The following is a 277,045-nucleotide window of genomic DNA, read 5'->3' as shown; positions in this document are numbered from 1 at the left end:
TCTCTTCTTTAAGTACTTTGTACATCTAACCTCATAGTCAAATTAGAAATCAAATTTTCAATGAAATTATCCCACCTGATCTTCATGTGTCTCCATTTGGGTAGAATAACACGGAAGGGCAATCATGAACTGAAGTTAAAAATCTTTCTTGCTTCGAATGTCAGAAGCACCAGGGGCACTCTTAGGAGAGTTGCCACTGTTGAACATTTAAAAGAATGCATTTTCAGCAATGACTCTTACTTTAAATAAGTTTACCTCTATTAGGAGACATAGACCACTTATTGAGTCCATATTTATTGAAAGATGTTCAGTTAATTTTATATATTTATGTATTACTTGACTAATTTTTGTCAGTTCTTTTTTCCCCAACTTATTAAAGATAACTAGGAATTTCCAGTTAGTCAGAATAGAGGATAATGAATCAAGTACTCATGGTTCTGGTGCTGCTTTATAATCTCTTAAGACACATGAATTCACTTCTGTAGGCCTCCCCTGAAGATGTGGAGTCACATCTATTAAAATCTTCCCTTTGCCATCCACTAAGTTGCTTTTGAAAGATTCACAGCTTCCCTCCCTCCCATCTTACTCCCATTTTTTTTTTTTTTTACCACTACTTACTAGCTTAACATTATCCTAAATTTGGTTTACTTTCTCAATTATTCACTGTTTTGTTGTACTCATCATCTGATTGTCCAGCATAAGTACAGCCAAAGTTAGTCACATGTTTAAAATGAACACCATTAGTCACAAGAGAGAAGTGTCCAACTTAACTATATTTAATCTATACTGGAGAAAAGTAATGCCTATTAGATGAGGTCCAACAATTATCAAGTCAACTTGATCATTACACAGAATTTGTATTCAGTTGGCTTCAAGTACTACTGCAGAATTTTAGCTGGTTGTAATTTTAAAATTGATAACAGGCTTAGCTAGATTTTCCTATTAATCAATAATGTTTGGTTAAAAAAGTGGGGAGGGGAATCACTTAAAGTCCACCTCAGAAAAATCTAAAAATGTATTTACATGATTTTACTGATTTTGAAATACATCCAGATTTAATATTTAAATAAAACAGATTTAAATCCATCAGATTATAAAAAGTTTTTGTTAGCCTCCTCATTGCTCTGCCCTAGAGTGGATGAAGGATTAGAGAGGTTTGTCTATAAGAAAATACAGCTAACTATCCCACTTCCAAGGGAATAGAAAGAAATGGTATTAACTCATGCCCATATCCTTTTTTCAGGTCTATACTAACTGGTCAAAATTGATCACAACATCTCAACACTAATGTCTAGAGGATAAAGCTAATATTTATCTCATGCTGATATTATATCTGCTTTTAACATGGTATATTACTTAACTGATCCCTGGTAAGGCCCAACAGTAAGATACGTTTTAATGGTCCACTTTGATTTCTAGAATTGACTTCCTGAAGCCAGTCAACATAGACCTAGTAAAATTTGCTTCTACAGAAAGAGGCCAAGTCTGAAGTTGCCTTCCTGTTGTAGCAGTTTCTTCCATATTTCCTTAAAGTCAGAATTTTGAGGCACTTGAACTTTTGTCTCTCAGCAGTGGCTCTAGTTGGGAGATCTCAGACTAGCGATTTGCTAATTAAGAAGCATAAAAAATAAAGTGAAGGAATTATTGAGATAAAATTTAATGTGAAAAAGTCCTGGGGATGGAATAGTAGATTGCAAATAACTGTGGTTGACAGCAAAAGCAGTTATCTTAGACTTTGTTAATACTGTATAATGTGCAGAACGAACAGGGTTGTCGGGCCTTATTTGCAATATTATTTTCACTTTTCCAAGACATGGATTAGGAAGGGAAGACAAGCTGGAGAGGGAGCAATTTGAGAAGGGAATTTAAAACCATAGCTACATTTAAAAAATGGTGGGTTTTTTTTTTAAAAATAAACCCAAACACCAGGGAGTGTAAAGCCTTATGAAATTTAAAGCTAAAAAGAACTTTGATATTATCAAAACTCCTCATTTTACAGATGTGGAATCCTTAGGCCGGGAGATGAAAAGTGGCTTTTTCAAAGTCACACAGGTAAATACACAGTAGAATTTGGATCTGAATCCCAAATACCCTGCAATCTAGTTTTTTTTTTTTTCTTCATAGTATCTTAAGAAAAAGGGGGCATGATGTTACCCACATCACAGGTAATAGTCTCAAGATGCAGAATTGAATCATTCATTTTTTAATACAACTAATTTGGTCAAACTTATTTATTACAGGGTTTGGGGGTTTTTTGGGAGGGGAAGAAGGGCTTTTTAAAAGTTGCATGGGTGGTTGAGAGGAGAAAAATATTTGTTACCAAGTATTTAGAAGTCACATTAAAAAGAACAAAAGGGATTGAGAAAATACAGGTAGATTAATACCAATTTAAGTGTGCCCCTTAGGGCTGACATGGGAAAAATCTGTTCTTGATTCTATAAGGCTCATATTGAAGCCAATGAGTGCTTCAATGAAGCTGTGAAATGTGACATTTTAGCTTAACAAGGGGAAAGGTGCTAATCACCAAAACAGAAATGGGAGGTTTAGGTTTAGGGAGATAATTAGTTCCTTAAAGTTAAAACCACTATCAAAAAATTGTTTCTTCTCTACCTGAAGCTTAAAAATTACTTATGCTATTAGGTTAAGAGGGAAACTAAGCATTATTTTATAATGAATTTTAGTTTGTCTCTACTTTTGAAAATTTTAGTTTGTACCAAAAAGTCAGATTTTACTCCTTTCCTGATAGGATCCCTTCTGTATTTTAACCATTAATGACCAATGTGAAACAGCTTAAGCAAGTAAAAAGAGATAAGCCACATATGTGTCATAACTAACCCATAGCAATTGACTCTGGGAATGTAAGATAAAGCCAAGAAAAAGTATTAAACATTTGCATGTTTTATTTATAATTTACAATACTCCAACAGAGCAATCCCGTTGCTATATTTCTAATTCTTAGCAATTAACTCCTACAAAAATAAACCCAAGCTTTTACAGTAACTTAGTCAATGCATAACTAAAACCTTGTAGCTATTTTAAGGGGGGGTTTTCATTTACCAAGGTGCTTATTTCAACAAAATGCCCTACCAACCAGAGAGGGGTACATGCCTATACTAAAGATGTAACCCGTTTACTCATGCAACAAGTTTATGTTCCCCACCCTCCCCCTCCACCCCACCTCTAAACAAAACAAAACAAAAAAAACCTATTTACAATTTGCAAGAAACATGCCCTTTGCCAACTCAATTTCACTGAAGAGCAGGTTGCTCTTTTCTCTGCCCTCCCCCCACCCCCTATTCCTAAATGGATGAAAACAGCATTCAAGAGTGTTATGCCAAAATCCAACACATGACTGGTAAATAGCATATACCAGAGACAGGTTGGCAGCAACAAGGAGGGCTGGTGAAGAGGTTTTCTAGGGAGGCTGACCCTGAGTTTTAAATCCCCCATCAGTTCCCATAGGGATGATATAGTCTATCCTGGCCCCATAGCTTTGAATATTCACAGGGCCTCTTGGAAGTCACCTTTAATTCTTCCTCTTCTGACAACTCATCTCTGGGTTTTGGCCGATACCTACCCTGGGTACTCTGTGGCTTGCTTATACATGATCCATGTGACAACCCCTATATTCCCTCCCAACCCACCCCAAACCACCCCAAGTACTCATAAACCCCATCTAGTACAGGGCATCCAGGTCTCCAGACACCAAGAGTTACTGAAATATGTTGCTTCTTAGAAGTGGGAGTGACAGACCAGCAGCACCAAAGGGTCAGTTTGGTTACTAAAAATGTAATTGGCTTATTCTTAATGAGATTTGGTTCTACTTTTAAAAAGTCAAAGCTATTTCAAAAAAAATATATAGATTTAAACTTTCACTAAAGAATACAGGAACCCTTCTGTAAAATACCAAAAGAAAGCTTAAATTTAGGCTGTGCTTGAGGGAAAAAAAAGGGGGGAGGGAGAAAGAGACCAAGATACCTCAAAAGAGGTTACCCATGAACACTTCCAAAAAACAAGTGGTTTTTACTCAGATCAAGTCCAAGTTCAGTTGAAGTCCAAACTATTAGCAGTAGTACTGTGGGATTTTCCAAAAAAGTAGTAAACAAAATGACCCATTTTCTCCCCACATTAAGTGCAGCATTTTCAATGTTTTCTTATATACACAGCATCATCTTTGTGCCACTTAGCCTGCAAGAGAAAAGATAGTGACCAAGATTGGGTATTCATGTTCCATGGGGAAAAGAGCTATATTTTCTCTTGACTACTCCCTCTCTAGATCTATTTTTGATATAGAAGATAGGCTCATCTAGTAGGGATATTATCTCCTGAATACGATGGTATAGTGAATGATTACTCTTGGATCAAGAAAACCTGGATTCAAGTATTGTCCATGGCAAACCAGCTGTGTGACCAGGGCAAGTTTCTAAGTAACTATATTTGAGGTACCCCTGACTGACAATTGAATCACCAATTTTCATAAAGATGGAGCTTTCTTTTTATGTGTTAATGAACTTCCCACACCACTGAAATCACAAATTTAAAAAAAAATTTTTTTTCATAAATCTCCCTCAACGTCCAATTTATATCAAGGCAAGAAATAGCCATTCCTTTGTACTTACAAATAGTTACACTCAAACTCTCCCAGTACCGGCTCTATGGGAAGTTTGGTTGCGTCGGGCTGTTCCAGTGCCTCTTCCACCTCGAAAACCACCCCTGAAACTACGGCCCCGAAGAAATCTTCCAGATACCCCAAAGGTCTCAGTGTTTAGCTTCCTTTCTTCAGCCCATGTTGTACGCCTAGAACTGAGTCAGAATTGAAATACATTTAACACAGATTATAAAAACACTCAAAGAATTAGAAGGAAAAAAAAATCTGTGTACATCATTATCGTCTGATAAACTTAAAAAAAAAAAAAGTCTTGAGATACACAATCCACGTTTGTAAAAATAAGGAAATGGAATGAATTTTTATATCCCAACTGACTAGAATAGCTTGCACACAAATTATTTGATGCTTTTTTCTATTAAGGCAGTCCATTTGGGAGCCTAAACAGCTCTGTGTTATTACACCCAGTACTCTACCTATCCCACATATCCTAGAATAGCATTTTCAGGACATTCCTGCCAGGCAGCCTCTAGTCTTGGTCCCAAATTAACTACTCAAGTCAAGCACTATTCAAGTCTACTATGTGCCAGACAATTAGCATACAAAGACAAACAACAAAACGTAGTAGTTCTATCAGGGAAGAACTACTTCCCTGTATCAGAGAAACATACTTAAAAGAATTATATAAAAGGAGGAAAGACAGGAAAGGCCAAGTATAAAAGATAGTGTTAATCTATAGTATAATGGTTGGCTAAGCAGTATGTAGTATAGTTTAAAAAAAAAAAAAAAACATTAGACATGGAGAAAACTAGGTGGACTCATCCTACTGTCTAAAGCTTTCACTGGAACATTTCCTTTTCTTAGGCCCTCGTTCCCTATTCTGTAAAACAAGAGGGTCAGAGGACTCTAAGATTGTTCAGGATTTACATCATCATATACATATGTATGTATGTGTATAATATACATATATGTATATATGTGTGTGTGTGTGTATGTAATATATATATATATATATATATATATATATATATATAGTGAAAATACAATCCTTTGATTCATATTCTGTCTCCAAGGTTCTCTTTCTGCATGCAGATGGTATTTTCCATCCCCAAGTTTATTGGAATTGCTTTGGTGATTCTAAGTTCTAAAATCCTATTCTAAATGGGAGTTAGGCTAACTCCAGAAGCCAGAGTAAGTGAATGTTCATTCAGAATAGATGGTAACTCTTTATACAAGTGTTATCCTAACCTTAACAACTGATAGCTGAACAAAGATTAAGGGGAAATAACAGGAAAAATACCAGTGATGTACAGATGGGCAAAATTCTAGGACAAATTTAAGGTTATCCAATTTTTAAAAACTGGACCAGAATCTGCTTTATTGTCATTCCTCAAATTAAATGTTCATCAACTAGGACTTAAAAGAGTCTGTTGTACAGAAATGTTTATTATAGTGGGATTTGATTTGTATTGAGTTTCTAGTTTCAGTCTTCAAAGCACTCATCCAAATTAAAAAGTCTTCAAGAAGTAGTCAGCCAAGAATCCTTTTCCTTCCCTACATTCACAATTTTACCTGGATTTTAGTTCAGAAGATATATTGTCAAAGAATGACTTGGATTTGTCATAATAGCAGTTAGGTCCCAGAAGGTCCTCCTCTGTGGTATTGTCATTGTTCTGAGTTACTACCGCTGGATCGCCCTTCTCTTCTTTCTCTGTTTTATCATCTAGAAATATAAAGAAGTGTATGAACTATGTGTTGAGAAGTCAATAACTAAAAGGAAAGTGTAATTCAATCCAGCATAGATACATAACCAAGAATCAACTTCTGTAAGTTGCAGAATTAGTTTGTTTTTTGTTTTGCAAAGCAATTGTGCCCAGGGTCACACAGTAGAATGTTGTTTAAGTGTCTGAGACTGGACTTGAGGTCAGGTCCTCCTGACTTCAGGGCTGGTGTTCCATCTACTGTGCCATTTAACTGTCTCCTTAGTTCTTGAATTAGTCTGGCAAAGTCTACATAACTATCACATATTGCACGCAAACCAATGTTATTGTATACCACCCTGTAGTGTTTATTACTACAACTATTTATTGTGCTTTGTTATATATCATTGTAATTAAGAGATAGGACTCCCTCACTGCCTCAACTGTCCAATAAAATTTAACATATATACATCTCAAACCAGCTACTTAAATATTTACCACTGTGAGCAAATTAGGAAATCAGTATCAGTAGGCACTTGTTTATTTTTAAAGCTTAAGTCAACAGAGGAGGTTCTTAGAATTTACAAGTACTACAATTTTTATACCCAATGTTAAGCCAATTTACAACATTACAAAATATTACAAAAAAAAAGGAGACCTCTGATTCAAAGTCTCACTAAATTCCTACTATATACAAAATATCTCCAGCAAAAGAAGCTCAATTTATTACAGGTCTGACTATATTAAGGCAGCGCAGTGCCAACTGCTAAAAATCTTTATAAAATTTAAATTTGCTTTTCTGGTAAAATCTACTCATTCTTTTCACTCTCTATAGTAACACAAATCTTATCCATCCTTTCCAAATGAAAGCCTTTCAAACATCTGAAGGCAGCACTTGCCTAGTATCTCTTTTAAGTCTTTTTCTAAGTTGGACTCCTTAATTCTTTCAACAATCTTCATAATATGGTTTTAAAACCCTTTACTGTCCTATTAGCACTAAGTGTATCCTAAGTGTATTACTCTTAAAAATGCCAATTACACCTTAATGTATTATAAACATTTTTCCATAAAGAGTCAAACATAGCTAAGTCAGACCTTTAAAATTTAGTTTCTTCTTAAATTCCTTGTCAAGCTCTTCTCTGTTGAACTGAGCATTTGCACTCTCAAAATCAAAGTCACCTTCAAACTTAATAGTGTTTTCCTTAACGTTTGTTGGACGGTTCTGCCCCCTGGAACGGTTCCTTGTTCTCCTGTTCCCTATGGGAACAGAAAAGCCAAGATTAAAAAGAGTTAACAAGCTTCCACAGAGAAGTACCTCTAAATAAGGCCTTCAAAAAGGAATCTCCATTCTAAAGTCATTAGATTTTTATCCAAGTGCACATAATCCCATGGTACAACAACAGGTAGTTGGGCATTTAACTTTCAGTATTGCTGACTTTGATTTTTAAAGCTCTATCAATTTTCAACTGTAGTTATTCATTTTAAAGTAAATTACCTGATCTTCTCCTTTGAGGTCTTCTGTTTTCATCATTCACCTGCCCTTGATTTTGCACAGGTACTGGCTGAACTACATCTAAGGCATAAAAGAGAATATTAGGAGAAAGATTTTCTGAGGTCAGACACTTACAAGTTTATAATGAAAAGTGTCAAGTATGATACTATGCTTAAAGCAAATGTCTTGTAAAAAGTTAGAGATAAACTTCATTCCTTCTTTCCTCTTACTCCTCATTCCCCTCCCCCCAATTACCAAACAAAAAGTAGGGTAAAGTATTTCAAGTACCACTCGTTTTGCTGTTTGGTTGGACCTGGCGACCATTTCGTTGGATCCCTATGGGAGCCTTAGTGGGTAGCAGCTTTTTGGCATTCAGGTTATCAACAGAGCCAGTCTGGACTGCTTGTTCCACCATGGGACTTTTACGTACTGGGATAGATGGAAAACCAGCTCCTGAATTAAAAGAGAATAGGGCTTAAAATCAGAGGAAAAAGAAAACATGCACCCTTTCCCTTATGGTTGGCACATCAGAAGATCTCCTCCTAGAAGTATGCAAATATCAGGTCTATAGTCATAGCCCATCAAAACATATGGCTAGCCTCATAGCTGATCCCAACTTTAGAATCCCAGAAAGCCCATCTAAAGCAAATTCTCATGTCATTAAAAGACACGATACATTTCTATGATATCGAGTACTTAAAGTTTGGCAAAATCAGCCTATGAATGATTATTTTATCCTAGGGAATACTGGACAAAAACAGCTGTCCTATAGCTTGAGAAAAGACATAAGCGGTTCACTCACTTCAAAAGTGATTTCAAAAGCTTAGTTTTGCCTGAAGGCCTTGATATCAAAAGTTTTAAATGATTTCTTTTATCCCCAAAGTTTCCCATAATGCAAATAAAATACTACTATGAAAAACTCAAGAATACTTAATTCCATCTTTTGTACAATATTTTCATGAGTAAATTTGCTAGAAGACATTTCTAGTCCAAAGCATTTGGAAGTGAAAGAATTGAAGCATCATCTCTCCAAAGCAAATAGGTATGAAGAGGAAAAACATTTCTGTGTTTGAACATGTATCTTCAGTCTCTCCTATTTGTTTCCTCCAAATCCGTGGACCTGGTGTTTTCAAGGGGGGATTTGGGAGGTTAGATAGAAGTTGGAATTTTTCAGGCAGGGAGGATAAATCTAGCTTAAAGGGAAGTTTTTTTGATTGTTTGGGGCAAATATTAACCACTTCTCCCTCTCTTATAGGGCAAACCACAAGTTTTTGTTACAGGAGGCAGAGATTAGAAATTTCACCATAAACACTTAAAGAAAAATGCCAAATAAACTAGAAAATAGCTCTCTTAAACAGAAGGATTCTAAGACCTGCTTTTTATTACCTGTGCAATCTCAGACAAATAATTTTCTCTTTAGTTTCCTTATCTATAAAATGAAGAGATTAGAATAGATCCATGGTTCCTTTCAATGTCTAAATGCTAGAATTAGGAGATTAAAGTTCCTCTCTTGGTCTACATGCTATAACTTAAAAGAACTTTTGTAACTCTATTTACCATAACAGGAATTTAACTCATTTACAGGTTTTCTAGTCTATCATCTTGCCTTTCCATGCTAATCCTCTAAAGTCTTTCAAGAGTGTTTAAATCTATTCATATATAGAATATAATTGGGAGGACCATCAGATATACTTATTTTAAAAAAAAAAAAAAATTCTCATCTTTCCATGAGCAATAGTACCTAAGTGGTTTTAATCTTAAGAATATGAAACATTAGAATAGTTTTAAAATGCAGATTTGATATGCTACTTCTATAACCAGAATATTCTAGGCTTTATACCATATTCAAATTCAAAACCTGCAAAGACAGATTGACAGTAGTTGCATGACATAATGAAAGCTATTATTATTTCACATTTAAAAATCCATTCAAAACTCAATGATTCTGGACTCTATGTGTAACATATATTATAGAATTGTCAAAGTTAATTTTTAGCGATTTAAGTCATTTTAGAAGTGGTATAAAATCCCACCTCTAAATGAAAAGTAGATGATTTTCCATTAGCATTAAAATAAGTTTAATATACTAGCACATATTCTGATTCATTTCAAGACATTCTATTTTTTAGGGCTTTAAAACTCAATTTGAATTCTAGCTTCCCTCCTGTGATTCATAATTCTCAATAAACAGGAAGTTATATTTCACTATGATTACATGCAGCAATCCATGAATGTAGCTTACCAACTCTAATATATTGATTAATTCTGATGTCCAGTCAAAACCAGAGGCTACTTTCTTCTAGTGACTTTTCTACTTCATGTTCAATAGTCACTCATACTATATACAATGGAAGTGACTAACGAAAGGCAATACTGTATATAAAAACAATGAAGATTGTGCTGTTGGTTCCTTATCATTCCCAGTACTTTTATTTCCATGCTTTTTCAAACAGAAGTTAAGAATACCACTAATCTGACATGTGTAAACTACAGCTACTGTCATTCTGTTCTACTAGTTTTACCCCCTTGCTCTTAGCAGGCTTTGCAAGACAGATGCAGTTCTCCAAAACTGCTGTTACCCTTAGAAGAAAGCTGATGTGGCTCTGAGGACATGTCAAGTTCTGAAACAGGCTGTGGAGATGGAGAAGAACTAGGGCTTGAAGCAGCGGCTGAGGCTGGAGGGCTTACCAACTTCTCTAAAATAAGATGAGAGAAAAGAGCAAAAAGAGAAGGCCCATAAATAAGTAATGAGATACTATTCTAATATATAGCAAGCTTGGAAAGAGATCCAAGTAACCTTGATGCTAATATAGGCTAGGGTGCTATACAAACAATATTTAAGAAAAGCAGCAAGCCAGGGTGGGAATGTAGCCTGGCTTGTTAGAAAACAGTCATCAAGACAAACACATTTTAATAGAAAGTAACCTACTGCAATAGTCTTGTACTTAAATCTTATACTGGTCCTTACCATCAGACATTATAATACCAGTGAGTAATCATGATTAAGTTATCTAAATTCAACGTGGCTTAAGAGTTGCACTTAAAAGGCTTAACAAACCCTTCCATGGCTCAAACTGAAGATCATAGAAACATGGTTTACTAAACAGAATGTCTAGAATTTAGTAATATGCATCCAGTCATTAACAATGATTGAGTGTAACTGCAATATTAAGGCAGAGCCTCCATCTGGGAAATACTAATAGTTCAAGTTAATAGTTTCCTTTAAGGAACTCTAAAATTCAGAATAACACTTTAGATTAAGGTTTGAAAGAGATTTTACAGAATATACATTTACTATTAATCTGGTCATCTTTTTAGAAGAGCAAACAGAAAAAAGGTCACAAAAATACAACTGGTAACTATATTATCTGAAGAGAATTAAAATATATTTATTTTTGATCCCTAGTTGCTAGCATCACCTCAAAATAAAAATATTGTATGGGTCAAATTTAAAGTACAAAAGTTTTACTCACCTAAACCTAAGGAAGCTGCATACTGCTGGCTAAGTAATGAGCTGGCAGCAAGCTGGTTATAGGGTGGCATACCTCTAAAGGGGCTGTAAGGCACATGTGGTTGGAAGGATGATGTAGAGGCAGAGCCCAGGGAAGACTAAATAAAACAATATGTAAGATTGGAACAGTTAGGCCTAATATTCAAGATTCACTTCCAGTCTACACAATAACTGAAAATGCACAGAATTTGTTTATTAAAGGAAAAAAAAAAATCTATCCTACCTCACTGTAGAGGAGCTAATTTTAAAAATTCATTCACTTGTGAACAAAATATTGTAGGGAAAGATCCAGGGACAGTGTAAAGGGAATCATTTTACTAATAGTACAGTGAGAAAATTGGAAGATACTTCAAATTCAATATTAAAGCTCCTTAAAGCTCAAAAACATTGCTGGACAAATAAGACGATAATTCGTTGACTTCATATAGTATATCCCATAAAACCATTTGTCTACTAGCCATATATAAATTACATCAATTTTAGTATCTCAAAACTAATCTAAAACTTCCTTCAACTAAGATTCCTGTAAGTCTTGGTAGCTAATTTCATTTCCTGAGAACTCTGACTTGAGACCAAGCCCAAATCACCAAAGTATGAAAATCCTTCCTTACCACCACTTCCCACTTAAGCTCTTCATGTTAATGCCTAAGTAAATTGGAACAGCAAAAAATATTTATCCTGAACTCATAAAAACAAAATTATTAACTCCAGGTAACACACTTACTTGCACAATAGCAGGATCCTGAGGGAGTGTGTGTTGAGCTTTTGGAGGTTCACATACAGTAATATCTTTGATATCACTTCCCCGGAAAATAATGTACTCGTAAATTTCCTCTCTTGGAGGAGCAGGTCTATCAGTAGGACGGTCTTCTGTACCAAAGGATCTCACTTAGAAATGAAATAAGGTTAGAATGTTAGACTGATTATACTGAATCTTTAACTATTTTAACTCATTCCTATCATCTGATAGGTTTCTTTTCAAGGGGAAAACATATGAGAAGCAGACACTCAAAAACTAAATTTAGAGTCAAGAAGACAGTGAATTCAAATTCTGCCTCAAGTCAGTTATAAGCTGTGTGACCCAGAGCAAATCATTTAACCTCCATGAATTTCCTCACTAGGAAAAGAGGTATAATAGCATCTAACTCCCTAAGATGTGGTGAGGATAAAGCACTTTGTATGCCTTAAAACCTTACATACACAATAATTATTATTATACACAAACCCCTTTCGTTCCATTTCTTTAAATTCGTAATATTATCTTTTCAAAAAGGATTTTATATCTATTTGTAGTTTATTTGACAGTAGGCAAAATTTGAAAGATTCTGAAGAGAATAAATGTAGAGTTCTACAGATTCTACATAACTAAGCCTACTAGGAATAGGGTAGATTTTTGTCTGTTACTTATTGATTATATTAAAAAAAGAAAAAAATAAGTTTTAATATTCAAAAAAACTAGACAACTTCCTTTAAAACAGAGATGCCTGTTAGTTTAGAGAATTTTCTTCAACAAATTTAATGCCATTTACAATTTTGTGAGAGGAAAAAATGCATGAATTTAAAATGCATCCAGAACCGGGGCCAACAATAAATTCATCTCTTTAGATGAATAAATGTAGAACAAGTGGGATATATTAATCACCTTAAATGGAATCACCTGAGGTAGTACTTGAGAATTTCACAATTCAACTAATGCCAGATTTTCAGTGGGCCAGAACTAAGTATTAGCCCACCTTGTATAAATTAAGGGTACAGGGTTTTAAGCATCCTCTATCCTCCAGAGATTGAGCTGGTCCAACATGATTGTTGTTTCAGTTCTTCCCTTTTAAAAGATTTAGACATTATATTTAATGTAGTAGTTGGGAGCATAAGTGAGTGTATGCACTTAAACTAGGATGCTTAAATAGACATTTTCTTTTAAAAATGAAATAGCAATGTCTTCATTCACTTAAATATTCAAGTATGCGCAGTGATATAGATTAACAGCCCATAATACCTGCATCCTGCAGATCTGTCATCTTTCCTAATACAAGAAATCAAGTTTGACAGACTGACCCTTTTTTGTTAATTGCACAAGACAAGCATGGTGCCCAAAATACACTAAGGAAATTTTAAAATAACTGCCAGCTCTGGAGTTTAGTCAGATTACTACCTACTCTACTTCATCTATCCCTTAAACTTCCTTCAGTGGGGAATAGATGCCACAAAAGAGCCATCTTTTGCCTTTACCTTAATACAATTAAAAAAAAAAAAAACACAGCAATAGTCACAAAGAAAGTCCTTTCCCTATAAATGTTCCTTAAATTGATGCCTTTTAGAGGTCCAAGTCAGATTGGTAGAGTTTATCACAGTAAAGGTAGGGACAGAAACCATAACTTTAGTTTACAAATCCGAGGGTTGAGGGGGAGAGGAATGGAAAAAAGAAGATATTGGAAAGATAAGTGTCTTATGCTTAGTGGGCAGTTCATAAATGTGAAACAGTTAAGAGAGGAGGGAGTCTATCCAAGGGCAGACAGCTTCCTATTTCTGCATCTTAAAATCTGGAATTTGTTCACTCTCAAGATCTAAGCACTTTAATTAGTTCCAAAAACCTGTAGCAATCTAGCCCTCCATATGCCCTGCCACCATTGCCAAGAGCGGATTCTTCAGGTTTTAGTGTACACCTGCCTTAAGACGTTTACTAGCTGTGTGATCCAAGGCAATACACAATCTCTCATCCAGTTTCTATGTCATACTTCTTCCTAGATGTTACAGTGGAATGATATGGCGCATACATGTTTTAACAAACCTAGAGAGCTACATTAAAACTTCCTTCATATCAACTCACATTCATTGTTCTGGGAGAGGCAGATCTACATAAGGAATACAACAAACGGGTAAAGAGCAGTGTGGAGGGGGAGGGGACAAAACACAGGATGAGGGACATATTAAAAGAAATAATACCAAAGCTGAAGTCAAAGCCAGAATTCCCAATCAAGTCCTCCTACCTTAAATTCCCTACGTATTTATTGTCTGGGCTTAGCAGGCCAGAGATCTAGAAGATTTGACCTACTACAACAAGGTTCCAGGCCACGCAAGTACAGAGACCATGGCATATATAAGTGCCGGGATACAGAGTCAAGGTAGGAAAATGGACAAATTAAACACAGATATTAAGAGGACTGGGGGAGCAGGAGGGAGAAGTTCAAGCTTTGGTGTCAATCAGCAACCTCAAGGCATTTTTGGTCCAAACCAAAGAAGCTTATAAGACAGGTAGCTAGGGAGAGGTCAGCAAGATTAAGGTACAAAGACATCCTTCTTCCAGCTACCACCACTTTCTCTTTTGGGCACAGAGCCAAGAGGGCCGGCTGGAAGAGGGTAAGGGACCCCCAAGGAGTGGGAAGATAAAATTTGTGGACGATCAGTAAACCTCTTACGTTGGCATATGTGCTATGTATAAGAGGGAGAAAGGGTACAATCCCATTGCAGGTGAGCTCGAGAGCCTCAGGAAGTAGATTTGTGTATGTGAGAGGGTGTTTAAGAGGCTGCAGAGAAGAGATAACAAGATATAGGGGGCTGTAGTTCTCCTTGGAAGAAAGAATAAGCTCCTGTTGACTCGGGCCTAAGGTTGGGAAAAGGCTGATATCCGGGCCAAAGGGAAGGAAAAGGAGAATCAAAGACCGTGAGAGCTGGAGAAGGGAAATGGAAGGCTGCCTCTTCTCCCCCTGACGGTGCAGCACACAGCTGTAGCTGAGAACTAAATCCCAACCTCCCACTGGAAGGAGAACGGAGGCACACGAGAGATGAGGAGGAGGGGTGAGGGGATTTCAGAGCAGTCAGAAAGGAAAGCGTTCAGACTCTAGAGAAGAAAGGTTTGGGGTGAGCTTAAAGGTAGTGCCTCGGGGCCGCATAAAGGCAGGGACTGGGAGGGAAGGCGAAAAGAACTGCGGCTCTAGGAAACTGAGGGGATCGGTAAGGGGAAGGGGTCGAGTCTTGGCTTCGGAGAAGAGTCGGTGCCGAGGAGAATTCGGGTCAGCTGCGGCGGCGGCCCGGGGCAGGATGGGCCTCGCGGGGGGTGAGGGGTGGGGGGAAGGATTCCGGTGGCGGGGCTGTGGGTGGGGGCGCTGGCCGGGATCCGAGCGGGGGGAGGGGAGCAGAGGAGGAACGGCGCGGGCCGGGCTGAGGCGACTCAGCGCGGGCCGGACCGAGCTGAAAGCGATCCGGGGCCCGCTGGATCCGGTACCTTTTGCTAGGGCCACGGTGGAGTTGTCCGTGTCGATGGTATAGAGGATGCCCTCGTAGCGGATCTGCGCCTTGGAGATGAGGCTGATCTTACTGCCCAGGTACGGGGTACCCGACGAGCCGCTCATGGCCACGGCCGGCCGGGGCCCGGGGCCTGGCCCGTGGTCCGCTTGGCCTTCCTCACCGCACAAGCACTGAAGCCTCCGCAGCTACCTCCACCTCCCGCCGCTGCCTGTGGGGCTTGGGCCTCTGGGGGGAGGGGAGGGAAGGGGAACGCGAGGGGGCGGAGGGAGAGGAGCGCCACATCCGGGTGCTCCCCCACTGCGCACCGCCGGTCCGCTCCCACGCACGCACACTGCGGACCGACCCTCCGCACTTATTGCCCTTTAAATATGGCGGCGGGGGCAGGCGGTGGGACTGGGGACTCCACACCCTGCGCCTGCGCAGAGACTGGGAGGCAAGGCGCGATGAGAAAAGCTTTTTGGTTGTTCGTACTCTCCTGCCTTCCACTCCACCCACCCTCCACCTCTCTTCCCGGCGTACCCAGCGTCCGCGCCGGCGCAACAACGAGGCTGTGGGTCTGGAGGTGGGCGGAGACAAATAAACTAAGAAGGGAGGTGTGCTCGGCGGCGCCTTTGCTAAAGCCAAGGAGGCGCGTGCCTGGGGGTGGGGTTGGAGGGCGTGTGGGGGGCGGTGCATTCTCCTGCTTGTATTTCTGGGGTCGCGGTTGATTCTGAAAATTAAGAGGCGGGGCTTGGCATTGGTGTGCGCCTTTGGAGGAGGGCAGAGAAGGGGGTCACCTGGGGCCGAAGTTTCTGTGAGCAGCCCAAGCCGGGGCGGGGTTACTTTAAAGGGGGCTTGTCCTCCAGCCTAGCCCTCCCTCCCCAACTGTGCTCCAGTGAGCACCCACTCGGTCTTCTTTTTCCCGCCCCTTTCTTCCCACCAACCGATGGAGGGAGCCGGTTTGCCTGCGCTGCACAGCAAGTATCCCTTCCCCACATCTTCGCTGTCCTGAGGCTGTGGGAGCCGCTGCGTAAGTCACTCTCAGTATTATTAAGAGTCCTTGGACAGGCTTCTATCGGCCGGCCCTGACTCACGGGTCCAGAGACGTCCGTGACTGTAGGACCAGCTCAAGTTCTTCCTAGTCTCTGGGCCTCAATTTTTTCTGGAAACGATCAGAGTGGAGCCGATGTTAGACCCTTCCAGCTCTGACACTCATGAACCGGAGACGGAGGATTTCGAGCCCAAAGGCTTTGAGAACGACAGCAATAGGTGAAGCGCATTTCTTGACGAGTTTCCCATGGATGTTTCCTTTCTTTAACTTTGAAGGACGGCCAATAGAAGAGGTGAAACTAACAGGGGAGTGGGGACGGGACAGTTCTAGACCGAGGGAGCCGAACTCCCAACCTGTCAGTCAGTACAGTCCTAGTGGCTGCTCCACCTTTTCTGGCACTGAAACACAAAGGCCCGCGCGAGGCTCTTCCCGCACCCTGGGGATCTGTTCCGGGCCAAAGTTCTAGCTTGGTAAGTTTCCCCGAGTCTACCAGGTGGAAGATGGACGAGACGCCACAGGGAAGCACTAATTGCATGTGTCAGGTGACTGAGGAGACGGTGACAGGTAAGGGGAAGACAATTCGGAAACTGACATTGCCTGCTGGCACCTGCTCTGGGCCCACCTGTTTGAAGCAGAGAGAAAATGACATCACAAATGCTGGTCCGATGGGAGACATGGGCCATTTGGCCAATCAGCTTTGGGAGCTGCAAATGTAAATTTTACTGATTCCAGAAATGTAATAATTTATTATTTAACATTTAAGTACTTTATGTCAGATTTAAAGGGCAGCATTTTTCTATATATTAATTAAAGATCATCCTGCTTTTGTCTGAATTAACCTGAAAAGTCAAATTAAAGGGGAAGAAGCAGAGACTGTGACAAATATGGACCGGTAGTACTGGTGCTGGGAGCTTGTGAGGTGGAGCTAAAAATTCCCTTTTACACTGGAAAAGCTCTTTACTTTTGGTCACTATTTCAAAGGGAGACATAATTTTAATATTTCCTTTCCCCTGTCTTTCCTATTTCTGTTGACAATACCACCACCCTCATCAGGTTCTGAACCTCAGAATTGTTCTTTACTCTTCATTTTTCCTCCCTTTTCCACATGGAGAAATGCCTACTTGGCTCTAGTTTTCAGACTGACTTGTTTCACATCTTCCTCAGTGTCTTTCACCTTAACTAATTATAACTAATTATAGTTTCCTAATGATCCATGAACCCCTATATTCCCTTCTCTCTCTCCCTCTCTCCCTCAGGCAATTGGGGGTGACTTGCCCAAAGTCACAGAGCTAGGAAATGTTAAGTGTTTGAAGTCAGATTTAAACCCAAGTCCTCCTGACTTCAGGGCTGGTGCTCTATCTACTGCACCACCTAGCTGCCCCTCTAGTCCCTAACTCTAATGGTATATATGGATATATTGTCTTTATCCAATAAAATATAAACTGTATATATTGGGTATTTGAAGAATGTTCATTAAGTTGAATTCTTTCCCACTGAAAGGTGAATTTAACCCTTAGAAAGTTGCTAGAAAACTGATCTAATCATTTCCTCCTTTTCTCTTTAAAGTTTAAGAATAGTGGACTTTGGGCCAGGGACAGATTGTGTCTGGTGGATTGTTTTCCTTTGCTCAAACTGTTTCTTTTGCCTAGAATGACCTTTTACCTATTTTTGTCTTTTGAACTCATCCGATAAATCTCCACAAAATGCCACTGCTTCTAGAAAACTTTCCTTGTTCTATCCCCAATTGAAAATGATCTTCTTCTTCAAACTTTACATAGTTCTCAGTTTTGTTACTATATTTTTCCTGTAATATTAGCTATTATAACTATCTGTGTTAATGTCTTATTCCCTTACTAAGTTCCTTAAAGATAGGGTCCTTGTATCTCTAACTTTAAATGATACAGTGCCTTTGTCAGTGAATGGAACAGTGCTTTGTATCTAATAAGTAAGGACTGGACCTTTGATTTAATTTATAGGGGGAACTTGCATAAGAAGAAATTGAGAATCCAACAAGAATTCCATGTTTCTCAGAAATCTACATTGATAAAAGTCCTCACTTCCTTTACAGGTTTTTTTTTTTTTTAATTTGTATCTTATTGTTTTTACATCACCTTTTATTTCTGAATATATCTACTGGACCAAACTTCATCATAATTACACAATTCTCAGTTTCCTTTTACTTTCATTTTGAGTATATTGTTCTCTTTGTTCAGACATTTCGGTTTGCCATTTCCTTCTTTACCTCATTTTACAGATGAGGAAAATAAAGCAAATAGGGTAAAATGACTTACCCAGGGCCACATAGCTAATAAGTGTCTGACATTGGGTTTGAATCCATAAAGATGAATCTTCCTGACTCCAGACACTACATCCACTGCCACTTAGCTGCCCTAAGGTTGGCTTCAATTTATATATCTTCTCATGTTTCTTTGAATTCATCATATTCATTTTTTTCTTACCAGTGCAGTATAGTAATGTTCTGTACTGATATACTACAATTTATTTAGCCATATCCTCAATTGATGGGGTCCATTCTTTCTAATTCAATGTATTTAGAATGGTACCTTACCAAGGTCTAACTAAGATTGTATGTATATGGGTATGTGTGTGTTCACATAAAAAAATCCTAATTTTCATATTCTTTTCCCAAATGTTACTAATAACAATGGCTTGCATTTGTATATAACTGTAGTTTATAAAATATTTTATATACATTTTTAATAGAACAATACCTCTTCTCAAAGAGCTAACTTTCTACTTGGGGATACAAATTTATAACTTATAAGTTTATTTTGAAGTACATGATAGGGTAAAAAGGGCACTAGCAGTTAGAGGGATCAGGAAAGGCATTGTATAAAAGTGATATTTGAGCTCCATCTTGAAGGGAGTGAAGGAATCTATGAGGCAGAGATGAAGAATGCATTATAGATATGAACATGGAAAAAGAAGTACCATGTATGAGAATTGGAAACAAATAATGGTGAGATTTACACTAAAGGAAAATGGCAACTTTGTGGGGAATGGATTGTGGTTGGGAAAGAACTGAGGCAGAAGATCAATTAGGCCATTACAGTAGTCTATGCAAAAGGTGATGAGTAACTGAACCAAAAGGATGCCATAAGTAGAGAGGAGAATTCTGATTGGAGAGAAAGGTGAAAATAGAAATGTCAGGATTTTACAGCTCACTAGATACAGGGTAAGGGATGGGAAGGGGTAGAGAGATTTTTTTTTAATATTTTATTTTATTTTATAATAACTTTATATTGACAGAATCCATGCCAGGGTAATTTTTTTTACAACATTATCCCTTGCACTCGTTTCTGTTCCGATTTTTCCCCTCCCTCCCTCTACCCCCTCCCCTAGATGGCAAGCAGTCCTATATATGTTAGATATGTTGCAGTATATCCTAGATACAGTATATATTTGCAGAACCGAACAGTTCTCTTGTTGCACAGGGAGAATTGGATTCAGAAGGTAAAAATAACCCGGGAAGAAAAACAAAAATGCAAATAGTTCACATTCGTTTCCCAGTGTTCTTTCTTTGGGTGTAGTTGCTTCTGTCCATCATTTATCAATTGAAACTGAGTTAGGTCTCTTTGTCAAAGAAATCCACTTCCACCAGAATACATCTTCATACAATATCATTGTCAAAGTGTATAATGATCTCCTGGTTCTGCTCATTTCACTTAGCATCAGTTCATGTAAGTCTCTCCAAGCCTCTCTGTATTCATCCTGCTGGTCATTGCTTACAGAACAAGAATATTCCATAACATTCATATACCACAATTTACCCAGCCATTCTCCAATTGATGGGCATCCATTCATTTTCCAGTTTCTAGCCACTACAAATAGGGCTGCTACAAACATTTTGGCACATACAGGTCCCTTTCCCTTCTTTAGTATTTCTTTGGGATATAAGCCCAGTAGAAACACTGCTGGATCAAAGGGTATGCACAATTTGATAACTTTTTGGGCATAATTCCAGATTGCTCTCCAGAATGGTTGGATTCGTTCACAACTCCACCAACAATGCATTAGTGTCCCAGTTTTCCCGCATCCCCTTCAACATTCATCCTTATTTTTTCCTGTCATCTTAGCCAATCTGACAGGTGTGTAGTAGTATCTCAGAGTTGTCTTAATTTCCGGCTCATTAGTCTTAAAAGAAGAAGCATAGAGGCAGCAGAGATGTGCAGCCCACATCTCATAGTATTTGGGAAGTTGGAAAGGACCACTTCCTACAATCAAACAAACCTTTCAGATGTTGGAACCAAGAGCAAGGGGGAAAGTTTGAACTAACAACTAATTTTTGGGGGAGGAAAGTAGCGTTTGGGACTCTTGAAGCATTATTAATTAGGCCTGGTAGCCAAATACCATGAGTGATTCACAGGGGCCCTTTTGCAACTCCTACAGGGTAGCCTGAGTCACTGGCTTAATGCCTGAGGACATTAACTACCACATGTATGTTAGAGCAAGGCTGGGAGCTAAAAATATACCTTGTTTTCAGGACCCAAAATGAACAAAGGAACATAGGCAAAACCAATCACGATTCAACACTTTATTTATTTATTTATTTATTTTTGCTGAGGCAATTGAGGTTAAGTGACTTGCCCAGGGTCACACAACTAGGAAGTGTTAAGTGTCTGAGACCAGATTTGAACTCAGGTCCTCCTGACTTCAGGGCTGGTACTCTTATCTACTGCACCATCTACCTGACCTCATTATTCAACATTTTAGACCAAAGTTGAAATGCTCAAAAGATATTATACACCATCCATACCTATGACTATCTGGGAAAGCTTAAAGACAAATCTGAGCTGGGAAGATGCCCTAAATCTGACTTTTCTAACATTTGATTTGTTTAGTTTGATTTTGTTTTCCAGATTAGGAAGCATACTTAGCCTGGGAACTAACAAACTTCCTGCTCTTCCTCATCCCAATTTAGCAAAACTAATTTGTATATAGTATATAATCTGAAAATTTATTTGGAAAATCTAGATTTGGTCTGGAAACAAAATATAAACAAACCATAGAATCACACAGTTATTGATTTAGTAAAAAGAGATGGACTAAGAGTCAGGAGACCTGTAACCCAACCTGCAGTGCAGAGAAGTCCTTATAACCTTTCCATTTGACAGGTTCTTCAACTGTAAAATAATAGTAATACTAACTTTTAAAAAGCTGGACCTTTTTAATTTCATTCCCTCTTCAGGAAGGTCAAGTTAAGGGTCTCTCATTAAGTGCCTATGCTAAATTGTAGTTACAAAGCTTGGCAAAAATAGGAAACAGTTCCTGTTCTCAAGGAGGTCACATTCTAATTGGAGAAATAACATACAAATGAGATAAGATAAATTGGAGAGAAAACGTTCCCTCTATCAGTGTAGATCAGCCCCTTCTCTGTAATCTATAGTGTTAATTAAAATAATATGTAAATATTGTTAATATTTTTGTGCACTTTTAAGATTTGCATAGCCTTAATAATCCTGTGAGATCATTATAACAAATACCACTCCCAGTTTGAGGATGAGGAAACTGAGGCACAAAGTAGTTAAAAGTCTTGCCCAGGTTCACATGGCTGATAAATCTTGGTCCCGGTGTACTTTCTGTCATGCCATATTGCCTACAAAATTGGGACAATATTACTTGCCCCTTACCTCACTTTGTTAATTGTAAGGATCATCTGACATCATCATCATTGCATATGAAAATATATAAAAAATAAAACTCACTATGGAAATATAAAATGCATTGATTTTAAAGAATTCTGAAGTGAAATGGGCTGCCCCAATAGGATTTTCATGGTTTCATAGAATGTAAGGATTTTAGAGTGTTGTTAAAGATCACTTAGTGGGTCTTCTCATATTACAGATGAGTAACTGGAGATCTTGAAGTAGCTGTTATAATCCACTTGCAGAGGATGTTGTGGAGGAGAGTCCTGCTCAAATATGGGTTAGACTAGATATTGTTTGACATCTCATCTAACTCTGGGATTCTGGAATTCTGTAATTCTTTCAAGGCATATGATTGACAACACAAAGCAACAAATAGAGTGCAATGTAGTCTGCATATAAATAATAAAAGAACACAGTAGAAGAATTAGGTATGCTTTTTTTTTCTTAAGAGTTTTGCAGTAGTTTAAAAAATATTAATTAACATTGATTAGTCTAGAGAAAAGTAGAAAGTTTTGGGGGAAAGAAGACCTACTGAGACACAGCCCCTCTTATACCCCATACTTTGGGCTTTAGCATAGAAAAAGAATATACAGTGTATATTTTCTCTTGCCTTCAAGAAGTTTTCTTGTTGAATTAGACTCATTTTTGTTATATTTAAAGCCATTTCCTCCAATTCTTAGGAGTTATGGACAATTAGTTACCTGGTTATACTTTGTACCTTTTACAGGATTCAGAAATTCTAAATTTTAGCATCATAGGATTTAAAGTTGAAAGGATATTTAGGAAATAGTCTACGGCAATCCCCTTGCTTTTATAGTAGATGAAATGGAGACCCAGAGAAGTTATATGACTTATTCCAGTTTACAATGAGTGATAGACCAGGAATTTTAATCCAGATTCTTGGTTTCTAAGTCCCGTGCTACTTCTATTATATCATTTACTTTTTAACAATGAATTTCCGCCATTAGGACTAGACTTTTGTTTGCTACCTCTTCCACTTTCCTTCTTTTTCTTTTCCTCCTTTTCCCTCCCTCTTCTCTCCCCCTCCTCCCCCTCTCCCTTCTTGCTTCTCTTTTTCATTTCATCTTCTTCAGGATTCTTCTGAATCTTTGCTGCTACCCCAGTGGCTGAAATTTCAGGATTGTTGGAACTCTGAATTTCAAAGGCTAAGTTTTTTTGTTATTAAAACAATTTTTTGAATATTTTAAAAAATCAGTATTTATCCTTTTATTTAACCTTATTCCACTCTTACCCCTGATATAATAAAAAAACCATGATTTTAACTAGATTTAAAAAAAAATAGTATCTGGTGATCAATGAGATGAACCAAATCAGTTCCAGTAGAGCAGTAATGAATTGAACCAGCTACACCCACTGAAAGAACTCTGGGAAATGAGTATGAACCACTACATAGAATTCCCAATTCCTTTATTTTTGTTTGCCTGCATTTTTTTATTTCCTTCACAGGTTAATTGTACACTATTTCAAAGTCCAATTCTTTTTGTACAGCAAAATAACTATATGGACATGTATACATATGTTGTATTTAACATATACTTTAACATATTTAACATGTATTGGTCAACCTGTTACTGGGGGAGAGGGTGAAGGGAAGGAGGGGAAAAATTGGAACAAAAGGTTTTTTTATTATAGCTTTTTATTTACAAGATATATGCATAGGTAATTTTTCAACATTGACAATTACAAAACCTTTTGTATCCAGAGTGAGGAGAATTCCTCATCAGAGAATGAAATTCTGATCTTTCTTCTCCCTTTTCTAGTTCGCTCAAAATATCTTTTCTTCTATACTGTACCCTGAATTACTAGCATGCACAGGTCAAGTATATTAACATACTTGACTCTGATAGGAGGAAATTGTTGGTACCTTCTGCAACTTATTTTATTGTTTCATCCCACTAGATTCTGTCTCTAGTGTTACTATAAAGGTTTTTCTGCTCTCCTATTCACCATTCAGTTCAAGGTCAAACTCCTTATAATAATCCTCCTAGATAAGTCTTCTGAAGAGTTATTCCCTTTCCTATAAGCCTAGAGGCTTCTAGTTAAAATCATTCTGATTTTTTATATGTCCTCAATTCTTCCTTCCTAAATTATCTTAAGTTTCCAAAATGGTCTTCCTATTTAGTTTATTTTCCTTGAATATGTCCTCCATTTCATTACCTAAGTTATCTCCCTATTGAATCACTATCATTATGTCACTTCTTTATTCAAAAACCTTCATTGGCTTCCCATTTCCTCATGACTATAACTTCTGATTCAAGATCCCTTACATCTTGGCTCCAAATTTTCCATCCCATGTATTCTACATTTCAGCCTAACTAGTTTATGCTTTCAAACTTCTTTGCCTCAAGATCCCTTTACACTCCTAACAGTTATTGAGAACTTCAAAGTTATTTGTGGAATATTTGTGTGTATATATGTATGTGTATCAATATTTATCATCACAGAAATTAAAATATCTTGGTATTATTGTGAAAATGGTTTTGATCTCCTGAACTTACTGAAAGAACCGTAAGGACTCCCTAGGGTCCCATAAACCATTCTTTGAAAAATACAGGCATAGGCTGTCCCTATCTAACTTGTATGCTATCAGTAAATTATCCTACATTCTCTTATATGACTTTGGTCTCTCTTGGGTTATGATGTGCCCTCATTAGTACTATTTTAAAAATTTCTGTTTTCTTTTACTTCTGTGACTTCTTTCTGTTCTCAGAGTTCCTTTTAGCTTTTCTTAATCCTGATATCATATTATATCTAATTGGTCTATATGAAAGTCTTCTCCTTTCTATAGCCTAGATGTTATCTCCATTTATACTATCTCTATTTAGGTATTAGTAATCCACATTTGCATGTTAAAAATAACCTCTATTGACTTCCAGAAAACATTTAAATACTTCCATTCTGGATTTATATTATTTTATATATTATGTTGTATGAGATTGTTGTGAAGGTATAATAAGAGAAGATTTGTCAGCAAAGTACCTGGAACATAGTAAGCACTATGCAAGCATTGTACACAGCAAATGCTTAAATAAAGTAATGCTTCCTTCCTTCTTATTGTATTATTTAGCACTGATACTATTGGCTCCTTCAGCTTTTAACTGAGGATGAGGGAAGGAAAGGGAGAATGAATGCCAGCAGTTCATAATCATGATTATGAAAAGCATTTTATTGTAAGCAATGGATATGTTCTCTAGTAGTACTCTTTCACCAGTAACATTACATGGTGCTCCAGATTCTGTGGGCATCCTCAGTGAGAGCTACAATCATTCAAAGTAGATTATAGCAAACCACACTAGAAATACAAAATATATATTTAAAATGCATATTATTCATAGGCAGACTGTAGCATATATATAAACATATATGTCTATATAGAAACATTTATAATACAGAGGTGCTATAATTGGAACATCAATTAAACCCAGAATTAAACAGGAGGAAATAAGAGTAGATAAGATTTGGCAAATTGTGCAGTATTTCCCCATTTTCTTTCCTTTTTAAAGTAATGTATTAAAAAAAAAAAAAAGCCAAGTGATACGAATCCTCTTTTTGTATTCTATTGTGTTTATCAAAATGCTTTTTTTTGGTGTCAGATTTCAAAATAAATATATCTTTTTAAACACAGAAAACAATCTTCAGCAATTAGGATATACAAGAGGAATGCTCAAAGGAATCCCTCCCCAAAAAACCACTCCAAAATCCAACAACAACAACAACAACAACAACTAGGCATGCTCTCTAGCTTCTTTGCTGAGATGACTGATTAACACCTAACCTAGTGCCCTGGTTCCTGTTACTGAGAGGTTGTGTCAAAGATGGTTGATGACTGAGTAAAGAGGGACACTCCCCCCAAAAAAGAAAAAAACCCAAACACTTGGTAGTTTATAAGAGAGATGGAAATGACTCTAAGCAAGTGAGAGGAAAAAACACTCTCATCATTCATAGTAGCAGCAACAAACACATGGTAATGATGAGAGTCTTGAGTCCTTAGCCACCTTTTTTCTGCTTTTATTTTCTTCTATGATCATAGACCAGTGTCTGCCAGTCATGATAAATAAACATTTGCTGCATTAGCAATAATTTCATGAGTTTGAAAGATTGGGAGTTCTGTACTTGATTATCACCTGCCTAGAAGAAGATGATTTCTCTAACTGCACTTCTTGGAGGAGACTACCACCAACAGGATGGCTCATCCTGGACCTGAAGCCATTAAAAAATCATGCCATGCTTGCCAGGTACTTATTCAGTTCTTAGGTACTTAACCCAGTTTAAATCTAGGAGGAATGCAGATTAGCAATTATAGCTTTTTATTTTTTAATAGTCTAACAAAGTTTTCAAACTGAGTCTTATGAGTTAGTGTTTTCTGTATGCAATAGCCCACATCTGTGAGTCTTTTGCCACTTAATTATTTTCTGTACTGAAGATAGATACACACACACACACATACACACACACACACACACACACTACTGATATCATCTCAATAGTTATAGTGCACATTGAAAACCTTTTCTAGCAGATACTCTGGGAGACCCTATACAAGAGCTTTACCTAAGATTGTTGTAGAGAATTCCCTGGAGTTCTTCTCTGAGGTGGATACACAATGAACTGGAATAGTAGTGTCAATTTCAAATAGAAACAAGGCTACAAATTGTACACAAGGACCCCTATAGCCTCATGCTGACTTATTTTAAAATGCAATATTATGTATGTTTTAGTGTATTTTTATTTTATTAAATTTTTCTAATTACCTTTCAATAAGGTTTGGCAGTCTCGTTCCCTTTACTTTTAGTCAGTCCCCTTCAGGACTAATCCAGTATATGTGAGCTAAAAGCCAGAACCCCTTATAGAAGGAGGTCTCCCTGCACTATGGGCCATAAGTGATATTATTTCCATTTTACATACGAAGAAACTGAGGCTTAGAAAAAGTAGTTAGGGTCTCATTTATGGTTTTATAGCTATTAGGCATCAGGCTCAATGTTGGTCACTCAGAAAACATTAAGCAACCACTATGTGCCAAGCATTGTATTAAGCATTAGGGATACAAAGAAAGGTAATATAATCTCTGCTGTTAAGGGCTCACAATCTAATATTATATAGAGATGGTATGCAAACAACTATATACGAATAACCTTTATACCAGATTGATTAGAAACCAATAAAACAGAGACTGTAAAATCAAGACAGATGGAGAATGACCTCCTATAGAAGGTAGAATTTTAGCCAGACCTTGAAGGAAGTTAGAGAGGACAGAAGGTAGATATGAGGATAGAGAAGATTCCAGGCATGGAGAGACAGTAAATGAAAATTGAGAAATGGAATAGCAAGAGGGCCAAGTGTTATTGGAGGGTTATTAGAGAAGATTGTAAAGAATAATAAGACTAGAAAGGCATGGACTTCATTTTTTATTTATTTATTTTTAAAAAAAATTTTATTTAATAATTACTTTATATTGACAGAATCCATGCCAGGGTAATTTTTTTTTACAACATTATCCCTTGCACTCGTTTCTGTTCCGATTTTTTTCCTCTCCCTCCCTCCACCCCCTCCCCTAGATGGCAAGCAGTCCTTTATATGTTGGATATGTTGCAGTATATCCTAGATACAATATATGTGTGCAGAACCGAACAGTTCTCTTGTTGCATAGGGAGAATTGGATTCAGAAGGTATAAATAACCCAGGAAGAAAAACAAAAATGCAGATAGTTCACATTCATTTCCCAGTGTTCTTTCTTTGGGTGTAGCTGCTTTTGTCCGTCATTTATCAATTGAAACTCAATTAGGTCTCTTTGTCAAAGAAATCCACTTCCATCAAAATATGTCCTCATACAATATCGTTGTTGAAGTGTATAATGATCTCCTGGTTCTGCTCATTTCACTTAGCATCAGTTCATGTAAGTCTCTCCAGTCCTCTCTGTATTTATCCTGCTGGTCATTTCTTACAGAACAATAATATTCCATAACATTTATAGACCACAATTTACCCAGCCATTCTCCAATTGATGGGCATCCATTCATTTTCCAGTTTCTAGCCACTACAAATAGGGCTGCTACAAACATTTTGGCACATACAGGTCCCTTTCCCTTCTTTAGTATTTCTTTGGGATATAAGCCCAATAGAAACACTGCTGGATCAAAGGGTATGCACAATTTGATAATTTTTTGGGCATAATTCCAGATTGCTCTCCAGAATGGTTGGATTCGTTCACAACTCCACCAACAATGCATTAGTGTCCCAGTTTTCCCGCATCCACTCCAACATTCATCATTATTTTTTCCTGTCATCTTAGCCAATCTGACAGGTGTGTAGTGGTATCTCAGAGTTGTCTTAATTTGCATTTCTCTGATCAATAATGATTTGGAACACTTTCATATGAGTGGTAATAGTTTCAATTTCATCCTCTGAAAATTGTCTGTTCATATCTTTTGACCATTTATCATTTGGAGAATGGCTTGATTTCTTATAAATTTGAGTCAGTTCTCTATATATTTTGGAAATGAGGCCTTTATCAGAATCTTTAACTGTGAAGATGTTTTCCCAGTTTGTTGCTTCCCTTCTAATCTTGTTTGCATTAGTTTTGTTTGTACAAAGGCTTTTTAATTTGATGTAATCAAAATTTTCTATTTTGTGATCAGTAATGGTCTGTAGTTCATCTTTGGAAAGGTATGGACTTTAAAGGCCAAACAGATTTTATATTTGATCCTGGAGTATTAGAGAGCCACTGGAGTTTTATTGTGAGGAGACGGTAACACTTTACTATACAAACTACTTCACTTTAGAAAACTGCATACTTACTCCCTAGCTCTCTTGTTGATTTTGTATAATTCTTGTTAAACTAGTTAAAACTCTCCCTTACTTTTCCCATTTGTGTAATAAAAGATAGTAATATTTCTTGGTGAAATGCTTGAAGCCTTGGGATGAAAAGCAATATGCTAGGACATATTGTTTTTTTAAGTATACAGATCCTACTTTTTAATTCCATAGTTCTTTATTTTTATTAATTGATTTAACTGCTCTGGAGAGCAAAGATAGGATTAGGTATTTGGGAAACGAGGAATAATACACAGCAAGCACACATATAGTGTTTTTACACAAACCAGGAAAAATGTGAAATGGTTGGGGGCCAAACATTGTTGAGAAGAACTAAACAAGGACAAAGGAAGATAGTTTTTCCATCTAGTAATTTTCAAACTTTTCTAGAGATGTCTTGCAGTTGAATTTGAGTTCAGATACATTAATAGAGGTATGTGCATCTTAAACCTCAAGCATAATTAATCTAGAGCAAACCTAAGCCCTGCTCCTGGCAAATAGTAGATTCTCAATAAATATATGTTAAATGAATGAATTGATAAAACAATTAGGCATAAATAATGATTGCATCTTTTTTAGGAATTTAGAATAGTAAAAAAAAAAAAAAACAAAACAAAAAAAAACAAAACAGATTTGTTTGGAGAGCCTAACTTTACACAGTAGAATATCAGTAAGTCACAGGGCTCAGATATTTGGACAGTTAGGCTGCAGTGGCCTGGATAATAATAATTAATAAAAATCCCCTGATTTATAACAATCTTGATTCTATTCCATTTGTTCTCTTGTGTACTGTGTATTTATGTTTTGATTATGCCACACTTCTAGGCTTACACAGTTTATGTCAAGTAAGTACAAAAGTCTTAGGTGACTAAATTCTATGGCCCAATGAACTGAAAGTATTAGAATTAGATATCCAGTTCATTCTCCTGGCATCAGTTAAGGAAAAAGACATTTTTATTTATCTGAGAAAAACAACTTAACCCTTCTTTTGTGTCAAACTGTTTGTTGGAGTAGAAGTCTTTAATGTTTTCCTTTCTTTGTTACCTTTGTATTATATCGTATTCTCAGTTGGTCAAACAAATTTTTTTTGAAAAAAAGGAAGGAAGGAAAGAAGAGAAGGAAGGAAGGAAGAAAAATATTAAAAGTTTAGAAGGCTTATACCTCAAATAGCTTCCATGTGTTTCTTAGGCATAATTGGTAAGGTTTGGTCCTCCTTTGAAAGGAGAATTGGGAGAGAAAATGTGTAGTTCAGTGCAATCCATTGTATGAATGATAAATTTTTGAAACAGCATTTCTTAAGTACTTATGTGTTAAGGCTGGGACCCAAATAGAAAAGGAATTTAGTTCTTGTTCTCAAGGAGTTCACAATCTAATTGGGGAAAACTTCAAATGTAGGAAGATAGAAAGGATGTAAATTTCAAGGGGCAGCTACAAAGCCAGGTAATTAAGATATGTTGGAGGGTCTGCCCTACAGAAGCCCACCATTATTGGTGATGGAGTAATGGACTCAAGGATTAGTGTGGATAAACTATTTTGGCTTCCTTTCAACAAGGATGGGGAATATGAGGGAAAGTCAGCATTTAGCCAAGAGGATACAAAAAGGAAAGGGAGAACATGGGCTCAAAGATTGGAGTTCTCAGTTATCATTGGCTCTATAGCTCAGGCCTCCAAACTTTACTAAGAAAATCAGCTCTCAAATTGCACATTCTCCTGACTATAAGAATGGCATCAACTCTTAAATGGTACATTTTATTGTTTGAAGTAGAAAAAGCACAGTAGATGAAAAATTACTATAATCCAGTCTATTATATGCAGCTAGGTAGCCAATCTATAGAGTTTGTTAAACAGCATGTAGCATCATTAAGTCCCCAGTTAGCTGCTGCAGGTTCTAAAGTGTATTATAGGTCAGAATGCCCTCCAAACCATAGCTCATGCCTCTCCACCAATATGTTTTTCTTTTGCCAGTCAACCAGGTGATACATAGATGATAACAAAGACATTTTAAGTAAATAGAAATGCAAATAAAGTAACCCTTCCATACCCACAATCAACCTTAAATTTACTCTCTGACAACCATATATACATCCAGTGGGGAAAAATGATCTTTATAGAAATTATGTATGGGACAACTGCACATGAGGAAAACAAATGGCACAAGTTTGAAGAGATGTATGAATAGGGAACATATATGACCAGACCATACCCATGTAGGGGGTAAATCATGCTTTTATCATGTCATACTTTTGTTTTTGTATTCCTAATGCTAGCATAGGCATTTGTCTTTCCCTTCACCTCTATCTACAATGAAAATTCTTTTTAAGTGAGGAAATCAACAAATACTTATTTTATATATTTTTTATATTGTAAAGCTAGCAAACTTTTAAGAAACTCACTATTCTTTTATTTTTTATTCTTTTGAAACCCATTTTTCTTGAGAAACATGATTTCTATGACTTTAAAGAATTGAATTTTAACAGGGATTCCTGAAATAATAAATGATAAAGTGAAGCAAGTTGGGAGACCATGAACAGTCTTAAAAGTTGTTGTTTTTCCTTTGTTTTTAAAGAGTACCATGATATAATGGAGGCGGTATATGACATAAGGGAGGCAATGCCATGACATGCAAGTGAATTGTATTTAAGTAATGGAGGCCTGTGCAGTTTCCAATTTCACTTTCTTCTTCCGAGCCATCTGGATTCAATGGAAACATATAGATCAAGACGCCTGGAGATAGCTCTGGATGCAGTGGAAGGCACTGATCTTTTTAAACTATGGGCTTTAACAGGTCTCAGTTTGACTGAGGCAATGCCCAATCAATGATTAAAGCTAAGTAACAAATGAGGCCAAGAATGGCTTCTCTTACCTAGTTAAAAAAAAATCAATCTAGGAGAGGAAGATCCTTTGGATTTCTGGCCAAAACTGAAATACTTGCTATTTACAAATTCATTCTGAGCCAACCAGGGCCCAAAGACCAAGTTGGGCTTGACCAAGGACTTATTGTTGGTCAACCAATGAGAGTCTGAGTGATTTGGGTTTAAGGTATGGTCCTAGCCCATAGATATCTTGTGAGGTTTCAGTAATCAAAATTTATATTCCTTTGGGCAGAGCATCTGCAGGTAAGGTATATGATAGAGAGAAAGAGAAAAAAAAAGAAGAGGAGAGGAGTTGTGTTGCCCAATTAGCCCGTTCCAGTTGTGTACCCAGTAGAGCAGCTGTTCATAGAGATTATTGTTTGTCTTTCCTTCTCAAAGAGGACCATGACATCAAGAAGGTAATGCCATGATATGCAAATGAATTGAAATGAGGGAGAACTGTACAAAATCACTAGCCTCACTTTCTCATCCTGAGCCATCTCAGACTAGTGGCAAGATATAAATTAGGATGAATAGTAATTAAGACATAACTAAGAACATTTGAGTCAAATTATAAGCTCCATTAAGTGGAGCAATGTATTATTTTTTAATTGACCTCATTAATAATTAACTAGCACTGAATACTGTACAAAGTAGATTTGTTACTCCATATTTATTGAATGAAATAACTCAAGATTGAGTTCAAATTCCACTGCTTTCCTGATGACTTTCCTGACTACCTCCTCTCCCTCCTATTATCTGTGTAAAAGAAACCATTTTGCATTGGCTTTATATTATGGTAACTTTGTCTTATGTTTGTTATAATTTCACTAAGTAGTTAAATTGTAAAAGTAGTAATAACAAGCACCATTTACAGAGGGAATATTTCATGATATGTTTCATGGAAACCTATGATAGAAAGAAAAATTAAAAATAACCCTTGCTCCTAAATTGTTCTTTTCTTTCTCCTTCTCCTCTTCCTTCTTCTTTGACAGTGAATGCCAAGAATCACACATTTTTAGACCATAAACATTAATGTAGCTATTCAAATTGGTAGCCTCCAGAACTTTCCCAAAATATCTCTTAAACATGAGCTATTCAAAACTATGGCCTATGAGCTTTTACTGACATTTTATTTTACTAATGTAACCGGAGGACACAAATGGCCAGATGCATGTGTAGGGAACATCTGTAGCCAGGAAACATGTGAAGCCAGAGCTGCTCATACCTCCCACTCTCTAGAATTGCAGTATTTTTTATTATTGTTTTAGTGCAAGGGCATCTCTGCTGAATTGCTCTGCAATGTAGCTTTTTTACTGATGTTACTGTAATTTGCTTTCACTTGCTGGTTATTAGCTGTCATAGAACTTATTTCCTTAAGGACAAAGTTTTCCAAATTTTGACCACTTGAGTTAGTGGGAGCTGTATGGTATGTAAAGCAATGGACAAAATAGATATTTTCAACAGCACAGGCATGGCTGCTGAGGAGGTAGAGATGAGGTTACTCTGTGAGATGAGTTCCTCTTACAGAAGATTTTCATTTCACTCCTGAATCTGCTGCAAAGTCTCTATGTCTTCCTATTTTATAAGATCTCTGAGAGGACTATGGGGACTGAATGTGATCACAACATAGTATTTGCACTTTTTTGGTTGTAAATCTTTGCTTGCTTCTTTTTTTCTTTCTCATTTTTTCCCCTTTTTGATCCGATTTTCCTTTTGCAGCATGATAAATATGGAAATATATTTAGAAGAATTGCATATATGTCACCTATATTGGATTACTTGCTGTCTAGGGGAGGAGGGAGATGGGGAGGGAGAGAGAAAAATTTGGAACATAAGGTTTTGTAAGGGTGAAAGTTGAAAACTATCTTTGACATATTTTGAAAAATAAAAAACTTTTATTAAAAAAATCTCTGTGATCTGATCACTGATATCTTAGCTAGTATGATGAGGAGCTTAGCTCCTCTGTCACATATGCTAAAGACACCAAACTTCATCTTGGCCCAACTATTTCAAACTTTATATATAACTTTATATATATATATATATATATATATATGTTCCTCATTCTCTTGATCATAAACAGAGACATCTTCAAGTGAGATCAATGACTGAAAGTTCTGTGATCTTGAGGCAAAATCCCCAGGGACTGGGGATAGGCTGTACCTATAAACATGGTACACATGGGGACAATAGGTAGATATAGAAATAGGTTGGTGGATTGATTATGGGGAAATCAGGTTAGAGAAACATTGAAGGAGTCCAAAGATATAAGTAGGGTGAGGTCCAGATTCCAAGAAAGCCAGAAAAGAAAGAAACTAAGTGCACTGTAGTTGATCAAGAAGGGAGAATAAGGGCATAGGTGGAAGGAAGATATAGACTATTATAGGTGGCTGGAAGGAGAGCCTTTTAAGAGAGGGCTAATGGAAAGAATGAGTTTGGCACTTGGCACTTGAGAGCCATGATGATAAAGTCAGTGTGTGTATGTGTGTGTGTGTGTGTGTGTGTCACTAAAAGTTTTGAGGTCTGTCGGTTACCCTCAGCCTGGTTTAGACCATCTGCAGGGATGGGTTATTGGAATGTGGCTTCTGGCCATGCTACAGCTTCTTGGAGCCACAGGTTAGAGTCGGGTGACAGGAGGACACCAAAGGTAGATAAACAACCCTAAAAAGGGCTTGACAAGCCCTCATACCAGAGATGCTAGTCCTTCTGATCACTCCATACATCCTTCACAGGAAATAATATTGATGTGAATTAAAAGGTCAAAAAAAGTGAAAGAGGTGAGACTGAAATTAAGAGGATCTGAGTGTTAATTATGCTTCAGGCATTTATCATGATATGATTATAGTTCATGGAGAAATTCTATGCTATTGCTATACAATTTGACTTTATTATGCTGAAGTGCTTTGGAGAATATTTACATTGAAAGAAGAAATTGCAGTAATTCTTGTAAAGATGAAACTACAGTATTTTCACTTTTTTTTTTGCTTGTTTATTTTTTCTTTCTCATGTTTTTCTCTCTTTTGATCTGATTTTTCTTGCACAGCATGACAAATATCGGAATATGTTTAAAAGAATTGCACATATTTAAGCTCTATCAGATTACTTGCTATCTTGGGGAGGGGAGAAATAAGGAAAGAAGGAAGAAAAATTTTGAGCACAAAGTCTTACAAAAATGAATGTTAAAAACTATGCATGTATTTGGAAAAATAAAATACTCTCAAATAAAAAAAGATGAAGTCATTCATTTTATGACAACAATTTCCTCCTAAAATATTTATATTGTGTAGATAATTTAAAAAGTGACTAAACAAAATAAATTAATGTACACTCTAATCCACAAAGATAAAGTTATTGGAGAAGATTCTGGGAAGATAGTGGAGTAGGTCAGAAAGTTTCAGCTCCCCAGATTTTCTCCCCAGAAAAAAAAAAAAGAGAACATTACCTTAGAGGGAATGGAGAACAGCAGAAATAAAAGTCAGACTAAAGCAGTTGTTCTCCTAAGATTAACAGAAGAAGACTCTAGGAAAGACCTGACCTCCTTGGGCAGAGGTTGGGTCCTGTATGAAGTGCAAACACCTCAAAGGCAGCTCTTTGAAATCAAAAAACAACAAGTCCTGGGGGCTGAAGGAATTAGAAGGCAACCAACCTTAGGAATTTACATCTTGAGCAGTCTGATTTCAGAAAAGCCTGAAAAGACTTATATGAACTAATACTAAGTGAAGCGAGCAAAACCAGGAGAACATTGAACATAAATAATAGCAACATTGTGTGATGATCATCTTTGATTGAATTAACTCTTCTTAGTAATATAATGATCCAAGACAATTCCAATACATTTGGGATAGAAAATGCCACCAACATCCAGAGAAAGAAGTATGGGCTGTCACACCCTATACCAAAATAAGATCAAAATAGGTACATGATTTAGACATAAAGGGTGATACTATAAGCAAAGAGAGCAAGGGATAGTTTACCTATCAGATCTTTGGAGAAGGGAGGAATTTATGGCCAAAAAAGAACTGAAGAATATCATGAAATGCAAATTGGACAGCTTTGATGACATTAAATTAAAAAGATTTGCCCAAACAAAGCCAACAGATTAGAAAGGAAGCACAAAGCTGGGAAAATTTTTTTACAGCCAGTGTTTCTAATAAAGGCCTTATTTCTAAAATATATAAAGAACAGTGTCAAATTTATAAAAATACAAATCATTCTCCAGCTGATAAATGATCAAAGGATATGAACAATTTTCAGATGAATTAAAGCCATATATAGTCATATTAAAAAATGCTCCAAATTACTATTGATTAGAGAAATGCAAATCTTACATAGGTTATCCATGTACAATTTCCATGAGTCATTTTGTGAAGGAAAAATCAGGACAAAAAAGAAAAACCATAAAAAACAAACAAACAAACCAACATAAAAAGGTGAAAATAGTATGCTTTGATCTGCAATCTCCATTGTTCTCTGTCTCTTTTTTCCTTTTAAAAATTATTTATTTATTATATTTTATACTTTTCACATCCCACAGATTGGCTAAGATGACAGGAAAAGATATGATAAATGTTGCTGGGGATGATAAATGTGAAAACTGGGACACTAATACATTGTTGCTAGAGTTGTGAAATGATCCAACCGTTCTGAAGAGCAATTTGGAATTATGCCCAAAGGGTTCTTTTTTTAATTTAATTTTATTTTATAATAACTTTTTATTGACAGAACCCATGCCAGGATAATTTTTTTACAACATTATCCCTTGCATTCGCTTCTGTTCCGATTTGATGACAGGAAAAAATAATGATGAATGTTGGAGGGGATGCGGGAAAACTGGGACACTGATGCATTGTTGGTGGAGTTGTGAACGAATCCAACCATTCTGGAGAGCAATCTGGAATTATGCCCAAAAAGTTATCAAACTGTGCATACCCTTTGATCCAGCAGTGTTTCTATTGCGCTTATACCCCAAAGAGATACTAAAGAAGGGAAAGGGACCTGTATGTGCCAAAATGTTTGTGGCAGCCCTGTTTGTAGTGGCTAGAAACTGGAAATTGAATGGATGTCCATCAATTGGAAAATGGCTGGGTAAATTGTGGTAAATGAATGTTATGGAATTATTATTGTTCTGTAAGAAATGACCAGCAGGATGAATACAGAGAGGCTTGGAGAGACTTACATGAACTGATGCTAAGTGAAATGAGCAGAACCAGGAGATCATTATACACTTCGACAACGATATTATATGAGGATGTATTCTGATGGAAGTGGATTTCTTTGACAAAGAGACCTAACTCAGTTTCAATTGATAAATGATGGACAGAAGCAGCTACACCCAAAGAAAGAACACTGGGAAACGAATGTGAACTATTTGCATTTTTGTTTTTCTTCCCGGGTTATTTTTACCTTCTGAATCCAATTCTCCCTGTGCAACAAGAGAATTGTTTGGTTCTGCAAACATATATTGTATCTAGGATATACTGCAACATATCTAACATATATAGGACTGCTTGCCATCTAGGGGAGGGGGTGGAGGGAGGGAGGGGAAAAATTGGAACAGAAGCGAGTGCAAGGGATAATGTTGTAAAAAATTACCCTGGCATGGATTCTGTCAATATAAAGTTATTATAAAATAAAATAAAATATTAAAAAAATAAAAAAAAAGATTCTTCTTATTCTTCAAAGTCTAATCTGGCTATGGCTCAAGAGATTCATCAATATTTTAGACATACTACCAAATATTTTTGCCCTGTGGTAATTCTGTTTTCAAGCTATTTGTGATCTACATTGATCAAGGAGATCCTCAAACTGACAAAATGATAGCTGCTTGAAGGAAGACACTAGTACATCTAGAACAGATGACAGCACATAGTATGCTCTTAGTGAATAATAATGAATGGTTAACTTAAAAATTTTAAAAAGAGAAGTTACAATAATAATAACATCCTCCAGGTAAAGTACATCAATTCTGTTCTAGATTATGCATATATGTTGCAAAATTAACTTTAAAAAAATCACATGGGAGACGAAAGGAAATAAATAATTTTAATTAAAAACATTAATTAAAAAATTACACTTTAAAATAAATAGAGAAATATTGTATTTTACTCCCATTTCAACAGTTAAGTTTAGTGTCTTGAGATCAGATCTGAGTTAAAGTCCACCGAGACTAGCTATATGATCATGAATAACTCATTCAAATCACATTGTTCCACTTATCTTTTGAAGTTGACAGGTTGCAGAATAGTCACTGATCCACTGATCCATATTAATGGAGGGAATTTACATACTGGGTATTCTATTAAAGAAACCAAAGATTTAGACCAACGAAATCAAGGCAACCACCTAAAAGTATAATATTTCACTTGTGGTATATGAACTTTCATTTTACTTTTTTTGATAAGTTGGATTCCAAAATAAATTCCAAAATGCATTCAGATGTAAAATTCTTCTGCAACCTCTGTGTGTTATTTTGTGTATTTAAAATCACCAATATAGGATGAATAGGCTTTATTAGGCTGCTAAAGTGGTCCATGACCCAGAATTCACCACAGAAATCTGATTTTGTCAGAGCAAAATTATAACTTACCAGATTGTGCCCGATACAAATTCTTTGAATTTGTTTCAAGCAATAGCTCTGCACTATTTGCATGGGGGAAAAGGCTGCTTGAAAAAAAAAACATATAAATTAGAAGGAAAGAAGAGAGGGAGGGAAGAAGGAAGGACGGAACAAAAAATGAAAGAAGGAAGAACAAATGTAAGAAAAAAGAAAAAGAAAAAATAAAAGATTGAAGAAAATAAAAAAATGAAGGAAATAAAGTAATCAAGGCAACTGTATGGGGAACAGCTAAATTGAGAGTAGTCTGGGGAACAGGACTGGAGTATGAGCTTTATAACCATTGTAACCAAGGCAGGTCCTATATATGTTAAATATGTTGCAGTATATCCTAGATACAATATATGTTTGCAGAACCTAACAGTTCTCTTGTTGCACAGGGAGAATTGGATTCAGAAGGTAAAAATAACCCGGGAAGAAAAACAAAAATGCAAATAGTTCACATTCGTTTCCCAGTGTTCTTTCTTTGGGTGTAGCTGCTTCTGTCCATCATTTATCAGTTGAAACTGAGTTAGATCTCTTTGTCAAAGAAATCTACTTCCATCAGAATACATCCTCATGTCGAAGTGTATAATGATCTCCTGGTTCTGCTCATTTCACTTAGCATCAGTTCATGTAAGTCTCTCCAAGCCTCTCTGTATTCATCCTGCTGGTCATTTCTTACAGAACAATAATAATTCCATAACATTCATTTACCACAATTTACCCAGCCATTCTCCAATTGATGGGCATCCATTCATTTTCCAGTTTCTAGCCACTACAAACAGGGCTGCCACAAACATTTTAGCACATACAGGTCCCTTTCCCTTCTTTAGTATTTCTTTGGGGTATAAGCCCAATAGAAACACTGCTGGATCAAAGGGTATGCACAGTTTGATAACTTTTTGGGCATAATTCCAGATTGCTCTCCAGAATGGTTGGATTCATTCACAACTCCACCAACAATGCATCAGTGTCTCAGTTTTCCCACATCCCCTCCAACATTCATCATTATTTTTTCCTGTCATCTTAGCCAATCTGATAGGTGGGTATGTAGTGGTATCTCAGAATTGTCTTAATTTGCATTTCTCTGATCAATAGTGATTTGGAACACTCTTTCATATGAGTGGTAATAGTTTCAATTTCATCATCTGAAAATTGTCTGTTCATATTCTTTGACCATTTATCAATTGGAGAATGGCTTGATTTCTTATAAATTTGAGTCAATTCTCTATATATTTTGGAAATGAGACCTTTATCAGAACCTTTAACTGTGAAGATGTTTTCCCAGTTTGTTGCTTCCCTTCTAATCTTGTTTGCATTAGTTTTGTTTGTACAAAGGCTTTTTAATTTGATATAATCAAAATTTTCTATTTTGTGATCAATAATGGTCTTTAGTTTATCTTTGCTCACAAATTTCTTTCTCCTCCCCAAGTCTGAGAGATAAACTATCCTATGTTCTAATTTATTTATAATCGCGTTCTTTATGCCTAGATCATGGACCCATTTTGATCTTATCTTGGTATATGGTGTTAAGTGTGGGTCCATGCCTAATTTCTGCCATACTAATTTCCAGTTATCCCAGCAGTTTCCAAAGGGTTCTAAAACTATGCATACCCTTTGATCCAGCAGTCTTATTACTGGATCTGCATTTCCCTTTTTTTTTTTTTAATAATTTTTTATTGATAGAACCCATGCCAGGGTAATTTTTTACAGCATTATCCCTTGCATTCACTTCTGTTCCGATTTTTCCCCTCCCTCCCTCCACCCCCTCCCCCAGATGGCAAGCAGTCCTTTACATATTGAATAGGTTACAGTATATCCTAGATACAATATATGTGTGCAGAACCAAACAGTTTTCTTGTTGCACAGGGAGAATTGAATTCAGAAGGTATAAATAACCCGGGAAGAAAAACAAAAATGCAAGCAGTTTCTATTCATTTCCCAGTGTTCTTTCTTTGGGTGTAGCTGCTTCTGTCGATCTTTGATCAATTAAAGCTCTCTTTATCGAAGAGATCAACTTCCATCAGGATACATCCTCAAACAGTATCGTTGTTGAGGTATATAATGATCTCCTGGTTCTGCTCGTTTCACTTAGCATCAGTTCACGTAAGTCTCGCCAGTCCTCTCTGTATTCATCCTGCTGGTCATTCCTTACAGAACAATAATATTCCATAACATTCATATACCACAATTTACTCAACCATTCTCCAATTGATGGGCAATGGATCTCCATTTCCAAAGAGATAATAAAAAATGAAAAAGGAACTACATGTGCAAAAATGTTTGTAGCACCTTTTTTTGTGGTAGCAAAGAACTGGAAAGAGTCCCTTAATTAGGGAATGACAATTAAGTTATATATATGTAAGAAAGTAATAGGATATTATTGTTCTATAAAAAATGATGAACAACCTGATTTTAGAAAGGCCTGGAAAGATTTATGTGAAATAATGCTGAGCGAAACAAGCAGAACCAGGAATGTGTTATACACATAACAGCAAGATTGTGTGATGATCAATTATGACAGACTTGTTTCTTCTCAACAGTTCAGTGATCCAAGCCAGTCCCAACAAACTTTGAATGGAAATGTCACCAATCAGAGAATGATGGAGACTGAATGTAAATCAACATATGCTATGTTCACTCCGTCTTCCCCCCCACTTCAATTTTATTTTTTCTTGTGTTTTTTCCCTTTTGTTCTGATTTTTCTCTTCTAACATGATTCATAAGGAAATATGTTTTTTAAAAAATTAATGTATATCTATAACCAAAAAACAGTTTCTATGTCTAATTAAAGTAAATAGAGAAATGATTAACAAAAAAAAGACAACTAATGGAGGAGACTGAACACAGATCAAAGCATATAATTTTCACCTTTTTTTTTTTTTTCCAGTTTTTTTCTTGTGGTTTTCCCTTTTGTTCTGATTTTTCCTTTACAAAATGACTCATAGAAATTGTACATGTATAATCTATATAAGATTGCTTGCTGTCTTGGGGAGGGGAGATAAAGAAGAAAGGAAGCAAAAAATTTGGAATTCGAAATCTTACCAAAATGAGTATTAAAAACTAATTAACAAAGAATAAAAAACTTTCATCTTCCAGCCAATATGAGATTGGAGAAGATTGAAGGTTGCACATAGCTGATAAATATAGTGGCAAAGGGGCAGGGACTCTGCTAGCTGTGAACACTTGCAGGAAAGTACAGCCCCTAGTTTTAGTTCAGGACAGAAAGGATAGCTGTAGTTTGCAACCCACCAGAGGAACCTACAGAAAGCAAGATTATTTGTAGGACAATGTGACTGGGGGCTCTACATATGATTTAGGGGTAGAGAGGAGAAGCCCAAGGTTGAGCCCTAGTGCAGAACTCAGAAAATACCTCTGCACTAGAACTTGATTACATTGGCTACTAAAAACAATTATTAGTTTAAAATAAAACAAAACAAATAAATTGAAATAAGTAAACAAAGGAGAAAGAATTCAACAATAGATAGTTACTATGGGCATAGAGAAAATCTGGGTTCATATCAGAAGAAAATAATGGAGTTTAAATGGAGCAAACACACACACACACACACACACACACATACACACACATACACACACACACACACTCTCTTTTTCAACTACAAATGTGAAATGCTCCCAAATAGAAAAAGTTCCTGGAAAAGATGGCTTATAGCTCATAGCGACCAAAAAAAAGTTAGAGTTGGTTTCATCTAATTTGAGTTCCTGGAAGGAACTTTTTCTATTTGGGAGCATTTCACATTTTAAAAAGAACTTTAAAAGTCAAATAAGAGAGATCAAGGAAAAATTAGAAAAAATAATACAATTCAAGAAAATCAAGAAAACTATGAAAAAGTCAATGAACTTGAAATAGAAAATTTAAGAAACAAAAATTTGAGAAAATAATTTCTAGAAAACTAGAAGTGGGCAAAAGGAAACTGAGTGTTCTATTAGGAAATAATAAAATCAAAAGAATGAAAAAATAATGTAAAACATCTCAGAAAATCAACTGATCTAGAGAACATATTGAAGAAAAAAATTTGCGACAAAAATAGCAAAACTTAAAGTAAAAATTGACATAAAACACCCAGAAGAAATATAAACATTAAAGACTAATTATAAGTGACTCAATAAGGTCCAGTTACTTATTTCTTGTGTATGAAAATATTATCAGTTTTTTTATGACATGTTTATTTGGGTAGTTTGAAAGAAAGGTTTGGGCTTAACTGAGTTTGGTGGGATGATTCTAAAAAAACCACAACTGTAGAGAAGGATAAAAAGGAACAATTATCTCATTCAAATTGATACAGAAGAAGCTAGTAGGGGGGAGGCCAGGTGGGGCTGAAACTTTATTCTCATTGGGAAAGGCTTAAAAAGGAAACAACATGTATGCATGTGTGTATATACATGCACACATATACACATTTACACATGTATGTTTAAATTCGGAAAGAAATAGGGCAAGGGGATATGATTACGGAAAGAATATATAAAGAATGGACTTTTGGAAGAGTGGATAACTTAAGATATAGGAAGACAGAGTATCCAAGAGAAGTAAAGCAGAGAATTGAGGAGAGATAGGAATATAGTAAGCATAATGAGGAAAAATAAGGAGGAAAATATACAAGTAATTATAGTTTAAAATGTGAATGTGTTGAATTTACCCATAAAATGGAAACTGATAGATCAAAATTTTGAATTCAACAATATATTGCTTTCAGGAAATGCTGTAAAGATGAGAAAGACACATAAACATGAAATTAAGTTTGAGTAGAATTTAATATGTAAAAAAAAAAATTAGGAGTGTAGTTACCATCTCAGACAAAATATTTTAATCAAAAGCGAAAAACAGAAACTACATTGTCGGCCATATTAATATTGTTTAAGACCATTTAAAATAACTAGACAACATAAAATACCTGAGAGTAAAACTGCCAAAAAAGACAAAGGAACTATATGAATGTAAACAAATATTATACAATATAAATACTAAAAATATACAAATAAAGTCAGATCTAAATAATTGAAGTAATATTTATTGTTCATGCATAGATAAAGCAATATAATTAAAAATGACCATTTTACTTAACTATTTATGTAATGCCATTCCAAGATAAAAAATTATCTTACTGAGTTAGAAAAAAATAACAAAGTTCATTTGGAAAAATAAAAGGTCAGGAAGTTTAAAGAATTCTGGGGGGGCCAGTAGGAAAGATGTAAAGAAAGCAGATTCATTAGTTCCAGAACTATTTTAAGATGAGAGCATTGTTAAAGTGTAAAGGATCCCCTTTTTATTATTTTAAATTGAAATTTTCTTGTATGAATAAAACCAATGCAGCCAAGAATAAAAAGAATGCAGAAAATAGGGAGACAAACTTTCATAGACAATCTTTCACATAGAATGTGATTGGGTTGGAATATTGCTATAGTATAGGAAATGATAAGCTTATTGAGTTAGAAAAACATGGAAAGACTTAGATTTATAAAGAAAGATGTTATCTACCTTTAGAGAAAGAGATGACAACTAGAAATACGTATAGTCCTGTCCTACATATATGTATATGAATGTATATGTGTATATGTATATTTATCCATTTCTGTCTCTCTCTCTCTCTCTCTCTCTCTCTCACACACACACACACATCTCAGAGAGATGTGTGTGTGTGTGTGTGTGTGTGTGTGTGTGTGTATACCCACAAGCATGCATGTGCTTAATAGTAGCCTTCTTGCAGGGAAGAGGAAAATAAAGTAAGAGAAAAAGTACACAGCAGAATACAAAAGAAAATTCTACAAAGAAGCAAAGAAAACTGGATATCTCTGAAAACAATGTGTAGCATTAGGTTTTCTTGAAATGGAAATTTAGTGTTTCATATTGAATCCTCTCATGTTCTGCTGTGTATGTGGCAGTTTTTCTTTCTTTTCTTAAAAATGTTAAGTTTAAAACAAAATTTAAAATTACTAGAAAAAAGAAAAAAATGAGGAAAAAAAGATAAAATTACTGCATTCATGAAAAAGTTAGCTATTGTAATATATTTATAAAAGTATATATTTGAAATATTTCCCAATTTGAAATAGGAATGCCCTGCAAATGAGAGAAAAATGTTAAGAATTGATTTTCATTAACTAACAACTTTACAACAGCAATTCTCATTCTTTTAAGGAAAGGATATTTCTAAACATGAATGAATAGGTAAGAAAACTATTTATTTTGGAAAAATATGATATATTTGGTTTTATTCTATCTGAAAAAGATACATGATAGATACATGATAATATTGGCAAACACTTGAACACTTGTGTTTTGGCTGGGGTCAGTAAATTTTTTTTTGCTTTATCAAAGTTTTGCAAATTTTGCTGACATTCATGTTATCTTATTTGTATGAAATGAGGTTTTCTGTTGTAGCTGTTGTAAAGATAAAATATTGACTTCAATGGTTGAAGAAAAATGATGAGCAGTACAGTCATTAGTGAGACCACATTTTGACAAATTTTACATCTAAAAGGAAACTTTCCCATGGCATCAATAATATTATTATGGTTATTATTTTGTAAGTAAAGTGAGAAAATTATGAAAAGTGTTATCAATATCATGTTTTTTTAAAATTTTATTTTAGCTGTTAAAAATTGAAATAAATTTCTAATTTCACGTGAATAAAATATGAGCTAAGAAAATTGTTTGTGTAATTTATTTCATACAAAAAGGAGGTGTAGGTCTACAGTCTGGAAACCACCATCTTGGAGCAAGCTATGTAGTTTATAGCAAGTGCTATTTTTAGTTCTTTTCTGATGTAGACCTTGGCCAACTTCATCTAGCCATCCATCCAGCTTGCTCTAACCTGTAGACATTCAAAAAGGTCTTTCTTTTAAATTCTCTTCCCCTCCTGGTTCTGATTTACAGCTATGGTCCAACATCTTGTCAATTCTTATAGTCCTGGGAAATTATCATAGATTCCTTTCAGATCTTTTTGCAGATTTGCAAAGGAAGTAGGGAAAAGAGATTCTTTCCCACCTCCCAGTTGCCATTCAAAACAACTGGAGAATTGGGCTGAAAAAGGAATGGGTGGAGCTGGTGACCTTTGCCCTACTTTTCCCCAGCAACCAAAGCCATTCTATTTGCTACATACTTTAAATGTGAGAGCTCTGTTCAAAGACCAATGAATGGTCATTTCTACTGTAGAAACTGAATTGTTTCAATCTTGACATTCTTACTATAAGTGAAATAAGAAGAAAATGGGAAGTTGCAACAAAATGGAAAGATGGCTTATAGCTCATAGCGACCAAAAAAAAGTTAGAGTTGGTTTCATCTAATTTGAGGCCATCTCATGTAGGGATTTATAACAAGGCTGCCCTGAAGATAATTGCTATGTATCCACCAATTTTTATTAAAGAGAATGATATAAAGAAATGAAAATTGGATTGACTTCTCTGATTGTCAACTAATAACTTCAATGCAGAGGTGTATATAGGGGAAGATAATAAAAAATACATTGAAAAAATTTCAGTAGTATGAAATGAAAGAAATGGTAGGTTTGTAGATTATCCAAGAATCTTATATCTTAACATGAAAAAAAAATTTTTTAAATAAGCATTTTAAAACATATTCTGTTTTTTTATATCACAATTATGTCTAGTATCTTTTGTCCTCCTCCACTTCCCAAAGATTCACACCATGTAACAAATAATTTTTAAAACAAAAAAAAGTAGAGAAAGAAGAAAAATAATCAAAAAAATTTTCTCACATTTGATTTTTATTTTTGAGTGTGATTCTTTCCATTTATATTGTTGTAATTATTATGTATATTATTTTCTTTGCATCAATTCATATAGCTCTTTCCATGCTTCTCTGTATGCATCTTATACATATTTTCTTATACCATAGTAATAATGCATTACATTCACATACCACAATTTGACCTTTCCCTAGTTCTTGGACATTTACTTTGTTTCCAATTCTTTGCTGTTCCCCAAAACTACTATAAATATTTTGATATATATGGAAATTTTCTTATGAAAACTTCAAGAAGTTAGCCATTTCAGAGGGAAACAGGTCAGTTTTGAAAGAAATATTAAGTTTATTATATACTTTCAAAAAAATAAATTATATCTAATAGACATTTTCAATTTTACATGTAATAAATACTTTTTTCCTGTTCTACTTTGTACATAAAAAATTGTCTTGACCTTCTCTGTTCCCCCTTGTGTTCATTAAGTTCAGAATAAAAAAATTAGAGAGAATTGACTCAAATTTATAAGAATATAAGTAGGCTAATGTCAAAAGATATGAACAGATAATTTTCAGATGAACAAATTAAAGCCATCTTTAATCATATGAAAAAATTCTTTAAATCATTATTGATTAGAGAAATGCTAGAGAAATGAGGTACCACTTCACACCTCAGATTGATTGACTAAGATAAGATTGACAGGAAAAGATAATGATAAATATTGGAGGGGATGTGAGAAAACTGAGATATTAATGCATTGTTGGTGGAGTTATGATATGATCTAACCATTCTGGAGAATAATTTGGAAATATGCCCAGAGGGCTATAAAACTGCATTCTCCTGATCCATCAGTCTTACTGAGTCTGTATACTAAAGAGATCATAAAAGGGAAAAAAACACCCACATATACAAAAAAATGTGGTAGTCCTTTTTGTAGTGGCAAGTAACTGGAAATTGAATAAATGCCCATTAGTTCAGAAAAGCCTGGAAACACTTACACGAACTGATGCTGAGTGAAATAAGCAAAACCAGAACATTGCACATAGTAACAACAAGATCATGTGATGATCAATTATGATGGATTTGGTTCTTCTCAACTATGAGGTGATTCAAGGCACTTCCACTAGACTTGGGATGGAAAATGTCACCTGCTACCTGCATCCAGAGAGAGAACTATGGTGACTGAATAAGGATCAAAGCATAGTATTTTCACTTTTTTGTTTGTGTGTTTCTTTCTTTCTGATGCTTTTCCCTCTTTTGGTCTGATTTTTTCTTGCACAACATGATAAATACAGAAATATATTTAAAAGAATTACATGCTGAAAAATATTAGAGCAAAAAGCCGTGTTAATTTCAAACTAGAAGAAATACTAAGAGTGCATGCAACATAGTTGGAGCAACTCCATTTTGACTTTTTTACACAATTGACACACACACAAAGAGAAATTGACAAAAGAACAGATATCTATACTGAGCATCTCAAGGAAGTTAAACTGAATTAAATCAGTTGCCACGATAAGGAAGACAAAACAGCCTTGTGTAACAAAAAACATTCAATGTCTTTGCTAAGAAAGAGATATATGACAAGTTAGAACATCACTAAAGAGAGAAATTTATTTGTAAAATCTTATGGTAGAGAATGATAGAAGATTATGATCAGTATTAACTCATACAATACAAAGAAACAGTAGCAAGAAAGTTTTCAGAAATCTTCCTGAGAGACTTAATTCAAAACAATTCAGTAAACATTGTTATAAGCATTTGAAAGGTGAAGTCCTATATTAAGTACTAGGGATATAAACACAGAAACAAAAAGTCTCTGACCTCAAGGAATTTACATTAAATCATATCATCCCAGGGCCATTTAAGGATGAAACTAGGAAGACACTAAAATGAAATAAAGAATATGGAAAAGAACCTATAAAAATCTCTAATACAAAATTTATTTCTCTCATCTATAATAGCCAACACATTTGGACTCTTAACATCAGTCCCCATTGTGATTCCACGAAGGCAAAGCGACATCAAAGAAAATAAAAAAATGAAATAGCTAAATTAAACCAAGTACAGATAGTGAAATTGGTATTAGAAGAACTATAATTCTGAATTTGTTAAGGGATTAATTCTCAAGTTATTAATAACAAGTTACATTATCTATAATACTGTCAAGACTATTTCTGCTTTCATAGAGGGTAGAAACTGAACTTTTTGGTTCTTTTCATCTTAGCTCTCCTGATTTGTTTGAACTCCAGGGAACAAGGGGATGACTTCCTTCTGGTTTCCTTCTATCCATTGATGAATCCTTTTGTCTATTATTCCCTCTCCCCATTAGATTTTAAGCTTCTTGAGGGCAGAGGCTGTGTTTCTTTTTATTTTTTGTATCTCCATTGTTCAGTAACACTCCTGGCACATAGTAGGCACTTATTAAATATCTATCAAATTAGACTGGAACCTTAGACATATTCTGTAGATGAATAACAATCTAGGCCAAGCTTTGAATAAGAAAAGGATTAACCTAGGGAAGTTTACAATGCTTTTAATGACCTCCAGTTTCTCTGTGAAACAAAAAAAAAATCTTTTTATTTTGCAAGTTTTCTGTATGCTTTTGATCTTTTACATTACAATCATTTCTTAATATATTCCCTCATGCTTTAAACTCTTCCTTGTAACAAAGGAAAACAAGCAAAACTGACTCACAAAATGACCCAAGGCCTACAGGGCATATCTGCAATGTTCCATACTCATAGCCTTTCCTGATTTAGAGGACAGAAATGTGTTTTAACCCCTGTTCTCTGGGATCAATGTTTGGTTATTTCAACTCTAAGTTTGGCTTCCTTTTAGTGTTGTTTTCTATATCACTGTAGGTCACTGTAAATATGATTCTGCTATGATTTGTATTCATTCAAATAAATCTTTTTGCATTTCTCTAAATCATATCTGACTCAAGTATATTCAAGATTATTTCAAAGAAAAATAGCAATAACTTTTCTATGACTCTTTACTTATTAATATCAAGTTAAGTACAAAACAAGTGGCCAAATTGTTTGCCATTATCAGGGAATGTATCCAATGCAGAGTCCAGTTGCTCGTGCTTTTATGTGACATCTTGCTAATTGTTTCAAACTCCAGAATATTTTAGAACCTCCTAATTAAGCTCCTTAGGTACTCAAAGGAGTTCAACTAAATTATTCACCTAGAGAAAAAGAAGTATGTGAAAGAATATTTATTACAGTGCTTTAATATTGCCATTCATATATTGACATTTAGTCATTCTCAAATTGATGAATACCTATTTTGTTTCTAGCATTTTGTGATCATAAAAAGTTAGGCCTATTATCTTGACAACAATATTCTTTAAATCATACTGTAGTGCTATGAATCATGAAATTCCATAATCCTCAGAGTGAAAGTTGTAGATTACTCAATGGGCAATGGTGAGAAATGTTGTGAGCAAGGGTAGACTATAATACATTATTAAGGGAAAATTAGCATAAAGGACATCAACAGAAAGGTGCATGACTGGAAAGAAAGATAGGATGGTCATATATAAAAAATGAAGATAGCTAGCATCCTTCATTGGCATTCACAAAACGATTGTAAAATGTTCTAGAGTATAATCCTCATTGTGGGGGACCCTATGTGAAAGAATTATAGGAAGACATAGGCAAAAGTTAAACCAGATGAGAAGGTATGGCCAGGTTGCCAGGTTACATTATGGACTGTTAGAGATATGAGATCACATACTTATACAAATAGCACAGTTAAAATTTGTAAAGTACATTATGCAAGGTATTTCATTTGAACTATAAAATAACTCTGTGGAGATAAGTACTGCAGAAATTATTATTTCCATATTTCTAATGAGCAAAATAAAGAAAGTTTAAATTACTCAACAAGCATATATTAAGAATTTCTTATGTGCTAAACATTGATATGTCCATGAGCATAGAGCTAGTAAGGATCAGAGGTAATATTAGAATCCAAATGTTCCTGATTCCAAATCTAGTACTTAGCCTACTTTGCCAAGTTGCTTCTTAAATAGTTTTTCACCGAAAATAGGCCTAAAGAAGATTGAGAAATCATGGGCAGATCCAGTGGCCTTTTGATACAGGGAGAAAGAGGAGAGGAATGAAGATATTGGGAGCTGTGGTTGATAAGGAGCAAGAAGACAAAATTATTTTCTTGTATAGAGTCATTGGGAGCTACTGAAGTATGTAAAGTTGTATGTCTTTATACTAAATTATACTATGTAGATTTTCATGCTTTTTAAATTCTTGTATCTGCATTTATATATTCTCAGTCATAGAGTTTATTGGCTTGTCACTTTCTGCTAATAGCAATGTGTCAGATTCTCATAGCTTTTCTTCCCTTTTGCTTAGCTGCTTTTAATCTGCTTTCAGCTAATGAACCAAGATAACCAAATTTGTTAAGACTTAAGTTTGAAACAAGACAAATTAACTTTTGGCATCAAAGTCTAAGGGTTCTTCATGAGGAAAATCATGAACTTCAGTACTAGCAATTTGTGACATTTTAGCTTCTTGTTCCTTGGAAAAGTTTTAAATAATTAAGCTTGATGAAACTTTGGATATATTCTAGGCATAATAATTTATTATACTATTTGGTGGCTTTAACTATATAGAACACACCCCTTCAAAGAGTTTGTGATAAGAGGAAAGTCAGAATATAATTGTTCTAACATACACCTATATTATACACCTTAGATTTCAGAGTAGTAGATTTTTGGGGGTGTTTTTTTAAATAATAGCCTTTTATTTTCAAAATATATGCAGATAGTTTTCAACATTCACCCTTGCAAATCTTGTATACCAAATTTTTCTCCTTTCCCCCCACCCTTCTTGACAGCAAGTAATTCAATATATGTTAAACATGTGTAATTAATTCTTCTATACATATTTCCATATTTATCATGCTGCACAAGAAAAATCAGATCCAAAAGGAAAAAAAAAAACAGAAAGAAAAAGCAAGCAAACAATAATAAAAAAGGTGAAAATACTATGTTGTGATCCACATTCAGTTCCTACAATCCTCTTTGGGTATGTAGATGGCTCTCTCCATCACAAGTCTATTGGATTCTCCCTGTGCAACAGGAGAACTGTTTGGTTCTGCAAATATGTATTGTATCTAGGATATACTGCAACATATTTAACATATATAGGACTGCTTGCCATCTTGGGGGGGGGTGGAGAGAGGGAGGGGAAAAAACGAAACATAAGCGAGTGCAAGGGATAATGTTGTAAAAAATTACCCTGGCATGGATTCTGTCAATACAAAGTCATTATTAAATAAAATAAAATTAAAAAAAAACAAAAACAAGTTTATTGTAATTGGCTTCAATCACCTCATTGCTGAAAAGATCCATGTCCAAGTGAGTTGATCATCACATAACCTTATTGCTGTGTACAATAGAACAAAATTTTAAAATAGTCATAAGATCCATTAATAAGGTAAGATCTCTTGAAATAAAATTCTATAAGGATTACTAGGACAAGGCAAGATCTCAAGAATGAAAATTTTAAAACACAAACAATTGGAAAGAAGAATAAAAAAGGATGCTGTGAAGAAATCAATGTAGGTTCATCAGGATTTTATCAACCAAATATAACTACCTGGTTTTAAGATCTCACAAATGCTATCTTTTGTAGAAGATATCTCCTGGTCTTCCCAGTTGTTAGTGCTATTTCTCTAAGGTTAAGTTTCATCCAATTTGGACTTATTTTAGATTTGCTGAATTACATATTTTGTTTCTGCTATTATAATCATCATAATCATGATTATCACTATTAAGCCCCATTGTTTAACACAGGGCCTGGCACATAGTAAGCATTTATTATGTGTCAATTAATTGATTAATTGGCAAGTTATTATTGGAATGGTGTCAAGAGTGGTAAAGTTCAAGATGAGTAGAAGTCTAGAAAATTAAGTATTGACACAATGATTTTAAAAAACTATATTGAGAAAAAGGTAATTAAGAGAAAAAAGACTACTATACTCAGTGAATGGTTTGATAGCTGCAACAGAAGGCAGAATTTCTTAATTTTCATTTTGTTTCTGTTTCCTTTGTCAAGGAGAAAGACACTGAACTGGAAAAAATGAGACAAAAAATGGCTAATGCTATTCTCAGGAATACCATGGTCCAAGAGCATTTCAAAGGACTCATGATGAAAAATGCTATTCACTTCCAAAGTAAGAACTGATGGAGTCTGAATACAGATTGAAACATACTAGTTTTTCTTTTTTTTTTTTTTTCATGTTTTTTTCTGGAAGATGTTTTCTTTCACAATATGATCAATATGTAATTTTTTTTGCATGATTACACACATACACATATACATATATAAAACCTATATCAAATTGTTTATGGGAGGAAGAAAATTTGGAACTCAAAATTAAAAAAATTTTTACATGTAGTTGGGAAAAATATCCAGAAAAATGGCTAATAGTGGATATCCATTTTTTTTTCATCTTTTGTTTTCAGACAACCAATGACATGGAGTAAGCATCTTCATGTGTATGTGTAGCATCTTCACTTCATGAAGTGAGGCAGAGTTATTTATACAAAGTCATCATCAGCTTTACTCTCTTTGTCCAGTTGAAAAAAATTAAGATGACTTGGCAATGGATGACCTCTTCTTTAGAGCCTAAGTTCTAAATTGATATCTAAATATGTAAAGAGAGAATGAATATATCTCATTGCCTTTGAGTTCATATCAGCTGGCCCAGATGAACTACATATCCTTTGCAACCAAAAAGTGTGAATGATGTGATAGCCAAGTCAATGCCAGTAATATTTTAGAAATCAAAAATGAAAAAGACCAAAGGGCAAATAAACCAATTTTTATGAAATGACAGGATTGTGATTGATTAGTTGATTTCTATTTGTAAAGTATGTTAGGGTAAAGTTCAGATTATTAGAGAAGAATCCAAAAAAAGTTGACTAGTTTCTTGAATAAGATACTAATACCATCATATTAGGTTGTTTAGAAAGCTGACCTAACTGGAAGTACTGGAGACTTAGCCTATTATTTAAAAATTCAAAATCATTCTCATATTTCATTAAATTATTGGCTTATTAGTTTTGTCTTCATGTAAATTGATTTACTGTAGTAAAATCTCAAAATATAGCTGCCTCATTTCTTAAAAAAAATTATTTTCTTCCTCACCTTACCTAATGGAGTATTGGGAAAGGACTAGTATCTTTGCTATGAGGGCTTGCCAAGCCTTTTTCAGGGCTTCTCATCCACCCTTAGTGTCCATCAGACTCATCCAACTCTCACCAAGAAGCCATAGTGTGTCCATCCAGCAGTCACACCCATCCCTACAGGACTACACCATATTGGGGATAATTGACATGTCTCCAACCTGTTGGTGTGTTGGGGGGCCATCTACTTCACATCTACTTTCCTCAGTGGAATGGGTAGATGAAAACAATTTGTTCCAATGGCCACAAAAATGCTCATTCACTGTATTCTGGACCATCACTAATCATCTTAACTTCAGTCTTGCCTTTGGACTTATAACTAGAAAGAGGGTGAGGCTGATGCCTTTGTGCAACTCTGCCTCATTTAAATCCCATTCCAGTATAAGTTATCATTGGACCTCTTCAAAAATTTGGAATAAACAACAATAATTGCTTAGTGACACCAAATGTTTATAGATGTTCATGGAAGTCCTTTATATTTCTGCTTGTTTTAGCTGATTTTTTTCCTTATTAAATTTAGAAAGATTGTTAAAGACCCAGAAACAATACTGTTTTGAATTGATAACTGTACCTTTTCTTATACACATCTATTAAAAAAATAATTTTCCATATCACACATTTAGATATATTTCATACACATATTCATATTATAATTTATATTTGTATTCTTTTTTCCTTGTTTTATTGAGATGGATTTAGATTTGAGATCACATCGCCAATGAAAAGTAGTTATTTCCAAACAGCAGTAACTTGATCTAGAATACATTTCTTGAAAAAAAAAAAATCCCATTAACAATGTCCAATCACAGTAACTCCATGTTCCCAGTTATTGTAAAAAAAATAACTTCCATATCTTCCCACCTTCCCTATTATGTGAAGGATTTTTCCCCTATATGTGAAGGATTTTTTTTTTTTTTTTTTGGTTTGGTAATATATTCAAATGTGTATTATCTACCATTTATCATAGTTGGGGATACCACATTTGGAACATGGTAAAGACAGCCTGACAGTAACACTATCAATTAGGACTAAATGCTATATAAAGACTCATTTGATCAATTTTATTAATTGAAAAATGAGGGAAAGGGTAAAGATGTACTCAAGTTCCTATTTTATTACGAAGATGAAAATTATTAGACATAATTAGTACATATAGCAGGGCTATATCTTGGCAGGATCACAGTACTGAGCATTCCTAGTACTTAAAAGTTAAGGAATTTAAAATTGCTTTAAATTTCGCACTGCAGAGCACAGGAGAAATCTTATATATTAAAAATAATCCTCCAAAAGCTCTGGCCTAGTGACAACTCTTAACTATATAGGTACTTTAAAAACTATTTCCAATTTCCAACAATCAAATTTATCCACATTTGTTAAAGCACAGTGCTGTGCACCAGAAAGGCATCGGAGATAAAATTCAAATAGAAAAGTTTTGCCTCAATTGAGTTTATAGCTAACCAAACAAAAATGTCCACAATACACAATACTGCATAAGTACAGTGAAATGCAGAAATAAAATGTTACATAGGTTATATAGTTACTTGGTGGTGGTGCTTGTGATATTTTAGTTTGGACTTTAAAGGATAAGTAATTCAACAAAAGAAAGGTCTCCCAGGCGCTCTCTAGGCAGAGAGAAAGATAGGAAGACATACAAGTCTTTAGGAGATTGAGAAATTTATTTTACTTTGAAATACATACATAAGTACACATTTATGTGAAACACATAAATCAGAACAAGAGCAAGAAGAGTAGGAAATTTATCTAGAATCTCTGAATACTTGGAAGATGTTTGAAAATTTAAATAGGCTATTTTGTGAGTGATCACCACATTCAGTAACATATCTACATCTAGAACAGAATCATACTTCATACTTTAAGTGTATGTATTCAGGGTAGCAAAATAAGGCTGTTATTGATCATTGACAATTGTTTATTCCAAACAACAGTTTTAACAATGATACTACATAAAGTATTTGGGCTTTTTTGGGGGTGAGGGAGGTAGAATGCCACATTTTAAAAAAAGGAAATAACATTTTAACCAACTCTTTTCCATTTCCAACAAAGCATTTTATTAAAACATTTACAATTCTAATGCTGAATAACTATATTATAGTAACACTGAGCAAGGAACAACAAATGCACAGCAAACTTTTAAAAGCTATTCATTTAAAAACTAAGGTTCTTCAACAGGAAGCGTGTAGCAACTATTTGACCTTCCATATTTAGACAAAAAGAAACTACCACCCACACAGCTTGGCTCCTCACAGCCCCTCTTTAGCCCCAGAAGCAGGACACATTCCTCCTATTGTAGTCTAATAAAACTAGAAGTTACCATGTAATTACCATTGTTTCCCTCTAAGCTACTTTGTCATTCTTCTAAGACATACAACAGAAAATCTGATGCTTTTGAAGTTCGTTATAATCCGACCTCTTTTAAAGAGAAATAATCAAGATGATTAAGATTAGATTTTTCACTTTATAGATGATTTTTCCATGTCCAGTTTCTCCCCTGCATTTCCGGTTGCTAATCGAATCTCCACCAAGAGGTAAGGGAATAAAGTACAACTCGTTCTATTTAGCAGCTTGTTCACAGGTTTATAGTGTAGGGAAATGACAAGCCAAGGTTAAAAATGCTTTATCCATGAAATGACTTAATACATATAAACGTGAGTTGGTATGTAAAATGCCATAATACAGATGGTAAGCTGATTAGAGTACTCAGTAATTACCTGCGTTTTTTAAGTGAGGAAATCACTTTGAATTATTTCTTCCGCATGGGTAACACAGGAGGCACACATTTGGGACAATGCTCATAAACTCATGTTTACAATCTTCATGCGGGATAAGTAAAAAAAAAAAAAAAAAAAAAAAAAAAGGCTTAAAACCAACCTACAGTAACCCTCTGGGGATCGAGTAGTCAAGCTTTATGATCCTTTCAGATGTCACTTCCGATCAAGTTAACCCGAAGATAGTTCAAGTTTGGCCTGCACCGCTGTCAGGTACATTCATTTCCCTTTGCAGCCGTGGGAGCAATCACATTCAAAGCCTCATTCCGCATCTTTCCCCTCCCCCTATCCTCTCCTTCCCCCCCCCCCCCCCCCCCAAGGATGCGCAACTCTGGTGACAATTATAGGATTGGGATCCCCCGGCTGGCCGAGAACTTCTCTTTTCCCGGGGTGGGGTGGGGTGGAAGGGAGGAGGACTTCGCCCCCCTCTCTTTCCCCTGGAACGGGGTAAAAGGCATTCTTGCCTATCCCGAGCCTAGTCATCTCCCCGGCGTAGCAAAGCCTCCTAGGGCCGCTAAGGCTTTGTCGCGATGGCTCGGATGCAACCCCTTCATACTCCCCATCTTTCTCTCCTTCCTACAACCTGCTCCAGGATTAGGCTCCTCCTCAGCCCGGCGCGGGGGAGCCCCATACAAACAAGCCGGGAGGCGGTGCAGCCGGGATGACTCTTCCGAAAAGGACTCCCCCCGCCTCCCCCCAAATTTCCCCACCTCTTGAGGGTGTTTCCCCTTCCGAGGAAGGGAAAGGGGTGTGTGTATTTGGGGGGCGGGCGAGGAGGAGCGGGTTGGGGGGGTAGTTTGCAGACTCCGTGGGGGTCAGTGACGAGAAGGGGGTGGGGAGTAGTCGGCAGCGCCAAGGGGGGCGAGAACACCCGTGAGTGGAGGGGAGAGAGACACCCCTTCTCGCCTCCACACCGGCAGCCCCGAGGCTCCGGGCAAGCGGCATTGCTTCCTCCCTCCCCCCGCAGCCCCCCTAATAACAACCTTTTCCGACACGAGTGACGAGGCCGAGGCGCAGCCCACAGCCTCCCCCGCCCCACTTTCTTTTCTCCTCCCCTAGACGCTTCTTCCCACAGCGCAGCCCAGTTTATTCAGGAGGGCGTCCCGACAGCGACCTGAGCAGGGGCCCTGGGGTGGCGATGCGGAGAAACGAGGGAAGCCGCGCCGTGCGCGCGGGGTGAAATGGCGGTTGGCTTCGGGGTGTGCGGCCTCAACCGCCGTTCTCCTCGTCCCCCATCCCCCCCATCTCCGTCTCCGTCTCCGCTCCCCCGCCTTCCTTTCCTCCCTCCTCCTTGAGCTCGGGCTGGGCGGGGGTGTCTCAGTTACACGCAGCTGGCAAGCGGCGGCGACGGCACAGGTGCGGGGCGGTGGCGCCCTTCACCCCTCGCTCGCTCCAGCCACACTCAACCCGCAGCCATTTTGGAGCAAGCAAAGACAAAGAGCGAACCACCGCCTGTCGCCGCCGCCGCCCCACACCAAATCTTCCCACCCCGCCCCATCTCTTCTCCCTCCCCCGCCCGGCCCGGCTGCAGCGCTCTTTCCGACCCCTCCGTAGCCAAGCCCCGGGGCAGTCTTCACAGGTCCCCGGGTATCAAGCCATAGCCGCCGCCAGCGGCAAAACCTCCGCATCCGCCCCTCCCCCCAAGCCGCCACCATAGCCTAGGTCGTCGCCGCCTCCCTCCCCACCCACCCTCTACACTCTTTCCCCTCCCCCCGCCCTTCGGTCTCCCGACTGCTTCCCCTCTCCACTCTTCAATAACGCTAGCAGCCATTTGCCGTCGCTTTTAAGCGCGCCGGGCAGCCAATCAGGACGGGCTGGAATCCCGGGGCCGCGGTGACGCGCCGCCGTGGCGCGCTTGCGCGGCGGCCGCGGAGGAACCTCCCCGCCTCCCTCCTCCCTGGCGGCCCTCCTCCCCTCCCCGTCCCCGGCTCCCCTCCCCCTCCCCCCCCTCCCTTCCCCACACAGCCCTCCTCCTCACCCAGTCGCTATTAGCCAAAGCGGCGGAGTAAAAAAAGATGGCGGCGGGTTCGGATCTGCTGGATGAGGTTTTCTTCAACAGCGAGGTGGACGAGAAAGTGGTGAGCGACATGGTGGGCTCTCTGGAGTCTCAGCTGGCGGCCAGCACGGCCCATCACCACCATCACCCTCACAGGACGCCCGAGATCCGGGCCGGAGGCGCCGGGGGGCTGGGGAACCATGTTGTGAGCGGCAGCCCTGGAGGAGCCGGAGTAGTAGGAGCCGCCGCCGCCGCCGCCGCCGGTGCTAATGTCCAGACGGAGAGCAGCAAAATGGGACTGGCCCAGGAGATCACAAAAGCAGGTAGAGCGGCGGCGGCGGGGGGCGGCGGGGGCGGCGGGTCCCGGCCGGAGGAAAGGGAGCCAAGAGGGAGCGAGAGAGGGGAGCCAGGGCCGATCCCCCTCAACCCTGCCGACCCCCCTCCCCAGAGGGGGGCCTGACACCCTCCCGGGGACACCCGGTGTGAGGAGGGTGCCCGGGCCTTGGGGAACCCCGGACCCTCCGTGGGCGGGTGCACGGGGGAAGAGGGAAGCAAAGGGGCAAGGGATGGGGGGCCAAGACCCCTCCCTGGCTACAGCAAGGGGACCCTGGTGGGGTAGAGGGAAGGAAAGGGGGATCCCTCTTCCCCTGGGTTGTCCAGCCATCCCAGAGGGCGGACAGGGATAGGGTCTGGAGGAGCTGACATCCCGAGTACAAGGGTCTGACATCTCAGGTGTGGGGGGTCTCAGTAACGGGGGACTAAGAGAGCTCTCAGTTCGGAAGGAAGACCCCTCTAGAACTCATCTTTTGCTCCCTCGATTTTTCCCATTCCCCAATTTGTCTCCGATTAATATTAACATGTCTTGGCTGAAGTAATGCCCCCAGACCTCCTCCCCCTTCCCCTCCCCCCTCTTTTTTTTTTTTTTTTTTTTATTTTATTCTCTCCTCCTCCTTGTTGTTGTTGTTGTTGCAGGGGCCGGAGGAGTGCAAGGGGGTGTTATTAATCACAACACGACCAGGTCCCAGGGTTCAGCTCTGCTGGATGGAACCTCCTCATCCACCTCTACCAGCAGCAGCAGCACCAGCACTAGCAGCACCACAGCAGGATCCGAAGCTGCTGCTGCTGCTGCTCCAGGGGCTGCTGCCATCAGTCAGGGCAAATCGGTGGTCATCAGCAGCACCATGGCAACCGCCTTGTCCTCCAGAAATGGCAAAATCGGTACCACCACCACGGTGCAAACTTTGAATGGGAGTAACGTCGTGATGAACTCTCACCATTCAGGAAGTGCTGTTGCTTTTGCTGGGACTCCGGCTGCTGCTGCTGCTGCTGCTGCACCTGCTGTCACCCTAGTCAACAACGGACCAGGATCTGTGGTGTTGCCGCTGGGGAAGGGAAATGCTGTCAATGCTGTTTTGCCTTCAGCTTCTTCTAACACTGTCATCCAGACTTCTTCTTTCCTCAGCACTGCTGTATCCTCCTCTTCCTCACCCACCGTTATCTCCTCCTCCAGCATTGGAAGTGCGGGACCTACCGTGGCACTAGTGAGGCCACCAATTCACACAGCAGGACCTGCTGCAGCTTCTGTTGCTGCAGCTACCCAGAATGGGAGCAATACTGTGATCAATTCAACTATCAGTGTGGGAAGTTTGCCTGCTACTGCTGCTGCTTCTGTAGCTACTGTGGGTTCTGGAGTTTCCCTTCAAGCATCCCTTGTGAACAGCCAACCTGGCTCCAGTATGCCAGCCACAGCCACCACGCAAGTCATCAAATCAGAGTCCCCTAAAACTATAGTGCAGGCAGTACCTCAACAGCAAACATTGACAACCAGTGGCCAATCCACCACAGGGGGTAACATGATCATTGGGCAAACTATGCAAGGTGGCATCCCCAATCCTAGTGGGATACCACCTCCTCCTCCAGCTCCTGGGACCCCTACAGGAATGGCTAAAGGCACTGCCAATACAGTGGCACAAAGTCTGCCAAGGACTCCAACAGCTACTACAGGTGGTATCCGAGCAACGTTGACTCCTACAGTTTTAGCACCCCGTCTGCCTCAACCACCTCAGAATCCTACAAATATTCAAAATTTTCAACTACCCCCAGGTAAGAAAAGCATTGCAGTATTTATTGTGATGAAAAGCAAATGATCCAAGTACTTGACTTTAGTTGTAAGTCATAGAAAGTTCTTGTTCTCATTTAAAATGAAAAGGTCATTTACCCTTTTTACCAATATAATAAGCTGCAGATACTGGGGCATGCTAAGTAGACCTGTCTTATAGACTTTTCTACTGCTTAATTCTTTGTATTTGCATTTTAAGTCTGTGGTTTTTTTTGTGAGAGATTTTTCTCTCCATAACATGATGGTGTGCTGCTTATACATATTTCTATTTAATCTTCTTCATTGTGTCTTTGAATTTTAAAGTAATTTTGTGATTGTGTGAATAAATCAAACATGCTGCTTAACCTCTGTCCCTGTATGCCCCTGCTGCCACAGACAGCAAACTACTTGCTCTATAGCAGCAGGTATGTCACAGGAGACAAATTACTTCACTATGCAAATGTATATTAAAACAATCTTGGATTTAAATTAAAAAAAAGTTCCAGAGGTATAACCTTGTCTTATTAGTAGTTAGGTATAATGTGTTCTTATCTCACCATATATAATTTTTGCTTTTATCATCAAGTGATGTGAGTTCCTATGATAGGGAGATCTGATTTCTAAAGGTGACAGAAAAATAGAATGACACACCCCCTATTTTCAGGACTGCTTAATTAAGTCTTTGAAAGCTTTTACTCTTTTCAGGGTCTACTTTTAAAAACTACTGAGATAGCAAAACTGTAATACAGTGAACATAAAAACAAACTTACAAAGATCACATTATTCATGGCTAACATCCCAGTCTTCAAAATGTATTTTAAGTATTTTCCCAGTATTTATAGTATTTTTCAGTGCAGTATTGTTATTACACAAAGAACACCTAATTAAATTTTACTATTACTACCTAATGAAATCAATGGTGTGCATATGCTATTCATTTCAGTGGATCTTAGTGTAGTAAAAGTAATATATTATGAAACTACTGTCCAGTATATTTATAGAAGGATGTTTTTATTTCAAAAATGCTAATATATGTAGTAGTCTTACCAGTTTCTTTCTGATTGTCGATTCTGCAATATTATTTAAAAGTTCTTAAAAGTCAGAAAAATATTGTGAATGTAATATTTTGGTATTTTTTTCAGAACAGTTAGGCATACAAAAGACCTTACTCAAAGTATTTCCTGTTTTTGATTATGCCCAGAGTAGCATTTTTTAGTTTAATGTAAATAGATATTTTATGTTAAAAATATTTCTCCTTAAAGTTAATCTCTTAGCATATGGTAATTGTATGTGTAGTAGTAGTAAAATCAGTCATGAAAATTTGGTACTTCACATGTCCCATAGTATTTTCTAAAAATAATGAGTGGCTGCTTCAAAACAATTTCTTTATCAATGAACTGAAAGGTTTTCCTGTCTAAGCATTTAAGGGTTAAGAACTAGTGTAAAACTTCAAACAAGTTTTTTTTTTTTTAATTGGTGACATACTGGGGGTAGTTCCAAAGCCACCCAAAAACTTTTTTTTCCTTCTTTGCACTTAGTTTTGGCTTAATTAAAAATCCCAAAGAAAGGGTATTGACATTTTGTGCTGGTGATTACAATTGGCATTTGGGAATGTTCCAGAGTAATTAGCCAGAATTTTTCTCCCTACTTATCTAATTGCAGGTATGTATTTGTTTAATCTTAATCCATGGAACATAAGGCAATTTGTAAAGTTTGTCATAGCCTTTTTTTCCCCTAAAAGATTGCCACACAAAAGGCCTGCCTTTTTCTAGTATCAATAAGGTCCTTTCCTGTGGTTTGTAGTTTAGTGCCTTAATTAAAATTGATATTGTCCTTGTTTGACCAAGAAGGTACTTCAGATGACTGTAAGATATCTCTAATATCTCTAGTAGAGATAGTAGTCTTAAAGTAGTTTAATTGAGGTCCATTTCTTAAGAAACTCATAGTTACTGTATCGATCAGGTTATAATTTCCTGCTGAATGTCACATTTTAAAAGAGATTTTTTTTAAAAGGAAAACTAAGGTTATAATTAGAAACATTACTGATTATAAATTACTTTATTAAAACTATAATCTAGACTTTGGGAGGGAAAGTAGCCCTATCTTTTTACTATATAGTATACTAGTTTTTATTTATATTATTAAGTATTTGAATCAACTCCTTGGAAATATGGAACTAATTGGATCACTTTTAGTGAAAACTTCCTCTTTCATTCCAATGAGTGCTTTGCTATTGGGAAGAAAAAAATGATTAGAGAAGGGCATCCCTTTTACAATTCTTTTATTAATGGTTTTGAGAGTAATGATTATGATTTAGTTTCAATATTAAGCCCAAATTTGCTGGTGCAGATTTGACAGGTAGATAACACTATTTGTTACATCTTGGGGAAAAAAAAAGAATTTTTAAATTCTTAGAGTTTTTGCAATATTCCTAATATTTTGCATCAGAAAATAGCCTTAAGTCTGATATGAGTCACAAATATTGGGAGCTTGGTTCTAAGATAACACATGTCATTTTCTTGATTTTTATCCTAATTATTTTAGGTACATTGTCAAATATATCCATAAAATATACCACCTTCTTTTTTCAGTAAAGAAATAGAACTCCACAGACCAGTATGAACTTTGTGAACTTAACCTTTTTTTTTTTTTCCTTTTTGTGTCCAAAGAAATAAAGCAAAGGATGATTTAGTTAAAACTATTCTTTTTTCTTCTAAAATAAGTTGTTTTTATTTAAACAATACATTTTAGTCTGATAAATCAAAATTTCACATTTTTGAAAATACCATTTATGCCCTGTGATTAAATTTTCAGAAAATATATTTAAGGATGCTTATGAATTGGCATCATTTTTTCAAATTGAATTTCACATTTTTTAATATGAATTACTGATTTATTTTGTAATGTTTTCTTTAATTATATTACTTAGGTGGTAGGTAGCCATAGTCTGAAGAAATTGATCACTTGGGTATACTTGGCAAATAGGAAATTGACATTTTGATATTTTAGTGATACAAGTGTTATACATTTATATTTTGGGAGAAGAGAGATTTGTAAAGCTTTGTGTAAGTATTAGTTAAAAATCCATCTGTGCAAAATTTGAGTTCCATGTTAAAAACTATATTCATTCTTCAGTCACCTTTATGTAGTTAGAAACTAGAAAAGATAATAATATAAATGTTTAATATATAATTATGCAATACACTCTTGCACAGAATTCTTACTTTGCTGGTTAGGATTTTGTAAATGAGGTTCTTAAAGAGTTAAACTTCTTATTTGAATATTCATATTACTGTAATTGAATGTGTACTCTTGAAAAGCTACCTTCTTGTGGGAATAACCTGAGGAAAAACACTTTAAAATTTTGCTAGTAAGAAATAGAATTTGTCCCAGATACACTGAAAAGTGTGCTTTGATATTAAAAATTTTATAAAAATTTGTAATGGAAAAGGGATATTATGATTGTTATTTTTGTAAAGTTGAAGGTGATGGGATAATTAGCATGTGAAGAAGACATTTCTTAAATGACTACTTAAAAAAGATTTTAAAAAATTTTCTTAATGTTATCCACTTAGTATAATGGGTTTTTTTTTATGTCATTCCATTTATACTACTTTAGTAGAGTTGACTTTTCTGTTGCTTTAAAAGGCTTGCTAATAATAAATTTCCAATCTAAGGCTAATTTCTAAATTTTTCTAAATGATTTCTAAATTTCTAAATGATTAATTTGATAGATTTTTACCTATCAACTTTTCTATGACACTTGATACTTAAAAATGAATGCTTCCAAGATCAGAGTGTTCAACAGTTCAGGTGCCTTAAACAGTGGCATCCATCCATAGTGGGTGGTCTCGCCTCTCCCGCCTTCTTCTTCCTTCATTCACAAAAAAAGATCTTTGGAATCTGTTCTGTGGATACCCTTTGAATTTTGTAAAGCACAGACAGCCAAGGACCTTAATGTTTCTTCTTGTAAATTTTAAATGAAACCTTGGAATTCAGAGAGAGAAGTTTGAAAGCAAGGGTCACTATATTGTTTCCTGATTTGCTATATAGACTTGTCATGTGATCTTGATCTTGAAACATTATTTGGTACCTCAGTTTCTACAACTGTAAAATGGGATTAATAGCTATTTTGTTAAGGGTTTTGAAACTCTTGGATGAAAGGTACTGTATATGTGAAAGGTATTATTTGTTATTTCCATTCAATCCCATAAATTGTTTACTGCCTCAAAAAATACTTTTATAAAACTGCAGCAGGTTCTTAAGACAGTCTAATAGTGAAATAATTCAGAACATAATGTGATTTCTGGCATATTGTAGAATCTCTCACCTTCTTTAGTAGGTTGCCAAAATATTGGGGCACAGGCTTCCAGGTTAGTACTATCCTGATTACAGAATTGTAGATTAGGAAGAGACTATGTGACATGCATATATAAGTCTGTCTTCAGATATAATGAGTTGGTGGGTCTAATTTTAGGCCTAAGGCTTTAACCAAGTTTTTCCTCTTGATGCTAGGTAACAGTGAAATTTGAAAAGAAAAAAAGATACTTTTGGGGAGAAGGCACATGGACAGCACTGGACAGCTCTACTTAGCATAGAACACAAGTAGCTTCCCCAAGTATTCCTGGTCCAACTTACCCTTCTCTTTGGGAAGAACTATATTTAAGGATGAGCAGGGAGCTCATTCTTTGCTGTAGTATGTTCTTGGCTTTACTGACTTATTATTGTTGCTGTTATTATTATTGTTATATTTTATTAAAGTTGATTGGGAAAGGGGTATGGGATTTATGAATACCTAGTTTGGTATTTTCTGGAACTGGGGAATCCATCATGTTTTGGCAACAATCAGCAATCATGGCTTCATTTCATCCCGAGGAGATTACTGTAGAGGCAGCAGAGGATAGTGGAAAGAAAGATGGACCTGGGAGCAGGAGGAGACCTGGGTCTGAATCCTGCCTCTGATACTAGATATGTGATCATGGGCAAGCCACTTAACCTCTCAGAGCCTCAGTTTCCTCATTTGTAAAATGGGGAAAATAGAACCTACCTCACAGGGTTGTTGTGAGGATCAGATGATACTATGTATATAAAGAGCTTTGAAAACCTTAAAAGTACCTTATAACAATGTCAGTAGTTACTAATAGTAAATTATTGAATGCATAAGATCTATGTTGCTGTGGTTTATAAGAAGTTTATCTGAGTTATAAGAAGAAACTTTTAAAAGTACTTCATATTTTCCAAGGGATGAATAAAAATAAGTATACATTGTTTATTAGTCAGTCTTTAGGACAAATCTTTAAGGAACCTGAGTTAAGAAAATGTTACTCCTGTTTACAGAGAAACTGAGGTGCTAAGAAGTTAAACTTCTTGTCCACAAGCATGTAGTAAGAGTTTGTGCTTATCTCCTCAAATGATACCTAAGACTACCTGACTACACTATTCTAAGACTAGCATGGCAATTGAATGTGGACAGTAAAGGCTACCAAAACATCAACTGTTGAATATCTACCTGTTAGCTTGATTTTGATCAGTACAGGAGACACAGCTCACATTTGTGATCTAGAGAGGAAAAGACCCGTATTCATCTTGTTCCTTATTCAGTGAAAGTTGATTCTTGTCATATTCTACATAAATCATTTCAATATACATTTAAGCTCATATAAAATAAAAAGTTGAATAAAGCAAGTGCTTTTATAAATAGTTTTGTGAACTTAGGGAAATGTAGTTAACTATTTTTAAAAATGTTGAACCTTCTAATGTGGTGTTTTAAAGGGAGTCAGATAAAATTGTGTATGTGTGCATGCATGTGTGCTTTTCTGTGTCTAAATTTGCAACTTTCTTAAAAATTTTACTATTCTTTATTGAAATTATACTCAGGAATCTTAATGATAACTTTTTTTCTTAGAGCCTAGAACCTGGTTTCCTTGGAGGTTAGAGCTCTTGCCTTTGAAGCTTGTTTCTTGTGATAATATAATATTGGAAGTTGGTGTCCTTTCATATATATATAGAAGTAATTTATTTAACCAGGCCTTTAGTAATAAAGCTATTAAATTAATAAAAGAAAGGAGACTCATGCAATTAGAACCTTATATTATAATTCTTGAGTTACCTTTAAAAAAATTGTTTGTAATAAAATGAACTTTAGGTTTTTTCCTCCCCAATCATTAATAAATAAATATACATATAATAGTTATTTTATTTTATTTTGCCTAGGCAGTTGGGGTTAAGTGATTTACCCAGTGGCTCTTGACTCAAGGGCTGGAGCTCTATTCACTGCACCATCTAATTGGCTCTATAACAGTTATTTTGAAACATATTTACTTAATAATCATTAATCTTTAAAATCTCTTCAATGTAGATAAGATATAGCAAAATTGAAATTGGAACTTAAAACATTGTCTTATGTTGTATATTTTTTGAATTTAAAATTTTGGTTTCTACATTTCCCTGATTTTGACTCTCAAAGATAAAGAGATATAAAACTTGTCATTGAACGAAGAAGAAATTCTCATAACTAATATCATTAACTTGTATAGACTTTAATATCTTTTGTGATTGACTAATATCCAGTATCATTAAAAGCATAACCATCCCTGTGTTTGCAGATATTATTTTTTATGCTTCTAATCATTGTGCAGAATAGAAATCTTAAATTTATTAAAAACATTGTACACTTGAAATATGGTACATATTTTATGGAATGATAGATGAGAGAAAATGATATTTTGTTCTCCTTCCTTTCTTATCCTTTATCCTGCATTTTAAAGCCATGGTTTTGCTTTTCCATTCTGAGCGTTCTTTCAACTTAGAAAAACGTAGATGATAAGAAAAGTAGGTGTTTTTCTCTTTTGAAATCCAAACAGGTGGTAGTGGGCTTCTAACCTAAATAAGTCCTTCCTTTTGTTCTTATTTTGGATGTATGAATGATTACTCTTTGTCATTTTATAGAATTATTCAATTATAGTGACTGGGAAAGAAAATACTGACATATTAGGCTTTTTTTTTTTTTTTTCCCATATTTTGTTCTCACTAGTACAAAAAGCCAAAAAACCCACCCTGGATTATAATATTTTAGAGTGTAAGAAATCTTTTATCTTTTTAGCCATGTTGTTTTATAAATCAGGAAACTGAGGCTCAGAAAAAGAAAAATGATTTGCTTAATTAAGATCATGTAGCTAGTAAATGGCAGAACTGAAACGATCTTCTGAGTCTTGGTTTAATTCACCACACTAAAGTCTTAAATAAGAACCCAATAAGAATAAATTGAAAGCACTGGAAAGATCATTTAATTATTAAGGAACTTAAAATATTTTTAAGTAGTACTGTAGAATGCCCCCCTCCAAAAAAAGTTGGACTTGAAACCAGGAAATTTATGTTCTAGCCCTACTTCTGCCTTATCATTTAACCCTTTTTAGCCTGCTTCCTCATCAGACAATATTTGTTTTTTCTATCTCAGAGAGTTTTTGTAAGAATCAAATGAATTATTATGAAAAAACTTTGAGAAATATAAGTTACTATGAAAATGTAAATTATTTTAATGCCATAGATATCATTGTGAATTGAAGTGGGAAATAGGTCATTCTTAGATCATACCTCATACTTGAGTATTTACTGCTCATTAGTTTAGGAAGAATTTTAACATTTTGTTGAGTAATTTATTGTTCTTGGTTTTACATTAGTTATATGCTATTAGTCATTGCTCATAGATTCCTGAATATTGATAAGGCACACCTAATATTATCTTATATTTGCATAGTTCTTTGCCATCAATAAATTAGTATCATATATTTCTGTAACAACTTTTGAGGAAGAGTGGGCAGGTATTGTTGTCACTATTTTACAGATAAACTGAGATTTAGTAAATTGAGCTGAGATTTGAATCCAAGTCTTCTGATAGAAGTCTAATCCTCTTCTAGGATACCATGGTCTAATTTTTGAAACATTGATTTCAAATCATATGAGATGTACATACTCCTAAAATGCTTTTCATATGAAAGCATATTGACATTGATAACTGCTTTATTATTGGTCACATTATGTTATTATTTCAAAGCAACTTCCGAACTTTATGTTATTATTATATTATTGTTATTTTGAAAATGATTTCTAAATCTCTTCCCCATCCACTTCCCTTGACTATTTGTCATTATGGTTGGCAAAAATGATACTATGGACTCATAATTTCATATGCTTAATTTAGAGCCAGTGGCTCTGGGTGGCTTTACCACTTCATGATTGAAGGTTGGATAAGTCATTTCAGCTCCCTAGGTTTTAATTTCTTCATTAAAAACCAAGATGATTCAACTAGATGATCTCTTAAGTACCTACCATATCCATCATACTCACCTACCATATGATTCTCTTGTCCTAAATACATTAAATTTTGTAGTGGTAAAGCAGGTGCCAAGTTGGGAGCTTGAACTTTTTAAAAATTCCAAGACAAAGAATCAAAGTATATGTGTTATGCATATTTGTACATTTATTCAAATAGAGCTAATGTCCTTCATGGAGAAAAAGACACAGAACTTTTAAGTTTTGAATGTGTTAAATGTTAGAATATTATTAATTATTAAAATATAAATACATGATAGAGACTTGAATTTAGAATCTAGTATGTAGAACATATTTTAATTTAGTAGTTTGATTTATTTTCATGACCACTAATTTGTGTGTGTGGGATTTGTGTGGTTTTTTTTTTTTTGGTGGTGGTGGTGATTGGGTTTTTTTGTTTGTTTGCTTTTTGGCTAGGCAATTGAGACTAAGTGATTTGTCCAGGATCACACAACTAGTAAAAATTAAGTGTCTTTAGCTCAGATTTGAACTCAGGTCTTCTTGACTTGAGAACTCATACTCTATCCACTGTACTACCTAGCTGCCCCTGTTTTGTTTTTTGATTTTTAGTATATTTAGTTTATAGCAATTTGAAATTCCAAAGAAATTGTTTATGAAGTCCAAATAGGATTCAACTAGGAAAATTGAAATCCGTTTACAAGTAGGACTTTTGAACTTGATTTGAATATGTAGTTGTGTGTGTGTGTGTGTGTGTGTGTGTGTGTGTGTGTGTGTAGTTTTTGACAGAACATAATAAAGGCAATAAAACTTTGCTGTTAGAAAAATCTGACTTCAGATATTGTTGCAAACATTTAGGTGTGTGATCATGGGCAAATCATTTAACCACTCAGCCTCAGTTTCTTCAATTGCAAAATATAGTGGTAATAATATTACCTTTCCAGGTTTTTAGGAGGACCAAAAGAGATTACAGGTAAATTGCTTTGCCAAGCTTAAATCACCATGTAAATGTTTGTCATCATTGTCATCGTCGTTGTCTTCGTCATTATCATCATTCTAATTGTGTGACAGTAGCTCTATCATTTAACCATTCAGTCACCCCAGGCAACTCTCTATCTTTAAATTATAGATGAATTGTCAATTTGTGCCAGTAGAACAAATTTCTACTCCAGGAATTCCCCAACAAATGAAATCATGCATCTGGTTTAGAAAAAGAAAAAATTTTTAAGGGAATGTCTTTCAGTGATTCTTACTAGACAAAGTCAAAATAACCATGGCATCATAAATTTATAGGGTCTTATAATTGGGACAGACCACAAAGGTCATCTTATTCATTGGGTATAGGAAGTCCTTTTATTATAAATAGTCCTGATTAAGTAATCATCCAGCCTTTTTGCGAAGAGTTCCAAAGGTAGGCTCCCAATCTTATGAGGCAGCTCATTCTGATTTTGGACAGCTCAGATTGTTACAAAGAATTTCTTTATGTGGAGTTGAAATTTATTCCCATTATTGTCCCCTGGGATCAAGTAAAACAAATCTTGTTCCTCTTATACATGATAGTTCTTCAAGTACTTGAAGATAACCATCTTGTTTCCCCATTCCCCAAATCTTTTTTCCTTAGGCCAAACATCTCCTAGTTATCCATGTATAAGAGGATTTCAAGTCCTTTTTAACCCTGGTCCATTCTTCCTTGGTATGCTTAATCAGTCAATCAATTAATGAATTATTAAGCACCTGCATTGGGCCAGGCACTTATTCTAGGTGCTGAGGATAGCAGTATAAAAAATTAAAACAATTTCTATTTACTTAATCTGAATTCAGTGTTCCATATGACTTCTGACTTCTGATTTTTGTGGAAAAAATATTCTATGGTTGATTTTATTTTATTTTCTTTTATTTTTTGTTACTTTGGCACATTGTTAACATTTATTTACATTGCAATATAACAAGCTCTTTTTCTTTTCTTAATATTTTTATTGGTGGCTTCTGTTTTTTAATTTCATTTATTTCTGATTTTTCTCTGCTCCTATAACAATTTAAAAAATTTTGAAATAGTATTTTATTTTTTCCAATTACATGTAAAGATTTTTAGCATCTATTTGAAAAAAAATTTTTGTAGTCCAGATTTTCTCCCTGTCTTTCTTCTCTCCTCTTTTTAAAATGGTAAGCAATTTGATATAGATGATATATGTTGAATCATGCAAAACATTTCCATATTAGATGTGTTGTGAAAGTAGAAACAAGACACCCTCCACCCCACCATTCTCTTCTTCCCCCCCCCCAAAAAAAAAAAAAAAAAAAGGGAAAACAATCTGTTTGGCTCTGCATTTGGACTTGGTTCTTTCTCTGGATGTGGATAGTATTTTTCATCATGAGTCCTTGGAATTGTCTTTGATCATTATATTGCTGAGAATTGTTAAATTATTCATAGTTGATTATGGTTCAGTGTTGCTGTAACTGTGTACATTGTTCTGCTCACTTTACTTTTCATCAATTCATGTAAGTTTTTCCACTTTGTGAAATCTTACTAATCATTTCTTATAATAGTATTCTATTACATTGAATTTTTTTTTTTTTTTTTTTTGGTTAGGTCAAATAAGAAAAAAATAAGCAAAATCAACCAATACAATAGTATGTGGCAGTATTTGTAACATTCTGTGACCATATTTTCTATCCCATGAAATGAAGAGAGGGAGAAAAATTTTTTTTTAGTTCTTCTCAGGACCCAAATTTGATCATTACAATACTTAGTTTTGCTTCACTGTTCTTTTTTTCTTCTTACATCGTAAAAGGATTGTATGTTATTTATTTGGCTTTGCTTCATCACTCTGTATCAGTTAATGTGCAATCCCATTCTCTGAATTCTTTGTATTAATCATTTTTTACAGTGTAATAATAATCCATTTACACTCATGTACTATAGTTTGTTTAGCCATTTCCCAGTTGATGGGTATCTACTTTGTTTGCAGTTCTCTGCTATTACAAAAAATTCTGCAATAATTTTTTTGTTATACATGGGACCTTTTTTCCCACTGAGTTTGATCCCTATGGGAGTTACATGGTTAGCAGTAGAATCTCTGGATCAAAGAATAATTTTAGTTGCTTTTTAAAAAAAGCATAATTTCAAATTGCTTTTTCTCAGAATGGTTGGACCATTTTATAACTCCATCAACAGCTCTTGTCTTTCTACAGTCCCTCCAACACTTTTTCATTTCTAATTTTTGTCATTTTTGTCAATTTTTTCACTTGTGTTAATTTTTTTATACACAAACTTTTTTAGCCATGTCTCTTTCATCATGTATTTAGGTATTAGATTTTTCCAACCCTTCCTTAATTAAGTGTATGTTAGTTAAAAAATTAAATTTTGACTTTAATTTATAAATGAATTTCAGAGTTGGAGGAAACCAGTTTTTTTTTCATTTAAGAATCCTGTAAAAGATCTCTTCTGTAGTAGTATGCATAAGAAATGGTTATCTAATCTTTGCTTAAAATATTTTAGGTAAAGTAACTCTACTATCTACCTTCTAAGACATACCATTTCACTTTTTGATTATTACTTGAACTTTTTTTATACTGATTACCTTCTCCTGGATAAGAAGTTAGGAACTAATTTAAGGTCTTGTGACTGTTTATCTTGGAAAAGAGGAAATTTTAAAGAGAGAGAGGCTGGAGGTCAGGGGCTAATGATTGGTGCTTTCGAATATCTGAAGTATTATTATATGTAAGAGGGATTATACTTGTTTGGCTCAAGAGCAGAACTTGAATAAGTGGATAGAAGTTATAGGAAAGCATATTTTGGCTCAATATAAGGAAAACCTTCCCAATAATTAGAGATTTCTAAAAGTAGAATGGATTGCCTTGGAAAAGCATGAATCCCCCACCACTAGAGGTCTTCAGACACACATCTACAGTCTACAGATGACTGCTGGTGGAAATGTTGACGAGGAAATTTAATCTTCAGGTAGTTGTTAAACTATATAACAATAGCAACTCATATTTCATAATATTTTACATTGTACAAAGCACTTTCCCAATACCAGACTTCTATATCCTTTTCTCTAGAGCTATGTAGGAGACTTCAGAAGCATCTAGACCAACCCTTCCATTTTATATGTGAAGAAACTGAAGTCTAAGTGGCTTCAAGAAGCTCACAAGAGTATAGCAATTGCCAGGTTTGAACAGTCTTCTGAATCCTCAGCTGGTATTGGTAGTTGAAATATTAGCATTCTTACTTTATGGATGAGGAAATAGGTTCCCTGAGGGTAAATGACTTTCCCAGTTGAGTGGGCAAGTCCTTTGAACATGGTCTCTTGGATCTTTCTACACTCCAGTGCCATCAATGTACTTTAGCAAATTTTTACTGGTCTACAAAATATTACCACCAAATTTCTTATTTCTTAAAACAAGACTAAAACTGACTCCTTTCTTCCTTTAAGTCCTTTTTTTACGTTCTGCTTTTTCCTCCTGCCTCTGTTCCTAGTCCTTGTCCTTTAGCTGCTGAGACCCCTTCTCCAGTGCTGAGAGTAAAACAATAGACATTAGAGAGCTGAACTTAAGAGCTCTGCCTCAGTTTTCTCAACTGTCCAATATGGATAATAATGGTGTTTACATGGCAGGATTATTATGAGGATCAAATGAGATATTTGCAAAGTGCTTAATTAGTATAGTGCCTGGCACATAGTAGGCTCTATATAAATTCATACTGCCTTTGTTTTTGGAAACATTGAACTATATGACTTATGGGATCTATTTCCATTCCAAAATATACATGGGGTAACTGTATAGAGGTGTCAAACTTGCTGGCCACAGGCCCACAAAACTCCTAATTGTGACCAGAACCAGATTAAAATGTAATTGGGAAGTGTTTAACAAATTAAAAAAAAAAAGGCAATACATAAAGATGTTATTTTTTTTTCCTCAGTAGTATTTTACTTTTCCAATTATATGTAAAGTTATTTTTGAATGTTCATTTTTGTAAGATTTTAAGTTCCAAGTTTTCTTCCCTCCCTTACATCTCCCAATACAGCAAGCAATCTGATAACGGTTATATGTGTACAATTATCTTAAACATATTTTCATGTAACATGTTATGAAAGAAAAATCAGAACAAAAAGGGAAAAATATGAGAAAGAAAAAGCAAGCAAGCAAAAAAAAAAAAAGTGACCCTCATTCAGTTTCTAGTTCTCCTTTTAGATGCAGATGGTATTAATTGTCTTGGATCACTATATTAGTAAGAAGAGCTAAGTCTATTATAGTTGATCATCATGTAATCTTGCTGTTACTGTGTATAATGTTCTCCTGATTCTGCTCATTTCACTTAGCATCAGTACATGTAAGTCTTTCCAGGCTTTTTTGAAATCATGCAGCTCATCATTTCTTGTAAAACAATAATATTCCATTACATTCATATGTCATGACTTACCCAGCCATTCTCCAGTTGATGGGCATTCATTTAATTTCCAATTCCTTGCCAATACAAAAAGAGCTGCTACAAACATTTTTGCACATGGGAGTCCTTTCCCCTCTTTTATGAATAAAAGTGGACCTCTACAATATTTTAGTTTCCTAAGTCAACATGTGGCCCAGGAATTATTTTTGGTTTTGATTTTGATAACATTGCCAGAGTGGATAAGAGTATAAAACTTGCATTTAGGGAATCCTGGTTTTAATACTACCTGTGCAATCCTGGAAAAAATTAATTCATTTAGCCTCTTTGAGCCTTAGCTTGTTCATTTGTTAAATTGGGATAATAATAGCACCAACCTTATAGGATTATTGTGAGGGTCAAATAAAATAAATGTACATAAAACACTTTGTAGGTCTGATACCTCTACAGATGTCTACATAAGGTAATCTATTATTGCTTAAAATAGATCAAATTCTTTTCCTAGAAAACATACACAAAATTTTCATTTAATCCTCTTATTGAAGAGAGCTTCAAGGTCTTTGAACAGAAAATAAGCTCTTTTCACAGATTTTTATTGTTTTCATGTATAAGTCATTCTAAGTACTAAAGCTGCAGAATTATAAGACAGTTCTTGCCCTCAGTCAAATTACATTTTGGTGGAGTAGTTGGGAATGTATGTAGAAAATCTATACAAAAATAACTGTACAAGATAAGTGCCAAGTACATTTAGATAATAGTTAATAATTTAGAGGAAGGAGAGATCAGGGTGGACCAGAAGTGGTTCCTGGATGAGGTGAGATTTGAGCAGTACTTGAAGAATTATTAGGAATTAATGTGGATTGGGGTCATTTGAAATAGGGGAAGAGGGAAGGGAGTAAGTTTAGTTGTAGGAGAGGGCTTGTGTCATACATAATTGGTATGTAAAGTAATTAATTGAATCATTCAAAACATTCAATTTACGTTAGTATTCTTTCCATTAATTCACACACTGTATTATTACTATCCTTCACTCTATGTATTGATTAGTTAAAAAGTAGTTTCCAACTTTTTGGTGTCATTTAATTATGTTTTATGATAATGAAATAACCTAATTAAGCATATTTAATAAAACATAATATGATGTAAAGATGGTAACATTTTTGTTAGTTAACATTAAGGTGGATGTTGTAGTATAGTGGAAAGAACATTGCTTGGAAGGTTGGGTACCTGTATTTTAGTCCGTCATCCCTCTGTGTGATACAGAAACTTCACTGGGCCTTAGTTTCTTTATCTTTTGAAGAAAGGAGTTATAGATATGTTATCTAAAAATTCTTTCAACTGAAGAATAATATATGATGAGATAATAATGATGGAAAATAAGATTGTCCATATTCTTCTTGGAGCTATATTACAATATAAGACTACTCATTAGTACCTTTATGTACCTCTACCTGTTTCTTTATTCATGCTCATGTACATAGTACAGTTATACTTCAACAACTACTATTTAATCATTTAGAGATTATGAATAGTATTTCTAGCTTTAAAACCCAAGTCTTAAAAGTACTGAAATTAATGCTATGGCAGCTCCTTTGATAAGATGGGGGAGGAAAAGGACCATTCCCTTTCTCAATAAGTTATAATCAACTTCAATAAATGCTCATTGAATATATAGAGAATAAGCTGGGAATACAAAGAGGATAAAAACATTTCCTTATTGCAGGGTGTTTATTATCTAATTGAATAACAAAACATAGTCACAGATAAATGGATAACTATCACTTTGTTTATTAATTGTGGAATTAGTATAGACAGTATTACTTGAATTTAGAAACGAGAGAGAGTGAAAGAGAAAGAAAGAGAGAGAGAGAACAAAATTAGGTAGACTTCATAGAAAGGATATATTTGTGCTAGCTTTGAGGAAGAATGAAAAATAAGCTTATTAGAGTGGGGAGGAAATTCTATGTAGAGGCAATAGCATGAGTTAGTTATACTACATAACCAGTCTGGCTTGAGTGGAGGGACTTGTAAAGGAATAGAGGGAGATAAGTAGAAAGGAGTAGATAGGGTCAGATTCTGAAAGATTTAAATGCCAAGCTAATGTGTATAATGTAGTATAGTAGAAATAGCTTTGGACTTACGAGTCAGAAATCTTGCATTTGAGTCTCAGCTATATCTATCACTTATTTGACTATGTGATACGGAACAAATCTTTTCACCTTCCTGAGTTTTAGTTGTCTCTGAGTTGGAATAGAAAATTTCTAATATTACTTTTAGCTCTGTAATTCTGTGTGATTATCATACAGATAGTGGAAAAGCATGGAAGGTTTTGGAGCAGCACAGTAGCATTTACATAGGTTTTTCTTTAACATAGGTTGAAATGGGGAAAACATAGGAGGGACACAAATTTTTATTTTTAGTTGAAATTGGTATTATAATAATTGAATCTATTAGAAGTATACTATGATGAGACAGCTAGGTGGCCCAGTGGATAGAACACCAGCCCTAAAGTCAGGAGGACCTGAATTCAAATTTTGCCTCAGACACTTAACACTTCCTAGCTGTGTGACTCTGGACAAGTTACTTAATCCTAATTGCCTCAGGGGAAAAAAAAAAAGGATATTGTGATAGTTTTAAGTATGGTATGATAAAAGCTTGGAATCATGACTTTTTCAATTAAATGTTTATTAAGCGCCTAATATATAAAATATCCTGCTGGGTTCTAAAACAAAAACGAACCACCAAAACCCTTTACTCACATTTGTTATCTTTTTGGGGCTTAACTGCAATCACAGATTTATAGAGCTGGAATGAACTTTGGAGGTGATCTAGTCTAGTTCTTCCATTTTACAAATGATAAACACTGAGGCCTCAAGTGGTTGAGTGATTTGCCCAATATTATAGAGATACCAAGAAAACCAAGTTCTCTGCTAAATCTAACACATTTTCTACTGTAATTCAGGTAGCTACATTGGCTAGAGTGCTCAGGCTGAAGTCAGGAAGACCTGAGTTCAATTCTAGCCTCAGATACTTTCTAACTATGTGACCCTAAGCAAGTCACTTAATATCTCTCTGTTTTGGTTTTCTCAGCTGTAAAATGGATATAATAATAGCATCTATGTGGGCCCAGGGTTATTTTGAGTATCAACTAAGATAATATATATAAAGACACATAGTGTCTAGTATATAGTAAGTACTTAATAAATACCAGTTTCTTTCCATCCTAACATGATATTCCCTCCTAGAGGGAAATAGAAAATAGAAGGTAATATAAAAGGAGGAAGAATATATAGTAAGGGCAAAGGAAAGGTTCATATAAAGTGTTATAAGAATTTTGAGGATCACTTTAAGCTGGGAGCATCAGAGAAACTTCATGGGGTAATGATGGTGGCTAAAACTTTAACTGAGCTTTGGAGAAAGAGAAGAATTTCAACAGGTAAAGATATAAAAAATCACTACATTCCAGGAGGAGGTGATTGTGTGCAGAAGCATGAAGGTAGGAAAAGTGGGATATGCACTCTGGGAAAAGATAATAGTGTACTTTGGTTGGAGGAAAACTTAAAAAGTAAGACAAGAAAGGTTAATGGTAGCAGATTTTTGGAGGGTCGTAAGTGCCAAAATAAGGAGTTTGTGTATATTTTATCTTATGAGCATTAGGGAGCCATTGAAAATTTTTGGATATAGGAGTCAGACTTGTGTATTATATGAAGATTATTTTGGCAGCTGTTTGAAGGGCAGAGTTAATGAAGAATGGCAGGAATTGATGTTTGGGGGGCCAGTTAGAAGGTATTTGGTGACTATAGAGGAGATAAATGCAAGTGATAGTGCTAATGTAGGATCAGCAGAATTTAGCAACTAATTAGATGTGAAGAAAAGGAAGAAGTCAAAGATAATTTAAGGGATTTAAACTTGATTCACTCAGGTTGAGTACCATCAATTTAAAAAAAAGGGAAATTGAGAGGAAGGAGAGAAAGATGAGTCTAGTTTTAGACATTTTGACTGTTCAGCAATAAGTTGGAAATGTTAAGACTGGAGTTCAGTGGCTGGATTGGAAATATATATATGTACTTTGAAACTTAAATGAATCTATGATCTCACAAGAGGGTATAGTGCACTCTCATATAGTGTGGATTGAGACTCTTTCATGCCTTCTTTCCTTTGTGGCTTTTGTTTGTGTTCTTCCATAAACTTTCTTTAAGAAGTTTTCTCAGTATAAAGAAGGCCTTCTTCTATTTGACTTAGGATAATTCATCACTCAAGTTGTCCAGTGGTTTTATCTCTTTCTACATAATCATTCTACCTCCTTTTCTGGTTATGCTTCTTGATTATATCTTTATACCCCTTCTTGTACTCAATTTTTCATATATTATGGCCATTTGTGACCAACAATATTTTCCTTGCCATTGCCTTTTAGGTGATTCACAATTTTGATTCCTTGGAGACTGTGGTAATCACTAATTTATAACCATATAGCATTAGTGGAAGAATATTGGTGTAAAAGGGAGAAGCTTGCAGTCATTAAAAGACCTATACAACTTCCCAAATGACATAAAGCCTTCTCTTTTTGTATTTATTTCTTAACTCAGGATAATTTATGCTTTTCAAGGGCAGGCATTATTTTTCAGTGATATTGCCTTTGTATCTGTAGCATCTAATATAGTATCTAGTGCACAGTTTTACAAAATGTGATGTTTCCAGAAACTTATTGTTAAGGCTTATGAAATAGCATTGAAAATAATAATAGTAGTAGCTTGTATTTATGTTGCACTTTACTTACAAAGCACTCTAAACACATCTTATTGACCATTTCCATAATCCTGGGAGGTATTATCCTCCTTTTACAGATAAGAAAACCAAGCTCTAGAGAGGTGAGTGTTTAATAAATGCTTATTGGATTGTATTCAGTGCTGTTCATATATATATACATATATATATATATGTCTGAAATTAGTATTAGGCATTTTATATAGAAGAGATTATCAGAAGCATAAATGAAAGCCAGAATTGTAGAGAGGAAAAAAAAAAAGCCTGAGAAGGCTGGTGTGATATATGTATACATATATGTATATATGTACACACACACACACACACACACACACACATATATATATATATTTTTTTTTTTGGTGAGGGTGAGGTTAATTCAGGGTCACACAGCTAGGAAGTATTATGTGTCTGAAGTCAAATTTAAACTCGGATCCTTCTAACTTCAGGGCCAGTGTTCTATCCACTGTGTCATCTAGTTGCTCTATGGGAGATATTTCAAAGGAAAAATAAACAGCTTATAACAATTCTGGATGTGGAGGAAATTGAAGAGGGGAAAAGGCCAGAATAAACACTCTAAACATTTTGAGGATATAAAATATGAAAATCATGAGGGGAGTCAATTTTGCAGTAAAGAAATAATGAATTCACTTTTGGATACACAGAATTTGAGATTGACAGTAGGATATCCATGAATCTGATGGAGATATAAAAAACTGAGAGTCATCCACATATAGGAGTTAACTGAAGTCATGGGAGTGGATGAGATGAGAGCTGGGTCAGTCAAATGAGAAAACAAGTGGATTCAAATAAACCTGGGTGTATGGGAATGAGGGAAAGAGTAGCAGACATAGGAAAAAAAAAGAGCCCAGGAGGTTAGAGAGAATTTGTATAATTTAGTGTCAGAAAGCCAAGGGATGAATGAGCAATGAAAAGTGGAGGTTTAGCAATGCCAACTGCTATGGAGAGATTAAGGAGAAGGAAGATTGAAAAATAAAAAGATACTGGATTTGTTAGAGATTAGGAAGTTATGGGTGAATTTTCAGAGAAAAATTTTAGGATTATAAAATCAGAATTCAGAACTCAGTAGTGATAAGAAAGGGGAGGCAGTGAATATATAATTTCTTGAAAAGTTTGTTAGTGAATTCTAAAATTTAGAGGTCTAGAAGGTATAATGGAACATAGAGCTTTGAGTCACAGGAGAACAAAAAAATCTAGATACAGATGGTAAGGGGGCTCAAAGTAATAAATGTGAGAAGATACTTAAAGTGATAAAATAAGTCCTGTTGTGCTTTGTGCTATTTAAAGTGTTTTTTTTTTCCTGAAATGATAAATTATAATCTATATACACACATAAAGGTGTACTATTAAGTGCCCCCCCCTCCCCCCCCCCCCAAAAAAAAAAAAGAAAAACCCCTTCAGGTATTGAAGAAGTGAAATGCTATTTTAAACTTTTACCCTTTAGAAAGTGGTTTGTAACAAAGTAATGTTGCCAATATACCATGGCTGCATGTCATTTTAACAGTTTTATTTACTCTGAATTGTCTGAAGTTATATCATTCTGCATAGAGACAGTCTCCTACTTTGTGAAAGGTCACATTCCTAGTTAATTTTTAGATTGGTTGCTGGAAGTTGAAACATTTTTCCTGAGAAAAAATTTTATAAATGACTAGATTCTTAGGTTAGCCCATGAAAATAATATAGCCTAATAATAGTATTAATATTATTGTAGAATTAATCATTATCCATACCTTAGTTTCTTTGAGGAGATGCATCAAAAGTTTCTATTAGGGAATCTAGGAATAATCCTTTTATACCTACATCAGGAGTAAGGATTCTGATTTATGTTAGAGTGAGTCTTATAAAGACATCAATAAGAAGAAGCCCCTGCAATGAATTAGGTAGCAAAGACTCTAGATAATTGAATTTAATTGAAAGATTAAGAGCAAAGACTGGGGGTTGGGGGAGGAATGTGGGAACTCAATTTTGAAATATGGATTCTGGCAAGTAGGAATATGGAGGCTTTTGAGGACAGTTTTCATGGTGAGAGAGGGAACTTCAGGATACCAATGTCCAGTATTCATTCTTAAGTTTGAAACTGCTTGAATTTCAACACATTGGACATGTAAGAGTTCTTAAAATTTCTAAGTTAAACCTTTCTCCCGTCATTCATCATGAATTTTTAGTTGTTTTTATTCTTAGTGTGACTGAAAGATGATTTTGTTCACTTAGATTTAGTAATCTAAGATAAAAACAGCAAATAAATTTGCTTCTTTAAAAAAAGAATATAAATTGCTCCTTAACACGAAAACTTCTCAGGGACTCATTGACAAAGTTGAAATTATTATGCTCTACTGGAATGTCATGTTTGGCTGTTGTGTCTGCAGAAATTAAAGTTTAGGAAAGAAAAGAACTAGCTAGATTTTGAAGTTCCTTCGTAGTTCTGGTAGAATAAAGGAATCTTTAAATTTCCCATTTTGATTGTCAGATATTGTCTTTGCTTGTGATTCATATCTTTTATCTTTACTAGAATATAAAAGGGGGCATTATTTATTTTATTCCTCCTTTTCTGAAGTAGGATTCCCATTTACAGATGTATTAAGGTAAGCATATAAAATGTTCATCCCCTTGTTATATAGTGAGACTATTGTAATGTGATAGATTCTTGTGAGAGTCTCTTTTGTTTTGTCTCATCTGTTAAGATCTGATTTTGTATAACTTAGAAATTCTCATTAATTAAAAAAAAAAAAGCTGATATACATCCAGTACTTGCTTAGTTAAAAGAGTACTATACTAGGAATCAGACAGACCTGTATTTGAATTCTAGTTGAGATACACTAGTCTTAAATTCTCTGGGACTCAGTTTCCTCATCTGTAAAATTGTTGCAATATGGGAGCTATCTGCCAGGACTTGTATCATCATCCTCCTCTCACATGAAGAGATCCATTCTACAGGTTTTAGTTAGACCTCTAGCAGCCACTGGCAGGTGGCTCCCGTATTGCAATATATGGTGCCCAATTGTGGGGCATAAGAAACACAAGAAACAAAGAAGCAGCAGTACTTGAAAGCTGTTCATGAGTAGGATCCTCCCAGAGTCCTTTGGTAACCTGTGAGGAAGGAAAGGGAGAAGAGACCCAATAAGACTTTTTTGATTGGAGTAATTAAATGGGCCAACACATCAAAGGGCTGAGCTAAGAGACTGATAAGAGTCTAATGAAAAATGCCTGTTCTGACTATAGTCCTCTTCTCTGTTTGATTTGCCTCCATGACATCTCACAAGATTCACCACCTACTATAGTATCTCATCCTACAACCATCCAGAGGTGATAGTGCTATTTGCACTTTCATGTGCATAGCTAATGTACAAACTTACTGCCCATGTTGTGGGGGAAAAATAATCACACTCCTATAAAACAAAAAATGGGGAATTGTTAAGGACCATGTCTGGATGAAGGGGCAGATCAATTCTCCAAGAGCCTCTGCAGCTGTGGATCATAACACTTGAAGGAGTTGCAAAGCAGCCTTCACAAATGTTCCTTGTGGATTGGGAATGAAATTGGAGGCAAGAGGGAAGAGGAGAGAGGTCAGAGAATGCAACTGCCTCAGTCTTCTTGTATCCTCCTCCTCCTCTCACATGAAGAGATTCATTCTACAGGTCTGAGTTAGACCTCCAGCAGCCACTGGCAGGTGGCTCCCATATCACTACGTAAAATGGTGATAATAAAATCATCTATTTCATTATGTGGTTGGGAACGAGATAATGTTTAAGTGCTTTATAAATGTTAAAGAACTTTATAAGTTTTAACTTATTTTTTTCAACTCCATTTCATGAAACTAGAGAGGTCATATTTTATAAAACTTGGACAAAACCTCTAACTTCATTTTAATGTTTGTTATTGACTGCCTTAGAAATATTGTTATAGGTTTTGGTATACAGTTTTTAATTTTGGTATACAATTACTTCCCATCTGTGGCAAGTAACAGCTCTTGGAGAACAGATTAAAAAAATGAATTCTTTTTGTAAAAGTGAATCAAATTATTATCTTAGATGAAAAGATTCATTTATATAATTGACAAAGAATAAATTGCAGAAAAATGAATAAAACAGTTTGGTAGCTATTTTTCTTTTTTGCCTTATCTCTATATATTTCTTTAGGAGAAGGAGGTTAGCAATAGATAGACTTTTTATTCATGTTTTTATTAGTTTAATATAGAATAATTTATATTTTGATTAGGCATCTAAATAGAGGCCCGATTTTAGAGTTCAGAGGACTGAAGTTCTACTTCTGAAATTCTGTCTTTGTGAGTGTAAACAAATCATTTAATCTTAGGCAATGTCTTAGGCAATTTTTTCTCTAAGACTATAAAATAAAGATAGTTTGTTGATATGCATTGGTGAAATGACTTTACACCTTGAGAATTTCCTGTTGACATAAGGGAAAGCAGTTTCAAATCCAAAACTTATTGAATTAGTACCAAAATTAAGCTGTTTATTGTTGTGTTTTATGGTTATAACTATATAGTGGAAATAATGCTGGATTTGGAATTAGTGGACTTCAATGTTAAGCTCTGTTGCAAGCTACTTTTATGTCATAGAACTTCTCTGGAAGGGATTTTTTGCATATTTGTAGAATTGAAAAGTGCTTAACACAGTGCCTGGCATATAGTAGGGGCTGTTTAATATTTATCACCTTCACTTCTACCAAAAGACTTCTGAGGACCTAATTAAAAAAATTTTTTTTGCTCTGACAAATAACAATTATGCTCTCACATACTTTGATAAATCAATAATTTAATTAATATAGATATTTACTTCACCATTGCCTATCTTGATCCATACATGCTTGTCCATTCTGTTTGACTTTTATTCATGCCCTTCCATAAGTTTGCCATAGTAGCTCCATCCAACTTGCTTGTTCCATTCTTCCTCTTTACATACAATTATCATATATTTATAGCTGGAAGAGACTTTAATCTAGTCCAACTCCCTCTTTTAATAGTTCTAGAGTTATAAGTGACTTGTCCAAGATATTAATTGGCAAAGCCATGATTTGAGGGTACTAATAGAGCATAGAACCTATCAGTTCTGCATTGGGTTTTACTCAGGTTGAATTCCTGACAGTTGATGTTTGATGTTGGGACAAAATGAGACTCCCTAGATCACTGAACAATTAATAAAGGAGTTTACTTAGCCATAGCAGGTTATTCAAAAAGTATATTCATTAAGTCATCTTAAGTGGATTTAGCTGAGTAAACTTACATCCCATCATTTTCCACCAGCCATGATCAGAGCCTGTCTTCCTTGTAGCTGTTATGAAGTCAGGAGATCAGGAAGTGATGTCAACATATTTGCATTCAGCTTCCTGAGCAAATCAAGTCTCTAGGATGGCTTCAGTGTCTTTTAAGGAAAACTAGCCTAATTTACCTGGAGAAAAGTGTTAGGATATTGTTTTTGTTGCCTTATATCTCTTGGTGATAAGGTCTTTAGATTTTATAGAGCAGGACTTCTTAAACTTTTCTACTAGTGGCCCCTTTTTGTCTGAGAAATTTTTATGCAACCCCATTTCGAATCTGAGCTAAGTTATTTCTGGCATCATGCATGTATATGCAGTACAAAGGATGCGTGTTGTAGTAAAGATGAAGAAAGCTACATTTAAGATTAGGGTTAGAAGTTGCATATTGCAACATGGGCAAGCACTGCCAGAAACACCTCAGATTCATTATGTGTTTGATTTTTGAATTAATTTTTTGGTGTTTTTTGCATTCAGAAACATTTTGTTTGTTGCCAAATATTTTGTCGTTCAATTATGCTATTCCACATAGGGTCACAACCTACAGTTTAAGAAGCTGTTTTTTTGAGAACTTTCTATGAATTACAAGATTTTAGGGTTGTTACTGGTCAACCCTGATCTCTGGTATTGAAGAAAAGTAATATTGACATCACTAAAAGAAGAAAAGAAAAAGTAAAACAAAGCATATTGAAAGTAAAACAGTGTTATAGTTACCTGAAAGAGAGACTGAATACTAGAGAACAAAAACTAGCTTTTTTTCTTCTTTTCTAAAGGACATAGTATCAGCCCTCAATGATCTAGTCCATATGGTGAGTTATACTAGGTCTTTGCAGCTACCAGTGAGTTTCCTGATATTAGAAACACTAGACCACAGTAATGGTACTTCTGGCGCACAGATAGATTTAAAGACCATTCCACAGATAATGACAATTCTGACATAGTTACCAATTATTTACATAGTAAAGTAGTCAGCAGATTATTAAGTCTTTTTTTTTTCTGAGAACTACATCAGAAGCATAATATCTAATTTTCTTTGCCTCTTCTGAAGTTCCTGCAGTGAAGATGCCCTCTCTTAACACAAAGGCTCTATAAGTCCTCTTTCTTCAGCTTTAGCGAAGGATTCAGGGTTAACTGAATGAAAGCTATGGGATTCCCTTTCTTTTAGTAAATATTTGTTCACCATTATTTTATAGCAAGAATTTCTCCTTCCCCATGCTAAAGCATCTCTCAACAATAGCATCCTCCCTTAACCCACCCTACCTCCAAGCCCTTTTTCTGTGATGAAGGACTTGTTTTAACCATTTCAGAAGAAAGGAAACCTACTTTTGGAACACTTGAGGCATTTCTTCAGGGTATATTAACCCCTCTAAGAGGGTAAAGACCCTGAGGTGCAGGTGTGTTGGGGAGGGAATAAGAAGAAAAGGCTATGTAGGATCAGCTGGGACTTTGTCCAAAAGCAGTCCATTTTTGTAGAGTAAGTCTTGGGAATTGGATCCAGAAACCACTGGAGCAGAGACCCTCTTCTGTTTCCAGGAATGGCATTGGTGTATCAGACATGGTTTCTGGGATGTTGGACATTTGATCAAGGCATCTAGTTCATAGTACAACTATTGATGAACAAACTGCTTATCCTGAGATGAAGTAAAGGAGCCAACTCCCAGTTGAGTACAGGTGAAGGACCACTTGAGCTAATATGATGTGCCAACTTGCATAGCATCACAATCCTCATGTCCAGATTGGCAATGAACCTACTTTCTAACCTCTATCATTCTTGCAATAGCTCCAGCCATTAGGGTTCCCAGGCCTGAGTGGGAGGCCTCAAAGTCTGGCTGAATCACAACCTTTGTGAAGGACACTGACACCTGAGAGACTTGGACTAATAACATTATTTTGAATGTACCGTTTTTATTTCATCAATAAGAAGCTAGCTATGCCTTATCCATTTTGCTGGAGGAGCTAATCTTACATCATCCAATTCATTATAGGTAACTCTGGGTAAAGGTATATGAACTTGTGTTATCTGTTCTATAGCAAGTATTTATAGAACTCAGTAATAGACAAGCAACTGCTTTTCCTTTTTAAAAAAATTAATTTATTTCATTAAATATTTCCTAATTATATTTAAAGAATTTTAACTTTAATTAAAAAAAAATTGAGCTCCAAATCCTCTCCCTCCCACCCTTTCTCAATATCTTGAGAAGGCAAGCAATATATTGATTATACATGTGAAGTCATGCAAAACACTTAGAAATCTTTTCTTTTCTTTTTTTTTTTTTTTTTTTTGCTGAGGCAATTGGGATTAAGTGACTTGCCCAGAGTCATATAGCTAGGAAGTATTATGTGTCTGAGATCAGAGTTGAACTCGGATCCTCCTGACTTCAGGGCTGATGCTGTATGCACTGCACTACCTAGCTGCCCCTACACTTAGAAATCTTAAATTTCTACATAAATGCTAGTTATTATTTTGATTTTATTTTTATTAACTCTAGTTGATCATGTCTTTAGTAGTATTGCTCCAGTGACTCTTCTAATTGCTTTATGAGTGTCTTTTGCAATCTCCTGGTTCTTTGGTGGTTAAAGCCCACTTACCTTCTGCTTCCTTGATGGAAAAAAATCACCTTCTGAGAACTGATAATAAGGCAAACCTAAGGCTTTTTTTTTTACCACTCATTTCCAAACATTAGCCTGCTTCCTCTCTTTTTCCTGTTTTATGGTTCTCATATTAAACTTGATGTAATGAAACCATTGGGTTAGAAATTGTTGTTCTTGCTTTTGGTCCCAACCTTTGGTCTATAAGTCTTCACTACCATCAATAGATGTCCCTTTACTTGTGCTGTCACCAGCTCCATTACCCACTCTCAGCTTCTATTGCATGATTGTTAAAAGTGGAGAGTTTTGTTCCTAGTTGTTGAATGTATTGGGTCAGTTTACTTTTGAATGGATGACAGTCCAATTTCTGCCATTGGTTAACAACAGCAAGAAAATTCTAGGCTTAGTATTTTCTTTACCTTCCCCAACAGCTTTTTTCTAGCACTCACTGAACTAATTACTTCAAATTGGTAGAGTCTACTCCCATTTTCATTTCATTTTCATTCTCCTTATATTGCCTGACAGGCTCTTGCTACAAGGTGCTCTGTTGCTGTAATAGTGGTTTGATCATCCTTCCCTACTTCACTCAAGATACAAGCCATTCTGCCATGATGGCCCACTTAACAACTATATTAAATGAAATGGACTAGTTTGATTTCAAATGATTTGCTGCATAATTTATGTCACATATTGGAACAAAATGAGACAACTGTACGTCATTCAACAATTAATAAAAGGAGATTTATTTAGCCATCGCAGGAGAAGGATATTAAATAAAAATGTCCTTTGAGGTTACCTCAAGTGATTCAGTTGAGTAAAGCTTCCTTGCCTCAGTTGTCCATTGTTTTCTTCTAGCCAAATATAGGAGCCTATCTGTATTTTCTTCTGACTGTTTGTATACTCAGGTAAATAGGAAGCGATAATAATAGGCTAAGCCTTTAGTTCTCTGAGTCAATCAAGTCTCTGTCATGATTTCAATGTCTTTTAAAAAGCCTAATTTATATGAGGAAGAGGTTACATTGTTCTCATTATACTCTGCTTTTGTTATATGATGAAATAGATATACATAGAGCATTTGTTAAGTACTTAGTATGTATTAGCACCAGCACATCTTTCTGGATCATATATTCCTTTTTTTTCCCATTTTTTTTCAAATTTATTTTATTTGAAGAAACAGAATAAGCAAAAAGAAAAACAGAAAAGCAATACAAAACAAAATTAAACAAGGCAAAAGAGTCATGTGCCCAGCAGAACATTAGGGAAGATTCAAAATATATGACAACAAATACTAATTTAAGAAAGTATATGTATTAGTAGGAGAAATTATATTCATAAGTATTTGTCTTTACTTCCTTGTAAATTATTCTTTTGTTCTCTGCTGTGCACCTTATTTGCTTTATTCTTTTTTTCCCCTTTTCATTCCCTATCCCCGAAGTAGTCTATAATTAAGAAAGGATATATATATATATATATATATATATATATATATATATATATATATATATATATATATATATATATATATATATATGTAGATATGTATATACACGCACATGAATGTACACATATCTCCCTTTCATCCTACCTGACAATCTCCAAGCAAGCTTGTTAAGATATATTTATGTATGTAGATATATACATACACACACACACACACACACACATTATCTCAGATACACACATCTTTCTTATCCTTGCTAATTCTTTCATTAAATTCTGCTCTATAACTTGGCTTAATATTACTTAATCTCCCCCTACTCAGGAATCCCTCCCTTATTTTTTCCCTCACCCTTTGCTTCCCCATCCACAAATTCTTCCCCCCTTGTTTCTTTTTTTTTTTTTTTTTTAAATTTTTATTTAATAATTACTTTATATTGACAGAATCCATGTCAGGGTAATTTTTTTACAACATTATCCCTTGCACTCATTTCTGTTCCGATTTTCCCCCTCCCTCCCTTCACCCCCTCCCCTAGATGGCAAGCAGTCCTATATATGTTGGATATGTTGCAGTATATCCTAGATACATTATATGTTTGCAGAACCGAACAGTTCCCCCTTGTTTCTTTATAGATTTTGGAGGGTGCTATACTCTTCATAGTATATATGTAGTATTGCCTATTGAACCCATTCCTGATGTGAGTAGGTTTTCAGAACTACAAACCCTCCTTCTCCCCTCTAATACCTCTGTGTCTATTCTTCTTTTGCACTTCATTTGTATAAAATGATCACTATTTTTACCCTTACTCTGCCAATCTTTATTTTGAGCTTATTGTTGATATAAATCTTAAATATAAATCCATTGTTGATATAAATCTTAAAACATAAACATTTCCCTTGTTTTAAAAAACTAAGCAATTTGTTAATGTTTGTCCATGTCGAGTTCCTTAAAACTGCTCTTTGAATATTGGCTCTTATATGTTAAATTTTCTGTTAAGTTTGGGTTTGGTTGATAGAAGGTCCTGAAAATCTTTGAGTTCATTGAATGGCCATTTTTTTCATTGAAAATTATAATTTGCTGGATATGATATTTTTGGCCACAGGATTATTAGTTCTTTTTCTTGCTTGTCTGTAGATATGATTCTAAGACTTGCAGTCTTTTATTATAGCTACTGATAAGTCTTGTACAATTTTAATTGTAGCTCCAGTGTATTTGAATTGTTTTTTCTTGTTTCTTGCAAAATTTTCTCTTTGAGCTGGGGGTTTGGAAATTTGACAATAATGTTCCTATTTGTTTTCCACAAAAGATTTCTTTGAGGAGGTGATCAGTGGATTTTTTTTCTATTTCTACTTTCTCCTCATGTTCTATTGCTCCAGGACAATTTTCTAGGATTATTTCTTGCATTATTATGTCAAAGTTCTCTTTTTGATCATAACTTTTTGGCTATCCAATTATTCTTATATTTTCTTTTCTTGGTCTGTTCTCCAGATCTGTTATTTTTCTTATGAGATGTTTTAATATTTGTTTCATTTTCTCATTCTTTATAATTTGTTTTTTATTATTTCTTGTTCTTTATTATTTGTATTTTATTATTTCTCATAGCTTCACTGGATTCCCCTTGCCTGATTCGAATTTTCAAAGAGTTATTTTCATCTTTGAGACTCTGCATCTCCTTTTATAATTAGTTAACTTTTTTTTTCATAGTCTTGTTTTTCTTGGATGGTTTTAATTTTTTTCTTTAGTTTTTCTTCAATGTCTCTCATTTTATTTTTGAATTCTTTTCTGAGTTTTATAAATTTTCTCTGGCCAGGGAGCCATTTCACATTATTACTCTTTGGGGGTAGAAGGTTTTTTGTTTTTTTTTTTTAATTTTTGCTGAGGCAGTTGGAGTTAAGTGACTTGCCCAGGGTCACACAGCTAGGAAGTGTTAAGTGTCTGAGGTCACATTTGAACTCAGGTCCTCCTGACTGGTGCTGTATCTACTGCACTACCTAGCTGCCCCCAGAAGTTTTTTTTTTTTTTTTTTTAAGCTAAAGTGTTCTCCTTTGAAGATGAACCCAATCTTCTCTGTTTCCATAATATGTTTTAATGATGGGGTTCTTTCTTCTTTGTCAGTTCATTTTAAAAAAAATAAGCTGTATTACTGTAAGCACCTCTAATCGTGGAGTGAGGGGGATAGTGCCTCAAGCTTCCCTTTAGCTTTCCACACAGCTCTCCACTCTGACCAGGAGCCCCAAACCAAGAGCTCCACTATCCTGCAGTTGCCCAGAGTCAGCAGAGCCCCTTCCCCACTGCTTCTGCATTCACTGGGTGTTGGTTCCTTCTTCACCAGGGCTGCATCTCAGTAGAACGGCTGGACCTGGCATTCCCAATCACCCGAAGTTCACTCTTTCTTCCTGGACCAAACCCTCCTCCACAAACAGTCCTGGAGGTTTGAAAGTGTTTTGTGGTTCCTGCTGAGGCTCCAGCTACACTCAGAAGGAGTTCCATTTCATATTTTTGTGGAGCTAGCCCAAAGGTGTTTTGCACTTCACAAAGGTTAATTCCTGGCTAGGTCTTTCTTCAGATTTTGCATCAGGAGGACTCCTGTTGTGCCCCAAGTCTTCTTAGTTTTTCATGTCTTATGTTCACCCTGATGTGCAATTTTTTTTCTATTTGGGGGGGAAATTGGAAGAGCTTGAAATTTACCAACCTACTCTACTATCTTCCTAAAATTCTCCCCTCTCCCATCATATATTTCTTTGATGAGACATCCTTTACTTATAGTTTGTGTAATTCCAAAACCTGCTTATGCTTAACATGTATTTCTTCAGTGCTTTTTGGGTAAAACTTAATTTCAGTTCTTTGGAGGCTATAGCGTTCTATGATTTGTGGTCAAATAGTAGCCCTGGAAGAATATTGATGTTAAAAAAAGGGGCCTTTTATTTCAGAGAGAAGCTTGGGAGCTATTAAAATAACTTTGAAGTTTCCCAAAGAACCTAGTCTGCTGAAACAGCAAGATACCCTGAGGGAAAGACAATAAAATATCCTGAGGGAAAGACAGGAAGCATCCTGTGCCAGGCAAGTTAAACTACTTTCACCACTATCTGTCCTCAGTCCTAAAGACAACCCAAGATCCTGAACTTGCCTGTTCAGGCAATAGCCTGTGTCCTGCCAAACCAATAGACCTCCTTCCAGTTCAACTCTCACAGTTATCATTTATGGCAGAAGTAATTTTGGAGTCAGGACCCAGGATCTTTATCACAACCAGCAACAACTGTTGATCAACTGCCACCAACAAGCAGACAGTTATAGGAGTCCACCTGACACATGTCATCCAAGGAAGCAAGTCCTGTGGAGAAAATGGTAGCAATCCCTACCAGCTGCTGACCAACAACCTGCCAATGAACTACATAAGCCAGGCTAGGCAATCTAGCTGAAGTAGCAAGGCACTCTGAAGGAGAGAATTATGCTAGGAAGCTTGTATCATGCAAGTCAAAGAATTAGTACTACTAGCACCACTACTACCACCACTATCAATACCTCCTCAGATATAATGGGGACTGCTTAGGACCCTGAATCCAACACCCCTAGGAATAGTGACATTAAATAGTAATATTGAAGAAGAGATTGCAGAAAACATCCTGGTTTGCACAGTACCATAGTACTTTTTCATCTGATTTGCAGTTGAAATCTTCAACATATGTTATCTCCTTAGTAGAAATGTGAGCTATCTGAGAGCAGGAAGTGTCTGTGCTTTGCATACAGTAAATAATAAATGCTTATTCATTCATCCATTCTATTCAATTCTCTACTTAATTTATTGCCCATTTGTGCTGTCTATACAAGAAAAATAATACTGATGTATGAATTCCATGAGGTTGTCCTTTTACCTGATAATTATAGTCAGAACAAAAGACATTCATTCTTCACTTATTTTTGCCTGTGTTAGTTAGGCTAAAATTGTTTGAATGACTATCTTATTTAGGATACTCAGCAGTGTTTTGGGACTTGGTGTAATCAGCTCATTGTCATCCAAAGAAAGGAGCATATTATGGATTTCACTTTAAGGTGTTCATTTTTGACTTGAATTTTGATCACTAGAGCTCCTCTCTGGCATAAGCGCACATTTTCTTGTGTTATACTGCCATTGATATAGTAACAATATGCTAATTCTAAAAACTAGCATATTTTTAAGTCTTTTATTATAGATATTACAATGGGAAATTGTAGGTGGTAACAGTAAGTGCTAGCATTCATGACATATTTGAAATGACTTCACTAGTTGGTTGTGTCAAGAGATTAGTTCAAATCCTATCTCTGACTCTTAATCATTGAACATCCATAGATAGATAAATCACATAAATTCTCTGAATCTTTTTTCTTCATGTGTTGAGTGGGCATGAAAATATCTGTAAAACCTAACCCCCCCAGCACTAACAAATGAGGGTTAAATGATGTGTCTATACAAGGCTTTTCAGATAGTAAAGAGTTACATTAACAGCATCTATAATTGTCATAATGGAGTCATTTTTTTTAAATGAAAGGGAGTACCAATGAGATGTGTATATGTAAATAAAGTCTTCAAGTAGTTGTGATTTCCTTGATGTCGAATATCCCAAAATAATTATATATGACCTCTCTCTTTTTTTTTATATGACTTCTTAAAAAAAAAATTAAAACTTACAACAGTAGAAAAAAGGAAAAAAATCCATTGCTATGTGCACTGCAGAACTTGAGAGGATTCAAAATATGAAATAATAAATTCCCATTTCAAGAAAGCCTATATAATGTATATTATTACCTCTTTAGGGGATACTCATAAATTGCCGAGGTTAAAAAGTCATTAATTGATAGCCAGCCTTTTGGTAGTAATGGCCTCCAAACTTAGGTAGGCCATTACTCAGACAAAAAACTTTTAGTCCATCTCTAGGCTTATATTTAAATTGAAGTCTTTATTGGTCTAGAAACCTTTCAGATCTGCTTTTCAGGTTCACTATTGTGTCAAAGGATGCATTCTTTTGGTTAAAAATCAAATAAGTTAGTAATGTTTTCAGTAGGGAACAAAAATCAGCATAATAATCGATTAAGGGATTTGTATTATTTTTTTGGAGGGGGATTCTACTTTAATCACTGGTTTGTTTGAATTAAGGTTTCCTTTTTTTGAGTGATTATTAATGGCTGTTGGTGAATAATTACTTGAATTTCTCAAGTACTTAATAGTTTTTTCTTCTCAGTTCAGTATTTCCTTTAAATGACAGTTGTAATCACAAAATCTTAGGTTAAGAAATATCTTTCAATAATGGAATTGTAAGGGATTCAAATAAGACTTAAATGGGAAGAGTAGCTCAGAAAATTTCTTTCACAAGTTGAATCTCTGCAAGAGAAAGCCTATCAGAAAAGCAAAACTGAGAAGATTTAATTAATGAATTTTTTTTTTTTGGTGGGAAATGAGGGGAAAAGTTAAGAATTTTTGAAACAGATGACTATAATAATAAAACCTTAGTTTTCTGAGACATTCAGAGATTGAGTCATTTTCTATTTAATTGTTTTGGATAAAATATTTCTAAAACGTAATACTTGGTTCCTTGCCTTCTTAAATAGAGCATACTCTAGCTAGATAGTTTAAATAGAGCATACTCTAGCTAGATAGTTTAATCTTTTCTTAATGATACAGCTAATCATTACTAATACTAATTATTATTTAGTAACACTGATATTTTTTCATTGGCCTGTTTTCATTGGATCATAGCTTTATATTTGGAACTAAGAGTTCATTGGCTCTAAACCTTTTACTTTATAGATTTAGAAATACCAGCACAGAGTTTTATCTGAGTTGTTTAGAGAATTCACAATTAATAAAAATCTGAGATGGGATTTGGGCCCAGGTCTTTCTGATTTCAAGTCTAAGATACTTTATACTATAGCAAGCTGCCTTGGGCTTATTAGATTACATGTGAAATTAAAGTTTAAAATTCTGAGAGACTTTCCTTTGCCTAAAATACATGGTGAATATTTTTTTAATATTTTAATTTTCTATTGATATTTTCTATTTCTTACATTACCATAGTTATCCTAACCATCCTTTTACTTCCCCTTCCCAGATATTTATCCCATATGACAATAGTAATTTTTTTAGAAAGAAAAAAAAATCAGCAAAATTGATTGGTATTTTGAAAAAGTTTGAAAACTTATGCAATATATAGTGGCTGTGGACTTCTCACTTCCACACAGGGATAGTTGGATTCGCCGTCTTCTCATCTCTCTTCATTCAAGTCTTGCTTGATCTTTAAAATTTATTTTTATTTTTTATTTATTTTAATTTAAATTATTTTTAATTTCAAAATTTTTATTTTTAATTATTTTAATACATTTAATTATTTTATTTTGCCAATTACAAGTAAAGATGGTTTTCAATATTCATTTTTGTAAGATTTTGAGTTCCAATATTTCCCCCCTCCCTCTCTTACTTCCCTTCTTCTGAAAATAGCATGCAAACTGATATATATCATATGTGTACAATTAGTTTTTAATGTATTTCCATATGAGTCATATTAGGAAAGAAAAATACCAATAACAACAAAAGTGAAAATAGTATGCTTCTATTCATATTCTGTCTCCACATTCTCTCTCTGGTTATGGATGGAATTTTCCATGGAATTGTCTTGGATCATTATATTGCTGAGAAGAGCTAAATAGATCATAGTTGATCACCACACAGTCTTGCTGTTACTGTGTACAGTGTTTTCCTGGTTCTGTTCACTTTACTCAGCATCAGCTTGTGTAAATTTTTCCAGGCTTTTATTTAATATTTTATCTTCCCCAGTTACTTGTAAAAGTTTTTAATATTTGTTTTTAAAACTTCTGAGTTCCATATTCTTTACTTTCTTTTCTCCTAAATTTTCCCTCTCCCCCAATTTAAGAAAGCACATATGAAGTTATACAAAACATTTCCATAGAACTCATGCTGGAAAGAAAACATAGATTTCCCTATTCCCTCCCAAAAAACCCTCAAAAAAAGTTTAAAAAATGTATGCTTCAATCTGTACTCAGTCACAAGCAATTCTTTCCCGGGGTATGGACAGCATTTTTTTTATCATCAGTCCTTCAGAGCAGTCTTAGAGACTACTGAGAATAGCATAGTCATTCATAGTTCATCATCGTACAACATTGCTATTAAAATTTTTCTTTCTTTTTTATTTTATTCTTAATAAAAGTTTATTAAGTTGAAATGAAGATCATACATTTTGTATTATAGCTCTATAACATCAAAAGGAATGAGAATGTCTTTCTATATATTTAAGTTGATAAGTTTAGAAGATTTACAGTACATACATTGCTAAAAAAAATCTAGCAAACATTATTATGTTAGACTTTCAGAAAGACCACAAAAGACAGACTACTTTATGGTGTTCTTTTAAAAACACATTTATATATTTGTCATATTGTGCAAGAAAAATCAGACCAAAAGTGAAAATAAATCACAAGAAAGAAATAAAACAAACAAGAAACAAAAATGAAAATAATATAATTTGATCCATATTCAGTCTCTATATAGTTCTCTCTCTGTTTATGGATGGCATTTTCCATCCCAAATCTCCTGGAATTGCCTCAAATCATTGCATTGTTGAGAAGAGCCAAATCCATCACAGTTGATCATCACATGGTATTGTTGTTGCTGTGTACAATGTTCTCCTAGTTCTGCTCACTTCATTTAGCATCAGTATATGTAAGTCTTTCCTGGCTTTTCTGAAATTAGCCTGCTCATCATTTCTTGTAGAGCAATAATATTCCATTACATTCATTTACCACAACTTATTTAGCCATTTCTCAATTGACGGGCATCCCTTCAATTTTTGGTTCCTTGCGACTACAAAAAAGGATTGCTATAAACATTTTTGCACATGTGGGTCCTTTTCTCTCCTTTAGGATCTCTTTGAGATACAGTCCCAGTAGTGGCATTAGAGGTTTATAATCCTTTGGGCATAGTTCTAAATTGCTCTCTAGAATGACTAGATCAATTCACAACTCTTATCAACAATGCATGTGTCCCAGTTTTCTCACATCCCCTCCAACATTTATCATTATCTTTTCCTGTCATCTTAGCCAATCTGAGGGGGGTGAGGTAGTACCTCAGAGTGGTTTTAATTTGCATTTCTCTAATCATACAGCATTTAGATGGCTTTAATATCTTCGTTCTTATCCTTTGATAATTTATCATTTGGGGAATAACTTGTATTCTTATAAATTTGAGTCAGATCTTTATATATTTTAAAAATGAGGTCTTTATTAGAAATATTGACTGTAAAAATTGTTTCCCAGATTTCTGTTTTCCTTTTAATCTTGACTGCATTGATTTTGTTTGTGCAAAAACATTTTAATTGAAAATAACAATTATCCATTTTGCATTTCATAATGTTCTCTAGTTCGTTTGGTGATAAACTTTCTCCCTTCTTCAAAAATTTCACATGTAGACTATCCCTTGCCCTCCTAACTTGCCTATCGTAATTTATATCTAAATTATGAAATTATTTTGATTTTATCTCAGTAAAGAACCCATTTTGATCTTACATCAATATAGGTTGTGAGATATTATTTTATGCTGAGATTTTGCCATACTATTTTCCAGTTTTCTCAACAGTTTTTGTCAAATAGTGAGTTCTTATCCCAAACAGTAGATTACTATAGTCATTGACTACTGTGTCTTGTGTACCTAACCTGTTCCACTGATCCACAAACTAGTACCAAATGGCTTTGATGGCTGCTTTATAATATAGTTTTAGGTCTGGTATATCTATGCCATCTACCTTTACATTTTTTCCCTTATTAATTCCCTTAATATTCTTGACCTTTTGTTTTTCCAGATGAATTTTTGTTATTATTTTTTCTAGTTCTATAAAACAATTTTTTGGGCAGATTGATTGATATGGCACTGAATAAGTTAATTAATTTAGAGAGAATTTTCATTATTATTAGCTTGACTTATCCAATGGCAATTCATATTTTTCAAATTGTTTAGATATGACTTTATGTGAAAAATCTTTTGTAATTATATTCACATAATTCCTATATCTGTTTTGGCAAGAAGACTCCCAAATATTTTATATTGTCTACAGTTATTTCTCTTTCTATCTTGTGTGTCTGGACTTTGTTGGTAATATATGAAAAAAAAAACTGTTTATGTGGGTTATAGCCTATTATATATATGGGTTATATTTTATCTCCTATAACTTTGCTAAAATTATTTCAAGTAGTTTTTTAGTTGATTCTCTAGAATTCTCTAAGTAGACCATCATATCATCTACAAATAGTGATTATTTTATTTCCTCATTAACTATTCTAATTCCTTTAATTTTTTAAAATTCTCTTATTGATAAAGTTAACATTTCTAGTACAATACTGAATAATGGTGGTGATAATGGGCATCTTTGTTTTACCCCTGATTTTATTGGGAATACTTCTAGCTTATTGCCATTGAATATAATATTGCTTACTGATGGTTTTAGATAGATGCTGGTCATCATTTTAAAGAAAACTCTGTTTATTCCCTTGTTCTCTATTTTTAATAGCAATGGGTGCTGTATTTTATCAAAAGTTCTTTCTATATCTACTGAGATAATCATATGATTTCTGTTAGCTTTGTTATTATTATGGTCAATTATGCCATAGTTTACCTGATATTGAACCAACCCTGCAATCTCGGTATAAATCCCACTTGGTCATAGTGTATTATCCTAGTGATAAATTGCTGTAATCTCTTTGCTAAGGTTTTATTTAAAAATTTTGCATCAATATTAATTAGGAAGGTCTTTGTTTTGCCTCTTCCTCAGTTAGGTATCCGCACCGTATTTGTGTCATAAAAGGAATTTGGCAAGTGTTCTTTGTCTATTTTTCCAAATAATTTATATAGTATTGGAATTAATTGTTCTTTTTAATGTTTGGTAGCATTCACTTGTAAGTCTGTCTAGCCCTAGAGATCTTTTCTTAGAGAGTTCATTAATGGCTTGTTCAATTTTTTTGGTGTAAAATGAGATTATTTAAGTAATTCTTCTTTTATCAATCTGGGCAATTTGTAATTTTTAAAAAAAGTTCATCCATTTCAGTTAGATTGTCAGATTTGTTGGCATACAGTTGGGTAACATAAAACTTAATTATTGTTTTAATTTCCTCTTCACTAATGGTAAGTTCATCTTTTTCACTTTTGATACTGGTAATTTTATTTTCTTCATTTTCTTCCTTGCTAATATGTATTTAGCTATATATATTTATATAAATATATAATATAATATAAATATAAATAAATAAATATAGCTATAAATATATATATATTTAGCTATATATATATACATATTTACTAAATATATATATTTAGCAAGGAAGAAAATGAAGAAATGCATATATATTTATATACATTAATTGTTTATATATCTTGGGTACCAAACCCTTTTTGGAGAAATAACTTTTTATTGACAGAACATATGCATGGGTAATTTTTTACAACATTATGCCTTGCATTCACTTCTGTTTGGGCTTTTCCCTTCCCTCCCTCCACCCACTCCCCTAGATGGCAGGCAGTCTTATACATGTTAAATATGTTATAGTATATCCTACATACAATATATGTGTGCAAAACCAAACAGTTCTCTTGTTGCACAAGAAAAATTGGATTCAGAAGGCAAAAATGACCTGGGAAGAAAAACAAAAATGCAAGTAGTCCACATTCATTTCTCAGTGTTTCTTCTCTGGGTGTAGCTGATTCTTTCCATCATTGATCAATTGGAATTGAATTAGATCTTCTCTTTGTCGAATCTTCCATTAGAATACATTAAGGGTGTATATTTATTTAGAATGTATTGTGGAATATGCATAAGGTATTAATCTAAGTCTATAATTTCTGCCAGATTGCTTTCTAGTTTTCTCAAGAATTTATTTTTATCAGATAATAGCATCAAGAAATAGTGGCACATAGAATATTCAAGGAGAACTAGCATCTCTGGTGTGAGGACTTGCCACATCCTTTTCAGGGCTGTTTGTCTACCTTTGGTGTCTACCTGGCATTCTACTCTAACCTGCTGTTCCAGGTATCTGTAGCATGCACAATGGCCACAACCCAATAAACTAATGAGCTAAACCAGGTTAAGAGTAAGCGTGACAGGTCTCAAACCTTTCTTTTAGTGAGTTAGTGGAGTATGTACCCCAAACATAGGAAGACTTCCCTCCCCGGCAAAATAGGTAGATGAGAACAATTCATTTCAACAGCTGTGAAAGTTTTTGAAGACTTTTGTATTGTCATGGAACTTCTGTGATTTTGGAACATAAAGAGGCTAATGACTTGTACAATTCTGCCTCACTTAAATCAAATTCATGTGATGTCATTGCCCTGTTTTGAAAATTAAGGAAAAACAGCAATTAAATAAGGAGTTTTTGCCCAGATAAGTTATGTTTTCGGTTTTATTAAACCCTGATTAAGTTCTATTGGTTTTGATTATCCCTCTTTTAGCCTGTTCCATTTTTGTAGTTGTTTTTGTCATATGGCACTATCTAGCTACAAATATTGTATATTCCACCAGATATTAATTGTTTATAATTTCTTTAAGCAACACTTTGTGAAAAAAATTTTTCTGTGCTTTGGAAGGTTGATTTCTAGATAATTTATGCATTTTGTATAGTTATTTGGAATGAAATTTCCTTTTCTGCCATTAATCTCTGTGTTCTGTTTCTATTAGGTAGAAATGTTGATTTTTGAGGATTTAACTTGTAGCTTGCAATTTTGTTGAAGTTATTTGTTGTTTAAGAATCTACTGATTCTCTGGGATTTTCCAAGTAAACCATTATATCATTAGCAAACAGAGATAGTTTTTTCTCTATCTATCTCTGCTCTTTTTTCTTGTTTTATTGATGTTTCTATATTAATATCAGAGATCTATATTCTATATCAGAATATCTATAGATATTTTGATATATTCTATATCAGAATATCAAATAGGGAGAGTGGGCACCCTTGCTTCACTCCTATAATTATTGGAAAATATTTTAATGTATTTCCTTGGCATATCTTTTCTTTTCTTTTTTCCATAAGAGGTTATGCTTTGTCAAAGGCTGCATCTGATGAGATAATCATTTGTTTTCGATGTTTTGGTTTTGAATGTGATTAATTACATTGTATGACTTTTTGGACAAATTGTTGTAGTCTGATAGGATTTTGTTTAAAATTTTTTAGTCAGTATTTTCGTAACATTGGCCTATAGTTGTTGTTGTTGTTGTTGTTGTTGTTGTTTTTTCCTGCTTTTTATCTTTCCCTGGTTTAGTTATTGGGACTATATTTGTCACATAAAAGAATTCTGTTAGGGTGTTATTCTTTCTTAATTTTTGAGTATACTTTGTAAAGTTTGAGTATTAACTGTTCTTTAAAAATTTAATAGAGTTTTCCTGTGAATCCATCAGGATCCAAACTATTTTCTTTGATATTTCCTTTATAGATAGTTCTGTGTTCTTTTCCGAAGTTGAGATATTTTAAAATCTATACGTAATCTTCTGACAATTTGAGTATTTTATCTTTTAGTATTCCTTTTTTTCTTTTGTGCTCTCCATTTTATACTTAACTTGTTCTGATTTTTATTCTGGTTTTGCTGTGATTTCACTTTGTTTGCTATTTTATTGATTTGTTGTTCTACTCTTTTTAATCATAATAGTTAAAGGTTTATCAATTCTGTTTGTCTTCAAAAAATTAGCTTTTAGTTTTATTTATGATTTCTACTTCTTAATTTCCAGTTTATCAATCTCCTATAATCTTTAATGTCTCCTCTTTTGTGCTTATTTTAAGTTGTTCATTTATTTTCTAATTTTAAAATGCATATTCAGTTCATTAATCCTCTCATTTTCTGTTTTGTTAATGTATGTTTGTAACAGTATGATTTTCCCCAGAAGACTGTTTTAACGATATCCTAGAAATCTTAGTGTGCCATTATCATTTTCTTAACTATTAGTATTTTATTGTTTCTATGATTTGTTATTTAACTCACTTATCATTTGGGATTTCAATGTTATATCTCCATTTGGATCTGTATTGTCTGTTTGTGGCCTTAAAACAATTTGTATTTTTATTGAATTATTGTAAAGGGTGTATTAACTATTTCTGCCCTTTTGTGTCTTAGTTTCTGTAAAAGGTTCATCTGGTTCTGAGAAATATGTATATTCTTGTTGTCCCATTTAAAAGATGCTGTTAGTCTTTCAACTCTAATTTCTTCAGCAATTTGTTCAGTTTCATGTTTTCTATTTTGTTTGTTTTTCTGTGAATCAATTCAAAATTGATATTGAAGTCTCCTATCACCATTGTTTTACTCTCTTCTTGTGTTACTGTCTTCTCATAGTTCAGATGGTTTCTTTCTGAATTTGGATGAGAAGACATTTGGAGAATCTAAGTTTATTACTGGTATTGTTTTGTTGTTTGTTGTTCGTCAGCATAATATAATTTCCTTGTTCATCTCTTTTTTTTGAATATTTTTGCTTTATCAGATAGCATGACTCCAATTATTGCCTTTTTTAGACTCACTTGATGTACTGTATATTTTTTTGTCATCTTTCTTTTCCATTTTGTGTGTCATTGTTTTTTAAATGTATTTCTTGTAAGTAGCAAATAGCAGGGGTTTTTTAATCCAATTTTTCCTTTTCATTTTATTGGATTATTTAATCTATCCCCATTTAATGTTATAAGAGGTTTGTATTTTTTCACCTGTCTTAATACTGTCTTTTTTCAAGTTATGGTTTCCCCCCACAATCCTCTTGTTTTCTGCTATAAACACAATATTTATGTTCCTTCAGTTGTTTTAATCTTTTTAAAAGATGTCCTTGCCTGTTTCACTAGCTCTTTTCCCTTCATCCCTGAAGCCCTTCTCTCATTTGTTACCCTTTTCTCTTTGATATTTTGTTCATTCATTCCTTTTCTCTCTCTTTCAATTCTTTAATCTGATTATATAATTCTTTTTCCTTCTCAGGTAGATTTCTCTTTTCTCCTTCAACTAGTGCTATCAATTAATTTTATAAATTTTATTTTTGTGCCCCTTTCCAAAAAAGGATTTCTTCTTTTATCTATCCTTTTTTTCCATCTAATCTAGATCCTCATTCTCTGATTCAAGACCCCTATAAATACCTAGTTTCCCTCTTTTCTTTCAATTCCTCATATAATCAAAACTCCCAAGGTATCCATTCTAGGCTGTTACCCTCTAGTTGCTTTTTGCACTGTTTTTTAGAATTTATCCCATGAACTTTCCTTTCTTATTGTACTTCACTCTTAGAAGAGTGCCAATTATTGCAGTGTCAGAAAAGAAACTGCTCTATGATAAAGTTCTTCTCACCACATCTCTGATAGTGCAGCCTGAGAGTGAATCACACAGTCACCTGGTAACCCTGCTCCCTACCATATTTGTCTCAAAATCTCCGGGTCCATATTCTTCCATTCTCCCAAAGTGCTAATGAATTTGCTTAAGGATTTCCAACTCTCCCCTTCTCTTACATTCCCCCTCTCCCCCAAGTAGAATGAGTAGCCCCAAGTCTTACAGACTATCTCACAGATCATATCCAATGTCAGTTCCTCATTTGTGTTCACCAAAAGAGCATTCCTCAGTGGAACCCCTTCTCACTACCAATGTAAGGTCTCCTTCCTTTTTCCAACTTTTCACATCTTTTCTTTCTTTTCCTCACCTACTGCCCTATAGCATCTTCACTTTGAGACTACAAGGGTCATCTGCCCCTTATTATTAGCCTTTAATTTGATCCTGACATATTACATATTCCTCTCTATCCCTTTTCTCCCCTTTCATTTATCACCTTATATAGTAATCCTACAAAAAAATACTGATTCATCTATAGGCAGAGTGTTACCAAATTCTGTCCATTGTACTCCTTGTCTACTAGATTCTTTCATTCTGTGTTCTTATAGATAATTAGAAAGAAACTTTTTACTGGTCTTTCTCTGTGATTACTCTGTTGTTGTTGCTGTCCTGCTGCTGGATTTATTCACCACTCCTGCATTTCTATTTTTTGGAATCTTTGAGAAGCAAGCAATCTTCAGTTCTAGTTATATTTCTAAAAATGTTTTAAACACTTATTATTGAATGCCCATCTTTTTAGGGCATATTATTGAAACCCATCTTTTTTTTTTTTTTAATGGTTAAACTTAGATTTTCAGGATAGGTCACCCTGGACTGCACTTTGAGGTTCATTGCTCTTTTGAATATATTATTTTACTCATTCTTATTTTTGAGTGGGTGCAGAATAGTCTTACATTATTCAAATTTCTTTTCTTGTATTTGAAGATTTTTCTCTTGGTACCTTGCAAAACTTATTTCTGCATAGAATTTTTTTTTTTAATATATGTTTGGAGTTTGCAGTTTTTCTGGAGATGATCTGAATTCTTTCAATTGGCATTTCATTTTCATTGTTCATAAGTCCTGGGTAATTCTCTTATTTCCTTCATTATGGAATTATTTCATATTTTATTGTGTTCTCCTGGGAAACCTATAATTCTTAGGTTTGTCTTTCTGTATCCTGTCTTCAAGATTGATATGCTTAGTTTGTATAATGAACATATTTTCTTTAAATGTTTGAATTTAATGCTCATATATGTGCTGGGACCTACAGCTCAGGCATGAAGCTACACTTTTGTTGTTTTTAACTTAACAAAATCTTCCAGGTAGCTGACAATAGCTAACAATATCCTGGCGTTCAAACCAGATTAAGTCTGGACTCATTTGGATTGGGTGCCAACAAAGCTCAGACCGTGCCTTAGATCATACCTCATTAGTCCTTTGAAACTTTGCATCTTCTACTTTAGCCACCTTTGAGATCCTTGAAAAATATAAGACTCGCTATCTGTGTAAAGCAACGTCAGGATTATAGATAATGTAGGTCAAAAGTGTATAACGTTGTCTCCAGAAGTGTGTAGAGTCTGATCTTAACACAAATTCACATTTTGAAGAAGAGAATAACTTCCAAATATTGCAAGACAACAAATCATTAAAGAAAAACAGAGTTTAGATACAAGGTCAACAAAAGAGTTAAAAATGATAAAATAAAATGATAACTCTGGAGGAAAAAGAGGGAAATAGAATCAAGAGATTAATACAAGAAGCAAAACACTTTATTCAACTAATAGTCTCAGAAAATTATAATGAAGAAGTAGAAGCTAATATGTAAATTATGTAAATCATAATACTATGTATGTAAATACTATGAGACAAAAAGAGATGATAAAATAAAAAAGGCTTTAAAGATAACATAACATATCTGATATTAAAAAAAAACTGACTTAAAAACAGAACGAGTAAAAAAAAAAAACTTTGATTTGAACTCATTTGAAAACTGCAATGAAACAAACAGCCTAAATATTATCTTTCAAGAAATCATGGCTGTCCAAACCAGGTAGAGCAAAATGAAGGCAAAATGAAAATAGAAATAAGTGAAACTTCAAAAACAAAACTCCCATGAACATTGTAGCCAAAATATTGATTTTTAGGAAAAAGGAAAAAAAATAGTTAAAGCAATTCAGAAGTAAAGAATTCAAATACCAAGGAACTATCTTCAGGTTTATATAATACCTGGCAGCTTCAAATACAACAGAAAGGAGAACTTGAAATACTATATTCCAAAAGGCAAAAAATCAAGGCTTACAACTAAGAATAATCTACTCAGCAAAGTTGAGAATAATTTTATTTTAGGAAACTGGATTTTTATCAAAATAGAGGACTTCAAGTATTTCTAATGAAAAGATCAGAACTGAGTAGATACCTCAAAATGCAAACACGGAATTCAAGAGAAATACAAAAAGGTACATATGTATAAATCACTGGAAGAGACCATAAGAAGAAAAGCTGTTGATTTGTGCACGCACACACACCCGTGCACGCGCGCGTGCGAACACACACACATACACACACACACATATTTTTTTTCTTTTGACTGAATTTTATCTTCTTCAGGCTGGGCATATAGGGGCTATATATACAGGCTGATCCCACTGCTGATTGGCATGGAAGCTTCAATACTTACTCATTTCTGATCTGGCTCCTCCTTAGGCAACTTCATGACTCCCTGATTCAAGAGGCTCTGTGTTCTTTGAAACTCTCTAGGAGTATGAAGGTACCATAATAATGCTGAACTTAGTGCAACATCTGATTGTTATAGCTCATTGAAGGTCAGAACTCCTAAGAGGATCACCAATCTCAGCCTCTCTGGTAACTGGGATTAAAGACATGTGCCAATATTCATGGTTATAGTCACATTCCAAAGAAGAAATATTTGTCTCCATGAACCCTATCTGAAGTCATAGGAGTTAAATAAGAAGGAGATTTCTTTTGTTAAATTTTTGTTTTGTTGAGGTTTTGTTTTGAGGGTGATTTTGTTATATTTTGATGACCTTGAAATAAGAAAGGGAAGGAAATAGGAATAATACATTTGGTGATTAAAAATGAGCATGGATTAATGATGAGGAACAGTCGTCACTTGGACCACATTTGAATTTAAACTGATCATAGAAGAGTAGAACATACATACATGCAATATGCATACACACACACACACACATATCTATGCCCACGTAAGTTTTGTGGAAAAAATATATTCAACTCAATAGGGAATACGGAAAGGGGTGAATAAATGAGAGAGAAATTCAGGGAAGACTTAGTTGTAAACAAATTCTAATCTTGGAGGATAGATTGTGAAGAGGGGTTTAAAATATAGAAAAAAAGAGTAAGAATTAAAATTAAAGTCTAGATGAGGAAAAGAGAAGAGGGGCAGGAGAGGAAAAGCAGATAAAGCACTAATATTGAGAACACTCCTCTTTCATTACCCTCTTCTCACCCCCCCCCCAAGAGTATGAAGGATTTTTTTAATAATAGCTTTTTATTCTTCAAAATACATATAAAGATAGCTTTCAACATTTACCCCTGTAAAACCTTGTGTTCCATATTTTTCTCCCTCCTTCCTTCATTTCCTCCTCCCTCCTTAGACAGCAAGTAATCCAATATAAGTTAAACGTGTGCAATTCTTCTAAACATATTTCCACATTTATTATGGTACACAAGAAAAATCAGATCAAGATGGGGAAAAATGAGAGAAAAAATAAGCAAGTAAACAACAACAACAACAATAACAAAAAGATTAAAATACTGTGTTGTGATCCACATTCAGTCCCCATAGTCCTCTCTCTGGATGTGGAAGGCTCTCTCTATCACAAATCTATTAGAATTTCCCGAATCACCTCATTGTTGAAAGGAGCCACATCCGTCCCAGTTGATCGGATGTAGCTTCATATCTACATATATCTCAGTTGATTCTCAGATCATTGATAGGTGCTGTTAATAAATTCTATTTTGTGGTGGAAGAAACTACTGCATCCATAGATTAAAGGATTTGCTCAGTGCCACACACTTAGTAAGTGTCTGAGACTGTATTTGAAATCCGTTCTTTCTAATTCCAGACTCAGTGCTCTATGTACTCCACCACTTAGCAGCCTTTGAGCATATTAGAAGAAAGGGTGCAGGTGATCAAAAGCAGTACTTAACACTAAATCTTATCTTGACTTAAAAGTATAATGAATGTAAGGGCTTTTAAAAGTTGTTGAATATCCTTAAAATTATTTGATTTCATAAAGATGATACTTTAAAGACTTTTATATAATAATATTTCCTATGCATTTGTCAAAATTATGCAAGCTTCCTTAAAGATGTACCAACAGAAAGAACCTTGTTTGATCTGATTGTTAATATCAAGCAAAGCATAAATCAGGGAGATAATAGAATTCAGAATAGAATGTTTAATATTAAATGAAGAAAAAAGTAGATATAAAAGGAAGAAAAAGTATTAGATTCCATTCTCATTGCTCTTTTGCTATATAAAAAAGACTCCTCATTACCTAAGTCAACAAATTTTTTAGTTTGACAATCAAAAGTTTTCCACTATTTTGTCTCATTCTTCTTCTCATCATACTTAACTAAATTGAATTACTAGTTATTTTCCAATCACATTGTATGTTTTGTGTTTCTATGCTTTACTCATACTTTTCCCTTTTCTCTCATTATCTTATATTTTTCAGATTTTATTTCAGTTTATGAGTCCTTCCTAAGACCTTTCTTGATTCTTTTTTCTTTTCAGGATTGAGATCTTTCTCATCTTTTAATACCTATAATTTTTTTCTTAAACTTCTATATGACCAAGTCATGTTCCACCTTGTATTCTAATAAATTATATATGTTTTATTTCCTCTACTAGATTATAAGATCTTTAAGGGTAAGAAATTTACTTTATTTGTCTTTATTACCCTAACAGTAGTTAGGATAATGTCTTGTATACAACATGTGCTTATTGTAAGTTAAAGTATTTGAATCTTTAAGATTTCATTCTATTTAAATATTTTATTTAAACATTTCATTGTTACCTTCTTTATTGTAACACCACCCTTATTTCCCAATATATCCTTTTATTTGTCCTGCCCAGAGAGTCAACACTTTTTTTAATGGATTTTTTGGGATTGAAAAAGAAAGAAAGGAAAAAAATTAAGTTTCATAAAACATAGCAACATGTAAGAAGTTTTGGGCATTATAAGCAGTGTTTCACATTCATAGTTCTTGACATTTACAAAGAAGGGAGGGAGTTAAATATTCATCTCTCTCCTTGAGAGTCAGATTTCTTTATTAAAACCATAGTGTTCATCTTAATATTTGTTGTTCTCTTAGTTTGTGTTATTGTAGAAGTTGTGTATATTATTTTCTTAGATTTTGATTACTTTAGATCATTTTATATAATCAATATTCAACAATTATATTAATTATATTAAATGCCTATTTTTTGCCAAGTGGCACAGTAGATAGAATGCTGTCATTGGAGCTATGAGAACTCATCTTCCTCAGTTCAAATGTGGCCTTAGACACTTAATAACTGTGGGACTCTGATCAAATCACTTAATTTTGTTTGCCTCAGTTTGCTCATCTGTAAAATGAGCTAGAGAAGGAAATGGAAAAGCACTTCAGTATTTTTGCCAAGAAAATCCCAAACAGGATCATGAAGAGTTAGACATGGCTGAAAAACAACTGAACAACAAAACTATTGCCAGGCACTGTGCTAAGTAATGGGAATATAAATAAAAAGAATGAAATAATTTCTGTTTTCAATTAGCTTATATTCCAGTAAGGGAGTTAAGCATACATAAAATATATTAATCATAAATATAAAATTAGTAAATATAGATATATACAAAGTAGTTAAATATTAGATAAGTTGGGACTCAGGGCACTTGTATTTGGAGATATCAGGAAAGATTTCATGCAGAAGATGTTACTTGAGCTTTCTCTTGTAGAGGAGTTTAAAAGCTAAATAGAGGCTTTTATATTTTAATTTTAGAGGCAATGAGAAGTTACTAGAATTGATTATGTGCTGCTATGTGGAGGAGGAACTTGGGGGAAGAGATTTGAGGCATGGAGACCCAATTACGAGGCTGTTCTAAGTAGTCTTCTTGTAAGGTGGTGAAGACCTGAATTAAAGTGGTAGCTTTGAAATTGAGAGAAGTCATCAGATGTGAGATATGTTGTTTAGAGAAGAATAGTAAAATTTAGCAACTGATTGGTTGTGTGATAAGAGGGAGAGAGAGAAATCAAGGATAATACCTGAGATCCTAAAAAAATTATACTATTTCAACAGAGAGATAAGAGGCTTGCCTTTAGAAGAAAAATAATGAGTTTTGTTTCAGACCTCCAGTTTGCAATGTCTAATAAGCAGTTGATAATGTAAGATTGAGACTGAAGCTGGGGCTGGATTTTTAGAACTGTGTTTAATCTTAATAAAAGATAGTTGAGAGAAAGTTTATATAGGGGGAAAAGAGGGTCCGGGACTGAACAAAATTGAATCTTGGCCATGCTTTCTTGTGATCTTCATAATTTCTTATGGTACATTCCATCACATTTAGGTGCCACATTTTGATTAGTCATTGTCCATTTGATGGGAATCTACCTTGTTTCCAGATATTTGGTACTGCCAAAAAAAAAAAAAAAAAGCTTACTTTAAATATTTTGTATATATTAGACTTTTCCTTCACCTTATTTTGTACCTGACCATCTCATTATCTGAACTACCTGCTACCAAGTATACCCTCTCAGTATCCTCTTCTTATTTCCTTTCTGTTCTCAAACCATAATCAAATCAATGTTGTCATTTATATTGGAAGGGGATTAGTTCTCGTATGAACTAGTATAGAGTGAAGTGAGCAGAATCAGAACAATTCACACAATAGCAACAACATTGTAAAGAAAAATTTTTGAAAGACTTATGAACTAAGCAGTGTAATGATTGACCATGACTTTAGAAAACCAATGAAGAAGCATGCTACTCACTTTTTGAGTGTGTGTGTGTGTGTGAGTGTGTGTGTGTGAGTGTGTGTGTGTGTGTATGTGTGTGTGTGTGTATTCCATTGAGGAGGGAGAGAAGGGAGCTGATAAGAATATTTTCACAAAAAACTAAGAAAGAAAACAGGTTCATCAGAGCATTTTTTTTAAATGTAAAGAAGAGAATAGAAGGAAGTTCAGATGGAAATTTAGTCAAGCAGAACAGCTTTGAAAGTACATGTTGAATTTATTATATATTTAGAAGAAAGAAAGCTATATATTGTAACAAGTAGCACTTATTTATTTATTTATTTTTATTGTTTCACATATGAAAGTGTTCATTTTTTTCTTTTTTGGGTATCTATTAAGTTCAAAATTAAACTTTTATTTTTTTTCAAAAGGGAGTATCAGTGTACTTCCCTATGACACTATTCATCATCTTCATGATTTTCCAAACCAAAATGCTCCTTAGATATTATTTTTCTTTTTGTGCTTTGCCTTACTATTAAAAGTAACCTTGAGGGCAGGGTCTTTTTGACTTTTGTATTGATGTACGTCATATAGCACATTACTGGGAATATAGTAACTGCTCTTTCTTCCTCCCTCTCTTCCCTTTCTCTTTCCCTTTTCCTTTCCCCTTTCCTTTTCTCCCTACCTTATTTTTCTTGCTTAGTGCTGTCATTGGGTCAAAGATATATGAGCATTTTTTTTTAAAGCTAATTTCTACATTCCTTTTTAGAACATAGTTGTACTCCATAGTGTTAGCCAAATCTGCTTTTCTATAGCCCCTCTAACATTGACTATTCCCATCTTTTGTCATATTTTCAAATTTTTTAGTAGTGAAGTGAAACCTCAGCATTATTTTTATTTGAATATTTCTTTATTAGTGATTTGGAATAATTTTTCTTGTGTTTTCTTGAGAACTATGTATATTTTATATCTCTTTACTACTAATCTGTTGGGGACCCACGTTTTGTTTTTATTTGTGTTAGTTTATATATTTATCTTGCTTGGTTGACCAAGACTTTTCTTAGACTATTTTTGTTCAATTTAGAGATTTTTTCAAAGAGAAAATTTTTAAGAAAAAAAGTCATACTGATGACCATTTCTGATTGGCTGTCCATTTTATAAATACAGCCTAAAAATACTTGGAATAAAATTATGTTGGGTAGGATGGATTTAGTGTTATCGTACATAATGGATCGAGGTATAACTGGATTTGTTTGACCCTTTATAGAAATTCTCTGAAGGCTCAAGATAATACTATTTCCATGATCTGAAAGATAAGACTTTTAAAATTACTTTTGAGATAATTGCATGAAGTAATAATATTGAGAACATTGGTTTATTAAGTAAATACATCTTTTTTTCTTGGCTCTCTCTGGTTTACTGTGTTACACTGGATATATTTAACCTTTCTCTTCTAGTTTTCTTTCCTGTAAAATGGGTATATTACCTGGCTGACTCCCTTGTAGAACTTTTGTGAGGATCAAGGACTATATATTTTCCAAAGAAAGCACTTTGGAAATAATTGAAAGCTCTGTAGTATATATGGTATCATTTATTTAATCTTTCTGCCCTACAGAGCACAAAAGTATATTATGTTTGTGCAACATCTGCTATATATAAGGTACTACATATAAGGGCTACAAGAAAATAGAAGAGATTTTTCTTTCTCTTAAGGAGGATCTTATAGTTGAGTGATATGAGTTGTTGGTGGTGTTTGGGGTGAGTTATAACTTTAACGGCCACGGTATCCTGACCATGAAAAGATAGCATAATCACTTGTCTCTTAAATAGGGACTAGTAAGGATGGCATAATGAGGGTTTAACTATCTTATTCCTGATCAGTGAAATTGACCTTCCCGTGCGTGTGTATATGTGTGTGTATGTGTGTGTGTGTGTATATATATGAGAGAGAGAGAGAGAGAGAGAGAAATATGAATGAATGAGAATAATCACTTTTACTTTGTTTCAGCTACAAAAAGGGATGGACATCATACCCTTTATCTCATTGTCTCATTTAACTTATGTCAACACACACACACACACACACACACACACACATTATATATATATATCTCTGAAAATACCTCCTAACTATAATCTTCTATTTTCCATCTTTCTCCTTATTTTACCCTTGCTAGAACTATTCTTCATCTTTCCTATAACTTTTAGTCTACTTCATCCCAACTTTCTTAGGTCATCATTCTAGTTGAAGACTTAATATTGCTTCTTTCAAAGTCTTGACTCTGTATTTTTTTTTAATTTGTATTTAATAATTACTTTATATTGACACTCGTTTCTGTTCCGATTTTTTTTTTCCCTCCCTCCCTCCACCCCCTCCCCTAGATGGCAAGCAGTCCATTATATGTTAGATATGTTGCAGTATATCCTAGATACAATATATGTTTGCAGAACCGAACAGTTTTCTTGTTGCATAGGGAAAATTGGATTCAGAAGGTATAAATAACCCGGGAAGAAAAACAAAAATGCAGATAGTTCACATTCGTTTCCCAGTGTTCTTTCTTTGGGTGTAGGTGCTTTTGTCCGTCATTTATCAATTGAAACTCAGTTAGGTCTCTTTGTCAAAGACATCCAATTCCATCAAAATATGTCCTCATACAATATCGTTGTCAAAGTGTATAATGATCTCCTGGTTCTGCTCATTTCACTTAGCATCAGTTCATGTAAGTCTCGCCATTGACTCTGTATTTAATATAATGTTGTGTATTAGTGTGCTTGTCTTTTTAGATCCCTTGCAACATTGACTATTTCCATTTTTTTGGGTCATCTTTGCCAGTTTGCTGGATGTGAAATGAAACTTTAAAATAATTCAGATTTGCATTTTAAAAATTATTTGGAGTATTTTTCCAAATGATGCTTAATAATTTGTAGTTCATTTGAGAATTGTTCATATTCTTTGGTCATTTATGTATTAGGGAATGAATGACATTTAATCATTTATTTCTTTTGTTTGTCTATGAATCTTTGTTATTGAACATATTGGAGATATTTTATAAAAGGATTTTTGTCTAAGTCTACCACATTCCTTATCATCATTACATTAGTTTTGTTTCTCCAAAAACTTTTAGTTTTTTGTAATGTTGTTGTTGTTGTTTTTATAATCATCTCTATCTGTTGTTTGCTTAAGAATTCATTTGCCTCCCTTCTTCCATCTATATTTATTTAAGAAATTGTCATCTCTTGATATTTTTGCAGTATGGTAGTTTATATTCAGGATATGCATTGGTTTTGAGTTATTGCGATATATGGTATAAAATATTGGTTTAAGCCTAATTTCTGTGAGACTTTTTTTTTTAGTTTTTCTAGCAATTTTTGTCAAGTAGTGAGTTCTTTCCTAGGAAATTTTAATTTTTCAGCTTTAATAACATTGGTTTTTTGAGGTCATTTGTTTCTGTGTTCTACTAATCTACTTTTTAATAGTAGACATTTTTAATTTGTGCAGATAGTTTTAATGACTACTACCTCATAATACAATTAAAGATCTAAACGTGCCTTTCCTCCTTCATTTTTTTTTTTTCCAAGTGAATTTTGGTAATATTTTGTCTAGGTCTGTAAATTATATTCTTGGATATCTGGTATAACACTAAATCTAGAAACTAATTTTAGTTTTATTGTTCTTTTTATTGTATTGGTTCAGTCCTGTCATGAGCAATGAACAATTCTCCATTTATTTAAATTTTTAACTTTTTAAAATGTTAAATAGCAAGTCTTTATTAAGCCCTTAATATGTGCTAGACCCTCTGCTAAGTGCTGGGAATACAAAGAAAGGGACAAAAAAGGCTCTACTATCAAGAAACTTATATTCCAATGGAGACAGATAACATGCAAGCTAGGTTATAAAGGGCTTTCAATGACAAACACATTTTATACTTGAACCTGGAGTTGATAGGGAGTCAATAGAGTTTACTGAGTAGGGGAGTGGCTTGGTCAGATTTGTGCTTTAGAAAAATTACTTTGGTGGCTGAATGGAGGATGAAATGGAAATAAGAAAAGAGAAAAACAGATTCTTCTAGTCATTCACATCTTTCTACAGTTTATTTAACTCTATGATTTGATACACATGTTTAATGTTTATGCTAACTCATTGCATGTTTCCTTTAAGCATAAGGTAGCATTCTTGTTTATTTCTATTAACATTGTGAATTTTTATTTTTTGTTTATCTTATCTTTAGTGCCAGCTTTTAAAAATTCACCCAGTACATAAATTGTTTTCAGCTTCTTATTTGCTTTTGTACATAATTTTGTTTTTTAAATGTGTTTCTTATGATTATAGGATTTGTTTTCTTATTCAGCAGCGCTCTCCCCCCTCTTCTCTCTCTCTCTCTCTCTCTTTCTCTCTCTCTCTCTCTCTCTCTCTTTCTGTATTATTTAATCTATTCACATGTAAAGTTTTGAGAGTGTTAGGCTGCATTTTTCTTTAATTTATAATGCTTTTAAGACAGTTTTCAGCCTTTTTCTCTTTTCACTCAAGACATTGTCATTATGATTACTTTTTTCTTTTCCAATAATGTAATATTCTTATCAGTGTCCCTGTTTTCCCACATCCCCTCCAACATTCCGCATTATCTTTCCATGTCATTCTAGCCAATCTGACAGGTGTGTAGTGGTATCTCAGAGTTGTCTTAATTTGTATTTCTCTGATTAATAATGATTTGGAGCATATGAAGTTATGCCTATAAATAATTTTAATTTCTTCTTCTGAGAATTGTCTGTTCATATCCTTTGACCATTTATCAATTGGAGAATGGCTTGATTTCTTATAAATTAGAGTCAGTTCTCTATATATTTTGGAAATGAGGCCTTTATCAGAACCTTTGACTGTAAAAATGTTTTCCCAGTTTATTGTTTCCCTTCTAATCTTGTCTGCATTTGTTTTGCTTGTACGAAAACTTTTCAATTTGATATAATCAAAATTTTCTATTTTGTGGTCAATAGTAATCTCTAGTTCTTCTTTGGTCATAAATTCCTCTCTCTTCCACAGGTCTGAGAGGTAAACTATCCTATGCTTTTCCAATTTATTTATAATCTCATTCTTTATGCCTAGGTCATGAACCCATTTTGACCTTATCTTGGTGTACGGTGTTAAGTGTGGGTCAATGCCTAGTTTCTGCCATACTAATTTCCAATTTTCCCAGCAATTTTTGTCAAATAATGCGTTCTTATCCCAAAAACTGAGGTCTTTGGGTTTGTCAAACACTAGATTATTATAGGTTTTGTTTTTAAAACACATGCAAAGACAGTCCTTAAAAACCCTGCTTTCCAAGCCCTTCCCCTTCCTCTTCTTGCCCCCCTCCCCGACCCCAACAGGAAGCAATCCAATATTATATGTCAAATATGTGTAATTGTTCTATATATATTTCCACATTTATCATGCACAAGAAAAATCAGATCAAAAAGGAAAAAAAATGAGAAAACAAAAAACAAGCTAACAACAACAAAAAAAGTGAAAATACTATGTTGTGGTCCACATTCATTCCCCGCAGTCCTCTTTCTGAATGCAGATTGCTTTCTCCATTGCAGTTTTATTGGGATTGGCCTGAATCACCTCATCGTTGAAAACAGCCACATTTATCAGAATTGATCATCACATAATCTATTGTTGCTGTGTACAATGTTCTCCTCATTTCACTTAGCATTAGTTCACGTAAATGTCTCTAGGTCTTTTTGAAATCATTCTGCTGATTGTTTCTTATAGAACAATAATATTCTATAACATTCATATGCCATAACTTATTCAGCCATTCTCCAACTGACGGGCATCCTCTCAATTTCCATTGAACTATATTTTCTATTATGTTTCTCTCCAGTTTTACTTTTCTTATGCTTACATTGAAGTCTGCAAATATTAGAATTAGAATATATCTTGATTTGATTTTCAGGGTCTAACTGAAGCTGGTATATAAACTGCTGTTGTCTTAATGATGGTCTTTTTACATTAATTTCTGCAATAAAAAACAATCACATATTCCATTAAATAATATCTTGTTACCTTTGAGTATATGACAAAATTCATTTTATTCCTTTCTTTTTCTTTGCAACATGTACCTTTGAATCATTTTTGCTTTTAACCATATGATGTAAATGCAAAATATATTCAAACTAGATAAAGTTTATTTTTTTTAGGGTAGTAGATACTAATGTTTGGGAGAATGTTGGGAAGTCCTAGTGCTGGAATGGTGGTACTTAGACTAAGCTTTGAAGTAAGCTTTGGGTTCTAATAAGCAGAGTTGAGGAAGGAAAAGAACAAAAGTTCACACTAAGATTTTCAAAGTGGAAGACTGTGTGAATCATGACAAAGCTGACAGAAATAATGACGTGATTTTTGGTGAAAAGAATCCATTACGAGCATGTTGAGTTTGATTTGCTTGCTGGAACATTTGGATGGTAATGTCTTTTAGGCATATTGTTTAAGAAAGTGTTATTTTTAAGAGACAGTAGTGAAGAAGGAGCACTTCAGGAATGGGGACAGCCTATGCAGAAGATGCAATGTCATGAAAAAGAAAAATCAAGAAGGCTGGATTATAGAATACATGAAAGTAATAAGTAATAAACAAAACAGAGGCTAAAACCATATTATGAAGAACCTAAAATGACAAGCAGAGGAGTTTCTGTGTTTTATTCAAGAGGCAAAAGGAGCTACTGAAGCTTCCTGAGCAGGGGAGTGAGTTGGTCAAATCTGTGCTTTAGGAATATCAGTTTTTCAGTACTGTAGTGAATGGATTAGACAAGGGAGGAAATTGAGTCAGGGCAGAGGGAAGAGGAAGGGAATAAGCATTTATATAACACCTATTATCTGTCAAGGTAACTGAGGGACCTTTAAAACTCATTGGTGATTAGCGGGATGTCTATCCCAAGCACACAAAGACTTTCTTAGTGGATATGTAGATGTGAACATTTTGTTCTATCAGGCCATTAATGTGACAGAAGCAGATGCTATGAAGTGCTTAGAGCTTGTTTAGACATTGAAGACACTAGTGTCATCTCCTGAATCCCATGCCATTGACAATCATTCTGACCTGCCTTACCCCTGGACTTTGATGACTTTGGAAGAGAGTGAGGTTGACAACTTTACACAGCTTTGCTTCACTTTAATCTAATTTATTCATGAGTCAAAAGGCCACACCCATGCCATTTTACCTACTTCAAAGACTTGTGGAGATGGGCAAGTGATGAAGCAGCAGGAGCAGATACACTGAGGGCTATAATTATAATCCTGAACATAGGTGACTTAGGCCATAGAGTTGTATTCTCACTTAACTGAAACAGCGGTGGGATTTGGCTGCTTCTCTGAGTTCTGAGCAGTCTTTTTAAAGAATTTCATAGCCCACCTCTGGCATAAAGAAGGGGCTATAAAAGGTGCCCTAAAAATGATCTGCTTTACCCAACCTAACTCTGGTATGTTTACTGTAGCAAGCAGGAATTCTACTCTGTGGTTGAAACACACAAAAAAAAGGTTTAAAATTTTTTGTGAAGAAGATTCTATTTACCATTGGTACATAGAATATGCACATACAATTTAGCAGACCTGAAATACAAACAACTCATTAAAAAAAAATATTTCCCCCAATTACTTACATGTAGAGGCAACTTTGAACATTCATTTAGTAATTTTTTTTGCGCACCAAATTTTCCCTTTTCCCTTCACCTCCATGCTCCCTGAGACAATAAGCAATTTGATATAGGCTATACATGTTCAATTATGCAAAATGTATTTCCATATTAGTCATGTTATGAAAGAACACACAGAACAATGAAGGGAAAAACATGAAAAAAATAAAGTGGAAAAAATATGCTTCAATCTGCATTTAGACTTGATTTGTTCCTTTTCCAGATATGGATATCATTGCACCCCTTCCTTCCCATAATATTAATTTTTTCCTATTTCATGTAAAGATAGTTTTCATCATTCACTTTTATAAGATTTTTTTTCTCTCTCTTCCCTCCTTCCATCCTCTCCAAAACAACAAGTAATCTGATATGTCACATGTGTACAATTATTTTAAACATATTTCCATTAGTCATGTTGTAAAAGAAAAATCAAAACAAAAGGGAAATGAGAAAGGAAAAAAAAAGGTTAAAGCAATATGTTTCAATCCGCATTTAGTTTCCATTATTGTTTCTCTGGTTGCAGATGGCATTTTCCATCCCAAGTCAATTGGAATTGTCTTGGATCATTACAGTGCTGAGAAGAGCGTAGTGATTGATCATAACACAAGTTAGTTACTGTGTACAGTGTTCTGATTCTGCTCACTTTACTCAGCATCAATTCATGTAAGTCTTTCTGGGATTTTCTGAAATCAATGTGCTCATCATTTCTTATAGAACAATAGTATTCCATTAAATTTATTTATCAGAACTTCTTCAGTCATTCCCCAGTTGATGAGCATTCCCTCAGTTTCCAATTCCTTGCCATCACATGGATAGCACATTTTAACATGAATCCTTTCGAATTGTCTTAGATTACTGTATGCTGAGAATAAGTCACCCACAGTTGATCATCATACAGTTTGCTATTACTGTGTACAATATTTTCCTGGTTTTGCTCATTTCATTTTGTATCAGTTCATGTGTTTTCAGGTTTTTTGAAATCAGCTTGCTCATCATTTCTCATTGCTTCCTTCTCCCCTCTCGTCTCCCTTCCCTTCACTTTTGTTGCTTTTCTCTTCCTTCCCTCCCCTCCTTCTCCTCTTCTTTCCTCTCTTCTTTCTATTTTTTTTTCTCTCTCTCTCCAGTAGTAGTATTGCTGGATCAGAGTATACACAGTTCTGTTGTGAGAGAAATGAGTAGGTATCATATATCCAAATAACAGCCCTTAGTAAAACAAGACTGACAAATGAAGGATAGCTTATTGAAGTGGAAACATTTTTTTTTTTCCTGGAGTTGCCACAATGCTGAGGAGCACCTGAAGTTGGCATAGCTTTTGTAGTCACAACTAATCTAGTCAAGAAACTTATATACTTTCCCAAAGAGGTGAAAAACAGGCTCATGAACAATTATGGAGGCTGAATGCAGATTGAAATATATTACTTTTACCTTTTTTTTTTTCTTTCTCATTTCCCTTTTGTTTTGATTTTTCTTTGACAACATGACTAAGGAGGAAATTATTTCAAGTGATTATACATGTGTGACCTATATCAAATTGCTTACAGGAAAGTGCCATGCCACTATCATCCTTGGAGACCCTTATCAGTGTGCTGAAAGAGGGCAAACTTGTAATTTTGGGTGATCTTAATGCTAGAGCAGGCACAGACTATCAGATATGTCCCAGAGTCCTTGGGAAGAATGGAATTGGGAACAAAAATAGTAGTGATCATTTACTACTGAAGACCTGTGTGTCTCATAACTTTCTTATCACCAACACTTTCTTCCATTTACTTAAATGTAATAAAACGTGGTGGATACATTCTCATAACTAACATTGATATTTAATAGACTTTGTCATTGTAAGGAGAAGAAACAGACAAAATGTCAAAGTGGTGTATAGCACTGCATTTACATGGGCCATTTGCATAGGCCAGAACACTTGTAAACATCAAGATTGGTTTGACAAAAATGATGGGAAATTCAGAAACTGTTAAACAAGAAATGAGAACTTCATAGAGTTTACTGGCAAGATACTTCATATAACTCCATCAGAAATAAATTGCAAGTGAAGCTTAGTGGAATGCAAGATTCTTGGCTCAATCCAAAGTGCCTTTGTAATACCTTGAAAGCTATTTATGGGCAAAAGACGTATAGTGCATTTCAACTTCTCAGTGCCAATGGGAGCCACATTAATTAGTAATAAGGACATGATCCAAAACATTTGGAGTTGAACATTTTTATAACATTTTCAATAGACTTTCATCAACCAGTCGTAAAGCCATTAGCCATATATTTCAAGTTGAAGTCACTTCCTCTCTAACTGAACTACCAGCTGAAGAAGAGGTTTTGAATCTGTCAGGATTCTCTCATACTAAAATACTGATACTGATTCTGTTCCATTTAAGATTTACAAGACAAGGGACATAACACTCATATAAAAACTGATTTTAATCACCTGGATTATATGGCAAGAAGAGATTATTCCCCTGGAATTTAAGGAGGACTCCAGTGTCCATTTCTAAAAAGGAAAATAGAAACAGGTTGTCTTGTAACAATTATAACAAAGTCTTTCTCTTAGACAATGTAGCAAGATTCTTGTTAGACTCCTTCTTAATAGGCTTATGCTTTACCTGGAAGATAATCTCACAACCTGAGAGAGTGGCTTCAAAAAGGCTTGAGGAGCATTGGTTTGTTATTTGCTGTTTTGACAACTCCAGGAGAAATGCCAGGAGCAGAATAGAAGTCTATATACAAAATTTGTTTACCTGATCAAGACCTTTGGATAATGCCAATCGTGACAGCTTGTGGAAGATAATGGAAAAATTTGGTTGCCTATAGAAGTTCATCAATATTGTACATCAATATTGTGATGCAATACTTGCATGGATTCTGGATAATGGTTAATGCTCTTTTGCTTTCCCAGTCATCAGTGAATGAAGCAGAACTGTGTATTTGCTCCTATGCTTTTCAACATGATGTTTTCAATAGTGTTGTTGGACATCTTCAATGAAAATGAAAATGGCATCAAGGTCAGCTCCCATATTGACAGTAAATTATTTAATTTGAAAAGGCTTCAAGCTAAGACTAAATTTGAGGGAATGTTGGTATGGGCTTTTTATTCACAGATGATTGTCCAATCTGTGCAGCCTCTGAAACTGAGATGTAACAGGAAAAAGTATTGATTTTCCATTACTTATGGTAATTTTGGCCTGACAGTTATCATCAAAAGACAGAGGTTCTCTACCAATTGGCACTGTACCATTCATATGTGGAACCACTGATTACAGCAAATGGAGAAATTTTTAATGTTGTGGGTAAGTTCACTTACCTTTGTAATATACTCTCCAGGAATGTATACATGGAAAATGAGGTTGACACATGCATTGCCAGAGTTAGTTCAGTATTTGGGAGGTTCTGAAGGAAAATGCGCCAGAAAAGATGTATTAGGCTGGCCACCCACACTGAAGGTCTGCTGAGGCAATGTGTTAATCTCATTGTTACAGGCCTGTGAAACCTGGACTAGTATAACATTGTCATGTCAACAAATTAAATCATTTCTATTGGAATTGTCTTAGAAAGATTCTGAAGCTTACCTAGCAATATAAAGTACCAGACACTGGGGTTTTTTCTCTAGCTGAACAACCAAGCATTCACATTCTACTTGCAGAGAATGTAATATTGTATAAATGCCAAATATATGTTTGACTAAAAGACTTTTATGGAAAGCTCACATAAGGGAAGCACTCATATGGAGCTCAGAAGAACTGTTACAAGGATATTTTATGAAAAACTTAGGAATTTGAGACATGGATAACACTGGCAAAGAATGACCCAGTATGGCAAATGGACCACATTTAAGAAGGTGCTGTGCTTTATTAGCAAAGTAGAATTGCATTAGCTCAAAAGAAATATGAGATGTGCAACTGGAGAGACATTTCCATATCAAATGTTCATATACAGTATTTGTGTCTGATCTGGGGTGGAGCCTTTCAAACTCACATTGGCTAATCAGCCACAACTGGACACACTGTACCTTGACTCTGAAATAGTGATGTCATTTTGGTCCTCTTTGAGCATGAAGGACAATAACGATGATGTGCCAGGCATAGTATTACTATCATTTCATTTGAACTTCACAACAGTCCTACTAGGCATGTCCTGTTATTATATTCATTTTACGGTTGAGAAAACTGAAGCAAACAGTGGTTAAGTGACTTGCTCATTTATGTGCAGCTGGATGTCTGAGGCTTGTTTTGGACTTGGGATTTACTGACTCCAGTCCTAGTACTCTATCCATTGTGACAACTAATTGCTTCCTGGAGATGGAATGGGGAGGGATGGGTAGAGAGACCAACTAGGATGCTGTCAAAATAATCAAGGCTTGAATTAGAGTAGTGGCTATTAAAAAAAGGCATCAGCTATTTATTAAATGTCTACTCTATGCCAAGTATTATGCTAAGTGCTTTACAAAATATCTTATTTGATATGAGTGAAGGAAAAAGGATTCTAATCCAGGTGACTAGAAGAATGGTACTGCCCTTAATAGAAGGAAAGTTAGATGGAGGTTTAGGAGGAAAAATCAGTTTTTTTTGTATACATCAAGTGTGTTATACTTGTGGGGTTATTTGGTTGAAAATAGTCAATTAGTAGCTGGTGAGCCAAGAAATAGAGCTCAGGAGAAAGATTAGGTCTGGATATAGGCATTTGGGAATAATCTACATACCTGTGTTTTCCCGATAATAAGACACTGTCTTATTATTTTTTTGGACAGAAAAACCACCAAAGGGCTTATTTTCAGGGAAGGGCTTATTTTAATGAACATTGACCACAATTTTAATAAACAGGTAAATGTGAACAAAAAAAAGTACCTTTATTCAATAATGATCATGTCATCTTCTTCAACAATATTGTCATAAGTGTCCATACCCTGAATTCCATCCTGGATGTCTTGCGCCTCTATTTCCTTCAGAAGAAGTAGACCCAATCTGTCATGTCCAGCAATATAGCTCTCTTTAAATGAATATGTCTTGTCCAGGTAACCTGCTCGTAGTGCCTTGGCAACACAGCTGTCAGTAATTTTATCCCATGACTTCTTCACCCAAATCACAACTTCTTGCAGACAGGGCTTCACAAAGTTTCCACGCTGATTTCTTTCCATTCTATTTTCAATGTAGTCATTGACTTCCATACGCAAATGGTCCTTGAATGGCTTGTTTATTGCAATATCAAGGGTCTGGAGATAGGCAGTCATTCCTGCAGGAATCATTATTTGATCTATTCTTCTCTCTGCAAGGAAGTTCTTCATTTCTTTAGCGTGGTGAGTGCTGGCTGAATCCCAGATTATCAGACCTCTTTGGTTACCTCGCATAACAAGTGGCAGCATTAAATCAACCCACTTTCTTATAACGGCTTGTGTACACCAGGCTTTTTCGGTTTCAAGAACGTAAATGCCTGATACATGTTCAATCTTATCTTTCTTGCCCTTACTGATGATTAGAGGTGTGGCTTTCTTTCCATCCAAACGTATTGCCAAAACACAGGTGACCCGTGCAGACAGAATAATAAAATTATGACCATCAGTCCTTCTTTTCACTCCATCATGCCTCTCAATAATGTTTTAACCCCATCATGCTCCCTGAGTGCTCCTTCTATCCTCCATGATGCCCCCTGAGTTCTTCTTTTATCCTCCATCATGCCTTCTGAGTTCTTCTTTTATCCTCCATCATGCCCCTTTTATCCTCCATCATGCCCCCTCACTCCTGCTTACATCCCAGGTTTTTATGTTGTCCTGCCTCAGCTCTCCTCCGCGGCACTGCTCTCAATGGTGCCAGCAAGCAAATCACTGGGGAAGAACAGGATGACGCGCTCACTGCTGAAGCTCTGATTGGATGCAGCTCGGAGCGCGTGTGTGTTTCACCGGGGCGGGGGGGGGGAGGAAGATTGTTGGGGGGGAACGGTGCATACAGAGGGTACCGTAATGTAGCATGTAGCACAGGGGATCACCATTACTACAGTAGCAACCTCAATAGGGCTTATTTTCGGGGGAGGGCTTATTTAGAGGAATCTTACACAGTAAGGGGAGGGCTTATTTTCGGGATAGGTCTTATTATAGGGGAAACACGGTAGAGGCTATGGAGTTGATCAGATCATTGAGAAAGGGTATAGAAAGATAGATGAAAAGGGAACCCATTATCATAGTTATATTCACCCATAGCGACAGAACATAGATGATGATCTTTCATAGGAGACTGAGTAGAATTGTTCATATAGATAGGGGAAACCCTATAGGTGAGTGTCATGACAAAACAGGATAGTATCCAGGATGCTTTGCTCAACATCGTCAAATACTGCAGCATTCAGGAACAAGAGACTGAGAAGGAGTCCATTTGACTTGACAAGGCATTACTGTTAATTTTGGAGAGAATTATTTTTGAAATGATTTTGATTTTGAAATGCCGTATTAAATGATTTTGAAAGCTGTATTAAAAAGGGGGGAGAATCAAGTGGAAAGGAAATGGAATATTATGCAGCTTTTTTTATTTTCTAGGAGAGTGACATAAATGGTAGCATAGGTAAAGATATAGGATAAACTAATAGTGTAATAGGGTCATGTGAAGGCAAGGCTTGGGTATGTTTATAGGCAACAGTGGAAGGAGCCAGTATTTGTAGAGATTGCAGATTTATAAAAAAAAATTGTATTTTATTTTTTAAAATAAATACTGGTAAGCTTATACCAGGAACAGAAGTGACAAATATTTCCCCCCAACACCTGAGTGGGAAGTATAGTCACTCCCATACAAATTCAGTTCCTACTATAGTGCTTTTAATTTGTTTTTACCTAGTATTTACCCTACTAATTTGTTTTGAAATGTAGCGTGATTGCTTAAGACTGGGCTAAGCCAAGTAAATTATTTGGAATCTTTCTTCTTAAGTCAGGTTTCTGGGAAAATCTTAATATGAATTCTGCCTCCTGAATTCTTACAGTTTATACTTTGGCCTTTCATAAGTCATAAGATCATGAACATCTCCAATCTCCTTCACTTAAAACATGAAAAACAAACAAAAAAAGCAAATAAGAAACTTCAGCTTACATTTTTGTCGTACCTAAACAGTATCTTGGTAGGAAAGAGATCAACCAGGTGAAAGACTACAGATTAGAGAGAGGCAGGATAATTATGTGGGCAAGCTTGTAGAGGAGATAGGAGGTGGATTATATCTTTCTGGAAGCTCATTAGTGCTTTCCTCACCAGATCCCTTATCCTTATCTAAGTCAGAGATTGGCAAACTATGGCTCATAGACCAAATCTAGTGTATGATCTGTTTTTTAATGCCTAAGAGCTAAAAATAGCTTGAGTATATAATTTGCCAACTTCTGTTCTAAGTCATTCTCTCTGTGGAATTTGTGTTGACTATTTTTTACTTGAAAACCTGGGATCTTGAAGCTCTCTATCTTCTTGACTTCTTGTAATATTGTAGTCAGTCAGCACACACTTATGTTTAAGGCATTGTATTAAACACTGGGAGTACAAATATTAGTGGAAAGGAGTTCTATCTTTGAAGGAACTCATTCTAATGCTAAAAGAGTTGTAAAAAAGGAAGCCAAAAATGGAAAATGCAAAAATACAGAGTTGATTGAGAACATAAGAAAAAGTCTTTGGTATAACCTGGAGAGAAATGAAATATGACTGGACTGACTTTTAATAGAGGTTCTAGGAGGAGTCATTTAATCAGAGGAAGAGGCTGTAAGGGTAGAGAACACATCTAATGTATAAATTTGAGGGCTGCAGTGCACTTCCAGGATGGAAGAGATTTCTGGTTCATGGTAGAGGCTAGAACATAGCCTGGAAAGGAGCAAGGCTCCTTTCATGGATATTTTTATGCTTTTGTTTAACTCCTTTTTTTCCTTTTCCTAAATATAGATATTCCCCAAGTTCTTACAATCAGCTCTCTTTGTGAGAGCATACATTTGAGTGATACGTTTATGTATTGGATCCCCAAATCTGTATTATATGGGATATCTTAGATGTCTTACTGCAGTTTTTTATTTTATTTATTTTATAAAATAATACCTTTTTATTTTAAAAATATAAGCAAAGATAGTTTTCAACATTGACCCTTGCAAAATGTGTTCCAAATTTGTCTCCCTCCTTCCCTTCCCCCTAACTCCTTGCCCTAGGCAGCAAGTAATCCAATATATGTTAAACATGTGCAGTTCATCTATACATATTTCCACATTTATTATGCTTACTGCAGTTTAAAAAAAATAAGTGGGGTCTTATTTCTCTTCCATTGGATCATGCATTCTTTTTTAAAAAAATTCATTTTGAACTGAAATACAAATATAAAAAAGAAAAAACATTTCCATGTATACAGCCTAAAAAGAGAATTTATAGTAAAACCTTGAATTTATATTGTACACTTTACTTTTTTTGAAAAACTACATAAATACTACTTGTCATTTTCAAAGCTACTCTACTTTCTATGCTTCCTTCTTCATTTTCTTTTATTCTATGCTATGCATTTTAAAAATTCTTTTCTGCCCCAAGATAACTTTCATTAGACACAAATGTTTTAGTTTTGTGTGTGTGTGTTGTACTCTTGTAGATTTGACAGAGTTATTTATGTCTTTATCTGAGAAGCTATCTATAAACCTTTTCGCTACCCATTTTCTGCTTTCCTTTGGGTTTAATTTATACAAAACTTTAAAAAATTTTAATGTAATTGGAATTATCCATAATGGGTAATGCATTTTTTGATTCATTTTTTATTTTTCTAATTTTGGTGGAGTTGTTTTCTTGCCTCTGCTTACTTCATTCTATATCAATTCATATAGAACTTTCCTTGCATTTCCCTATTTGTCATTTATCATTTCTTATAGCATTATGACGTTTCACCATATTCATGTACTGTAATTTGTTTCACATTTCCCAAATCTATGAAAATTTATTTTATTTTCAATTTTTGGGTATTATAAAAATTACTACTATAAATATTTTGTTTTATATGAAGTAGCTAAATGGCGCAGTGAATAGAATGTTGAATCAGGAATCAGGAAGACCTTAGTTCTAATTTTGCCACAAATACTAGCTGTATGATTTTAGGTAAAACATAATTTTTCTGCTTCAATTTGCTTATCTATAATAATAGATCTGCCTCTGAGGAATGTGAAAATCAAATAAAATAATATTTGTAAATATCTTTGTAAAATTTGAAGCACTTTAGCTCCAATGATGATGACACCGATGATGGGCATGTTAGGCATGTTAGGCATGTTAGGCTTTTTATTTGTAGATTTCACATTGTTTTCCAAAATGATTGTGACTGATTTCCAGCTCTACCAACAATGTACTATTGTGGTTTTTTTCCCCCACATCCCCTTCTGTTGTTCCCATCTTTTGTCATTTTTATTGATTTGCAAGGTATGAATTAAAACTTCAGGGTTGTTTTGATTTACCATTTCTCTAATTTTTAGTGATTTGGAACATTCTTTCCCCGTTCTTTCTCCCCTGAAATCAGGTCTTCATTTTATTAGTTCAGTGGTTTTTTTTTTTTTTTAATTTTTAAAGCATTCATTTATTTTGTTTAATATCTCCTTTGATTTTCAGAATTTCTATTTTGGTTTTAAATTCTAATTTAAAAATTAAAATTTTAATTTTAATGTTAAAATTTATTTATTATTTTTTTTTAGCTCTTTTTTGTTTCATGTCCAATTCATTAATTTGACCTTTCTTTTTGTCCTTTTATTGATGTAAATATTTAGAGTTATATATTTCCGTCTTAGTACTGCTTTGGCTGCATTCCAGCAAACTGACATACTGTTTTGAAGAGGGAATCTCAAAACTGAAAATCCTTAAAGGAGAAAACCTCCTTTGACTCTGCTTCAGTGAGAGGCACTCAAGCACAGTTCCATTTTTATTATCTGGGTGGGGTCAGCTCAGTCCCAAAACCCATTGAATGCAATTCAAATTCTAACCCTAGCTGAAAACCTGGGACTCCATCCACAAGCCCCCATCAGCTTGTAGCCAAAGCCCCCTATTATAAAAGAGCCAAACTAAAATCCTCTCTTTGCAGAGAGTCCAAACATGCCAACTATGCCATGCTTGGTATCCCAAGGGCTCTCTGTCCACTGGAATACTGTTTCTGTTGCCCTCTTCTCTTTACTTAACATCTTTTACTAACTAGACTTGAACTTTACTTCCAATCCCCATAATAAATCTCTTTTATCAATTTAGGTTTTTGGGTCTGTAAATTCCTTTAAATCCAGAAGGGAATCCCAGAACTCCCTACCTTTGTGCCACCACTAGACTTCATTTAGACCTTATTTAACTCCCTGACCACCAGTAACCCAATTCCATTTGGGTACCCCAAATCTAAACCTCATTTTCACTGTTGTCATTATCTGTAATGAAACTGTAATTTTATAATTTGCTTTTTGACTTATTTATTTTCCTATTTATATTTATTTTTTAGGATTAGATTATTTAATTTCCAATTAATTTTTAATCTGTGGTTCATAGGTTCTTAACTGAATGTAATTTTATTGCATTATGGTCTGAAAAATAAGTATTTAATATTTCTGCTTTTCTACATTTTTTGGGTGAGGTTTCTATGTTTCAATGATCAATTTTTTTGAAGATGCTACTTGCAGCTATTAATAGCTATATTTTGTATTTCAGATTCAATATTCTCCAGAGATCTATCATATTAATACCTTTTCAAAACACTTATTTATCTCCTTAACTTCTTGTTAGATCCACGAGGGAAAAATTGAGGTCACCTAGTGGTATAATTTTATTATCTCTCTCATTCTATAATAATTTAACTTTTCCTATAAGCATTTGCATTCTGTGTCATTTAGTCCAATATATACTATGTCCAGCATTGATATTATTTCATTGTTAATTACATTTTTATTGAAATATAATTTCCTTGTTTATCCTTAATTAAATTTTTTTTTGCTTTTGCTTTATCTGATATCATGATTGCTATCCTTCCCTCCTTTATTAACTTCAGCAAAAAGCATAATAGATTCTGTCTCAACTATTAACTTTAATTAACTCCCTGTATTTTACTTGTGAATTTTAAAGTAATTTTCTTAATGTTTTGTATCTCTTTTTTTTTCTTTTACAATACTGTTAATTCTCTTTTTATAATTTTCTTTTGTAGCTCTCATTTCTTTTTCCACTTTTTTTCTCTCCTGCTGTTATTTGGCTTTTAAAATATCTCCTCTCCTCCCCCCCACCCCCCCTTTAGATTTCTTTGTTTACCTTTTCTTTGCTGTTATTATTTTGTTCCCTCTCATAAAAATTTTTGTTGGGTTTATGTCCACTCTTCATTTTTCTTTGCTTGACACATATGTGGTAGACGTTGTTTGCAAATGTTTTCAAGGTCATAATTTTCTTCTGCATTTGTGCCTTAAATTGTCCTGTCACTATAGTAGTTCCAAGGCTATGTTTTTTTTTTTTTTTTTTTTTTTTTTTTTTTTGGTTTGTTTTTGTTTTTTTTTTTGCCCCCATTTGCTCACTTTCCCAACCTATTTCTTGACTTTGGACTTTATCAATACTGGGTTCTGCTGATTTCCAGGGGAATTTGGTTAACTTTGGTTATTTATCCTGATCTTCTATTATAACCTTCTTCTATTTTGTTACTTCAGTTTGGGGGCCTGCGAATTTTTGGTGCTTCCAAGATGGAATAAATCTTTATTGAGCTCTGCTTTTTGCTTTCCTGGCATGAGCTTTTTAAGTTCCTGACTTAGATTTGTATGTGCTGGATAGTGAATAGTTGAATTTTAGTGGATTGGTGCTGTTTCCCATTACTTTTAGTATGGGTGGGAGGTTCTATAGGTTCAGCGCAATTGAAATCTCTTTTGGTGGTAATTTTTTGCTCTGGTCTCCTTTAGGAGAATTACTTTCATGATCAGAATTTTGACAGTACATTTTTTTAGGTTAATTTGGAGCACTTTATTGAATTTTAAAATTTGATAAGTTCTATAAAATAACCCATTGGTAATTTGATTGATATGGCATTAAAAGCTTAAATTCACTTTGGTAGTGCTGCCATTTTTGTTATGTTGACATAATCTAGCCTTGAGTATTGAATTTTCTTCCACGTTTTAAAGTTGTTCTTTATATCTTAAAAGATTACTTTGTGATTGACACGATACAAGTATTTTGTGTGCATTGAGAGGTTGATCACCTACATATTTTATGCATTTTATAAATATTTTGAATGAGATTTTCCTTTCTAATATTGCCTCTTGGATTCTTATTATATAAAGGTACTATTGTTTTTTGAAGGTTTGTTTTATACAATCTTGCTGAAGCTATTAATTATATCAATTAATATTTTTGCTGATTTCCTCAGATTTTCTAAGTAAATCATCACATCACTAACATTTTAGAAATAAAATAGCTTTATCTTTTTATTAGTCATCATGCCTTTAATTTCTTACTCTTATCTTATTGTTGCTTATAGAATTTTCAGAATTATATCAAGTTATAGTAAAGTGAGCACCTTCGCTTTATTTATTTATTTATTTTATTATTTGCTTTTCTGTATTTATTGGGAAAATTTTTTAGTATGCTCTCACTTATGATGCTTGATTTTTTTTTTTTTTTTTTTTGGTTTTTAGATAAAAGACTTTATGGTAATAAAAATTATTCTCTGCATGTGTTTTATAAGATTTTTAATAATGAATATGTTTTGTACTTCGTCAAAGATTTTTCCTATGTCTTTTGAAATAATCATGTGATTTTGGATGTTTTTGTTTTTTTAATATGATGAGTCAGATTGATTATTTTCTTCATGTTGAACCTTTTTTTTTTTTTTTCATTTCTAAGATAAAACCAAGTAGCTTGGTCATGATAAATGATTTATTTGATAAGTTGGTATAGTCAATTTGACTGAATTCTCCTGTGAATCCATCAGAATTAGGGGTTTCTTCTTTGGTAGTTCATTTATATCTACTATATTTTCTAATATTGGATTAGTTATAATCTGTAGTTGGCTTTCAGTTAGTTTGGGTATATGTTTTTTGAAGGTATTCCTTTCTTTTGTGTTCTCATTTTTTGTTAGCATATGTATATAAAGTTCTTATAATTGTTTTCATTTCTTTGTGTGTTTTTTCTTTTTTGTGTATATGTGTAATTTCACTTTTTTGTTTGCTATTTTATTGGCTTGATTTTCTGCCCTCTTTAATTACATTGGCTAAATGTTTATCAATTTTATTAGCCTTTTTGAAGAACTAGTTTTTTTTTTTTTGTTTCCAATTTATTTCTTTCCTAATTTTTAAAAAATCATCTCAAATGCTTATTTTAGTATGTTTCTTGTTGGCTTTTCAGTTCATTAATCCTTTTTCCATTTTGTTAATGTATGTTTGTAGGGACATACTTTTTCCCTCTGAGGACTGCTTTAGATTCATCCCAGAAATCTTGGTATGTTATTTCATCATTATCATTTATTTTTCACACAATTATTCATTATTCCTATGATTTGTTCTTTGACTCACTCATTATTTCAGATTTCATTGTTAATTCCTATTTTGGTCTATATCTATATCTATATCTATATATTTAAAAATGCTTCCTGAACTAATTATTGTTTTCATTGCATTATGGTCTAAAAAGGATTTGTTATTTCTGCTTTCTCACATTTGTTTCAAATCTCTTTATGTTCTAATACGTGATCAATTTTTGTAAAAGTTTCATGTGGTGCTGATAAATATGTGTATTCTTTAGTAGTCTCTTTAAGAATGTGACATGAGTATTTTAGCTCTAATTTCTATAGCATTTTGTGAAGTTCTTTGGTTTCTTCTTTGCCTTTTGGTAATACCTAGAATTGAGAGGAGGCATTACAATCTCTTGACATTGTTGTATTATTCTCTTTATGAAATTCAGACTTTTTTCCCTAACGAATTTAGATGGTAAGGCATTTGGAGCACATTGAGTGTAATATTCATATTGGCTTATTGTCTATGGCTCCATTTTGCATAATGTAGTTTCCTTGTTTATGTTTTTAAAAAATCTTGAATATTTTCTCTTACTTTGTGAGCATGGTTACATTTTATGTTTTTTTTGGATTCATCTAGTAAATTTTTTTCTAGCCCCTTATTTTTTTTTTCTTCTCTGTATGCTTTTGGTTTTAAATGCATTTTTTAATAAGCAAAATATTATAGGATTTTGTTTTCTTATTTATCACTTTTGTTTTATTGGCTTGCATAATCCATTCATATTTAAAATCATAGAATTAGATTTGTCTTTTCCTCTATTTGTCTTTAATATTGGGTAGAATTTTGGTATTTCTTGCATTATGGGTTTAGAGTTTTTGCTGCCTTGTATTCTGCTTGACTATAATCCTTATGTTTTCTTTATTCATCTTGTCTTCAAGTTCAGTATGTTTTGCTTGTATGGAGATCATATTTTCTTTTAATATTCTTTTCATTTTGCTTGAGTTCATGGAGAACTTACCAGGTTCCTTCCTCACTCCCCTTCCCCAGGAGAATACTGCTCATCAGCTTTTTCTTACCTCTTTTTTTATAGCAGATAATTTACACTACTCTACTTCTCTCTTTCCCTTTCTCTCTTATCCCTTAATTTCATCTGTTTTTTTTTTTTTGATACTATCCTTTCATATTCAACTCACACCTGTGCCCTCTGTCTGTCTGTCTGTCTCTCTCTCTCTCTATAGATATAGATATAGATATATATCTCTATATATGTACCCACTCATAATTATCATAATGAGAAAGTTCTAATCAGTTACAAATACTATCTTCCTATGTAGGAATATAAACATGCCTTATTAAACCCATTATGTTATCACTTTACTGATTACTTCCTTATGTGTCTCCAGAGTCCTATATTTGAAAATCAGATTTTCCATTCAGTTCTGGTCTTTTCATCACAAATGCTTCAAAATCCTCTATTTCATTAAATGAGCATTTTTTCCTCTGAAGGATTATACTCAGTTTTGCTGGATAGGTGATTCTTGGTTGTAATCTTACTTTTCTTTCAAAAATCATTCAGGAACATCTTATATTGGTTCCATACTCTCTTGGGAATCCTCTTTCTTATTAGATGTTGATTCATTTGCCTTTGTTTAATAATATTTATTCACAGATATTTGGACTCTTTTATCTGATGTGAAGACCACATTCCTTTCTATTATTAGTGTCTGTCTAGTTGGTTTTCCTATTTATGCTCAAGGTTTTTAACTGAGTTTTCATATCATTGGAGCTCTTTGGTAATTTCAGTTTTTTTCTCATACTTTACTGTCTCATTCTTTAAAACTCTCCTATTACTGGAGTTTTCTGGGGGCTAGATTATGTAGTCTAGCCTTCACCTAGCTAAAAATCCTTTCTACAACATCCCCGAGTGGGTTATCATCTACCCTCTGTATTAAATAAAGCCTTCTTTGCTCACTAACATTTTGCAAATTAACATAAGTCTGGAAAGTCTGTTATTTGATTGCTTTGTAGATTCATTCACCATTCTTGTGATTTCCTAGATCAAATGATTCTTCCTTAGTCAACAGTCTCTGTACTAGAATGCTTTCTTTTGCATTTTTATCTTTGTTGTTGTTCAATCATGTTCCACTCTTTTTAATCTCTTGTTGAGGTTTCTTGGCAAAAATGTTGGAGTGGTTTGCCATTTCCTTCTCAAGCTCATTTTACAGATGAGGAACTGAGCTAATCAGGATGATGTAATATACTCAGGGTCATATAGCTAGTAAGCATCTGAGGTTGCATTTGGACTCAAATGAATCTTCCTGATTCCAAGCCAAAGCTCTATCTACTGTGCGACCTAGATATCCATGTTTATATCCTTACCTCTTAGCTAAGGGTTGCATAAATGCTTTTTGATTCATTGATTTAAGTATAAACCCTCTTCCCTTGATAGCCGTGTAGATACTCAAACACGGTTGTTTTTTTTTTCCTTGAGTTTTCTCCAGAATGAATCTTCCTAGGTTCTTCAACTATTCAACCATTTCAAATGTTTGATTTGTACTCAAGGCCCTCCATTCTGTTTGTTCTCCTCTGAATGTTTTCTATCTTTCTAATGTTCTTAAATAGTGCCTCTCAGAACTGAACACAGTACTGCATATATAGTGTGCTCAGAGTAGAGTATAGAGAAACTATTACTTTCTTATTCCTGGAAGCTCTTGATGAAGCATACTATTTCATTAGAATAATAAGGGCATATATGCATAATGTTTTGTGAGGGCTGGGGCTAGAGCAGATCAGAGTAGGTTTAGTAGAAAAAGGAGTATTTGAGTGAATTTTCAGTGATGGATAAAGTATTTGGATTGAACTAGTATAAAGCAAGACTGGAAAGGCAGAATGATGCCAAATTGTAGTAGGTCCTATTGAAATCTTTACAAACTGTTAAGTCATTAAATCATTAGATAGAGGCAATAATTATCTAATTTAGCATGGTTCAGTACGATTGATCTAATCCTGTATGGAGATGTTATGGGCTAGAAGAAACAAGGTATAAGTAGAACTAATTGATACAATGCTTGTGTTCACACCAGTACTCATTGGAGTTCACAAGTATGGGAGATTCACAAAGTAAACTTTGTAACTTTGTGAATTCACACCTCCTTTAGGTGTGCCTCCAGAAGGAGGAGTCAACCTTTGGGAGATCATATATAAAGAGGCTCTTAGCTTTGAGTTAGTTAGTTACTTCGGGTTAGAGTTCAGCTGAATTTAGATCGAGAGGGGAGCGTCAAGTGAGTTCAGCCAGAAGCCCTCTCTGAGTGAGGATTTTACTTTGGAACATTGACTGGGGTCAGAGAGGAGCACTCTGGGAGATTGAGAGCCAGAAGCCCTCTCTCAGAGGCAAGACAGGTTCAACTTGGTGCTGGCTCTGGAGGCCGAAGAAAGCAGAGGCAGAAGCAAAGGACAAAGCTGCAAGAGCTCTTAGAACCAAGCAGAGAGAGAGGCCTCTCAACTAACTGGGCTATTTTGGAAGGAGAAAATAAACACTTGCATTTTTTACCAGCTGGCTGCATTTTGGGGTAATTATTGATCTGAACTGATACTAAGGCTGCCTCCAGAAAACTTCCCCCAAGAAACCTGCTTTCTCCCAGAGAGAACCATTATTATTTTAAAGAAGAAAAACACCACATTTTGGCGCCCGAACAGGGACTGATTCAGATCCTGATTCAGTGGAAAAGCCTCTGATCCTGATCCAGGGGGAAAAACTCCTTACTCAGAGAGGGCTTCTGGCTGAACTCACTTGACGCTCCCCTCTCGATCTAAATTCATCTGAACTCTAACCCGAAGTAACTAAGTAACTCAAAGCTAAGAGCCTCTTTATATATGATTTCCCAAAGGTTGACTCCTCCTTCTGGAGGCACACCTAAGGGAGATGTGAATTCACAAAGTTACAAAGTTTACTTTGTGAATCTCCCATGCTTGTGAACTCCAATGAGTACTGGTGTGAACACAAGCATTGTATCAATTAGTTCTACTTATACCTTGTTTCTTCTGGCCCATAACATCTCCTTATAGGATTAGATCAATCTTAACTGAACCATGCTAAATTAGATAATTATTGCCTCTATCAACTCTAATGACTTAACAGTTTGTAAAGATTCCAACAAGTCCTAAATGTTGAGTCAAGGTGTTTAAATTTCTTTGGGTAATAATAATAATAATAGCTTGTTTTTATGCTTTAAAGTGTTTAAAGCACTGTACATATGTTATCTCATTTGACATCATTTGAGTATCATGAGATATCATTTGAGTAGACTTTGGGGAATCATTGCAAAATTAGATGACCTTTAAGCTCATTTTAGAGATCAGTCCTGTGATTTTAGGCAAAGCAATAAGATTAAATCTGTACATAAATCTAGAGATTTTATGGAGATAAAGGAAAGAGGAAAGGAAGAAAAACCTGTCAGGACACTGGTAGTAGTCTAGGCAAGTAGTAATGACAGAATCTAGAGTAGGTCTACTTAATGAAGTATTTAAAAGAAGATAACTGGGAAATAGTGTGGTGGTAACTAGGCATTGACCAACATCTCATATCCTATACCAAGATAAGGTTGAAATGGGTTCATGATTTAGATAATAAAGGGTGATATTATAAGCAAATTAGGAGAGCAAGGGATAGTTTACTTGTCAGATCTTTGGAAAAGGTCGAAATTTATGACCAAGAACTGGAGAACATTATGAAATGCAAAATAGATCATTTTGATTATGTCAAATTAATTTTTTTTTTTTTTTTGCACAAACAAAACCAATGCAGCAAGGATTAGAACTAGGGAATCAGAAAATTGAGATTTCAAATTTTATAGTTAGTGTTTCTGATAAAGGCCTCATTCTAAAATATATAGAGTTGACTCAAATTTATAAGAATACAGCTCATTTCCCAATTGATCAAAGAACAGGTAATTTTCAGGTGAAGAAATTAAAGCCATCTATAGTAATATGAAAAATTCTATAATTCACTGTTAATTGGAGAAATACAAATTAAAACAACTCTGAGGTATTATCTCATACCTATCAGATTAGCTAAGATGACAGGAAAAAAGATGACAAAAATTTTTTTTTAAATATTGGAGAGAATGTGGGAAAACAGGGATACTAATGAATGCATTGTTGCTAGAGTTGTGAAATGATGTAACCATTCTAGAGAGCAATTTGGAACTATGCCCAAAGGGCAATAAAACTGTGCATACCCTTTGATCTAGCAATGTCTCTACTGGGTCTGTCTCCCAAAGAGATCATAAAAGAGGGAAAAGAGCCCACATGTACAAAAATGTTTGTAGGCAGCCCTTTTTGTAATGGCAAGGAAGTGGAAATTGAGGAGATACCTTGTGTTGGAGAATGACTGAATAAGTTGTGGTATATGAATGGAATGGGATGTTATTATTGTTCTATAAGAAATGATCAGCTGGCCGATTTCAGAAAAGCCTGAGAAGACTTACATGAACTGATGCTGAGTGAAGTGAGCAGAACCAAACGAACATTATACATAGTAATTGCAAGATTGGATAATGATCAGCTATGATAATTGACTTAGCTCTTTTCAGCACTACAGTGATCCAGGACATTTCCAATAGACTTGGGATGAAAATGCCACCTGCATCCAGAGAAATTATGGACACTGAATATGAATTGAAACAAACTGTTTAAATTTTTTAATTTTTTTCCCTATCATTTTCCTCTTTTGATTTTTTCCTACAACATGACTAATATGGAAATATGTTAAAAATGATTGTCATTTATATAATATATATGATATAAATATTTATATATATGATATAAATTATTTTATATCAGATTGCTGGCTATGTTGGAGTCAGGGGACAGAAAAGAGAAGAGGGGAAAAACATTGGAACCCGGAATCTTACAGAAATAAATGTTGAAAACTATCTTTCATATGTAATTGCAAAAATTAAAATACTATTAATTGAGAAAAAAGAATGCAATGGCAGGGAAAATAGGAAGACCTGGAAGTTCTCAAGAATTGTAAGTGGTCACTTCCTGCTAATCAAGGAGTGTGAAGAGCCATATCTGCTCTACTGGGTGAAGGAGGCTTAATGGGGCCTTTTCTACCACCATTAAGAAAAGAAGTGTAGTCTTGAAGATCTGAGTATTGATTTGGAGAACAGCGGGTATTCCACATGTGATATATTCCCAGTGGCAGCTGTACAACTCTGCTTTGGTTACTCTGGGTGGATAGAAACTAGGAGCTTGTTCAGTTGTGTGTATGTGTGTGTTCAGCTGTGTGTGTGTGTGTGTGTGTGTGTGTTTGAGAGAAAGAGAGAGAGAGAGAAGGAGAAAAGGGGGAGAGAGAGAACAAGAACTGGGAAATTTGGGGTGATATTAGATGGATAGGTGTTTATATTAGAAATGAACTCAAAAATTGTCTTTTGTGGAGGTGTGATATGACCCATCTTTCCATCAGTTAACTGATCACATAACCCTTTGTAGGATAATTCTCAAGGGAACAAATGGGGCCTCCACTTTAGAGATCTAAACTATTAAGATAACTTTAACTGGTCACTGTAAATTACTTTTCCTTTAGTTTTTCACTTCCCTCCAGTTATCTATATAGTGTTGCCAAATTAATTTTCTAAAGCATACTCTCTTGATCAAAAAACATTCAATGGCACTCTCCATTCTTTGTAGTATAAGATTTTAACTTGGTTTGGCATTCAATCTATCTTTCTAGGTTTTTTCTCATTACTTCACTATCAAAATTTTATGCTTTAGGTAAATTGAATCCTCATATTTGCATTCACTACTGCTGAACTTACCTTCCATCTGGAAACTGCTAATTTTCCATTTTTTAGTTTATGCTTTTGGGTATCTCTCCAAATCTAGTTCAGACGGTATCCTCTGAATGAATGAATGAATGAATGAATGAAGGAATAAATGAAGAAACATTTATTAAGTACTATGTGCCAAGCACTATACTAAGTATTGTGGATACAAATAGATAATCTCTGTTTGCGTGATTCTTATAGAGCATGTAAAATGATGTAGTGGGAGTGAGAATAATAGGATAATTCTTAATGGTTGTATGATAAGAAAGATTGCTGGAACATGTCTATTTGACTACAGAAGTGAAGATAATATTTTGAAGAAAATAATTATAATAACTAGACCATAGAATTGAGAGGTCAATAAGGGCAAACATATTCATTTTTACTATTTAAGAACTTATGTTTTTAAAAGGCCAATTTTTTCATTTTTTCAAATTTTAGAATTCTGTGAAGGGAAAAATTGGAAATATTTACAGGGTCCTCAGTAGGATTGTTTTAAAAACAAGTTCCTTGAAGAGGGAAGGGAATGATGGCTACATGAAACATCATTTCTTCTTTTCATTCTACTATAGAGCAAATGATGCTTAATAAAATGTTTATGAAAGTAAAGATGTTTTTTCCTAAACATTGAGAAAATCTTTAATACTCAACTTTTACATAAAAATTTTTAGTGTAATTTGTGTATGAATTATGGTTGATTATTGTAGTTGAGAGCTTAATTCTTTAGGTGGATTATTCTTATATCTTTTCTTTGATCAACAGTATCAATAAATATTGAATGTCCACTGAATTAGGTTTCTTTTTGATTCTGGCTTTTAGTAGCTTCTCCACCAGAGGGCATATGAGGCAAAAAAGTAGGGGAAAAAAACAATCAAAAACTCCCCAAACTCAGAACACCTATTCAGTTTTCATGTCATTTCTAATAATTTGTTAATGACATTTATAGCATGATAGATTCCCGTTTGTGTTTTTGTATGTTTTTAGTGTGGCTAACAATGTTTGATGGGAAATAATGTTGGAATGTAGTGTTTTTAATATTGGTGATTATTTTTGTATTCTTTTTACTTTAAATAATATTATACTTGAAAACTGTTGGTAGTTTTAAAAACATAAAATAATAGATTAAAAGAGTATTGAAGCAAATATAGATAAAAGAGTAATCTTTTAATGTTCTATGCAACTAAACATGGAAAGAATACTGAATTGAAAAAATAAGTTAAAATATCTTTTAGGACTCTTCTCAAGTAATGAAAGAGTATTTGATAATTGAGATACTTTAACAATTTTTAGTTAAAAGAAATTAATGCTCAATAATCAATAATCATAGTCTATTGCAGGGATCCTCAAACTTTTTAAACAGGGGGCCAGTTCACTGTCTCTCAAACTGTTGTCGGGCCAGACTATAGTAAAAACAAAAACTATGTACAAATTCCTATGCACACTGCATATATCTTATTTTGAAGTGAAGAAACAAAACGGGAACAAATACAATATTTAAAATGAAGTAAAGTTAAATCAACAAACTTACCAGTATTTCAATAGGAACTATGGGCCTGCTTTTGGCTAATAAGATGGTCAATGTCTGATTCCATATTTGTCACTGCTAGTCGTAACAAGTGATGCAAATGTGCATCTGTTAGTCTTGATCTGGTTGGAGATTTCAAATGTTTCATTCTAGAAAAAGTCTATTCATAAACATAAGTGCTGCCAAAGATGGTTGCCATTTTGAGTGCATGGTTCCTGAGATGAGGATAAGTCTCAGAGGGTAGAGATGCATAGAAATTATGAAGGCTGCTTGACTTGAATGCGTCTTTCAGAGAGTCACAATTCTACATTTCAGCCAGTTCCATTTGGTAAATTGTATCCACATTTTCAATGTCAATAGAAAATAGGTTCATGGAGATGAAGCTCTTTAAATCTAAATTGGAACTCCTTTTGCAATTTTTCCAGTGAATCCACACATGTTTTGTTTGGGAATGCAATCAATGGTTTTTCTGCTAACAGATTTTGAGTTGTAGGGAGATGGCAGAAGTTTTCCTCCTTATCTTGTTTGATGAGGAGGCCTAATTTTACTTCAAATGCTTTGACATGTGATTGCATATCACAGATGAGCTTCCCCTTTCCTTGAAGTTGCATATTGAAATTCTTGAGTAGCTCTGTTACATCTGTCAGAAAGGCAAGGTGCTATTTCCATTCTGCATCATTGAGCTCTGGTACTTCTTTGTTTTTTGAAAGCAGAAAAGTTGTAATCTGTGGAAGTAAGCTATAGAAACGTTTCAGAACTTTCTCTCGACTCAGCCAATGGATTTCTGTGTGACATAGAACATCTTCATACTCAATATTTAGTTCAGACAGAAATTCCTGAAATTATCTCTGATTTAGTGCATTAACTCTAATGCACTTGTTGATGGATGAGGTAGTGTATGGCTATTGGATGAGAATGGTTATGTTTGTCCATCTCTTGGTTATTGCAAGCAATTACTCCTTTCTTAGATCCCACCATGCTAGGAGCACCATCAGTTGTCACGCTGGCTAGTTTAGCCCAGTCCAGCTCCAAACCATTCATAGTTTGGCAAACCTTTTCATAGATATCTTCTCCTGTAGTTGTTCCTTTGATGCTTTGCAGTGCAGCAAGCTCTTCTATGGCTTCAAAATAATCATTTGTCCCATGAATAAAAATTAGAAGTTGTGCAGAATCACGAACATCATTGCTTTCGTCGAGTGCCAAGGAAAAGTACGAATTTTTTTAATGGAGTTTTGCAAATGCTGATGCAGATTGTCTCCCATTTCTTCAATCTTCCGTGTAATTGTAGGTCCTGAAAGACTCACTGTACTAAATAAATCGGCCTTCTCTGCACACATCTCTTTGGCAACAGAAAGAAGGCATTCTTTAACAAATTCTCCTTCCATGAATGGTCTGCCAGTGTGTGCTATTAGCTTGGCAACTTGAAAACTTGCTCAAAGGATGAAATATTTAGCTGCTTCTGATTCACAAAAGTATTTTGCTGAGTTGTCAATGTATTTTTCACTTTTAATATTTTATCTTTTCTCACTTCTCCAACCAAACAATCATATTTATCTTTATGTTCAGTTTCATAGTGTCAACGCAAATTATATTCTTTGAACACAGAATATAGTGTCTGGCATATTAGACATACAGCTCTTTCCTTGTACTGCATGAAAAAGCAATCATAAGTCCACTGTTATTTGGATATCCTACACTCTGAGTCAATTTTTCTTTTTCTTGACATTATTTCCTAGGGATTCCAAATTGCTATTAGTAAAATACCAATATATATATATATACACACAGCGCTACAAAAACAATATATCAGCAATAACTTTGCCCACACAGAGACATACAGACTGCAATGCCCAACTTCTTCCAAGCTGCCTCTGCGCTGTGATGCCTTCGTGTCCCGCACTCTCTCTCCTGCTCTTGGTGCTCCCGCTTCCGACCTTTACTGCTGCAGTGAATTCCCCCTGCAGCGGCCGTGACATGCGCAGCATGCATTGTACATCCCCTGTGCCTGTCTGTTTTGGTGGCTGCTGTTACTTTACAAGACTGCAGGCCGTCAGTTCTCTGTCTTCTACATCTCTCTCCCTTCCCCACACCACACCACTCTGGCCTGGGAACTCATCTCACCTCGGCATTGCCTCACACTCTGTCTCCGCTGCCTCAGCCCAGTCCTGGAAGTGTGTGTTACTAAAGCGAGTTTAGGTCGAATGTCACTTCTGATCTGATTTTGCCATAACCTGGAGGACCACATAAACGTTCTCAGCAGGCTGCATCTGGCCCGCCGGCCATAGTTTGAGGACCCCTGGTCTATTGTATGCTAGGCACTATGCTAGATACTAGAGGTACAAACCAAAAAATCTTTAAAGGGTTCCTGTTCAAGAGGAGCTTCCAGTGTTTTTCAGGAGACAAGTCCTTATGTAAATATATACAAAATAAAATATCAAGTGCTTTTTTGGGGGGAAGTTAGAGGTCGAGAGGAGCGCATGAATAACAGGGATATCAAACAGGTAGTGTTTGAGTTGAATGTTAAAAGAAATAAGTAATCATTTGGTACTACCATGTATATATAGCACACTAAAATACTTTTCTCACATATTCTCATAGGTCTTAATATTAATTATTTTGATGTATCATAATGTATGGAATTTTTATAAGGTAATTGAAGTAAACTTAAGCTTTTAAGGTAGGGGAATACTTGAGAACAGAGGACAGATCTTTGGTATATTTCATGAAGGAATGGGAATTAAAAAAAACCCCAACTAGAAACAAAAAAAGGAAAAGGAATACATGAATTCTCATATTTTTGGAGTTGCTATACACTCTGCCATATTCTCCGTAAGGTGATATATAACTATTTTTTATAATTTAAATTTATAGAATTTTAGATTTGAAAGAGACTTAGAGATCATATCTATCCTCAGACATTAGCTTTGTGTCCCTGGAAAAATCACTCAGTGACAACAGTATTCATTGTGTATTTTGAAATAGTATTACTCATCCTGTCAGTGAAGAATACCGTTAATCTATGCTTGCTGAAAACTTCAAATAGCCAGCCTTTAGTAGAAAAGAAAATATTTTCATTTAATAGAGAATTTAATTACAGATTGGAATTGATTATCACAAAACATCAACCTTTTGGATTATTTTTTTAATAACTTTTTATTGATAGAATCCATGCCAGGGTAATTTTTTACATGGATTATTTTCAATGTCACAAAGATAGTAATGAAAGAATTCTTCTGACATATTTTTGTCAGAAAATAAATAAAATGTGGGGGAATGTGTACCCTTCTCTTTTCTTTCTCTGGTGGAGAAAAATATAGGTGAAACTTTAGAGCCTTAAACTTGGTATCTGAACCATTCTGATCTATGAAAGCACTATGTTAAAATTCTCATGTATTTCTGAAATATTATTTTTTTGTTTTCATCTTTCAAAACTTAACCGTTAGCTCAGAAGCTACCTTCTGTATCAATTTTCCATGTGAACTTTTCTTGTACTGTTTTGTGTGTGTATATATGTATGTATTTTTTATTTATTTCTAAAGTGGAATGTAAGCTCTTTGAAGGTAGGAGCTATTTCATTTATGTTTTCTTATTCCTAGCACCTTAATAAATATTTGCTGAACTTAAGTAAATCATTTAAAATTAAAGCATTTTGTCAGTAATGATTGAAGAGTTATGAGACCAAGTTTTGCTTATGTCTCATTATTTTACTTGTGCTATTATTGTAGCAGATAATCCAGCATTTGCTTTTGACTTTTTTAAAGGAAAAGAACAACCACGTTGTATTTATCTTATTGTTTAATTGTGAGAATAAATTAAATTTATTCATACAGCTATTTTAAAATCGTAATGGAGAAAGAGCTGGCCTTGGAGTAGGGAAGATTTGGATTAAAATCCTGATTTTGACACAGTCGCTATGGGGATTTAGGCAAGTTGCTTTAGTTAGCTTTATTAATATTATAAAATTCAGAGAAAATACTGATCTACATTGGTGGATCCTCCTGGAAATTCTTTTCTAGGAGCTTCTTATGCCAATTAAGTTATAGTTCTTGTTAAAAAATAACCCCTAGTAGTAAAGAGAATATGTTCTAATTAACTACTACATTACCAGAAACTTCATTATTAGACTTAGAAATAATACAGGAGCTATAGGGATATATTTCAGGATTCCAGGTAAAAAAAAGTCTACAGTACACAATTATAGTTAAATACTAAATTAATGTCAAATATTCCATAAAACATAAATTATACATTTTGAGTTTGGTGCTAAAGTATGACAGACTACTACAGTGAGATTATGAATATATTCAGGTTAGAATGGGATCTGAAAGTTTCTGGAATGAAAAGCCCTGCCAGGTGGCTTGTACTAGAATAAAGAAGAGTCATGTTGCTGAAAGATGCTTTTGATAGGACACATTGTTGATAGTAGGAATGTGTATCCTTTCTCTCCCAACCACAAGAAATTACCTCATAGGCATAGATGCTTTTATTTTCCCTCTTGAATTAGTGGCATTTGGGAATAGGGGGTATGAGATATACAGTAGTACTTTCCTCCTCCCTTCCTTCTCCACCTCCAGTTACTCTAAAGGGAATAAATTAGGTTGATCATCTGGGTATCTTATGAGTAAACAGTATGACTTTAGGAGTTCTCCATCCAATTAAAAATGTATCCTTACCTGCTTGCTGGTGTTTGAAATTGTTTTTAATGGGACACTGCCTTTCATTTCATGATTAGAGATACAAAGCAAATGTTTCATTGAACTAACATATTGATACAACCATTCAGATAATAGGATAATCAGGCTTAGCCATAACTGACTGAAACGATCATGTTTTTCTGTTTGAATGAGAATGAATCACAGAATCTTAAAGTTAGGAAAGACCAACCCATACTTGAACAAATACCCAAGTTTCATCCAGCCTTGACTTGAATGGATTTCTTGTTAGAGAGAGTAGTAAGTTGAAACTCATTGTATGATGGGGGGAATTCATTCCATTTTAGGTCTCAATGTGAAGAAGTTTTTCTTTAAATCAATTCTAAATTTTCTTATGTAATTTCCACTTATTGCCCCTATTTGTGCCCTTTGTGGTCAAATAGAATAAGTCCAATCTGTACTTCAACATGACAATCCTTCAAATACTTATAACTGTTTAATCAATCTGCTAAATCTTTTTTTTCCCCCAGATGTTAACTATCTCTAATATAGTTCAATGAATCCACAAGTGGCATAATCCTGAGATCCTTTATCATCTTGCTTGCACTGTTATTGGATATTTTTCTTGTTATTCTCATTCTCTTAAAACATGGAACCTAGTAATGAAAATTATTCTCCACATATGGTGTGAATAGGGGATATTAGCTTTTTGAGATTGCTGAGACAAATTGTTGATTCATAATGAGCTTGTACTTCTCTAAAACTGTCCTCTCTTTTCCAGATGATCTATTACTTAGCTCCTTTTTCCTAATCTTACATTTGTCATTTTTTGAGCCTAAGGATAAAACTTTATATTTAATCTTTTTACATTTCATTTTTTATTAGATTTAACAGTATTTGAGCCTGACAAGAAGATCTTTTACAATTCTGATTTTGTCATCAGATGTAATAACTATCTCTCCCAGCATTGGATCATAACCATGCTGTTTGTGTGGTACAGTAGATAAAGTGCTGGAGCTGGAATCAGAACCTCAATTCAAATCTAGCCTTACTAGCTGCATGACCCCTGACAAATTCCTTATCCATTATCTGCTTCAGTTTCCTAAGATGGAAATATTTCACAGGGTTGTTATGAGAATCAAATGAGATATTTATAATACAATTAGCACATTGCCTGAAACATAATAAATAAGCTATTAAATGTTTTTCTCTTCTCTTTCTCTATCTTTGTCTAAGACATTAATAAAAATGTTAATAGTGCCAAGCACAGTTTCCCTGGTACAGGTCACTTTCCAGTTGATATTGAAATATTATTGGATTTGGTTTTAGCCGTTGAGCCAATTCTGAATTTACTCAATCATATTTTTTCCACCTTATAATTCTCCATCTTTTTTTTCCCCATAGAGGTATGAAAAGCTTTGTCAAAATTGTGGCAATATATCTGTAATATTCCTCTAACCTACTTAATGACATCTAAAATGGAAGAACAGTTAATCTGGCCTGATCTATTCTTAATAAAGTCATTCTGACTCCTTTTGATTCTCAGTTTCTTTATTTAGATTCTAATTAATGATTCCTATTATCATTCATTCTAGAATTTTTTTTTGAATGTAAGTTAAACTTATTGATATATACTTTGCAGATTCCATTTTCCCTTCACAAGATATTTTTCTTTTTCCAGTCTTAAAAGTATATCTCTTAATTCTTCATAATTTTAAAAGATCATTTTGACATTGGTTCAGGAATTACATCTGGCAGGGATGTGTGTGTGTGTGTGTGTGTGTGTGTGTGTGTGTGTGTGTGTTAGTATTCTAGACAGGGGTCCTCAAACTATGGCCCGTGGACCAGATGTGGCAGCTAAGGATGATTATCCCCCTCACCTAGGGCTATGAAGTTTCTTTATTTAAAGGCCCACAAAACAAAGTTTTTGTTTTTACTATAGTCCGGCCCTCCAACAGTCTGAGGGACAGTCAACTGGCCCCCTATTTAAAAAGTTTGAGGACTCCTGGGTCTAGGATATAGTTCACCTGAATCAGTTGACTTGAATACATCAAGGTCAATCTTATGCTCTCTTAATATGTCCTTACTTATTTTGGGCATCAACTCTATTACCATCTTTATTCTCTTATTTTTCAGTCAAAAGTTTTTTTGGCAGAGAAAATGGAGGTATAATAAGGGTTAAATAGCTTTGTGTTCTCTCTGGCATTCATCATTATTATCTTCACTTTCAAAAGTAGTCCTACTTTTTATTTGATGATTCCTTTCTCGTTATTATAACTTTTAAAAAAATTCATTCTTTCCTTCAGAAACTTTCTTTGCCAGCATAAAATTATTCTGAACTTTAGTATATTTCATTCTAATTTTTTTATAGGTCTGTGCCATGCTTTAAAGAAAGAATTGTACTATTTCTTTTTAAAAAATAAAATAATAATTTCTTAAATATACTGTTTTCTCTTCTATTGAACTCTTCCTTTTAATAAAGAAAAACAGTTAAGCAAAATTGATTAAAACAATAGCCTCACAATGTGTGCATCATTCTTTGCTATAGACCCCTCAACTCTATTACAGAAATATATTTATGCTTTCTGGAACTAGTCATGAAATTAATGTGAGTTTTATTGCTTTTAAAAAAGTACTCTTCTTTTCAGTTAGTAAAAACTCAACTTTCTCACTTTCTCTTCTCCCAGTTGATAAGCATAAAATAAAACTCATCACAAACATTCATGGTCAATCAAAAACAATTTTCCTGTTGGTTGTGTTTCTTTCTGCAATTAGTCTTTTACTTCTTTATCAAGAAGTCGATAGCACATTTTATTAGTAATCCTCTGGCATTTTGGTTGGTCGTTAATGCTGCTAAGAGTTCCTAATACTTTCAGAGCTTTTTATCTTTACCACATTGTTGTCATTTTCTTCATTTTTTTTTGTCCTGTAAATTATTCTGATTTTGTTCATTTCATTCTTCATCACTTCATAAAAGCCTCCTCTGATTTCTCTAAGACTCCTTGATCATTTTTTAAAGTGACAGTATTCTGTCACATTTGTATACTGTAAATTGTTCAGTAATTTTCCAATTAATGGATAATCCATTAGATGTCTATTCTTTGCCACCTCAAAGAGTTATAAATATTTTTGTAGATCTTTAAGAATTTGTTTAATTTAGGACTATTTCCCTTTCTTGATCTGCCTTCTCTGTTAATTCCTCTTTCCCCTTTCCCTTTTCACTTCTATTTCCTTTTAAGTGAAATGTATTTCTGCCCTCAATTGTGTATGAATATATTCTTCCTTCTTTTGATCCTTTCTGATGAGAATTCTGCTTACTCTTTCTTTTTTATTTGTATAGATATCTACTTGCAGACCTTATCATGTGAGATAATTTTATCTAACTTTCCTTTCCTTTCTGTCACTTCTCCAATTCCTCTTCTCCTCTCCATTCTTAAGATCATCAAAAGATAATGGAATTACTCGGAGGTCTTGCCTAAATAGACTCTCTGATCTCTAATGCTAATAACATTCTTAGGGACCACGCATCATATCTACATACTTTGATGCAATCAAATTAATCCTTATTTAACCCTTTATCATTTTTCATACATTTCTCTTTACTCCTGTGTTTGAACATCAAAGTTTTTATGGAGCTGTGAACTTTTTATCTAGAACATTTAGAAATCTTCTATTTCATTTAAAGTCTATTTTTCTTCCTGTAGCATTAATTTTTGCTGATTAAGTTATTCTTGGCTGTAAGCTGGTATCCTTTACCTTCTGAAATATTACATTCCAAGTTCTTCTTTTCTTTATTGTGGTAACTGCTAAATCATGTGTGGTTCTGATTGTGGCTTCTCGGTACTTGAATTCTTTCTTTCTGGCTGCTTGTAGTTTTGTTCTTTAACTCTGGAAGTTGTAGAATTTTGATATGATATTCCTGAAAGGTTTCTTTTGGGAATATCTTTCATAAGGTGAACAGTCGAATCTATTTCCCCTTGTCCTCTGGTTCTAAGAGATCTAGAAATTTATCCCTTAATGTTTCTTACAATATGATGTCTTTTTTTGGAGTCTTGATTATTTATTGATTCTTAATTTTTTTTCCTTCTCAGTATTTTCTAGGACATTTGGTTTTGCATAGAGATACTATACATTTTTAAAATATTTTCACTTTTTTGGTTTTGCTTTATTATTTGTTGCCTATTATAAGAATTGGGTTGTATTTGTTCATTACAGTTTTCAGAGAATTTGTTACTTGGATTTTGTTTTGTACCTGTTGTACCAAGCTATTTGTTCCCTTTTCTATTCTATCTTCCATAGTTATTACTTTTCCAAATTTTAAAATATATGCTCTAATGTTCTCATTCCATTTATACAAACACTTTAAAGTGCTTTTTAAGTCTTCATATTTCTTGGGATTTCTAGTTGAATTTTTGCCCAACTTGTTTTTTTCTCTGCGGAGGTTTTGGAGTTGTTCTTTTCTTCTGGGTTTGTGCATTGGGCTTCCCTACCACCACAGTGGGATTCTTTTTGTTTGCTTTTTCCAGCCTACTTCCTGACTTCAGACTTAATGTTATGGCTAAGTTATACCAAATTGAACTGGTTCTTTTGCTGTTTTTTTGGGATATTGAGTATTGTGTTATTCTAGTATATCAACAATACAGACTAGAGAGTTGCAAATTTTCAGTGCTTCCAAAGTGCTCTGTTTCAGGGCAAAGTCTGTTTGCTGCCCTTAAGCTCTGCAAGTTCTTTCCCTGAGTTTTGGGCCAAGTAACAGAAGATTACTACTGGTCTCAGCAACTGTCAGTCATCTGGAAAATTCTGTTGGTTTAGAGCAACAGAATTGAAGGCTTCTTGTTCAGGCTATTCCTCTGTAAGCTTGACTAGATGCTAGAGCTGAGATTGAAGCCAGTTGCTAGAATTGAGACTCCTGAGGACTCTGCCACACTTCTTAAGTTTGCTTTTGAACTTCTGTTTTTATATTCAACCCATAGCTTCTCTACCTGGAAATGCCACCTTCATGTGCAGGTCTCCCAAAAGTTGAGACCCAAGGCAAAATAGTGGGCAAAAAACTATTATTTGGTACCTGTCTCTAGTATGAGACCTTGAGATATTTCTGGAATCTCCTTTTGCCCTGGTGCACATTTTCTGCTTAGGCAGTACAGTATTCCCTGTGGGACATGAGCCTGGTCAAAACCCATTTAGAGTGTTTGTAGACCTCTTTATCTTCCTATGTTAAATTGAGCTGGATAATTAGTCACTAACATTTTCTGGATATCCTCTTCAGGATTCAGTCTGTTGTATTTTATAGATCTGTTTCAAGGAATTTTGTGGAGGAGAACTTAACTGTTCTGGTTCCTACAACTTTACCATTTTGACTATACCATTGTGATTAGCATTTTTTTTCCACTTCATTATTGTAGACCTTATGAATTTTGCCTTCCTAGTTCTGCTTATATCTTTCGGTATCATTTCATACAAGATTTCTCATCTTGCTCTAAATTCTTCATATTTATAATTTCTTATGGTAGAGTAGCATTCCATTCCATTCATATATTACCTTTTGTTCATCCATTTCTCAGTATATAGGAATTTTTTTTCTAGTTCTTTTCTACCAAAATAGGGCTTTTATAAATATTTTGGTTTTTATTGGTTCCTTTTGCCTACAGATGGGATCCTTGAATCAAATAATATGAACATTCTAGGAACTTTTTTGGGACATAATTCCAAATTGTTAGGCAGAATGGTTGGACCATTTCATAGCTCCACCAAGACGTGTCTTAATATGCTTACTTTCCTTCACAAAATCATAGGATCATAGCTCTAGAACTGGAAGATATTTCAGAGATATAGTCAAATCCCCTCATTTTATAGATAAGAAAATTGAGGTCCAGTTACTTGCCCAGTGTTACAAAGAAAAACTGAAGTCCAGTTACTTGCCCAGTGTTACAGATACATATCAGAGGTATGATTTGAACTGTCCACTGCTTCCTGTAGCCCCCTCCAACATTAATTATTTCTATCTGTTATCATCTTTTTCAACTTGGTGTTGAGGAGAAACTTTGAAACCCTGGCTAATTTGTTTTTCTCTTATTATTAATGATTTCTGGCATTTTTGCATATGATTATACAGTGCTTACATTTCTTTTTTTGAAAGTTATTTGTTCATACTATTCACTTTTTTGTTGGAGAATGACTCTTACTAGACCTATATGTTTATTTCCATCCCCTGTTTATCATAGATATCAGATTTGGGTTTTTTAGAAATACTAGTTGTAAAGATCTTTCCTAGTCAAAAGTTTCCTTTCTGATTCTAGCTGCATTGATTTTGTAGGGGTAAAAACTTTAAAATTTTACACAGATGAAATAATGGTCCTATTCTTTTATTGGCACCTCCTTCCAATTTTTTTTTTAATGTTCTAACCTTTTATATTTAGGTTGCATATTCATTTGAAACTTATTGTGGGCAGTGGAAAGTGCTCATAAATTTGCTATCATCCTTATTATTTTGCCAGGTTGCTTTCTGGTTTTCCTGGCAGTTATTTATAAAATGAGGAAATCTTTCTCCAGTATTTATGTTTTTGAGAAGGAAGGGAGGAAAGGGATAAAGTGGCTACTATGCTTGGCAATGTGCTTAGTGAATAATTTATTTTATAAATAATTATCTCATTTGATCATAGGTTTATCAAACACTGAAATATTGTTTGATTTCTTCAAAGTATTGTTTTATCTAATCTCTTCCATTAATTATTTTAAAAATTTTGTAACAGATACCAAATAATTTTGCTAAGGATTATTTTATAAAGTAATTTGCCTATGGTAATATTTTTCAATCTTTCTCCCCCCTTTTTCTCCTTTTTATATTTCCCTTTAGATTTTAGAACTTCTGCTCTTTTCAAATGAATTTTGTTGGTATTGTTTCTTAATTTTATAAAGTAAAACCTTGGTTGCTTGATTGTTATTACATTTAGTCTGTATATTAGTTTAGATAGTACCATCATTATTTATTAAATTGATACAATCTAAACATGAATTCATTTCATTTAGCCAGACATTTATGTGACATAGGATATTGTGCTAAGTGTAGGGTACACAGAAACAAAAATGAAGTATATCCCCTGCAGTGAGATTATATGCATCAGGAGTATATGACATGTATTCACATACATAGAAATATGAAATAATACAAAATAACTTTTTCACTAAAATTTTTTATTGATACTTCTTAGTTTTATATAATTTTCAAATTCAGTTATTTCCCTTTTTCTTTCTTTCTTCTTTTTTTTTAAACTGAGGCAGTTGGGGTTAAGTGACTTGCCCAGGGTCATAAAGCTAGGAAGTGTTAAGTGTCTGAGGCCAGATTTGAACTCAGGTTCTTCTGATTTCAGGGCTGGTGCTCTATCTACTGCACCCCCTTCCTTTCCTTTGTCAAAAAACCAGCTCCTGTAATAAAGAATTTTTCAGAAGGGATAAAAGAGCAGTTAAGCAAAACTAACCAACCCATCAACTGTTATCTTGCTGTCAGTATATGAAATGTTAAGCACTTCTAGGTCTTCACCTTTGTAAAAAGAAAGGAAGGAAGGTGTATTTTCTTATCTTTGGGGCCATTCATTATAATTATACAATTATGCATGTGTACATGTGTGTATGTACATGTATGTGGTCTACATTTTTCCTTTTAAACTATTGAAGTCATTATGTTTACGGTTTTTATGGTTCTACTTCAATTTATATAATTTCATTTAACTTTTCCCAGATTTCTTTTTTTTTTTATATTTGTTTTTAACATAGCACAATAGCATTTACTTTCATTAATATATTACACTTTCTTTAGCTATAATAGACATCTATTAAAGAACCACAGATTTGAGAGTCAGGACTTCAGTGACAATCTAGTTCCAATTTAAATGGAATTCTTACTTTATAACATATCTACTTGGTTTCAGATTTTTTACCACAACAAAAGGTATTGTTACAAATATTTTGGTATATTATTTTTTGGCATCTTTCTTTTTATCTTATTTAACCTCCTTGGAACAGTGGGATCTTTGGGTCCAAGGGTATGAACATTTAAATCACATTCTTAACATAATTCCAAAGTATTTTCCAGGATGGTTTGTGGTATATTTTCCAATGTATAGCCTGCCAGCCATGTATGAATGTGCCTTTGTTTCTACAATCTCACCTGAGCACCAGTTATTTCTATACTTAATTCAAAGTAATTTTATAATGGAGAAATTATTAAAAATGGGGTTGGTAGAGCTGTGAATAAGGACAACTTTTTTTTTTTTTTTTTTTTTTTTGGGTAAAACCATTTGTAATTACACAGATAAAGTGCTGTAAGTATCCATATCTTAGATAAAGACCAAAATTTCAAACTGTGTATTCCAAGATAAGATCAAAATGCACATGAGTTAGACATAATTACATCTTTAATTTAAATCTTCTCAGGTTACCATAAATAAATTGGGGAAGCACAGAAAATTTTACCTTTCAGATTTATGGATAAGGGAAAAATTTATGACTAACCAAAAGATAGAGAGGATCTTTTGATTAGAAACAAAATCAATGTAGTCAGGAAGGACTGAAGGAAAACTAGGAAAAGTTTTTTCTTACAATATGTTTCTCTGATAAAGACTCCATTTCTCAAACATATAGTGACCTGAGTAAAAGTTATAAAAATAAAAGCCATTCCCCAATTGATAACTAGTCAAAGGATACAAATAGGAAGTTTTCAGAAGGAGAAATCAAAGTCATCTACATGCATGTGTATGAAAAAATGCTCCAAATCAATATTGATTAGAGAAATGCAAATATAAAGGAATTCTGAGTGTATTACCTCACCCTATCATATTTGCTAACATGATAGAAAAGAAAAATGACAAATATAGGAGGGAATGTAGAAAAAATTGGGGCATTATTGGTGGTTGTAAACTAGTCCAACCATTGTGGTAAACAACTTAGAACTATGCTCAAAGGGCTATAAAATTATTCATACTCTTTGACCTAGAAATATCATAGTAGATCCATATCCCAAAAAGACCTAAGGAAAAGTGATTTGCTGTAAACTTATAATTAAACCTTGGCTTTCCATAACTTTGACAATGCTCTCTAAACATTTTCCTTGAACAGAAACAGGCTGTTTTCTAAATATCTGTCCCATCTTAGCTGAAATTCTACTTTAACTCTTCTAACAAAATTTCTTTGTTGCACTCACCCTAATTTCTGGGTTGAAGAGTCTTTTCCACTGGATCAGGATCAGAGGCTTTTCCACTTGAATCAGGATCGGAGCTTTTCCACTTGAATCAGGATTGGAGCTTTTCCACTGAAATCCACTGAGGGGGTCTGTTTGCCCCACGTTGGGCGCCAAAATGTTGTGATCTTTTTCTTCTCAAAAAGCAGCCAGGTGATAAAAGTTCAGATCTTTTATTATCTCCAATATAGCCCGGTTAGCTTAGAGGCCTATCTCTCTGCTTGGTTCCAAGAGCTCTCTCCAAATGTCTTTAAATCCAAAGGTCTGGTCCTTCAGCCTCTGCCTCTGCTTTCTTCAGCCTCCAGCCAGCTCCAGTCTTCATGTCATTCCTGTGAAATCTCGACTTGTAGCGTCTTCCTCTGAAGAACTCCTTCGACTGGCCCATTGGCCTATTTATGCTCCTTCCAGAGAGAGGGATTATGGGTTTTCTCCCATAGTGCTCTTTGGCCCAAAGAGCTTCAAGGGAGGTATGAACTCATTGAACTCCAATGAGTAAAGGTGTGAACACAAGCCTTATATTGATTAGTTCTACTTAGTACCTAGTTTCAGGTTCTGGCCAAAACATCTTCTTGTAAGATTAGATCAACTCTAATTAGTTAGCAGTTAGTAAGGATTCCAACAAATATAGATCTTATGAATTGATGCAGAATGAAGTAAATAGTGCTAGGAAACCAATATATGTAGAACTACCACAATGTAAACAAAATTGCAAAAAAGAAACATAAATTAAAAGAAAAATATATGGACAATATCCTTACTTCCTCTTTGCAAAGTTGAGAGATTTATTGTATGTGTTTTTTGTACATATTTAAGACATCTATTAGGTATTGTTCAATTTTGCTGATTTTTCTCTTTATTTCTTTAAAAAATATTATTTGTTATATTAGATGGCTTTGTGGGAGGAAATGTGTGAAAGGGTACTGGGGAAAATTTTGATAATGTAAAAAAAGAAAACCAATAAGAAATGTTACATGGAAGAATCCACGTTAGAAAAAGTTCCAAGAATGTCAGAACCAAAATGCAGAACTTCTACATCAAAGAAGAAATAACAATAAACATCTAGAAGGAAGAAGTTACAAAGAACCATAGCAGAATCACACAAGCTCTGGCAAATTCAAATAACAAGACAGGAGATTTGGGGATATAATATTTTAAAGGACACATGATAGTGAATTTACAGCAAAGGATAGCTTATGCTGAAAAGTTTATAATCTTACAAGGGGGAAAATGGAACTTTATTAGAATAGAAGACTTTCAAAAATCTTCTGAAATTAAAACTAAGAACTTTTGAAATGAAAATTTTAAAAATCCAGAAAATCTTGGAGATCTAAATGCAATAAATTGGAAGGACTGCCATATAATTATATATAAACATTCTAAAGGGCAGAAAAGAAATAAGTCCCTTCAGAAACTTAATGTCTTCAAAAGTTAAGGGAGTTAAATCAGAAAAAGAGGACTTAAAAGGGCAAGGAGGTAGGTGGGAATTGGTTCTACTCTGAAGGTTTGAAGATAGGAAAGAGAAGGGAGGATAAAAGAAATACACTAATGTCAAAAGGAAGAGGTATAAAGCAGAACTTGGTATTTCTTTTAATTGGAGTAATAAGAAGAAGAGAATACAAACATGGAAGAAAAAGTGAGTTTTCTATATCAGATGAACCTCACTCTTATTTGAACTAGACAAAGGAGAGAGGGTAGGACATATGATAACTACCCACAAACAGTTTAATATAGAAATACATCAAATTCAATAAGGAAACAAATTCCAGGACGGTAGAGAAAGATATTTAGTAGGAATAGCAAAACAAACTTACTAATCTTGGAGAGTTAAAAGAAAAGAACTAGAATCTAAGGAGTATTCATGACTATTGATTGGCTGAACTAATTATGTTATAAAATTATAATGAAATATTATTATACTCTTAAGAAATGATGAAAGGATTTCCAAGAAAACTGGATAGGACAAACTAATACAGAGTGAAATGTGCAGAATCAGGGAAAAAATGGATTAGGGCTGAACTGATTCATACCTCTACCAATCATGTACTAATGTGCCTATTTTCCCACAATCTCTCCAACATTGATTATTCCCATTATTTGTTATATTTCTCAGTTTTCTGAGTCTGAGGTAAAATATCAGATTTGTTTTGATTTGTATTTCTTTTATTAGTAATTTGGGCCATTTTTTCTTATGGTTATTAATGGTGTGTACTTTTTTGAGGAGTACTTTTTCAACCTGTGACCACTTATTTATTGAGGAATGTCTTTTTGTATTATATGTTTTTGTTAACTGTTTATATATCTTGGGTACCCAGGCTCTATTAGAGATTCTCCCCCCCCCAATTGACTACTATTCTTCCTATCCTAGATGCATTATTTTAGTTGTGCAGAAGCCTTTTAATTTTATTTAATAAAAATTATTTTACCTTTAAAATTGTGTTTAGATTTTTTGTTAAGAAAAATCTCATACCCAGAGTTTTAAAATCTTTCAAATTTTTTATATTTACAACTCTTAATAGCATGAATTATTCTCCTGGTTATGCTCCCTTCATACAATATCAGTTCATATAAGTCTTAGCTTTTTCTGAATCTATATCCTTCATTATTAATTATAGCACAATAGTATTCTATTACATTTATATGCCATAGTCTGTTGAATCCTTTCCCAGTTGAATTCTAATTTTTAGTTTTTGCTGATACAAAAAGAACAGCTATGATTATTTTGTATTTTGTACACAAAACACCTTTTTCTTCCTTGAACTATTTGAGGTATAGACTTTAGTAATGGTTTTGCTGGATCATAGTGTATGCACATTAGTTTCATTTTGTGCATACTTACAAATTACTTTTCAAAATGAATGGACATGCCACAGAAATATCAACAGTGTGCCAATGTGCCTGTTTTCTCAGACATTGTAACATGTGTCATTTTCCATTTTTTTGTCATTTTATACCTGGAAAGCACTCTGTATACCCTGTGCTCCTTCCAGAAACTCCATTTATGGAAGACATCTAGACCAACCATTTCTTCATATATCACCTGGCTCTACTTCTCTGGACTAATCTATCTTGCCTTTTTGATGGGCTCTCTGCTCTGATGGTCTCCTCATAACAATTCTGTTTTGTGCAAACATTATTATTACTAAAGAGGCAATTGTGTTAGAGATGCAAAGAGGCTTGCCCACGGTCATACAGTATAACAAATGACAGAGCTTGAGTTTTTGAACTCAAGTCTTATGGATTCCCACCCACTTACTGCTCTTTTTTGTTTATCTCCAACAAATAGAAACTATACAAAGCTATTTCTGGGGTTTAGTATAGTGGGAGTGCTCTAACTAGTCATATGATGTAGCCAGTCCTGCTTCAAATGATTTATGGTACTAATATAAATATAAATATATATATATATGCATATATTATATATAAATTATTTTGAAGTAAAATTTAAGATTGTGACTTTAATTCACTTATTAAACTACTACATGTAAGACATTGTATTTGGAATTCAAAAAGTAATATGAAATAAATATAAAAAAATGGGAACTACATTGTAGAAAGTTTAAACGTCAGACTGAAGAATTGAAATTTTATTCCAGTGACACTACTTATTAATAGATACCAGAATACCTAAATACCAGAACTAGATATTTTCTAACATGGGAGTTATTATATATGTTCCATAGGAATAATAATTTAGCAGCAAGGTGGACAATAGATTGGCAAAGGCAGAGACTGGAAGAGTAGAAATTAAGCAAGGAGACCAATTAGGAGGCAATAGTTTAGACAAATGGTAATAAAGGTCTGAACTAAGATGGTGGCAGTATAAGTTGAGAGAAGATTAATATGAAGCATTTTAGGGATAAGGATAGAGACTAGATTTATGATTTCAGTAGGATACTGAACTTCCAGATTAGAAAACTTCTACGAATATATATCATCATCTCTGCAATTTACAATCTTAGAGAATTGCCCCTAGCCCTTAGAGGTTGGATAACTTGTCCAGGATCAGATGGCCAGTGTATTTCAGAGGTGGAACTTTAAATCTTTGTGGCTCTAAGACCATTTCTCTATTATCTCCTGTCTCTGCTTCTGTAATGTAAGGGCGATGATATGGAAAAAAATTTGGCAAGATTTACAACTGACTAGGTGGATCAAGAAGACTCTGAGTTGTGAACCTGCATGACTGGAAGAATGTTTTGAAGGAAGAGTGAGCACTAGGAAAGAGCAATGTAAGGTTTGCACTTTCTGCTAGATTCATTTATAGAGGGCTTTTGATTATAATGTTTTGGGAATAGTTTTCTACTTTGTGGATTCTTTCAGATGTTGTTTTTCTCCTGGATTTTCCCTTTGGTTGTCTAAACTTTGGTCACTTTACTGCTTGTTAGGTCTTCTCTCATAGTTGGCAAGGGCAGATAGAATATATACTTTGAAGTGCTCTTAGATTCTTGAAAGTTGCTGGCTAAGTTAATAAGGATTTTTTAAGGAACAATAAACTTAGTAATCAAGTGCTGAGTGGAATTACATATGTTTAATGTTGAAAGCTTATGTGAACAAAGCTACTTTACATAATAGATAAAGGAGAAAATTAATTTAAGCTGCCTTTAGTTGTACTTTCATAACTATAGTAAGTATAGTCATTATTATAAAGATTAAATTATTATCAAAGTAAATGATAAATTTTGTTTTTGCTATATTACATGATTTCTTTTGGATTTAGATTATATGAGAATGATTCATTTCCAACAGATAAGAGTTTCATACATTGAATGAGATTCTTTCCCAGTGTTTTTGTTGTAATGTTTTAATGAACATTAGAATGTATCAGTTATAAACCATAAAGCTTAAAATAAAAAAGCAAGTATATAAAGAGTTAAATATAGATGAAAGAATATTTTAGCCATGTAACTTATTTTTAAAATATACAACTACGGATAAGTAGTTTGTTGTAACAGGAATAGGTACAATATTTTTGATCTTTCCTGATGTTAGGGGAACCAATTTCTTGTAGATCACATTTCAGAGAACCACAGTATCATTTTGTAATGTGACATTTATCACAAGATAATGCGTTAACTTTTGATATAGAGTTCTGTCATAATATCTGTTACTATGCAATATCACAAAATGTGCCAGTTAATTTTCAGGTTGTACTGTAGAAATAAGTTGCTAGGTGGCATAAGAGTGGATTGAGGGATGGGCCTGGAGTCAAGAAGACTCATTTCTTTGAGTTCACATGTGGCCTCAGACACTTAATAACTGTGACCCTGGACAAGTTACTAAGTTCTTAGTTTCCTCATCTATAAAATGAATTAGAGAAGGACATGGCAAACCACTTTAATGTCTTTGTCAAGAAAATTCCAGATAGGGTCTTAAAGAGTTGGGTGACTTAACTAAAGGACAAATGTAGAAACAAACTTTCTCTTTCTTTGTCTTGGACTATTGACTAGTATTGGCTGATATCTTTCTTTTCTTCTTCATTAGAAGGATGTGTAATCTTTTTGCACATTGCTCTTTCACTTGCCTTTTTGGTTTGCATTGGGAATATGTCTGTGTTGGGCCTTCCAGATAATAATATGAAGATGGACTTAGGTACTGTTTGAAAATTGTTTATAGCCATATAATCAGAAATTACAGGTTACTGCTATGTATTTTATACATAGCATGTATATTATAACAATATAATTTTTCTGGTGTCTGAATTTTTATGGCATGATTTTTCATTAAAGTAGAACATCTAATAGACAATAATTTTAATGAGTTTCATTTGTTTATAATACTGATTGTTTATCTATTTTGAGATAATAATTTAAGTGTTACAGTGTTTCAGTGAGACAGAATGTTTGGGTAGAAAGAGCTCTGGTCCTAGTATCAGTTGTTTAAACTTTTGGAATTTTAGTTATCTCATATGTAAAATGGTGAGTAATATATACTTTAGCTCTCACATGATGGTGGAGAATATAATTTTTTTTTTTCAGATTTTCAGGGCTTTCTTTTCTTTTCTTTTTTTAAAATCCAATATATGCATACATATTTTATACAATTATCTTGCTGTGCAAGAAAATTCAAATCAAACCAGAAAAAAAAAGAATCAAAGTAAAATGCAAGCAAACAACAGAAAGAGTGAAAATGCTATGTTGTGAACCACACTCAGTTCCCACAGTCCTCTCTCTGGGTTTAGATGGCTCTGTTCATCACTAAAGATGAGAACCATGTCCATCAGAATTGATCATCATATAATCTTGTTGTTGCCGTGCAAAATGTCTCCTGGTTCTGCTCTTTTCACTTAGCATCAGTGCATGTAAGTCTCTCCAATCCTCTCTGAAATCATCCTGCTGGTTGTTTCTTACAGAACAATAATATTCTCTAACATTCATATACCATACCTTATTCAGCCATTCTCCAATTGATGGGCATCTATTCAGTTTCCAGTTTCTTGCCACTACAAAAAGGACTGCTAGAAACATTTTTTGCTCATATGGGTCCCTTTCCCTTCTTTAAGATGTCTTTGGGATATAAACCCAATAGTAACACTGCTGGATCAAAGGGTATGCACAGCTTGATAACTTTTTGAGCATAGTTCCAAATTACTCTCTAGAATGGTTGGACCCGTTCACAACTCCACCAACAATGTATTAGTTTTCCAGTTTTCCCACATTCCCTCCAACATTTGTCATTATCTTTTCCTGTCATCTTAGCCAATCTGAAAGGTGTGTAGTGGTATTCAGAATTGTCTTAGTTTGCATTTATCTAATCAATAATGATTTAGAGCACCTTTTTATATGACTAGAAATAGTTTTAATTTCTTGATCTGAAAATTGGTTTTTCTTATTTTTTGACCATTTATCACTTGGAGAATGGCTTGAATTCTTATAAATTTGAGTCAATTCTCTATAAATTTTAGAAATTGGAGAATACAAATTTGAGCAGTTATCATACTTAAGCAATTAATATTGTTTTATATGCTTAAATCCAAGAAACATTTATTTATTAAATGCAAGGTGCTAAGAGTACAAAGATGAAATAAGACCCAGGCCTTGTTCTGAAGGAGTATATAAACTAATTTACTTTAATATATAAAATGATGAGCTAAAGTTTTGTTTCAGTAGTATATCATGGTGTAGAAATGACCCTGGCTTTTCAAAGGCTTCACCAGCAGAGTATATATGGTAGTCGACCAAGCCTTATTAAGCAGGAGAGACTGTGAGTGTGAACCTGCTGATGAACAATATGTCTTTTGTTTAAGGGCCAACTTAAATAAGTTTAAGAAAATTTTATCACCAGAGAGTTGCCATTAGAAAGAATCAGGAGACCAAGTTTTGTACAACACTCTGTTTACTACTAAATTACTGTATTATTTTTGTGAGTAGGGCATACAGTTTCTTTGTTTCTAGGTCATAAGCTTTTAATAAATTGGGGTATGCCTACCTTGATTTTACCTCATTAAATTAATATGAGACCAGTTAAATGATTGTTTCTATTAATGAGGATAATGCATTAAACTTAGCTGCCCTGTTGCCAAAAACTTCATTACCACATATAGAAATAATATTGAAAAGTAGAGAGGCAGCCCAGTGTGTTACAAAGATGACCTCAGAGTTAAAAATGCTCTGGTATAAGTTTAGTATTTCACCCCTCTGAGTCTTGGTTCCTTTCCTGATAAAATGAGAGAGTTTAATGGTTTCTAAGGATCTTTTCTTGTCTGTCTATCTCTGTCTGTCTAAATATCTAGTCATAGTAACTCATAAAGAATGCCTACCAAGGCGTAGAGGAATTTAGATACATATTAGTGGAGGGAATGACCATACTGATAACATAATTAATTCCTGAATTATTGAAGTAATATTATTAGTTTATAATCTACTACTACTTTTATCATTACATGCCTATTTTTATTTAGTTATGATGCTAAATTAAAGCAGCAGCAGTTCATAGAATTAGAGTGGAGATAAGAACATTCATGGCTCTCTGGCTTTGTCTTTTGGCAGGAGAGATAATGTTCTGGTCTTGGCCACCATAATATAGAGAATAATTTCTCCAGGTAAATTATTTTTGCTTTTCCATTCACAGTGAACCTTCTGAACATTTGAGGATAAAGAACAATTGAGGGGATACAAAGAATGGTTAATGAGTAATTAAAATAAAAATTAAAGGATAATATAAGTAGGGGATAACTCTTTAAAGCTTGGTGACTAAGTGAACTGCCAGTTCCCAATTTGCAAAACTGGTTATATGCCAGAATTTTGTAAATTGATTGTTTGAAATCAGGAATTTGTTTTCCTAGTGAAGAAATGTTATAAATGGTATGTTTCTAGATAACCTGTTTCTTCTCTCTAGTGTAATTACTTACTTTAAATAATACCTATTTTAAATGAGAAATCTTTTTAAAATATCTTAAATTTAATTAAAACATAATAATAAAAGGAAATATTTCAACTTAATAAGAATTATAAAATTTTTCTTGATAATTTAAATTTTCTTGTTACTTAAGGAAAATACATCATCATCATCATTATTTCAGACATTTATACATTGCATAAATTGTTTTACTTGAGTTTTTACTTGTGTTTTTACTAGAGTTATCTCCATTTTACACATGATGAAATTGAGGCACAAAAAATCTAGGTGACTTATCCCTGGTGACACAGAAAGTAAATTAAGAAAATGAGGTTTCAACTTAGCCTCCCTGACTCTATGCCTAAGCCAGCTGCTTCTGTTCTTGTCTTGTTTAGACTCACAAGTGATCTGTATAGGGACCTGCAGGGGGAGGAGAGAGAAAGGACATTTTTCTGAGGAAATTGGATTAGCTTTAAAGGGAGAATGGGGAATTGGGTAAAATGGGTTCTGTGAGTTTACAGGATACGATGGTTAGAATGCTGAGATTGGAGTGAGGAAGACTCATCTTCCTGAATTCAAATCTGTAATTTATTAGCTGCGTGACTTGGGGCAAATAACTTAACCCTGCGTACCTCAGTCTCCTCATCTGTAAAATGGACCTGAGAAGAAAATTCTTCAGTACCTTTGCCAAGAAAACTCCAAATGAGGTCATGAAGCAGGATTGAACAACATGTGTTTGTATATATGAGAGCACCTGAGGACTGGAGGTGGAACTGAGGTGACCTGTGAAAAATGAAAAATGGAGCTGGGTGGAGATAGGGTTGGACATGTACGATTATTCTGAGAAGTTAAAAAAAAAAGTATATGCTTTTGTAATCATCTGATGGAATTGTTAACTGAAGATAGTATGCTGATTGTTTTCATTAGTGGTGGTGATGTATATATTTCTGTATGTATGAATGTGTTGGTGGGAAGAAGGGTAATATGGATTGACTATGAGGTAAAATATAGTTGTTTTTTGGTTGGTTGGTGGGGTAAGATGATATTTATCTAATAATTAAGAGTATATATACAATTTGGATATTGCAATTCACGAAATGGCTTTTTTTTTAAAATAATTTTTTATTGATAGAACGCATGCCAGGGTAATTTTTTACAGCATTATCCCTTGCATTCATTTCTGTTCCGATTTTCCCCCTCCCTCCCTCCACCCCTTTCCCCCAGATGGCAAGAGTCCTTTACATGTTGAATGGGTTGCAGTATATCCTAGATACAATATATGTGTGCAGAACCAAACAGTTTTCTTGTTGCACAGGGAGAATTGAATTCAGAAGGTATAAATAACCCAGGAGGAAAAACATAAATGCAAGCAGTTTATATTCATTTCCAGTGTTCTTTCTCTGGGTGTAGCTGCTTCTGTCCATCTTTGATCAATTAAGGCTCTCTTTATCAAAGAGGTCCACTTCCATCAGAATACATCCTCAAACAGTATCATTGTTGAGGTATATAATGATATCCTGGTTCTGCTCATTTCACTCAGCATCAGTTCATGTAAGTCTCGCCAGTCCTCTCTGTATTCATCCTGCTGGTCGTTCCTTACAGAACAATAATATTCCATAACGTTCATATACCACAATTTACTCAACCATTCTCCAATTGATGGACATCCTTTCATTTTCCAGCTTCTAGCCACTACAAACAGGGCTGCCACAAACATTTTGGCACATACAGGTCCCTTTCCTTTCTTTAGTATCTCTTTGGGGTATAAGCCCAATAGAAACACTGCTGGATCAAAGGGTATGCACAGCTTGATAACTTTTTGAGCATAGTTCCAAATTGCTCTCCAGAATGGCTGGATGTGTTCACAATTCCACCAACAATGTATCAGTGTCCCTGTTTTCCCACATCCCCTCCAACATTCCCCATTATCTTTCCCTGTCATTCTAGCCAATCTGACAGGTGTGTAGTGGTATCTCAGAGTTGTCTTAATTTGCAACGAAATGGCTTTATCTGTAACATCTTAGAACCTACTGAATCTTTTTCTTGCTTCCTCCTTCCTTTTATTCCCATTACCTTTTTATTCTTTTCTACCCCTCCTCCCCAAATTTTGTCATCCATCTTTTTTAAATTCCTTTATTATTTTGTGTTTTTGTTCATCACTGTATTTCTGTTTGCTATTCCCTTTTTTTTCAGTATGTTCTCCTCTCCTAAATCTTTTTAACTAGCTATAATATGTGAAATAGTTTCAAATACTTGCTGCTTTTTAAAATAAAGTTTTGTTTCCATTAATAATTTGAAAACGAGGTGCATGTAACTTCTGGTTGCCTTTCTCTTAGAAAAGGCAAAAGACGGATTTATTAAATTATTTCCTTTTTTGGAAAAAAAAAATCTTTTGTAGTATTTGAATCCCCCACCTCTTAAAAATGTTTTTATTGATATCTTTTTTTTTAATATCATGAGATTGTCTTCCAGTATCTTTTTCTTTCCTCTCTTCCCATCCTAAAGAGACATCCCATATAAAAATAGTGATTTTTTTAAAGACTAAAAAAGAAAAATAGGGAAAAAATTAGCATAGCAGACCAGTATGCTGTAAAAGTTAAACTAGTGTATCTCCTACTTTGGCAAAGGGAGATGGGAATATAGGAACATCTTCAAATTTTTTTTTAGATCCATGCTTCTTTAAATTTTTGGAACATTCACTCTTGATTCTCTGTCTCTCTCTCTCATTATTTTTTCTGTTTACATAATCATAGTGTGCATTGTGTAATATTGTGTATGTTGTTATCTTGCCTCTGCTAATTGCATCAATTTACATGGATATTTTCTTGTATTTATAATTGTCATTTTTATAGTATAGAAATAGTATATACTACAATTTGTTTTGTTATTCCTCCCACTTGTTGGACATCTACTTTGGTTTACAATTCTTTGATATCATGAAAGCTGTTAAAAATAGTTGGTGTATATAGGGACTTTTTATCGATGACCTCTTTGGGTTATATCAGAATAGTGAGATCTCTGAATCAAAGGGTAGGGACATTTTAGGCATTTTATTTACATAATTCCAAATTGCTTTCTAAAATAATTGTATTAATGTATTAATCACAGCTTCACCAACAGTGGACTAGTGTGCCTGTATTGCCACAAACCCTGGAACATAAACTTCCCATCTTTTTTCTTCTTTGTTAATTTATTATACTTATAGTTGTTTTGATTTACATTTTTCTTATTATTTGTGTTTTGGAGTATTCTTTCATACAGTGTTAATTGTTTATAAGTACTCTCTTGAGAACTCTTTGTTTATATCTTTTAACCATGATTTTTTTTTCTCCTTAGCAATATCAGTATCTCCTCTTCCACTTAGCCTTTCCCAGACTAGCAATTCTTAATCTGGATCAGTGAACTTGTTTTAAAAAATATTTTGTTAACTTTATTTCAGCATAATTGGTATCCTTTGTAATCCTGTGTATTTTATTTCATGCATTTAAAAAACATTATTCTGAGTAGTCCATAGATATCACTTAATTGTCACTGGGGTCCATGACACAAAAAAAAGGTTAAAAATCTCTGCTCTATAGAAAAAAGGCCCTTACCTCTGCTTGAATTAAAAAGATAACTAATTATATTAGCTTAAATTGCTTCTAATTGTCCTTTTTTAATTGTGGGGAAAGTAATTTTAAGTATACAGAATACTTAATAGAGGTGTCTAGTATAGGGCTGATAATTTTTTTGATTAAAAATTTCAGTTATTAAAATTCTTCAGTGGTAAAACTGTCACAAAAATTGGCCACAAAATGAATATATTAATTATTAATTCTTTCTCATTTATATATCTGGATATTTGTACCTGAGACATTGTAATTTGTGATTTCATTCTCTTAGTATGTCACCAATCTTTTCCTGTTAACCCATAGGTTTAGGTAAAAATCCGTCTTTTCATTGATACTTTTCTGAAATTTGTCATTTCAACAGTAGTCATTACTTGGTATGGGTAAAGCCAGAAAATTTTAGATAATAATTTCTTTAAAATTGTGATTGTAGGTGAGTTCATGTATTAAATATTTTGATAAGATTTTACAGAGCTGTTGTTTTACTTTAAAAAAGTTTTTTTTAAACTAAAGTTTATGTATGCAAGCTAACAAAAAGTAGATCGGAGAAATCAGCAAATTACAAAAATGAGTTAAATGTTTTTAAGCATTAAACAAAACTTTAATTACAAATTAATAGGTTTCACCTAATCATAAGGAAAAGGATATGGCTTTTTGTTGTGTATTTAAAGATGATCATGTAAAGTATGACTACTTTTTCCCCCCTCATTTTCTAAATCAGAAAATGTGCTGTAATGTATTTAGTTGAATGACCACATTTTTTCTTGTTAGAGAATTATATATGAATTCTACTATGGTCCATATACAGGGACAAGGACCTTAGAGGTCATTCAGTGTAAACTTAATTATTTCATACTTTATTTGAAGAATTTTAAGTATTTTTTTGCTCATGACATTTTAAAAAGATGAAAATTTTTCAGTAGAATATAAATTTTTTCGGGGAACAATACTATTTATTTTTATTGCATTTTATTTTCTCATATTTGGAAAAGGGGATAAGAGGAGAGAGAAGGAAACAGTTTTAATGAGAGGCAATATTAATTTTTTGATAAGAGCTTTTTAATACTTGGAAGATTCTTTATTATTTGTATGATTTATAAAATGTTTAGAAATAGAATTCTGTTATAAGATCATCTTATAAAACTTCTAGATTTCTTCAACTTTTATTTGATTGAAGAGGCAAGCTATATAATCTTTAAATAAATTTTCTAAGTTTACTTTTGTCCTGTGGAGGATGCAATTTCCATTCTTGACTTAGATGAGGAGAAAGTTGGAGAGTTTGTGTTAAGGTCTATTTTCCCCCCTTGGTCCAGTTGATTTGGATTTGAGTTATCTGTTTCACTGAATTGGAGATGCCTCATTTCCCTGCCTATTTGATTTTTCAGTTGGGGTGTAACACAATGCTGAGCCATCTGTTGTGGATTCACTTGAGAAAGATTATGACTTTTATAGTTCTCTTCTTTCAGTTTCATTACTAATTTTGTTATGGGAAATTAAGTTTAAAAGTTAGACAATTTTGTTATTGTTTCTAATGGAACTTATGATTTAAATGTCAAATCTGATGGATAGCATTTTCTTTTTCTATGATTTAACTAAAGAAATGAGAAAAAACATACATAAAAACTCATTTTTCTGAACTCTTTTCTGTTTAGTCCTTGAACATTTTCAGTGTTGAGTAAATATATTCAACCATATTCAACTATAAAGATAAGCACCAAACCACATGGCCTTTTCCTAAGAGAAATTAGACATTTGGCTCAGAGAGAGCTAGATAGTAGGCCTAAAACAAATCTAATACACTGTAACTCTCCCTTCTCTTTTCATTTTGTTTGGATTTCATGGGGCTCTGTCTATGGGGAAACTCAAAAAATGAATTTGCTGCCGGGATTATATATATTTTTAACTTTCTTGATTAAGTCAAAGCACAGGTATGAATGGCTGGAAAAGGAGAAGGAAATGTGAGTAAGCTAGTGCAAATTTTGTAAAATCACAAAAGCTTATAAATGAAAAGGTGATTTAGTTCAACCATTTTATGTTATATATGAAAAAACTGAGGTTAGAAAAGGATATGTAATTTGCTTAAGTCACTTCGTTTAATATCAAGAGTTAGGACCAGAGTCTAGGTCTCTTGATATTCCTAATCTACTGTTCTTTCTACTATTCTGTTACTACTTAGTAGATCAAATTAGGGATGTACTAATTTTAGCAGGCTTTTCACTTAAACAACAAGGAGGGTCTTCTTTTGTTTTATTTCTTAGTTTATGTAAATAATGTTAAATGGTCATTTAAATTCTGTAACCCTCTGAAAAAAACTAATCAAATAAAAATGGAATTTAGAAAGTTAAAATTTTATATTTAAAATGATTTTTTAAGAGTTCAGCAAATTTATTTTTTTAAGACATCTCTTTGTCTTTGTGTCTCTGTCTCAGTCTCCCTATTCCCTCTCTCTATTCTGATTTGTTAGCTTTGCCTTTGATAGCCTTCTGATAAAAATATTTTTAAAAATCATGTCTGCAGTGAGAAGCTACTTTTCTTGATTACACTTTGCTTTTTCTGTAGGTATGGTCCTCATTCGAAGTGAGAATGGACAGTTGTTAATGCTTCCTCAACAGACCTTGGCACAGATGCAGGCACAGGCCCATGCTCAGTCCCAGCCTCAGAATACCATGGCACCACGCCCTGCAACTCCCACAAGTGCCCCTCCTGTTCAGATATCAACTGTGCAGGTGAGTGTACTTAGGATATTTCATTGTTTTCTGTTCATCTTTGTGAAATATCATCTTGATCTCATATTTCTAGTACTGCAAAACATGGCTTCTTTTGTGCCCTTTTAAACCAGCACTATCCTTGGCTATGGTTTTCTTCCTAGATTTCTTAAAGGATTCAACTCAAAATATACTGAATCCTTAAGGATTCAACCCAAAATGCTGAATTCTTTTCCTTACTTAATAGAGTATCAGCATAATATTCAGGTTTTTCTGATTATTTTCAAATGAGCACAGATTTTCCAAAAATATCTCTTCTAAAAAGTTATTCTAATATTAATTTAGGATCTTGGGACATTTAACTCAAAAGTTGTGAGACTGGCATAAAATGGTTACCATTGATACCTCATGGTACTATTGTTGGGAATAAACTATAGGGATATTTCCCAGAGTCAGACCTAGCGCCCGTTATGATTCTTTCCTTCTTTTTTTCTTTTTTGACTCTGATTCTTAAAGCAAGGCATATTAAACTAAAGAGATTTTCTGGTCTATTTTATAGATGAGGAAACTGAGACTCACTGGTGAAGTGACCTTTTTATGATCACAGAATTTCAGAGTTATAAGGCTTCTGGGAGGCCATTTAGTTAAATGTATACTTGGTTGGAAAACTTACTCTAGTTTTTGTTTGTTTTTGTTTTTTGGATATCTTGAATATGCCAATGTAGGTTATCCTGAGATAGTAATAAGTAGAGATTTGAAATTCAAACCCAAATTCTCTACTTTAAATGTGATATTCTTTCTGCTATACCATGCTAAACTAGAGGCTGAATATTCACAAAATATTTTAAAAAGCAGTTCATTCCTCTTATTTATTTATAGGTCATTTTATCTCTTTATTGATCATTTTTTTATTAAGTAGGAGTGGAAGTATGTGAGAGGAGAGTTTTTAGGGAATGTTAAAGTTGTGAGGATGCCTATCACCAATTAAGCAGCAATCAGAACTTAAGATAAAACATCCCTGAAATTAATATATAAATTAGAAGCAAAATAAAATTAACAATAATGTGATATTTTTTGCAACTTTTCATGGATCGAATTTGCTTTTTATATATTCAGTATAGATTCTTATAATCTATACTTATAATCTAATGATGATAATTGACATTATTGAAAGAGTGGCAATGATCATAGAAAGTTATACCTTAGAAAGCCAAAGGAGACCCTTGCAGGTTGTTGAGATGTTTTTACTGATACTGCAGAGCTGTTAAAAGTATCTGTTTACCCTAGGCAAGTTTTGAAAATTGCCCTTGTGCTATTGTCCTTCATAGACTTTGAGCTTTCACTGTGACACCTACAACTTACATATAATGAAATATGTACTCTTGTATTGCAAAACTTAAAATGGTATTTAAAAATGCCATATTCTAAACAGCTATCTATTTTTTCAATTCCAGTTCTGATTCAAGTTGAGAGTTCTAGGTAGAACATTTTCTTAATAGTTATTGTTGACACTTAAATGGAGTTGGGTAGGTAAATCAACAAATGTTTCAAGTGTTGTAGCACTTTATTTATCATTCCAAGTCAGGAACTGGGAACCTGGTTTGAGCTATCTGGAAAAAACATCTTTTAACTTTTAAAAGTTGGAAAATTTGGCTAGATAGTAATGGCAGTGGTATAGCCACTTGTAGCTACTTTAATATTTAGATCCTATGGAGTTAACTAAGCCCTCCCAATTAAATGGAAATTAACTGTGTAGTTCATTTTTAATATGTGCTTTTAAATAAGTATGCAAGATTGTACGTATATTTGATTAGCTTCTTGTAGGTTTTATATACAAGAATTAAAATCATGTATGCCCTATATTGATAAATATAGAAGAATGTTAAAATTCTAAGTTATGATTGATTATTTGGTGGGAATTCAAGTTTTTTCCAATGGAACACTTTGTCTTAAGGGGAGATTATATTAAGACATTGTCTCTTTTATAATTTTGATTAGAGTTATCTGCGTCTGTTTTGAGATTTATTGCTAGTTATTAAAATGGGGACTAGTACAGAACTTGAAAACAACTTTTTCTACTACCTGAGCCATATCATTTTAAAGGTGAACAGTGAAATATCCCATTTAAGGTCAAAAAGTGTATGTTAAATCACAAACCAGTCTTTTTTCAGAAAAGTATCAAAACAGAATCAATAGGACCTTAAGTATCTTCTGTTAATTTTAGATTAAGAAAGATTTTAAGTGACTATTTCCCTTGTTTTGTATAATACTTTTTAATATAACAAATATTTTTATTGCTTTAATGCAGTTCTCTAGTCTTTATTAACAGTAATTTATAGCAAAACTGACAATTTTTCAAACTTTTAACATTTTAAAAAATATTCTTTATTGTAGGTAAATTGATTTTTATTTTACATTTGTTAGAATTTAGAAAAAAACCTAGATCATGTAGACTCTGTTTTTAGCAAAATAGGTTTTTGTTTGCCTCTAGAATATTATTGAAATCTTTGAATAGTTGTTAGGTTTGCTTAAATATGTAAGGCTATTATTTTAGATAATGATCTCATAATATATATTTAAAGTATTTGGTACTTTATTTGTTATGGAATTGATTTTTTTTTTTTTCATATATTGGCCAAGAGTAACTTATCTCAACTATATATATATTTTAATGCCAGTACTTAACACTGGCTTTGGAATGTAGCAAATTCTTAACAAGTTCTTGTTGATAGAAACTATACAATTCTGGTTTCTTTTTCAGGCTCCTGGAACACCAATTATTGCACGGCAAGTGACACCAACTACCATAATTAAGCAAGTGTCTCAGGCACAGACAACGGTACAGCCAACTACAACATTACAGCGTTCTCCTGTAGTCCAGGTGAATAGTTAATAAAAATGAAACTGTAATTCTGAAATAATTTTAAGAACTCTCTGAAAACAGCAGGTGTTTAAAATGGGTGGGAATGTAAAGTGATATTTATAATTAATGTCAGTGGTTAGATGCTTCTTAGGCCTCATAAATCTATTATAATAATTGAATACAATTTTATTTTGGGATGCAAAGTGGTTGATCCTTTTACTGCTAAAAATTAAAAGTGTTAAGTGAAATATTTTATAAACTTTAATCAGCTCTGTGAAAAAGGAGTGATATCTCTATTATATCTAAAATCCTAAATGACTGCAGAAAGAATGAAAGTAAAGTGAGAAAAATTTTTATTCAGGAGATCTGTCCTCAAATCACTGGATGCACATCAGACTCAAAAGTAAATAAGAAAAAAATTATTGGCTAACTTATTTTTCTGTCCTGCTTTTCTTTTATCCAGAAGGTACCCAAGTAATAAAATAAATGATTTTAGTCTTAAAAAGGATAGTTTTGTTCTAATTAATGAGAGAATATATTGCAAATGGTCTTCATATGTTTTAGCAAAATAAGAACAGGATTGTAGGTACTGTAAATTATTTGGTATTATTGGTCTCAGAGTAATTGAATATTAAGGATAACATCAATTAAAATTTGTAGCAAGAATTGATTTTATTAAAGAAAGTTTATAATATATATTCTTTAAACATACTATTTAAATAGTAAAATGTCTTCATCTAATTAGGAAGAAGTTATTTTCCACTGAAATAAATAGTTTTGATATCTATTTATGGTACATATTTATAGAAATTAAAATTTATATTTAGAAATGAAAATTTTTTAATAGCATATTAGATAATCTAATTTGATATTTTCCTGACATTTTGGAAAGATTTTTAAAAGACAATTTGAAATATGTCATTTAAAATTTTTTATAGAGTCATGAAATCTTGGAATTGAAAGGGATGTCAGGGAACATTTAATTCAATCTATACTTGAATAGGTACTCTATAATATCCCTGAATGGGATTCATTCAGCCTTTCAATTTCTAATGGAAAACCTCTAATGAAGGGGGATTCACTATCTCTTTAGACTGCTTATTCTATTTTTTGGGCATTTCTAATTATTAGGAAATGTTTCCTCAGATGGAATAGAATTCTATTTTTCTGCATTTTCCACATCTTTGTCTAGGTCTTTCCCCTAGGGCCAAATGAATCTCATCTTTTCACATGATAATCCATCAATACTTGAAGAATGCTAGCATGTTTCTTCCCTTTCCCCACCAACTCTTTTCTTTGATCTTTGTTTTTCATAGTTTTAATTTCCCCCAATATACTTCTTTCCATCTTTTGGAAGTCTTTGTCTTTGTCTTTTCTAAAATATTCTCTGAACTTAGTAAACTATTTCAGATGTGGTCTGACTGGGAAAGTAACCTGTGTTGTTCTTATTAGCCCATCTCTATTAATACAGCCTGAGATTGCATTAGCTTTTATGATTATCATATCGTACCATTGGATTATGTTGAGCATGAAGTCCACTAACAATTGCACACTTTCCCCCATAATAAATAAGTCTTTTTTAAGCACAATTTCCCATGTTACATTTATACAGGTGATTTTTTAAAAAACCCAACAAGATATTGAAATTCGTCAGTATTAAATTTCAGCTTACTAAATTTGACCCATCTCTTGATTTTTTTTTGGTTTGTTTCATGAGTCTTTCTTCCACTAATTAAACATTTCCTTCAATTGTCCTTCAATTTGATACATATGCCATCATCAAAATCATTGGTTAAAATTGTTGAGGAATAGGGCAAAAAGTAGAATGGGATATTCCATTAGATACTGGTTGACAATATACTTTGGATTGGGTTGTTCATCTGGTTTTGAATTCACCTGAGGTTCATATCTTTCATTTGAGTTTATAATGGTACTTTAAGAGATTTTTGTTGCCTATTAAAATCTTGGGATATACTATGTCTAAAGCATTCCCATGTTCTAGATCAGTAACTATCAAAAAAAAAAATCAGTCTTGAATTAGTATGGACTTATACATGATAAAGTTTCTTAGGACCTCTTTTTATAAATGTACAAAAACTAATTCTTTAATAATTTTTTTTCAGAAATCAAAGTCAAATTCATTAGCCTATAATTTAAAAAATCATTTTCCCTGTTTTTAAAAAATGTGACAGTCTTATACCATCTCTCATATTACTTTAATTTTTCTGAGATCACGTATAGCTTTGCTGTCACATCTATCCACAAATTCTTTCAGTACCTTTATATTCAGGACTGGTGACTAAACTGATGGGGGGAGAAGGGGGTGGGGAGGAAGGGAATGTAGATTTTATCCTATAATCTTCTCAGCTTATCTTGGATTTCATTTTCCTGTCAGCTTTTATTACTTAGAGAAAACAGAAGTAATATGATTGGTTCTTTCGTTTCTTTATTGTTTATTATTTTTATCCCATGTATGTTAAATTAGCAGCCCTATCTCTTCTTTGGTCTTCCTCTTGCCCCCAACATAGTCAAGAAGAATCCCTTATTTTTTTTGTTACCCAGAGTGTTTATAGGATTAAAATTTTTTGGAGGTAAAAATCTTTCTCAGAAGGTTGGTGGGATATTATAAGCAATATCACGTCATAAGACAATGAAATAGGGGAAGGAAAAACGAGTTTACATAAAACTTGGTGAGAGACTCAACTAAGCAAAATCATCCCAAGGGCATTTAAAAGTGAAACTGAAAGGACAACAAAGACAAAAAATGGAAAAGATCTGTGAAGATTTCTATAACAAACTGTTTTCTCCATCAATGACAGTGGAGCCACCACATTTGGACTCTAACATCACAGTCCCTGATGTGCTATAGGAAGAAGTGGAAATGGCATTAAAGAAAACAAAGATGGGAAGAGCATCTGGACTGGACCAAGTATACACAAAGGAGGTCTGTGCTGGAGGTGATTCAATTTTGAGTGCATTGAGGGATTAATTCTCAAGGTATCTGAAAAAGGGAAGGATACTAAATGCCTGGAAAAAGTCACAGACCTTATTGTTATCCCAAAAAGGCAACTGAAAAAAAATATCAGCAACCACTGACCCATATGACTACTTTTTCACCTCTACAAAATTTTTATGAGATTTTATATATTGAGGGCATCATTGATGAAAGCACGGAAAGGGAATAGGTAAGCTTTTGCCAGTAGATCACGTCTTTACAGTTACATAATTGACTGAAAGGTGTAGAGAATACAATATACCACTGTGCTCATTGTTTGACTATAAAGAAATTGATTTGGTTGAGCAAAACACCACCTTAAAGAGTTTCCTTCGATAAAGGGTCTCCTTGCCTTTTGTCAAAATCACATAAAATTTTTTGAAAGATATAAGAACAGAAAGAACTTTTGGTTTACCAGGTTATTAATTGTGAGTCATAGTGATACGTGTGAGGTGATCCTTAAAACCAGTTGATGTATGCTCATCAGAGATATTTGCCACCATCATGGAGATAGTCCTGCTCATTGTACAGATGGAAGAGGGATTCTCTATAGATGGTGAGGTCCTACAGATGTTCCTGTTTGAGGATGACATTGTGCTGACTACATCAAGACCTGGAACATTGCCTCCTAAATATGATCTAAAATCACTCTAAAGAGGTTGGCATAATTATCCACACAGGAAAAACCAAGTGGACAAAGAATTTTGCCTATTGTCCATACTATGATATGCATTTCAATGGACAATCTATAGATCTGGTTCATCAATACGTATATCTTGGACAGACACAATGGATGGACAATAAGCTATGCCCAGAATTAAACAGAAGGAGGAAAACAGGCTGGATTGCCTTTAGGATATGTGTAGCACTTACAATGACCCCAAGTTTCTTTCTGAAACAAAGGTTACATTTTTTTTTTTTTTTAAACAACAGTATTCTTTTGGTGATGCTATATACAAAAGCCAAGGAATACTACAATATTTGAAGAATTAAAATTGAGGGCGCCCAAAGGGTTATGGAAAGTTGCATTGCTGGCATGTATAGGCTGCATCTTATTTCCAAGGAAGAATTGCTTAGGAGGAGAGGCATAAAGGATGTCAGCAGGAGATGTATAACTGGAAAAGAAGGTAGGCTGGTCATATAATGAGCACAAGGGATAAGTAAAGGACAGTGTGCATATGATGCCAAGAGATCTAGAGGAAGGCCCTAACATATTGGGTGGACCACCCTGTCCTGCCCCTGTGGAGGAAAGACATGGACAAAAGTACCATTGGATGAGAAGGCATGGATGGGTTCTGATCTGCACTACTGGAGGGAAAAATCACATCGATGAGCTCAAAGATCTGTCAGAGGAAAAAAAAAAAAGTCATTCATCACAAACCTCAGCTTTATTTTAGCATTTCTCACATGCTTATCTGATATTCTTGTGTTCATTACCAGTTATCTGTCCTTCCTTCCATCTTCTGTATATTAAAAAAAAATTGTTAATTGATGAATTTACTGTGTAGCCACATCATTATCTTTATGTAGCTTCTTTTATTCTTTAGCAGAATTTGTGATCATGTAGGACTTTAGGTCATCAGTTCCTATCTTTTTTTCAGCTATCTTTTACCCAGCTTTCCCCTTCTTATCTTATTAATGAACTTTATGGTGGCATTGTCATTTGCTTCTAAGATTCCTATAATTTCTAATACAAAAAGTTTATCCCTATTTGTCAGAAATAGGTCCAGAGTAGCAGTTACTCTTCTGCCTTTTGAAGAATGAAATTTATCATAAAGGCAAGTCAATATTTTCTTAGCTGTTCTACTTGTATCAAAGAGCTCAAGATGATATTTATTTAGTTAAATTCTGTCTTTATACAGTAGTTGAATTTTAGTCTTCTGTTCAAAGTTCTGCTTAAAGTTAGTGACCGAAGATTGAGACTAATTCATTAATGGACTGATATAATAAAATATGACAGTTGTATAGATGAATTAGATTATTAATTTGCTTTTTAAAGGTAAGCGCCCAACTTAAAAACTTGTACTTACAAAAGATTCCCCCTATTATATCACATTTACTTGGGTTAGTAATTTTTAGAAGTTCAAATATCATATTTAGTTTGTCTCAATGTGAATTAATGTTTCTTTTTTCCTTTTAATATCTGAGGTCAGTTATAATTAGGTAATGCAAGTTTTGTTTGGAAGTAGGAAAAAGTAATTTGGAATGCAGAGTACCTAGATGAGATACAGAAAGTAAGGTCGGATGATAACAAAGATAGATTTTGGCAAGTAACATATTTTTCATTGAATTGGCCTTGTTATACTTGAGAAATGGTTAGGAAACTCTTTCCCTTATTCTATACCACATGACTGCCTTCTTTAAAATTAGTTTTTTCTTTTGTTTGATATAGTCTCACTACATTAGCAATTAAATAAGCTTTTGTGAGCTGGCATAAGGAATTTTAATTCCCATTTATAGCATTGCTTCTATGGACAAATATGTTGAGGGTTCCAAACAATTTACCTATTAATGAGCTTCTGTATATATTTTGTTCATTTATTAGCAATTGCCAGTATCTGGAGAAGGAAAAAGAATTATTTGAAGGCTAGGTTTGCAAAGAAAGAAAGCATATATGTAAAAAACATAAATAAATATTCAGATATGTTCATATAAAATAGAACAGAAATCTTAGAAATTTGTTTGAGAGCCTTCCATTTGGGTTATAGAAGGTTGTTAGTGTGTATTTAACTCTACCAGATTTGCTTGACAGACTTGTCAGTAGTCAAAGTAATAATTCCCTTACTTTTTTACTATTTTATTCTTGCCTAAAACTATGTTTTCTGTTTATCATATCTTTTTTGAAGATTCTCCCCTTCGTGATTTGATGAAATTAGCTTTTGAAGTTTTTATTTTTCTTTCTTTTCTTCCTTTTTTTTTCCTTCCTTTTTTTAAGAGTTGGAGACAAGATTGATGAAAAAGGGCCTAGTACTACTTAGGAGATTTAATCACCTTCTCAAGTGGTATATTTAATCTGTTCATTGTTTTTAATTTTATATGAATCTCCTTATGGAAGGCATTCTGATATTTTTCAAGTATTATTCAAGTCTATTAGTGAGTTAGAAAAATTTAAGGTAGGAGAACTTTTGTAGGGTAAAGAGTTCCAATTTGGAATCTCTTCAAATTCTAGATTGAATAACTGTAACCTTAAGCAAATCACTTCACTTTATCAGGTCTCAGTTTTCTCTTCTGTAAAATGGATGGAATAAAGAATTGGATTACATATTTCTGGTCCCTTTCAGTTCTGAAAGTTTGATTTTTGTGAATTAAAGACCAACAAATTTGATGAGGAAAAGGGATAAGGGAGATAGTGGTTTCTGATTTCCACCTTCCCAGAGTACCAGTTTACTAATTAAAATAAATGTTATTAACCTTCCTGGTCATTAGAACAGATTTTAACATTGACTTCTTAAAGCCAAATTACTTTTACCTTCTAATTTTGAAAAGACCAAATTTTGTCAATAATTGATATAGGTACAAAGAATTTTTTTGTTAGCATAATTCTATGAAACTTTAGAGACATAAATGTTTTAAAGCTTTGTTATCTTATTCAAATTAGAGCTTATGTAGTATTCTGTTAATAAGCCATGTTTGTAACTCACTTTAAACTTGAGTAGTGTTGTGCCATCCAGTGGTCAGATTTCAGTATTGTACCATATGATTGGTTGTATCTCTATTTATTTCTAGTAACTCTAGGAAGTTAAATTAACAGTAGCTATGTCTGAAAGCTGACTTTGACTTCATGATGTGAGATACAATTACCAACTATTTCATATTTGTTGTAGCCTCAGATTGTTTTGGGTAGTACTGCACAGACAGCTGCATTAGGAACAGCCTCTGCTGTACAGCCTGGAACTCCTCAAAGGACTGTACAAGGAACCACAGCAACTTCTGCTGCTGCCACAGTAAGATCCTATTTTACTCTTCTTATTTTAAAGCAAGGTTTTTTTTTTACCCTTTTGGTATCAAGGATACCTTTTTGCCTTCTGGTGAAGCCTTCTTAGAATAATGTTTTTAATGTATAAAATACATAGAATTGCAAAGGAACCAATTGTAGCGAAAATAAATATGATTTCCCCCCATCTAAGTTAATGGACTTCCTGAAAATCTAGGCCATTAATTCCTTAGGGGTCCATGGACCCTAAGTTAGGAGCATCTGCTCTAAAGAGATGTGTGAATACAAAATGATTTGTTGGTCAAGCACATTAAGGGTCCATTATATGTAATTAAGAAAATTATTTAATTAATAATGATAGTTTACATAGCTATGTTGCTTTGAAGTATACAAAATGTTTCTTGTTTATCCTCCTCATAATTCATCTGTGAAGCAGGAAACAAATCTCTAAATTCCTATCCTGATTTTGGGTTGTGACATAAAATTGATCCTAGGTTTGTGAAAGCCATGCTAAAGAGCACTGACTTTTGAAAGACTTGTATAGGCTTAGTAATGGACTTTGTGTCTATTGTCTAAGGACTAACCTACTTAAATCTGATTGACCAATCACTCAATAGTCTCCCAAAGGGTGGAAGGATTGTCATCAGTATTAGTGAGAGGAATATCCTTATCACTGAAATTACAGATCTCTTATTAAATATTTTTGGAAGAGGAGCAAATCAAAGCTCGTGTTATAGTTTTGCCTGTGATAAAAATCTCTGTTTGGTTTCATTCCCATTATAGATATACAGTGGGCCATTAATTTATACTGTATTTTCACCTCAAGGCAAAGTTAATTTTTGAATATACAAAAAAAGAACCTATTTTCTTTTGCTTTTAAAGACTTTCATGCCAGAATTCTAGAGGTATGAATTTTTGCATCTTTATAAAAATAATTTTAGTTAAGAAATAAAAAGCAAATGAATGTACTCCAGTGGGCCTAGGAGATATTAATGAAAAATTACAATTTTAATACTTTTTTGGGTCACATATTTGTTTTTTCATTTAACACAGGAAACTATGGAAAATGTGAAGAAATGTAAGAATTTTCTATCTACATTAATAAAACTGGCCTCATCTGGTAAACAGTCTACAGAGACAGCAGCAAATGTCAAAGAACTAGTACAGAACTTGCTGGTAAGAACATTTTTGAACAATGGTATTTTGCTTTAGCATACATATTTATGTAAAAATAATTGCTCTATAGTATATGATTAAATAGGACAGGTGTGAAAAGAATATAAGACTCAAAATCTAGTGAAACTAAAAAAGTATTATTTTACACGGCTATTCTGGACTAGATTCTTTTTTTTGGTCAAAATTGTATTTTAGATTGATAAATTTACAGGGAGAAGTTTGGACCTTATGAGAACAGCTTTTGGGGGAAACTCAAGCCCAACTTTGCAGCTTTAGTCATTTCCAAACTAATCTGCCTTCAGGCTGGCCATTCTCCTCATTCTTTCCCACCAGAACTCAGATTCTCCTTTTGGGACCTTGGGCTCTGATAGATCAGCTTTCACCTGATCTTGTCTAGAATAGGCCTCCATACCATTTCTTGGCCACACTTCTTGTGCCACACTCAAGCTTGGTTTACTTCATCTCCCTCCTGTCAGAACTACAATTCTTTCCCTGGGACTGTGGGTTCTCATTAAGTTAATTTTATCTTTATTGGAACCAGACTACCATGCTGCCTGATGCTGCCATGAGGTAAGCTAGGATACCTGGCCATTTTCCATTGGTGCCATTGAAGGACCATGTCTCATTCCACTGGGAGATTTCTGGTTTACATTTTGTGCATTTCCAGGGAAGAAGAGATGAAATAAAGATAAAAATAAAGTGTAGGTACAGAGTTAAAGACATTTTAATTTGTTAACAAGGTATTAGTTTTCTGCTACCCCTTTATAAAGTGTGAAAAAATCTTTAATTGACTTATGATGGGAAACTAATCTGGACAAAAGATTGTCTAAGTTCTTAACAGACAATTGAGTTAATCAGTTTTAGATTGAGATCATTTAGCAGGAAGCAAAGATAAATTGGATACACATTCTCTGTGGAGCATTTTAGGCAAGAAGCTGCTTCTAGAAGCAAGAAATATGACAGTAGAAAAGAGAGATGACTATGGATTGAAAAGAGAACAAAACTGTTACTTTTGAAAATTGTACTACAGAGAGATGAATCTACTGCTTGTTTTAATGTAAGGAAACTGTCAGCACTAAATCATACCTCAGAAGATTGATTCTGGGAATGGTGAAATTGGATATCACTATCTACCAACAAGTCAGAAAACTTTACCAATGTATCTCAAACACAAGGGAACTCTTAAGCAGATAATAAGGGAAACGCTAAAATAAGATAACTCCTACCAAATCCAGTATCCTGGTTACAGTGGCTTGGAGAAATAGTGGATAGCCATAGAGGACTATGGTAGTCAATTTGAACCTCCTGTAAAGTCTGGATTAGGAGTACTGGTGAATGTGAAGTCAGCTCCTGTCTGACCTTATAATCTCCTTGCATAGGGGAACATTGGGTCTTTGTAAGAGATCATAAAAGCTTGAGCTCATATATAAATTTGGGATGTTTAGATCAGCAGATAGTAATAGTTATCCAAAAGTGCAAGAGAATGTAGAAAGAGTTCAAGGATCACTTGACTTGTGAACATACCTGTAATGATTTACAAAAAATGGGAAAGATCCTATACTTGCAGGAGTATTAATTACTTTGACCATATTTGTCTTTTACATGTATGTTCCATTACCATTGTATTCTTAAATTTGTATCCATTATTCCTATTTGTAGAAGTTAGTTGTGGAGAAAGAATTTGAACCCAGTTCCTTTGACTATAAATCCAACACCCTTTCCATTGTATCATGCTGTCTACACATCGTATTGCTGAGCAGCAATCACACTAATGTCAGAGAATAACTAGAGAAAATTTTGGACATACAGTGTACATGAAATCTCTGTTAGAAAGCAAAAGTAAGTCAAATAAGATACAGCAATGCTTTGGTAAATCACACCTTGATAAATATAACCATATGAATTGAGAAGTATTGAGGATAAGAAAGGCAATAAATTTTTCTAATACATTTGAAAATCTGTGAAAACCAGAAATGTCATATTACTACAAATAGGAAGAGGTTTGGGGGAAAAAAAGCTAGTTTTAAATTGCTAAAGAAAGGTAATGCCACTGAAAACATATATTTATGTGTTAAAACTTTCTATTCTATTCAGCTGATAATTTCATTATGGATGTTATATTTTTTAGGATGGGAAAATTGAAGCAGAAGATTTTACCAGTAGGTTATATCGAGAACTTAATTCTTCACCTCAACCTTACCTCGTGCCTTTCCTTAAGGTAATTTATACATCCTTCGCCCTCCCCTTCTCTCGCCCCACCCCCCCCCCTTTATTCATGTAGTTGGAACAATGAGAAGAAGCAAGGTTGTTTTTTTTTAAAGAAAAAAAGGTACAGTAGTTCTAAAAGGTCAAGAATTTCAGGGGAATTAATGAAAAAAATGCAAATGAAGGTGGCTTAGCTGTGCCAAACCTAAAATTATATTAAAAAGCAGTGATCATCAAAACCATTTGGTAATGGCTAAGAAATACAGTAATCGATCAGTGGACTAGGTTAGGTTCACAGAACAAAAAAGTCAATGATTATAGTAATCTAGTGTTTGATAAGCCTAAAGACCCCAGCTCTTGGGATAAGAACTCACTATTTGACAAAAACTGCTGAGAAATTTGGAAACTAGTATGGCAGAAAGTAGAGACTGACCCACACTAACATCATATATACCAAGATAAGATTGAAATAGTTTCATGAATTAGGCATAAAGAATGTTATTATAAGCAAATTAGAAGGACAAAGAATAGTTTACCTCTCAGATATGTGGAGAAGGAAGGAATTTGTGGCCAAAGAAAAACTGGAGTTCCTTACTGAACACCCAATAGATAATTTTGATTATATCAAATTGAGAAGTTTTTGTACAAACAAAACTAATGCAGACAAGATTAGAAGGGAAGCAATAAACTGGGAAAACATTTTTAAATTCAAAGATTCTGATAAAGGCCTCATTTCTAAAATATATAGAGAATTGACTCAAATTTGTAAGAATTCAAGTTATTCTCCAATGGTCAAAGGATATGAATAAACAATTTTCCAATGAAGAAATTAACAGAAATTAAAACCATTTCTACTCATATGAAAACTAAATAATTATAGATCAATGGAATGCAAATTAAGACAACTCTGAGGTACCACTATACACCCTCTTAGATTGGTGAAGATGACAGGAAAAGATAATGACAAATGTTGGAGGGGATGTGGGAAAACTGGGACACTGATACATTGTGGGTGAAGTTGTGAATGGATCCAACCATTTTAGAGAGCAATTTGGAACTATGCTCAAAGAGTTATCAAACTGTGCATACCCTTTGATCCAGCAGTGTTTCTACTGAGCCTATATCCCAAAGAGATCTTAAAGGAGGGAAAGGGACCCACATGAGCAAAAATATTTGTTGCAGCCCTTTTTGTAGTGGCAAGATACCGGAAAATGAGTAGATGCCTATCAGTTGGAGAAAGGTTGAATAAGTTATGCTATATGAATGTTATAGAATATTATTATTCTGTAAGAAATGACCAACAGGATGATTTCAGAGAGGCCTGGAGAGACTTACATTGAACTGATGCTAAGTGAAATGAGCAAAACCAGGAGATCATTGTACATCGCAACAAGAAGATTATACGATGATCATTTCTGAATGGATGTGGCTCTTTTCTTTCTTTTTCTTTCTTTCTTGCTTTTCTCTCTCTCTCTTTCTTTCTTTCTTTCTTTTCTCTCTCTCTCTCTCTCTCTCTTTTTCTTTCTTTCTTTCTTTTCTCTCTCTCTCTCTCTCTCTCTTTCTTTTTTTTTCCCTAGGTCTCCCCATTTTTTTTTTTTTAACAAGAATATGCCTGGGTAATTTTTCAGCATTGACAATTTCAAAACCTTTTGTTCCAACTTTGCCCCTCCTTCTCTCCACCCCTTCCTCCAGATGGCAGGTTGACCAATATATGTTAAATATGTTAGAATATAAGTTAAATACAATATTATGTATATATGTCCATACAGTTATTTTGCTGTACAAAAACAATCGGACTTTGAAAAAGTAGTGAAAATTCCTGTGAAGGAAATCAAAAATGCAGGCGGACACAAATAGAGGGATTGGGAATTCTATGTAGTAGTTCATAGTCATCTCCCAGAGTTCTTTAACTGGGTGTAGCTGGTTCAATTCATTACTGCTCTATTGGAACTGATATGGTTCATTTCATTGTTGAAGAGGGCCACATTCATCAGAATTGATCATCATATAGTATTGTTGTTGAAGTATATAATGATCTCCTGGTCTTGCTTATTTCTCTCAGCATCAGTTCATGTAAGTCTCTCCAGGCCTTTCTGAAATCGTCCTGCTGGCCATTTCTTACAGAACAATAATATTCCATAACATTCATATACCACAATTTATTCAACCATTCTCCAATTGATGGGCATCCACTCAGTTTCCAGTTTCTACAGTTCCAGCCACTACAAAGAGGGCTGCCACAAACATTCTTGCATTTATAGGTCCCTTTCCCTTCTTTAAAATCTCTTTGGGATATAAGCCCAGTAGTAACACTGCTGGATTAAAGGGTATACACAGCTTTTTGAGCATAGTTCCAAATTGCTCTCCAGATTGGCTGGATGTATTCACAATTCCACCAACAATGTATTAGTGTCCCAGTTTTCCCACATCCCCTCCAACATTCTGCATTATTTTTCCCTGTCGTTGTAGCCAATCTGACAGGTATGTAGTTGTATTTCAGATTTCTCTAATTAATTTGCATTTCTCTGATTAATAATGACTTTGAGTATCTTTTCATATGGCTAGAAATAGTTTCAATTTCTTCGTCTGAGAATCATCTGTTCATGGATGTGGCTCTTTTCAACAATGAGATGATTCAGGCCAATTCCAATGATGTCGTGATGAAGAGAGCTGTCTACATCCAGAGAGAGGACTGTAGGAACTGAGTGTGGATCACAACATAGCATTTTCACTATTTTTTTTTGTTGTTTGCTTGCATTTTATTTTATTTCTAATTTTTTCCTTTTTGATTTGATTTTTCTTATGCAGCAAGATAATTGTATAAACATGTATGCCTATATTAGATTTAACATGTATTTTTACCATGTTTAACATATATTGGATAACTTGCTATTTAGGGGAAGGGCTGGAGGAAGGAAGGAAAATTGGAACATAAGTTTTTTCAAGGGTTACTGTTGAAAAATTATCCTTGCATATGTTTTGAAAATAAAAAGCTTTAATAATTTTTTTTAAATTGCAAAAATTCTAAATCTGTGTGTATATGTTTAAATTGAGTGACCTGCCCAGATTTTTGAAAGTCTTTAAATTTAGCTGCATGACAAAATTTAAATATGCTCCTTAAGAAAAGCTTCCCTGAAAATTATTTGACATCACAATATCATGAAGTAGTATATGTTTTAACTACCTTCAGGAAAATAAGGAAACCCAGGTTTTTGGATTTGCCAAGTAAATATAACTGTCAGGTGCTTTGTGGACAATTTAGGCATGAGTCCAAAGATTGACTAGAAGAAAGAAAGAGAACTTTTCTTATTCTGGGAGGCAGTTCCATATTCATATTAGGGATTAAGAACAAACAAAAGACTTTTTTTAGCAATATGTTTCTAGAGAGAAATTAGGGAAATACAAGTAGTGTTAGATTTTGTATTCGGAATATTTTTGTTAATAGTAACAAATAGGACATTAGAAAATATTTTCATAGATTTAATGTACTTTGTGGATTTTAGGAACCATATGGGAGACATGACAATATAGTATGAAGTAGCTTTAAACTAAAAAAAAATGGTTTTCACTTAGAATAGTCAGTGACCAAACTTTTCTCTTTAACTTTTTCCTTAACGTTTTGGGAGACAAATGTTTTTGTATAAGTAGGACCTCATCCTGTGATTTTAATGCAATTATAACCCTGCTTGAAAAGTTTTGAAGAAAACAAACTTTGAAGTTGATATTTTACATTGGGGGCGGGGGGGGGGGGAGAACTGCCTTTAAAAAATCTTTTGAAAATCTTATAAAATTTTTATGATGTGAACTTAATCCCATTTTCTTGCCTATTTCAGAGGAGTTTACCTGCCTTGAGACAATTAACACCAGATTCGGCAGCTTTTATCCAGCAAAGTCAGCAACAACAGCCCACGACACAAGCAACAACTGCCCTGACAGCAGTGGTGTTGAGCAGCTCAGTTCAGCGCACAGCAGGGAAGACCGCTGCTACCGTCACAAGCACTCTTCAGCCTCCAGTCATCAGTCTGACACAACCCACACCAGTCAGCGTTAGCAAACAAGGACAACCTACACCTCTGGTATGGAAAAGGAAGGACGTTTTCTATTAATTCACAGTTGGCAGAGTGTTATGTTGCCTTTCAGTCTTTTAAATCAAGCATTTAGCTTTGCAGAAACCTTTTTATGAACTGTCAAAGAAAAGTCCTGCTAGGAAGAAAATCACCTATTATTTTAAATAGTTAAAATGTATATGAGAGATTAAAGCCCTATAATTTTCCATTTTATTTCCCAGTAAAAAGGAATAAGCGTAAGCAAGTTGCCCTTTAACCATTGATATATCCATATTATAAGTATATATTATTGTTTTAAATGAATAATAATGAGTCTTCAATTTGCTATTGTCTTTGAGGTATAATTTTGGTCAAATTTTCTAAGATTTTTCTATCCTTTGAGAGATTATAGAACATTTTACAAATGTGAAACTTAGGCACTTAGTTATTTAGAGAGTTGTTTGAGGTCATCTAGCAAGAAAGAATCTAGTTCTTCTGAGTCCAGTACTCTCTCACACATCAACATTTAAATTTATGTGGATTTTTAAAATTGCAGAAGTTTTCAAGTATTCTCTTTTCATTGTACTTTTTGCCCCTCATTCTTCCTTGACCCTGTCAGGCCTTTCTGTTAAATCATGTTGCCTCTTCATAATTTTAATAAAAAGAATCAATGCAAGGTATCAATTTGTTAGGAGTTTATTGAATAGAAAAATGGAATTCAAACTAAATGGAAGCAGATTTTAGTAAGCCATTCTCTCAACTACTAAAATTAAGTCATTTTTGCATGATCATTTGTTTGGGACACTTAGCAATGCAATGGTAATTTTAAATAGTAAACAATAAATCTTTACTGACCACTTGTTATGTTCAGGTCACTGGGATGAACATAGACATGAATGGAACACAGTCCTTTAAATAGCTTAGAGTTTAGGACGGACCCACTATATACAAGAAGTACAAGCACAGGACTATGGATGTTCACAGCAAAGAAAGGCCACATGTAAACTTCTTGTGAACTAGGACTATTTCTTTGTATTTGTAGCCCAAGTGGCTAGCACAGTAGTAGGCACTTATTTATTAATTGATACTAACTTGATGGTTTTTAAGAAATGACAGTTGAATTGGGTATTCAAGAATGGAGAGGATTTGGACAGGCAGAGATGAGGAAGAAGACATTCAAAGTAAAGAGAACAATATGAAAAGGGATAGAAATGGGAAATTTTAGGGCATGGTTGTGGAGAATCTGTTTGTCAAGTTTCACTCACAGAATCCTCATGAATGATACTATGAGAAGTTATATAATATAGTGAGTGGGAAGAGAGAGCAGTAAATTAAAGTCAGTAGACTTGGATTCTATTTTTAGCTCTTATACCTATTAACTGTGGGACTTGGGACAAGCCACCTAACCTTGCTATCTAGATTTCTTTGTTTGTAAAGGGAGGATAATATTTCATAAATTCATAGGATTCTTTTGAGCATTTACAAAATGTTAAATAATTATAAATATACAAAGTTCTAATATTAATAGTTTTATGAGAATGGGTAGGTAAATTTGGATCACATTATAAAGAGTCTCGAATACTGGGCGGAATAGTTTAGAGATAGATAATAAAATATTGAACTGACATATTTGCACTTAATTTCACTGTGATCAATACAGAAAGATTAATTCTATTAATCATATCCATTTTGATTGAAAAGACAAAATCCAAACAAGTATGTGGATTATTGTGTTCTTTTTTTTTTTTTTTTTTTTTTTTTTTGCTGAGGCAATTAGGGTTAACTGACTTGCCTAGGGTTACACAACTAGGAAGTATTAAGTGTTTAAGGCCACATTTGAACTCATATCTTCCTTACTTCAGGGCTGGTGCTCTACCCATTGCACCTCCTAGCTACTCCTAAGTATTATTTTTTAAAACAGTTTAGCAAGATAGAAATAAAAAAAAAAGGTAAACTGTTACATGCAACTTCACAGTAATTTGCCATTTGTCAAAGTAAAAGGAAGGGTGTATTCTTTTATTTTGACAAATATACCTATACTGTTTTTTATATTTGACCTCAGTTTTGTTGTTGTTTAATATTATTATGTATGTATATGTATAATAATATGTATATAACTTTAGTCAGTATGTATGCACTTCATCCTGTATTACTTCATGCAAATCTTGTATTATAGATTTTTAATATTCATTTCTTATGAAAAATAATATTTTGTAACATGTTCTTCCTAGTTTGATATTCCCTGATTATTAATCATTACGAGTTTGTTTCCAGGTTTTTGTTATTACAAATAGAGTTGTCAAAAATGTTTTTCAACAGGTGGATCTTAAATAGATTTGAATAGCTTTCATAATTTTTCTCTTATACTCCCAAATTACTTTCTAAATTGTTAGAACAATTAACTCTTAACAACTAATGAATTAGCATGTCTGTTTTCCCATTCCCCATCAGTATTAAACAAATCTTTCGTTAGCTTTGCCGCTGTGATGGGGGTGAGAGCACAAGTCGGAATTGTTTTATTTGCATTTTATTAATAAGTGCATTTCTCTGATAATTAACAGCTTTGAAGTTTTTTTAAAATGGCTGTTGGAAGGTTTTTTAAAAAACTGATTTTTCATGTCTTTGACTTATTTGTTGGGTATTAACTATTAATCTTAAATATTTGTGTTAATTTTTTGAAGATTTTATGTGTCAGAAAAGTTGTCATAGAAGCTTAATGCATTCTCCTCCATGCCAAATAAGGGTCTAGTTAAATAACCTTTGAGAATAGAATTGCAGATTATTCATACAATTGATAATTATATTTCCCTGTACCTGATTTTTATTATGCTTATGTATAAACATATAAATTTATAACATAAATATACAAAACAATTATATAGTTATATTTACATAATAAAAATTCAGGTACATATATATATATATACACACATATATATACATTTACAGATATATGTAGCTATATGTACATATATACATATTTTTCTGGGTTATAAGGAATCAATAATTGATAATATAAGGAAATCACAGTTTAGATTAGAAAGCATGGCATTGGCATTATGGAAACATATTTTGTGTTTTTTGGCCTTTTTTCACTAGGTTATCCAACAACCACAGAAACCAGGGGCATTGATAAGACCTCCGCAGGTAACATTGACACAAACTCCAATGGTAGCATTGCGACAGCCACACAATCGTATTATGCTCACAACTCCTCAACAAATTCAGCTAAATCAGCTTCAAACAGGTACGGTTTCTTAATTTTGATTAGCTATTAAAGATATTTTATACATCATTGTGCATTAGAAGCCAAGGAAGGTGTATTTCAAAAAACAGCAACCAGTATAACTCTTATTCTTGTTTATTTTTGAAGCTTTTCTAAATTCTTTATTAATTGCCTATGTAATTACAGTAGAAATCAGGAAGATATTGAACAATTTCCCTGACTGCAAATATAAGTTAGGCATTCTTTGAAATTTATGTCTCAAAGTAGTACTTTGACTTTAACTTCTAATATTTCAATTTTTTGATCAATTTTTGACAGAGGTGTGAGCAGTTGGATTATATTTCTCCCATAACTTTAAATATTATATGATTTTTATCCATATTTCTCTGTAAAACCTCAGGAGAAAGTTTAGTTAACAACTGAAAGCCTTTCTCAAAGTTAAAAAAGTTTTTTTTAGTGACAATAATGAAACCTGTGGTTTATCTTTAATTATACTTCTCTCTTGTTCTATGAACAACTTGTTTCCCCTTATGAGCTTCTGTTTTCTTGATACCACTACTTGTACACAAGTCCTCATTGATAATATTGAGTAGCATGCATCTTTCTGTTGCCCTTTGATTATCAGCGATTTCAAATCTTTTGAGATGATAATGGTCCATTATTCATAGCCATATAGTGTTACTGGGGCAATATTGGTATTTAAAAAAATAGACTGCAGGTTCTCTCTTTTCTATTCCTTCTTTTGTTTTTTCTTCTTTTTTATATTCAAATCATTGTACTTATATGTGCCCGTCCAAAAAATGTATACTGATGAACTAAATGAGTTGTCTACCCAACATCATTTTATGACCTATACAATCTATGTTTTTCATCCATTTTTTGGTATGGTATAAATGTTTTAACTGATCTCTTTTGAATAATTCTCAATTTATTCTGATCTTGTCATCAGAATAAATAAAATTTATTATTTGTGCCTGGAAATAATATGTAATTTTTAAAGAGAAAAAAAAATAGTGCATTGTAGGTGTATTCTGAAGAAATTATTTCAGAGGAAATCTTTCATTTACAGTTGAGGCTTGTAATTTTAAAGTGTATTAAAACAAATCTTAGTAGTTTAATTTTTTTTTGGTTATCACTGACTAAAATATACAAATTCAAAATAAGGAACATATGTGATAAAAATTTCAGGTTTTCAGTATGTCTGTTTTGTTTCTGTAGTTCCTGTGGTCAAACCTGCTGTATTACCTGGCACCAAAGCTCTTTCTACTGTTTCGGCACAAGCAGCTGCTGCACAAAAGAATAAACCTAAAGAACCTGGAGGTGGTTCTTTCAGGTATGGATAATATTTTGTCACAAGTGCTTTTAAAGAAGCAGTCAGATTTTAAAAGCATCACTTAGTTATATTCTTAATCTTTGGTTTTGATAATTCTTATCAAATTAATCGATAAATCAATCAGTAAGCATTTATTAAGCAGTTCTTGTGTGTGTTGGGCATTGAACCTAACAGATGATTTGCCTTTTTATTTTTTTAAGTTTCATTATAGTTTGTATTTTTAAGAGGGACTCTGTTTCTACTTCATCACTGTCTTCCTCCAGCAAAAACAAAAACCTCTTGGAAAAAATGTGTGTGTACTCTCCCCATAAATCCACTATGCAGGAATAGTGATCTTTTCTCTTTTTTTCTTCAGGGATGATGATGACATTAATGATGTTGCATCAATGGCAGGAGTAAACTTATCAGAAGAAAGTGCAAGGATATTGGCAACAAATTCTGAATTAGTGGGCACATTAACAAGATCTTGTAAAGATGAAACCTTTCTCCTTTCAGCACCTTTACAAAGAAGGATATTAGAAATAGGTATGTTGATATTTGAAAAAATTGAATTAGTGTTACATATGAAGAGCTACTTTGACTAGTAGTTTAGATTTTTAATAGGTATAAGTGCTTACAGTGGTCTTCATATGAATGAATTTGTACATGATTGCCTAGAATTTAGCATTTCACATTGATTATTATCATTATTTAGAAAGTTTGCATTTTTTTTCTCCTACTGTCAATTTGGAATACTTTTCTTAAAGTTTAAATGACTAGGGAAGAAAGGAAAAAAACAAACAAAAACGAATCATGGGGTGGAGAACTCTCCACTATGGGAACTCTCATAGTGTAATCTTTGACCCTAGGTAAAAAGCATGGAATAACAGAACTTCATCCTGATGTAGTAAGTTACGTGTCACATGCAACTCAGCAAAGGCTACAAAACCTCGTAGAAAAAGTATCAGAAACTGCCCAACAAAAGAATCTTTCTTATAAGGTAATGATACTTTATTTTATTAACAATGGAATTAAAGTGGGTATAGGCAATAGGCTGGTTCTGTGACAGAACCAGTGTAGAAGTGTTTTCAGTATAAATTAAGGGAGCTGAGATAACTTAGTTGCCATTTATATCTCTTTTGAAAATATTTTCAGTTTTTCACAATAATAGTCTTCAAAGAAATTTTCATTGCTTTTAGTCATGTTGTTCTATGTTATTGAAAGAGACGTGGAGAACTGAATAATAGTTACATAATAGACTAAAGAAGATTATTAGCAGATTCACTGCTTTAGAAATTAGAGCAGTGGTTCTCAAACTTTTGTTTTCAGTATCTTTATCCTATTAAAAATTATTGAGGATCTCTCCAAAGAGGTTTTTTTAATCTGGATTATATTTATAGACATTTACCATATTGAAATAAAAACTATTTTTGAATTTGTAGACCCTCTAAAAGGGTTTCAGAGATCCCCAGGATTCTCTAGACCATACTTTGAGAACCACTGAATTAGAGGATCATCTTGTGCTAAAAGATATTTTAAAAATAATCACATCAATCTAATCACCATATAAGACAAAAGACTTCTTTATCCAAGTGCTTTTGACATACTGAGGTGATTGTGTAGTCAAAGGGATGCCTATACATCTCCATATCCCATTATTTCATTTTTTATGCCTTTCCCTAATTGGTGGAGGATTGGAAGAGATTGTGATACCCATTTGAGCTAAAATAATACCTACATTGAAAAATATAAATTTGAACACCATAAAACATCAAAACTTAATTTCACATTCAGAAATGATATTCATTGCCATTTTAGGAGGGAATACAGCAGCTAAGAGTAGCCTGCAATAGATAAACACTTTGAATTCCAGTTTACATTCATATAGTAAATATTCACATTTTTTCTATTAGTTTAATTTTGTAAAGATGAAGGGTTCTCAAATGGTGATATTCAGTTTTTATTTTCTATTAAATATTACTTTCTTGATATTTATTGTTAGACTTAAAAGTCATATTCTAGGGAGATTAGAGAACAGATCATATTTGCTTTGATGACTAAAAATGAACTCTAGAAAAAGGTCATGAAATGGAATTAGGATTGGTCATATGGAGTCTTGTTCAGGTATATTGTGCAAATTCCTACATCTTTTTTTTCAAACTTGTGTTAAAGAGTAGTTTTGCTTATCTTGTAGGATGATGAAAGATATGAACAGGCAAGTGATGTCCGGGCACAGCTCAAATTCTTTGAACAGCTTGATCAAATTGAAAAACAGAGGAAAGATGAACAAGAGAGAGAAATTTTAATGCGAGCTGCAAAGGCAAGTGCTTGGATTTCAGATCTGGGATTTGTGGAATCAACAAGATTAAATGGTTTTGGTGCCTTTCACTATAGGTAACATTCATCATAAGAATCAGTTTGAAAGTCACTCTAATGGCTTTGGAAACAGAGGAAACAGGTTCAAATTCTGTTTTTATTTTTTATTTTTAACTTAACTGAGTAAGCATCTGATTATGTTTTATTTGAAAAGTTTCTACGGAGGTATTTGGGAATGCTAAGAATTCTATCTCCAAAAACAGTACCTTTCTTCATTACTAGAATAAAACAAAAAAATAAACCTACAAAGTATCATTGGTCAGGACAAAATTCTGAATTTGGCTTTTATTCTATGATTTATATCACCATCAGTGTTATATTATTAGTATTATATTGTTCAGTTAGGTCTTGGATGCTTTTCTAGTTTTATAGAAGACTTGATTCAGTTTTTTGGTAATTTTTGTGCTAAGGGTTGCATTTTGAATCAGAAAAAAGTGAAAATTCCCCCTTGATTAAACCTAATTTTTACAAAACTTTTAAAGTGGTTTTTAGTTAGTTTTAATAACTGTACAATTAAATCATATTCCCAAGTTTCATATGATTAGTAAAAGTTTACTATAACATGGTTCTCATCCTTCTTTACAGTTTTTGTGCTTAACTCATAGGACTTCGATTGAATTGTGTTTAATATCTTAAAGTGACCAGTAAGAGAATTTAATTAAATTTTATTAGGCTTGGATTGTCTTCTTTTTTGCATCCCATATCACCAAAAAGTGTTTATTTTTGTTGATTTTTCAAAGAAGCTTTTTTTCCTGTTCTAACTTACATCCCCAAATTTTAACTATTGACACATGAAAAAATCTTTGAGTGTAGAAATTAGGGTTATTTGACATACCTGGGAAGTAAATGTTATGTTTAAAAATAACTTCTAGGAAATAAAGTATGAGCTTTGAAAATGGAAAAGTTTTGGTTGCAACTTAATTTCTTGTTTTTTTCCTTTTCCCTTTTTATTCTTTCAAAATATAGTCTCGATCTAGGCAAGAAGATCCAGAACAACTTAGGTTGAAACAGAAAGCAAAGGAGGTATGTTTTGTTATATTTTTGTATTCTATTTTTATATAACATATATAATAAATAATTATCATTAACTTTTTTTTTCTCTTTCTCTTTTCCAAAAAACAGATGCAGCAACAAGAGCTAGCACAGATGAGGCAAAGGGATGCCAACTTAACTGCATTAGCAGCAATTGGTCCTAGGAAGAAAAGGAAAGTGGATTCTCCGGGACCTGGATCAGGGACAGAGGTACAGTAGTTATAGAATTTTAGAGTTGAAAAGAACTTTAAAGATTATCAAAAAAAAAAGTTAATTTCTTTTACTCGGGTTGTATTTTAACTTTATCAAGTTGTATAGTGATTGCAATTTAGGATTTTGGGATAAGACTAATTTTAAAATATGTAAGAATTGAAAAGAAGTGACAAAATATGACATGTTAAAAAAAAGCATTAGAAATCTAACCTTAATATCAATAAAAATAACTAAAGCTATTTGTTTATGTTATAATTGATTAGTTTCCCCTGCATAAGGTAATATCTTTTTAGTTCTGTTCTTTAAGTTTCCATTAGTATTCTTTGTCCATTCATTCATTTTTGCCCATGATTATAGTTAATGTTTATTTTTCATTTTTTGAATATTACTTTTTTCATTTTGAATTACTTCATAAATGTTTTTCTAGTCTTCTGCATGTATGTACATATTGAGTTATATTTCTTTTAATGCTTTTTTGGGAGAGGAGATATCAATTTAGTAAGTGTAAGTGGCACCTCAGGGTTGGGTTTTTTGCATTTTTTGATAGAAAAACTTTCTGGTAGTTATTAGCAACTTAGGTAGAAATTTCAGTTTGAAGTTTTTTCCCACATTTGATTTTTATTATATATGTATTGCAATTATTTCCTTTTTCTATGTTAATAACCTCGCCCAAACTGCCTTTCATCTACCATTACATTAGTGATAACTGAAACAAAATTCATGTCCCGATTGCTTAATAAAGAATTTGCTTTTAAACCTAGATGAAACAACTAAGAGTGCCTGTAATTTTTAAGTAAATCACTTTAGAATCTCCCAAATTTCTTTTAAAGAAATAATTCACTGAATCAGCTACACCCAGCGAAAGAACTCTGGGAAATGAGTATGAACTACTTCATAGAATTCCCAATCCCTCTATTTTTGTCCGCCTGCATTTTTGATTTCCTTCATAAGTTAATTGTATACTAAAAATTGGAACAAAAGGTTTTGCAATTGTCAGTGCTGAAAAATCACCTATGCATATATCTGGTAAATAAAAAAAAAAAGAAATAATTCACATTAACATCTCTTAGAACATTTAATATGAATTTAATTCTCTCTACACTGATGGCTACTTAGTCATACAGGTCAATCACACGTGTTTGATACTCTTAAGATAATAAATATATCCTAATTTGAAAGTGTTGTCACTTTTTATCATCAGTTTATATGTGAACATGTTTTGGGAACATAAGTTTTAGGTCATGACTTAAGAATATAAAAAAGGATATTTCTTTTTTATTCTTTGGTAGATCTCTAATAGGTTGATGATTATGATCTCTACTTTCAATAGAGTAGAGGTTATAATCCAAACATGTTTCATTTCCCGTGACTCTTGTATGTATTCCCCACATGTTCTTGTATAGTTTATTACACTAAGCTGGAGGCCTTTCTTTAGGTCTTTTAATATGATGTAGATACTATGTAGTATGTGAGCTGCTGTTTGTTTGTTTGTTTTTTTCTGTTGCTTGCATTATATTCTCAGTCTGACTCTTTTTTAAAGTCATACATTATTCTTGGCAATTTGCTGTACCCCGTTTATGTGTACCATGTGCTTTTCCATAGCTCATAGGGAGACATGCAATTTTGGTTCTTCTGACATTGTAAGTGTTATATAAGTTGCAGCTCTGTGGTGCAGTAGATAGAGTGGGGTGGACTTGGAGTCAAGAACACCTGAGTACAAATAACATATTAGGCACTAATTTGCTGTGGGACCCTGGGACAAGTTACTTATCTTCATTTCCTTCATTTGAAAAATCCTACTTTCCAGGATTATATGAGATAATAATACTTTGTAAAGTGTTTTATTAGCCGTTACTCACACCCAAACAAACAGATAAATAAATAGGTTTTCACTTAAGGGAGAAATGTTGACCCATTTCAACTTAATTTTTACTCTTGTTCAATTCTCAGCCTAATTCATTGTCCACCTGCAGTATCCAAGATACATGTATCAGTGGATTTAGTGTAACAGGCCATGCATCCAACTTCCTACCACAGAATAATGGGTATTCTTCATCTACTCTGTTTTCCCTATCTGGATTATTAGGCTGAATTTCTCTTTTAGCTTAATAATATGTTTTCTAGGGTAAATGTTAGTTTATAAATGGTTGACGTATTTATTTAAATAGTATATTTGAATTCTTTTTGGGAAGAAAATGACATCTTTTGCATGTGTCCTTTCATTGTTTTAACATGAAAATAAGAAAATTAGGATGACTTTGGAAAAGAGTCAAATCAAACTAGAGAAAAGTTAACATTTTTCTAACAGTCAAAAGAAGATTTGACACTAATCTTTAGCCTATGTATTAGCTTGTGTTCTAAGATTAGAGGAAACCCCCCCTTCCCCCCCATTGCTGATCTTGAGAGACTTGAATTTATAATTATCATTATGATTTTGGACCTATTTCCTTTAGATCACGTAATTTCCCTCAATCTTTTCCATCCATTAAGGCCAGCTATAGTGCTTCTTCACCTTATACTCCTAAATTCTTTCATTTACTAAAGATATGGCCTTCTTTAACAAATGGGATTGGTTCTTATGCAGGGGGGAGAAAAGGTCTCTCGATTTATCTGTTCTTAGTCTATTCTTGATTCATGTCATTCATCAGGCATGTATTGAGCATCCCTTACTATGTACTAGGAATACAAAGACAAAAATAAATATGCATTCCCAAAGAGTTTACATTCTCCTATGGTCAAAAACATTTGTTTTAATGGAATAGCTCTCAAGAACTGAGTCACCATCACAGTATAATATCAGATTGAGATGTGAATGGATAGTATGAATGAATGAAAGAATGTTTATCAAGCACTTATGAACTAAATGTTAAGGTACAAATAGAGAGGAAAGATAGTTCCTACTCTCTAAAAACTCATATGTTAATTGAAGATCATACATTTTTAGGATGATTCAACAGCAGGGGAGATGGCAATGACCCAGGAGTTCCTGGGTTGCATTGGTAGGTTGGAAGAGGAAGAACAGTTATAGTAAATGGAAAATAGTTAATTTATCTCTCTTACTGTGGGAAAATGAAAATGTTGCAAATTATAGATATTAACTACAAGATAAGATGTACATAGGAATTTATTTTGCAATTTTGGAAGTACCTTTTTTTTTTTTGCCCCAGTAGTCTAATTTAAAAGAAAAAAATGCAAACTAATTAAAAGAGTTAAGGCCTGAGGGGAAATTCTTGGTTTGATGTAAAATTATGCATTTTAATAGTTCAAATTAACATTAAGAACATAAGCACAATCTTTAGTAACTGTGGTATTATGACTTTAATCATCAGAAGACACTTTTTAAAGTTCTAAAATTAAGCTCACCGAAAAATTTTATTGAAGCTTTTCTTTAATCCCATAGTTATTTCTCAATCTGTAACCTCCCAAACAAAAATTACATGCCTTATAACAAACGGAAAAAGTTATATAAAACTGACCAACAATAATATCTCACATCCTGTATAATCAACCCTTCCCCACCCCAACTTTTTTGTTTTTTTAATAGCTCATTCCCTTTGTCCAATTTGGTTTGAAGTTCTGTATATTCTCATGTATGTTCCCCTAGAATAGGTCTTCATTGTCTATTGCCTGGATTATTTTATTCTCCTGATTTTTATATCTGCCTTCTACTGTATTTGCCTTCTCACCAACTTCATTCTTTAAATGTTATCTTTTTAATGCATACCTAAAAATGTAAGTTCCCATTCCTCAAAAGCTTTATGTTGTTTTCTCATTGCCTACTGAATAAATTATGAATTTAGTACCCTGGAACTGAAAGCCTTTTACAATCTGGCTCCAGTTTACCTTCTCATTCTTTTCCCATCACTTTTCCTTCATTTCCATGATGCCCCAAACTGAATGACCATGTCATTTGTTCACTGCCTTTCTTTTGCCTTGAATGAATTTTCCTCATTTTTGATTATTTAAATACTTCTCAACTTAACTGGTAGATCTTCCATGAATCCTTTTTTAATCACTGAAGCCTTCTTTAATCACTGTAGCCAGAAATTATCTGCTCCAACCTTTCCTAGCATTTGTTCTTATTTATCTTATTCATTTTATATGTTATATTTGAAAGTTCCTCAAAGGGGAATTACACAAACATTTAGTAAGAGTCTACTATGTGTGAGTACTTTTCAATTTGTTTTTTCATTTGAAAGAAAATATCAAGCTATATAGTGCAGGACTTTACACATTATTTGTGTTCAACATATTTACTGAATAAGCATACTACCAAATTATTATTTTTTTAAATAAGCTTCAGTTTGCCAAATCTTATCTTTTAAGATTTTTAACTCAATACTAGCAGGCTATTGTATCCAATTATAATTTGATATTCTTCATTCTGTGCCTCTCGTCATTAATTTACATGTAGTTTGTAAAGGCTGATTATAAGATATGACACATATGGTTTGTAAATGGATCTTTTAGTGTTGAAAGGATTTTGAAACCTAATTAGGTAAAAGTCAAAATTCTGCAGTGTTTTCTTGATTCAGAAGAATGGGTTAAGAGTGTTTGATAGTTGTCTAATTCTTTTAATTTAATTTAACATGGTGTTATATGTGACAGTGAGCAATATTGGTCATGGTCTTTGTATGAATGAGAATTTTTGTTTTTGTTTTGTTTTTAGTCTTTATGTTTCCATTCATTCTCCTTATACATAAATAAATCCTGACCATCTAGACATTCTATATGTATTTCAGGATTGCTTTTATATTAATGAATACATTTTTTATTAAGCACTTATTATCTGCCTGACACTATATTAAATACTAGTGCTACAAAGAAAAATTGTAAATTTTTGTTGTCCTTAAGAAGCTTATATTCTAATGAAGGAAACATTTTATACATTTCTAGATATGGACAAGGTATCTGCTCTCCTTTATAACTTGGAACTAAAAGTGCATGAGAAAATTGCCCTATTTGAGTAGCCACAGTATCATCAATCAAATAAACAACTTGATTTTCCACAAAATAACTTAGAGTAATAATTCTTCAAGTAATACCATTCCCAGAAAAAAAGAATCTTTTTAGAAACTGGTTCCAGAATTTTATCTTTCCCACAAAGTTCTTCTTATTCATGTCTCACAAATATACTCTGCATATAGTGTATTTCTGAAATTTTTTGATCTCATTGTCCTTGTTTGCTTGAGATGTAAACCTTTTCAGATCTTTACAACTATTTTTACCATTTCTGAATTAGCCTCCACTGGCAATTTAGGAATAGAAAACAGGTTCAGTCAAGATATCAAGACAGAATCTTGTTTTTTTACACTCCTTTTTAAAAACTGGTTTCCTACATTATTTGATTATATGTATGGGAAGTGGACTTCCTATTGGTCAGTCCTAGATAATGTCAGTGGGATAGGATAATTATTATGTACCTCATTCTCATTGAGCATGTATCCTAAGCCCCTTTATTGAAGTAACATAGGAAGAATTAAGGTAACATGAAGGATTTATCATTCTGAACAAATGACTGAGATAAGAGTTGATTGTAATTTGTTTTATTTGAATCTCAATAACTTTGTGGAATTTCAAGTTTATAAAGATACTAGTATGATACATTGACAATGTATTCAAGTATTTAATAACATTCATTACCATTTTCTTCAAATATATATTTGGTTGAACCATGCTTTTATCAGTGTGGTTCATTCTTTCATAGTGAAGATTACAGCCTCTCCATCCCTTCATACTGAATGATATTGTCCTAATCTTTCTATAAATCCTCATTAGAGGATCTGCCAATGTCTTAGAGAACTTTTTGTGTTTCTTTTAATATTTCATGGTACCATGATGCCCTTCAAATGTCCTTCTGTTGCCTTTTCTTCTCTCTTAAGAATAATAAACTTCTTGAACATGTCATTATTAATAACATGTATTAGCCCACTTGTGCTTACCATATCTTTTCATTGTCCTTTGAGCTATATATAACTTTAATTCTCATATTGTGGTGTTCCATGATTCAGGTAGATATTATCATAAATATTTAGTGCTAAAGAGTTAGACTTTTGGGGGAGTGAGGCAAAATGTTCTCCAAAAATATTCCAATTAAAAGTCACAGTATGTTAATTTAATACTGTGGTGTAACTAAGTTCTATGAGCTCTGCATGCCATCTGCTGGCCATAAGCTTTTACTGCTTCTAAGTACACAGTTTAATAATTAAACAGTACTTCATATGTCACATTGCTTAGTATACTGCAAATATTTATAATTAATCCTGTCATATTGTCAAATTCAGAAAATTTAGTATTAAAATCCATTTATTCCAAATACCACATTAATATTTGAGTTCCACCCAAATATACTCCATCAAGATCTCCTTACTTGTGGGAATATATTAATTTCCTTTGTAAAAAGTGTGAATTGGACTAAATGATCTCTAGATTCCTGCTTTGTCTGTGTTCCTGTATTTTAAAATATGCTCCTGGTTTCATTCCATAAATATTTTCTTTTTAGTATTATGTGAGGTCAGCTCACAGAAAGTCAAAAAAACATTTACTATGTTCCAGGCATTTTGCTAAGTGGGGATACAAAGAAAGGCAAAAACACTGTCTCCGCCTTTAAGAAATTCACATTATGATGGATTCAAGATTCGAAAACTCTTATCTACAGTTAATTGAGGAGTATTCACACCAATCATCTTTGAAGCACTAAATTTAAAGTGTGTGTGTGTGTTTTTATACACACACACACACACACACACACACACACACACACACACACACACATATATATAAATAAAATAACTCACCTCTGGTTTGAAGGGCATCGTTAACAATAAATTTTACTAATTTGCTAAAGAAAAAATTTGATAAAATAAAATTTACTAATTTGCATATAAACTTTAAAAATAGATAGATGTGTTTAAGATATACTCACATGGGGAAATCCAGAAACCCAACTGGGTTAGTGGTAGTGATTGAGCCAGGGTGAAGAGCACTAAGGTGAAGCTTGATGAGGGAGAAAAAAAAGTAATATTTATCATGGAATTGAACTATAAATTAACCTACACAGAAAGAGAAATTTGTTTTTGGGAAATCATAAATCTATCATAGAAACATGATTTTATTATCTATCTGGAATAGATGACTTCAATTTTTCAGACTATTTCTTTGCCAAAAGCAGAACAGCTGATAAATTCTTGAGTGCCATAGTAATAATTAAATTTTTAAGAGGTAATGACAAGGGACTCTGGTGTTTTAGACCTGATTCTGACCTGTCAGTTGCGGGAGTAGAAATAATGTAATTGTTATTTATTCAAAGTTTCCCATATGAGAATTCACAATATAGAAACAAAGGAAAGCTGGATCTAGTATGACCTATACTCCAGATTATAGATTATATTTCAAAGGGTTATAAGAAAGGATACTTAGGATCCCATGACCTAAAAAATCTACATGGGGAGCTCTTAGTGATGTGATTGTTAAGACAAAAATGCAAATTATTCAAATCAGGAAGAAAATATAGTCAAGATATGTGGATGCATAGGGAAGTAATGAATCAATTCAGAATAATTCTAACATGGCAGTGAAAGCTTTGGGCTATAGAAAATGCTTTATTTATTTATTTTAGCAAATCTATGCTGAGGGCGCAAATCAAAGAAAAACTAGGATAATAATGGGTCATCATAAGAAAGTAGAACCACTACTTCTGTTTTGTCTGCCAAGCATAATGGTTCTTGGATTAGAAAGAACAAAAATTGTTAAAAAGGGAATCAAGATTCAAGATAAGGGAATAGAAGAGTGAAAGTATAGTTGCTATATGTTAATTTATCAGTAGACCTGGATAAACCATGTCGCTAAGTGCTGAAAGAAATGACAAAAGTGTTTATTGAACCTTTGCTATCTTTGAAAGATCAGAGAGAATGGGAAATGTCCTATAAAACAAGAGATGGACAAATGTGGTCCTGACTTGCCCGAAAGGAAAGAGTGTATGAGTTCTCAAAACAAAGGCTGTTGAATTTCACTATAATGATGGGGTCTAGAATTTTGCCAGGAATCAGAGGGATGATTTGTAATCATTTAGAAAAGAGACTGGTAATCACTAAGAATCAATATAACTTCATCATGAATAGGTCATATCCTACTTATTAATTTTATTTTTGAATATACTAGTATTTCAGATTTCAGAGGAATGTTATAGACATAGTAGTATTTTATGGTATCATTGTTCACAAGATTGGAAAGATATGATTTAGGTGGATTCAGAACTGATTCAATGACTTAAATCCAAAGGAATTTTTTGGCCATATGAAAGGAGGTTTCTATTGGATTGCTTCGTGGACTCATTCTTGATGGTTTGAAGGAGTAAGTACATGGGAAATTTTGCAAAGTTGTAGATGATGTTACCATGACAGGGATATTATATAATAGAATGAAAATCAAAGGGATTTTGACAGATTAGAACAAATGAGTTGAATCTACCAAGATGAAATTTATTAGAAAAGAATATTAAGTTCTTTACTTGAATTCATATAATTTCATAAGTTCAAGATGAGACAGACACATACCTAGACAGTAGTTGATGTGACAAAGATTTGTGGAGTTTTACTGAATTGGCAAGCTCAAAATAAGTCACTTTTGTTACATTAATGTTAAAAACAAATCTAATGCTATCCTAAATTGCATTAAGTTGTAGATATGGGAAGAGGTTGGGTATGAATAATAGTCTCTTTGAACTCACCTTGGTGGGATCCTATCTAGAATGAATACTGTATCCAGTTATGAGTATAACTTTTTAGGAAGAAAATGTCTAGAAAAATGTAACCAGAGTGATGAGAGAACTAGAAGCCATACCAGTGATGACTACTTGGCTGAAATGGGGAAAATTTCTCTTTCCAAAATTACTGATGATCTCTTAATTGCAAACTATTATGGCCTCAGTCTTTATTTCTTGATTTCTTTTTAAGTATATAAGCCTTGTTGACCATCCATTTCTTCCTGGATTTTTGTGATAATATTCTCTTATGGTTCTTCTCCAAATCTGACTTCGACCTACCTTTCTAAGATTTTTTTTTCTTTAATTTCCACATATCTTGCCTCTGTAATTCCTCTTTCTTCAAGGCCTGGCTATGGAACAAATTCCATCATGGATTGTTCTTTCATTTCCTATCATCTTTCTTTTACCTCCAATGTGATAATTTACCTCTGGGCTCTTTTCTGTTTTTATATTCTGTTCCAATGATTTCATTAGCTTCTATGGGATCACCCACCATTTATGAATATTATAATACAGATAGATTCAGAACTAATTCAGTGGCCATACATACCCCAAGGATTTCTCTTCTGAACTCTAGAACTACATCATTGAGGCTGGATTTGAATTCAAACCTTCCTAATTCCAAGGTCAGTGCTTTATTCACTGAACTATCTAACTGCCCCTTCTGTTTGGTTTTTAAAGTCCTTCACAAACTGATCCCAATATACCTCTAGTCATTCTTGCCTCACCCACCTTGTTTAAACCTTCATGAGCCCTGTGTTCTGGCCAAAAAGGCATACTAACCTTTTTTTTGCATACAGCACTCTCACAGCTTTGTACCTTTTCATAGACTAGACATTCCCAGTGTGCATTCTACACTTCACAGACTCTTCAGTGCTACCTTCTAAAGATAGCCAATCCTGATCCTCCTGGGCTAGCTTTCTCCTCTGGGAAATTATTTTGTATATATTTTTGTTTCTACTATTCTGTGTAAATGCTAATTTCTTAAGATGTAAGGTCCTAGAGGGGGAAGACATTTTTTCCTTTTTTGTTTTTGTATCTCTATTGCCAAGTACTCAATTGGTATGTATTTTATGTTGTAGAATGAATGAATGGTAAAAAAAGACCAGGATTCCAGGGGAGTCTAATAGCTGTCTCCTATAATATTTAAATAACCGACAAGTTAAAGGGATTTAGATTTATTTTGACTCATGCTAGTGGTCAGCACAATTTCAGTGTGTGGAAATTGCATAGAATTACATTTCAGCTTGAGATAAGGGGGGAAATCTCAAGAATTAATTAGTGGTATGTGGAAGGAAAATGGTCTATCTTGGGAGATAATGGTTCCCCATCTTCAGTAGGGGAATAGCAGAGGCTATTGATAAGATAGAAAGGAGTCTGGGTCAGGTATCAATTAGACAGGATAGCTTCTGGGGTATTATCTAATAGGTTCTTAAAACAGTATCTCTCCATTCTGACTAGTATTCAAATGTCAGCCACTAAAGTAAAAATAATATCACTGAAATATTATAATTGTAGCAAATGTTTAATCACCATTTATAACTATTTTTGTTATTCTGTTGTTATTCTGTATTTGAGAGGAATACTTAATTAATTTTAGAAACATAACCTCAGTGTACTTATATTTCTAACCCTGGAGTGGGAATGCGTTGTCAGTTCCAGCTAATTAGCAGTGATTGTTTGTTGGAGCCTATCTATAACAATCATTTCATGAGGAACTTGTCCCTTTGCATGCTATGTCTTCAGAATTTAAGTTTGGGCTCATGAACCCAAGTTATGTTCATCTTTTGCTGTTTGAAGAACCTTATGCAAACTTTGTCACCTATCTATCTATTAAGCCTATTTGGAGTAGCTCACATTTACTTAGTACAATAAGACTTAACAAACCACTGTTCTCATAGAAGACTTTCCTTTTATAGGAAAAAAAACCTAATCTTGGAAAAGGTGGTATATTTTGCTCATCATATCTACTTTGGTGGGTGGAGGAAGAAGATATACATATGTGTGTGTATTTACACACAACAGTACTTTATTTTTTCCAATTACATGTAAAAATAGTTTTCAACTTTCATTTTTATAAGATTTTGAGTTTCAAATTTTTCTCCCTTTCTCCCTTCCCAAGACAGCAAGTAATTCAATATAGACTATACTACGTACAATCATATTAAATATATTTCCATATTTCTACTTAAAGTATTAACCTGGAATCTTTTCTCTCCACCTTTCTCTTCTCAAAAGGGTTCTGGAACAAGTACAGCAGTCCCAGGCAGTTCTGGAGTTGGAACGACGAGACAGTTTACGCGACAAAGGATAACGCGGGTCAACCTCAGGGACCTCATATTTTGTTTAGAAAATGAGCGAGAGACAAGCCATTCACTATTGCTATACAAAGCATTCCTTAAGTAAAATGGAAAAGATCAAGGTATTTTTGATGGAGACGCCTGGGGACATTTTTATATATTTGCAGATTACGCCTTTTTTGTAACAAGCAAATGGGATATTGTTTAAAAAACAGCCACCTCTTTACATGGAACAGTTTTATATTCCTGTTTATAAATCAACTCTTCAGTATGAGAGAAAGTCCATTTCTGTAACAGTGAGAATACTTACAAAGGCCTGTGGATATATTAAAGGACAATTAAATCTTAACTCATCTTTGATTGAGTGGCCTTCTTGCCAAACAAGCCATATATAAAGACTGATGGAATCGTTTAGCAAATAATTAGCTGCCCTTTGTCAGACTTGTAGCAGTTACAACATTATTTGTGCATTTTAGTTCAGTTTGACTTAACTACACTTATTACATAGGTATATATGTCGACAGCCGATGACCTCATTTCACTTTTTTATTTTTATTTTTTAAATAGTCAGTTGGCCAAGCAAACTGATTTTTAGACTATTTATCTTCTTCCCTTCCCCAAAACGTTCAAAATTCGAGAGGAATATTCAATTAATTTTAGAAACATAACCTCAGTTTTTAATCACAATACTGCTTATTCGAGGCCCTGAAAGTCCGTAATGGAGGGTTCCTTCTGAATGTGTTATTAGCATCTGTAAAAAAGCATTTTATTTGCTATAGTTTGTAAAGCTGTAAAGTTAAAAGAAAAATGAAAACCTTTTCAGCATAAATATATTTTACTTGCACTGTGTTTTTTAGCTAAAAGTGAAAGCTTAGATTAAAAAAAAAATCAAAGTTGAGAAGAATCATCAAAAGACTGTTTCTCAGTGTGAATCAAGTGTTGAAAAATGGTTGGTGTATTTTGTCGGTAATTGTACATAATTTTTGGCACATAACATAAAAATGGCTATGTAAACTATAATTATTTTGCTAAAAGACTGTATGCAAGCTGTGGGCCAACTTTAAAGATGTCCAGAGCAAAGTCCCTTCTTTGTACCTATTTTTTTATTACAAATATACTAATTGGTTCTTTATATTTTCAGAGGTTATTGTATTAAATTGTCTATTGATAGTACTTTTATGACTGTAAATACTTTGGCTTTCTTTGTGTGAATTTCCATGTTAGACTCTCTTTTCCCCTCTTCCCCTTGCCCCTCGCGTGTAAACTGAATGCTGATCAGTATTTTTATCAACACCAGACAACTGTTACACCTTTTATTTTGTCTTTTAGGAAATCCTGTCTTTCCATTTTTTTCTTGTAAATTTTGCACAGTTACTTGTTCATATGTAAATATTTTACTTTCAAAAATGAAGTTTTTAATGGCTATTGTTTTATATAGGATTGAAAGAAAATTAACTCCTTTATTAAAAACAAATTTATCTGTATTTGTTCCATTTGTTTTTGCTCTCTTTATCTCGAGCACTTATTTTGCTTTTCTCCAGACATAGAATTTATTTGAACGTAGGGGCTAGGATCTTAATCTGTTTCTAGAGAAGTCATAGAATTATTGAGTTGAAGAGAAACCTAGAAATCACTTAGCACAACACCCATATTTCTAGCACTTTGCACTTTAATACAAGTATTATTTTTTTCTAATGAGAAAAGAAACTCACTAAGAAGTAACTTGCCTAAGGTCATAACAGTTATTTATAAAGTTATAAGTAGCTATTAACACACTCTCCTCCCTTCCACACCCAATAATATGGGGATAAATGAATAATCTTATCTGTGCTATAAGTTAGAACATTTTTTTTTTTTAAACAGCAGTAAGGATAGATACAGGGAGCTCTGGAGACACAAATAGAAATTATTTTGCCTCTAAAATCAGTTGGGGAGAATGAAATGTATTTTGGTAAAATGAGGTTCACAAAGAACTTTTCATATCTTCTCTCATTTGATCCTCAAAGCCATCTTTTGAACCAAGTAGGATAATTGTTATTATTCCAATGTTTAGATGAGGAAGCATGTTGAGAGAATTTAGATGATATATAAGTATTAATGGTCTTAATTTAAATTTGAACCTCTGGATTCCAAGTCTAGTGCTAGCCTTTCACTTGTGTCTTCATAAAATCCATTTGTATCCAAACTATTTAATATTTATTTGAAGAGTGGAAATAACCATGCTAATTAGAAAGATAAAGAAATGCCAAACTTTATCCAGTCTTATTATCATCATTTTTTAAAATGAATGACTCCCTTCCTAAAGTGCTTCCTAATCTTTAAGGTTAAAACAAGGCTTTGAGGTAAGAGGTGTGAATAGTATTCTTTGTAGATTAGGAAATAGGCTCAGAAATGTGTAGTGATTTGCTATTGCTATTAAATGTCAGAGCAGAGATTTGGATTTGGTTTTGAGATTAGAGGAGAATCACCATGTAAAGAAATTCTTTGTAAATTTCTATATATTTTATCTTAATTATTATTTTATAGTTAATTTAATTCAACATTTATTAAGAGACTACTATGTGCATGGAACTGAGTCATGAGATTACCTTTGCTCTCAAAGAGCTTCCTTTCTAAATAGCATGCATCATCTATTCCCCATCCCCGTAATCTCTTCCAATTCCCCTATTTCTGTTGAAGTTCTTTCAGGTCACTTAGTTTTGTAGCCTTAATTATCTTTGATCCTTTTCTTTATTTTACGCCTGAGTGAATCAGTTGCCTAGTCCTGCCAGTTCAGCCACCATTCTATCTTTCTTTCCTTAGCCACAACCTTATCATTTTTCTTTTAGATTTCTGAATTGGCTTTCTAGGACTCCTTATTTCCCTTTCCAATCCATCCTTCAAAAAAAAGAATTTCCCTAAGAAATAGGTTTGAACTCGTATCACTCTTCTACTCAAATCTATAGTGTCAGATTAAAAGACAAATAACCTGATATATAAGGTCTTCCACAATCTAACTTCCACCTACCTTTCCGAGCTTTTTCCCTTTTATTTTCCACATACTAACTAGTCATTGGCCAAATTCAAAATGCCATCTCTTGCTTCTTGTATTTTTATAGATAAATACCTCAGCCTAGGGTACAGCCTATTTCTGCCTCTCAGATTGCTCTTTCTTCAAGACCTAGCTATTGTATCTATTCTACCATGGATTGCTCTTTCATTTCCCCAGATAAAAATTTTTTTCTTCTACCTTAGGTGTTCCTAGAGCACTTGGTATCTTTACCAACCTCCTTTACCTACCATCAAATTCTGCCTTGTAAAAGGTGGCTTATCTGGCTATTTGTCATACCTTTCCCCACCCTCATAGAATATAAACTCTCTGAGAATAGCTGTCATTTTTATTTTAATCTTTGTATCCTTGGAGCCTGGCATAATACCTTGCATCTAGTAAGTGCTTAATATATCTGCTAAATTCGATTGAATCTACTAAGGGAATTAGGGGATGCATACTCTGCAAAAAGAAATAAAAAATGAACTTGCTTGTGATTCTTCCTAAAGCCAATAGCTACACTTTAGTGTATAAAATAAATTTAGTGTATATTATACACCATATAGTGTATAATATGTATACTTTGGGCATAAGTAAATTGAAAACTGGATATTACTTAAGAGTGACTAAAAAATCTCACTGGGAAAAAAAAAAAGTGATGACACAGAAACCAGAAAATTATGTGTTATCTGCAGTACCTTTGGGCAATAAACTTATATCTGCAACATCTGTAAAATGGGGATAATTGACATTTAGATTAGTGCTTTAAAGTTTGCAAAGCACTTCATGTATATTATCTTCATTTTTTCCTCTCAACAATAAATGAGGTAAGTAATATGGGTCTTATTAGATTAAATGAAAAAACAAGCTGACAGTTAAACATTAATTCGGCATTTATACATGTGTAAGAACACTATTAAGTGCTAAGAATACCAAAACACTGTCCTTTAATGGAAGACAAAACATGCAAACAATTATATAACATACATACATATATATATGTAACAACACACATGCATTGTCAGTGAGTTTCCTGGAGAAAGCATTGAGTGGGAACCAGGAAAGATTTCTTGCAGAAGAGAAGATTTAAACTGAAATTTGTGAGGGGAGCTAGAAGTATGAGGTGAGATGGGAGAGCATTCCAAGCATGAGGGATAGCCAGGAAAGAGGCACAAATTTGGAAGATAGGATGTTCTGTGCTAAGTAATATCTAGAAAAATTGTGTCACTGGATTCTAAAGTACATTGAGTATAAAGTATTAACAAGACTGAAAAAGTGGGGAGAGATCAGGTTATAAAAGGCTTTAAAATCCAAATTGATTTTATATTTAATCCTGGAGGAAATATAGAGCCACTAGGGTTTAAGTTGAGGTGTCTCTATGTGGCATAGACTTGTACTCTAAGAAGGTTGGTTTTGGAAGGTTAATTGAGGATGGATCAGAGGGAGGAAAAATGAGGCAAGAAGACCATCCAGAAAAAAATTGAGTTTGTGAGGTCATGCATTATGAAAACTGTGTAAGTGGAGAGAATAGGACATATCCAACAGACACCAGGAAGGGAGAAACTACAGGACTTGGCAACAGAGTGGATGAGTGAGTTAAGTATAAGTGAGAAGTCGGGGATGATAAAGAGGTTGTGTGCTTGGGTGACTAGAAAGATGGTAGTATCCTTGACAGAAACAGGAAAGTTTGGGAAAGATGAATGTTTGGAAGGAAAGAGAAGTTCCATTTTGAATATGTTGAATTTGAGATGTCTATGAGATATCCTGTTCTAGATGTTCAAGAAGCAGCTAGTGATGTAAGGCAGGAGGGCAGGAGGGCAGGATTGGAGGGCTAGGGCTGGCTATACAGATCTAGGAGTCATTTATGTAGAGATGACCATTGAATCAATGGGAACTGATGAGATCAAGTATAAAAGCAGGAAGAGAAAAAGAGAAAAGCGTCTAGGACAGATTCTTGGGAAACATCCATGGTTAGAGATTGTGAAGTAGATGAAGATCCAACAAGAGATTCTGAAATGATCAGGTAGAAGAAGAACCAGGAATGAGAAGTGACAACAAAAACTTGAGTATCCAGGAGAGGAAGGTGACCAATGGTGTTAAAGGCTTTAGAAAAGTCAAGCAGGGAGATGAGGATTGAAAAGAGACCATGAGATTTGGAGCTCAATATATCACTGATAACTTTGGAGTCAACAGTTTGAGTTGATTGATGAAGTTGGAAGTCAGATTGCAAAGGATTTTGAATTGAGTGAGGGAAGTGGAGGTACTGAGTATAAATGGATTTTTCATGAAGTTTAGCCATGGAGAAGAAAGATATAAAACATAGTTAGCAGGGATGGTCTAATGGAACAAATGAGTTTTTTTGTTTTTTTGTTTTTTTAAGCATAGGGATGACATGGGCCTATTTGGAGGTGGTCAGGAAGCAATCTGTATACAGGGAGAAATTGAAGGTAAGTGAAAGTGGGTATCTATTGGAGAAGAGAGGTGGAATGGGATCAAAGGTATATGTAAATATGTAGTGGGGAAAGAAATGAGTGAAGAGATGGGAAGACGAGAGAACTCTTGGCAAATGGTCTCAAGTTAAATGTCCTGTCCAGGAATTTCTGAAATTAGGTCTTCCTGACTCCAAATCTGTCCACTATGCAACTGAGTCACACTAGTCTTCCAATGTCTTATCATGGCATAGAAGTGATCCTAGTTTCCCAAAGGTTATGCTTGTGTAGTCCAAGCTTTGGCAGACCTCACCAAGCTGGAGTGGCTTCAATTATATGATACTCATGTATACCTATTATCTAAGGATTCTCTTAGCTAAGCTCAGATGCTCATTACCATATTGGCTATAGGACAATGAATTTTTTCAGCACCATCAACTACTGTAGACTAGTAAAGTTATAGAGGGGTTGATTTATTCTAGTGAAGGAAGTAACCAAATTGGTTAAATTACATATGGTTAATGCTAATTAATGATAATTACTAAAGTTATTCCAATATCTAGTAACTAGAGTAATGCAATGGAACTTTAGTTTTGGAACTAGTAGAAGATAATAATGTAAATATTTGATAATTTGTTGGATATAAATTCAATATACAATGAGGGAAATTGAGGAGTAAAATTGCCAAAGTTGTGAACCTGGGAAATTGGAAAGATAGTGGTGTTTTGGACAGAAATAAGGAAGGCTGAAAGAAGTTAAGGGATTGGTTTTTTAATTTATTTTTAAAGATAAGTTTAGTTTTGACTATGTTGAATTTGAGATGTCTTTGGGATATTCAATTTGAAATTGTTCAAAGGCAATTTCTGATATGGGATTGAAGCTCTGGGGAGAGATGGGCTGGGTGTACGTGGTGATATATTGACATCAATATCTATGCTCTTACCATCCTTATCAATGTTAATAGGAATATATATATATACACACACATACACATATATGTGTGTGTGTGTGTGTGTGTGTGTATGTGTATGCATATTTATTTAGATATGTCTAAGTCTGGTTGTCTACCCTCTTCATTCTGTTCACACACACAAATTTTCATCTTTGTGCTTCTGCATTGATCATCCCCTATGTCTGGAATGTATCTCAGTCATATGGGGTACTTCTCTTTCTTTAAGAAACACCTTAGATACTATTTTCTAAATGTTTTTACTGATTTCCTCTCATCCCACATGCACACATTTGTTGTTCCTAAAATGGCCTTGTATTTATTTTGTATATGTATCTATATACTTTCTATTTATATAGTATGTATTTATACATGTACCTATTGTCTCTCACATTACAATGTAATTTTCTTGTGAGTAGGATTTATTTTATTCTTTGTACTTGAATTTCCAAGTACTTTGCATACTCAGCACCTAGGCCAATGCTTGGAACACAAATACATGTAATTATAGAAATATTGCTATAGCCAGCTAGCTAGCAAGATAGAAGTGATTTGTATAGATAAAATAGTAACCTATGGGAACTAGTGGTATTCATGAGAGAAATTGTAGATGTAAAAAATAACCATAAGAAAGAAATTTAAGGGAATATTCAGATTTAGGGCATAATATAGAACAACTAGTCAATGAGACTGAGTAGAATCAGTTAGGTAGGAAGAAAACTAAGAGAGAATTGTGTTATGAAAACTCAAAGAGGAGAGCATGTTCAGGAAGAGAGATTGGACAAAAAAGTGAAAAGCACCATGAAGGATGAGGATTGAGAAAAGACTTATCAGGTTTGGCAATTAAGAGATCATTGGTGGAGAGTAGTTTCAGTTGAATGATGAGGTTAGAAACCAGATTACAGATCTCACTAAAAAGTTTTAAATTAAAGCAACTTGATCAATTATTTAGAAAAACCAGTAATCTTACCTGAGTTAAGATAATTAAAACAAAACTTGCATGTTATATACTAAATCAACTGATTTTTTTTTTCAAAATTGTCCTAAATTTTGAAATACTATATAAATTGACAATGTAGAGAGATCAACTTGGGAAAGGAGATGTAATCTTTCAGTATGAAGAAACTAATCACCTCCCTTTTTCCTGACAAAGAAAGCATTTCATTTGTTTTTCTTCTCTTACTTCCAACCTAGTAGAGGAAAAAAAAAATCTAATTGGATGTCCAATATATGATGCAATCATTTTAACTCAGCTATTGATTTTTGAGAATAAACATTTCCATTGCTTTTCCTATCAATTAGCAAGTTAGAAGCTCAGGAAGTACAAGTTTATATCCAGAAAAGTAATTTAACCATCATGATTTCCCCATTCCTTCTCCAACTTCACCAGCTTCTTGATATTTGATTATTTCTCTGAAATTTTATAACAATTTAAACAACAATAATTATAATGGTGGTGGTGATGATCATGATGTTGATGACATTGCATTTAATGTCAATACAATAAGTTTTGTAAGTGTAATTGTTAATAATAATGTTTCCTCAGTTTATTATCTGTAAAATGAGTGGATGGGCTTGGATGCTCCACTAAGGTCCCTGTTCAGCTCTAAAGCTATTGTTTACCTAATAAATCCATGTCCTTTCTTCCTAACAAGGACTGTATCTTAGGTTTCTTTGAATCTCCACTAGCCTACTAGACAAACATTTACTAGTGATAATAATTCAGTTCAATTAAGTAAAAATTTACTAAGTACCTAGAAATGAAAAGAAATATAATGGAAAATAGTCACTGTTATGTAAAGGGTTAGGGCGAAAAGGTGCTAGGACTATAAACCCTACAATTAGTGTCTTCAGTAACCATTAGAAGTAATTACTATAAGCAATGCAATCTATAAAGTGTTGAGTTGAAGATTTTTTTTCAGATTCTTTCAACATAGAATTAGTAATTTGATCTGAACTGATGTTGATCAATAACTTGTAAAGTAAGATTTAATGACTTATACCTACATGTACAATTTACATTTACATTTACAAATGAACTTGGTTGTTTATTAAAACGAGTCTCAGACCAAATATCTAAATAGGAGTTATGTATCATGCAAAAAAAAAAAAAACATTACAAATGAATTTTATAAAACATTTGAAGAATAATTTTCAGATTACATAAACTCTTTGGAAAAAAACTAGGAAATTTCTTCTGTGATATAAGGATGATCTGGGTGGTGGAGCCAAGATGGCAGAGAGGACACATGCATCTTCCTGAGCTCTCCTTTACCTTCAGACTACTTTTTATGAAACAGCCTCAGAATTAGTGCTTGACTGTCAAAACCCATGAATATTGGAAGTATAACACATTACCAAAATAAGGTTAGTAATTCGCCAGAAAAGGTCTATGGGGATGGAACAGGGCTATACCAGGTGCAGACTCAGGCAGGCAGTGAGAGCATGGGAAACAGCTTATGCTGAGCAGACTGGAGGGGGGTGAGAGTAGTTTTTGCTGGCTGAAAATTTGCGGGGAGAACTTTACACTGTGTTGGCTACTCTGCTTTGGCTGCAAGCCAGTAGATCAGCAGAGAAGGTATAAATGCAGGGGGTAAAGACTAAAATCCTAAAATGCTAGAGTCTCTCTGGACCTGGCCACACCCACCCAGCACCAGGAGGGACTCAGCATGATCTCAGCGGGAAACCACTGATCCCAGCACAGCCACTGATCCCAGCGCAGCCATTGCTTGCCCACTGTTGCTTCACTGCTCCTTCCTGTTGTCTGTTGAGGAAGCTTGATAACCCCACATTGCACCAAAAGCAGAAAGCAGGGTACAGCTTTTTGTTGTTGTTGTTAAAGTGAGTAAAAAGGCAAAGCGGTCTCTAACTATTGATAGCTTCCATACTGAAAGAGAACAGATTTCAGACCCTGAGGAGACTAAAAACAGTTTGTCTTTAGATGAAAGCCTAAAGGTCAATATGATTTAGTCCCCACCACAAAAGGCTTTTTTTCATAGGAGAAATTTAAAAGGTTCTTAAAAGAGAGCTTTGAAGAAAATTGGGGAAAGGAAAGGGAAGCTTTGCAAGAAGGTCTGGATAAGGCATATAACTCATTAAAAGATGGAGTGGATAAAGAAATCAACTCCCTGAAAAACAGAATTAATGAAATAGAAAAAGAAAATAATTCCTTAAAAAATAAAATTGGCAAATGGAAAAAAATTCCATAGAACAAAACAACTCATTTAAAAATTCAATTGGACAATTACAAAAAGAAATTTAAAAAAAAAAGTAATTCATTAAAAATTCGAATTGAACAAATGGAAATGAATGACTCGAGGAGACCAGTCAAGCAAAACCAAAAAAAATGAAAATAAATAGAAAAAAATGTTAAATACCTACTTGGGAAAACAACAGATCTGGAAAATAGATCTAGGAGAGATAATCTAAGGATTATTGGACCCCCTGAAAATCATGATGAAAAAAAGAGCCTAGACACTATTTTTCAGGAAATCATCAAAAAATGCCCAGATGTTATAGAAACAGAAGGTAAAAAAGACATTGAAAGAATTTATTGATCACCTACTGAAAGTGATTCCCCAAATCAAAACCCCAAGAAATATTATGGCTAAATTCCCCGAACTATCAGACCAAGGAAAAATACTACAAGCAGCCAGAAAAAAAAAATTCAAATACAGAGGAGCCACAATACCGATTACTCATGATCTAGCAGCATCCACAATAAAGGATTGAAGGGCCTGGAATCTGATATTCTGAAAAGCTAAGGAATTTGGTATGCAGCCAAGAATAACTTACCCAGCCAAACTGAGCATTTTCTTCCAGGGAAGAAGATGGACATTCAATGAAATAGATGAATTCCATTTCTTTTTGATGAAAAAACTAGAGCTAAACAAAAAGTTTGACCTCCAAATATAGGACTCAAGAGAAGCTTGAAAAGGTAAAAAGAATTCTTAAGAACTATATTTCTGTTATGAATATACATAAAGAGTACATGTATAATTTGGTTTTACTGTTATAATATAAAAAAGAATCTAGAGGTGGAAAGGAAATTGTACCAGAAAAGGGGAAAAGTGGAGGTACTACATTTCATGAAGAGACAAAGGAAACCTATTATATCTGAGTGAAAGAAGGGAGGAGGATGAACATAATATGAATCTTACTCTTATCAGAATTGGCTCAAAGAGAAAATATTAGACATATTCGGTTTACAGAGAAACTTCTCCCACCCCACTGAAAAGTAGGGGAAAAGTAAAAAGGAAAGGAGTAGACTAAATAGAAGAGAATACAGAAATTGTAAGGAAAAGGTTTAAGGAAAGGGGAGGAACTCTAAGGGGGATGGAGGGATCCTAAAGAGGGAGGGTTGCGTGACGCAAGTGGTACTTATAAGTTTAATACTGGGGAAGGAGGGTAAGAAGAAAAGGAAAGAGAACAGCATAATCTGGGATTAAAAAGATGGCAGGAAATCCAGAATTAGTAATTTTAACCAGTTAAATGAGGGGGAAATCTTTGCATCAAGTTTCCTTACTAAAAGTCTCATTTCCATGTATAGAAAATTGGTTAAAAACTATCAATTGTTACATGAAAAAATACTCCAAAATCAATAGTAATGAAGAAATACAGATAAAAGTTACTTTGAGATTCATTTATACACCTCAGATTGGAAAAGTTGACAAAAAAGAAAAATTATAAATGCTGACAATGATGTGGGAAAACAGGTACATTAATACAGTGTTAGTGGTTTGTAAAATAGTTCAGACATTGTGAAAAGCAATTTGGAACTAGGCTCCCAAAGCTATTAAACTATGTATACATGCCCTGTGACCCAGTGTTGTTACTACCATTTCTATACCCCTAAAAAGATCAAAGAGAAAAGGAAAAGGACCTACATGTACAAATATAATTATAGCAGATACTTTTTGTGGTGAGTGGCAATTAGTTAGAAATTAAGGAGGTCCTTATCTACTGGGGAATGACTAGACAAATTTTGGTATGTGAATGTAATGGAAAACAATAATTCGGTAAGAAATGGTGAAGGATATGATTCCAAAGAAAGGTTTGCATAAATAGATGCAGAGTGAGGTGAAGAGATTAAGGACAATAATATATACAAATATTTATAGCAAAACAACCAACTAAAATTTCAGTGAACTCATGATGAACAGGTTATCCAATATCTATAGAAAGATTCTTGACTAAACCTGTAATTTGACCAATACCTCTGTATTGGTTCCCTGGTGAAAAAACTCCTTTTACTACTGAAGATTTTTTTTTTTTTTTTTTTTTTACTATTTCTAAAACTTTGTCCTTAGCATCTTCAGTCTTTGTAGCTTTTAACAGCCAGTTCACCATTCCTACATTGGCTATGTCCTCCAAACTTCCTTATCTTGATCCTTTGGTGAATCACTTCAACTCTACACAATTCTCTACTTGAGTCCCTTGTGCCCTTTTCCTATCACTAATAATGTTTGCCAAATCACAACCTTTTAATTATTTCTTGCATCTACCACTTACATTCATTTTCATATGCTGCTGAATGGATCTGGAGAAAATCAGGAAATAATACTGCCTGGTTTCTATGATAGAATCTCAACTGGCTTTCACTATAGCAAAGAAATAATTTTGGAAACACCTCCCCTCCACCCAATTTATTAGCTACTCACCTCACCATTGTCTATTCTAAACTTTTTCATTCCTTCACTTGATCCTGTCATTCACTTCTCCCCCTTCACATCCTTTCAATTGAAGACTAGACATTTACTTAATTGGAAAAAAATTAGGCCATTTGCTAAGATCTCCCTATTCTTCTCTTCTTACTTATCTTCTCTCATATTTCTTCCCCCACTACTTACTCCACCTTTGTTTCAAATGAAAAAGTGGCCCTTCTCGATGCTAAAGCTAATCCCTCTATATTCACCTTTAATCTCATTTTATCCCATCTTTTTCAGCAGATCTCCACTCTCCTTTTTTTCAGTCTCTCCTTGTATACAAGATGCTTCCCAAATGCTTCTCAAAAGGCCCATGTGACCTCCATGCTTTTAAAAATCTTTACTTGTTCATCCCTATTAGCTTTTGTCTTATATGTTTCTTCTCCTTCATGGCTAAACTCCACGAGAAAGCCATTTACACTCAATACCTTCACTTCCTTATTCAATTTAAACATTCAAAAACTCTAAATTCAAAGTTTTGCAATCTGTCTTCTAATTTCAATTTATATATCCAGTCCTAAACTCCCTCCTGACCCCAAGTCTTACATCACCAATTGCTTCTTAAACATCTTGAACAGAATATCCCATAGATACCTCAAATTCAACATATCCAAACAAAACCTATTATCTTTTCCTCCTTCTAAACTTTACAATTTTTGTCAAGGTTAGTGTTATCCTCCAAGTCACTCAGACACACAACTTCTTTTTCATACTTAATTTCTCACTTATATTCAACTCCCACATTCATTCTGTTGTCAAGTTGTGTAGTTTCTCCATTCATGATATCTCTTGAATATGTCTTCTCTCTACTCGCACAACTATCACTCTGGTGCATGCACTCATGACCTTATGCCTGGATTGTTTCAATTGTTTTCTGGTCTTCTTGCCTCAAATATTTTCTCACTCCCACCCTTCATTAGCCTTCTAAAGTGACTTTCCTAGAGTGTACATCTGAACATGGATAGATCAAAAGATCACTAAATGTCTAAATCCTTTTAGCTTTGTTACAGTATCAGTAAATAATTCTCAGTGCTCCCTATAATCAACTAGAACCCAACCAACCCATCAATAAATATTCAGTAAGTGTTTGCTATGTGCCAGGCATTGTTCTAAGAGCTGAAGACACAAAAAGGGAGTCAAAGGACAGTCGCTGCCCTCAAGGAACTTACAATAATCTAATGGGAGCAACAGCTAGCAAAAATATATACAATGCTAATTATATACTATATATATGTATATACTTACATGCATATATATATGTGTGTGTGTATGATAGTTATGAAATAATTAACAGAGGAAAGGCAACAAAATGAAGAGAGGTTGGGGAGAGTTTCCTGTAGAAAGTAGAATTTTACTTGGAACTTGAAGCCGGAAAGATCAGAAGAAAGAGCATTCCAGGCCTGGGGACAGTCATATAGAATGCCCACAGCTAAGAGATGGTGTGCCTTGTTCATGGAACATCTGGGAGTCTCTGGATTGAAGAGTATGTGTTGAGTAAGATGTAAGAAGACTGGAAAAGTATGACGAGTTAAATTATAGGTTTTGAATGTCAAACAGAGCATTTTTATATTTGCTCCTGGAGGCAATAGAGAGCCACAGGAACTTATTAAGGAGGGAACATGTCAGCATCATTGGACTCTCATTTTAGGAAAAGCACTTTTAGTGACTAAATAGAGAATAGATTGGCATAAAAGAAGACTTGACACAAGAAGACCCAAGATCAGATTACTGTGATAATCAAGGCATGAGGTAATGAGGAACTGCAAAGACAATTCTAAGTATCTTACATTGGATGGCATTGCATTTATCTAGATTCACATTTTTTTTCCTCCAAGAGATATTCGCTTATTTTTTAAAAATCAAATTAGCTAATATCTATTTTATTTTATTTTTAATTCTTTTTTTTTTAACCATTTGACTGGTGCTTTCTTTTTCTTTTAATTTTTTATTATAGCTTTTTAATTACAAGATATATGCATGGGTCATTTTTCAGCACTGACCCTTGCAAAATCTTCTGTTCCAATTTTTCATCTCCTTCCCTCCATTCCCTCCCCTAGATGGCAGTTAGACTAACACATATTAAATATGTTAAAAAGTATATGTTAAACACAACTAATATCTTTTTTAAAAGAAATCCAGTTCCTAATTCTATTTATTGATTTAATGGCTTTTTTGCTTTCAATTTTGTTAATCTCTAATTTGCAAAATTTTTATTTTGATGTTTAATTGGCATTTTTTGTTTTTTAAATATTGCATGTGAAATTTGTTTATCTGTTCTTTCTCTTATTTTGCAGAAGAAAAAGTTTAGAAATCTAGATAGTTCCCCAAGGACTATTTTGACTAAATCTCACCAACTTTGATATATTTCCTCATAGTTGTCATATTTAATAAAATAACAATATAATTATAATTTGTCCTTTGACCAATTACTTAGAATTAAATTACTTAATCTCCTATTAATTTTCAATCACTCCTTCAAATGAAGGCCTTTTGATGTATTTATTTTTTATTTCATTTTAGTCGTCAAAGATGTCTTTAACATTTTTGCTGTTCTGCATTTTTTGAGGTTTTTATTTTTTAAATATATGGTTAATTTTTGTAAAGGTGCTAAGATGTGTACAATCCTTTTTACTCTCATCCAATTATTTTCAGAGATCTATTATATCTACTTTTTCTAAAATTTTGTTTAGGTCTCTTTCTCCCACTCTCTCCTTCCCTCCTTTCCTTCTATCTTGTTAGATTTGTCTGCCTCTGAAAGAAATACAGTTAAGTCTTTCCTTGGCAGAGTTTTACTGTCTGTTTTGTTTTGAGTTTCATTTAAGAATATAAATGCTGAAACTATAATAGCAGGAGATCTCAATCTTGCACTCTCAGATTTAGATAAATCAAATCACAAAACAAATAAGAAAGAAATTAAAGAGGTAAATAGAATATTAGAAAAATTAGTTATGATCTCTGGAGAAAACTGAATGGTTACAGAAAGGAGTATATTTGCTTCTCAGCAGTTCATGGAACCTACACAAAAATTGACCATATATTAGGACATAAAGACCTCAGAATTAAATGCAGGAAGGCAGAAATAGTAAATGCTTTTTTTTTTTTTTTTCAGATCACGATGCAATAAAAACTACATTCAACAAAAAGTTAGGTATAAATAGACCAAAAAGTAATTGGAAACTAAATAATCTCATTTTAAAGAACACTTGGGTGAAACAGCAAATTATAGACACAATTAATAATTTCACTCAAGATAATGACAACGATGAGACATCATACCAAAATTTGTGGGATGCAGCCAAAAAAATTTAAGGAGAAATTTTATATCCTTAGAGGCTTACTTGAATAAGATAAAGAGAAGATCAATGAATTGGGCTTGCAACTTAAAAAGCTAGAAAAAGACCAAATTAAAAATCCCCAATCAATTACTAAACTTGAAATTCTAAAGTTAAAAGGAGAAATTAATAATATTGAAAGTAAAAAAAAAACTATTGAACTAATAAATAAAACTAAGAGTTGGTTTATGAAAAAAACCAATAAAATTGATAAACCTTTGGTAAATCTGATTAGAAAAATGAGAGAGGAAAATCAAATTAGTAGTCTTAAAAATGAAAAGGAAAGGTTTCCACTAATGAAGAAGAAATTAAAGAAATAATAAGGGGTAATTTTGTCCAACTTTATGCCAATAAATTTGATAACCTAAGCAAAATGGATGACTACCTCCAAAAACATAGGCTTCCGAGATTAACAGAGGAGGAAGTAAATTGCTTAAATAGTCCCATTTCAGAAAAAGAAATAGAACAAGCTATTAATCAACTCCCTAAGAAAAAATCCCCAGGACCAGATGGATTTACATGTGAATTCTATCAAACATTCAAAGAACAATTAGCCCCAATGCTTTATAAACTATTTGAAAAAATAGGGAATGAAGGAGTCCTACCAAATTCCTTGTATGACACAGACATGGTACTGATACCTAAACCAGGTAGGTTGAAAACAGAGAAAGAAAATTATAGACCAATCTCCCTAATGAATATTGATGCTAAAATCTTAAAAAAGATATTAGCAAAAAGACTACAGAAAATTATCTCCAGGATAATACACACGATCAAGTAGGATTTATACCAGGAATGCAGGGCTGGTTCAATATTAGGAAAACTGCCAGTATAATTGGCCATATTAATAAGAAAGTTAACAAAAACCATATGATCATCTCAATAGATGCAAAAAAAGCATTTGAAAAAATTCAACATCCATTCCTATTAAAAACACTTGAGAGTATAGGAATAAATTTAATTTCCTTAAAATAATCAGATCTATTTAAAACCATCAATAAGCATCATATGTAACGGGGACAAACTGCAACCATTCCCAATAAGATCAGGAGTGAAACACGCTTGCCCACTATCACCGTTACTATTTGATATTGTATTAGAAATGCTAGCTTTGGCAATAAGAATTGAGAAAGAGATTAAAGGAATAAGAATAGGCAATGAGGAAACCAAATTGTCACTTTTTGCTGATGATATGATGGTATACTTAGAGAACCCCAGAGATTCTACTGAAAAGTTATTAGAAACAATTCACACCTTTAGCAAAGTTGCAGGATACAAAATAAACCCACATAAGTCATCAACATTCTTATATATCACTAACAAAACCCAACAGTTAGAGTTACAAAGAGAAATTCCATTTAAAGTAACTATTGATTGTATAAAATATTTAGACATCTATCTGCCAAGGGAAAATCAGAAACTTTATGAGCAAAACTACAAAACACTTTCCACACAAATTAAGTCTGATCTAACCAACTGGAAAAATATTAAATGCTCTTGGATTGGGCGAGTAAATATAATAAAGATGACAATACTACCTAAACTAATCTATTTATTTAGCACTATACCAATCAGACTTCCAAAAAATTATTTTAATGACCTAGAAAAAATAACAACAAAGTTCATATGGGAAAACAAAAGGTCAAGAATTTCAAGGGAATTAATGGAAAAAAAAATCAAATGAATGTGGCCTGGCTGTACCAGATCTAAAATTATATTATAAAGCAGCAGTTACCAAAATCTAGTATTGGCTAAGAAATAGACTAGTTGATCAATGGAATAGATAAAGTTCAAAGGACAAAACAGCCAATAACTTAAATAATCTAGTGTTTGACAACCCAAACACCCCAGTTTTTGAGATAAGAATGCATTATTTGACAAAAATTGCTGGGAAAATTGGAAATTAGTATGGCAGAAACTAGTCATTAACCCCCACTTAACACTTTATACCAAGATAAGGTCAAAATGGGTTCATGACTTAGGCATAAAGAATGAGATTATAAATAAATTGGAAGAGCATAGGATAGTTTTCCTTTCAGACCTGTGGAATTTATGACCAAAGAAGAACTAGAGATCACTACTGACTACAAAATAGAAAATTTTGATTATATCAAATTGAGAAGTTTTTGTACAAACAAAAGTAATACAGACAAGATTAGAAGGGAAACAATAAACTGGGAAAACATTTTTACAGTCAAAGGTTCTGATAAAGACCTCATTTCTAAAATATATAGAGAATTGACTCTATAAGAAATCAAGCCATTCTCCAATGGATAAATGAACAAAGGATATGAACAGACAATTGTCAAAAAAGAAACCAAAACTATTTCTAGCCACATGAAAATATGCTCCAAGTAATTATTAATCAGAGAAATGCAAATTAAGGCAACTCTGCGATACACTACAATGTCAGATTGGCTAGAATGATAGGGAAAGATAATGCAGAATGTTGGAATGGATGTGGGAAAACTGAGACACTAATACATTGTTGGTGGAATTGTGAATACATCCAGTCATTCTGGAGAGCAATTTGGAACTATGCTCAAAAAGTTATCAAACTGTGCATACCCTTTGATCCAGCAGTGTTTCTATTGGGCTTATACTCCAAAGAAATCTTAAAGAAGGGAAAGGGACCTGCATGTGCCAAAATGTTTGTGGCAGCCCTGTTTGTAGTGGCTAGAAACTGGAAAATGAATGGCTGCCCATCAATTGGAGAATGATTGAATAAATTATGGTATATGAATATGGAATATTATTGTTCTGTAAGAAATGACCAGCAGGATGAACACAGAGAGAATTGGTGAGACTTACATGAACTGATGCTAAGTGAAATGAGCAGAACCAGGAGATCATTATATACTTCAACAACGATACTATATGAGGATGTATTCTGATGGAAGTGGATTTCTTCAACAAGGAGATCTAACTCAGTTTCAATTGATCAAGGATGGATAGAAGCAGCTACACCCAGAGAAGGAACACTGAGAAATGAATGTAAACTGCTTGTATTTTTGTTCTTCTTCACAGGTTATTTTTACCTTCTGAATCCAATTCTTGTGCAACAAGAGAACTGTTCAGTTCTGCACACATATATTGTATCTATGATACACTGTGACATATTTAACTTGTATAGGACTGCTTGCCATCTGGAGGAGGGGGTGCAGGGAGGGAGGGGAAAAATCAGAACAGAAGTGAGTGCAAGGGATAATGTTGTAAAAAAAAAATTACCCAGGTATGGGCTCTGTCAATAAAAAGTAATAATTATTAAACAACAACAACAAAAAAGAATATAAATGCTGGGTGGGGTGGGGTGGTGGTGGTGGTGGAGCCAAGATGGTGGAGAACAACATGCTTCATTCTAAACTCCTCTTATACCCTCACTATTTAATACCAAATTCAGCTCCAGAAATAGTGCTTGACTGGTGAAATCCATGAATACCGGGAGTACAACAAATTACCAGCCGAAGATAATCTGGAAGATTGCCAGAAAAGATTTGTCCTGATTGGCGGGAGCAGGCCAGCACAGGAAGGGAAGCAGGACCAGAGGCTAGAGCAGGCAGGGCAGGGACAGTCTCCAGAGGTAGAGATTTTGCAGGGAGGACTCTACCACAGGTTGGCTGCTCTGCTTTAGTTGCAAAGCAGTAGATCAGCAGAGAAGTTACAAAAAGGCCAAAGGTAGAGTGTACTCCAAAAAACGCCAGAATCTAACAGGATTTGACTACACCCACCCAAGACCGGAAGTGACCCAGCACGGACCATAGCACAGCTGTGCAACCGCATTCTGCAACACAGGGCTTTTGCCCAGGGCAGCCACAAATCTGCACCTCAGGGGGCTCTGCTTGGGGCAGCCACAAATCTGCATGGGGGGGCTTTGCCCGGGGCAGCCACAAACCTGCACAGTGGGAGGCTCTGCCCAAAGCAGTGACACTTTTGCTGCTAAGCCACTAGTCCCAGTGCAGCTGCTAATCCACATAGGGGGGCTCTTCCCAGAGCACTTCTGCAGCGTGGCCACTTTTAGCAACCCATTTATAGGGCAGCTGTCTATATATCTATCCCTTCTCTGCAGAAGAAGCTGGTAACCCCCTTGCCTTGAAAGCAGACCCTAAAAGCTTTTTAAAAAAATGAGTAAAAAAGCCAAGCATATGCTAACCATAGATAGCTTCTATAAAGAAAGAGAGCAGGTTTTCAACCCTGAGGAGACTAATAGTAAACAGTCTCCAGACAAAGCCCCAAAGAGGTATATAACCTGGTCCCCACTACACAAGGCTCTTCTAGAAGAAATTATAAAAAATCTTAAAGAGAGCTAGAAGAAAAATGGGGAAAGGAAAAGAAGCTATGTAAGAGAGTACAGAAAAGGCATATAATTCACTTAAATAAAAATTTGATAAAGTGGAAAAAGAAAACAACTTCCTGAAATGTGAATTGGAAAAAGAAAATAATTCAGTTAAAAAAAAATTAGTGATATGTAAAAAAATTCCATAGGGCAAAACAACTCATTTAAAAACTCAATTGGACATATACAAAAAGAAGTTAAAAAAAGCTAATGAAGAAAATAACTCATTAAAAATAAGAACTGAACAAATAGAAATGAATGATTCATTGAGACATCAAGACTCAGTCAAGCAAAACCAGAAAAAAAAAATGAAAAAAAAAATTAAATATCTACTTGGAAAAACAACAGACCTAGAAAATAGATCTAGGAGAGATAACCTGAAGATTATTGGACTTCCTGAAAATTATGATAGAAAAAAGAGCCTAGATACTATTTTATAAGAAATCATGAAAGATAATTGCCCAAATGTAATAGAATCAGAAGATAAAATAGTTATTGAAAGAATTCATCAAACCCCTTCTGAAAAAGACCCTAAAATAAAAACTCCAAGGAATATTGTGGCTAAATTTCAGAACTCTCAGGCTAAGGAAAAAATATTACAAGCAGCCAGAAAAAAACAATTCAAATATCAAGGAACCACAATAAGGATCACTCAGGATCTAGTTGCTTACCCCTTAAAAGATCAAAGGGCCTGGAATCTGATATTCCAAAAGGCAAAAGAACTTGAAATGCAGCCAAGAATAAACTACCCAGCTAAGCTGAGCATTTTCTTCCAGAGAAGAAGATGGACATTTAATGAAATAGGTGAATTCCATTTGTTTCTAATGAAAAAAATACAGCTAAATAAAAAATTTGACCTCCAACTATAGGACTCAAGAGAAGCAGAAAAAGGTAAAAAGAACTCTTGAGAACTATTTCTGTTATGCACATACATAAAGAGTGCATGTATAATTTGATTTTACTGATATAATATAAAAAAAGGTAAATAGAAATGGAAAAAGGGTAGTATAAGAAAAAGGGAAAAGATGAGATAAAAAGAGGGAAACTACATCCCACAGAGAGGCAAAGGAAATATATCATACCTGAGGCAATTTAGAGAGGAGAAGGAACATTGTGTGAATCTTACTCTCATCAGATTTGGCTCAAAGAGAAAATAATCAACATATTTGGTTTACAGAGAAACTTCTCTCACCTCATTAAAAAGTGGGAGAGGAAAAGGGAAAAGGAAAAGAGTAATAAGGGAAAGGTACAAGAAAGGGGAAGGGAGTCAAAGGGGGTGGGGAGGAATGCTAAAGAGGGAGAACTGTATGATGCAAGTGGTGCCCATAAGTTTAATACTGGGGAGGAGGGAGGTAAAGAGGGCAATAAAAAGAAAAGCATAATTTGGGGATAATAAGATGGCAGGAAATACAGGATTAGTCATTTTAATCATAAATGTCAATAAGATGAAGTCTGCCATAAAAGGGAGGCAGATAGCAGACTGGATCAAAAGCCAGAACCCTACAATATGTTGTTTACAGGAAACACATTTAAAGTGGGAAGATACATACAGAGTAAAGATAAAAGGCTGGAGCAGAATCTATCTTCAGGTAAAGTAAAAAAAGTAGGGATAGCCATCCTTATCTCAGATCAAGCAAAAGCAAAAATTGATCTAATTAAAAGAGATAAGGAAGGAAACTATATTTTGCTAAAGAGTAGCATAGACAATGAAGCAATATCAATACTAAACATAGATGCACCAAGTGGTATAGCATCTTACTTCCTAAAAGAGAAGTTTAGAGAGTTGCAAGAAGAAATAGACAGCAAAACTATAATAGTGGGAAATCTTAACCTTGCACTCTCAGAATTAGATAAATCAAACCACAAAACAAATAAGAAAGAAATTAAGAGGTAAATAGAATATTAGAAAAGTTAGGTATGATAGATCTTTGGAGAAAACTGAATGGAGACAGAAAGAAGTACACTTTCTTCTCAGCAGTTCATGGAAGCTATAGAAAAATTGACCATATATTAGGACATAAAGACCTCAAAATTAAATGCAGTAAGAGAAATAGTAAATGCATTCTTTTCAGATCACGATGCAATAAAAACTACATTCAACAAAAATCTAGGGGTAAATAGAACCAAAAGTAATTAGAAATTAAATATTCTCATCCTAAAGAATGATTGGGTGAAACAGCAAATCATAGACACAATTAATATTTTCATCCAAGAAAATGACAACAATGAGACATCATACCAAAATTTGTGGGATGCAGTGAAAGCAATAATAAGGGGAAATTTTATATCTTTAGAGGCTTACTTGAATAAAATAGAGAAAGAGAAGATCAATGAATTGGGCTTGCAACTTAAAAAGCTAGAAAAAGACTAAATTAAAACCCCCCAATTAAATACTAAACTTGAAATTCTAAAATTAAAAGGAAAAACTAATAAAATTGAAAGAAAAAACTATTGAATTAATAAGTAAAACTAAGAGTTGGTTTATGAAAAAACCAATAAAATTGACAAACCTTTGGTAAATCTGATTAGAAAAATGAGAGAGGAAAATCAAATTAGTAGTCTTAAAAATGAAAAAGGAAAGCTTTCCACTAATGAAGAAGAAATTAAAGAAATAAGGGGTAATTTTGCCCAACTTTATGCCAATAAATTTGATAACCCAAGTGAAATGCATGACTACCTTCAAAAATATAGGCTTCCGAGATTAACAGAGGAGAAAGTTAATTGCTTAAATAGTCCCATTTCAGAAAAAGAAATAGAACAAGCTATTAATCAACTCCCTAAGAAAAAATCCCCAGGACCAGATGGATTTACATGTGAATTCTATCAAAAATTTAAAGAACAATTAACTCCAATGCTATATAAACTATTTGAAAAAATAGGGAATGAAGGACTCTTACCAAATTCCTTTTATGACCCAGCCATGATACTGATACCTAAACTGGGTAGAACAAAAACAGAGAAAGAAAATTATAGACCAATCTCCCTAATGAATATTGATGCTAAAATCTTAAATAAGATATTAGCAAAAAGACTACAGAAAATTGTCCCTAAGATAATACACCATGACCAAGTAGGATTTATACCAGGAATGCAGGGCTGGTTCAATATTAGGAAAACTATCAGTATAATTGGCCATATTAATAACCAAATTAACAAAAACCATATAATCATCTCAATAAATGCAGAAAAAGCATTTCATAAAATACAACATCCATTCCTATTAAAAAAAAATTTGAGAGTATAGGAATAAATGGACTTTTCCTTAAAATAATCAGAAGCATCTATTTAAAACCATCAGTAAGCATCATATGTAATGGGGATAAACTGCAACCATTCCCATTAAGATCAGGAGTGAAACAAGGTTGCCCACTATTACCATTACTATTCAATATTGTATTAGAAATGCTAGCATTGGCAATAAGAGTTGAGAAAGAGATTAAAGGAATTAGAGTAGGTAGTAAAGAAACCAAATTATCACTCTTTGCTGATGAATGATGATATACTTAGAGAACCCCAGAGATTCTACTAAAAAGCTATTAGAAATAATCCACACCTTTAGCAAAGTTGCAGGATACAAAATAAACCCACATAAGTCATCAGCATTCTTATATACCACCAACAAAATTCAACAGTTAGAGCTACAAAGAAAAATTCCATTTAAAGTAACTATCAATAATATAAAATACTTGGGAATCTATCTGCCAAGGGAAAGTCAGGAACTTTATGAGCAAAAGTACAAAACACTTTCCACACAAATAAAGTCAGATCTAACCAATTGGAAAAATATTAAGTGCTCTTGGATAGGGCAAGCAAATATAATAAAGATGATAATACTACCTAAACTAATCTATTTATTTAGTGCTATACCAATCAGACTCCCAAAAAACTATTCTAATGACCTAGAAAAAATTACAACAAAATTCATCTGAAAGAACAAAAGATCAAGACTTTCAAGGGAACTAATGAAAAAAAAATCAAATGAAGTGGCTTAGCTGTACCAGATATAAAATTATATTATAAAGCAGTGGTAACCAAAACCATTTGGTACTGGCTAAGAAATAGACTAATAGATCAGTGGAATAGGTTAGGTTCAGATGACATAATCTAGTGTTTGACAAACCCAAAGACCCCAGCTTTTGGGATAAGAATTCACTGTTTGACAAAAAGTGCTGGAAAAATTGGAAATTAGTATGGCAGAAACTAGTCATTGACCCACACTTAACACCGTACACCAAGATAAGGTCAAAATGGGTTCATGATCATAAAGAATGAGATTATAAATAAATTAAAAGAACATAGGATAGTTTATTTCTCAGACCTGTGGAGGAGGAAGGAATTTGAGACCAAAGAGGAACTAGAGATCATTATTGATCACAAAATAGAAAATTTTGTTTATATCAAATTGAAAAGTTTTTGTACAAACAAAACTAATGCAGACAAGATTAGAAGGGAAGCAATAAACTGGGAAAACATTTTTACAGTTAAAGGTTCTGATAAAGGCCTCATTTCCAAAATATATGGAGAATTGACTCTAATTTATAAGAAATCAAGCCATTATACAATGGATAAATGATCAAAGGATATGAACAAACAATTTTCAGATGAAGAAATTGAAACTACTTCTAGTCATATGAAAAAATGCACCAAATCATTATTAATCAGAGAAATGCAAATCAAGACAATTCTGAGATAACACTACACACCTATCAGATTGGCTAGGCTGACAGGAAAAGATAATGCTGAATGTTGTAGGGGATGTGGGAAAACTGAGACACTGATACATTGTTGGTGGAATTGTGAATATATCCAACCATTGTGGAGAGTGATTTAGAATTATGCTCAAAAAGTTATCAAACTGTTCATACCCTTTGATACAGCAGTGTATTTTGTTTTATATATCATTATATAATCATATTTTATTACATTTATTTCAAATAATATATTCTTAGATTTACTTTTTAACTGGGCTTATATTCCAAAGATATTTTAAAGAAGGGAAAGAGACCTGTATGTGCAAGAATGTTTGTGACAGCCCTCTTTGTAGTGGCCAGAAACTGGAAATTGAGTGGATGCCCATCAATTGGAGAATGGCTGAATAAACTGTGGTATATGAATATTATGGAATATTATTTTTCTGTAAGAAATGACCAGCAAGATGATTTCAGAAAGGCCTGGAGCAACTTACATGAACTGATACTGAGAAAAATGAGCAGGACCAGGAGATCATTATGTACTTCAACAACAATACGATCTGATCAACAATTCTGATGGACGTGGCCCTCTTTAACAATGAGATGAACCAAATCAGTTCCAATAGAGCAGTAATGAATTGAACAAGATACACCCAGTGAAAGAACTGGGAGATGACTATGAACCACTACATAGAATTCTCAATCCTTCTATTTTTATCCGCCTGCATTTTTTATTTCCTTCACAGATTAATTGCACATTATTTCAAAGTCTGATTCTTATTGTGCAGCAAAATAACTTTATGAATATGTATGCATATATTGTATTTAACATATACTTTAACATATTTAACATGTATTGGTCTAGTTGCCATCTGGGGGAGAGGGTGATGGGAAGGAGGGAAAAATTGGAACAAAAAGTTTTGCCATTGTCAGTGCTGAAAGATTACCCAGGCAAATATCTTGTAAATAAAAAGCTATACAAAGTAACGGTTTGGTCATGTATACTTATTGTGTATCTAATTTATACTTTAATACATTTAACATCTACTGGTCATTCTGCCATCTAGGGGAGGGGATGGGGGGAAGGAGGGGAAAAATTGGAACAAAAGGTTTAGCAATTGTCAATGCTGTAAAATTACCCATACATATAACTTGTAAATAAAAAGCTATTAAAAAATAAAAAAATATATTGAGAAGGAAAAAAAAATAAAAAGTTATAATAAAAAAGGGAAAAAAGTATAAATGTTAGAACTAGGAAATTGTTGCACATGGTAACAACAAGATTTTATGATGATCAATTCTGATGGAGCTGCCTCTTCTCAACAATGAGATGATTCAGGCCAGTTCTAATGATCTTATGATGAAGAGAACCATTTGCACCCAGAGAGAGGACTGTGAGGACTGAATGTGGCCCCAACATAATATTTTCACTTTTTTATTGTTATTTGCTAGCATTTTGTTTTCTTTCTGATTTTTTTTTCCTTTTTGATCTGATATTTCTTGTGCAACATGATAATTGTGGAAATATGTATAGAAGAACTGCACATGTTTAACATATATAAATTACTAGGGCAGGAGGTGAGGGGAATGGAGGAAACAATTTGGAACATAAGGTTTTGCAAGGGTGAATGTTGAAAGTTATCCATGCATATGTCTTGAAAGATTACCCAGGCAAATATCTTGTAAATAAAAAGCTATACAAAGTAACGGTTTGGTCAAATCAAAAGCTTTAATAAAAAATAATATGGTTAGAATAAAGAATATAAATGCTCTGTCATTTGACATATATATGTTAAGTATGGCAGTAATTATCTATGATAGTTTTTAACAAAATGTAATTTCCCTGCTTATTTTTTAGTGATTTATTTTGCTGTTGCCTTATCTAAAAATCATGATCACTAACCATGTTCTTCTGAGTTCAGTTGAATCATAACAGATATTGTCCTAGCCCATTATTTTTAACTGTATGCATCATTATATTTTAATTATGTTTCTTTCAAATAATATATTATTAGATTCTACTTTTTAATCCATTCCCCTATCACATTCTATTTTGTAAGGGGAAATTCATCCTATTTACACTCATAGTTATATGATTGTTGATTGTATATTTCCCTCTCTGCTATTCTTATGTTTTTCTGCTCTCTTTGTTCTCTGTTCCTTAATTATAAGAAAAAGTGAATAATGAGAACAAATTAGTTTATTCAGCAATAGTTCTCTATGCTTGATGCATTTTGCTTTCTTACCCCTGCTCCTCTTCTCTTCCTCTCACTCAGACTTCAATCACAGGCTACTATCACTTTCTCTTTTGTTCCTTTTAAAACCCGGTTCACAACCTATCCTCTGAAATTAGAATTTATTTTGCTTCCTTTAATCAGTCCTTACTCTTATTCTTCTGTTTGATTTCTCCTGATTTCCTGCTGAGTAGAATGTATTTTTTATCAAATTTTTCATGTGTGTGTTTTATATTCCTTTGACCAATTCAAGTGAAAGGGAAATTCAAGTGATACCTGGTTCTCTGATTCCTTGCTTTTTATTTCTATAGTCATTGACTTGTGCACAGCAATTGTGTGAGTTAAGTTCTTCCACTCATATCTCCTTTATTCACTGGTAGGTCCTTTTCCCCTTTCTTTATTTTTTTAATATCATCAAAACACAACAAAATAACACCTAGACATTCTGTATTATTTATTCCCTTCATGACCCTGATGACATTTGAGTTTTATAGAGTCACATGACATTCCTTTCTAACCAAAACACAAACTTTTCATCCTTTTTTAAAAAAAAATTTATTTAATAATTACTTTATATTGACAGAATCCATGCCAGGGTAATTTTTTTACAACATTATCCCTTGCACTCGTTTCTGTTCCGATTTTTCCCCTCCTTCCCTCCATCCTCTCCCCTAGATGGCAAGCAGCCCTATATATGTTGGATATGTTACAGTATATCCTAGATACAATATATGTTTGCAGAACCGAACAGTTCTCTTGTTGCACAGGGAGAATTGGATTCAGAAGGTATAAATAACCCGGAAGAAAAACAAAAATGCAGATAGTTCACATTCGTTTCCCAGTGTTCTTTCTTTGGGTGTAGCTGCTTCTGTCCATCATTTATCAATTGAAACTCAGTTAGGTCTCTTTGTCAAAGAAATCCACTTCCATCAAAATATGTCCTCATACAATATCGTTGTCAAAGTGTATAATGATCTCCTGGTTCTGCTCATTTCACTTAGCATCAGTTCATGTAAGTCTCGCCAGTCCTCTCTGTATTCATCCTGCTGGTCATTTCTTACAGAACAATAATATTCCATAACATTCATATACCACTATTTACCTAGCCATTCTCTAATTGATGGGCATTCATTCAGTTTCCAGCTTCTAGCCACTACAAATAGGGCTGCTACAAACATTTTGGCACATACAGGTCCCTTTCCCTTCTTTAGTATTTCTTTGGGATATAAGCCCAATAGAAACACTGCTGGATCAAAGGGTATGCACAATTTGATAACTTTTTGGGCATAATTCCAGATTGCTCTCCAGAATGGTTGGATTCGTTCACAACTCCACCAACAATGCATTAGTGTCCCAGTTTTCCCGCATCCCCTCCAACATTCATCATTATTTTTTCCTGTCATCTTAGCCAATCTGACAGGTGTGTAGTGGTATCTCAGAGTTGTCTTAATTTGCATTTCTCTGATCAATAATGATTTGGAACACTCGTTCATATGAGTGGTAATAGTTTCAATTTCATCCTCTGAAAATTGTCTGTTCATATCCTTTGACCATTTATCAATTGGAGAATGGCTTGATTTCTTATAAATTTGAGACAGTTCTCTATATATTTTGGAAATGAAGCCTTTATCAGAACCTTTAACTGTGAAGATGTTTTCCCAGTTTGTTGCTTCCCTTCTAATCTTGTTTGCATTAGTTTTGTTTTACAAAGGCTTTTTAATTTGATGTAATCAAAATTTTCTATTTTGTGATCAGTAATGGTCTCTAGTTCATCTTTGGTCACAAATTTCTTTCTCCTCCACAAGTCTGAGAGATAAACTATCCTATGTTCCTCTAATTTATTTATAATCTCGTTCTTTATGCCTAGGTCATGGACCCATTTTGATCTTATCTTGGTATATGGTGTTAAGTGTGGGTCCATGCCTAATTTCTGCCATACTAATTTCCAATTATCCCAGCAGTTTTTATCAAATAATGAATTCTTATCCCAGAAGTTAGGGTCTTTGGGTTTGTCAAACACTAGATTGCCATAGTTGACTATTCTGTCTTGTGAACCTAACCTTTTCCACTGATCCACTAATCTATTTCTTAGCCAATACCAAATGGTTTTGGTGACTGCTGCTTTATAATATAATTTTAGATCAGGTACAGCTAGGCCACCTTCATTTGATTTTTTTTTTATTAATTCCCTTGAGATTCTCGACTTTTTATTGTTCCATATGAATTTTGTTGTTATTTTTTCTAGATCATTAAAATATTTTCTTGGAAGTCTGATTGGTATAGCACTAAATAAATAGATTAGTTTAGGGAGTATTGTCATCTTTATTATGTTCGCTCGGCCGATCCAAGAGCACTTAATATTTTTCCAATTATTTAAGTCTGAATTTATTTGTGTGGAGACTTTTTTATAATTTTGCTCATATAATTCCTGACTTTCCTTTGGTAGATAGAATCCCAAATATTTTATGGTATCAACAGTTATTCTGAATAGAATTTCTCTTTGTATCTCTTGCTGTTGGGTTTTGTTGGTGATGTATAAAAATGCTGAGGATTTATAGGGATTTATTTTGTAGCCAGCTACTTTGCTAAAATTATAAATTATTTCTAATAGCTTTTTAGTAGAATCTCTGGGGTTCTCTAGGTATACCATCATATCATTTGCAAAGAGTGATAGTTTGGTTTCCTCATTGCCTACTCTAATTCCTTTAATATCTTTCTCGACTCTTATTGCCGAGGCTAGTGTTTCTAATACGATATTAAATAATAATGGTGATAGTGGGCAACCTTGCTTCACTCCAGATCTTACTGGGAAAAGTTCCAGTTCTTCCCCATTGCATATGATGCTTACTGATGGTTTTAAATATATGCTCCTGACTATTTTAAGGAAAAGTCCATTTATTCCTATGCTCTCAAGTGTTTTTATTAGGAATGGATGTTGGATTTTATTAAATGCTTTTTCTGCATATATTGAGGTGATCATATGGTTTTTGTTTGTTTGGTTATTGATATAGTCAATTATGCTAATAGTTTTCCTAATATTGAACCAGCCCTGCATTCCTGGTATAAATCCTACTTGGTCATAGTGTATTATCCTGGGGACGATTTTCTGTAATCTTTTTGCTAATATTTTATTTAAGATTTTAGCATCAATATTCATTAGGGAGATTGGTCTATAATTTTCTTTCTCTGTTTTCAGCCTACCTGGTTTAGGTATCAGTACCATGTCTGTGTCATAAAAGGAGTTTGGTAGGACTCCTTCAATCCCTATTTTTTCAAATAGTTTATTTAGCATTGGAGTTAATTGTTCTTTAAATGTTTGGTAGAATTCACGTGTAAATCCATCTGGTCCTGGGGATTTTTTCTTAGGGAGTTGATTGATAGTTTGTTCTATTTCTTTTTCTGAGATGGGACTGTTTAGGATGTTTACTTCTTCCTCTGTTAGTTTGGGCAAGCTATATTTTTGGAGGTATTTTTCTATTTCATTTAAGTTGTCGAATTTATTGGCATAAAGTTGGGCAAAGTAACTCCTAATTATTGCTCTAATTTTCTCTTCGTTAGTGGCGAGTTCTCCCTTTTCATTTTTAAGACTAACAATTTGATTTTCCTCTTTCCTTTTTTTAATCAGATTTACTAAGGGTTTGTCTATTTTGTTGGTTTTTTCATAGAATCAACTCTTAGTTTTATTAATTAATTCAATAGTTTTTTTACTTTCAATTTTATTGATCTCTCCTTTTATTTTTAGAATTTCAAGTTTAGTGTTTGACTGGGGGTTTTTAATTTGTTCCTTTTCTAGCATTTTTAGTTGCAAGCCCAATTCATTGACCTTCTCTTTCTCTATTTTATACAAATAGGCCTCTAGAGATATGAAATTTCCCCTTATTACCGCTTTGGCTGCATCCCATATATTTTGGTATGATGTCTTATTATTATCGTTTTCTTGGGTGAAGTTATTAATTATGTCTATGATTTGCTGTTTCACCCAATCATTCTTTAGTATGAGATTATTTAGTTTCCAATTATTTTTTGGTCTACTTCCCCCTGGCTTTTTGTTGAATGTAATTTTCATTGCATCGTGGTCTGAAAAGGATGCATTTACTATTTCTGCCTTACTGCATTTGAGTTTGAGGTTTTTATGTCCTAATATATGGTCAATTTTTGTATAGGTTCCATGAACTGCTGAAAAGAAAGTGTATTCCTTTCTGTCTCCATTACATTTTCTCCAGAGATCTATCATATCTAATTTTTGTAATATTCTATTTACCTCTTTGACTTCTTTCTTATTTATTTTGTGGTTTGATTTATCTAATTCTGAGAGTGCAAGGTAAGATCTCCCACTATTATAATTTTACTGTCTATTTCTTCTTGCAGCTCTCTTAATTTCTCTTTTAAGAATTTAGATGCTACCCCACTTGGTGCATATATGTTTAATATAGATAGTGCTTCCTTATCCATGCTACCCTTTAGCAAGATATAGTGCCCTTCCTTATCTCTTTTAATTAGATCAATTTTTGCTTTAGCTTGATCTGAGATCAGGATGGCTACCCCTGCTTTTTTGACTTCACCTGAAGCATAGTAGATTTTGCTCCAACCTTTTACCTTTAACCTGCATGTATCTCCCCACTTCAGGTGTGTTTCCTGTAAACAACATATTGTAGGAGTCTGGCTTTTAATCCATTCTGCTAACCGCTTCCTCTTTATGGGGGAGTTTACCCCGTTCACATTTATGATTAGAATGACCAATTCTGTATTACTTGCCATCTTGTTAACCCAGGTTTATGCTTTTCTCCTTTCTTTCCCCTTTACTCCCCTTCCCAGTATTAAGCTTGTGAGCACCACTTGCTTCTCACAGCCTTCCCTTTTTAGTATCCTTCCCCCCGCCTTAGAGTTCCTCCCCCTATCTTACCCCTTTCCCTTCCAGTTTCCGTATTTTCTTCTGCTTAGCTTATTCCTTCCCTTTTCACTTTTCCCTTCTCACTTTTCAATGAGGTGGGAGAAGTTTCACCATAGATTGAATATGTCTTAAGATTTTTTACTTAAAGCCAATTCTGAAGGCAGTAAGATACCCACTATATTCATCCCCCTCCATTCTTTCTCTCAGATATAATAGGTTTCCTATGCCTCTTCATGAGATGTACTACCCCCACTTTACTCTTTTTCTGGTACAATGTCCTTTCCACATTAGTTTCTAGAACAAGGTATACATGTATTCTTTATACATCTATATAGCCGAAATATAGTTCCCAAGATTAATCTTTACCTTTTTAGATTTCTCTTGAGTTCTATATTTGTAGATCAAACTTTTTGTTAAGTTCTGGCTTTTTCATCAAAAATAGGTGAAATTCGCTTACTTTGTTGAATGTCCATCTTCTTCCCTGGAAAAAGATGCTCATTCTCGCTGGGTAAGTTATTTTTGGTTGCATACCAAGTTCCTTAGCCTTTCAGAATATCATATTCCAGGCCCTTCGATCTTTTAATGTGGATGCTGCCAGATCCTGGGTGATCCTTATTGTGGCTCCTTGATACTTGAATTGGGTTTTTCTAGCCGCTTGCAATATTTTTTCCTTCGTCTGAGGGTTCTGGCATTTGGCCACTATATTCCTTGGTGTTTTGATTTTAGGATCCCTTTCAGTGGGTGATCGATGAATCCTTTCAATGTTTATTTTTTCCTCTGTTCCTATGACTTCTGGGCAGTTCTCTTTGATAATTTCCTGGAAAATAGTGTCCAGGCTCTTTTTTTCATCATGCTTTTCTGGGAGTCCAATGATTCTCAGATTGTCTCTCCTGGATCTGTTTTCCAGGTCTGTTGTCTTCCCCAGAAGGTATTTCACATTCTTTTCCATTGTTTGATTTTTTTTTTGGATTTGTTTGACTGATTCTTCTTGTCTCCTCGAGTCATTCAATTCCAATTGTTCAATTCTGATTTTCAGTGAAGTATTTTCTTCACTCACTTTTAAAAAATCTTTTTCTAATTGTCCCATTGAGTTCTTTTGTCCTGTGGAATTTTTTTCCATTTCGCCAATTTTGTTTTTTAGAGAGCTATTTTCTGTTTCCAGTTCACCAATCCTATTTTTCAAGGATTTGATTTCTTTATCCACTCTTTCTTTAACTGACTTCTCCAGGCTCTTTTGCCAAGCCTCCCTCTCCTTTTCCCAAGCCTCCCTCTCCTTTTGCCAAGCCTCACTCTGCTTTTCCCATTTTTCTTCTAGCTCCCTTGTGAGAGCCTTTTTAATTTCCTCCATGAGATTCATCTGTGCTGAGGAACAGGGGGGGAAAAGGGGGCGGCCAGGTCCCGAGAGACTCCAGCTGTTTGAGGTTGTATTCTTCAGCCCCGGTGTTTTTAGCTTCTCTGCTGGGCTGCTGACTTGCTGCCAGGGCAAAGTATCCAATCCTGTAGAGAAGCTCTCCCCACAGAGACGGCTGCAATCACTCCCCACCCCCTCTCCAGTCTGCTCCCGTGCTCTCACTGCTGCTGCCCGCCGCCTGCGCCCGATCTAAAACCGTCCCAGCCCTCCAGTAAAAACAGACCTTTCTTGGTGAATCTCAAGGATGGCTTCTCTTGGTAACTATTTGTGGGTTTTTTTTTCAGTCAAGTTTTTCTTCATTCAGAGGCTTGTAATGAAATGGATAGTGAGAGAAAGTGCAGAGCTACACAGCTGTGTGCCTCCTCTCCGCCATCTTAACTGGAAGTCCCCCAAACTTTTCATCCTTACAAAGTTCCTTCCAGTTATTTGTGTGTGTGTGTGTGTATACAGTTTCTTTTGACCCTTAACATATTTCAAAATTTCTACTTAGTTCTGATCTTTTTACAAGGAATGCTCAGAAATCTTCTATTTTGTTCAAGATCCATTTTTTCCATATATAATTATATTTAGTTTTTTTTTTAAAGTAAGCTTTCTTCGCTTTTAAGCTTATATCTTTTCTCTTGTCAAATACCATATTTCACACTCTCAGTTTCTCTTTAGTGGAAGCTAGTAAATATAATTTGATCCTCAGTTTGTCTTTTCTTATACTTGAACTCTCTGGCTACTTGCAATATATTTTTTCTTTAACCTGAAAGCTCTGGATGTGGGCTATAAAGTTTCTGTGAGTTTTCACTTTGGGCTTTTGTTCATGATAGTATTGGTGAATTGTTTCTATTTTCATTTTTTCCTGTTGGTTTTAAGATATTTTGGCAGTTTTCTGTCATGGATTCCCAAAACAGGATATTCAGGTTAATTTTTTTGGTCATGACTTTCACATAGTCTAATAATTCTTAAATTATTTTTTTTCTTGATCTGTTTTCTAAGTCATTTGGTTTTGAATGAGATACCTTATGCTTTTTTTTGTTACAATCTTTTAACTTTTGTTTATAATATTTCTTTTTATTTCATGAAGTTAATAATTTGTTTGATCTATTCTAATGTTCAAAATATTATTTGAATAATATTTGTGTTAAGCAGTTAATTCTCATTCTAAGCCCTTGTTCTAGAGCTCCTATATTTTTAAAAATCCTTTTCTCTATAAATGTCATTTTGATTTTAATACAATTTTAGCCTCTTAAAAAAACTCTGTTTTATTTATTTTAGGAATTCTAGTTGACTTTATGACCAACTTACGTTTTTCTTTGAGATTTTGCTCATAGATATTTAGAGTTATTTTCCTCTTTTGAATTTGTTTTGGTTTTCCATTGTATTGTATTAGCTATTTATTATAGAATTATTTGTAAAAATTACCCATTTTTATCTTTACTTCTCAAATTGAGACTTTGTGTTAGGGCCAGCTTTTATATGCTTCTCTAGAGAATGTTGGTGTTTTTTATGCTCCTGATCTGTGTCACTTGAGGGGTCTTATTGTTACATTCTTTAGACATTTAGTACTTTTTGGACTTTGAGTCCATTTGACTTTGACTTTGAAGCCTCTAGACTTCAGTTTGAATCTGGGAAACAAAACTGCAAACTTGCCTGTGATTGGAGCTTCAGTAGTCAATTGTTAGCTCCAGCTCCATCAACTAGCTAGAAGGCTCTGCAAGATCAGAGGGACAGAACTATTGGCATGTCTCTAGATAGGTATTGAATCCAAGATCTGGCTCTGGAATTAGAGCAAAAAAGCTGCTGGTTCTTTCTTTGTTAGAGTGTCTGGGGTCAGAGCAACAGAGTGGCAGCCCACTCTTCTTTCATTATCCCTGTTCTGGTCATGAATTCATGATCATGGATTGAAAAAAATTGATACTCTGTGATTAAATTTCCCAATCACTTTCTAGTCTGGTGTTCTTAAATCTTTTTTTGGAGTAGTTGTGGGGAAAGCTATACTGCTATTTCATTTTTTTTCTTCTTTTGATTTTCCAATATTTAACATAATATCTAGCATATAATAGGCATTTAATAAATGTCTATTTATTAATTGAAAGAAATTATGGAACTATAGGCATGGAAATGGGAATGTGTGTGACATTCATGGGTCTCATGGTGATCTAGAACAAAGTATAATGGGTTATATATGGAGGAATTTTTTGCCAATAGATGGGGTAGATTTTGGGGGTACTGAATGTGGAAGTAAGGATTTATATTTGATGCAACAGGAATCTGAGAGCTATTGGAGGTATAAACAGGAATGACATGATAAAAACATTTAAAAATAGTAAAATGGCAGAGATATGGAAGATAGAGTAGAAGCAAAAGATGAGAAAAACAATTGGGAGGCTGTTGGAATAACCTAGGTAAAAAGTAGTAAGGATCCCAGCTTGGAGTGGTATGGGAAACTCAATTTTGAAAAGCAATCCATTTTCTTTTCAAATTGTTTCAATTAAGTACTGTCCTCAAAAGATCCTTTGTGATTCTCTAATTTGTTAGTTCTGCTCTCCACTACTTCCCCCCCCCCCCCCATAATTGAACATTTATTTTGCATGTATCCTATGTTTATTTATCTGTGAGCATGTTCCATCCCCTAATAGGCTATACGATCCTTGAGGGCAGTAACTATTTCATTTTTGTCTTTGTGTCTCCAGTGCCAAGCACAATGCCTAGCATATAGGCATTTAATAAATGCGTGTTCATATATTGTTTAGTTAATTCTTATTGAGTTGAACTATTGTCTTGTAATTGTTATCCTCTGAAATTTTACAGAATAAGTTGAGTCTATATAATCCATCTAATGCATGGCAATCCATCAAATATTATTTTTTTGAAACTATTATATTTTCCCTACATTTTATCTTCAAATTCAAATTTTTCCAATTCTCTCAACAGTTCTTTGGATGACCTGAGTCTCCTCACCATCGTAGGTCATTGTAGGTCACAAAAGTTTGTCAAAGTCCATCTGAAAATGTAATGTCCTGAACTGAACATATTACTTTAGATATCATATTACTAGGTTATTAAGCAATAGGCCTATTACCTTGCTTATTCTAGATACTCACAAACTATGATCAAAATAACTTTTTGTGGGTTCTACACTGGACTATGCTACATTGGGTTATGCTACACACGGAGATTGTAGTTAAAATTCCTGATGAGGACATGGTGACAGAATAGAAAGGAAGGGACAAATACAAGGAATAGTTTTTAGCAAGGGACAAAGAGTTATAGAATCTGATTACTGATAGGAGAGGAATGAACAAGAAAAACACTAAGGAAAAAATATAAGCTAGTTAGAAATTTCAATCATCTACACTACACAGTAATTGAGGTGTTTTAAATGCCTGTTTTTTGTTTTTTGTTGTTGTTGTTGTTTTTTGGTTTGTCTTTTGCTATGAGGCAGTTGGGGTTAAGGGATTTGCCAGGGGTCACATTGTCTGAAACAGGATTTGAACACATGCCAAAATCTAACTCCCAATGCTCTACCCACTGCACAATCTAGCTGCCCCCAAATACTTGCTTTTCTAACCCAATTACTCCAGAAAAGTTACTATTTCAATGGTTCACTTGAATTGAATTAAAAAAATGTTTACGAAGTACCAAAAAGCTCCTTTTAGATTATTAAGGATAAACTACTGGCTTCTGCAAGCAATTGCTAGCTTTCACTCAGGAAAGAGGGAAGATTGAGGACTGAGGATATTGAAATGGAACTTGTTACAAGACGAGGATGCATTTCTGCAAAAGGTCAGTAGATGGCAGACAAGTTATGACAACAGGAACTTCCTAACCAATACATGAGAAATGGACAAAATGAAAAGGTAGAGGGAGGGAACCAGTGAGTAAGCTGTTGTCATGAGTTTTTAATATACAGTAATGGCTTATCACACTTTTGTGGATGTTACAGCGAGTATGGCAAAGCTGTTTCTAGTCTGACTTGCCAATACTGCTTATGGACTACAGAACTCCATCAGGATGACTAGATTTTAACCATCTACTTGGAGTTCAAATATTTTCATATTTTTCAGGTATGTAATTAGAGGGGCAGCTTAGGACAACATAGTGAGCTTAGAATCAGGGAGACCTGGATTCAAATCCTGCCTCTGTCAGGATTTGACATGATTAGTTCCATGAACTTGATAAATCATTTAACTTGTATGGATTTGAGGCAACTACTTAGAACTTAGCTACTGAGTTAAAGAAGGATTGTGTGATCTGAGTTAGAAGAGAATGCACCCTAGGTTAAGGAAATCTTCCCATATTCATGTTTACTTAAATAGTTTTATTCACAGGATACATCCAAAGTTACTTTGTATGTATTGACATGTGTACATGTTATCACTTAAAATGGAATGGAATTCTTTCCCATTCGTATTTGTCAATGCAAATTGCAGCTTAGCACAGTGTGTGCTTATTGTGAGGGGGATAGTCTCATTTATCTTCACCCTTAAAATAGAAATGATGATGCTACAGAGATGGAAGAAACTATCCACAATACCGCAGTCACATCCAATAGGATGATTTCTACTATTCTCACTCCCTTAAATTGGGATATTTGATTGTAGAATGTAGATATACACCCTTGATTCTTGTAAGAATCTAATAAAGACAATAATTCTGTTGCTAGGCATTATGTTTTGTAATTATTGTTTCGTTGGGTCTTTACAACAACTCTGGGAAGTATGTGCTATTGTTATCCCCATTTTACAGATAAGGCAAAAAAGATTAAGTGACTTGTAAAGGGTTATAGCTATTAAGTGTCTGAGGCTGAATTTGTATTCAGATTTTTCTAACTCCAGGTCTATCCACTGTGCATCCACTAGTTGTCTGTATCATCCCCTAATGTGATAGAGCCAAAGAGTGACTGACAGTCATCTGTTTTAAGAGTGTGACTGGGGCACAGTGAAGTTAATAAATATTCCAGAATAGCCTCTTATGTCGGGTGGTGCACATTACATAATAATTGTAAATTATTACAATTAAAGGCTGATCATTCATGAATTAACCTATTATTAAGTCACTTATATATATGGCAGGGCTCAAGTCCATTATTGCCTTTCAACCAATCAATCCACAAACTTTCATTAAATGTCTACTATGCACGTACTATGATGTATTGAAAATACAAAGGCAAAAATGAAATTGCACTTGCTCTCAAGAAGCTTACATTTTATTGAGGGAAAACAACATATAAATAGATACAAAATATATCCAAAGTAAAAGCAAGGCAAATTTAAGGAAAAGGCAGTAAATGTTGGGATTTTTACGGTGAACTTTATATTGGATGTAGAACTCCACTTGAGCTTTGATGGAAACGAGAGATTCTAAAGGCAAAGCTAAGAAGGACATAGAGGATGGTCTAAGCAAGGGCATGGAGATAGTATAGGGAATGTCACTAGTTAGAGACATCTGGTGGGCTCCTTCTCCTGGATTGTAGAGTGGGTGAGGGAAAATGATATGCAAAAAATCAGGAAATATAGGCTATGGTCAGAGGGTATGAGCATTTATAAAATACCACACAAAGGAATATAAATGCTATTAGCACCCTTGGCAACTCAAACAATCAATTAATAAATATTTATCAAGGGCCTACTATGTGCCAGGCACTGGGTTAAACACTGGAAAATCACTATCTCTCATTGGAGTTCAGTTCCTAGTCTGTAAAATGAGGATTGAGGTTTTAGATCGATACTCTTTGAAGTCCTATGGTCCCTCTTGTTATATAATATGTATTTATTTGCATTCTCTTTTTTTGTTACTTGGAAAGTGGCTTTATCTTCTTTTCATATGTCTCCTCACTTCCGTGGTAAGCAGGAGCTGAGTTTGATTTCTTTTATAGCTGCCTCTCCTTTCACCAGGGGCTCCTCAAACCTTGGGAGTTCAATAAATATTATGGAGAAGCTCACCAAAGCCAAGATTTCTTTCCTTCCTATACCTGGGGAGATCTCCTAACACATTTGTTCTGCAGTCAATTCCACTAAAAGTCAGAAAGTTTCTCTTCCATCCCCCTCTCATTTCTTTCCTGGGGGCAGTGCAGTTTGGAGAAAAGCTGCCTTAATGAAACTCATAAGGAAAAAGTCCTCCTAAGGCTTATCCCATTGGCATATTTATTATATTTGTAGGTTTTGTGTTTCCCATTAGACTGAGTTATTTAATGCAGAGCATTACCTTAGAAGGGGAAATTGAAGACCTAATAAGAGCCAGAGGCAGGTAAAGCTTTGCTCTCAGTCAAAGACAGACATGTTTCTGGGTAGATTACTATTCTAAAATAACTGGAATATGTTTCGACAAAAAGGCCAGAATACAATCCTTCCTAGAACACACTGTCCTGATGCTTCCCCAGGGCCCAGACTAGAATAATACCTTTAATATTTATAATAGTCCAGGACTTCCTGGCTTGAGAACATGTACACTTACTCATAGTTACATATACTCACAGTTGGTTAGAAAAGGGGTATCGAAGACTTCAGGGAGGGTAGTTGGTTGAGATGGGTAGCTACCTGACGCAGAGGACTGCAAGACTTGGAGACCTCAGAAACTGCTAATTGGGTGATCCTGAGCAAGTAACTTCACTCTGTTTACCTCAGTTTCCTAATCTGTAAAATGAGCTGCAGAATGAAATGGTAAATCACTCTAGTAATTTTTGCCAAGAATACCACCAATTGGGTCACATAGAGTCAAAGACATCTCACACACAATGACAAGTTGGGTGAGATATAGAGTCCTATACAAGAATTCTGAATGAGGCTCCAGAAATCACTGAAAAGATAAATGAAGATGCAATTTTTGTATAGTGGAAAACAATAACAACTACATTAAATCTGGAGTCAGAGGACCTCAGTTAAAATTCTAGTTCTGCTACTGAGTCACCTCAGTTGAGAGTATCAGAATGAGGACTAGTTGGTGTTCCTTTCAGATTTATTTTTTTTCTTTTTTTTTAATAAAGCTTTTTATTTTCAAAACATGTGCATGGATAATTTGACAACATTGACCCTTGACTTGTGTTTCAGATTTTCTCTTCTTCCCCGCCCCCCACTTCCTCCTTTAGATGATAAGCAATTCAATATATGTAAAACGTGTTAAAATATATGTTAAATCCAATATGTATAAACATATTTATACAATTCTCTTGCTGCACAAGATAAAAAAAAGAAAGCAAAAGAGTGAAAAAACAAAATGCAAGCGAACAACAAAAAAAGAGTGAAAATATTATGTTGTGATCCACATTCAGTTCTTACAGTCTTCTCTCTGGAGGTAGATGGCTCTCTTTATCACAAGATTATTGGAACTGGCATCAATCATCTCATTGTTGGAAAGAGTCACTTTCATCTCAGCTTTATTTCTAAGATGCTAAGTATTCATCTATGATAATAATAGGTTATATTTATATAGCACTTTAAGATTTACAAAATATTACATATATACTTCCATCTGATCCTCATAAAAACTCTAGGAGATGAGTACTATTATTTTACAGATAAGGAAATTGAGGCACAGATAAGTTAAGTGAGTCGCATGATTTATGTCAGAGAGGATTTGAAGTCAGGTCTTCTTGACTCTAAGTCTGATACTTTATTCCCTATATTTGTTTTCCAATAGACGAAGATAGTTGAAAAAACTATCAAGGATCATTTTGGTGAAAAGCTTAAATTTAGTAATTAACAGAATATGTTCCAAGAACAGTGAAAGCAAAAGGCATGTGTGATAGAAACAATGTGTAAATAAAATTGTATTTGCTTACACAAAATATAAATGGGACATATACAGAAGTACATACTATGCAGACACATATACACACAAAATGGGCAGGTGATTTTGTTGGTACGAGGTCATTTTTGCAACAAAAAAAAAAGGCGGGAAGAGGGAGGTACATTTTCTAAGCTCTAAATAAGGCACAAAGAGCTAAAACATTTGGAAATTGTAGTCTGCTACAGATGACATTCTTTTGGTTCAATTTGCTGACAGACACCAGATGGTGGTATCAGCTCATGAAAAGATATTAGATGAAGCTGAGCATCAGGAAATGAGAGAATCTTTGGCTTTCAAGCAGAATGCCATCCTGTCTACCAGAATCACAGTCACCTCAAGGGTGGGGATTGTGATTAAGGTGCAAGGTTGCCTCTAGTCCTGAAGATCTTTTAAAAACACTAATTATTTTGTTAGATAATGAAAAAAATCCCATAGCATTAATTTCTAACTATACTCCTCTCTTTTCTACCCAGTGAGCCTTCTTTTGTAAAAAATATGACAAGAAAATTGACCAATGCCAGTGTTCCAAACACAGTGTTCCAAACCTGAGGGCATGCCATGCCTGGTATCAGCTGATATGGAAGCTTAGAAAGCCTCTTTCAGGGACATGCTGATAAATATTTAACAACTGGCTCTCGAAGGGGGGGGGGGGCGCGGAACACACAGGACACACCTTTAAGTTTAATCTGCATTATTAACGTTTTTCATCTCTTTGTTAAGTCTAAACAATTGACAAAACAATAAATCAAGCCCCGATTAGAATCAATGCTGATTCTAAGACATAAATGCTTATACTGAAAATATAACAATTGGCTTTGCTGATTCATTTTAGCTTGCTCTAGCACACACTTAGGCTACTTCCAGAAGTGTTTGATGGATGGGCCCTTTACCTCCTTGTTTCAAAGCTTACACAGGTCTTCTATTTCTTGTTAGCTGAATATATGGTAATTTAACCCTCTCCCCTCCCCACAACAATTTTGAATTGTCTGCTAAGCCTAAATTTAATGTATATACAAATGGCCTAATTATATATAAAATCTCTTTCTCTTCCCTGACATTTTTCAAATAAAAGAGAAAGAAGAAATGGTGTAAAGCTCTGGGTAAAAGGAGAAGTGACAGCCATAGTTATAGTTAGGGACATTACAAATCCTTTATGTGAGCCCTATAATTTAGCATATAGCTGCTCAGATGAGATTTGGCCCTCCCTTCAAATTGACATCTCTCTACTTTGTCCCCTTCCTTTTACTCACATAGCTACCACCTAATCCAGCAACTCATTATCCTTACCTGGGCTACTGTTAAAGAGTTTCCTTACCAGTGACTTTTCCAATCTCTCTTTTCTCCAATCCCCGCTCCAGCACAGCTCTCAAAATAATCTTCCAAAGGCATGGGTCACTCTAATGCTTAAAAAATATCAGAGGCTTCCTATTGCCTCTAGGATGAGACAAATTGCTCAACCTATTATTTAATCCCTCACAATCTGGCCCAAGCTTATGTTTCTAGCCATATTTCATGTTAATGCCTTCCATGCATTCTATGTTCTAGCCAACTTGAACAGCTAGGTGTTTGCTGGAACTCACGATGCCAATTTCCATCTCTGTGCTCTTTTCTTAGGAAATGCCCTCCCTCTTCACCTCAATCTCTCAGAAAACTGCTTCCTTCAAGACTTAGGCCAGGTATCATTCCCTTCATGAAGCCTTTCTTGATCATTCCACTTATTGGCATTTCCTTCTGTCTTCTTATATTGATTTTCCTGTGTATATCTCCCCAGTAGAAAGTAAACTCCTTGAAACCTGGGATGATTTTTCCTTTTGTCACTGTATTCCTAGAATCCAGTGTAAAGACTATCCATCAATGGATAGTAGGGATCTCAATGCTCTCTTTACAGATTATATCAATTGCTGTAAAACAATGACATAGCAGAAAAGGCCATGGAGATTTAAAAGAGATTGGCTAGTCATGTAGCAAGAAGGAGAGCCAATTAGTGTATATTCCAACTGGGACTGTATATGTACCTGAGAGATTAAAAGAATCAAATAAAGGCCTCAAGCTTGTTGGATTGACTTTAGTAGAAAGGAGGGGGGAAAAGGTAATTGTGGAAAGATATGGACCCCAAATGATATAATAACAGTGATAGTAATTTGCATTATAACTAAAGTACTTTTCTCAGAATAGAGGTTGGTAATACAAGAAATATTCATATTGCTCTGAGGAAGCATGCTTGTTACTTTACTTCCAAGGGAGTAGTGAAGCAAAAGAGTTTTGTATTTAAATGTGCAGATCTGGATTAAAATTTTAGTCCTGGCTCTTATCAGCATGGGCAAACCAAGATCTCTGTTATTGTCAATTTCCTCATCCATTAAAAAAATAAATTGGAAATTTTATAATCTGTATTGTAAGAAGGGGATGAATTGACAGATTTATCAAAGTGTCACTACCTGCCATCTTTTCTTGTCCAGACTGAATATTCCAAGTTGCTTCAAAATATCCTTGTTTATGCTAGGTCTCTAGTAACTCTTTCCATTTAGGCCTTTCCTCTCCTCCTGGGGTGATTTAGCTTGATAATGGCTTTCTTACAATGTGCTACCCAGAACTGAACACAATTCCCCCAAACAAATAAATTCTCATTACAATCCTATAGAGTGTAAGCTCCTTGAGGTCCAGGACCACTATTAGCACAGGGAATGTCAATTAAAGGAAAAAAAAAAACACATTCCTTTTGGATCTTGTCTCTGTTACAAACCATATAAACAAATAAATCTCAATCTCTATGGAATCCTTAGATTCCTCATCTGTAAAATAAAGGGGGGAAGGTTCCTAATGTGGTTTCTAGGCTCTCTTCTACCTCTAAAGCTATGATCTATGATAAAGATTTATTTATGGGGCAGCTAGTTGGTGGGGTGGATAGAACACCAGCCCTGAAGTCAGGAGGACCTGAGTTCAAATCTGGCCTCAGACACTTAACACGTCCTAGCTGTGTGACCCTCGGCAAGTCACTTAACCTCAATTGCGCAGCCAAAAAAAAAAAAAAAAAGACTTATTTATATGAATAGAATAATAATTTAACCAGTGTAGCTTGTCCCTTAGTTTCAAGCATGCTTTTCATAGGAGTTAAAAAAAAAAGAGTTCTGGGTTTGCTTAAGAAAAACCTTAGCCTCATCTTTCCCTAGGACGCAAATATTCCTAGATCTCCTGATGCAGGGTGCCTGCTTCATGGTGGGTGTCCCCCTTGTGGTAGGCATGCTCTTCCTGCTTAAGTGAGCAGAAGTGGGGATCCTGCTTGGCAACATTGGCTTCCAGGAGAAAACACAGGGGGAAACATATGTCAAGGCAAAAACTCCTTTTGTCATTTTAATTGAATTATGTCATATTGCTTTACTTTGCTAAAAATCATAATGGAGAGTTAATTAGCAGTTCCTGGTGTCTGTGGAACAAGAGTGGTTTGCCAGTGAAACAGAAAGATGTCTTGTAGATTGCATTAATGTGGGAACAGCAGGTACCCTTTGGTTATCTAAAATAGTGGCTTCCCAAAAAATAAAAGGAGCATAATTTGATGATGCTATCAGGAGGAGAAGGAGAAATAATGATTGGGCCCCATTGTCACCTATAAGATAAATTTTTCTTTTAAAGCAGTTTGTACTGATAATGTCTGTAGGGTAAGAGGTGTTTTAAAAACTCTCTCTCTGATACAGAGTGAGAGAATGAGAGAGCGAGCGAGAGAAAGAAAGAGAGAGAGAGAGTAGAAGGGGGGAGAGAGAGGGAGAGAGGAAGAGAAGGATGGAGAAACCAACTAAACTAATCCTGTGGGGAGGAGAGAGGGTTACTCTCTTGGGATGTAGAAGCCAGCTGATTAAGACCTTGAAAAGATGTAGATTTTTTTTGAGTCAGCCACACACATTTTTGGGACTCAATTGTTCATAGAAACCTTATTCATTCAAACTCTTAGTTCTGAATTGAATAAATAATGTATATAGGGGATAGGCTAACTTCTCATTACTTAGCTAACAAGTTTTAGATTAAATACATTAAAGAAGAAAATGTGGAAGTTTAAATAACTTCCAAACATCTTAGCATCTTAAACATCTATTATCATAATACAACTGAGTTTGGAATGATTCTTTTCTTATTCAATCTAGTCTCTCTAACATCTGCGCTAGATAAACACTTTGTTAAGAGTTTCATTTATTGAATATAGTTGAAAGTAATGTCTATTTCTTTTCTTTATATGCTTCCTCTAATTTGGACTTTTCAGTGGTTCAAACTGGTTAGGACTAGTAAAGTTTGCCAACGAGACAAAATAGTATATGAAAGATAGTGGAGAAAGAGATTGGCTAGTTAGGAGGAACTGAGTGAAACAGTAGCTGAAATGCTCCAAGTAGGAATACAGGCTTGGAATCTAACATATCTTTTTATTATGAATAAGGTCTGGCAGCAGTGAGGAAGAAGAAAGTTTGGAGCTAGAGTTGAGAAATAAACCCTCCTGGTGTTTACTAATTGTATAACCATGGGCTCTTCTGCACCTTAGCTTCTTCATCTGTAAAATGGGTTATTACCATTTATATTACTTATCTCCCAGGACAGTTGTGAGGAAAGTGATTTAATAAAGCTTAAGTGTCACAAAGTGATTTAATATTAAAGATAATAGTAACTACTCACATACATTTATCAAGTATGGTGCCTATCTAATCAGTAAACAAATATTTATTAGCATCCATTATGTTTTAAGCACTGGGTTAGATACTGGAAATGCAAAGATAAAATGGAGTCCCTAAGGAACCTGTATTTTGGGGAGAAGAGGAAAATGATAAATATACATATAAACAGATTAAAATGCTATATATAAAAATAATTTGAATATGAGGAGGAACTAGTAGCTAGAAGGATTAGAAAGGGCCTTATGAAGGTTATTATTTTTATTATCAAAATCATAATAGCTAGCATTTATATAGTGATTTTAGGTTTGTAAGGTGCTTTTGAAAAATTATTTTATTGGATTCTGACAACAACTCTGAGGGGTAGATGCTACTATTCTCATTTTATGGATGAGGAAACTGAGGCAGACAGAGATTAAGTAACTTGGCATGTTTCTAAGGCAGAATTTGAACTTAGGTTTTTCTGCCTCTACATGCAGTGGACTATTCACTGTACCATCTAGCTACCTCATGGATCTTAAGCTGAGATTTGATATGGCTGGGGATCCAAAGAGGAAGAAGCAAGAAACGAATACATTCTAAACATCATGGGAATGAGGAATAGCCCCACAGAAATGAGAGGTAGAAAGTCCTGAGTGAGGGACAAGAAAGCCAGTCTGATCAAATAGTAAAGTATATAAGAAATGATCTGCTGACAGAAAATGCAATGGATAGGAAAAAACAATAGCTCTTATGATTCCTTCCAGACATGTCTTGTGAGAGGGAGGAGTCACTGAAAATTAGGATCAATGGCTACTTTCTCCACAACAAGCAGCTAAGCAGGTCACTCTTCCAAACAAGCTTTCAAACACAGCTTAAACTTCACTATAAAAACATAATAAGTATTCAGAAGGTCCAGGCAAAATGTTAATGTGATCTCAGTGTCATGCCCTGTTCTGTCTTTATAGTCCATGATGGTAGAAACTATGTCTTACCTAAACTTTGGATCACTCTTTAGTACTGTTATCTACATACAGTAAGTACTTCATAAATGTTTTGTTTTGAAATCACCTATTTCTGTGATCCTTTGATTCAAAAAACACAATAATCCAATCATTCAACAAGCATTTGCTATATTCCTGCTATGTCCAGGACCACAGAATAGACCTTGTAATGAACAGGAGGTAAATAAATTCTGTCCCCATTATGATCCAATCAGAGGGAAGACTTGTTCATAATTGACTATAATGCAAGAGAGAAAGTGATATAAAGCAGATATAATAGTTATCTTTCAGTATTAGAAGGATTGTCCTCTGGAGGAAGGATTTAACTTACTCTGCTTAGCTCCAGAGGAAAGATCTAGAAGCTATGGGTGGACATTATAAAGATTTAAGCATGAAGTAAGGAAAACTTACTTAGCAATTACAGCTCTCAGAGTGGAATGAGTTGCATTGGAAAGCAATGGTTTCTTCCTCTTTAGGCAAAGGTGGAGGACCACTTGCTGGGTATGTTGAAAAAGATGATTAAAATAAATTAAAATTTTAAAATAAAATAATTTTAAAAGTAAAATTTTAACCTCCTTCCTTCTTTCCTTCCTTCTTCCTTCCTTCCTTCCTTCCTTCCTTCCTTCCTTCCTTCCTTCCTTCCTTCCTTCCTTCCTTCCTTCCTTCCTTCCTTCCTTCCTTCCTTCCTTCCTTCCTTCCTTTTCAGTTACAAAGGAAATGCAACTTACTTTTTCAATTTCTAGAGAATAATTCTTTGAACAAAGGGAAAAAAAAGGAAGGAAAAAAGTTCAGCAAAATGAAAGCACATAGGAAAAAAACCAGAGAATATATTAAATACAGAGTTCCTTAAGTCACATGTATTCAAAGAAGTCACATGTTTCTTGAGGAAGGTACCTTTATATAGAAGGGTTCTTATTTAGACATTTAAGTATATGGTTACTGAGGCCCCAGACAGCTCTCAGTTTTTGTACTTCTCCATGCTACGAGTGGCCTAATTTGTGATCATTACATGTTGTCAGTAATTTCCAATTCCCAAAGTCCTTTCATAAACATGTTCTCTTGAGCTTTATAATAGTTTTGTGAGGGAGATAGGTCAGAGATTATTAAGCTGATTTTGAGGGTTAATTGGAGGCTGAGGATATTGAGATTCAAAAAAGTCATACGTGATACAGAGGCAGAGTAGGTCTGACTGCATATCTTTTAGCTTAAGATGCTTGCCATTTGAACATCATTCAAAGAGCCTCTTGGACCTCTCCTGCCTTTTCAATCAGACCACAATCCCACAAGAGCAATGGAGCCCATTCCTAGGGAGGACCTTTGTCTAAGGAAGAGCAATGATAATATGATTCGATGGATATATTGCCTTATAGCCTGGCCATCAAGAATGAGCTTCAGAAGCAAATGGTGAGAACTCTGGGGGATCCAATGTTCAATTCTTCATATTCATCAGACTGATACAGATCTCATTGGCTTCTCACTACTGGGAAAGCCATCAGACTTCTTTTTACCAAGAATGGATTTTCCAAGACAGTATCACCATCTTCAGCTTTGGATGGGAAAGAAAGAAAATTTGCAAAAAACACCTGTACTTTTATTCTGGCCCAACAAAGAAAGTTATAGCCTTTTGTGTTATCTGCTAAAGGAACCCTGAATTTTGCCGGCTACAACATATCCTCCATCCCTCAGGATCTTTGTCTTCCTCCAAGGCTCAGTGCAGGTGCCATCTATTCCTTGAAGCTTTGCCTAACATTCCTCATCCTTACAAATTGTGCTTGTAATTTTCTCTTTCATAAAGTCTTGTATTCAGTTAAGTCTGTGTGATGTGTGTTCAATCTAGGGACAATTTTACTTTTTGCTTTAAATCCATAGTACTATCCACATTGTAGATGCTTAATAGATGCTTCTTAATCATGGTATATGGATGTAATGGAATATTATTGTTCTGTAAGAAATGATGAGCAGGTTGATTTCAGAAAAGCCTGAAAAGACTTATATGAACTGATGCTGAGCAGAACCAAGTAACAAGATTATGTGATGATAAACTGTGATAGTTTTAGCTCAACAATACAGTGATTCAAGGCAATTTCAATAGAGTTTGATGGGAAATGCCTTCTATATTCAGTTCAGAGAGAGAACTATGGAAACTGAACGTGGATCAAGATAAACTTGATCTTCACCTTTTGTTTTTGTTTTTGTTTTCTTTTTCATGTTTTCCCTCCTTTTTGGTCTGATTTTTCTTGTACAACATGACTAATGTGGAAATATGTTTAAAAGGATTGTATATATAAAATTTATATTGGATTGCTTGCTGTCTTGGAGAAGGGGAAAGTAAGGGAAGAAGGGAGAGAAATTTGGAACACAAAGTCTTAAAAATGAATACTAAAAACTATCTTTGCTGAAAATCTTTGTATTTGGAAAAATAAAATACTACTGAAAAAAGAATAGGTGCTTCTTAAAATGGCATACTTTAATTCAGCTCCTGACAAAGAAGTGATGAATTGAAGATACAGAATGAGATATATTTTTGGATATGTACAATATATAGATGTTTTTCTTGAAGGAAGGAAAGAAAGTCTTATCAAGCAGCTACTATATGCCAAGAACTGTGCTAAATACTTCACAAATATAGCAACTTGGAAAGTTGTTTAATTGTATCAATCATGTCCAATTCTTCATGACTCTGTGGACCATGATATTCATGATATTTTCTTGGCAAAGACACTGGAGTGGTTTGCCATTCCTTTCTCCAGTGGATTAAGGCAATCAAGGTTAAGTGACTTGCTCAAAGTCACACAGCTAGTAGGTATCTGAGGCCAAATTTGAACTCAGGAGTTTCTGATCGCAGGCCCAGCATTCTACTCACTGAGTCATGTAGTGGGTAATCCCCTCCCCCATTTTAACAGTTTAGGAAACTGAAGCAAATGAATATTTAGTGACTTGTCTGGGGTCATATAGCTAGTGAGTTTATGAGGTTGGATTTGAACTTAAGCCTTCCTGAATTCATGCCCAGAGTTCTAACCACGGTGCCATTTCACTGTCTGTGAGGCAATGTATATTGACTATGAATATTTGATATAAAAATTTTGGTTTTCTTTCATTTTGGCGGGAGGTGTTGGGAGCAAGGAGAGCAGGTGACCTCATAACTCAACTGAAACCACTCTCTCCAAAGTTGCCAATGATCTTTAAATCATTACATCTTTTCTCAATGCTCATCCTTCTTGACCTCTCTGAAGCACTCAGCACTATGGAGCATCATCTCCTGGATACTTTTTCCTCCCTGTTTTTATTAAACTTTGCTTTCTGCTTTTCTTCCCTCCTTATCACACTCATTCTCAGTCTCCTTTGCTGTTTCATTTTTCATGCTACACCCTTAACTGGATTTATACAAAGGCTGTGTCCTATGTCTTCCTTCTATCTCTCTTGTTGATCTTAGCAATTCTCATGGGTTTAATTATCATTTCTAGGTAGATGATTACTAAATCTATTTATCTATCTTATGCTTCTCACTTAAACTTCAGTTTTATATCTCTGTCTATTAGGTATTGTAACTGGATATCCAATAGACAACTCAAACTCAATGTGTCCAAAATTCAAGTTGTTATTTTCCCCTCAAAATTATTTCCTTTTTTTATCTTCGTTTTTTCCATTAAAGGTACCACCATTCTTTCAGTTATCCAGATTTGCAAACATGCTTGAATTCTTATTGCCTGTCATTCCTCATCTGTAATCAATTGCCATATCTTGTTTAATTTTTAATCATAATAAAACTAACATTTATATAATGCTTACTATGTGCCAAGCACTGTGCTAAACATTTTACAATAGTTATCTCAATTAATCTCTATGACAACCTACAAGGTATATGCTATTATTATTTCCATTTTACAGTGAAGAAAACTGAGACAGACAAAAGCTAAATGACTTGTCAGCATTGCATAACTAGTAAATACCTGAGGTCAGATTTGAACTTGGAGCTTACTGACTCCATCTTCTATCTATTATGCCACCTAGCTGCCCCAAATATTTCCAAAATATCTTGCATTTGCTCCCTTCTCTCTACTGATACACTCCTCTCCCTATTCTAGATCAGGCTCTCATCACCTCTTGCCTTGATACTCTTCACTTTTCAATGTATCTCCAACACATTTGCCAAAGTGATTTTCCTAGAAACAAATCTAATTGATCACTCCTTTCCTATAGGTTTTAAGGCTAAAGTTTAAGGCTAAGTAGAAATTACCCTAAGTTTTTTAAAGCTCTGCATAACTTGTCCCCAACCCACCTTTCCCATTTTACTACATAGTGCTCTCTTTGCTGCTTTCTATGGTTTAGGCAAACTGGTCTCCTTTCTGTTCCTCACATACAACACTCCATCTTTGTATCTTTGCACTGGTTCTGAAATGAACTTCCATCTTTCATCTTTACTTCTTAGAGCTTCCCTTTTTTCAAAACTCTGCTCAAATGCTCCATAAAACCTTTCCTGATCTTCCAATTCCTCATTTAAATATATTTATTTTACATTTTTTTTAATGTTCATATTGTCTCCCCTGGTAGAAGGTAAGCTTGCTCAGGTCGGAAATCCATTTTGTCTTTGTATTCTCAGTGCCTAACACAATACTTGACACAGAGGCAACATTTAATAAATGCTTGTGAATTGACTGATTATTGCATGTAGGTTTGCTTCCAAGATGGTGAATCTAGGGGGTTGTCCTGCTCCCACAAATTCAGGCCAGAGGGTGAGGATCCTGCTTGTTCTGTTCAACCCTCATTCAGGGGAAAGAGGCCTTGGTGCAGTGGTCTGCCTCTTCCAGATTATCCCGATGAATATCATCCAAAGGCATCTAAATACCTTAACCCTTCAGCTCTGACTTCCTGAATTATAAAGCTAAATTATATTCTCTAGCCTAGTTTGGGAAATATGGTTAGATGCTACTATACTATATTTTGGGAAGATCATTCTACTGCCCACCCTATATTCCTTAGCAGTTCTAGAATATATAAACTCAATATAAATCAGTAATAAAATATAATAACCCCAAACTGCTAATATAAACTTAAGTTTAAGCAAAAGAGTTAAACAATAGTCCTGCTGTACTCTTTGCTGGTCAGAGATTTGGAACAATGTCTTCAGTTTAGGGTACCATGTTGTATATTGTAGAGGTGGAACATGTCCAGAGCTGGATACATAGGATAGTAAGGGTTCTCCAAACCAAGTTACATAAGGAACATTGGAGATGTGGGCCATGCTGTCTTTATTATTGCTTTATCCAAAGGACAACTTCTGGACTTTGTCATATATCTTGCAGTCATAAAGTCTTTCTTCTTTCCTCCATCCTTTCTTTATTTCTCTCTCTCTCTTTCCCTTTCCTCTCTCTCTCTTTCTCTTTTTCTTTGTTTGTTCTTCTCCCTCTCTCTTCATTAATTTGTTCTTTCATTCCTTCTTTTCATTCTTCCAAAAAGTTTGGGTGTTAAGCTTGGAAGAGGGTATCCTTATGAGGCACTTGATAACTGTCTTGAGAAATTTAAAGGATTCTTATGTTATATAGTTCTAGAAAGCAAAACTAGTATCAGGAGTTGGAAGTTAAAAGGAAGCAGATTTCAGATAAATAAAAGGAAGTATTTCTTAATATTCAGTGTTGTTCAACAAAGGAACAAGTTATTTCAGAAAGTAGTAAGTTCCATGTTGCTATGTTTAAAGAGAGGCTAGATAATATTCTATCAAAGACACTATAAAGAAGATTCTTACACTGGAAGAGAAGTTGTATTAAGTCTGATCTATCTTAGTTTCTTTTTCTATATTTGTAGGAAGTAATTACTCAGTGAAGGATTCCAAAGATTTAGCTCCAAATATGCTTTCCAGTCTTATTGGTTACTGTTAGGATTATCTGCATGTTCTTGAGATTATCATTACATCTCCTTATTCTTGTTTCAGCTGGGCTGACAACAAATCATTAACAAAAAACTATAAATAGGGATAAACAAACTTTGGTCGATGAGTATTTTTCCTCCTTTATACTTTAATCACTCAACAAAAGAGGAAATCTGGAGAAAAGGGCTGGATAGAAAAAGTAGTAACTAATACTAATGCAAAGCAGGATTATGCAATAAGGCTTTGTTTGCCAACAGTTTTATTTTAATGCATGCACAGCTACCTGTCAAGATATTATGATTCGATTATGGTTTATTAACAACAATAATTATAGTTACAAAGCTACTCCAGAGTTCTAGAACTCTGCTAATCTGAGAACCTCCATTTACAAACCTGTAGATGTTAATTATACCCAGCCTCCAAATCTGCCAGGAGGGGATTTAAGTAGAACATCTGTACTTCTGAGAAAGAGATGGGGGAAAAAAAACTGTAAAGTGAAATGAATGTGGAATTCAAGGTTACTAGCTTGAAATTCTTGCACTTGATTCTGTTAGGGGAATCGATTCCACTTCTGACTAATCCTTGATCAAAGAACATGGTACCTTGGAGCTTAGAGTACTTCTGGACTAGAGACGTCTGGCTCAACTGTTAGCTCTTCATTAGGAATTCCCAGGTTTCTGATCTGAAAAGAAAAAACTTATAGAATGAGATGTACATTTTCAGACATGCCCAGTATGTTGATTTATTTTGCTTGTTTTTTATACTTTTTTTTTTATAAGTTTCTGTTTGAGGAGGGAGTGGGAGTGAGTTATTAAGAAAGTAATAGTGATACAGAAAGTAAAGAACATTAACAAAACAAAACATACAGAAGAGAACAAAAAAGTTTAAAAGGGGATGCAAATAGAATTTTTTTACCACCTTATTAATATTTTTAATTTTACTTTTAGAGAACAAAATGCAACAAGTTCATGGTATCACACATAAATTCCTTTTTTTTTTCTTTGAATATTGCATTGCAGATAACTAGGTTATGGGGAGGGAAGAACTTCTAATGTTTACTTATCCTTTGCTCTGTAACCCTTCCTTTCCCCGCCTCCCCTACCAGCCCCTCCCTAAACCCCAAAGATTAAATGATTTCAGTAGTTATGCAATAGTCTGAATAGTCTGAAAATAGATTATGGAAAAGACCTAATATTCCTCAGTTCCAAAGATCCCTAACATACAAATGGGAATGGAAGTCCATTAAAACCAACCATGCCAGAAAACCATCTGACTTCCAAATTACCAGGTGTATAACCCTCTGCTGCCAAGACTTTGCTTATTCAGAAATATTCAGTATAATGCATTGCTGTTACAAACTGAAACCTAATTAAAATAAATCCAAAAAAGGTTCTTTTGAAATTAGGAGAAGCCGGGAGAGACAACTAGAGAGGTGCTATATATTTTAAAATGTCATTTCTTTAACCTCTTCATTTGTACTTTACCCACTCTCCCACTTCATTACAAGAACCTTTTAAGGGGACCATAAATATATATAATAATTATGCTCCATGTCAGCTGAAATGCACACGCTCGTCTTTTTTGACATTTTTATTCCATATGGCACATGGTAACAGGATGCTGACATTAAAATCTGGTTAAATTAGAACATATATTAAATAATCATGATAAGCATATGCTGTGTTAGGATGGGTTTTGAACAAGTGCCTGCATACTCACATATTTTGCAGATCTTGTCAATAAGCAACTTGAAAAGAAAAAACCCCACAGAAACAGCCATAACTGGCACATAGGGAATTGGGGGGAAGGTTGGTTGGAATAAGTTAAAAGCCTAAACTACATACTGAATAATTTTAAAAAAATAAAGTTTCATTTTTCTAAAAGGACATGTGTTGTTTATCGGAACTGGGATTTGAACCCAGGCTTCCAGAGGAAACTGCAACAAAAATGACCTGTGCCTCAAACATGTTCATTGTATAGATTCTTCTACCAAAGTCCTACTCTGAGACCCTGTGACATGAAGATGATTCTGACCTTTTAGGTTGCGTCTGTAGTAAAGTATAAATTGATATATTCCATCTCCCTAGAAATTGATATATTCCATCTTTTAATGAGTCAATAAACATTTAATTAAGCATTTAAGACATGCCAGGTAGTATGATATATTCTGGGATTAAAAAAGAGATAAAAGACAGTTGTTGCCCTCAAGGAGCTCACAATCTAATAAGCAATCAATCAGCAATGAATAAGCAAATATTCATTAACCATTTGCTATATGCCAGGCACTAATAGTTATAGACCATATCTGCTGTCCTAGGAGTAATTTAGCCTTGTTATGGAGAGGCTTATTAACCAGCACTAGGTGATAAATTCTTTGGCTATCATGAAAATAAATTTTTATTGATATCTTTTGCTTTCATATCATGTACATTTTCTACTGTATCCCTCTCTTTCCTAAAGAGTTCAGTCTTATGACAAAAAAAGGAAAAAAGAAAAACAGTTTAGTCATGCTAACCAAATACATTAAAAAGTCTGATATTATATTCAGGGTACCACATATGCAACAATCCATTATTGCAGAGAGGGAAGGGAAGCATATCCTCATAGTTCTTTTTTGGAGCCAAATTTGGACAATAAAATTTCATAGCATTTGATTTTAATTGTTTTGTTGCCTTTTCCATCTACATTGTTGAAATAATTGTGTGAACTATTTTCCGAATTCTGTTTTCTTCACTTTGCATCAGTTTGCTTACTTTTCTGTATTTATCATATTTATTGAGTATAACAATACTTCATTACATTCCTATACTATAATCTGCTTATTTTATTCACCAACTGATAGACATTCACTTTATCTTTAGTTTCTTGCAAAGAGTCAGGTTAAGTCAAGTCAACAAGTCTTTATTAAGTGCTTACTATGTGCCAGGCCCCCAGCCAAGTGCCAGGAACACAAATACAATTACAAAGAAAGACAGTCCTGTCTTTATACATTATAATGGAAGAACACAAAGAAAAGAGCTGAAAGGTAGAGGAAGGAGAAGGTATAAAGGGAATGGTGAAGAAAGAAGTCCAGAGGAATTGGAAATATTTTGATCTATATGTATATGTACATATAGCTATATACACACATGTATATTTATGCACATGTATATATGTATGTAGATACATAATATATGCATGCATACATACAAACTAGGACTTAATCATTCCTGATTCCTCATTCTTATGAGATAGATGGAGCAGAGGGTAGAGAGCTGGTCCTACAGTCAGGAGGACCTGGGTTCAAAACCAGCCCCATACACTCAATAGCTGTATGTCTCTTGGAAAGTTACTTAATTTCAGATTGTCTCAGTTATGTATAAAAAGGGGATAATAACAGCACCTGGATCCTAGGATTGTTGTGAAGAAAAAATGAGATATTTTTAAGGTACTTGGTACAGAGCCTGGCCCATAGTAAGCACTTAATAAATGCTCTTTTTTCCTGCTTTCCTTCCTCTCTCCCTCCTTTCCTTCTTTCCACCATTTAATTAGTTGTCAAATCTTGTTGATTACATGCCCATAACATCCCTTGTATCTATCTTTTTCCTGCCTCCTCACACGGCCACTATCTTAATTCAGGCTCTTATGACTTATTGCATAGACTGACTCTTGTGATTAAAAAAAATGCCTTTCATTTAGTCTTCCTGATTTAATTTTCTCCAATTCATCTTTCATAGGTATCTTGAGATGACACTTCTTTTTTTTCCATAACTTTTTATTTACAAATTATATGCATGGGTAATTTTACAGTATTGACAATTGCCAAACTTTTTGTTCCAATTTTTCCTCTCCTTCCCCCCACTCCCTCCCCTCGATGGCTGGATGACCAGTGGATGTTAAATATATTAAAATATAAATTAGATACCCAATAAGTATACAAGACCAGACCATTATTCTGCTGGTCAAAAAGAATCGGACTCTGAAATACTGTACAATTAGCCTGTGAAGGAAATCCACAATGCAGGTGTGCAAAAATATAGGGATTGGGAATTCGATGTAATAGCTCTTAGTCATCTCCCAGAGTTTTTTCCCTGGGTGTCGCTGGTTCAGTTCATTACTGCTCCATTAGAACTCATTGCTGAAGATGGCCAGGTCCATCAGAATTGATCATCATATAGTACTGTTGTTGCAGTATATAAGGATCTCCTGGCCCTGCTCATTTCACTCAGCCATCAGTTCATGTAAGTCTCTCCAGGCCTTTCTGAAATCATCCTGCTGGTCATTTCTTACCGAACAATAATATTCCATAATATTCATATACCACAATTTATTCAGCCATTCTCTAATTGAGGGGCATCCACCCAGTTTCCAGTTTCTGGCCACTACAAAAAGGGCTGTCACAAACATTCTTGCACATACAGGTCCCTTTCCCTTCTTTAGTATCTCTTTGGGATATAAGCCCAGTAATAACACTGCTGGATCAAAGGGTATGCACAATTTGATAACTTTTTGAGCATAGTTCCAAATTGCTCTCCAGAATGGCTGGATGAGTTCACAATTCCACCAACAATGTATCAGTGTCCCCGTTTTCCCACATCCCCTCCAACATTCCGCATTGAGATGACACTCCTAAAACACAAGTTGGATCATGTTACTTTCTTGTTCAGTATACAACAGGGAATCTCTGTTACTTATAAGATAAAACAGATGTTCTTTGACATTTAAAGCTTTTTAGAATTTGCATCTTCAACACACTTTCTAGACTTAATTCCTCACTGCTACCTTTTAAAAATCTCTTTCTTTAAAAGATAAAATATAATACTTACATGAGTCCTTCCCAGATCTCCTACCTTTTACTCTCTGTAGCTAGTGCCTCTTTCCTGAAAAGATTTTCTATTTGTTTGAGTACTTTGAATATACTTATGTGCACATGTTGTTTCCTCTGATAGAATATAAGCTCTTTGAAGATAGGGATTGTTGTATTTTTGTCTTTGTATCTATCACTTAGAAAAAATTATGATTAATGTGATTAATAAAATCTTGTTGTTAGTTGATTGAACAATCAAGAATGATTTATAGTTAACATATTGATGAAATATTAACAGATGTTTCTATGTTTATGGTTCTTTAAAATTTTAGTCCCTTAAGTTTAGAGATTTACCCCATGTAATTTTGTTCATATTAATAATTTACATTATCAGTGAAGAAAGGGCTTGCTACTCAAAGGATAAATTTCACTTTAGATGATCACTTTCTATTTTAGGAGTCTCAGTCAACAAGTATTTACTAAGCGCTTACTATGTGCCAGGAGCTATGTTAAGAGCTAGGTATATAAAGCATGGCAAAAACATTGATTCTTGCCCTTAAGAAGCTCACATCCTAACGGAAAAAAACATGGGTATTATATAACAAGAGATATACAAGATACATATAGAGTAGAAACAAGATAACTTCAAAAGGGGAAGGACCTAATAGCTAAAGGGACTAAAGTATCATATAGAAAATGGGATTTGGATTGAGTCTTGAAGGAAGCCATACAAAATTAATAGGTGGATGTGGGGAATGAGAACATTCCAGTCATGAGGGAGAGCCAAAGCAAAGGCATCTAGATGGAGATGATGAGAAACAGCAAATAGGCTAGTAGAGTTGGATCACAGACTGTGTGAAACAAAGTATAAGAAGAGTGGAAAAGGAGAAGGATAAAGGTTATGAAGACTTTAAGTGCCAAATAAAGGACTTTATATTTGATCCTAGAAATAATAAAGAGCCATAGCTATAATAACAACAGATAAGAGATGTCTACGTGTTCATATACCCTGAACTCCACGTGATGAGATAAGGGAAATTTCATGAAAATTATTATCCTTTCCAAAAATGCATCATATCTATACAGGTTGGCATTTTCTTCTATTTGGTGAGCAAGCTCATTTTAAAATTTTATTTTAAACATTCATTTTAAACAGTCATTTTGACTGTTTAAACCACAAAATTAAAGTCGAGGAACTATCACTTACCAGATGGCAGAAACCCAAATGACAGACCAGTACTAAAATAGAATAAAACAGTGACATAATCATATTCCAGGAGCTGTGGAACTCACATAGGACTGATGTTGGCCTCTGTAGTATCACACTGAAATTGGGTTCCTCCTTATTAGTAGAGTAAACCCAATATTGATATAACATTAGCTGTTGAGTTGTAAATTATGTGTAAGGATGTGTGCTGAGTACTGAAAGAGGCTTCAAAGATGTAGGAATCATTGTCCCAGCTCTCAAGGAACTCACAATCTAGTAGATCTCTGAGGTCTCATTCTTCAGTAGCAGCAGTTGCTACAGTAGTCAAGTGATAACACACAGAATGAACAGGGTCTTATTCAAGGTTTATTACTAGTTACTTTTCATCATGGATTTTTCTCCAAGTGAATAGTTTCCAAATAGCTCTTTGAAGATCAATACCTTTGATTCAACACCCAGAGCTCTGTCATCCTTCCTTATTAGTGTTTTCCAGTTTCCATTCTAATTAAGGTCACCTGATGCACAGAGAGAGTGCTGACCAGTGGAGAAGATAATTTAGCAAGTAGATCATGAATGGAACTTGGACTATAAAGGCCTCTGGGGCTGCATACCAAGCATGACTCAGGAAGTACTATCCAGTCATCTCTAACTGCTCCAGAAAGAGGAATGGGACCTATCAGCCACATCAAGCACCAAGGGCAAAAACCCGCTATCCCTCCTTCCTCTGTGATAAAAATCAGCCTCTGCAAAAGCTGCCTGCTTCCACTACACAATCTAGTCCCCTTCTACCCTACATCGAACCTGGAGGACAGGAAAATCCAGAAGCAAACTTGAAGTCACATCAGTTTTTGGAGGGTAAAGGAAGTTTTTCCAGCAGGGCCACTTTCTGCTCTTGTTTTGTCTTCTTTTTTGCTCCAAACAGCTCAGCTTCAACTTATACTTCAGACAATCTTAATGAACCATTTGTTCTAGCTGTGTCCTAACTTCTCCAAAGACACTGTGCTGCAGAAGAATATGTACCATTGCCTCTTTCCTTAAGGTGCCTCATTTCAAGGGACAGTAAGCTCTACCAGGCATGTGGATGTTGTTAAACAGGAACGATGGGTTGGTTCTTGTCTCATGGCTGGGGGGGGGGACATTTTAAAAGGGGCTCCCGAGGACTGTCAGAATAACTACAGGAAGCTGGATGCATATTGTCATTAAATACTTCATTCAGTCTATATGATACTTTCCACTTTGAGGTCTGGTCCACCTAAACATTTCTGTGGGCATAAGAAGCATCACAGGTAATTGGGGAACTGAGTGATTATTGAAGTGACATTGGCTATTTCAGGACTCATTTGGTTCACTCATGCTCCTCTTCCCTTAGTTTCTATAGCAACCATCAAACAGGAAAAAAAAGTTGGCCCCTAAAGTACTGAGGCAACAAATATAAACATCTGCTATGTTCGGCAAAACCCCAAAAGGTAATAAAAGGTAACAAAAGCCCAAAGGATTGGCTTTGTCCTCCCATCCTGAGCTATTCGTAATCGAGTCCTTTTCTGAGGGAGCTTAAGTTGGAGGAAACTTTTTATGCAGTAGCTTCCTCATATAACCCTTTCTCTGTACCCTACTCTATCACACTAGGTTTGAGCACAGGAGAATGTTAAGGTCAATATAACAGTGCTATGGTATGAGATCAGAGAAGAGACAGGATGTCCACATCCTGGGATTCTTCTAGGAAATGACTTGCCCATGTAGACAAATGGGCTTTGAAACATATTGTCTGATTTCCTCACATTTTCTTTTCTACTTCACAAAGAACCAAGTATTGCATATAAAACTGCAAATCTATAGATGTTTTTCAAAAAAGCAGGGCCTCAAGGAGGACTGAAACCTCTCATTTTAGACCAGGAACTCAAGACAAGTATAATATAATTAAAGTTTTCTTTTAGATGTAATGAGTAAGCTCACTATAATATTAGTGCTTTGGTAATATAGTATTTTTAATGAATTCCAATTAGTGCTCCAATTTAGAAGAGCAGTACAACAGCTTCTTCCATCTATTGCCCAGAAGGGTTGATGTGCTGGGGGTATTGGAAGTACACACAGTATAGATCTGGACCAAATAACAGGCAACAAAGGTCTTAAGCAGTGGAAGCTAATTAATGCCCAGCAGATCCATTTATACATATATTCACACCAGTATCTGAGCAAGAGTTTTATTAAGTTTGTCTACAACCTGCCAACACAAGAAATCCACTTAATATAATTAAATGTTTCAAAAGTTTTGAACTCTACTTTAAAAATGACTGAATTTCAGTTGAAACAAAGAATTTTTAAGTGTACCAATCATGAGAATTTTCTTTTTTGCTTTCTTCTTGAAGATCCATAAAATTCACCTTTGCAGAGTACATAATTATACTTTTATAATTTGTTGCATTAAAAGTTACTGTTATTCTTTTATTCAAGCTGAGAGCTATTTGCATCAAATATATTTAAGAACAGAGAATACTAAATTAGTGGATTTGATATAGTTTAGCACCTGTATATCCAGTTACACATCTTTAGACATCTAAAAACCACCAGATCAAATTGCCAAAACAAATCTTTTTTATTGATTAATTGATCTATTTTCAAGGTCTTTTTTTTTTTTTTTTAGCAGTTTGAATTTCTGGCAATGAAAACAACAGTTTCCTTGTTAAAGATTTGAGATCCAAATCAATGACACATAGAAATCAACATTTCACAATTGTTTTAATTAGTTTGTTTTTTCTTTAGTAACAGGTATTTGAACAAATGCTTAAGATAAATGAAGGTCCAGATTTCAAGAGGAAATACCCTAGTAAAGTTTCCTGATACTTTGCTTTAACTGAGAACATTTATAAGAATTTATTTTATTTCTAAAGGATTTGAAAACAATATTTTTCTTCTAATACTCTTACAAAAAATCTTAGCACTTTATATATGTACTGCATAGACTGACTTCATAGAGTTGGAGAATACAGTAAGCTGTAGAACAAACTCAGTACAAATTGAGTTGGTCAGGTAAAACATGTCTAAAACATTATTAAATACAAATGCAATTTTTATGAACATGTGTACCATCCAACCATTTCTCTCAAATAAAAAAGTTCATTAATAAAAATATTCTCATATAAGGATTCAACATTCCCCCAAATCATATAGAAAGACACATGAATAATCATTTACCAAGTTTGCTTCCTACTGTATACAATTGAAATACATACTTCCTATAGATCAACCTGTGACATAAAAGAATGATATTTACAGAATGTAATTGTTGTGGAACTATAAGTAAAGCTGATCATTATGCAGATATCCATCTATTTTGATATCAACAGTTGCATCTTAGTTATATTTTAGATCCATTAACACATGAAATTCAGAACAGCAGTCAGGAAGTCAAGGTACATAGCTGAAAGAGTCAATAATTGCTCTTTCCATTGTTTTCTGAAGGCAAGTCTTTTATAGATATCTAACAGCAATTAAATTCTGGCATTGTTCAGATAATGGACGAACAAGATGATGAAAGTTGTTATATATATATAGCACACTGTTACAGATGGACTCTTTTGCTCACTGATTCTGGCACATACACCTAACAGTCCAGTTTTATTTTTGCCCAAGAGGCTAGGAGTCAAGGATCAGATATATGCACAGGTACATAATAAATAACATGATTACTGTCAGGAGACTTTAAAAGTTGAAAATGGCAGATATGGTAAGACTTCCAATATCCCAGGCACATATGGGGCAATAGACAGAAAAGGCTGTCTTCTAAGTTGGAGCACTAATTGAAATTTATTAATGATATTGCATGACCTAAGTACTAATTTTAATGAGCTTACTTTTACACCTAAGAGAACACTGATTAGCCTTCATTATATTGTAGTTGTCTTGAGTTCCTAGACCAAGATGATAGAGATATCTCATTCCTTCTTGAGGCTCTGCTTTATTGAAAAAACAACTATAGATTTTCAGTTTCATGTGCAATCATCTTTTTAAAAAATTCTACTATGTTATGGAAATGCTTGTTTATTTCATAAATTAAAAATAAAATATTAAAAAAGGAAAAACATCTAGCACCACTGGGATAATGGCTGACAGTTGATGTCAAAGTCTCTTTTCCCTTATTTGGCTCATCTACAGGTAGCTAGGTCACAAGGCCAAGTATTCTCAGTCTGACAGCTTTGCTAGAGTGTCATTAGAGCATATGTACAGAGGTAGGAGTAATCTTAAAGATCATCTAATCAAACTCCCTCATTGTATAGAAGGGAGATTTGAGGCTTAGAAGGATTAAGTATGTAGAGCAATGGGAATCTGAACTTAGGTCCTCTGACTCCAAATTCACCACTCTTTTAAAAATGTCTCATTGCCACTCCTGTCTTCTGTCTTCTGGTTATTCTCACGACTCAAGAATGGGATTTCTAATAGAGGTACTTCTTCACAGAATTATAGAATCTTTGACTTTAAGAAAACTGAGAGGGCATCTCCTTCCACCTATCTCTTACCAGGAAAACTCTTCTACAATGTCTTTGGCAAGTGTCATCTGGTCTTTGATTGAATATCTCAAGAGATTGAAGAACTTTAATTTTCCCAGAGCAACCTGTTTAACATATGAATAACTCTAATTGTTAGGGCATTTTCTTCTTTAGACACAGTCTATTTTTAATTTTGTTTTTATATTCCTGTTATCCAGAATAGTGTCTTAGAGATGACAGGTGATTGGCAAATGATTATTGAATTGAATCAAATATTGAGCAGAAATCTGCCTCACAGTAACTTCTATTCATTTCTACTTAGTTCTATCCTGTACGGCCAAGGGAAACAGATCTATTCTGATCCCTGTCTGGTAGTCAGAAGTATGATGGTACGATGGAGTCAGCCCACACTCCTTTTTGTCCAAGAAATTTTTATGTGACCCTGGGCATATAGATATATAACATAGCTATACAAATCAAACAATTACTGATAATAAATAACATTCAGTTATAAATCATATCAGTTATTACTGATAATCAATCATAAATCATATCCATATGGGTGTCCTGATCCACAGTTAAGATGCTGGGCCCCAGACAACTCTCTAAGACTGTAAAATACAAACAAGGTATATTGAGAAAAAGAATCTGTTCACCTAAGAATGCCTTGTACCAATAAAGGCATGAATTCTTTATCCATCTAAGTTTTATTCTGATATGGCATGTCAGGGACTTTGGGTTCTCAAATGTTCTGTTAGCAGAACACATGTTCTTTCAAGATGTAATCAACTGAAAATACTTTATTTAAGAAAGGCAGTATACAAAATAGTGCTAAGAATGCCAAATGCTGGATTTGGAATCAGGAGAGAGAAAGGGTGTATAATGATGAAGTGCTCTTGGGTGAAGCACATAAAGCATTATTTTCATCAAAGGATATTGCAGAATATCTTGGTAAACAGATCACAAGCCAGGTACAGAGACATGGTAAGAGTAATGAAGGCACTTCAATTATTCAGATAGTTGTTGGAGTTCATTCTGTGCCCTCACACAGAGAAGCTAGTTGTTTCTTTATTTTTCTTAAATCTATTTCATTGGGCAGTTTGATTGCAAGGTGGATAGAACACTGGGTCTGGTGTCAGGAAGACTCAGTTTCTTGAGTTCGAATCTGGTCTCAGATTTATTAGCTGTGGAATCTTGAGCAAGTTACTTAACTTATATGGAAAATAAGCTAGAGGAGGAAAAACAACTCTAGGATCTTTGCTAAGAAAACTCTAAATGGAGTCACAGAGAGTAGACATGACTGAAAATAACTGGACAACAAATTATCTCATTCAAAAAATAGAAGAATTATTAAGGAAAGCTGCAGTTCTGGATCTGATTCTTATCAATGAGAATGGTGGTTGGGATGGAAATGATATAATTTTAGAGAGAGGTGATATCTCTAGCTTGGAATCTATGATAGAATAAGTGAAGAAATCTATGTCTATAACATGTGACATGTACTCTAGCCTCCAGGAAAGCAGATTTCAATTCTGAGAAAGACCAGGTAGAATCACATGGCCGGAAATTGTATGGGAGATGCAAGTACAAGAATGTTGGGAAACACTCAAAAATTAAATTCTAAAAATTCAAAGAAAAACAATTCCAATAAAGAATCAAAGCAGGGTGGGGAAGATTATCTAAGGAGATCAATGTGGTTGAACACTGGCAAACTAGATTTTATATGGGTAGTTATGTATTACAATGGGTAAAGTGAGGGGTCTGGACTTATGATTTGAATTCAAATATGGCCATAGATACTTACTAGCTGTGTGACCTGGGCTGAGTCACTTAATCTCAGATTACCTCAATTATTTCCTTTGTAAAGTGGGAATATTAATAACACCTAGCTTGCAGCATTGTCATGAAGATCAAGTAAGATTATGATTATAAGCACTTAGCACAGTGCCTAACATATAGTGCTTCATAAATGTTACCTATTTTTATTAAAAAGAAAAAGACGTGCAGAAGATGGGCAGATAATGGAGAATGAAAACAGAAGAGTGCTGAAAAGAATAGTGTTAGAGGTGCTAAAGTTTAGAATGAGCTGAGGTTATAAAGAAAAGCTATAGATAATTTTTTTTCAGCTTTCCTCTAGAAAAGCTGTAGAAAAGAGAAGCAGAAAAGAAGGAATAAGCCTGACCTCATCTCAAGATTGTAGCTAGAACTGAAAAAGCTCTATACCACAGGTAAAAAATCCAGGAACCACCCTGGGATTCAGCTTTATAAGTGAATTGAATCTTGCTAGTATGCCCCAGTGGGCCCCAGACACCATACAAGGAGCCAGAAAAACTCAGAGATCAGGCAAATTCAATTCAACTCAATTCACCTGGAAAAAAGTCCTGTGTTGCCCCGATCAGTTCTGGCATTTTGCCTATATCTGAAAAGATTTTAAAAATCCAAAAAAACCTAGTGATTCTCCAAACAGACCTCAATGGGTCCCTGGGGTTGTGCATCATAACCCATGCTTAGAGCTGGTAAAGTCTGAAGCTCAAGAAAAAAGCCAGTGCTGCACTTATTGGAGCCTCAGACACCAGATTGAATTCTGAAAGGGTAGACATCAGGCTCGATTCAGAATCAAGTGAAAGTTCTCCATGTGGAAAATTTTATGGGTGTTCCTCATCCTACTCTAGACACACTACTAAAGGAAATGAGCCACATCTCTATTGACATTCTCCTTATAAAAATGAAACCAAAGACAAAGAGGTTGCAGTTAAAGGGAAGGATGGTTCACTGGTTCTCTTAACAAATGAGAATAAAGGAACTGGGCTATTGCTGCTATACTGATGCTGTGTTCCTGGGCCCCAGACAGCTGGTACCAACTCCCTGTCACCACTTCCTCAGCTCCTCAGTCTTTGGAGAGGGAAGGAACATTGCATTCACACTCGTGAGCCACTGGAGCAAGTCACAGCACTGTGCCAACTTGTTCCCCTATAAACTCATGTTTTACAATCATTATTGGGCCATCTCTGATACAGAACAAATCTTTTTTTGTTGTTCTATCCCAGTTCCTTAACCAGCTGATCTAAACGCTTTTTCTCCTCAATCAAGGATCTTTTTTCTTTTTTTGTGCTTTGAGATAAAAAATTTTCACTTTCATATTGACTTTCTTTATGGACTAAAATAGCATATTGAGAATAGCTACAGCTTGGTTCTTCAAGATATTCCTAAATTCTTTTAGTATTAGAATTCAAAATTTCACTACAACTCCATACCTCTTACATCCCTCTGCCTCTCAGCAGATATCTGTGCTGCCTTTTTTCCTGACAAAGCAGAAACCACCTGTTGTGAGGTCTCTTGTCTTCTACTCCATGATGCAAACCTCCTCTGTATCTTCCTTTCCTTCTTTTGCTGAGGAAGAGATAGTTTTCCTCCTTGCAAGGCTAATTAATCCATATGCCTATGTCCTTGATTCCATCTTCTCCATAAGTCCATTCCATTGGTCATTCAATTAACAATAATTGATTGGCAAACACTGGTCAAGGACTATGTGTTAGCACTGTGATAAGTCTGAGGTTACAAATACAAAGAATGAAACAAATCCTTACTCCCAATAAGCTTACATTCTAACAGAGAAGAGAAAAAAAAACATATAAAATACTTGTAAATGTAAACAAAGTAAATAAATGTAAACTTACACAAAATAATTTTTTTGTTTTTTTTTACACAAAATTATTAAATGCAAGGTAGTTTGGGAGGGGGAGATTGCTAGCAGTTAAGGGGAGCTGGCAATCAGGAAAGGCTTCATTTAGAAAATGGTATCTAAGGAGTGCTTCATAGGAGGAAAGAGAGATTGTATGAGGTAGAGATAAAAGGGAGTGCCTTTCAGGCATAGTAAATGGCTGATGCAAAGGCATGGAGCTAGGAAATAGAGGATCAAGAGAAAGCCACTTTTGTTGAATGGCAGAATATGGGAAAGGAATGAGCTTGGGAAGGTAGGTTGGTATAGGACTCTATAAGCTAAAAGAAGAGTTTCTATATTTTTCTATAGATAGTAGGAAGTCACAAGAGTTGGTTAAGTATGGGAGTCATATGATTAGATCAACATTAGGGAAATCATTTTGGCAGCTTTGTGCAGCTTAACTGGAAAGTTATAATTGTAGGACTGGGGAGAGACTTGAGGCAGAGAGACCAATTAGGAGGCTGTTACAATATTCTAAATGAGAGGCAAGGAAGATCTGAACTAAGATTTCAGCTTTGTGATTGGAAGTAAAAGGTCAGATACAAGAGATAATATAATGATATGTTCTTATAACGATTATTTTGATTATAATGCAAAGTTTGACAAATGATTAAATATGTGGGATGCGGGACTGAGAGGAATTGAGTATGATCCTGAAATTGCCAACTTAAACTAGAAGAATGGTGAATAGAAATAGGGAAGTTTGGAAGATGGGAGGATTTAGGGGAAAAAGTAATGTGTTTAGGTTAGATATGTTGAATTTAAGATATTTTCAGGACATTCAGTTTTAAATGTGGGATTGAGGTTTAAGAGAGAATGGATCTGGGAGTTATCTTCACAAAGACCATAATTAAACCGATGGGAGTGGATTGGATTCCTGAGAGTGAGTATGGAGGCAGAAGGGAAGAGGGCTCAGAGTAGAATTTAGGGAACATCTACAGTTAGATGGCATAATATGGCTGATGAGCTAGTAAAGGAGACCAAAAGAGTGAGTGAGCAGATACGTAGGTGGCTTTCCAGTAGAAAGTAGTATATCATGGGGACCTGGGCATTTCCAAAGTGCTTCAGTTAGAGTCTCCACGTGGAAAATGTTAAAGAAAAGATAACATCTTTCTAAATGGTGGATGCAAATGAGCTGCTTCTGGAAGAAATGTGATGATATCTAAGGGAAATATATTGGAGAGATAGACTGTGGGACACTGGTTCTGGTTGGCTAACTGTATAATGAAAAGGAAGCTCTTTGCCTGTAGAGGACATTCAAGAAGGTTTGTTGGCTTCAGCTACTGTCTCTTTGCCTCATTTGTTTCTGGGGGATCAAGGTCAGCGGCCCTGACCTTGGGAAAGTATGCCAAAAGAATTGGATGGTTTTACAGACAGCATTGCATCCATGCCTTGAGGAACAAGCAGTGCTCTTTGGGAAGGACTCTCAGTATCACCAACAATAATGTTACAAATAGGCATGAACTTTTTGGAATACTATTTTATAGGAACGGAGCAAATTTTGAGCCTATTGCCCCAGAGACCAATATGGTATAGGAAAGAGCATGTCCCTGAGGTATTGAGGAAAAAATATGTGTTGGTTCTTGCTATATTTGTGAAAGAAAAATGTCTCTGAAAACATTACTCAATGTTAAATTGTTAGATGGAACCAGGATTCTAGTTACTGGCTCCATAATGGGGAGAACAATGCAGTCATTGGGACTTGAGCTGATGGTAGAGAAAAGAGACACTCCACAAACCCTTCAGAGGATCTGAGAATCTTTAGGAGTGATATAACAGACCTGGCCCTGAGAGAATGGGACCAAAATAAGTATGTTATATAGAGATGTGACCTAGATCAGCAATATCAAACACAGGGCTCGTGGAATGTGGCCACGATGCTTCTGAGAGTGACCTGAACAATATTAAAATACAATTGGAAAATATTTAATGAAAATAAATAAAAATACAACAAAGCACAGATAATGTTAATGATTAGTTTTCTAAGTCAATATGAAACTTTATGGTTTAACTAAATTCCTTTCTATTTGAATTGGTCTAGGCAATAGTATAATCAGATAAGGAATTAGTTTAATGGTGGACTTAGAGTAGTCATTAATGGTTTGATATTAACTTGGAAACAAAATTCTAGTGGAATTGATTAGAGAAATGCAAATTAAGACAACTCTGAGGTACCATTTCATACCTCTCAGATTGGTTAAGATAACAGGAAAAGATAATAATAAATGTTGGAGGGGATGTGGGAAAACTAGGACACTAATACATTATTGTTGTGAACTGATCTAATCATTCTAGAGAGAAATTTGGAACTATGCCTAAGTCTATCAAACCGTGCATATGCTTTGATTCTGCAGGGTCTCTACTGGGCCTATATCCCAAAGAGATCTTAAAGGAGGGAAAGGAACCCACATGTGCAAAAATATTTGTAACATCCTTTTTGTAGTGCAGTGTAGTGGCAAAGAACTGGAAACTGAATGGATGACCATCAGTTAGGGAATGGCTGAATAAGTTATAGTATATGAATGTAATGGAATATTATTGTTCTATAAGAAATGATCAGCAAGTTGATTTCAGAAAGGCCTGGAGAGACTTAAATGAACTGATGTTAAGTGAAGTGAGTAGAACAAAGAGAACATTGTACATGGCAGAAAACAAATGATGATCGACTGTGATGGATGGCTCATTTCAACAATAAGATGATGATTCAAGCCAATTCCAATTGACTTGTGATGGAGAGAGCCATCTGCATCCAGAAAGAAGACTATGGGGACTGAATGTGAATTATAACATAGTATTTTCACCTTTTTTGTTGTTGTTTGCTTGCTTGTTTTTTTTTTTTTTCTCATTTTTTTTCCTTTTTGATCTGATTCTTCTTGTGCAGCATGATAAATGTGGAAATAAGTTAAGAAGAATTGCACACATGTTTAACTTATATTGGATTACTTGCTGTGTATGGGAGGAGGGATATGGGGAGGGAGGGAGAAAAATTTGGAACACAAGGTTTTGCAAGGATGAATGTTGAAAACTATCTTTGTATGTATTTTGAAAAATAAAAAGCTATGATTATTTTAACATTTTCTAGTGTAATGCTGCAGGAAATGCTTCCTAGCAAATAGAGCGAACCAAAAGTGGAAGGGAAAGGACTGCCTTAATAGATAACAGATTCCATTCAGCTAAAGGCATGAGCACTTCTTGATGATACCATAAAGGGGATTCTTTTAAAGGTAAAGGTTGGATTAGATGGCTTTGGAGAAATCTTCTTACACAGATTCTGTAAAATTCTGTTTCTGGAAAATCATTAAACCCAGTGGATCTCATTTTCCTCTTCTATAAAATGGGAATAACAACAGTGTCTACCTCAGAGGGTTGTGAGGATCAATTGAGATGATAAATATCAACTAAATAGATAAATAATTTTCCGAGTGTTTACTATGTGGCAGGAATCATGCTGAACATTGGAGATACAAATGTAAATACAAACAAAAAAGTTTAAAAATTAGTCAATATTAAGAGATAATAACAATAACAGAAACCTGGAGATAATATGTGTTGGTCATCCCAGAAGGAAGTCTTAATAAGGCTTATCACCAGAAGGTTGGCCACCAAGGATGAATTACACTGACCAGGATGAATCACGACAAGGACAAAAATAAACAAAATGCCTTTGTTCTGTGTAGCAATCTTTTGTTCCCACAGTGATGGTGGGGAAACTCAGGAACAGTGAGCTAAGGGTTTTAAGCTTCACATGATTCTGGATCATTTACTAGTATTAACATGGAATAATGATTCAGTGGACACACTATTAGAGGAAGTGAGCCACATTTGTATTGACATTCTTTCTATAAAATGAAACCAAAAGACACAAAGAGTTTACAGTTAAATGGAAGGATGGTTCACAGATTTCCTTAGGAAAGAAGAAGAAAGGAGTTGATAAAGCAAGAGGAAAGAAGAAGAAAGGAGTTGATAAAGCAAGTTACTTCCCAAAGGTAACAAATATCATCTCAGAGGATATTTGGCAATTTATGTTGAATGTAAACAAAACAAACCACCTTGAAGACAACCATAGGTAAAGAACTATTATTTGTGGCTGAGATGAAGAAATAGGAAATTTGCGTGAAGATATGGGCAAGATGCTCCAAACAAAATCAACAGATGCCTGGATTGATTCTAAGTGATCTCCATACAAAAACTGATTTGGGAGGATGGCCCAACCTATTCTGAAAAATATAGTTCATCAAAAAACAAAAGGGGGCGTGAAGAAAACAAAAGGAAAAGAACATGATTATATGCTGACTGCAACATATAATTAAAAACAGTATCAGTAACAAATCCATGCCACATACAAAGAAAAAAAGTCAACAGGGATGACAGAAATAAGCAGGAGGACTTGGTTGGTTTTTTTTTTTTATTTTCAGGTTAATAACAAATGAATAACAGGTTTACAGACACACATGTAACCATTTATAGCCTTTTGTTTGTTTTTCTTGTTATCTCCTCTTATAGATTTGATGGAAAACTGTCCTCAAATCCAAAAGGGCCTAGGTTCAAGTTCTACAGGAATCACATACTGGCTGTATGATCCTGGATCTTGGAGTTCTCTAAGTTCTAAAGAAGTTGCTGATGATATTCTAATTAATTAACTAATTTAAAAATTATTCTAAATTAATTAGAATCAGAAGCTATGGGCTCAAATCTCAATTCTTGTTTGCTCCCTCTTGTGATGTAGACTAGTCACCTGAGCTTTCTTAGCGGCAGATTCCTCATCTGTAAAGATGGGGAGTTGTAATATTATCAGCTGTTCTTAGAGTGTGGTCTGAGGACCTCTGGGGATCTATAAAACCCTGACAGGAGATCCATGAGGTAAAATTACGTTCATAATAACACCAAGACATTATTTGCTCCTTTTTCCAACTACAGATCTGAGAGAAGCTAGATTGTTTTTATATACTCCAACCAAAACAACCTCCCATAATAGATTGAATGCAGAAGCAGATGTGAGAAACCACTCTCTTCTATTTTAGATTTTTTTCCCCTCTCTAGTAGTATTTTATTTTTCCTCAATTACATGTCAAAATTTTTAGCATTTACTTTTACAAGATTTTTCTTGTTCCAAATTTTTCTCCCTTCCTTTTTCCTTTCCTTCTTCCTCAGATGATAGGCAGTTTGATATAATTTATCTATGTATTATCATGTAAAACATTTCCATATTAATTACAATTATGAAAGAAAAGACAATCAAAAGAAAAAAACAGTGGAAAGATTAAGTAAGGGGAAAATATGTTTCAATCTGTGTTCAGAATTTATAAGAATAAGTAGTAAGAGTGGAATGAAAATAGAAGTTTTACAGAAATCCAGAAAGGAAAGATTATCTAGAGGAAGAAGGTGGTGAACAATAACAAATGCTGCTCAGAGATCAAGAAGAGGGAGGATGTAGAAAAGATCAATGCGTTTGGCAATTAAGAGATCTCTGGTAACTTTGTAGAGAGGAGCTTCTGTTGAGTGATAAGGACGATAGGCAAATTATCTCTAAGGTTTTTTTAAGCTCTAAACATATAATTTGGTGATAATCATACTACCTCTGCTGTGAAATCAGTAACTGATAAAATTCATTCTAGCAAAAAAAAAAAAGTCCATGGAAAGATCACTGGGGAATTCCACTAGAGACTAGAACTCCACTAGAAAGTTTGGGTGTACAAAAGTAAATAATCAAGAGTGTAGCCTGGCATCTGATCTTGCTAATATGATTCTAAGCATTTTCATTAGTTTTCCCCCCATGCTTGGAATTCTTTCCCTGCTGGCTTCCTTTAAGTATTAGGTGAAAATACCATCTTCTGCAAGAAGCTTTTCATAGTTCTTTTTTCATGTTAGTGCATTCCCTCTGAGGCTAACTCCAATTTATCCTGTATATACTTGTTTGTACATAGTTGTTTGCATGTTGTCTCAGGGGCCTATTTTTGCCTTTGTTTGTATTCCCAGTGCTTAGCATAGTATCTGGCACATAATAAGTGCTTAATAAATACTTGCTGGCTGATTGACTAGGCTTGTATATAGTATCCAGAGTGATTGAGTGTTAATCCCACTGTATTTTGCCTTGTTTTGGCCAATCTGGACTTTAATTCTGGCCATCACATTTAATGAAAGACATTATAACAAGCTGGAGTATCTATGTCCCTGAGGAAGGAGACTATAATAGTGAACATACACCAAACCACATCAAAACAGCAATTAGTTGAAACAACTGAGAATATTTAGCATGGAGAGGAAAAGACAGGGTGGTGAGCAAGTTTAAGGCAGGAGACATGATAGAAGTCTTTAAGGAAATGAAAGGCATAATTTTGTGTTTAATCTGAATCCAAGAGCAGAACCAGTAACAACTGGAGAAAGTTTCAGAGGGGCAGATAAGAAGTTGCATACAAGAAAAAACTTCCTAATAATGAGAGTTGTCCAAGGGTGTAATTGGCTTCTCTCAGAGTTCTCCATCATTGGAGGTTTTCAAGTAGAGACTGGATTGTTTTTAGGGATCTTGGAGGAGATTTTCTCTTTGGGTGTGGATTACAGACTCTTTCAGGTCTCCTGGAAATCTAAGATTTTCATCCCTCTTTGGAACTGACCAAGGTTGGGATTGAGCATTTGGATCATATGCTGTCCCTCTTTCCTCTTTATGTTTTTGGAAGGAAACAAGAATTACTGAATATTTTATAAATATGATCCCAACTGAG

At 34.3% G+C, this 277,045-nt stretch overlaps 2 protein-coding genes across 2 annotated transcripts; one reads left to right on the top strand and one right to left on the bottom strand.

Annotated features, from left to right (window-relative positions):
- Window positions 1-2,882: 2,882 nt before the first annotated feature.
- Window positions 2,883-15,887, bottom strand: LSM14B (LSM family member 14B). The gene is made up of 10 exons (XM_051976692.1): window positions 15,532-15,887; window positions 12,034-12,197; window positions 11,272-11,407; window positions 10,378-10,494; window positions 8,087-8,251; window positions 7,802-7,879; window positions 7,402-7,563; window positions 6,179-6,329; window positions 4,620-4,803; window positions 2,883-4,188 (listed from the first exon to the last, which is right to left on the bottom strand). Exons 1-9 carry the CDS (start codon window positions 15,656-15,658, stop codon window positions 4,632-4,634), a joined length of 1,272 nt encoding a protein of 423 aa, XP_051832652.1. The 5' UTR covers window positions 15,659-15,887; the 3' UTR covers window positions 2,883-4,188; window positions 4,620-4,631.
- A 42,353-nt stretch (window positions 15,888-58,240) lies between these two features.
- TAF4 (TATA-box binding protein associated factor 4) lies at window positions 58,241-205,332 on the top strand. The gene is made up of 16 exons (XM_051976683.1): window positions 58,241-58,582; window positions 59,232-60,362; window positions 167,261-167,427; window positions 170,168-170,287; window positions 177,089-177,208; window positions 178,252-178,374; window positions 180,503-180,592; window positions 184,413-184,655; window positions 187,725-187,872; window positions 189,070-189,184; window positions 189,540-189,709; window positions 190,033-190,163; window positions 191,358-191,483; window positions 192,506-192,562; window positions 192,662-192,781; window positions 203,787-205,332. The coding sequence occupies exons 1-16, from the start codon at window positions 58,279-58,281 to the stop codon at window positions 203,952-203,954; spliced, it is 3,333 nt and encodes a 1,110-aa protein (XP_051832643.1). The 5' UTR covers window positions 58,241-58,278; the 3' UTR covers window positions 203,955-205,332.
- The last annotated feature ends 71,713 nt before the right edge of the window (window positions 205,333-277,045 follow it).

This window comes from Antechinus flavipes, chromosome 2, assembly GCF_016432865.1.
Source record: "Antechinus flavipes isolate AdamAnt ecotype Samford, QLD, Australia chromosome 2, AdamAnt_v2, whole genome shotgun sequence".
Classification (NCBI taxonomy): Eukaryota; Metazoa; Chordata; class Mammalia; order Dasyuromorphia; family Dasyuridae; genus Antechinus; species Antechinus flavipes.
Note: the sequence above shows the minus strand (reverse complement) of the source record. Positions and strands in the feature narration are given on the sequence as shown.

Bases quoted from the DNA above. Each gene is read 5' to 3' on its own strand.
- LSM14B (XM_051976692.1), bottom strand. From the start codon at position 15,658: ATGAGCGGCTCGTCGGGTACCCCGTACCTGGGCAGTAAGATCAGCCTC. The intron at 12,198-15,531 runs GTACCGGATCCA...TTCATTTCTAAG, and splicing joins CACCGTGGCCCTAGCAAAAG to TGAGATCCTTTGGTACAGAA. The intron at 8,252-10,377 runs GTAACAGCAGTT...CTTTTAATTCAG, and splicing joins ACATCAGCTTTCTTCTAAGG to GAGCTGGTTTTCCATCTATC.
- TAF4 (XM_051976683.1), top strand. From the start codon at position 58,279: ATGGCGGCGGGTTCGGATCTGCTGGATGAGGTTTTCTTCAACAGCGAG. The intron at 177,209-178,251 runs GTAAGATCCTAT...CATTTAACACAG, and splicing joins CAACTTCTGCTGCTGCCACA to GAAACTATGGAAAATGTGAA. The intron at 192,563-192,661 runs GTATGTTTTGTT...TCCAAAAAACAG, and splicing joins TGAAACAGAAAGCAAAGGAG to ATGCAGCAACAAGAGCTAGC.